This window comes from Phascolarctos cinereus, unplaced genomic scaffold (assembly GCF_003287225.1).
Source record: "Phascolarctos cinereus isolate Bilbo 61053 unplaced genomic scaffold, phaCin_HiC Scaffold_4;HRSCAF=312, whole genome shotgun sequence".
NCBI lineage: Eukaryota > Metazoa > Chordata > Mammalia > Diprotodontia > Phascolarctidae > Phascolarctos > Phascolarctos cinereus.
Window position 1 is genome coordinate 350,013,972 of NW_027555847.1, and position 288,358 is coordinate 350,302,329.

At 39.0% G+C, this 288,358-nt stretch overlaps 1 protein-coding gene across 1 annotated transcript; it reads left to right on the forward strand.

The window, feature by feature from the left end:
- Nucleotides 1-11,897: 11,897 nt before the first annotated feature.
- PLCXD3 (phosphatidylinositol specific phospholipase C X domain containing 3) lies at nt 11,898-239,599 on the forward strand. The gene is made up of 3 exons (XM_020996350.2): nt 11,898-12,183; nt 164,252-164,960; nt 232,087-239,599. Exons 1-3 carry the CDS (start codon nt 12,081-12,083, stop codon nt 232,241-232,243), a joined length of 969 nt encoding a protein of 322 aa, XP_020852009.1. The 5' UTR covers nt 11,898-12,080; the 3' UTR covers nt 232,244-239,599.
- Nucleotides 239,600-288,358: the final 48,759 nt, after the last annotated feature.

The following is a 288,358-nucleotide window of genomic DNA, read 5'->3' on the forward strand; positions in this document are numbered from 1 at the left end:
TTTTGTGATTGACAATGACAGCAGGGAGGGCAGTAACAGGATAAGCTTGACAAGCTGTGTTAGTGACACGCATGGAGCAGATTATGAATCTTTCCATGTTCAGTACTGAATATAAGGACAGCTCCTCACAGACTGTAGTATATGACTCAGCATCACAATCCTGAAAGGTTTATGCATTTGGTAGGAAAATAGAGGATACAGAGCTTTATCTCTCTGTTTGCAAATACAAGCAAGGCACAGATAACTTTATTTCTGGGATGAAGACAAGATTAATTGCCTTGTTTATACATGTTTCACTTTAGTTCTTTCTGAGATACTGTAAGCTATTTTGACAGGAGTGGTGTGTCCCAACATTATGGTGTTGAATAAAAGGAAAGGTGATCATAAACATGATAGAATGAATCATTACAAATAAAAAGAATTTGGTAATGTATATGAAGAAGGGGTATGGCTGTATTTGAGTCATTATGTGGAGTCCGCAGCTGTGGCAAACAGAAGCTCATATTCTGCAGGGTGCTTGCTCTGTCATTGTTACCCACACAGGGAAAATGTTCTTGAGTTACCAACTAGTGATTACATAAAGCACCTAACAACTATAAATGTGAGATCTCATATTTGAGAATTTTCACAGAATTTACTAGGTTATACTATGTTCTTGAAAGATGTCTGATCAATAGGCAACAAATAAAAGGAGTTAGGTTCTGAATCTTTCCCATTCTGCCTTTTCATTCTCTCAACTCCAAGTTGCTTCCTATTTCTCCTAAACTTCTTCCCAGGACTGTAAATGGCAATATACATGTCTTATGCTCTTATATAGTATGTTGCTGTGCCATCCTATAAACCTTTCTACCTTCCCTCAATCATCTAGGGCTGGGGCCAGACAGAGAGCTCATTATCTGATTTTACTCCCCACCACCAGATATTCCCAGTGTACCAAAGCATTATCTGTGCCTGTCAGATAGGACTAGATATAGACAATTGCCTTGGGGGCTTTCAGGATGTCATTAAACATTGGGAAAGTTTACCCTGCGGTAGAGATGATCTACTAGTGTTTATAGATATTAGTACATTTGAAAATGGCAGAAGTGTCGGAAGCACCCTCTGGAGTTTATATGTGCTAACACACACTCACATAAAACCTTGGCCCAACCAAGATCCCTTTGTGATGTCATTAATACATTATAATCAAAGTCTGCTGTTACTTCACAAAATCCTCTGGTGACACTATTTAGCTAATCGTCCTTTCATAATATTGTTCCTCTGAAATGAACTGCCCCCTTTGATGTTGTTTCACTTAGTATCATTTTTGTTCTTGAAACCAATTGATTGGGTTAGTTGGAGGGGGGGGCATGCTTCCATTTCCATGGTCTTTACAAGAGTTGCAATTTTAAACTATTGGCAAAAACTCCCTCCTTCAGCTTGTACTTAAAATAATAGGTTTTTGCAATACAAAATATCACTTGCCATTGCACCTCAATCTATTCACTTTTCAGACTCTCACCTGGGGGCTGACTGGTCATGATAGCAGAGCACAGACTCACTCTAGCCAACCAGATCATCCTTTTAGACCTCCACTCCAGCCACATTCTTTCCATCTGTTCTGTCACTTCCCCTCCAGTTCAACAAAGCTCCAGAGGACATGCTCTCGCGTCCTTAGACTACTTAGCTTTAGAACTTCTGCCCTAGGGGTGAGCTATCCCAATAGACAAATCAGGGAGCACAAATTTGTGTAGCCCATTATATCTAGTAATCTCCCAACCTCCATCTTGGTTATGTTTTCTCATCTGGCTCTGCCACTGTGAGCACCCCTACACATAACTTCTCTGCCTCTTGCTCTAGGAACCATAATCATATACATACTACCATATTGATACTACCATACCATTATTTTCCAAATTGCTTATAGAAGCAGACCAATGAACTCACCCACATTTGCAATCATCATTCCTGTGACTTTGCAGCCCCCCAAAACCCTTGCATGGCCACTACTTTCTTTAAATGTATTGTCCCCCTCTAATAGAATATAAACTCCTTGAAGACAGTGACTATGACACTTTTGTATATTTATCTTCATCATTTAATGTAATTATTGGCATGTAGTAAGTGCTTAAAATATCATTCTATCATTCATTCACCAAAGTAAAGGTCCTTGGTAAATGCTATGGGATGATAACAGTGATATATGTAGACATTTGGAGAATGAGAAAGTATTGTAACCTGTTACTACTATTTTATATTTGAACTAGTCTGGTATTCCCAAGTCATCAGAGAGATCAGATTAGGACAGTTAGCCATAGTCTTCCTACAAAGTGAATCAGTCTACTGTTGCATCTTACTTAAAGAGATAGGTGGAACCAATATGCACTGCTTATAACAGTGCCAACCTAAACGTAGCAAAAACAAAATGTTCTCTATGCTTTGAGGCAGCAGAAAATAAAATTGAAATAATGATCTAGAACATCAATCCTCTACTGTGGGCCAGGCATTTTGCTAAGTTCTAGGGTTACAAAGAAAGATAAAAAAGCCCTGAAAACAAAGACAAAATAAAACAAAACCCAGTCCCTACTATCAAGGATCTCACAGTGTAAGGAGGGTGACAATAAGCAAACAATTATGTTCAAAGAAGATATAGAAAGGATAAATTGGAGATAATCTCAGAGGAATGCACTAAGATTAAGGAAGACTGGGAAAGGCTTCTTGCAGAAAGTTTGACTTTAGCTGAGATTTGAGAGAGTCCAGGAGGCAGGAAAGAAAGGGAAAAGGAATAAGCATTTATTGAGTACCTACTATGTGCCAGGCATTGTACTAAGCACTTTACAAATTTATCTCGTTTGATCCTTAAACAACTCTATGAGGAAGGTGCTATATTTATCCTGATTTTATAGTTGAGGAAAGTAAGGCAGACAGAGGTTAAATGACTTGTCTAAGGTCACACAAATTTGAACTCAGTCTTCCTAATTCCAGCCTCAGCACTGTATCCACTTCACCACCTAGCTTGCCACTCCAGGCAAGGAGCATAGCCAGTGAAAATGCTCAATATCAAAATGTGTAATATCTATTCATTCATGCAATGACAATTAATTAAGCACCTGCTATGCACTAGTCACATAAGGAGATATAAAATAAAACTTAGGACTCATCTTGAAGTAACTTAATTACAATACAGAATTGGATGTGATAAGAATATGAAACAGTACACACAATACTATATACAATTTAAAGAAGAAAGTATTTCTGGTTAAGTGTCAGAGAAAGATTTGGAGGCTGAGGCTTTTAAATTTTATTTTGAAAGGCTGGTACGACTTCAGTAGAAATGAGGAGGGGACAATACCTTAAGCACAGGGAATTTTCATAGAGACTAGCAATTGTGTAAGGTTTGCAGAGGGTAATAAATTGTTCACTTGAATAGAAAATTGAGTTATAGTAATGATTAGTGTAAGAAAAAGCTTGAAGGACAGTCTGGTTCCAGATCGTACAGGGACTTAAGTGCCAGGTTAAGTAGTTTAGAATTAATTCTATAGGAAATAGGGTACCATTAAGAATTTTGAGTAAAGGGATGATGTAAACAGATCTATGGGAATGAATGATGAAAATTAGCAACATTGTGAAGGATCGTCTGGGCAGTGGGAGGGATCATTAAGATAGTCAATGGAAGGCAGTGAAGGCCTCTACTAAGGCAGTATTAGTATGGATAGGAAGAAGAGAACTGAAGTAAGATTTCATAGGATCATAGACTCGAAGACAGTGAGCTAGAAAGGACCTTAATAGCCATCTAGTAGGTAGGTCATCAGTGGGTGTAGGAAAGATTGATGAAATCTTTGTAAACTGGCTTAAATATTTCTGAGCAAAACAATTCTAATTATGTATGTGTCTATATGTATGTATTTATCTGTATACATTGCATAGGTATACATGTGTATATATGTATTTATATGCACACATGTACACATGTATATATAACATGTATGTATTGTGTGTATATGTTATATATGTATATATAATATTTATATATATGAAAAGTTGTTAAAGAAAGCACTTGGAGTTTGATACCTATTGAAATGAAGAAGCACAAAAACCATGAACATAATTTGGGAAATATTTTTGAAACAAAGTTCAGAAATTCATGGTATATTCATTCATTCATTACTTCACCAAATATTTATAATGTATTTATTAGATCTAAAGCACTGTGATGGGTGCTGTAGGGGCTTAAAAGATGAATAATACATGATCCTTAGCCATGGGGTGGTTACAATCTAAGAGAGGAGGGAAGACAATTATAGAAGCAATTAGAAAGAAAGCAGAATGTAAAACATACCTCGAGAGACAAAGTGCTATAGATATTCAGAGGAAGGAGATAGAATCCCCTAATAAAAAGATTGGAAAAGGCTTCCTATGGGAAGTAGCCATAGATCTGAACCTCACAATGATGCTCTGGGGCTTTGAGGTGAGACCCATTGCTATATTCTCTATCCTCACTCATATGTGTTACTCTTTGTTCCCTGTTGTGATCCTCAGAACTTATTAGAACCCCTTCCTGGTTTTTAGCTCTCACCAGCTCTTTTCTGGGTAGCTATCCCAATGTAACTTGAGGAGAGGAATTCAGATAGTTCCCATTCCTGACTTGGAATATTCTAAAAGATTTTAAGTACTATATGCTATAGGGAAAATTGCAGGGTCTAATGACCAAAGAATGAGTTATGGGGTTATATAGATTTTTTTTTAGTAAATATAAGTCTTCTATCTACATACACAAGATATTAAGTGAATTGAGTCTGATTATTTTTTGTCCTTTCCTCCTAATTCTGACTAGATTCTTTTTTCTTGTAAACCTTGTTCTAGAGTCATCTAGCAAGGTGTTTTTAGAGTTCTTGGTCTCTAAAATAGATTTGATTGATCAAAGCTGTAAACATATATAACATTTTAGAATCCACTTTTCCAATTCTTAGTTCTAAGTTTGGAATTCCTTAGGCCTTGACAGTCACCTTCTTTTATGGTCTCTGAAATGCATTCTCTAACCGCTATTTCTGGCCTAGGAAAAACCTTTGTCTTTCCTCTAGCTCTATGATTGAAAAAGACTCCCCAAAAAGTTATCTCTTGAGCTTCAAACTGTTTCCTCTCAAAGTCATACCTAGTTCAATTTGTTCCTAGATTTTTAAGAGATAGGGTTCTGGAAGCATCTCTTCCCTTGATGTTGATCTGTCTTCTGTGTTCAGTTGGTTTCAATTGAATCCATTAGCCATCAGCATGGACAGCATGTCCTTATAGTAAATTCAGGGTTTTTTTTTTAATCTTATGCCACTAGACCAGTTCTCTTCTCACAGGAAGCCATGTGACCAGTTATCCTTACCATTCAGTATGAAAGGCAGAGGAGTACGAGAGAGAGAGAGAGAGACAGACAGACAGACAGACAGACAGAGATATGGAGTCAGGAGATCTGAATTCAAATCCTGGCCCTGGTACTTGCTTTGGGTGTTCTTGGACAAGTTAGTTTACTTCTATGGGGCTCAGTTTCTTCATTTGTAAAATCGATGGGTCACACAACATTTATGTTTAATGTTATTTCTAAGGTTATTTTCATCTCTAAATCCTATGATTCTATGATCTAAGCCACCATTAGCCTACAATCTGAGCCTATAACTCATTCACAACATTGCCTAGATGGGGCAGCTATTGAAATCATCAATAAAAGAGGGAGAGGCCAGGGAAATGGTAGAAAATGGCCACCAGGATCTAGATATGTTAATGGATCTAGATGGAGTGAACCTCAGAAAAGAAGAGGTTACCAAGTGATAGTAATAAAGGGAGAATATGAAAGTGGTAGTGAGAAATGCAAAACATATATATTCCTCTTCCTGGTTCAGTGTGTGAGTTTGTCACAAGGAAAGGTGCAGTTAGTGTTGGATGGCTGGATAGCTAGTGATTCTGTGTCTTCTGTGGGCAGCGACGTTAGTATGAATAAAAGAAATGGAACAAGAATGGGAAGAACAGGTCAAATATGAAGAGCAATTTAACAATAGAACTAGAGTTTCAGGGGGCATAGTAGAGAGAAAGGGTCCCAGTGGGATACAGACATATAAGAGATGGAATTAATGAATATTATTATGAGTAGGTAATTGGGGCTGGGGAAAGGAGCTTAAATCTAGACATGTTTTCACTCAAAATTGCAGTGATTCTGAGTAGAATCCCATTAATGGATTGTAATGCTCTTCCCAAAGCTATATTAATGTTGACCTAATTATCATTCTCTGCACAATTAACAATGGACATCTTTCCTTAGCTCATGTTATAGCATAGGCTTCTCTCCTGGAAAATGGTGTTCTAGATTAGCCTAGCACTTGGAACATGCAATATTAATCTTTTTGTGGTTGTTCAATCATTTCTGACTGTTTGTGGCCCCATTTAAAGTTTTCTTGGCAGATACCAGAGTGATTTGACATTTCTTTTTTCAGCCCATTTTACAGATTAGGAAAATAGGGCAAACAGCATTAAGTGACTTGACCAGGGTCATACAGATAGTAAATGTCTAAAGACAGATTTGAACTCAGGAAGATGAATCTTTTGGACTCCAGTGCCTGTGCTCTCTATCCACTGTGCCACCTAGCTGCCCCTACTTAATTAATCTTACAACCTATAAAATCGAGCATTTTGCATTACCATGTTTGCCCCCTCTGACCTTAAGGGCAAGGTCTGCCACAATAGATAGTGAGGATTTCTACAAGTGGTAGAGAGAACATCAAGAACAAAGATAGAAAGATTGAAAATTCAAGGTAATTTTAGAGAAGAGTGAACAATTCCACCTCATTTAGTTTCAATTAGCAAATGCTAGTTTGACACATACTATATATACACCATTGTGCCAAATGTTGGGAGAAGCACAAAGTTTAGATGATCCAGGGTCTCTACTCTCATGCAATTTAAAGCTTAGAGCAGGGGGTTGGGGGGGGAAGATACAGACATAGATAACTGTAATTTACAATAATATATGATAAATGTATCAGAGAGGTACAAAATAAAGGACTATATGCACCCCTCAGGGAACAGCTTTACTGATAAAAGGCATCAAGGAAGACTGAATCAGCGAAGTATTACTTGAGTTGAGCTTTAAATGATAGGTAGTAATTTAATATATGAAATGAAGCAAGGGAAAATATTCTAGGCACAGAGACTATTAAGAGAACAAGGAATTAGGAAAGCAAAAGGCAAGTTTGAAGAATAGAAAAGTCCAATTTGGCTAAAACACTGTTGTTGTTTTTAAGTCCTCATGACCCCGTTTGGGGTTTTCTTGGCAAAGGTATCAGAATGGTTTTCCATTTCCTTCTCCAGCTTATTTTGCAGATGTGGGAGCTGAGGGAAACAGGGTTAAGTGACTTGCTCAAGGTCATGCAGCTAGTAAATATTTGAAGTCAGATTTGAACTCAGGAAGAGTTTTCCTGGCTTCCGGCCTGACACTATCCACTGTCCCACCTAGCTACAGATAGATAGATGACAGCTAGCTAGATAACTAGATATAGGTAGATAGGTAGGTAGGTAGATGGATAGGCTAAATAAAAGATAAAAATAAGGTTGGTAGATAAGCCTAGGGGAAATAATAAGAAGTGACTGATTAACAGGTAAGCATTACTGGGGAAAAGTATGTAATTGCCCCTAGGTATTTTTGTTCAGTATTTTTTTTATTTTGATATGCTTTAGTATTTTTGCTTGACTGTTTTAATAGAATCTGCACTAAAGTCTTGGACTGATTTCCTACCATGGCATTGAGTTGACCTGCATTCTTGAAAGTTATTTGAGAGGACCATGAACTATTACAGGTTCTGTCAAACTGAAAAATCTTGAGTTTGATTCCTAGGGTGCACTGCAGTCCTGCAGTCTAGGGATCAGACCAGCTAAGTTTGGAAATTTTCATTACTGGCTAGACTATAGAGCCATAGATTTGGGGGGCACAACAACTCTCAAAAACTGTTTTCTAATAAGCATAGTGATTGAAATGGGTTCATGGAAGAATTATTACCCATTCCTATGAAATTACAGATTCTTGAAGTATGGGCATTCCAATAGAATTCTTTAAAAACTTTAAAACCACAAATTATATGGAAACATGTTACTTTTACATCTATAGGCAGCCAACTTGTTTAGACCAGGAGCCATATCCAAAGCATCATTGCTCCATCAGTAACAGGTGTATTCTAAGTATAGGCCCAGTATCTAAAAGAAAGTAAACAGTTTCTGAGTATTGAGCTTTCAAATCTAACCCATTAAATATGCAGTATGCCTTTTAGAGACAGAACAACCATATAAGAAGTTCGCGTTGCATTCAACAATCATTAATTAAGATTTTATTAATATAGCACCATACCAGGTCCATAAAAGACATGAATAAATAGAAGACCCTGCCCCTCAAGCGCTCCTAATTTAGGTAAAGAAACAAAGCAGACATTTATCAAATAGCTTTAGAATAATGATGAAACAATGCTAAGCAAGTATATGATAACACAGTATAAATTGCGTGTGTGTGTTGCTAAAAGGGGCATGAGCAGAGGTCATATGGTGAATTATTTCACCATGCAGTAATATTTGATGGTAGAAATCATAGCATGATATGGCTAATAATAGATCATTCTCATTTCACATATGAGCAAACTGTATCCCAGAGAAATTTGCTCAAGGTCATATGGTCAGTAAGTGGCAAAGTCAGGATTCCAACCCAGGCCTTTGACCTAAAGGCCATTGATTTTTCCACTACCATATACTATATCTCATGCCAGCAGATTATATGAAAAAGCCTAAGCAGTCTTCTTAAGCCACCATAATGAGTCTTTCTGTAAGCCTATTTGTGTGTAAAGTATTTTGTGTTTCAGACATTTTTGCTGCTATGAGAGAAAGACCATTGGGTGTTTTCTCATTTGTAAAGTAGAGATAACTCAGAACCACCATGCATTGTTGCTGTAAAGAATAACTAAAATAAAGTGAAACTTTTACATTCATCAAATTGCCAGGTTTTTTTTTTGGCAATTAGCTGGGTCAGTAATATTTCATTAAACAGATCAAAGAATTATTGAAATTTGAAGCCAAAAGAGACATTAGAGATCAATTATTTTAACTTTCTAATTTGATAAATGAGGAAACTGAAGAGCATAGAAGTTAAGTGATTTGCCTAAGGTCACATAGCTAATTAATTACTGACAGAGCTGAGATGAGATAGATGAGGAAATAGTCAGAAACTTGCTAGGAATAAACTCCAAAACTTACAACTTCCATTCAAGACTGGTGTCTTCCTCTGTTATTGTCTTTTCCAATGCAAATAGACATATCTCCCATTTTACTTTCATATTACAAAGGACAATGTCTTCAGAGGCGTAGATTAGACCTTTCAACATTTTTTTAAAATGTGCCATAGAACTGTCCAATGTGCTAGAAAAATTCCTTTGTTTTTTTAAATCATCGTAACTACCACTAATATTTCTCTTTCTTAATTTTCCTCCTCAAATCAAAAGGGAAAAGAAAATAAAAGAAAGTTATTGGAGCTTTAAAAAATGTACAGATAAAGACAAAAAAAAAGTTCATGGGAGACAAGCATCACATCTTTTGAGCTGATATGTTGACTTCCATGTACACAGAGCCCCCCCCAAAACAAGTTGTACACAATAGCAATACATAGTTTTACGTGCAATACACTTTTTCTATTTTTCTTTGTGTATGAAAACATTCATGTTTGTCAAGTTCAGAATGACAAAAATGAATTATTAATCATAAAATAAATTAATAACTATATTTGTTGAATCAAGTTTAACTGGAATAACAATAATTAGGCTGAGCATCTATTATCTACTGCTCTTTTGCTATAGCTGGTCTATGGTCTCTTCTGGTTTTGATTATGTCTTTTAAGCTCTTCCTACAAATTTCACTCCTTTAAATAAAACCATTACATGAAAAACCTAGAATTTTAAAAGATACTATAATGAAATTTGCTTTAACAAAGGCTTCAGAACAGGAGTCCTGGAAGCAGTGAATTACCTAGTGTTTCTAGAATGCAACTTTATTTTTTTTCAGGAACCTTTTCAAGAACACGTAACCTGTATAAAAAGCACCATGCCTGTACAATAGATAGTTCAAATGAGCATTTCATTCAATATTTACGTTGGCCTCAAAATTATTCACTTGGAAACAGATATTTTGAGGAACAAAATAGGTGGGAAAGATATAGCAGATACCCTGATCAACCTAGCTTAGCTTTAACAAACATGTTAGAAAGAACTTTTACATTATCTCTTCATAACAACCCTATGAGGTTGACAGGGCCCTGATTATTATCCTCATATAGCACATAAGGAAACCAAAGGTCGGAAAAATTAAATGGATTGCTTAAGGACCTGAAGTTGGTTAGTGGCAGTGCCAGGGATAGAACTCAACATCCTTTGGCTTCTAGTTTAGTGTACAATTCATCATTCTATATTGGAGACAGCAGACAACCAGAACACAGTATTATGGTCTGCTCAGGGTAATTTGTTGACCAATGAAATAATGCAAAGTCAGAGTTCACTTGCACACCATCTCTGTGCACCTCTTTTCTGAAGTAAATCCCAAGGTGTCCTTTTGAAGGTCTGAGTTGATCCTTAGAAGAACTGACTCTTTGATTCCAGAGATGGGAGGCAATATCTCCTCTGTCTCTTTATTTCCTACATCCTCTATTTTTGGGAGAGAAGGGTCTTTGTTGTTCTGTACTTTCATACAAAATAAGCTATTCTTTAGCTGTTCAAATGTGAAATGGGCTTACTTAAATGAATGACTATTCCCATGCCTTAAAAGCTCTCCCCTGCACCACATGTACCTACTTTCATTTTCATTTCTCCGATGTAATGCTTCTACTTTAGGAAAAGAAAGATTTGCACAACAATGGACTAGAGAGAATAGAGGCACCATGAGTGAATCCAAATTTTGAGAGGTTGGAGAGACCAAAGGCTTACTACAACTCTTAGACACTCATACTCTTAGCACTTTGGGACTCATTGTGTTGCTAAGATTTTCTTGTGCTCTTCCCTTTTTAAAAGCAGGTGGGCTAAGACATTTCTTTGGAGCCTCTGTGAGCCATTTCTCCTGTGAGAGTCACATCTCCAGTCTGCCAAGGATTGAAAATTCAGACAATCACATGGATCATTCAGAATGGTGCCAAATAGATTCCACTGAAAGCCACTGACAATTATTGCAGCACACGTCACCCAGAGATGTAGCAGCTCCTTCTAGAATCTGGCATGAGGCTTGTCCTTAATGCAACAAAGATGACACCTATGCGTGCAACACTCCCTGTGGAAATAACAGTTTCTGTCTTCTTGTGGGGAAAAAGGTAGATGGGGAGAAAGTATCTTCTCTTGGAATGTTTGACTTAATACAGCAAAGTCTGAGTCCTAGTTGCATGAACACCCCTTCTATCACTGGCTAATTGCTTTTTGCAACGACCAGATTTGGTATTAAAAAAAAAAGTCACCTGCGCCAAAGATTAGGAGGAATATTAGAAAATGCCTACTGTAGTCACAGAAAGAAAAGAGTGGAAGGAGTAGAAACCTCAAAAGACAGCTTTATTACCATGAAGGGTGAACAAACCCTAAAGTGGATCACAATTTTGGGAAAAATTAGTCCCAAACTCTCTCAACAAAGTGGTCCAAGGAGTCACATCAGAAAGCAGACGAACGGCAGGGGGGAAAGGAAAGGAGGCAAAACAAGTGGCGCGTACCAAGTTTAAAAATCTATATGTATGAAAGCCAAGACTAACTGAGAAACTGTGAGGAAAGGAAGAAACGCTGAGAGAGAATTAAGGGGAGGAGGAAAGGAGGGTGTACGAGCCGAGAGAGCAGAGCAGGAACATAAAGAACAAAAGCCCTAGCCGAGTCTGGCGGCGGCAAGGAGGGAGCATGGGGTGTTTTGAATAATTATTAAAATTAGCATGTGTCTGCGCCATCCTGTGGGTGTGGTGCAGAGCGGAGTGTAAACTCTAGCAGGGCTGGAGCAAACATTGGATTATAGGCAGTGAGCCTGCCAGGCAGAGGAGTACAGGAGACAGGAGCGGGAGGCACACGGAAAGCAGGATGGCTTCATCTCAAGGGAAGAACGAGCTGAAATTCGCCGACTGGATGGCAACTTTGCCAGAAAGCATCCACAGCGTCCCCCTCACCAATTTAGCGATCCCAGGTACGAATGAAGTGGCTGCCCTGCCCGGCTCCAGCCGGAGGGGCTGGGGTGGGTTTGCTCTCTCTCTTCTTTCTGCCCTGCCACGCTCCTCTGCTTTATCTGCTACTGAGTGGCAACTTGCCACTGGCTAGAAAGAAGCTATTTTCTCAGGTTTAGGGGAACACATGCCCAGGATCCCTTGGCTTCCGGGCGTTTGGCAAATCTCTGGGGACCAGAACCCCTAGGTTGGTGTCAAGGTGACTGGGGTTTCCAGTAGCTTTTGGATTAGTCTGTGTGCAAGGGTGGGGAGCTTTCCAGAGATGCTTGGAGCTTTAGAGCCCCCTTGTCCTCCCAGCACTATTTTTTCCTTCGACATTGGGGGCCAGGCGGAAGGAGCTTTGGGGAGCTGGTGAAGGGGGACCGTCTTGTACGGCCAACCTCAGTGCGCCTCCAGGGATCGCGGCTTTCAGTTGAAGGACCTCAGGCTCCTTCCGCGACATAGAATTGAGCAGCTTTGGTGGATTTCTCGGTCAGACCCTCCCAGGTCATTAATATTCTTCTCGGGTCTTCCTTAAAGGGACAAAGCATCTTCCAAAGAGTCGATGAAAGTTCGGAGGACCAGAAGAGGTTGTTCTTGGAAGAGGTGGGCGGTTGGGATAGAGAGGTCAAAGGAGACTTTTCCAGATGTGTCCAGATGCATGCGAGAACCGGGAGGTCAGAGCAGGATGGGCTTGGTGGCTTGTGGGCTGTCAGGTGCAGTTCCGCGTCTGGAAGAAGTGCATGGCAATGGTATGAAGAGCTCTTGGCCAGAAAACCAACCTCAAGGATGTTAGCGGAGGGAGAGCACTTGGTTCCAGAGTTAAAACCGGGTAGGACTTTAATTGGGAGCAGGATTTAGAAGCCAGAGAAAGGGTAAGGGGAATGAAAATAGGTAGAAAAAGGAATTCTTCCAGATGAATTGAACCTCTCTGAAAGAGAAACTACCTGACCTAGAAAGTTACAGGATATTTCAGACTAGTTAGGGCTGTAGGTGAAAGGCTTCTATAACAGAAGCATGCCATACCTTCTGGCCAGGAGTACAGGAAATGAGGGGTCATTTGCAGAGTTCACAACACTAGGGACGTGGTCGGTACTGGGTACAAATTCGACCATTACTTCCCAGCGGGGTGGAATGTGCCCAGAGAGCTGTAGATGCCGCTGTCCATTTCAGGACCTCTGTAAAGGGCTTGTTTGACTCGTTGGGGCCTTCAGTGCCTTCTAGCCTGTTCGGATCCAGGTTCCTTGGCCAACTGTTCTGCCCCCGTAGCTCCCTCTTCCCCTACCCCAATCCTATCTCAGAGGATGGGATCAGGTACTGAAAATCTCCAAAGGCTCCACTGAAGGACGGCTGAATTTGCTCAGTAACTGGGTTTGTTCAGCATATGATTGTGAATTTAGCATATCTTTTGCAACAACTGCAAGCAATGACATTGAATAGGTATTCAATCATGTTGTATTCTTTACTATTCAGGGGTTCTAGAATTTGGAAATGTTTGTGTTCTGACACTAAAAATGCAGTTTTTCTTGAGTTCTAAGGATCCTATAGTGAAAAGAACACTTCCCAAACTCCACTTTTCCCATCCAACTGGCACCTTGTAGATTGAAAATTATTCCCTCAAAGAAAACTGTGCAGAAAGTATATGATTGGGCTTGCTGGAAACATCTTAGTCCTGATTTCCCTGCATCTCTGATCCTCTATTTAGTTTGCATCATATTTCATTTCTTTGATCATACTAGCATATACATTGTTTTATGTGGAGGGCAGGGACTAAAACCATTTGACAAAACAGGAAAGAAAAAGAGGCAAGACAGAGTTTGAGTGACCTGATTAAGGTCACATAGCTTTATATTTTGTCATTAAAAACATTTATAAATAGTGTATTTTATTTTTTTGGAAGCCCATTAACACTTCATTATTAGGATTTATATTTTGAGGAGAGTGTATTGATCATCTAGTCCCATGCCCTCATCTTATCAGTGAGAAAACTGAAGCCCGGAAAGGTTGCTCCATGAGGTAGGTAGGCCAGTTATTATTAGCCCCATTAGCACTTACAACAATATTTGGAACACAGTAGATGCTTAATAAATGCTTGGTCCCTTTACCTAAGGATCACATGGCTACTAGATGATGTAGCCAAAATTGAGCCTTTGTCTTTAAAACCTCCTTCTATTATATGACAACCCAAAGAAGGAGGTCTTTTGTTATAGAAGACTTGGAGAAGACTTAACATCTGTAATTATTTGCTTTCACAGTGGTGTAACTAGCATGGAACAGGTGATACAGCAGCATATTTAGAGATGTTTGAATGCAAAAGGTATCAGATTCAGTCTAGGATAGGGACTGGGAGTGGGATGAGACAGCTTCCTTTCCTTTCTTATGCTCTAGCTTCCGTATCTGTTTGCTGGTGACACAGACCCTGTTTCAAACTATAAATATGATATGAAACTTGAGATTTTTGGTCTTCTACGCAGAATTTTTGATTCCCAATTTGAGTTATACCTGTACAGCTATCACTTAGTTTTAGAAACACCCTCATTACTACACCCACTGGAGGGTCTCTCTTGTCCCTGAGTCTCTGGGATCTTTCATCAGGATAAGACTCCTGAGTTCTGATCACTGTACAAGAGCCTAACTTTCTTTATTCATTAATTAATTCAGTAGATAGTAATTGTCTACTTGTGAAGAATACTACACTAATCTCTCTCTCTCTCTGCATGTAGATACAAATTTTAATTAAATCATGATTCCTGCTTTCTTGGAGCTTATAGTCCAGTAAAGGATAAAACACAAACATGTAACTATTATACACAACATTACATTATAGATAGAGAGGTGCCAAGCATAGGGCTTCATAAGGTTTTGTGGAGAGGTTGTAAAAAGGCAGAACCCTCCTTTGCAGAGGAACTTGGTGGCAGAGATTCCAGTTGTGTGGAATAATAAATATAATGTCATGTTTTTGGTATACTGATTTATTTTATTGATTTTCTTTTCTTCCTCTTTAAAAAATATTTGTAATGAGGGACACCTCTATGGGAGACAGTAGGAATGTGGGGCAATCTAGGTGATGTAAACACAAAGGATACTAATAAAGTCCATTAAAAATCAGGGGGCAGCTAGGTGGTGCAGTGGATAGAGCTTGGGCCTTGGAATCAGGAGGACCTGAGTTCAGATCTGGCCTCAGACACTTAACACTTACTAGCTGAGTGACACTTAACCCCAATTGCCTCACCAAAAAGCAAAAAAAAAAAAATCAGTCAGGACTAGGATGACATAATCACCCCAGACTTTGTTAATTCAGAATGGGAAAAGAGGACCTATCTGAAGACTTATGTCCCCTATAAACTACTTTTCTCCTTTTGGAGAAAAAAAAGGTGGAACATTTTTATTCTGAGATGTCTAATTGGAGACTATTAAACACTAATGGAATAATTGCCTCAAAATCATGCTAATAGCTTCTTGGCTGCTATGTGTTTACTTGGCCAGTTGTTCCAGCTTGAATTAAGTAATTATCTCCACCATTTAAAGCTTCTCCTCCACAACCAAATAAGTGTTTCAGCAATAGGAGGTATTTCTGCTGGAGCACCCTTAATGCTTTGGGTTTCCTTGGGTTAGGTGATTGGAAAGTGAAAAGTGGTCTAATTAAGAGAGCTAACAGTTGGAACAACTGACCTGGATTAAACCTATTGGTATAGAACATAACAATTGGCAGGTGTGTAACATTTATCACCCAAAGTCAGTGGCAACCTATTTAAATATTTCCCAAATGACTGTATCTTTTAATGCTTTCAGAAATGATGCCTTTCCTTGGCTGTTTTGCATTTAAATGGCCCCATAATTTAGTATTGATGAGGTGGAGAAATCAAGTTAGTCACTGGTGTTAGTTGTTTTACTTTTCAATTTGTTTTTAAAAAGAACTGTTATAGTAGACTACAATGAACAATCTCTCCCATTTGCTGGACTTTTTAGTGCAATTTATCATTTCCTTTTCTCTAGGACACAAAATTAAATTTTGATTCATAAATATTTGTTTAATGACATCCTAGCATTTGGGTTTTTAATCATACTCCCTCTTGCTACAAATTGGAGAAGTAGGAAAAACTGTACAAATACAGGTGTATTTAAACAGAGCAAAAAACAGGAAAAGGTAAAGGTATAAGAAGCAGATTAAAGCTGAGCATCATAATGGTTGGGACCAACTTGGAAAACCATCCTACTGCTATGTAACACTGATGGCCTCTAACATTTTTAAAGGGTGGATCATTTGTTTCTTCTAATATAAGGTATTTTAAAAAGAGAATAAGCTTGGGATTTTCTAAATAGAATTCCCCTTGGTTATAGACCAAATCTAGAAGAGGATATAAATAATTTAGCTCTTGGTTGGTCCCAGCTACATATCTGATGTAGCTTTGGGAATTTTTTTTTCATTGTTTCAATGAACTGACTCTTAGCAGAAAAAAATCTGGTTTTTAGAAAAAGATCTCAAAACTTAGGACAATTGAGAAATCCTTTTGTTTTTTCTTTTGATGAGGAGATACTTATGTAGCTAAACTCCTCTCTCATGAAACCAGCGTAACATTCCACTTATTTTCTTTGGAAAATACCAAAGTGCTCCTCTATCACCTCCAAAGACATTTTATTCTAGAGAAACAGTGTTAATACAGCATCAACTATTACTTTGCCAAGGCAACACTAACAGAATATTGTGACATAATAGAAGAGGCTAGGTCAAACACTTAATTTAAAAAACATATACTAATTTATCAGATAATGAATTTTATTGATATCTTGTCTTTTTACATCACAGTCATTTCCAAACATGTCCCCCTATCCTCACCCAGTGAGGCTTCCACTATAAAAAAGAAAAGCAATTACCACAACCAGGAGTGACTGAGTCTGATGGTAAATGCAGCATTGTACACCCATAGATTTACTTCTCTACTGGAAAGGAAGGAGGTGTACTTTCTTAGTTCTTCTCTGGGGCCTAGATTGACCATTACACTTACTCACTGTTTGGCTTCAGTGTGCTTTTCATTTACATCATTATTGTGTTTGTGTTATTGACCTCCAATCTCTGCTGACTTCATTTTGTATGTCTTCCTCTTTTTCTTTAAATTCCTCATTTTTGTTCTTTATTTCAGCACAATAATATTCCAATGCAATCATAATTTCCTCAGTAATTCTCCATTTTTGATCTTTTAAAATAATAACCAAATATAGCACTTGGAAAATTTCAAATTGCTTTATATCTTGCCTCATTTGATGCTCACAACAACCCTGTGAAATAGGTATTACAGGTATTATTATGCCTGTTTTACAGATGAGGAAATCAAGGCTCAGAGAAGCTAATTGATTTGCCTATAGCCACATAGCTAGTAAGTGGTGGTGCCACCCTTCTACCTTTTCCTTTATTCCTCTCCTCCCCCATTCCTGGCCACCCACCACCCATTTAGGCTGGCCGAACCCTTAGCTTGGATAAGATAGGAGTCACCAAGTCTACTCCTTCCAGGAAGATGGAGGACCATCAGACCTTCCCATTCTATCCTATATTCCTTGAGGTCTCACCATCTTCCCTGCCTCTATGCCTGTAGACCCCTAGCACTGTTATCTGACATACTGATGTAATATAAGAGCCACTAGGACTTGCCATCAGCCATGTTGCTTAACTTTCCCTTATTTGTAATCTTCCCCAATTAAAGTATAAGCTACTTAAAAGCAGAGGTTCTCTTGCTTTTTTCTCTTTGTACTTCTAGAACTTAGCACAGTGCTAGGCACATAGTAAGCAGTTAATAAATGTTCATTCATTCATTTAACCATCAGAGGTTATATGAACCTAAGTCTTCCTGATTTCAAGTTCAATATGCTACTCACTGCACTGAATATCTAGAAAGGGTACTGGCATTTGTTAACCTTCTTGGGCAGTCAATGAGCAGTAGAATCTTTCAGAATGAGTCTAGCTACTCCTACCCACTTCCTCATGTTAATTACAAGAGAAAAATTGGGCTATGAGAGAATATATCACTTGATTTACTGTGCTTTGATTCTCATCGTATTTCTGTCACTCATCAAACAAGGATAATCCAGTTTTTCCCTTGATGGACTGAAGAGATGCTTCAGCTGATATTCCTGTCAAAAGTTCTAATGCTGTCTGGAACCACAGCCCTTAATTAAGCTCAGTGCTTCTTAGTTTAATGAACCTAGTTGGGAGCATTTCTGATAAAGTAGCCCTTCTCAGTTCATCATGCACTTTGAACAATCAAACACAAATGAGATTTCATTCCTGCCAAAATGGCTCTTAAGTCACCAGTAAACACTTAGGATGAATGTTGAACCTTTCCACCTCATTTCCTTCCCCTGTGTGCCACAGCTGCATGCACCTTGGAGCTCAGTGATAGCAATGACACTTTTGAACCCCTCACACCTAGTTTAACTAGTCATGGTTCACTAGGGCTTTTAAAAAGCCACAACAGTTTCACCTTCCTTACCCATTCAATCTCTTTCTGAATGGTATTCTTGACTGGGCATGGAGGCTGTGAATATATGAAGTAGCAATAGCCAGTAGTGGGATTCTGTAAAAACAAAATAAACAAAAAGTAAATTGATATAGAATTGATTTTTTTTTTGCTGAAAAGAAACTTATTTATCCATTGCATTGAATTTGTGAGTATAGATTCATTGGTTCTAAGCCTGTTTTCATAGGAATAGAAAGTAACTACTAGCTATGCCACAGTGATAATCTAACTTTTTCAGGGGTCATTTATCTGTCGCTTCATCTATAGAGACAGTAGTCCAGAAATAAGTAAGATACAACAGAAAGAGCCACTAATCAGCCAATAACGATGTCACAAATTGCACCAGGAACTTTACATATAGGAGAATGCTTCAGGACCTCATTCAGAATCCATTTATTCTTATTCTAAACACAAAGCAAATACCTTTTGTCTAGACTATGATGGGTAGTTGGAAGGGCAATCCACTGTTAGCCCAGCAGTACATACTTCTTTGACAGGCACAGGTGAAGGACAATGAATTCAGTTTAGGGCTGAATAAAAAATGGACCAGATTGCATTTGGGAAACTTCCCTGTGCTTTTAATGATCCAGGCTGCTTCCTGGTGTCTTTCTCTGACACATATCATCCCAGCAATGCTGTATGGTTGTAATCCTTTGAATACCATTATCCTCTGAAGAATCAAGCACAGATGGTCCACAAGGCATTGGGATGGAACAGTGGCATCAAACTCAAATAGAAATGAGGGTCACTAATCCATACATAATGATCCCCGTGGGCTGCATATTTATTTCATATTAAAATGTAATATCTACTTTTATTATATTTTAAATTTTATTTTATTAAATAGTTCTCCATTACATTTTAATCTGTTTCAGGCCACACTTGAATATTCTGGGCTACATGTGGCTCACAGCTGCATATTTGACACTTTATGGTAGGCAAAAGTTGGGTGTGGCATATTTCTAATGATGACCTTTGTGAAATAAGTGACAAAAATGATATTCCTGAGGAAATCTGATTGGTGGGGATCACAGTCTCAGTGCTCCCCTGACGGCCATGGAATGTATGTATGTATATAAATCCTAGAAGATGTCCAGTACTTTTGATGCATCTACTGCAGATGTTCTATTAAATATAGAAACAGGAATTGCCAAGGATATGAAAGCATAGATGGGCGGCAATTCCTATCAATGTCAGTGAGATCACATGTCTACTAAATCACTTAAATAGGATTGAAAACAAGTTTAGTTATTGGATTTCACAGGTTACAGCAAATTAGAATGAGAGCTTCAGAACTGGAAGGGTCCTTTGATGTTATCCAATATCCTACTCACTTCATGAATTCCCTCTAAGTAACCCTGAAAGGGTACTAATTCATTTTCTTGAATACTATGGCTTATGATGGGAAACTTACTACATCCAATGGTAGCCCATTCCCTTTCCAAACAGCTCTAATTATTGGGAAATTTCTTATCTAGGATTAAAATCTGTCCTCCTATAATTTCTATCTATTAGTTTTACATTAGCCCTTTGGAGACAAGTAAAGGATGTAGAATTCCATGTTCAGATATATGAAAATAGGTATCATATCCCTCCATAAAAGTAGTATAATGTATTTAACTAATATGGCTCCTAGATGATATTTCTATAATATGTTAAGACCAGAAACATTTAAGCTATAAAATGCTATCATGATTACTTATAATTATATTTCAGTACTTTAATGGCATATTGTTATTAGTCTGGGTACTCCATTTACTGATGCAGATCCCAAAGCTGCTATAAGGAAAGAAGAAAAAAGAAGGAAGAAGGAAACAAAGAAAGAAGGAAGGAAGGGGAAAAAAGGAAGGAATTAAAAAATAATAAATAACAATAACACAAGCTAGGTGACACTTAGCCACCTAGTGACACTGGTCTAAGTGTTTTACAAATATCTCATGTAATCCTCACAACACCTCTGGGAAGTGGGTGCTATAATTATCTCCATGTTACATATGGGGAAACAGAAGTTGAAGCTTGCCTATGTCCACACAGCTAGAGCATCTGAGGCCAGATTTGAACTTGAGTATTTCTGATTCCAGGTACAGCACTCTATCTCCTGCACCTCCTAGTTGCCTAAGAAAATGCCTATTGACTGACTGACTGAGATGTAAGAGCTGCAAACAACAAACAAAAGAAACAAAAAGAAATTTGGACCATCTAGTGTACAGGGCAATATCGCTATGTATCTCAATAGCCTTTGAAGGCATAATTATATAGAATCATAAGATCTTAGAGCTGGAAGTCATCTGGTCTAATTCCCTTATGATGATGACTTTCTCAAGGTCTCAAAGGTAGAAAGTGAATTTCAGGATTCAAACAAGGATTTTTTGGTCCCTATTCTAGTGTGGTTTTTTTTTCATTCTGTGATGTCAGACCAACACAGTGTAATGATTGTGATTCAATCACTAAGGAAAAGTTAGTTTTTATTTGGTATGCTCTATTTAATAAGGCAGGGAAGAATATGATACATAAAGATTTCTATCCAAAATGCTAAAATTAAAAAAAAATTTAAAGCATTTCCAAGATTCTCTAAAACATTTACTTGAATGGGATACCTTATTTTCTGAGGATGGCAATAAATGAGATATTAAAGTTCTTGAGACCCCAAACAAATTGAGTGAGTGACTATAATCCTATCTGTTCATCTATCTTAACTAGAGTCAGAGTACACAACCCCATGGTAGTGTCTCTCTTAAGACTTCAGGAAGACTGTGCTCCCCAACCCTAGTCTCTCCTTCCAAGCTTCAGTCACACATTACCAACTGCCTTTTAGACATATTGAACTGGATGTCTCATAGACACCTCAAATTTAACATGTCCAAAAAAGAACTTACTATCTTCCCCTTTCCCAAACCTTCCTCTATTCTCAATTTCCCTATTACCATTAAGGATACTACCTCCTCTCAGTTACCCAGACCCAAACTTTGGTATCATTCTTTACTATCCATACCTACTCAACCTGAAAATCCAACAGTTAAAAAAATTATGCCATTCTTATCTTCACAATTCCTCTTGCACAGTTTGCTTTATTCACTTACACAGTTGCTCTCCCTGCCTCCCACATTCAGTTCATGCTCTCATTGTCTCTTGCCTGGATCATTGCAATAGCTTTCTAACCTGTCTCTTTGCTTCAAGTATATCCCCACTCCAATCTGTCCTCCACTAAGTTGCCAAGGTGATTTTCTAAAGAGTAGATATGACCATGACCCCTCCATGCTCAATGAGCTTACTCTATATCTGCAAGTTATTCCATATTATCTCTAGGTCTGGGGTTCTTAATCTAGGGTCCATGAACTTAAAAAAAATTATAATTATCTTTTGATATAATTGGTTTATTTTATAATATTATGTATTTTATTTTATGCATTTTAAAACATTATTCAGAGTAGTGGTCCATAGGCTTTCCCCAACATGATACATGATACAAAAAATCCATGATATAAAAAATAATGTTAAGAACCACTTCTTAGTGTCAAATATAAACTCCTATGCTTGCCATTTAATAATAGTAATGATAACAAACATTTATATAGTGCTTATTATGTGCCAGGCACTAAACCAATATTATTTCATTTGATCCTAGCAACAGCCCTGGGAAGTAGTGCTATAATCCCCATTTTATAGATGAGGAAGCTGAGGAAAATAGAGGTTAAATGCCTTGCCCAGGGGACCATAGCTCCTGTGTAGGCTTGATTTGAACTCTGCTCTGTCTTACTCTCAGTCCATAATAATGCTTAATGACTGACTGGACTGGAGGCCTTGTGCTTTGGGAATACTTTTTCTTTTTCTTGGCAGATATATTTTATATTTATTTCCTGGTCGTGTGATTATCTATCTGTCTGTCTGTCTATCTATCTATCTATCTATCTATCTATCTATCTATCTATCTATCTTCTTTGACCTAACAGTCATAGAGATCTACACCACACATACTCTTTAAAATGTTTCACTTTTAGAAGTTTATACATGCTATGCTTTCTACCAGCGCAAAGTACGTTGTTCTTAGAAACAGAAAATTTGGGAACATTGTGTGGTGGAAAAATCACTGGATATGAATGAATGAATGAATGAATGAATGAATGAATGAATGAATGAATGAAAAAGCATTTATGAAGCACTTAGTAAATGTGCAAAGCACTGTGATGAGCACTGAGGATAAAACAGGAAAATATATTTGGACTCAGATGACCTTAATAAGCTTAATCTTGCTGAGCCTCAGCTTATTTATATATTAAGTGGAGGATTAGACTAGATGAACTTTAAGGAAACATTCAGATTTCTCACCTCTTGCCTCTCCTCTCTTCTCTTGATGTTGGGAAATCTCAGTTATGAAAATCTCTTTAGCAATGAAGTTTTTTATCTTCTCCGATTTTTTTTAGTCCTAGAGAGTTTCCTAGGGACACTGAGAATGAAATTGATTTTCCCAAGGTCATATACCCAGTATATGCCAGGGGTAGGTAGGACTTCAACCTAAGTTATCCTGACCCTAAAATTAGCCTTCCATTTACCATGATGCTTCTTATAATGTAATGCACTGCATCTATATTTAGAACAATTGTGTGTGTATGTGTGTGTGTGTGTGTGTGTGTGTGTGTGTGTGTGTGTGTGTGTATTGCTTGTGGTGGTTAAGGGAACAGCTGAAGGAGGAAGAAGAAAGTATTAAAAATTCTTGAGATTTAACCATCATTGGCTTCTGTCAGAGACAAGGTACTGAAACAGATGGACCATCGATTTGTTTGCTGTGCAATTATTATATTCCTAAAATTCCATTACCAATTCTGGGAGATTGTCAGCTCCTGCACAACTGTATTTTAAATGCCAGCTAGTAGTATATGGAATGCTTCACACAAGTTGACTTTTAGAAATTTTCGTGTCTGTTTATCTTTAGTCAGCATTATAAATGACATTTTTCTTCTTCCCTTTTGCACAGGGAGAATCGTATATCTAAAGAGGAAACCAGCTACTGAGAGGTCATAGTTTCTGTTTGTCTGTATTCTCTTCTCTCCAGGGCCATATGTTTACATCCCATGTGTTGTGTAAAGACAAAGCCTGTGTACCTGGTGTGAACCCTGAATGCAACTGCTGCCCTCATTCTGTCTTGGCTCACATGTCCCCTTTTCCACCTGGTGAGAGAGGAGTAGAGCCTTTGCAGTGAAACTTTGGTTCCACACACCTCCCCTGAAGTCCAGCCCGACTTCTGCCTCTCCCAGGCCTGTACTAGTGCCTACCAGGTCAGGAGAGAGCCAGCACAGTGAATTTGGAATTAAAGGATTGAAGTGAATTTAGGAGGTTTTGTAGAATTGATGTAAATTACCTAGTCTCATTATCAGTATACATAAGATGGAATTCCAAAGAAAGGACCTGAGATCAGAAGATCATGGATCTGAATCTGGAAGGGATGTCTGTGGACTAGTCCAACCCCCTTACTTTAAAGAAGAGTCAAAGCAGGGAAAGTCCTGCTTGACTTATAGGGAATACTTTCTCTCTGAAAGACTATAGACTTGAGAAAAAAAAGCTTTGCAGGCAAAGGGGCAGAAGCAGTTTTATCAGGTGGTATTTTAAAATAGATCCAAAAAAAAATTAGGCAAGCAAATTGTATGTGTAAAGTAACCATATCAAAGTAATGCATATCAAAGCATGAAGGAATGTTAGAGATAATTTCCAATGCCCACATTTTCTACATGAGGAACATGGCACCCCAAGAAGTAAAATGATTTATTCAAGTTCATCCAACTAGTTAGTATCAGAGTCAGGACTAGAAGCCAACCTCCTGTCTCCCAATCCAGGGGCTTTTCCCACTACACCAATGGTTCCCAACCTGTGAGTAAGCATCTCTTGAGAGACCCCAAAACTGTGTCAAAGGATACAACAATTCATATATGCATGAAGAATTGCCATTCTAATCTTCATTTATTTCCAATAAAATATAGAACATGAGATAAAGTATGTAAAGTAAATAAGCAAATGTGCTGCTTATATACTGAATATCTATCTATCTATCTATCTATCTATCTATCTATCTATCTATCTATCTATCTCTCTATCTATTATCTATTTTTTCCAAGTGCACATAAGTACTATTGGCTCAACTAAAATACAAATTAATTTAAAAGTGTTATTGAATTCACAGTAGTTTTTATAACCATGCATTTTTAAATCAACAAATACTAATGACAGAATAATAATGCATGGAACTGTTAAATTTGCTGATGTTTAAAAGGTGTCCTTATATTTGAAATCAAGTCAACAAGTATTTGTTAAACATCTCTGTGCCAGATATCATGCTAAGCAACAGGAATACAAAGAAAGGCAAAAACACAGTCTCTACCCTTAAGGAACCTGGAAAACATTATTCTTCTCAGAAAACAAAATCTCTGAGACACACATGGCCAATACAAGGATTTGTTTTGTTTGACTAAGCATATATGTCATGAAGTTTTCATTTTCGGGGGGGGGTAGAAAAACTAAATGTATATTCACTGGGATAATAATTATACAATCTCAGAGCTTGAAAAGGCTACCCATGGCCATTTAATCCAAACCATACCTGAAAAATAAATTCTTTTACAATTAATAGTCTTTTCAAACTCTGTTTAAAGACCTCCAATGGTACTATGTGCAAGAGCAACTCATTCCACTTTTGGATAGTTCTAATTGTTAGGAAATTTTTCCTTACATCAAGCATAAATTTGATTCTTTTCAGTTGCCACCCTCTGGGGTATGCAGTATAAGTTTCATCCTTCTTCTAGATGACTGCCTTTCAAATATTTGAAGGTAGCTACCATATTCCCTCCAAGTCTTCTGTTCATCAGTTCTAACATTCCCAGTCCCTTTAACAAATGACTAGATATGAACTTGAGGCCTTTCATCATCCTGGTTGTCTTCCTCCAGTTGCTCTGTTCTATGAAAATGCCTGATTTCTGTGCATCATGTCTAAATTCTTCAAAATCCTTCTTCTCTGAGATGTAACTCATTCCCCTCCATACTTGAACGTGAGCTTTATTAGTTAGAATTTTAGAGGAAATTTTCAATTACCTATACTCCAGACAAAGAGAATAAAGCAATGGTTACAAAGCAGTTTTATGTACATTATCTTGGACCTTAGAGAACATGTAGCCCAAATGTTGTGACTTCAAGGATACAGTTAGGAAATAACAAAGCTCATATTTGAACCCAAGCCTTCTGACTTCAAAATTCAATGTGCTTCCCACTATAGCAAGCTGAGAACTCAGAAAATCGCATATGTGGAAGTTCATTCCACACCTTGCTTTTTAAGAATGAAAACTAAATAAGTGTACATTAAGATATTTATTTAACAATCAGTTTTCTGCCTGTTAGAGCATTAGTAGGAACTCAGCCCAGTGTCTTACAAATTCTTCATTTACCTGCTTAAGGAAAATTGATGATGTCTGCCATAATGATGTTGGGGCACTTGCAAGACTTCATAGATTCTCCTGAATCATCAAAAAGTGATTTTTATTTTCAGAATAGTGTAATGTCTTTTATTGAAGCTTCAGGTCAATTTTTGTTTAATCCCAGTACCACATTAAATTAACCACAGCACCTCATTCCCCAGTGACTTTGAATTAAAAATAAAGATTAGTATACTCAATACTGAAAGAGAATATGGCTCGTGAGGATAGGAGGCCTTAAATAAATTAAATTATGACAATATAGTGATCCATTTTCCCTGTGAGGAATGAAAGGAAGAGGCTTCTAAAGAAACAAATGTAGGGGAGCTCTTTAATGAATCGGTATTTTAAAATGACATGTAAAAATTGGAGGAAGGGGCACATAAATATGAACAAGTAGAAAAGAGTTTCATGAATTTTTAAAATGATGTTTAACAGTCCAAAAACACAGAATAAGCTGAGGTTTACAAGATGCCAAGTTAATAAACTGGATATTTTAAAGCCATGTTTAAATCATGAATGAATAAAAATGTGTTTATTGAACATTTGCTATACACAAAGCCCTGAAGAAAAACAAGACAGTCCCTGGTTTCAAAGATCTCAAGTTCTTATAGGGGGAAAGCAATATATATAGGAGATTTCAGGATGTTGGTCAGATTGGAAGCAGCAGAAATGGTCTGGAGGCCACTGCTCTCTCTGGGACTCATAAGCTTCCTCGTGATTGTGATTGTGTTTCACTCCTTGCACAGTTACCATACGGGTAATAGACATAAGAGAGAAATCAGAATTTCTCAATTCCTATTTTGTTTCCCTCTTTCTTATCAAGGAGAATGATCTTCTACATATAAGGTAGAACATAATCATTTAGGGAATTGAAATTCAATATATGTCAAGAGGTTGGATGATTAGAGGCATTTTAAATAAGCTTATTTCTGTAGTAATGTCCTGAGATACTACTCATAGTGGTAGAAGAAACTTGGAGATATCATTGCTTTGGGTAATCTTTGAAGGATCATGAAAGATGAGACTAGACATTAGATGGCTGAGAAAGGCAAACATCCCAAAAGTCAAAAAGTAAAAAAAAGGTATATTAGAGAAACTGTACACCAGTAAACTGGGGAAAGCAAAATGTTAGAATGATTTATTTAGGATTATTTAATGACAGGAACTTGTGAGTACTTAAAAAAGGAAGTAGTTAGTGATCATTAGGACCCAGTATAGATTCCCTAAAGCAAATCATTCAGAATGAATTTCATTTCCTTTTAGGAAGACATGCAACACTACTCCTTTATCAAAGTGCTATGTCAGTTCTTCATTGTGGAAATGAAGCCTTTTATGTCAGCAACTCAAGCTGGTCTTACCAAGCCGGAAAATTTTTGACTATGGGCCCAGTGATTGATAGAATATCTATCCCTTGAACCTCAACCTTGATAAGTTTAGAGAGCCTCCCCACCAAGTTAGCCAGAGGATGATTGATTTTTTTTTTTGCTGATTCTTGAAAATGAGGACCACAGGAGGGTGACAATCTGTGTTGATTCCAAGAGAACATGAATGACATCAAGAATCCTTGAAAACTGGGCTTGCGCCAGGTGATATATCCTGATTTTATGTAAAGCACTTGAAAAATCTCTTCACATTGTTAGGGATGACATTGGGAAATGTAGATTGGATAATATTATATACAGGTGGATTGGTGTCTGCTAGAATGATGATATTCAATGAGCATTGACAAATATGTTAATATTAATGTTAATGTCAAACAGAATAGAAGTCTCTTCCAGTATACTTCAAGGCTCTTTATACTTGGCCCTGCCCTATTCAACATTTTTGCCAATGGAAAGAATGTTTATCAAGAGTGTAGATGACATAAACATAGGAGGGATAAATGACAAACTAGACTGCAGAAACATGTTTCAAAAATATCTTTACAGGTTGAAAGAATGAACTGAAACTAACTAGATGAGATTTAACTGGGATGAATGCAAAGTCCTGCATGTAGATTAAAAAAAGAAACAACAACAACAGGATGGCAGAGACCAGATTTAATAGCAGTGAATGTGTCAAAAATCTCCAGTTTTTCATTGACTGAAAGCTCAATATGTGCCAACAGCATGGTGTGGCTGCCAAAAAACCACACAAACTTATGTAGTCTTAGGTCACATTAATAGAAGTAGAATGTTGAGATTGAGGGTGTAAATAGTCCCGCTGAACCCTGTCCTAGTCAGCCCACATCTACTAGATAGTGGCATTCCATTCTGCTCACAATACAATACAAATATAAACATGCTGGATTCTCTCCAAAAAAAGAGCCACTAGGACTATGAAGGGTCTGGGAATTAGCTCATGTGATGAATGATTGGGAGAACTGGTGCCATTTAGCCTGGGATAACTTAATTTGGCAGTGATGGGGGCATGATAGTAACCACCTTCAAATATTTGAAAGGCTGTCATGTGGAAGGCAAATTGGACTTCTGTGGAATTCCTAAAGGCAAATGGATTTTAGTTCAATACAAAAAAAGAACTTTCTAATAATCAGAGTTGTCAAAAATGGAATGAGCTACTACTGTGTGAGACAGTAAGCTACTCTCCATAAGAAGCATTCCTGTAGAATCTAGAGATATCTCCAAAGAGCTATTTGTTATACTAATGTCATGTGCCTTGTCCTAGGGAACCTATCATCCTTGGCAAGCTCTTTCTAAAACAAAATTAGGAGGATCTGAGAAATATGCAGTTCAGATATGTTGCATGAGGAAAATCTGATCTTCAGTTTTTTTTTTCTTACTGTCCTGCAACAGTTTGTGTGTGTGTGTGTGTGTGTGTGTGTGTGTGTGTGTGTGTGTGGAGAAGGGGGAGACTCCAGGACCAAAGGCTCCACCCTACCCTCTACTTAGTCTCTGCTGAGTACCCAGCCAGGGTATTCACAGCTCATGTACTGATTTGGTTGCTGTTTTCTGTACAATGGCTGAATCACTTTTTTACAGAGAAATCATTTAGCAGATGCACTATCATTGAACTCTCCAAGAAATCAAAGCATTCTCTACACAGATCATAGGATTATAGCTTTGAAGCTGGAAGGGAACTCAGAGGTCATTTAATCAACACCCCCTCCTTCTACAGATGAAGCAGTTGGGGCCTAAAGATGTTAAGTGACTTGATCTGGCTTAAACCTGATTCTTCTGATTCCAGATACATTGCTCTTTCTACTGAACCATTCCAATGTTAATTTTCTGTCTATGTTCCTACATCCAACTCTTCAAGCAATCTCACCATGAACTTATTCTCTCATGGTTCAACAAACAACTAGACATAGCTCTTTTCATACTCTCTCAATTGCTTCTCTTCTTCTAGACCCCAAACACACCTTACCAACATAGCAGTGAAGTTGTCATGTAATCATTTTAAATACACCCATGAAAGCCCCAATCAGCGGCCTTGCAGCATCCCTAGATCTTAAGAGTTGTGGAGAAGCTTCATGTTTTAGGTGAGATGTTTGTCTAGATGACATCTGAGATACCTTTTACCCATAAAGAACTCTATGGCTCTCAAAACTTACCATTAAAAGACATACCTTCCTGATTGATAGCCATTTTAAACTGTCATATTTCATTTCTCTATTCCCTTTACAACGTGCAAGATTCTTTTCTGTATTTTTCTTCCTTCTCTATTTCCACAAAGATAAGCAATGACTAAAACCCTAGCAGGATTTAACCATCCTTTCTAGCAGGGAGACTATTGATTGTAAATTCAACACAGCAACAACTAAACCCAGTTTAATTCAAAATCTGAACTCCTTCCTGAGCGATTGGAATGAGAAACGTTATCTCAACATCTTGGGGTATGACATTTATTTTTCTTTTATCATGACCTTATTGTTTTTACTCTCCTGGTATGATAAAAATGATAGGAAATGCATTGATTTCAGATTTTCATCACTTTGCTGCCAAATACATGGAGTAAGCCCATTTTACTTTTCTTGAATTAGAGATATCCCTGCAGCTTGTTAAGTATTTGGTCTTGTGGATAGCTACTGAAATGGAGAAAATACAACTCAGTGGCCAGTAACACTGGAGAGAAATCTCCATCCTCCCCCTGCCCCCAGCTTATTTATTATCTATCTGATTGCAATTATTTACACTTGATATTTGTAATCTGTACATTGATTTGTAACTGTTCTCATTATAGTTATTCTTTATGTATTTAATATGTACTTGGTGTCTCTCTGTCTCCGTCTCTATTTGTCTCTGTCCTTGTATCTCTGTTTCTGTCTGTATCTCTAGATCTCTTGCTCTTTCTCTCTTGTGCTCTCTCTCTCTCTCTCTCTCTCTCTCTCTCTCTCTCTCTCTCTCTCTCTCTCTCTCTCTCCTCTCTCTCTCTCTCTCTCTCTCTCTCTGTCTGTCTCTCTCTCTCTCTCTCTCTCTCTCTCTCTCTCTCTCTCTCTCTCTCTCTCTCTCTCCTGTTAGAATTTGGGCTTCATGTGAGTAGAGATTGTTCTATTTTTTGTATTTCTACCCCCCAATCCCCAGCACAGTACCTGAAACATAGTCAAGTTTAATAAATGCTTGTAGATTGATGAATATATTGAATTCCTACATGTCAAGAGTCTAGGAGAAGGAGTCATCTGAGAGGCCAAGCAGACAGGAAGGGGTAATATTAAGGGCTTTGGACATCTGATGTTAAGAATCGGGGAAACAAATTCTAGAAGATTCTATATTCTAATTTTTGCTTTCTAGTCTCTAGATTTATGTCTAAAGTTTCCAATGGACTTTACCAATTTTCCTGTTTGTTTTGAAGGCAGAAACAACATTTCCCTTAACCATCTATCCTGCTAGATTCCTGTTTAAATTCACAGAATCAAAACTGAAGGGAGTTCACAGGGTAAGCTGGAAATTTTTTAGAAGCCAGTCAGAAAGAAGTCCATATTTCAGTCTCTTTACTATAGAAACTGGAATGATTTTCAGAAGGTGTGTAGGTGACATAAAGACTAATTCACATAGTGCCTTGCCTTAGAATTAAAGTGCCTGTCAAAAAGCTGTTTAATTTCCTAATAATTAGAAGTTTCCTACTCTCAAAAACAGCACATACCTCTTTTCTTGTTTTAAAATATATATGTATGTATGCATGCCTGCATGTATGCATGAATGTATATATGTTTGTGTATAGTAATCAACTCCATAGAGATAGACATGTTTTTGTTCTTGTCCTTCATTCATGGTCCTCTTCGAGAATGAAGGACAAGGATAAAAACATCTCTATCTCTTTGGAGTTGATTATTAATCCAAGTGGAGATTTGTTTCTTCTCTCACTAATTTGAATGATGTGATTTATTATGATTAGTCAAACCATAGAAAACCAGATCCCAAAGTAGTAAGGTTTCATTTGTTCTTTAGCGCACATAGAATAATTAGATAATAAGCAAATACTTGGTGATGGTATTTTGAATGATTCCTCTAATTAATTCCAAGATTTTATAGTATAAAATGAACCTGATTAAACACTGAAAGTCAAATGGATATAGGGTATGTTTTATATGTTAAGAGTATTTGCACTTTATAAAACATGGCTATAAACACTTCCACTTATAATTTACTCTATTTTTCAGAAATGCCAGATTGGCAGTTAGGAAGAGAATCCTTGTGCCTCCAAAAGAAATTGGATTCAACTGCATTCCCAGCTCTTTTTAAGCTAGCCCCCTTCTATCCTTCCAGGCTTCTTACATCTTAACCCCTCCCACCCACCCACACTTCAATCCAGTGACACTGACCTCCTGGCTCTTCCATGAACAAGACACTCCATTTCTCAGCTGTAGACATTCTCTCTGGCTATCCACCATGCCTGCAATCTTCTCTCTCATCTGCCCTGACTACTGACTTTCCCTGGCTGTCTTTATTGTTTAGTCATTTTCAGCTGTGTCCAACTCTTCATGACCTGTTTTGGGATTTTCTTGGCAGAGATACTGGAGTGTTTTGCCATTTCCGTCTCCAGCTTATTTTACAGATGAGGAAACTGTGGCCAACAGGGTTAATTAACTTGCCCAGGGTCACACAGCTAGCATCTGAAGCTAGATTTGAACTTGGGTCTTCCTGACTCCAGGCCTGGCATTCTATCCACTGTGCCATCTAGCTGCCTGGCTTCATTTAAGTCCCAATGAAAGTCCCCCCTTTGCTACAAGAGGTTTTCCCCAATCCCTCTTAATTTCAATTCTTTCCCTCTGCTGATTATGTCTGGTTTATTCTCTAAATAGCTTGGAGACGTGTGTGTGTGTGTGTGTGTGTGTGTGTGTGTGTGTGTGTGTCTCCCCACCTTGGGGGCAAGGATTGTCTTTTGCCTCTTTTTGTGCCCCTAGCTCTTAGCATAGTGCCTTGTACATACTTCATAAATGTTTATTGGTTGACTGATAGTGCAGTAAAGTGAAAAATATCCTGGCTCAGGAGTCAAAGGATGAACTCTGTGGCTTACTCTCTGTGTGGCTGTGAGCAAGTCAACTAATCTTCTGTTCTTAAGTTTCTTCATCTGTAGAATTTGAGACAGTTAGACTAAATGGAAGTGCCTTTTCAGCTCAACAATCTGTGATTGTTGGGAATGCCACCCTATACCTTTAAGCTTTTGTTTTCCCAAATATAAAACCAGCCCTGTGAATGATTGATACCCTACAAGAAGATATGATATGATCTGCATCAAAAGAGCTTCAGACTTTGCATCGAAATAGATAATATAAAGCCAAGATTAGTAGAATGAACATTTTATCAGGTGGTGGTGGGGGTGATATTTGATTTAAATTCTATGTAATGGGGAGTTTGATATGTACTCACGAATTAAATCAAATGGCAAAATAGCCTGAATAACTTACTCTCTAACTCCAATGTCATATAAGACTTACCTGACTTCGTTGTAATTATTTTTCAATATAGCTTTAAAAAGGTGGTACAATTCTGAGTTGCCTCTCCTCAAATGTGAAGTCACTTCTTTAATTTGGCTGAGGTGTATCTATATATGAAACATATTTTCCATGATTTCTACTGTATCTTTCAAATATTATACTTATTCCATTTCAGAATCCAGTTTTCTTATAAAACTAGCTCCCCATCTGGTCCACCTGCCCTCCCTTTTTCTTTTATTGAGAATGCCAGCTGAACTATGCAAACATTACTATTTGCCATCACTGTTTTCCTTTAACGCAAACCACTTGAGAAATGTGGGGTTTTTTGATCAGTACAGATAAGGTGAACTTTAATTCTTGAAGATGTCTCTCACTCTGACTGACATCATCTATCTAGGGACATCCCTTCAAATTAGCTTGCCTGGTCTGTTCAACCTTTACTGGTATTGAATGCATATCATAGTTTCTTTGACCTTCAGCTAATGGTGGTTCTGGTCCATTTGGAATCTGTTCAACATTTTAGTAATCTTTAGAGACTTTCAAAATGGGAAGAGTCATCATTACATACAAAACATCTAGGGGATTGATAACCTTGGTTGTTTTACTCCTATAGTCTTTATTGATTAAATGTTTGTGAATATTTCAAATTACATCACCTCTCTGCCTCCATTTCCCCAGCCATAAGATGGCAAATCATAGCTTCTTATCTCCCTAAGTGCCCCTTTGGAAAGAATTTAGGGAAACAATATAGCACAATGAGATTCTTAGATGGAGGGTACTCTATTGTTCATCTACATATGATGATGCGATTTGTACTGTCTCCCTCTAGAGGACTCCTTTCACTGTGAGTGTTGGAGGCTGGATGTCAACAGTGAGACCACATGAGTCAGAAAGTTGACAAATGTTGGGAGACTGCATCATACCTGGGGAAAGTCTTTATTTCTACCCACATCCTGATGATTGACTTCACTTGTCATTTTTCATGAAGCTGTCTGGGTGACTTCTACTCTTCTTCACTTTCCTACCCTTGAAGCAGGAGGTAAATGATGAAGGGTACACCTCTCTGACTGATGAGCTAGCTCCTGGAGAAGGACTAGAATTCTGTGAGTTTCTTCCTCTTCTCCCTCAGGTGGCGCTGTGGATAGAGCATTGGACCTGAAGAAAACTTGAGTTCAAATCTGACCTCAGATACGTATTATAGATGTATGACTCTAAGCTGTCATTTGGTCTTTATTTGCCTCAATTTCCTCAACTCTAAAATGGGCATAATAGTAGCATCTAGCTTGTAAGGTTGTTGTGATGATCAAATATGATAATATCTGTAAAAATGCTCAGCACAGTACCTGGCACATAGTAGATGCCAGATGAATGCTTATTTTCTTCCTCTTCTATAGAATTTTGGTTTCTTTCGTGGCTACATTAGCCTCCAGTTTGATTTTTTTATGTCAATCTCCTAGGTTGTTACTCTGCTCTGCTTGCTGCTGCCTCATGTCTCATGGAGACCCTATTAGGCATGACTTCTTCAGATCTAAATAAAATCAACATCTTGAGGGGAAAAAATTTACACTCCTTCTTAATAAACCATTTCAGAAACATGATACAAATTGAACAAAATATCGCTACATTTGAGTTAAATAATATTTCTGAAAGAACAGACTTTAGAAGACACATACGCAACCAGGGAGTTCTTACTGAGGACTGGGCAACTTGTAGGATACTGGATGTCCCTTTCTGTTAAGTAGAGGTCCTAATAGATGTCATTTCTGAAGTAATTAAAAGAAAATTGTTAGATTTTTTAAATTGTTTTTTTACCCCTTGTGTATTTGGCTCTCCAAATAATGAGCCAGGAGTTAGGAAAACTGTTGAACAGAGGTCCCATTCTGAGGGAGCTTACTGAATGATGGTTAGGAAAAACCAGATTCTAGAACAATAGACCCTGGGGTGGAATGTACCTGAATAGGAAATGAGTCTTACATAGAAATCTTTATTGGATTTATTTTCCCCCCAAATATCACATTGTTCATAATTATGTATTTTCTTCTTCTGAGAATTGGGATAAAGAGAAACCGAAGGGTAATTGATTGGGTCTGGATATAGTTAAACAGTCACTAGGAGCTATTAAGTGGATGCTAGAGCAATCTACACCGCTCTAAACAGAAATCAGGTATGGAAGCCTTTTTAAAAATTTCAGCTTACAATTTTTTCCCATTCAACATAATCAGATAACTAACATTGTCTTGCCATCCATATAAAATTCATCTTGTATACCTATATCAAATGAAAGGGAGAGTAGGGGATATTTCAATGAACTGAGAAATAGGGGATGTTCCCATTAACTGAGGTGATGTTGGCGCAGTAGGAAGAGCATGTGATTAAAATTTCTGAGCTTTAGCCTACCCAGCTGTATAATGGGCATGGTAATAATGCTTTTGCCACGTGTACGTGCAAGGAGTTTTCACGTGATTGTACATCTCAAGCAACCCACATGTCTTATCAGACAACTGGCTCCATACTGATAAATCAGTTATTGTTTCCATGTTCCTTTGTTTGTAGACCTTTGGGGGAAGCAGGACTCCTCCTTTTTCTGATTTCAGCGAATTGCACATATTCTATCCCCCTCTCAACTTGGAAAGTTCTTAATGTTTCCTCCAATTAGAAATCAGATTACTTAATGTTGTATCCTAGTTAATTGTTTCCTTTTAATTAATTGGTCTTATTTGACTAATATGCTTTAAATGTACAAAGGTCTGTCTCTCCTGGATTTGGGGTCCAGGCCTAAACTGCAGAGGCCTGGTCCTGGTTTGTTGAGCAATTGGCATATTGCTTAATAAATATTGCTTCATCTTCCTTATTTCCATCTCCAAAAATGTCTGTATTAAGTTAAATTTGGCTAATAAGTTCCCTGTGTATTCACATCAGTGTTTTTAGTATTTGGATATGCTCCAAAGATTGAACCTTTGTTTCATCATTCATTTCATCCTGCACCTGCCACACCTGGAAATGGTCTTAAATCCTGCATTATCGGAGCACTGGGCCTGGTTTTATTTGAATTCATCCAGAATGTACAGGGTTAAAAATCAACTTCATTTCTTAATCCTTGAATTTTGTCCCTGCTCCCCACTCCTTCCCCTACATTAGACAGCAAAAGCCTTATATTCCATTTTCCATTGAGCCATGAATAACAAATATTATAATTGAGCAAAAATATAAAAGTTACTTCTTGAGTCTTGAGTGGGACTTTAAACCTGAATATGACACTCTAGGAAACGTTGATGTGGGACAACATCCCAAGCCAGTATCATGCCTTGTCTTAGACAGAGGTGGCATTTTGATTTCTTTTAGCCTGTTTTGGGGATGGTTTAAAGCTTTTTTTCTGAATATAACTTTAGAGGCTGACACTTCTCATGGTTAATGTTTGGGTGAAAGTAATTTCTTTTTCCTTTAGTTTGAAAAATTGCCGTTCAGCCATTTCTGAGTGACTGGCAAGGCTTGCTTTTCAACCACTGAAAATAGGCCCATTTCTTGGTTTCTCTCCAAAAAAAGTTTGACTAAAGGTACACTAAGTACTTATTGCCTGCCATTCATAACAGATGTACTATAACAAACTCTACAGGGGAAAAAAAAGCTTTTAATAGAGAAATAAAAAAGAAAAGGTACTGTGCATTTTTCTTTCCATTTAAACATAATATATAGCTACTTATTTCTCTCACATCATTCAAGAAGGAGCTGTCACACACAAGTGAATTGTTCAGATGACAGAACTTTCACAGATAGACAGCATCAAGAGTTAGAAGTGACTCCATCTAGTCCAAATGAATTTCCTCTGCATCTTCAGCAAGTGGTCATCAGGGATTCAAAAGAATCCACTACCACCCAAAGCAACCTACTTCTGCTTTGGGTTAGGTCTTACTTTTAGGAACTCTGTACTTTTGAATTGCCTCTGAAATGGCCATACATTTTTCCTAGTTTTGGCCTCTTGGTGAAATTGAACTAGTTAAGTCATTAGATTATATGCTCTTTGAGGGCAAGGATTGTTTCTTTGTCTTTCTTTGTATCCTTTGAGTTTAACACAGTGCTTGGTGCAAAGAAATGCTTATTGATTTGATTTTCCTCTATTCCATCTTTCACATGATAATCATTCAGATACTTGAACTCCACTATAGTGTTCCACCATACCTTTGTTAAACCAGGCTAAATATCCTTTATTGTTTTAACTAATAATCTTTTTTTTTCCAGCCAAAGACAAGGTTTATTAGAACATCCATCATATTGGGCAGACTCATAAGGAGTCTGAACATTACTAAGCTATTGGCTTATTGGCTAGATTACAAGAATCCCAGCATTTTAATGGAGACCAGATGGACCTTATATACAGAAAGCCTGTGGGAGGGATCTAGGAGGGGCCAAGTGGTTTGGTGTGATGGGAGGAGGGGTCTAAGGAGATCTGGATGGGAGCAGCCAGTAAGCTGGGGTGAACAGAACTCCTGGGACATTGGGCAGACTCTTACGGAGTCTGAATATTAGTAAACTATTGGCTTATTGGCTAGATTATAAGAATCTAAGCAGTGGCTAGATTATAAGTTCCAGCCAACTAATAATCTTAAGGAATAGTTTTGAGACCTCCCACAGTAAATGAATGGAAAGCAGTGGGGGAAAAAAACCCCATTTGTTAAGGGTTTTATTTTTTTTTCCCTACATGCCAGCCACTGTGGTAAGCTTTGGGGATACAGATAGAGAAATCGAGGCAGTTCCTCTTGTCGAAGAGCATACACTAATAAAAACAGTAATTTTGCCTTCTTTTGTTCTTTCCATCTATCCTGAATATCTGTTCTTCGTTCTTCCCCTGTAGCCCACATAGCTTGAAAACATGTTTGGTTTCCTAGGCATTTATCACTAGCCTCAGCTTGCTTCAAGCTTTAGCTCTCCTGACTGTCACTCTTCTTACAAGACTATCACACCTTTTGTATTCATCCTTATCTTCCTGATTTCCATCTCCAAAAATGTCTATATTAAATTAAATTTGGCTAATAAGTTCCCTGTGCATTCACATCAGTGTTTTTAGATAACTCCTATTTTCATTCTTCATAAGAAGTATATTTGCTATTAGAATTTCCTTCCCAAGAATTTTTCATCCTTCCTGGGCAGACTTTTCCCATAGCATTCGAGGTCAAATGATCCTCCTTATCCTTCCTCTGAATACTATGAAATACACTCTCCCCAAAGACATGCTCTATGTTAGGCTCTGTGAACTTTCCCCCCCTTTTTTAAAATCATATATTTTAAGCTAGAGGGCTCACTTTCCTTGAGGATCCCATCTACAGCACAATCCTCCTTATTCTTGGAATCATTTGCAAAACAGCAGTTTCCCCTCCCTTTACGAGACTTTTGCAAGATTGAAATTACCATCAAGGCAAGTCAAGAATTTATCGCATATTCTGATTTAAGCAGGAGAGCTCCAGCAGATGGCTGAATAGTTGAAGTCTCCTTCTTGTTCTCCTCCTCCTTCCTGTACACCACAATTTTGCTTTTTTTTCTTAGTTCATTGATTTTCACCTGAATCTTCTCCAGTATGCTTCCCAATTATGTTTCTTGCAGATCTTTGCATGAGTAAGTATACCCTCAAAATACAGCATGACTGTTCTACTCCTTTTCTTTTGGAATAAGATATGTCTGTAGCTATATTCTAGGCACCAACCCCATCCCAAGAATCAGTGGTATCTATGAAGTGAAAGTTAACTCCGTGAGACAGGTACTGTGGGGAGAGTCAGGGCTCTCTCTGGATTTAGAGTCAAGAAGTCCCGAGTTCAAATACTGTTTATAAGCTGTGTGACCTTGGGCAAGTCATTTTTCATCTCTCAGGCTCAGTTTCCCCATCTGTAAACTGAGGGATTTGGACTTTGATGGCCTTGAAGTTCCCTTCCAGCTCTAAATCTTTGATCCTTGTGTTGAGAACTTTAGTCCACCTTATTTCTCATACTTTGTTGTTGACATATACACAGGCTTTTCTTGCTCTCCTATGAATTAGTGGTCCTCCCAACTGATATTCTTCTTCTATTTAATGTCATCTGCTCTCAGTGGTGTTTGGAATGGTGGATATAAATGGAAAAGTTTTTTGCCCTTCATTTTCTACTCTCTTGATAAGATTTGAAAGTCTCCAGGGAAATGTATTTATATCAGCCTTTATTAGGGATACTCCATCTCTAGCCAAGAGCCCATTATTCCTGCATTGTGAGCTTTGGTCCAGAATTCTTTACATATATTTTACTGATATATTTTGTTTTAAAATTGTCTAGATTTCCACCTGTATCCTTTCTCCTCCCCCTCCAAGACAGTAATGCCATGACAAAGATTTTTTTTAAAGAAGAAGGGAAAAAATTAGCAAAATTGATTAATACGTTGAAAACTTTGGTGTTCTCTACAACATTCCACACTCATTGAACCCCTACCTCTGTAATGGGGAGCCATCTGTTTTCTCATATCTCTGTTTGGGGACCAAGTTTGTTCTTGAACACCAGGCAGTACGGTGGAGATGGTGCTGGGCATGGAGTCAGAAAGACTGAAATTCACACCCAGCCTGGGACACTAAGCTGTGTGATGTTAGGCAATCATGTCTCTGTTTCAATTTTCTCAAATGTAACCTCCGGGTTATAATAGCATCTACTTCACAGGGGTTTTGTGAGGATCAGATCAGATGATGTCTGCAAAATATTTAGCACACTGTCTGGCACGTAATAGGTGCTTAATAAATGCCCATTTCCCTTCCTTACTTTACGATTTTGTGACATTGATCCTCAAATGGTTTTGTATTTTATTTTATGCATTTAAAAACTTTGTTCTGAAACCTGGAAAGACGTGTATGGACTGATGCTGAGTGAAGTGAGTAGAACCAGGAGAACATTGTACACAGTAACAGCCACGTTGTGCGATGACTAACTTTGATAGACTTAACCCTTCTTAGCAATGCAAGGATCTAATACATCTCCAAAAGTCTCGTGATAGAAAATGCTATCCACATCCAGAGAAAGAAGAATGGAATTAGAATGCAGATCGAAGCATACTATTTGCTCTTTTTTTCTCTTTTGTTTTGTTTTGTTTTCTCTTTCTTGTGGTTCCTCCTGTTGGTTCTAATTCTTCCTTAACAACATGACTAATGTGAAAATATGTTTAATAGGAATGCATATGTATAGCCTATATCAGATTGCATGCTGTCTTGGGTAAGGAGGGGAGGAGAGAGGGGAAGAAAAATTTAAAACTCAAAAGCATATGGAAGTGATTGTTGAAAACTAAAAATAAATTAATAATAATTTTTTTTCCAAATCTCTTTAATTTTTATTTTTTTAATTTTTTTTTCCATATGCTTTTGAGTTGAAAATTTTTTCTCCCTTTTTCTCCCCCCTACCCTTCCCAAGACAGCACACAATCTGACATAGGCTTTACATTTACATACCCATTAAACATATTTTCACATTAGTGAAGTTGTAAGTAAAAATTAAAACCAATAGGAGGAACCATCAGAAAGATGAAACAAAACTCAACAGAAGGTAAAAATAAGTGAGAGCGATTCGACTTCCATAGTTCTTTCTTTGGATGTGGACAGCATTTTCCAACCCGAGGCCTCTGGAGATAAGAAAATTTTTTTTTTAAAAAAAGGGGAAAAAAAACCTTTGCTCTGAAAAAGGATCCATAAAGCTTCACCAAATAGCCTAAGAAGTCTATGACACATGCAAAAAATTAAGGGCCCATACTCTAGAATAAAATACCAAATCCTCAATTTGGCATTTCAAACTCTTCACACTCAGGCTGTAGTCTTCCCTTCCCATTATATTTTACATTAATCTCTTTCATGCATCCTATGCTCCACCTAAACTGGCTTACATTACTAAACTCAATATTTGATTTATCACAACTGTGCTTTTGCTTAGGCTGTCCCTTCCCTCCTGATCTTTGCCTCCTAAAATCTCTAGTTTCCTTTAATGTTCATTTCAGATGCCACTTTTTTTTCCCCCCGTCTAGGCAATGGGGTTAAGTGACTTGCCCAGGGTCACAACAGCTGGTAAGTGTTATGTGTCTGAGGCCAGATTTGAACTCACATCCACCTGAATCTAGGGCCAGTACTCTATCCACTGCCCCACCTAGCTGCCCCAGCTGCCACTTTTTACAGAAAGACTTTACTATCCCCCAACCCCAAGTTATTAGCATTCCCTTAATTCTGAAATTATCTTGAATTTACTCCTCTGTTTACATTTTATAACCTCTGGTAGAATGTAAACCTCTTCAGAGTAGGGACTGCTTTTGCTTTTGTTTTTCTTTTTTTTCTTCTTCGTATCATCAGCACTTTGTATAGCACCTTCCACTTACGTGCTTAATAAATGCTAGTGGAATTGAAGCCTCCCTTCCCCCCTCAACAAAGCTCCTTTCAGGGTCTTATCCCCTTGGAGGTGTCCTGGCTTGTGTGGGAGGATCTATTCTGACCTGCATCATATAAGGAAGACAATTTGTTGAGAGAGGTTTTTTTTTTTTTTAATAACTTCTTTTCTTCCCTGAAGAGGTCAGCTGCCATCTGCTGAGAGCCGGCTACAGTGTCTGAGCAGAAAAGTTCACTAAATAGTGAAGGAGCTGTTCAAAGATGACTTAGAATGCTTGGATATGTTCTGAACATTAGGCCATGATGCCAAACTGTGTGGCTCTGGCTTCCTGTAGCATGAGCAAGGCATCTCAGGGATGTGAAATCCTTACTGTCATTGCAGCCCAAAGTCTGTGTTACAATGACAAAAGTTACAACAAAATGTGGCCGCTTCTTTGAGTTGCTTTTCTAAAGCAAATGAGACAGATGAGCAAAGCAGTTCAATAAACAAGAATTTATTGAGCACCTACTGTATGTCCAACAATGTTATGAGTCGTGAGGATTATAAGAGAGTATATAAGTACAGTATAGTCCCTAGCCTGACAATGAAAAGTTCCTATATGTTACTGCGATCCCAGTTATCTTTTTGTCACTTAACCTCTGCTTGCCTCAGTTTCCTCAGCTGTGAAATAGTGATAATGATATTACCTTCTTCCCAAGGTTATTGTGAGGAGCAAACTAGATAATACTTATAAAATGCTTAGCACAGTGTTTGGCACATAGGAAGAGCTCTATAGATGTTGTCATGTTGGTCTTTTCTCATACTATCTCCCTTCACACATTTTTTGTTACACTTAAACTTGCCTGCCAGCTTCTTGTCCACAACATTCCATTTCCTACCTCAGCATATCTGGTGCATATCCCTTTTTCACTACTGCATTGTTCCCTTCAGAGTACAACATATACCACCCCTGTCCATCCTCTCCAACCCTTGAAATTATTTTCTGTACTCTTTTTGCTTCCTCCACAACCCCCTGGCCAATCACCTAGATGCCTACACTGTAGTTCACAGCCTGGAGCAACTTCTGCCCTGGAGACTGCTCTGCTCACTACCTTTCCTGGGACATTTTTAAGAAAGCTCCAGTCATGTTTCACACCACTCCCTTCTCTTGGGAGCTTCTTCTACACCCTACCCAGCAGCTGCCTTGCAGCTCCTTCCCCTCCTTCTGCCCTAGTTATGGAACCAAGAACCATGCTCAAATCAACTACATCGCCCCTGGATGGGGAGTCCTGATCTACTTCCCGATGGCCCCACTTACCTTCTTTGTTTCTTTCCAGTCTTAAGTACTCCTTCACTGGCTCCCATTCCTCTATGTGTATCATTTCTCCTATTAGGATGTAAGCTCCAGAGGGTAAGAAGCATCATTGTTATTGTATTTATATTCTCAGCACTTAACACAGTATTTGGAACAAAGTAAGTATTTAATATATGCTTATTCATTCATTCATATTATTTCATATACACTTTTTGTTTACTTCTCTGTATATATGTGGTATCCTCCTACTACAATGTAAACTCCTTGAGGACAGGTACTGTTCTATTTTGGTCTTTGTATCCCCAGTGCCTTTTCCAGAGTAAGTACTTAATAAATATTTGTTGAATGGAAAGCTACCTAAGAATAATACACATGAGTGAATCCTGAAGAGTAAAATCTAGAAGCACCAAATTGACTGATAGTCTAAAAATGCCATAGCAAAGGTTTTGTTGAAGGAAAGCAAACATTGTACGGCTAGACTGGTAATGAGAGCTAGAGCAATAAAGAAGGCAATAGGAATAATTGAAGCTCGAGTTGGGTTTTGAAGATGGCCAAGGTTTAGGTAGATAGAAAGGGCAATTTTTCTAGGGTGGGCAATAACGTGAGCAAAGAAAAGAGAGGGTGATGAGCACAGTGTGTTTGTAGAACAGTAAGATAGCTAGTCTGACCGGATTAGGAGGAAGAGATTGTAAAAAGTGGGGTCAGAGTATGAAAGGCCTGAAATCCAGTTTAGGTTTGCTGTAGTGGAAATGGGAGTATGATGACTGAATCCCTTGGATCAGTCCTTTTAGTATAATTAGGAAGCAACCATGGAAGCTGCCTTTATGGGCACCCATGTTCCACTTCATTAAAGATGGCACTGTATTGAATTGTCATGTCTTTCAGCACTAGCTCTTGGCTTGAGGTAATAAAATAACAGAATCAGGGAATGTGAGAGTTGGACGCCATTTCAGTGGCCATCTGGTGCCACCCATACATGAAAAGAATTCCCACTAGAAGAGCCAAGAAGTTTTAATTCAGCCTGTGCTAGAAGACTTCCAAGGAAGGGGAATCTGCCACTTCACTGCTCCTTTGGATTTGGAGAGCTCTGATTTGGGGCGGGGGGGGGGGGGGGAGAGTTTTTCTTGATGTCAAGCCCAAATTAGCCTCTTTGCACCTTCTATGCATTGCTCTGGGGTCTGTCTTCTGAGATCAAAGAAAGTCTAATCTTTCTCTCATGTGACAGCCCTTCAAATACTTGAAGACAGCTGTTCTGTCCCATTGAAGCTTCTCTTCTCCACGTTAAACATGCACAGTCCCTTTAATTGATCAAATCTGCTGGATGATCAGATCGTGTTGCTGGAGATGGCAAAAGTACCAAGCCCAGCTTTAGAGAAGCAGAAGGTTTTTTTTAAGGCAGTTCAAGTGAGCGAGCAAGCAAGCAGTCAACAGGCATTTATTTAGAGAGCACTGTGCATCAGTCATTGTGCTGAGCGCTCAGTGAACAGGAACAAAGTGAAGCAGTCCCTGCCCTTAAGGAGCTCACATTCTAATGGAGTAGACAACATATAAACAACTAGGTAAATACAAAATGGATGAAAAATCAATAGAAAGTATTTTAGAGGGGAAGGCATTAGCACCCCAGAGAAGGGAGGATTGAGCTGAGGCTTAAAAGAATCAGGGAGACTGTGACATAAAGGTGAGATATGTCTTTGACTTTCAGGACTTAAACTGAGTAGCGTCGCAGGAGAGAATCTCATGGGTATCTGTCATGCAAAAACTTTTTGTGAGGTGGAATATATATACATAACAGAATCATCCTGACTTTCAAGGAGCCATAGACTCATAGAAGGGACTTTAGATCAACACATTCAATATTCTCATTTTGGAAACTGAGGCCAAGAGAGGTGAGGTGATATGTCCAATGCCACATACAGAATAAGTAACAAACCAGGGTGTTCTGAGTCTAAATCAAATATTGTTTTGCTTACCCCACACTGTCTATCAGTTTCTCCCTCCAAGTTGTATTCATAAAAACAATAGCCCTATACTTTCATTGTGCTCACGCTTCCTAGAAGCAAATAAGATACTCAAGAAGGGAGATATAACTGAAAATACTACCCAAGTAGCATTTTAGCTGCAAAGGCATCCATAAGGGAAGATTGGGTCTATTTTATTTTGCTATTAGCAAAGAAACTTGGGAGATTTTTTCTGTAATTTTCCAATAGGGTCCTAGAGGAATATGAATTCTTTTAGGTGCTCAGTGGAGTGGTTAATGTTCTGCAGTGCCCTTATTGCATGAAAGAGGCCAAGTGTCTATCTAAAAACTGGAGAGCACCAGGTTCATGCTGGAAAAGAATTATAAATACTAGTCCTATGACTACTAGAGTTTGCTGAATGCTTCACATCCATTCTCTAATCTGATTCTCTCATTTAATATTCTCAAAAATGCCATGAGGTAAATATTACAGGCATTGTTACCCCCATTTAACAGATGAGGAAACTGAAAAAATCAGTCACTACCTAATTGCACCAGAGAAATCTCAGTGGTAGAAAATTGCCTTATGCAACATCTAGGATTCAATTCAACAAACATTAATTAAGCACCTTTTATGTGCAAGACATCATGCTGGCAATTGAGGATACAAAAATGAAGCAGTTACTGTCCCCAAGCTATTTGCCTTTTATGTGGGGGATACAACACATATACAAATAAGTAAATTCAAAGAATATTCAACAAAATATTTTGCTATTTCATCCATGAGGAGAATTCCAGGTTTTGAAATGCCTTCCACCAGTGCTGATCTATAACTCCCCTGTAGATTATAGTCTTAGAGATCTGAATGGGGGACCAAGATTAAATGACTTGCCCAAGACCACATGGCCATTATATGTCACCAGTAGGACCTGAACCCAGCTTTTCCTTACTACAAATCTTGCCCACTACCCACTATATGACACTGAATCTCAAATATACGACATAATACAGTCATTGCAAGTGAGAGAAAGTACTAAGAGGATGGGAAGGGAACAAGCATTTATTAAGTGCCTACTCTATATGAGACACCTACTAAGCACTAAGGATCAGAAAGGCCATGTAGAAGGTAGATTGTGCATAGAAGAGAGATAGAGATTATAAGAGGCCAAGAGGGAGGGTGGGAGCCTTTGGGATATCAATCAACAAGCGTTTATAGGAGCAGTCAGGTGGCTCAGTGGATAAAGCATTGGCCCTGGAATCAGGAGAACCTGAGTTCAAATCTAACCTCAGGCACACAAAACTTAGTAGCTGTGTGATTGTGGAGTCATGTAACCCCAAAAAACAAAACAAGACAAAAAACAAGTGTTTATTAAATACCTCCTGATTAGGCACCCCACCTATAGCATGCACTAAGTTCTAGGGGGGTAAAAAAATGAAACAAGGTGCTAATACTTTATTGGATGACAGTGTATATAAAAGTATAAACATTACATTCTATCTAAGTGGCAGTTCATCTTTGATTTTGTCCAGGGACAGCCAGTTCTGAATTCTCTGTACATAAGTTATTTATGTTTTAAAATATTATTTTGAAGCAGATTTTTAATCACAGACTGGCTTCTTCCTGCTACCTAACATGTTTCTAGAGCATGTCCTTATGCCATCTGTTGGCATGTGCTCAGTAAATGCTATCTATTTAAAATGCTAGCCTAAGCAAAAGCTAAGCAGGGAGGGCAATCTTCTGCAGAAAGATCACTTAGCACACCCTGAGGCCAAACATAAGTGACTTCTTATTTTCTGTTTTGTATTCCTTACACTCCTGTTGGGAAAGGGTAACAGAGACAGCTACAGTTGGATTCTAAGAACAAGCATCCTCTGAAAGACACAAATAGGTAACTATTCAGTGTTTCTTACATAGGGAATGAATCCCTGCTTTTATTAGCACTAGTGAACAGTTTCCCTTTGTCAGTAAGATAATAAATCTCTAGGGTGCTGGGGGCTTGAGACCAAGCTGAGGAGTCTCCCCCCTCAAGAGTCTGGCCATTATCTAGCCAGTGAATAACATAACCTCTAAGTTGTCATTGCTGCTTAAATAGCCACAGCCTGAAGCCACTGTAATGTCATCTGTGAGACAGACCAATGCGGCACTCGACTGGAGGGATGCGGTTTCAAATGAAAGAAACATTGTCAGCTCTTTAAAGCATTGTCTTCTGAAGGGCTTGATTCAAACAATAGGGAATATTTTGGAGAAATCCAATAAAGCAGTCACTTCCAATTATTCCTTTAATAAAGTCTCCATACAAAAATGTTTTTATCTTTCCATCAACACCTTAAATCTCTTGCTGCTACCACATGTCAGGAAAGCTCAAGCCCCGAGAGAAACCTTTTGGAATCAGACTTTGAGAAGGATAAATAGTTTATCTGCCACTTAGGTCAGCTTTTGCTTGATGCGCAATAGGGAATAAGGCAGGACAGGTTGACTAGGCCACGTAGCCTGGAACTGATGCTTCTAGGGATTTTGTTGCCTGCATTTATAGATACAGAAATTATTCAGCTTGGAAAAAAAATGAGTCAGAAGGGCCATTAAATAGCCAAAAGAGCAAAGCTCTTGGTGCCTCTTGAAACCAGATGGAGATTTCCTTTACAACAGAGATCCTGTCAGAGTATGCCACATAGTTTGAGGTTCATTACTACTGGCAACTTTAGTGAGGAAATAAATTAGAGTTTTAAATTGTGTGATATCTCTGAGGGGAAAAGTCTAAAATGTACTCTTAGCTGGCATGAAAATGATGTGTTAATCATTAAAATAATCATTTAAAACTGATGGTGGCTCGTGTGGAATAATGTATAATGCAAAGTGCACTATTGTCTCACAGCCCATCGGATAGCCCACTCTTGCTCATTAACAAGGCATAGAGCATCTTAGTCCATCTATTCAAATCTACTTTTTCATGGCACTGGTACATGGGAATATTCTACCCATGACCTTACACCCTGTTGTCTCCCATACCTTAAATGCAATCACTCTTCACCTTTGCCTCTTGGAGTCTCTAGCTCCCTTTCCAAGGCTCACACTTAAATGGACATTTATGTCAGGAGAACTTGTCCAATTCTCCTAGTTGTTGGTCACCTCCCTGGCCAGAAAAATCACTATTTTGTGTATATACTGTATATGTTGTTGTTGTTCAGTTGTTTGTAGTGATATACAACTTTTCATGATCCCATTTGGGGTTTTTTGGGCAAAGACTACAGCGGTTTGCCATTTTCTTCTCCAACTCATTTTACAGATGAGGAAACTGAGGCAAACAGGGTTAAGTGATTTGCCCAGTGTCACACAGCTGGTAAGCATCTGAGGTCAGATTTGAACTAAGGCCCTCCAGACTCCAGGGCAGGCATTCTATCCATAATCCAGAGCTCGCTGAACTTGTTCCACTCCTGACTCCTTTTTGCATTTCAGAAGCATTTGTTGGTGTTGCATGGTCTGAGGGCATGCACAGTGCAGTGTGCCTGCTTTGTGTTCACAACCAAGTTGTGTAATACAGCAAGGGCAAGCACTTCCAGAAACACCTTGGATTCATTATATGTTTGATTTGGAATTAATTTTTGGTCATTGCCCATTCAGAAACCTTTTACTGTTGCCAAATTTTTTGTGACCCCATATGGGGTCATGCCCCACGGTTTAAGAAGTGCCGCACCACACCACCTAGCTGCCATCTATCTGCTGTATGTACTTGTCTGCAAGCATGTTGTATTCCTATAGTAGAAGATAAGGTCCTTGAAGGTAGGGGCTGTCTCATTTTTAAATTTATATTTCCAGTGGATACCATAGTGACAAAAGCATAGTGGTTTAGTAAATATTGAACTGATTGATTTTTTTCCTCTTAACCATGCCTAAATACTGTAAAACATAAGTCTATTAAATCACCTGTGTGGAAGGGACAGTGCTTAACTCAAATTAGTCGTTCAAATAATACCTGATTGGATTATTGAATGCTCATTCATATAAATGAATGAGAAAAAGCATTTATTAAGCATTTACTATGTGCCAAATATGGTGTAGAGAGCTGGGACATAGCACAATGTTGCAATTTGTGGAGGCAATACCTGAAAGAAAGTTTAGCTATAGGGCAGATAGAGAGACCTAGAGGCCCTGAGGGTATAGTGGAAGGACAGACAGCAAGGTCGAGTCCTTAAATTATATTAGTGCTAGGGTCTTTAGTGTGTAGAGGGAGGACAGATGCTAAGGCCTGGTGTTCCTCTGACTTATTAAGAGGAACAGTGTTGGTGACTTTCATCTCATCAAAGATGACACATTTCAGATGTGCTCTGAGATGGTCAGAGGCCTGAGTGGAAGGTTTGGAGTGGGAGAAAGGAGGTATTCTTTCCACCTTTCCTTTCCCCTTTTTCTCTGTGAGTTTTTCCTACACCCAGCCATCCCAGATGGACAGGGGCCAGATAAGGGTCAAGGAGGGAAGAGGAGGGAGAATGGGCCTTTTAGGATGTTAGCATTAGAAGGGGCTTTAGGAATAATTTAGTCTGATCCCCTTCATTTTATGGGCAAGAAAATTGTGGCCTAGTGAGCGGAAGGGATTTGTTCAGGGTCATATAAGTTGTAAATAGCAGAATCAGGATCAGAACTCTGGTCCCCTTATTTGAAACCCAGTGTGATGTTCTTGGGCTATGTTACATAGCTACATCCTTGTGCTAGAATCTAGAAGGAAGATCTTAGCATGCAAATGGACACAAAGCAATTGAAATCTCACAGATCCTCAGCCTCAAAGCATTTCAAAACAGGGACCAGGTAAAGAAATAGGACAAGAGATTCCAAGCTTCCACTTGGAAAGTTATTTTTTAAATTAGTTTTTATTTTATTTTATTTTTAATGGCAAATTTTTAGGGATGAAAGTATACATTTCTTCATATGCTGAGCTGGAATTAAGTTAAATGGTGTTAAAATATTATGCTCCAAATTTGTGTGAGTTTGATATGTCTTGGCTTTTGCCATACATTTATACATGCAGATTAAAACGTTCTTAATTTCCCTTTTAAAAATAATTTTAAAATATCTCTTGTTTTGATACAAGTCTAGGCTTTTGCCATACATTTATATAATGTAGGTTAAAATGTTTTTAAATACTTTCTATTTTTAAAATAATTTTGTTACTGTCTCTTGTTTTTATATTACCCATATTTCCCAATCTATCCTTTCCCCTGCTGTCTTTCAGAGAACAATCTCTTCTACTGCAGGATAAAAAAGAAGAAAAAAAGGTCAACAAAATACACTATATTTTGAAAAATTTTGATGCTGTATGCAAAGTTTCATACCCATAATCTCCCATTTCTTTCTGCAGAGATTAGTGGAGGTGATTGCTTGGATCTCCTCTTTGGGGCTAAGATCAGTCGTTATAATTTCACAGCATTCAGTTTTAGTTGTTTTGTGATTCTTTCCATTTACATTGTTGTAGTTATTGTGTGTGTGGTTTCCTTATTTTTCTTTGTTTGACTTTGCAACAGTTCACATAAATCTTCCTATTCCTCTTGGTAATAACAGTGATGTTAATGGATAATGTTTAGATAGCACTGTTACTTTGTCAAAGCACTTTGCATACATTATCTCATTTGGTCTTCATGATGACTCTGTGAGGTAAGTGATATTATTATCCTCTTCTTTACTGGTGAAAAAAAATTGAGAAGAAGAGAAGTTAAGTGACTTGCCTAGAGTCACACAGCTAGTGAGTATCTAGGGCAAGATTTGAGTTTTAGGTCTTCCTGATTCCAAGCTCACCTTCTATCCACTGCACCAGCTATGGTCATCATTTCTTACAACGCAGTAATCTTCTAATACATGAATGTACCACAATCAATGGGCACCTGCTTTATTTATAGCTCTCAAACATTTTCTTTACTAAAGCACAACTCCCAAACTAGAACTCAAACCCAACATGGTGTCCCTTTCCTTTGGCATATGCTCTGTTTTCAAATTTCATGTCATACTAAATCAGCTGATACCATATTGGCCTGAACATACACTGGAACAAAATATAAGAACCTGTCACTTGATTCACCTCTGAGCAGCTGGGCTCTGTTCCTTCCTGCTATCTTAGCTGACTGTCATTTTAGTACCTCAGTCTCCATGCTGACATTCATCATGTCACCTAAAAAAAGCAGCTGTCATGAGGAAAGTGAGAAGAAAATGGTGAGGGAGACATTGAGGTGAACCAAGAAAATAGAAACAGTGGACGAGTTCTTTAATGCTGCTCAAGTTCATGTACTTGGATGGAAATATATTGGGAAAGATTGTATGCTTTTTGCTCTTAGGAAGAGTGAAGAAAGTATGGCTAGGTTCCAATTAGTACAAACAATGAATCCTTTGAAGTGGTCGCATATATGCAAAATCATACTATTCTACTTTGTGGTTATGTAAAATATGGGAATTGGTTCTAGCCCAGTGAAAATATGTAGTGGAATTCTAATAATGCAACCACTTCAGATAAATTAATTGTTCAAACTGATTGGGACTTAGCTATCGTATATAAAATAGTATGGTGTATATCTTTTTAATGCTGTTGTCATATTTGTAAATACAATCCTTTCTCTCACTGATTATTCTGTTTTGTAAGTGTAAACTTTTGTAAGATGCTATAGTTTTCTAAGAATATCATGATGACCTTAAAGTTAGCTTTTTTTGATGTCTACTTCGCTACCAATATTTGTTGTATTTGTTAAGAGAGGTTATATGATATGGTAGACAGAACACTGGGCTTGCAATAAGAAGATGTGGAGCAGGAGTCCTCAAGTGAGGCCTTTTGACTGAATCCATACTTCATAGAGCAAATCTCCATAATAGAAGGATTTGTTCTATAAAACATATATACCTCTATCTCTATCATCTATCTATCTATCTATCTATCTATCTATCTATCTATCTATCTATCTATCTATCTATCTATCAAACCTTCCTCATAAGTTTCTTATAAGGACTTGAATTCAGCAAACACCTTTTACATGCTTATCATGTAAAAGGTATTGTTTAAGACATGATGGGTTAAAGGTGCAAATCAATGCAGTCCCTGCCCTCAAGTAGCTGATAACCTAATAGAGGGGATACAACAGATATACAAATAATTATAGGAGAGAGTATAATATGGACAAAAGAGTCATACAAAGTACACTAAGAACATTTTAGGAGGGGAGGTTCTCTTTGAGCTGGGGGAATCAAGGAGGTTTCTTGAAGGAAGTGACAGCAAAGCTGGACCATGAAGGAAGAATCGGGTCAAGTCTTTCTTAGCATAATATATCCCTTTAGAAATTCTAAAACTTAAGAGACCTTGGAGAGAAGACATGAAGGAGCACGGCTAATATTATTCAAGTGTTGGATAATGGAAACTAGAGAAAAAGATAAAAGGAAATGGGATTTCATTTTTTTGAGTTTATAGACAGCTGAAGGAGATGAGGAGCCTACCACTCAGTTTTCAATTTTATGAAGGGTTCTTAGAAGGAGCAGACCGAACAACTGCTAAAAGCTCTGCTAAAACAGAACAATATGAAATAGGTTAATTTGCAGAAGGAATAATTTGGGTTAAAAAAAGAGAACACTTAATATAACCTTCAAGGCCCTGCTTAAATGCCTCTTCTTCTGTGAAGCCTTTCTTAATTTTTTTTCAGCTGGAAGTGATTTCTTTCTCATCTGGTCTCATAGTATTTTTATTTTTTGGCTCTGGGTGCATGGGTCATAATCTATTTTATGTTAGACTTCTCTTTGTACTTGTCTTATCTATCCTCCCCATACCCCCAACTAAACTGCGAAGTCCATAATGGCAGTAATCCTTTGATTTCTTTTTTTAAATTTATCCTTCATCTCCACCAGTTCCTTCCCTCTCCCAAACAAATGCTGTTCACAAGTACTTTCTGGAGCTTTGAGTTTCTTGGTGGTGGCTATCACTTCACCAATGCAGATTGAAACTCCTCCACACCTCAGCAGACTGGCTTCAGGAGGTCTTATGGTAGAAAATATCATTCACCTAGTCAGAGACTCTCTGGTGATGAAGTCACACAAATAGATGGAGCAATAAGCCTGGAGTCTGAAAGACCTGAGTTCAAATATGGCCTTAGACTCTTGCTGGCTGTGTGACCCTGGACAAGTCACTTCATATGTCTTGTTCACTTTCTTCAACTGTACAATGGAGATCATAATATCCCCTACCTTCCAAGGATATTGTGAGGATCAGATGAGATATTTGTAAAGCATTTAGTACAGTGCTTGGCATAGTAAGTGCTTAATAAATGTTTATTGACTGACTCACTGACTGACTACAAAGGTGTATCAGGTTAAATAACCACCGTTCATCTGAAGCAGGAAAGGTAAAGTTACCACACTGCTTTGTCCCTCCTAAGTTCATGTTCATACTGATATGTTAGGAACTGACAGCTACTGTCCTGTTTTGGTATTTAGTTGTGGGGTGTGTGTGTGTGTGTGTGTGTGTGTGTGTGTGTGTGTGTGTGGTTTCCCCAGCTTAGAGCATGGTGAAGTAGAAAAAACAAAGAAACTTGGTTCAAATCCTACCTCTTTTACTTGCTTCCTTGGCACATCACTTATCCTCCCTTTGTACCCCCCCCCCCCCCAATACAGAGCTTGGCACAGAGTAGCTGCTTAACAAATGCTTTTTAAATTAAATTGAATTTTTAAAATGGATGGGGGGGAGGTGAGAGTAAATGGTCTCTAAGGTGTCTGCCAACTTTCAATCCATTTTGTGAAGGTAGGGACCATATCTTATACTTCTTTCAGCAAGGTGGTACAGAAAATAAGGCACTAGAAGACCTGGGTTCAAATTCAGCCGCAGATACTTCCTAGCTGTGTGACTCTGGGCAAACCACTTAATCTCTGCTTGCTTCACTTTCCTCAACTATAAAATGGGGATGATGATAGCACCTACTTCCCAGGGTTTTTGTGAGGATCAAATAAGATAATATTTATAGAAATCACTTAGCACAGTACTTGGCTCATAACAGGCAATTAATCACTTCCTTTCTCCCTCTCACATTCCCTACTGCCTCTAGAATAACATGGAACACAGAGTAGGTGTTCAACTATATTTGTTGGAAAGAATTGCTGCTATTTTTTTTTAAATTGAGAATCATTGTTTCTCTTTGCTTGAAACTCTGGGTAGACATGCTTTTTCCTGACCGATTTTTTGCTAGGTGATCCTTCAGTGAATAGAAAAGGGTGCACTTGGGTGCATAAATAGCAACCTGCATGAATACTGTTCCTTTTCATTATGAGGTGACTAACATGCTTCATTTAAAAAGTCAGTAGTAGTTGAATGACTAATCTTGGCTCTAGAGGACACATCTGGAAATGTATTTTCATCTTTTTCATAGAGATGTGGGGGACTATAGATGTGGAATACTGCATTCACAATTCGTCACAGTCCTGTCAATTGGCTTTCTTTGATTTTTATTTCTTTGTTACAAGGCAGGGCTTTTGGAGTGGGGTGGGGGCAGTACTTAAAAAGTACTGTGATGTAAATAGAAAAGGAACCAAAATTTTTGTCATTTAAAATAATTAACAACAGTTGAAGTTGGAGGGAAAATATGACAGTGATTTGGCTTTTTGATTCAAGTATGCAGAATTTCAAACATTTTTTCTATCACAACCTTTTTTTAACCCTTAAAAAAATCCATGTAGACACACTTAAACTGTCAATACATTTCTTTTAACTAGACATATGGTACCACATTCTAATGGCAATCATTAGGTTTTAAGTTCAGTTTGAAAAAATTATTTTCACAAATGCAGTAGTTTTCTTCCCTTTTTCAATATTGTGCTTCATCAGAGTAGGTTTTATTGCAGATTATTATTGTCAACAGCAACAACAATAATAATTCACTTTTACCGTTTTAATATATAGAATGCAAGTAAGAAATGAACTGGGTCTAGTATTTCATAGGAGGAGGAGGAAAGGGGACTGACTGGGTTGTCTTTCGGGAAAACTGTGAAATTCTTTCAATGACTATACTTTTCTTTCCGATACTCGGGCCCATTATTATTTTACTAAAGTTTTTCTGTTCATATCCTGTGGCTGTGAATCCTATAACATTATATTCTCTAAAGAATTGAGGTCGAAGATCATCCACAGTCCAACAGGGAGTTGTATGATGGGTGTGATCATGGGTGTGTGAGCCAACTTGTATCAGATGAAAGCTGATTGCTAAAATTTCAATGTTTGCATTTACACATCAGAAATCAGCTAATTCTGCACATCAGGGCTTGTCTCATTGTTTTGTTTTTTGTATAGACTTGATAAAATGATGGAGGAAATGTTAATAATGCAGATTAAACTTAAAAGTGTGTTATGCATATACTTTTTTGGGGAGAGTCAGCTGTTAAACATTGAGTGTTATCAGGCTGCAACACATTATGAACAAAGAACTATGAAGAAGAAGTTTTATTGAGGATGCCATAAAAGAAGTTTTTGACAAAAAAAACAACAATGGGCTAACCCTGTGGCAAGAATGAGGACTGACCAAAGGATGAATCATATTCTTCACTGGTATCCTTGGGCTGTCAAGATCGTTCAAAGAGATCTCTTAGCATGTTTGATGATGAACGTATGGAAGAAGATACACGAAAGGTATGAAAGATGAGCTATTTATAAGGGTTGCTATCTGCCTCATTGAAGGAATGGCCACACTGACAATGTGTAGTGCTCAGAGTTTGTATTTTCCTTCTCCCTACCCAACAAGGAAGGGGAGGAAGAGTTGAAATTAGAACACTTCTACCTTCTACTTCTGGACCAGTTCAGGAGGATTTTCTCTGGATCCTCCTTACTTCTCTTCTGGTGGAATGGGCAGCCAAGAACAATCTGTCCCAATGCCCATGAAGGTGGCTGAAGCAGGCACTGCAGAGTGCTTAGAGCTTGGTCAGACATTGGAGACCCTAAGTTCATTCACTGCATCCAGGACATCACCAGTCATCCCAACTTTTGTCTTGCCACTGGACTTCAATGACTCTGGAAGAGAGAGTGAGGCTGATGATTTTGCACCACTCTGCCTCATTTAAATCCAATTCACATGCAAGACAAGACATCCTTCTTCATGCTGTCATTGGTCTTTGAAAATGAAAGATGAACAACAACACTTCTCTGTTTCCAACATGTCCTTCACCTAGGACTGAGGGAAAGAAACGTGCCTAAACTTAAGGCCCCACTGCTGTGTTGTCCTAGTTAGCACCACGTATCTTAAAATGATAATGGGAGCTTAGGTTCTTTTAGTCATTGGGGAAATAAATGACTCAGATCCTATGAACTTCACTCTCTGCTCATTGGGAGAGGAATAGGGTTTAAATAGTAATAAGAGAAAGAGACTGGACCTGTGATTTCACTTTTGTAGGGGACTCCCCAGGTCAGGAAACTTACTCTACTAATAGAGGTCTATACCTCAGAGAGTTCCTTAGAACTTAAGTGACTTGCCCTGCATTCCAAAGGTATTGGTTTTTAGACATGGGAATTGAACCTGGTTCTTTCTGACTCCAAGACCAGTCAGTCTTCCATCCACTAGGCCATGTTGCCTTTCATGGATTGTAAAAGAACTATAAAAGCTGAATACAGTTAGCTCTTGATGCCCTCAGGTAGTTACTTTGATCACCAAGCCAAGATATCAGGGTAATAGCTTATATATTCTGTGAAATATAAAATCCCTTCAGAACTACTCTCTTCCACATTGTATACTTGATTCCAGTTAAAGACTTCTATACAGCAAGAGGGAACAATCCTGTTTCCTAAAGCAATAAGGAACATAAAATAGATTTGCTGCATTGAGGAAGTGACTTAATAAGAAAATGGAACATTTCTGGGTTTAAATTCCATTCCTTCAAGAAGACAGGAGGGAGTAGGGAGAGATAGTAGGAGAAGACAGATGATTCTCAGCAGAACTTGTCTCAACCTTGTCTTAGTTTATACTGCAGGACAGTTCCACTGAGATATCAAACTATACTTCCCATAGTTCTCGTGGGGCCAGAAGAAAATGTCTCCTCCTCTTCTGCTTCCGCCCTCCACCTTGAGAAGGCTGTTATAATGAAAACACATTTCCTTTTTTATTACTGTAGTATACATTTTACAAAGTACTGAGGTTCTAATAATAACAATAACAAGCATTTATAGAACACCTCCTGTGTACCAGGTACTTCACTAAGTACTCTTACAGATATGATCTCATTTGATCCTCACAACAACCTTAGGAGGTTGGTGCTATTATTATCATCATTTTACAGTAGAGGAAACTGAGGCAATCAGAGATTCAATGACTTGCCCAGGATCACACACCTAGCAAATGTCTGAGGCTGGATTTGAAATCAAGTTCTTCCTGACTCTACACCCTGGGATCTATCTACTGCCCCACTTAGCTGCCTCAGTGAAATGACTTACCTACAGTCATACAGCTAGTGTTAGAGAAAGAAATGAAACCCCTATATTCTGACCTCTAAGTCTCATGCTTTCCTCTGCTACATGTTTTGAGAGCACAGAATATTCTTTCTGAAATTGTGGAGGAAAGGCATGTTTTCAAATCTCTTTGGAATCAAGTGGCTTTTGGGGGTATTTTAGAAGCCACAGACTGATATGGAAGCTCAGGCAGGCTTAGGATACAGGATCTTCCAGAAATCAAGAGGAGAACTGTGACTGAATTGTATCAATGCTCGTCCTTTTGTTTGGACCAGATACGTTACATTCTCAGGTTTCTTTTGTTGTTCAGTCTTTTCAACTGTATCCAACTTTTTGTGACCCCATTCAGCATTTTCTTGGCAAAGACTCTAGATTGGTTTGCCATTTTCTTCTCCAGCTTATTTTACAGATGAGAAAACTGAGGCAAACAGGGTTAAGTGACTTGCCCAGGGTCACACAGCTAGGAAGTGTTTAAGGCCAGATTTGAACTCAGGAAGATGAGTCTTCCTTACTCCAGGCCTGGTGCACTATCCATTGTGCCACCCAGCTGCCCCTTCTCAGATTTCTTGTCTCTATTAAAATTTCATCTTAGCTTATTCAGAGTTTGAGCAACTTTTGAAACACTTTCTTATTCACCTTTTTGTGGCTCCCCAATTCAGATGAAGTCTCCTTTCTTGTCTTCCCTTCCACTGTGTTGGATTGGAGCAAGCCTGAGGCAGACAACTTGTCAGAATCAGAGAGGGCAATGATGTGAAGCTGTGACCAAGCATTGACTAAAGGGGATGGATTATACTTCAATCTACCATAGAAGTATGTTACACTGTTATTGTGTTAAGACAAGTTATTTATAAAAGGGATTTAGTAAAACATGGGTCAAATCAGACCTCTAGGAACATAAGTGTATGAAGGCCCAGCTTAAGATGACATGGGCCAAATTAATCCCTTTTTCTGACATTAGAGATGCTAAGGGTTGAGTGAATTTGGTCAGTAGATAAAAGAGAATATAACTGATGAGGAACTTGTTTTTTATAGGCAAGAAAAATTTCTTCTGGGGACCTTAAAAGAGCTTTGAAAACATACTTGCTTCTGGCTATTATTTCAATCAGTGTCACCTTTTGCCAAATGTTCCATGTTTGACCTTGGTGCTGTCTTTGATTTTTCTCCTCTTTCACCCCAAGTAGCCAAGATTTCTTGCATTTCTCATTCTTCCTTAATCCCTAGTATAAGCCCTCATTGACACTGGCCTGTGTTATTGTAAAAGTTTCCTAAGTTTCCTAAATTTCCCCCTTTCCATTCTCTCTCCTCCTCCAATCCTTTCCTCTTACCCCTGCAAGATTAAATAACTTCACACACAAGTAGCAATGATATTCTTCTGCTTAAAAATGTCCAGTGGCTGACTTTGCCTGTTGAATAAAGTTTAAACTTTTTTTGCTTGGTATTCAAGGCCTTCCACAATCTAGTGCCACCCTACTCTTCCAAGCTTATATTATTCTCCCTCATGTCGTCTGCAATCTGGCAACAATGGGCTACACTGTCCTCCAAGATGGCCTTTTCTTTCACTCTTCAATGATTTTGCTTGCCCCATTCACTCCTTATGCCTCTGGGCTTCATTTAACCTCCTTTCCATCCTCTACCACTGATCTCCTACCTCATGGCAATAATCTTAACCCTTGTATAGCATTTTATTGTGCTCTTCACGTATTTTTCTCATTATATAATATTGTGTTTATCAGTATTTGTGTCTTAGCCCTCTATTTGAATGTAACCTCTATGAGGTGAGGACCATGTTATATCTAAACTTTGCATTTCCTCCAGCACCTCTACAATGCTCTGTACAAGGTAGGGTCTCACAATAAATATTGAGTGGATAAAAAGTGAGCTGGGCTTGTACCCATTTAAAATTGTCTCACATCTGGCCTGAGACACTTCCTAGCTGTGTGACCCTGGGCAAGTCATTCAACCCTGTTTGCCTCAGTTTTCTTATCTGTATATATTCCTGTAGCAGAAAGAATGAAATTAACTTTTAAAGTACTCAACATGGTATATTCACTTTAGATGAGAATTGATTGGCAAAATGTATGCCACGTAGGGGTATAAGAGACAGAAATCAAACATCGGTCATTATACTGACTCAGAACCAGGAGTCTGGGTCTCTGGAAAAACTTGGTGGCATTAGAAAGATACTGAAGGTCAGAGCAGACTATGTCCAGGACAGAAAAGGGGGTTAATTTATAGAAGAAAAATTTTGGGGGGGACAGAGAGTATCCTCAATATAATCCTTTGAAATTTACCTCAAATTATACTTCCTCCACCTTTCCACATGTATCTAGTTTTATTATATTCATGCACACATATCTAATATTCTCTAACAAGATTGTACTAAAGAAGGTCTTAAAGCACCTGGCCAAGAAAGGCCAAGCTCAGATGCCAGGTTAAGAAGGTAAAAGCAACAGCACTCATTCACAAAAATGAGCTTTATTCTAGAGCAGAAATGTTTTGTTCTTTGCCCTCTTTTACATACTCTGAAGGGTATCAATGCCTGTTGGCTACAGGCACACAATTTTCCCGAGGAGAGCCCTCTATTTGTATCTTCCTTCTGACTGGATCTAGGACAAAGGTGTAAGAATTAACAAAAGGTTCTTGATATCCAGTGGAAGGATTTAAAAATTTCATTGTTCTTTTCAACCATGGGCCATAGGCATTGGACTGACCATCTCTGGGAGCCGTGATACAACAGGCCTTGCATTAACTGTTGCCTTTCCAGAGCTGATGTGGTAGTATGTGAGGACAATTGCTTCTTCTTTCTTTGAATGAGCAGGAAGTCAGGAAGATAGAAATAGGAGCTGGCTAGAGAGGAGCAGGGAGAGAAATCTCATTAACACAAGCTGACAATCTTTGAGCTGCTCTCTGCAGGAGCTATCTGAGGCTATCTCAGAGAAAAACTGACTGTGCTATACTTCCTGCTGACTGCTTTAGCACGTCATAGAGCCAAAATGTGTGATCTTGGGAAATTGTTAGGGTCCCAAGGGCCATTTGAATTCAATTTTTCAGGGCTCTAGGTAGAACAAACTGGGCAATTAGGTAGTACTTTTTGCTCATCGAGAGATTTGATATCAAACATAAAACTGAACCTATCTGAAACAAATATGGGAATATTTTGTTGTCTTCACTGATAAATTTTCCAAAACAGATGCCCCTGCATCATGATTACAAGGTCAAAATGTTGGTGTAAGAACTATTCAATTTCTCTTGGAAGGTTCAGTTTCATGACAAGTAGATTAAAGTAATTAAAGCCATAGTACAGTGCCATGAGAAGGGATCCTTGTGAAAACCCACATGTTCTTTCCACCTCCCCAAGATCCTAATGGTTCCTCCATGGACCTCTCGTATTATCACTGATTTACAGGGCAGGTTTTTGAGGACCAGAATAATTTATATTTTATTTTTGTCTCTCCAGTGTTTGGTTCGGTGTAGGCATTTAATAAATGCTTATTGGGGCTGAAAGAGACCTTAATACCATCTACTCCAACTGGGTCATTTGTGTTTTAGAATAGGTTTGAAAGCAGGCACTGTGATTCAAAAGCCAGTGCACTTTCCCCTGTACCATGGATGCCTCATCTGTAAAATGAATGAGCTGGACTCTATAGCATCTTAGGTCTCTTCTGGCTCAATATCTGATTCTATGAGCCCTCTTCTACCACTTTCCTTAGCCATGATTGGAAACCAGGTCCTCAGCCCCAAATCCACTGTGCCATGCCACCTGTGGTTCCTTGCCCAAACTTCTCTGCCTTTCTTCTCCCATCACAAGAAAAGCGATCAGACACCTGATTTTTTGTTGTTGTTGTTGCAGCGATTAGAGAGGTGTCAGTGAACCTAAAAATAGAAACATCTGCATAGGTTAGCAGCTGAGAAAGGCAGCAACAAAAAAAAATCTTTCCAATAAGCCAGTGCTTTGTGAGAAATTTACCACCATTTTACCTTGAAACTTACAGAGGGGAAAAGATAATTCCTTCTCATTCTAGTTGTTGGTATTTCCCAAGCATGTGTGAAAACAGTTTGTGGCTGCTTGGTAGAGAGCAGTTACTTCATGAAATCACATTATCCCTCCTCCTCCTTTACAGGTCTTTGGGGTGGGAGGGATTATTTCCTGATCTTTTGTGGGATAAAGAGAAGAAAATGAAACTGTTAGAGTTGGGTGTTATGCTGTTCTTACAGCCTTCATCAACTTATGGTCCAAGTGCTGTATCCCAGCACATATCCTCCCTGCTCCCATTTACACCTCCCACCATCGTTAACACTCAGAAGCCTCTCAGGAAGGATTTGACTCTCACTGGAAGAGATAATGCAGTTCTGGTTCTCTTGCCTTTCACAGCATGATATATTGTCATTTGCAGAGATCTCTTCATCACTGACACCACCTCCCATCCAATGACCATGACCCCAATTTCCTGTCCCCAGTGCAAGTTATATAGCAAGGGTCTGGTGCCTTGACTGATCTATCCATCAGAATGACAGATTGCCAGTGTGCTGCCTTATCTCTCCCCTTTCCAATCCATCCCCAACACATCTTTGTCCATATCACTCCCCTACTTAATAAACTGCTATGAGTCCACATTACTCTTAGAGTTAACTCCTTTGAACCCTTTCTTTGGTATTTCAAGCCCTTCACAATCACTGTAACTTTCTGGGTCTATCACATATTATTCTCCCTCACATGTTCTAAAGGCCAATTAGACTGACATTCTTGCTGCTGTTCTTTGTGCTTTTGCACAATATTACCCCCATGCCTGAAATGCTCTCTCTCTCTCTTCATCTCTGCCTCTTAAAATCTCTGTTTTCCTCCAAAGCTCATTTCAAACTCCACCTTCTACACAAGTACTTTCCTGAACTTTCCCCCCCTGTTACTAGTATACACTCCCTCTTCCCCCTCTGAAACTATCTTATATTTTTTGTATAACCAGAATCCCAAAGGGCTCTGGTGTAGGACTCTCTCCTCATTGGTGGAGATCAATGCCCTATGCTTTTGTGATGGGCAGGGTAGAAGTTGTGAGAGTTGGAGAGAGTAGAAATTCACTCTCTCTGAGTTCTGGAATTTTTTCAAGTTTTCAGACTTCCTTTAACCTTTTTGAGTCCCTTTAGTTTCTTTAGGCTCTAATGTCACTTTGGGTGCTTCTGACTTCCGGCTTTGAGAAGGAAGATAGAAGATGCCAACCTCGCTTTAGGTAGATGAAAGGAATAAAGCTCTAGGAAGATGCTGACAGGAGAGGAGTTGGCAACCTTCATCATGTCCCCATCCCTAGCTTGCTACACTAGAGACATAGGAGAACTTCCCCTTTGGGTGAGATCTGGAATTCTTTCTTAGTTGAACAGAATTATCTCACTCCCAGTGGGAGAGGTCCTTCACTTTATATTACATGGCATATATACTTATATATGTGATTGAATAGCTTCCTTATATTACTTTAAAAATTATTCCCCAGTCATATTTTCCCATATCTGTTCATTTGTCAAGTCCAATAATCCTCTCCTCAACATTTCCCCCATAGTGCTCTGTCTCTAGGATGCTATTTCCAGACTAGCCCACTCATAGCCCAGTCTGTCTGAAGCATATCCCACTAAATTTTCCCTTTGGAACCCAAAAATAGTTTGTCCACACGAATTATCTGAAATCCATGCATCAGTCCCTGTCTAGCATGATGAATTATGAATCCGCCATTTTTCTGCCACCATTCAGTTCCAAGTGTAGTTCAGGGATCCTCAATTCATTTCCACAATAAAATCTATTGCATGCTAGATGCAACTGTCTAAACTAATATCTAAGTTTCATAGCTAAATAATCAGTAGAGGTTGCATACAGACATTCACCACAGAATATAACATCAAATCCAATGTATGCCACCTCTGCCCAGAGAACACCCTCTCCTTATCAGTAACAATCTACCATATTCCATTGATAGCTAGTTTTAATACCCAACCAAAATGATGAAACATCTCCAATTATAACCATAGCAATTCAATCTTCACCCCATTATAATTTACAATTTGACAGATTCACATTGAATCAAATTGCATATGTAAAACGATTACAATTAATTACCCAAAATGCAAATAAACAATACCAAAATGATATAACATTTTTACTACAGTTCCTTCCAAATACTGAAATTTCTCACCCCATTCTGGTCAAACAAGAGAAGGTAACTCACCTGGATCTTTATATAATCTAAAATCTCACTCCCTTCATTTACTAAATTCAGATGACTCACAAATTTTCCAATTCCCGTGCCTTATCTCATTTTTTCACTCCAGCCCAAAAGACAGCATACTATATCTAAGATAAATTAACTGTTTATACATGCAGTTCAAAGACATTAAGTTAGTAGATTCATATACACATAAAATTTAATATCCTTGTCAATCTTCAAGTACCCAATACCAAAATACTTTTCATTAGGAAGGCACTACAGGGCCAATTTACCTTAGATATTCTTTTCCTAAGTTGAAGAAATTCTAATTTTATATATCTATCTATGTCTATATATCCTGTGCCCCAGAATTGGAAGCACTGAGTAAATACGGACTGGATTAGATCTCACAGGCACTGTCAAAAGCAATTGGTGGATCAGGAACTTTCTGCCAATCTGACAGGTCCCCAAATTGGGACTATATATATATTTTAACATATCACTTTTCCCTACAAAGTCTGAACCTTCTCCCTCCCCCTTCTCTCTCTTCCCCTCTTGCCCTCTTCCTTTCCCTCTCCTCTCTGGGATTTACTGGCTAGATTTCTTTCTCAAAGACCAAGCCTTAAACCCAATTCACTCTGGAGCTCATTGATTGAACAATATGTCCTTGCCCGACCACTTAATGCTTATATTTTGGGCCCTCCTGGCTCACAGTGAATGTAAATAGTAACTGTTTGTCTTTTGGTCAGCAACCCTGAGGGTCTTCCCTTCCCAGATTGATTTCCCCCCTCTCCTCAACTAGGTAAAAGAGGCCATTGTCTGCCTCATTTCTTACCTAACCCTAATCACTGAATGGATGTTACTTCACTCAAAATGAGGACCTGAAAAGACCTTAGTTTAAAAGGGCCAGGATCTCCATTGTATCCTGGGCCATCTCTAGTTGTCCTGATGAATATCTGGCCACTGGAGCCAGATGACTCTGGAGGAGAAAGTGAGGCTGGTGACCTTGGCGCAGCCCTCCCTCACTCAAATCAAAGTCAATTGCAAGTCATGTCATCATCTCCCTGATGTCATGGTCCTTTTCCAGCATGAAGGACAACAACAAAGCCTGAATGCCTCCTTGCATAATATTTAATAGCATACTCTTTGCACATAAGAATTTTGGACTCAGACCTTTTGTAAATGATAGTCTTACTTCTTGACTTTCCTCAAAATCACCCATTTGGGCTCCAGTTTCTCATGAGTTCTCTCAATGCCTCTAGATGTTTTCCCTTCACTTTTCTTGAGTGATCAAATCAATATTCCTGAAACCAAAATATTTCCCCCATACATATGCAGATAGTAGACTACTGATTTTGCAATGATGTGGTATTAGCCTTCTCCTAACCCCCTCTTCCTTTAGCCGTGACAGAGCAATACAGATGTTCATGATGTAAGCATTCAGTATATCTTTATTTGCCACTCCATTTGTGGACCTCCGAGGAAGAGGGTCAATATCTAACTGTTAACTCAACTGTTTTATCATTGCAAGTTCACATATAATATTGATAAACTCATTTCATTCTTTCCTCTGCTGATGGCCTATCCACACATTTTTTGTTGTTCAGTTGTTTCAGTTGTTTCAGTCATGTCCAACTCATTGTGACCCCATTTGGAGTTTCCTTGGCAAAGATACTGGAGTGGTTTGCCATTTCCGTCTCCAGTTTATTTTACAGATGAGGAAACTAAGGCAGACAGAATTAAGTGATTTGCCCAGGGTCGTACGGTTAGTGTCTGAGGCCAGATTTGAACTCAGGGAGATGATTAGTCCTGACTGCAGGTCCAGAACTCTATCCACCCTCCCACCTAGCTGACCCTATCCATACATAGCTCTACCCTTCTCATAAATATCAAATTCCTTTGCCAAGATTGACTTATTCTTAATATTAAAATTCCTTATAAATAGATTCCTTGTAAATTGTAGTAATTGTTTATGTATTGCCTTGCTTGATATATTTCCCATCAGAAACATGTCTTCTTACCCAGAATCTGAGATCCCTTTCTTCCCATCCCAATGCTAAGATTTCCTACTGTTCCCAATCCCTTCAGGCTAAAAAAAGTTGTAGAAGTTGTTGTTCAATTGTATCTGACTATTTGTAACCTTATTTAAGGTTTTCTTGTCAAAGATCCTGGTTTACCATTTCCTTCTCCAGCTCATTTTACAGATGAGGAAACTGAGGCAAACAGGGTAAGGTTACTTGTCCAGAGTCACACATAAGCATCTGAGGCTGGATTGGAAATCAGGTCTTCCTGACTGTAGGCCTGGCACTCTATCCACTATGCCACCTCACTGCCTTATCGTAAGATATTGTTTATCTATTGCCTTGCTTGATATGTTTCCCATCAGAAATATGTCTCCTCATATAAAGCCTGAGATCTCCCTATTCCCATCTCAATGCTAATATTCCCTACTCTCCTCAATCCCTTCAGGCTTATGATCCCAATCCTATCTCAATAGTAAAATCCCTTGTATGCTCAAGAGATCCTTATCCTAGCTTAAAAATGACTTTCTAGTCACATCTCAGTTTTGAATCATAGGAGTATTTCCTTGCTTATTTGTCAGGCTTAGCTCCAAACCACTTTAGTTTTTAAAAATCAAACTTATCCTTGAAGGATGGAGATTTTTCACCACTGAGGCTTTTAAAGCAATGCCACAGGAAAGGCTTCAAAGGCATATTCATTAGGGGCAGTGATACTGGAGTAAGTGTGTGGCTTCCCAAGGTGACTTGTAAGTAAGGGCCCAGCCCTCATTGGGATATATAAGTTCTGATATATTTATTCAAAGGACCAGCCTCATTTCCTTATGGTCATGTTCTATCCACATTCCTGTGACAGTAGGAAATAGACTTTATTTAGAGAGAACCTGAGTTAATTTAGAGATACCATCATTTAGGCAGTGGAAAGATTGCATCATAACAGGAAAACTAAGGGAATAACAGTCTTTCCCATGACTCAGTAGCTTTCCTGTGGACATATTGTTGCCTCAGGAACTGCTCAGCTGCTGATGTTTTCTGGATTACAATTAGGTTTAAAGCCAAACATATTTTTAGAACCAGTAAACTGTATTGGAAACTGAGTTTCATTGTAAAGTAGCTAGAATAATAAAGGAGTCCAAGAACATCATTTTTTTCTGGCTCCCCTCAGACCCAAATTCTACTGCGTGCTGGAAAATTGAATCAGTCTTTCATCTGTTCAAACCTAAGCACACACAGCAAATGTGTAATGATCAGAACTCTGTCATTCCCAAAAGGGGGTCAGGTGGGGAGATCAATACAAGAATGGCTCTATCAATTCCCGCCACAAGCTTGATAATAGAAAATTATCTTTTTTACCCAATTTTGCCTAGAGAAACCAGTTCTAAACATTTCTATTAAAACAATCAAATAGCCAAGCACTAAGCCAAATCTGACATTTCATGAGCCATCAATTCAATTTGATTCCACAAGCACTTATTAAGTGGCCACTATGTTGGTATATTAAATACTTTGCCTACAAAGACAAAAATCAACTGTTCTGGTCCTTGAGGAGCTTACCTTCTACTGAAGACATTTAGAGACAATTCTGATAAGATTGCATATTCATAACCAAGAGCATTAATTTCAAGATATTGCCTACAAGTCACTTTTAAATTACAATTTTTGTTGTTCAATCATTTAGTCATATCTAACTCTTTGTGGCCCTATTTGGGTTTTCCTGGCAAAGAGTGATTTGCCATCTCTTTCTCCAGATCATTTTACAGATGAGGAAACTGAAGCAAACATAGTTAAGTGAGTTGTCCAGGGTCACACAGCTAGTCAGTATTTGAGATCAGATTTGAACTCATGAAGTATTCCTGACTCCAGGCCCAGTGCTCTGTCTGTGGAGCCACCTAACTGCTCATTATCATACAAGAAGTCTAATGACCTAAAGTGTATAAAGAACTACTCTCACATGAGAATGTACCTTCTCTCCTTCATTGCAAAGGTGTAGTGCAATGGTAGCGGAACACTGCATGTAATGTGAAACTTGGTTGATAAGTTGGCTGGTTTTGAGGAACTGGGTTTTTTGTTTTCTTCTATTTTTTCTTCTTTGTTATAAAGAATGGTTTTCTGGGAAGGAAGGAGAGGGAGGTAGATTGGGAAATGTAGGCACTGTAAAAACAAAAAAAATCAATAAATTAAAAAAGTATGTAAGTACATAATGTAGTCAATGAAACTGGCAGCTTGTGCAGTGTAATCAGGACCTCATGAGGCAAAACTAGTCTGTGTGAAAACACTCTGGACTCTATTTACCCAATACTATGATGCTGAGTCTTTCAGAGGGAAAATGGGGAAGACTAATATAATCTCCTCACATTCTTTCCACTTTCTGATGCTCAATTCTAGGTGTGGATGAGCCAGGCAATATCTTGGCATTTCCTGGGGAGTTGTAACAAATTCCCATGCTGAGGCCTGACAGCCCTCATTCTAAGGCTGCTTTAGCTCATTACAAGAATCATCTATTTATGTCTGTGAGAATGAGGTTGAGTCATAAGAGCCGTGTGAAAACAAGGGGAAAGATCATATAGGAAGCCACCCTTCTGAGTAGGACTAGACATGTGGGCAATTTGATTCTTTATCATTTTGGATGGTATAAAGTGACCCTATGTAGGGACAAAGAGGGTGTCCATTGAAATTTACCAATCTTTTCTTTGTATTTACTAAAGGAAGTTGAAACGGTGCTTTTGAACTTGATGAAAGTATTTAGCATCTGAACAGTCAGTCAACAAGCATTTATTAAGTGCTTGACTATATGCCAGGTATGGGAATGAAAAAACAAAAGGACAAAAATGGATCCTTCCTTCAAGAAGCTCACATTTCAATGGGAGAGACAATATGCATATAAGATATATACAGTACAGTGTAAATGGATGATAATCTCAGAGGGAAGGCACTGATGGGGTACGGGTTATGAAGGGGACCGGGGAAGGTTCGGAGAAGGTGGAATTTGAGCTGAGTCTTGAAGGAAACTCTGGACACCAGAAGGTAGAGGTGAGGAAGCAGATCATTTCAGATGTGGGAGATAGCCAGTAAGAAATCATAGTTGAGAGGTGGAATACCATATTTGAGGTATAGCAAGAAGGCCAGAGTTGCAAGATTGTAAAATGTGTAGAGGGGCTTAAAGTGTAAGAAGACTGAAAGTAGGAGAGGGCCAAGTTTTAGAAGGCTGTAAAAGCCAAAAAAAGATTTTTATATGTTTTTTCCTGGAAGGAATAAAGAGCCATAGTTGTTACTTCAGTTGTATCTGACTCTCCATGACCCCATTTGGGGTGGCAAAGATACTGGAGTGGTTTGACATTTCCTTCTCCCACTCATTTGATAGATAAGGAAACTGAGGCAAACAAGGTTAAGTGAATCGCCCAGGGTAACAAAGGTACCAAGTGTCTGCGGCCACTTTTGAACTCAAGAGCACGAGTTTTCCTGACTCCAAGCCTAGCACTCCATCCACTGTGTCTATTAGCTTCCCTGAATTAGAGGATGACGTGGCAAGATCTGTTCCTTGGGAAAAATCACTTTGGCAGCTGACTAGGATGAAAATGGAGTGGAGGGAAACTTGAGGCAAAGAAACCAAACAAAACACTTGGTAATAGAGATGAGGGTCCACACTAGGTTGTGTGAGTGGAAAAAAGTGGTCATATATTGGAGATGTTGTGATGATAGAAACAGTAAGTGTTGGTAACAGATTGGACATATAGAATGAATATAAGTGAAGAGTCAAGGATGACACCAAGGTTGTGAACCTGAGTGACTTGGAGAATGGTGGTGTTCTCAACAGCAATGGGAAAGCTCAGAAAGAAGAAGGGTTTGAGGAAAGGAGAAAATATTGAACTCAATTTTAGACATGTTGAATTTAAGATACCTATAGGACAGTTGGGGCGGGTAGGTGGTGCAGTGGATGGAGTGCTGGACCTGAAGTCAGGGAGACTCAGACACTAGCTGGTGACCTTGGGAGAGTCACTTAACCCTGTTTGCCTCAGTCTCCTCATCTGTAAAATGATCTGGAGAAAGAAATGGCAAACCATTCCAGGATCTTTGCCAAGAAAACCTCAAATGGGGTCACAAAGAGTCAGACATGACTGAAATGACTCAACAACAACAACAACAACAATCTGTGGGCACAACCTAGATGAGGATCCAGCAAAGGAGACTGAGAAGGAGTGTCTAGAGAGGTAGGAGAACTAGAAGAGAGAAGTATTGTGGAAATTTAGAGAGGAGAACATACCTAAAAGAGGTTGATTGACATTGTCAAAGGCTGAGAAGAGATTAGGAAAAAGGAAGAATGAGAAAATATTCAACAGTTAAGAGATTATTGATAGCTTTGGAGAGAGCAAACCTTCTGGAGAGTTTCAGTTGAATGATGTCAGAAGCCAAACTGCAGATGGTTTAGAATTGAGTGATGGAAAAAGTGAAGGCTCGGAGTGTAGAAAGCTTTCTCAAGTTTGTGAAAGGGAGGAATGATATAGGATGCTAGCTAACAGATATGATAAACTGAGGGTTTATAAGGGTTTATAAGATATGCATGTGTTTATATGCATCAGGGAAGAAGTCAGTTAAGGAGAGACTAAAGATCGGTGAGGGGGATAGAGGGACAAATTTCTGGAGCACTCTGATTGGAAGAGAGGCAGGGCTGGAAAATAGTCAGGGATAATTCATTCATTCATCCATCCATCCATCCAACAAATATTCATTAAATGCCTATTGGGTGCAAAGAACTATGCTAGAAACTTAACATGAAAGTGAAAGTGGCTTTCCCTGATGCTTCTCCATTTCCTTTTTAAAAATCATTCCTGCTGGACACCTGGGTCTCCATATGTAGATTGAGAGTCCTCAGTGGTATACCATTTTTATTCTCTGAGGTAGTTAATCCAAAGATTAATTGGCCTTCCAGGACATATTTTCCTGGCATAGTCCAAGCTAAACTTTTGAGGAATGACTAAACAAAAGATGGCATCTTTCATGGTGAAATATATTGTAGGAACAAATACTCTTAAAAAATGTAAATTCAAAAAAAATTGAAAGTGCACAGGAAAAATATCACCTATCCTGCACATGTTTGTATAACACAACACAATGGTTTTTGGGGTCTATTGTGGCACTTTCCCATTTGGCTGTATAGTTCCTAAAATCAAAAGTATTTCTTGAAGGGCTTTTCACTTGATCTTCTTATACTTTTCATTTTTTTCATATCAGTTCATTCTTCCTCTTTTAACCTCACCCACCAGCACAGTGTTTGGGAGAATGTAAGAGTGGTGGCTAGTCTGCCAATATTTGAAATGAATCGAGTATCTGTTTGGAGCATTTTGTTTAACCTCTTCCCTCTTGGCCCTCCTTCTCTCATTTCCTCATTCCTTTTTGTTGGCTAAACTTTCTGGTCAAAGTGCACTGGTGACATTAGATGTGTTTGTATTTTCTCCAGTCATGCTATTTTCAATATATGTTCACATATTCTGTCTTCTAATAAAATGCAAGCCCTATGATAGTAGAGACTATTCCATTTTTGCTTTCATGTTCTCAGCACCTAGCTCAGTGCTTGGGCCATAGTGCTTAATAAAGGGCACATTCATTAATTGTCTCAGTGCTTTCCCTATCCCTCAAAAGACCCACAACTAGATTTTAGTTACTTTTTGCTTTGCTTTTTTTTCTCTAAATGACCCCATTTACATTTTATTTCTACTTGATATCTGTGGGCTAGATTTTGAGTCTTCTATTCGTTTCTACATTCCAATCTTCACTATTCAAATGTCAAAACTTCAGCTTCTTAGCTGGCATTTGAATTGTTAATCGTGAAGCTATAAGGTATATGCAGAGATGGCTTGCTCTAAGCCCGTGTATTCAGACATTATTAATTATTAATTGTTGCATTTCTTATGTGCTGCATATTCAATAATTGTTACTAAATTAATTATAATCAGATATGATTAATCCCATTTCATCAGGTAGCAGAGCACAATGTAAAGAAGACTGGTCTTGGAATCAGGAAGACCTCATTTGTAGGAATGCCTCTAAAAAGTACAACATGACCATGGGGAAGTCACTTAATATTTTAGTGTCCCAGTTAATTTTTTTTTTAAATCTATGAATCCTAGTTGTAGATCTGTGTTGATTGAGGGAGTTTCTAAACCAAACAATTTTCTTTACTAATGAAATTATGGCCACTAACCCTGCCAAAAAAGAGTTTATTTATCTCAGTTTACACATAAAAGCAACTGAGGCTAAGAGAGACTAAATGTTTTATCCCAAGACCACCAAGTTAATAATTGTGGAGGAGACACTACAGTCTAGGTTTTCTGTCTCCTATGCAGTGCTCTTTCCCTTCTCCCACACTGCCACTTTGTTCTCTTCCAATTTCAATTAATTTCTATGTCTTAGTGTCATCACACAGATACTGCCCTAACCCATCTCTTCAATGACATTAATGCCTCTATTTCATCACTGTCATTTCTCAATCATCTATCATTCTTCCATTCTTTTTTAGTTTCTGCTCCTTCTCTTATTTAGATTGTCACCTCCACTTTTTTCCCCATTACGTTGAAGGCTACCTTTACTCTTCATCCCTAGATCTAATCTTCCCCTCCCCATGAAAATTTTCTTAAGGAAGTACCATTCTCCCCATCTACCTCAGTCCTCTGGTCCTATAATTGTTTGCTTTTGCAAGTAGAGACAAAAATTTAAGAAGAATCAGGCATCCTACAACATTAATAGTTTACGTGGGTCACTCACATCTTAGTCCACCAGCAGGCATATATTAAGGGCCTATCATAGGTCTAACAAGGGCCTATACTATGCTAAGTACTGGGGATACAAAGAAAGGCAAAAGCAGTCTCTGTCCCTTGGGAGGCAATGTGCAGACAACTAGGTACCTATAAGAGATGTACAGTATAAATGGCAAGTAATCCCTGAGAAGAAGGTAATAATAGCATTAAGGGGGTCTCGGAACAACTTCTTGCAGAAGGTAGGACTTTAGCTGAAACTTGAAGGAGGTCAGGAGGTAGAATTTAGAGAAGCAGTTCTCTCCAATGGAAAGAACACTAGACCCAAAGATAAGAGACCTGGCTTTGAGTTCAGAAGGTGATAGATTCAAGTTGGAAGGAGCCTAGGAGTCCATATTTTCCAGCCCCCTCTCTTTACCCACTGAGGAAACTGAAGCCCACAGAAGTTAAATTATTCAACCATCATTATGAAGGTAGGAAGTTGCAGAGTTTGGTCACTGGCAGCAAAAGTTCAAAAGAAGATAAATTTCATTGTCTTAGTCACAGACATCCTATGTCCAGACCAGAGCTGAGGGCAGGCTTCTGGGGCAAGCCATTTTCTTGGATCTCAGATAGTCACCTGTAGTTGGGAAGGGAACACTGGGACAATAATTGCACGTGTCATCAGGGCCATGAGTTGAGTAATCATCCAGAGAAAAGTGGAAGCAGTCCTGTATGCCCTGAGAGGTCTGGGGAGCAATAGTCGTCCCATTTAGAGCTAAAATGGAGCAGGTAGAAAAATCTGTGTCTGCTAATACATTCCTGTGCCTCAGATTCCCCCCTGCTTATAAAGTTGCTGCAATGAAGCATGTCCTTGGAATTCATTCTCTTTGTTAATAGATGGCTAGGAATTTAAATATTCATTCTCCTTTTATTTTTTCTATTCCTATGCTACTGTCATGTGGTAGTACTTAACTATTTACCATATGAAAAGGAAATAGCTTGCAGGTCAAACACATGTCTCCATGCTGAGCACTCTCTAAGAGCTGCCTGATGAAATGAAATAGATGAATACCTGGGATGCCAAGACTCCCTGGAACGGGTAATGTGAAGGGAAATCTTGCATATTTTAATGGGGGAGGCAACACGCAAACAAGTAGGTGCCTATGAGAGGTATACAGTGTAGATGGGAAGTAATCCCAGAAAGGAAGGCACTAGCATTAAGGAGGATTAGGTGCTTATATTAGCTCCCTTTTTTTGGGGGGGGGGCTAGGCAATGGGGTTAAGTGACTTGCCCAGGTCACACAGCTAGTAAGTATTATGTGTCTGAGGCCAAATTTGAACTCAGGTCCTCCTGAATCCAGGGCTGGTGCTCTATCCACTGCACCACCTAGCTGCCCCCCATTAACTGCCTTTTTAAAAAAAAAGCTTATTAGGTGGCAAAAACAGCATTCCCAGAATATATTTCTGCAGAAAGCTAAAATCCTATTAATTTGTAGGAGACTAATGTGAGAAATTCCCATTGGTATTAATAGGCTCTCATAAAATACCACCCAGTAATGGGGGTGTGCGGAATGGCATTTCAGAGTGAGGAAAGAATAGAGTGATATGATTTAATTAAATGGATAATTCCGATAGTCAACAACTCTACCTTTTCTTCATCATAGATAGATTCTTTATTTTTGGTTTATCCTTTAAGAAGACTTTTCCCCTTTCTCTTAACATATACCCTTGCTAGAAACAGCAACAACTCTACTACACACACACACACACACACACACACACACACACACACACACACACACACATACTGTATATGTATATATGTACTGTATCTGTATACATATGTACTGTACATGTATATATGTACTATATACCTGTACATATATATATATATATATATATATATATATATATATATATTATATATATATATATATATATATATACTGTATGTGTATGTATATGTACTTAGGAACATTCTCCAAGGCCTTCTGTGAAATGAGTTTTGATCAGAGTGGTTGTATTGTGGTTAATTTTGTAGATTTTACTTCATACAGAGTCTTAGTTTAGGAAGACCTCTGCAAAGTAGGTTGGGGAAATTAATACAGTTAGAACAAAAACAAAACGTTTTTATACTTGGGCAAGTGAAAGGAAACAATCCCTTATTTTGGGTAAGGAATGAAACACTGACCCATAGTGGGAAGATGTAGACTCTGGTACACCTGCTAAAACTCACTGGCTGGACTAGAAGGGAAGAAAAGTATTTCACCCCTACTTGCAATGCAATACCCCTTATTTTAACTAATTATTCATATTAAGGAGTTGCTCAGCTCTTTTTTCTTATGCTTCTGAGAGTCTGCACCCATAGTCAATACCCTCTAAAATTAGTGCTCTGGGGCAAAGATCCCATCATCCTGTTCTAGTTACACCCATGCTTTTGAGCTCAGCTCAATTACTGAAAGCTTTTACTAAAGCTTTGCTTTAGGCCATCAGGTGTGTCAGGCTGAAGAAACTATGGTGTGATGAATAAGAGCATGAGATTTAAAGTTAGAAGACCTGTGTTTGAATTATACTGTTACTTATTGTATTGTGATCTTGGTAGAGTCCTCTTTCTAAGGCACAATTTCTTTCTCCATAAATAAAGTAAGAAAATTAGATGGCAATTTTTTTTCCTGATTCTAAATTCTATGAACTTCTGATTTTTTTTTTACCCAGAATTGCAAATGTACAAATATACAGCAGAAACTAAGGACAACCAGTCAATTCTATGATTGCTTTCTGGGTTAGCCTATAGGAGATGACAGTGTTCTGAAAATCACAAATCTGCAGATGGATTATGCACTTCATGAGTTCAAAGACCATGCCACATCTCTCTCTAGATGCATGGAGACACTTTGGCACACTGAACCTGTAGTCTTCAAAGACTTTATTCAAATCCTGGCTTTGTCATTTGCTACCCACATAATCTTAGGCAAGTCCTTCCATGAGTCTCAGTTTCCTCATCTGCATACTCTAGAACAGTGCTCATATTAGAAAACACATTACATGCTTAGTAAACTTTTCTCTATGGACAGACATCTTCATAAGTTCAAATATGACTTCAGACACTTACTAGATGTGTGACCCTGGGCAAGTCACTTAACCCAGTTTGCCTCAGTTTCATCATCTGTAAAATGAGCTGGAGAAGAAAATGGCAAACTACCCCAGTATCTTTGCCAGGAAAATCCCAAATGAAGCCATGAAGAATTGGACACAACTGAACAACAACAACAAAAACGTCTTGGTTTTGGTTTTGGATGTTTTTTTAAAACAAGAGCAACCAACTATTTTCTAAGACACTGCTAATCATAGTTCAGTAATAGAGATGATGGGGTGATTTTTGTGTAGGTACAAGGTGACACTGCCGTTTTGTAGGCCTTAGTATTGCCTTAAGGAGCAAGGTGACCTAGTTAATAGGATGCTGGATGGAGCCAAGAACCTTATGCAATTTCTATATCTCTCTTTTTTTTTCAATTTCCTTAGCCTAAAAAAAGTGGTCGCTGTCCATGGTTCTTAGCTCTTGGGGATGTCTTGAAGGTTAATGAGATGATGTCCCTAAAGTCATTTGATTATCTTATGGGAAAAAGGTGCTTTATAAATGCAAGCAGGACATTTCCCCTTTAGATATGTCCATGTTAAATTGCTCATAGAGTAGTCATGCGACCCTTATATTTACTTTAATTTAGTATGATTCAGGATCCTTTCCTTTACTCTGCAGTGCCCTGACCCTAATTTTTCTCCTTCACTTCACCTCTTTCTGCCAGAACTAATGTGTTTCCTTTAACTCACAGATCCTTTAATTTCCTAAATCCCTTGAGACATCAGCAATATCCTTTTGTCCCCTTCAGCCACTCTTTGTTTCTGAAAGATGAGTCTTGCCCCTTTACTCAGAGCTGTACTCCTCCACTTTTACCTGGCCAACTTATTGTTCAGTGACTTAAAGGGAAGGGTACTGTCATCTGAGTCACTTATTTGGGCCAATTGGATTCAGGGATTGAGAAAAAGGTAGATCAAAAGAGCAATGACTGGCAGTTCAAGGGGAAGGAAAATGACAGGGGCAATTGAGTCCAGAGAGAGAATGGAGATGAAAACCAAGGAAAGGGAAGAAATAAAAGGCCTATTTTTTTTCTGAGACAGCTGTATTATGATAGAAATCCCTCATGTATATGACTCAATAGGCACCTGCTGCATGTTTTACTTTTAGCTCGGGAAATAAAAGCCAGAGCCAGTTAAAATACATTTAAGAGAGAATTGTGAAAAAAAAAAGAGAATTGTGCTTTAGGATGGGGGTAGTGTGTCTTTCTCCGCGTCATTGATGGTGGCAAGAATCATTCATTTCCTATTAAATACAATCTCAATATGGCATTATGGAGAGAGATCCATGGAGCTCAGAGAGGATGCAGTCATTGTTTTGGAAATTGTCTAATGAGCTTTACATATTGGATATTTGAATCAGAGCCCCAGGTCATTTCAATTACTTGCATCCTGTGATAATTTACATCAGCGCTAGACCTGGAGTCTTGTATATGAGTTTGGATCTGAGTGGTACTCTTGACTTGGTTCATGCCATCAAGTAGATGCCAGAAAAGAAATTTGTGTATTTCAGGCAAGGTTAGAAATGTCACTCCCTTATCTTTGTAAATTGTGTGCTCTGTATTTTACTGTCTATTGACAGCCTTGAGCTTTCATTATAAGACATGTGACTTGACAAAATGTATACTTACTTGAAAGGGTAAGTGGAATTTTTAGATATTAAAGTTAAGTGCCTTTCTAGTAGTACAAAAGGTCTGTGATCTCCTTAGTGTGGTTACGCTATGTAAATCACAATGCTTCATTGTTCCATAAGTTTCTGTATGTCCCCAGACTCATTTATCTAGTGGTCAGCTTCTTATATATGAAGCTCTCTTAAGTCAATAAGGCTGATTATCAGACAACAAACTCAGTCTATCTATGGGTCTAATCTGTTTGAGAGATCTCTCAGAACTTGTTTCCTATTAGCAAAGCCTCTGAGAACCTAGAGTCATCTCCATACCACGATTATCATCAGAGCTGAACTTCAGGGGAAGATGTGCATGATTAAAAGTAATACTAAAAATATAAATTTTTGATCACCCTTAGGGCTGTTTCCTAGGCAGCTTTCTACAATATCTACCTCTAGTTCCAGCCTTGCCCTTGAGCAATTCATGTCTTTTCCTCACTGATGAAATGTGAATGAGATAAATGTGTCCTGAAGAGGAGCTGAGAAAAAAATAAACTGTACTTTTAATGTGCCTAATTTTCTCCTTATAGGTTGGAAATTGACTAATAAAATCTGTTAGTTTATGTAAGCGCAAAAATGTTCAACTCCCTCTCTCTTCTCTCCTCTCCTTCTTCTCTCTCCTTTCCACCTCCCTCTTTCTTTCTTTCTTTCTTTCTTTCTTTCTTTCTTTCTTTCTTTCTTTCTTTCTTCTCTCTCTTCTCTTCTCTCTCTCTCTCTCCTCTCTCTCTCTCTCTCTCTCTCTCTCTCTCTGTTTCTTTCTTTCTCCCTCTCCCACTCTCTTCCCTCTCCTTTCCTTCTCCCTCTCCCTCTCCCTCCTCCAGTCTCCCCTTGGAGTGGCCACCAGAGAGTTTTCTCCTTTATATACTAATATGGCTTTGGTAAGTATGTTATTAATTCCTGGGGTGTGAGGACCATAAAATAGGACCAGCATTGAGGGTTTATGATGGAAATGGCTATGTCAAGGTTCAGTGAATGAAAGCATAACTTTCCTAACAATTCAACAGTGAAAATAACAACACTTTCTGAACACAATCACAAAATTGACACAAACTCAGAATTGGTAAATATTAAGCCTTATGTGTCAGGGAGACCTTGGAAAGCCTCTGGACCAATGAGAAAACGATGTTTTATCTTACTGTTCAGTGGATCAGTTGATTACATTGTTGAGAGAAAATTTCACTTTGCAAGCACTAGAATAAAGTGGCACATATGAAAGAAACAAAGATTTTGGTTTCTCAAGGAGAACTTGTCTTCAGGCACCATCTCTTCCTCCAGGTGCCACCAGTCAGGTGAATTTATCTGCTCTTTTGGTCACATGAGAGGGTCACACGGGTGGAAATCCAATGTAAAGTGTGCACATCATGCTCCTGGGTCTAATAAGTCTTTAATTGTATTTGAAATTGCATTTCTCATTCCACTTACAAATTGGAAGGAACTTTAGAGGTCCAACCTTCCACCCAGTCTAGCAATCTTCTCTATAGGCCATCTATTGCATTTTTAAATACTCCAAGAGGTGAGAGAGTTCACTATCTTGTAAGACAACCACGATTTGTAGGTTTGTAAGCCAGAAAAATAACAAAATTGTATCAGTTTTGGCATTTTGATTGCAACCTTGATGTCAAAGGATTCCCTGCAGTGTGGAGAGCCATGGGACCTTCATGTGTCTGCAAGGAGCTCCTGGAGGCATTCCTTCAAAGAGTATTGGGAGAGGTCTCAGAATGTCAATTCGTTGCGTTGAAGTGTACACCAGGCATCAAAACATCTGTTCCCATTCTGGGGCCATCTTCCCAGGGTTAAGGATAGTAGGTTAGAGCCCGAGGCACAAGTTCTGTGCCCAGGTTCCTCTCTTATTCTCATCTTCAGTTGATCTTGTATGGTCCTTTGGGGGTAGGGGTAAAACCTGTGAAAAACAGTCTGTTGGTCCTTAACAGTGACCTTTATTAAAATTTGTTATTGATTAGGTACATCTACAAACATATTAATGACTTAAAAATTAAATACTCTTGAGGAAGAAAGGGTTAAATGAGAAAGGAGTAAACTTAATTTCTTCTCTGTTCAGCAGTCAGTTGAAATCAAGTGTTTGTTTTCAGGAGACAGGGGACCTTTCAACTTATTTCTGTTAATGTTGTCACTCCTGAGAAATCCATGTGAGCTCCCTAATGGCTGTTCTGACAGCCAACTTTTCCCAGGCACTACCCAGGGAATGTATCTTTAAACTATTGATGAAAAAAGGTTAAACTTTAATTTCTCATCAAGTAAAACTTGATAATTAAAATCCAGTGGACTTTTATCCTGGAGACCTTTGAAGAGAGTAATACTGGAGTATATCTAGAAAAAACAGGATTGCCACCTGACTTGATGTTGTTATGTAGGAAATGATGGAAATTTCTAGAAGAAATAGGTTTTGTGGAATTTATTTTTCTGCATTTTGTGCTTTTTTCTACTAATGTCCTAGCCTCACCCATAGGACAGTCCCTTCAGGTCTATGAACCTGGGCAAAATCACAGTGTGTGCTTCCCTTCAATATATTAAAAAAGTTTTTATGCAGGTAAAATCAGTTTAAAATGAACAAATATCAAGGGCCACTTTAAAAATGGGAAAACAGGTTACTGATGAAGAACCTAAAGGAAGAATCGTAATTAGCAATTCCGATAGTTGAGGCAAAGAACAAGATGAATCAACTTTTTGTTGTTGTTGTTCATCCTTCATTCTTTTTTTTTTAAATATAAATTTATTTTGGTTTTCAACATTCACTCCCACAAGTTTTTGAATTCCAAATTTTCACCCTATCTCCCCCCTCCCCCTACTCCAAGATGTCATGCATTCTGAATATCCCTTCCCCTAGTCTGTCCTCTCTTCTATCTCTCTCCCCTTCTCTTATCCCCTTCCCTTCTATTTTCCTGTAGGGCAGGATAGACTTCTGTACTCATTTCTGTATTTTTATTCCCAGTAGCATGTGAAAACATTTTTTTAAACACATGTTTTTAAAACTTTAGGTTTCAAATTTTCTCTCTTCCTCCCTCCCCACTCACCCTCATTGAAAAGGCAAGCAACTCAATGTGTTATGCAAAACACATCCATAGTAGACATGTTGTGAAAAACTAACTCTGTTTCTCTTAATCTTATCCTGCCCTCCCATTTAGTCTATTCTTTCTTTTGACCCTGTCCCTCCTCAGAAGTATTTACTTCTGATTACCCTTTCCCAATCTGCCCTCCTCTCTATCATCCCCCTGCTCTCTTGTCCCCTTCTCCCCCTATTTTCCTGTAGGGTAAGACAGATTTCCAAACCCAACTGAATGTGTATGTTATTCCCTCCTTAAGCCAAATCCTATGAGAATAAGATTCACTCATTCCCTCTCACCTTCCCCCGTTTCCCCTCCACTGTAAAAGACTTTTCTTTTCTGTTTTTTTTTGTGAGATAATTTACCCCATTCTACCTCTCCCTTTCTTCTCCAGTATAATCCTCTCTCATCCCTTAATTTTATTCTCCAGATATGACCCCTTAATCTTCAACTCACCCTGTGCCCTCTATCTATCTATCTATCTATATACATACAATTTTTTCCTTCAACTACCCTAATACTGACAAAGGTCTCATGAGTTATAAATATCATCTTTCCATGCAGGAATGTAAACAGTTCAATCTTAATAAGTCTCTTATGATTTCTCTTTCCTGTTTACCTCTTCATGTTCCACTGAGTCCTGTATTTGAAAGTCAAATTTTCTATTCAGCTCTGGTCTTTTCATCAGGAATGCTTGAAAGTCCTCTATTTCACTGAATGACCATTTTTTCCCCTGAAGGATTATACTCAGTTTTGCTGGGTAGGTGATTCTTGGTTGTAATCCTATCTCCTTTGCCCTCGGAATATTATATTCCATGCCCTGCGGTCCTTTAATGTAGAAGCTGCTAAATCTTGTGTTATCCTGATTGTGTTTCCACAGTACTTGAATTGTTTCCTTCTGGCAGCTTGTAATATTTTCTCCTTGACCTGGGAACTCTGGAATTTGGCTACAATATTCCTAGGAGTTTTCCTTTGGGGATCTCTTTCAGGAGGAGATCTGTGGATTCTTTCAATTTCTATTTTGCCCTCTGGTTCTAATATATCAGGGCAGTTTTCCTTGATAATTTCTTGAAAGATGATGTCTAGGCTCTGTTTTTGATCATGGCTTTCAGACAGTCCAATAATTTTTAAATTCTTTCTCCTGGATCTATTGTCCAGGTCAGTTGTTTTTCCAATGAGATATTTCACATTGTTTTCTAATTTTTCATTCTTTTGGATTTGTTACAGTGTCTTGATTTCTCATAAAGTCACTATCTTCCAATTGCTCTATTCTAATTTTTAAGGAAGTATTTTCTTCAGTAATCTTTTGGACTTCCTTTTCCATTTGGCCAATTTTTCTTTTTAGGGCATTTTCTCCTCATTGGCTTTTTGGACCTCTTTTGCCATTTGGGTTAGGCTATTTTTTAAGGTGTTATTTTCTTCAGTATTTTTTTGGGTCTCCTTTAGCAAGCTGTTGACTTGTTTTTTCATGATTTTCTTCATCACTCTCAGTTTTTCCTCTACTTCCCTTACTTGCTTCTCAAAATCCCTTTTGAGCTCTTCCAAGGCCTGGGACTGATTCATATTTTTCTTGGAGGCTTTGGATGTAGGAGCTTTGACTTTGTTGTCTTCTTCTGGTTGTATATTTTGATCTTCTTTTTCACCAAAGTAAGATTCTATGTCTGACTCTTTTTGCGTGCTTGCTCATGATCCCAGCCAATTACTTGAGTTTTAAACTCTTTGTTAAGGTAAGAGTCTGCTTCCAATGTGGAGAATGTATTGTCCAAGCTTCAGGGGTTTGTGTAGCTGTTTTCAGAGATACTTGAAGGGGCCTATACATTTTCAGTTCTTCCAAGGTGGTATGATAAGGGGCGAGGTGTTTACTCCTTTCCTGGCCTGTGACCACAAGTATTCCTTTCTGTCCTGTAACTGTGAGGAAGGGTTCCTCTCTACAGCCACTCAAGCTCCACCATGCCAGCGTTCCTCCTCACCCCAGCACTGTGGCCCAGAACTGTGACCCAGATCCAAACATGGGCAAAGCAAGAGATTCCTTCCTCAGCACTGGCAAAGAGATCCCTGCAGTCCCTCTCTGATCAGCCACTGAATTCCCCCTCAGTCTGTGTGCTGAAAGCTCGGAAAGCAGCTGCCCCCCCCCCGGCCACGCTGTTGGGGAATGGAGTTAAAACCCCACCTTCCTGTCTCAGCACTGACAGAAACAGACTTTTCCCACTGACCTTCTAAGTTGTCTTTGGCATTGGTGGATTGAGGAGTCTGGAAACCTCCACAGGTGCCCACAATTCAGTCCTCTGAAGCCTGCTCCAGGTTCGCTGCAGCCTGCACGCCCACACCATGCTGTGCTGCGCTCCCAGCCTGGCATGATACACCTTTCTGATCAATTATCCAGGTTGTCTTGGGCTGGAAATTTGTTTCACTCTGTCTTTTTGTGGGTTCTGCTGCTTTAGAATTTGCTTAGAGCCATTTTTTATGAGTATTTGGAAGGGTTTGGAGGAGAGCTCAAGCAAGTCACTGCTTTCACTCCACCATCTTGGCTACGCCTGAATCAACTTTTAAAGACAAATTTAGTGGAGTGAGGAAAGAGACTTCAGGGAGAGATCTCCTACCTCAGGGCACAAGGTCCCAGATGGGGAAATTCCCTGCTCATCATTTGGAAGAGGAGGTAATAAAGACCGTAGGATATCAGCCTTCATGAGTAGAGAACCCAAAGAACCCTGAAGCTACTGAAGAGGAAGCAACAGGGTAGAGAGCACCTAGTTGGAGGAAGAGAAGCAAGCTATCTTGTAGTTTTCTCCTTTAACTAAGTATGTTTGCTAATTAGTGGTAAGCTGAGTTATTTCTACTTGTTTAAGGACTATGAATGCTGTTGGCACCCTCTAAATTTTAGTACCCTGGGCCAAATTGTAGATGGCCTCACCTTAGTTATGGCTCTCTCTGCCTGAAGGTGAGTGTGTAAATGAGAAGAATTACAGTCAAACCATTTTGTCTTGGTGATATTGAAGTTGTGATTTGGAGTTATTTGTATATTTGTAAATGTAAACTTCACATTTTTTATTTTTATTTAATACTTCACTTTCCCCCAGTTACATACAAAACCAATTTTTAACATTTGTTTTTAAAACTTTGAGTTCCAAATTCTCTCCCTTCTTACCTTCACCCACCCCTTTGAGAAGGTAAGCAATTCAATATAGGTTATACATGTATAGTCATGCAAAACATTTCTATATGAGTCATGTTGTGAAAGAAAATATAGACCAAAAAAACCCTGAAGAAAAATAAAGCAAAAAAAAAGTATGCTTCAATTTGTATTCAGACACCATCAGTTCTTTCTTTGGGGAGAGATAGCACTTTTCATCATATGTCCTTCAGACTTGTCTTGGATCATTGCATTGATGAGAATTAGTTAAGTCATTCACAGCTGATCTTCCTACAATATTGCTGTTATTTTGTATACATACGTTTCACTTTGCATGAGCTCATGTAAGTCTCTCCAGGTTTTTCTGAGAGCATCCTGCTCATCATTTCTTATAGCACAATATATTCCATCATAATCACATACCACAATTTGTTCGGCCATTCTCCAATTGATGGGATTATCCTCAATGTCCAATTCTTTGCTACCAGAATAGAGCTGTTATAAATATTTTTGTACGTATGTTTTCCTTTCCTTTCAAAATCACCTTTCCATGTGACCAATTCTACTTTTTAAGGAGTTTTTTTTTTCTTTAGTGCATTTTTGTGCCTCATTTTCTATTTGGCCAATTCTACTTTTTAAGGCATTGTCCTTATTGGATTTTTGTACGTCTTCTACCATTTGGCGTAGACGGTTTTTTTAAGGTGTTATTTTGTTTGGCATTTTTTGGTGTCTCCTTCACCAAGCTGTTGACTCATCTCTTCATTATTTTCTTGCATCGCTTTCACTTCTCTTCCCACTTTTTCTTCTACCTCTCTTGCTTGATTTTCAAAGTCCTTTTCGAGCTCTTCCATGCCCTGAGACAAATTTGTATTTTTCTTGGGGGCTTTGGATGTAGATGCTTTGACTTTGTTGTCTTCCTCTGAGTGTGTGTTTTGATCTACCTTGTCACCACAGTAACTTTCTATGGTCAGAATTTTTTCTGTTGTATGCTCTTTTTCCCAGCCTATTTCCTGACGCTTAACTCTTTGTTAAGGTAGGGCTCTGCTTCCAGTGTAAAGAATGTACTGTCCCAAGCTTCAGGGGTTTGTGCAGCTGTTTTCAGAGACGCTTCTGGGGATTTGTAAGTTTTCAGTTCTCCCAAGGCGGCATGATCCAAGGACAGACGTGCTTACAACTCTCCTGGCCTACGAGCAGCCACAAGCTCTGGTATGGTAGTGTTCCTCTTCGTCCTCAGACTGCCATCTGGGACTGTCTCCCAGGACTGTGACCCAGATCTGAGTGTGGGCAAAGTAACAGAGTCCTGCCCCCCAGTGCCAGTGAAGAGACCCCTGTGATCTCCTTCTGATCAATTGTTTGACCTCCTTATAGTGTGTGGGCAGAGAGCTCTGGAAGCAGCTGCTGCCACTGCTGACTCAGTAGCTCCCAAGGCCTGCTCCTGGTTTGCTAGGGCTGGGTCTGTGCAGGTGGCCTGCACTGGATTGTGCTCCATTTTCACCCAGGTGTGACAGACATTTCCTGCTGACCTTCTAAGTTGACTTTGGTTGGAAAGTTATTTCACTCCATCCTTTTGAGTGTTCTGCTGCTTCAGGAATTGTTTTGTAGCATTATTTAGATGTATTTGGCGGGGTTTTGTGGAGAGCTCAGGAGAGTTGCTGCCTTTTCTCTTCCATTTTGTCTCTGTCCCAACTTTGGATTTTTCTTAGCAATAGCTAACTGGTCCTGCCACCTACTTCTCTTCTACTGTCTTTTCTAAATCACTTCCTTATAATACCCAAGTGCTTGGGTTAGACAATATGTATAAGATGATATCCTCTAAAGGTCTATCTAGTCATACACATTGACTTTAGTCCTGGTTTCCTGCTTACTTCTCTAGGAAACTGGTTGTTTTAACAGGTAAATTAAATCAGCTTTCTCCTAATTTTACTTTAATTTTTTTTAAGTTGCTGACATGTCTTCATTTGAAACAAACCAATTTCTTTAAGCCAGAAGATTGTTAAACGTTGGCCCATTTGGTCTCATCACAGTGAGAATGATGGTTAGAACAATTTCTTACTGCTGTTACTTCCTGATAATTCAGAGGTGCTATAGTGAAGAGAACCCTGGGCTTGATGGAAGAACTGGGTTTAAATTCAAGATCCAACACATTACTAAGTCATCATGGTGAAATAATATAATCTCTCTGAAACTCAGTTTTCTCATCATTCAAATAAGTATACTTGCATTCTCTGCCTCATAGGATTGTTGTAAGCAAAATACTTTGGAAAATGAAAAGTGCCATATATGTCATTGCTTTACTGTATCATTCATACATATTTTTCTTCTATTGGTGCAGGTCACAAGCCATCTCTTCTTTATCTTCTTATATGATTGCTGTCCATGTCTTATCAATCCTCAATGGGGGATCTACTCAACACATTAGATATCTGACTTATGGGCTCTTAATATTCTGTCCCTTTGACAATATTTCATTCTTCATGTATGTCTAGCTCATTTCCTTTTCTAGTCATACAATTAGAGGATAGTTATTATGCCACTTTGGTAAAATACTGAAGCCTTCTTATACCTACAATGTGTCTTCCCATTGCCCTTAGTGTCACCCACAATTCATCATCATCATCATCAACAATAACAATAATACTTTTATAGAGCTTACTTTATATCTGGCACTGTGCTAAGCACTTTACAATTATCTCATTTGATTCTTCCAACAACCCTGCAAGGTAGGTCTTATTATTACCCCCCATTTTATAGTTGAGGAAACTATGGTCAGATTTAAACTCAAGTCTTCATGATCCCAGCCTAGCCTTCTATGCACCATGCCACCTAACTGCCTATTCTGATTCTTTCAAGAATATGATATTCCATAATTCATAGTTATATATCCCCAGTAAAATATTATTATTAAGGATGGCTTACATCAGGGAGTATCTTGAGATCACTCAAAGCACTATACAATTTTCCAAATGCAATCTCACTTGTTCTCTTACTCCTACTTAGTTATGGACTGAGCTCCTTGTCCTTCTGAAGTGTTTGGCTAAGGAATGCATGAAGATATACTAACACAATGTTGGGCATTCAAATTAGGGGCAGCTATTCATTCAACAAATAGCTGTTAAGCACTACAAAGAAACTTTGACTTCTTTGACCTCACAGAGTTCACAGTCTCACTGGAGAGAGAAAAATCAATAGAAATTTCACATAGAATGCTAATAACCAATATAAGGGAATAATATAATAGCTCACATTTCTATAAGGCAATCAAGGTTTATGAGACTTTTGTTTTGGACAAAAGCTCTGTGAGGTTTGTATAATTATTCCCATTACAAATGAGCAAACTAAAGCTAATACAGTTGAACTAATGTGTCCAAGATCAAACAACTAGAAAAAGTTGAGGCCAGAATTGGAACACAGATCTTGACTCCAAGTGTAGGATACCCAATTTCATAACATTGCCTCTTAGGTTCCAAATGAGTGACCTAAATGTGAACAAAAGAAGTCAAAAGTGATGCAGATATCTTCAATAGAAGTTAAGGACTAAAGAGGGATTGAAGAGAGACAGAGACGGAGATAGAGAAACAAAAGAAAGACAGAGAGAAGGAGAGGGGGATGGATGAGAGTCAAAAAGAAAAAGAAAGGGAGATGGAGAGTGAGAAGGAGAGAGGGAGAAGGAGAGAGGGAAAAGAGAGAGGGAGAGAGGGGAAGGAGAAAGGAGGGGAGAGGGACAGAGAAAGAGGGATGGAGAGAAAGAGAAAAAAGAAAGGGGGAGAGAAGGGGCTCTGAGAGGGAGAGAAAGGGTAAAGAGAAAAGAGGAAAGAGAGAAAAAAGTAGAAAGAGGGGGAGAGAAAGTGATATGAGAGGAAGAGAGAGAAAAAGAGAAGGGGGAAAGGGATATGACAGAGGGAGAGAGAGAGACAGAGAGAGACAGAGAGAAGAAAGAGACAGAGACAGAGAGAAACACAGAGAGTGAACACTGAGAAGACTTGTGTTGGACCTTGAAGGATGGGAAATATTTAGACATGTATTGAAGAGGAGAAAGGCATTCTTCTCCACAGTGGAAAACTATGTAAACAAAAGTATAGAGGCAATAATTCAGGTAATATATTCCAGGGACAGAGGAAGATCATGCTAGCTTTAGTACAGAATTCATGTAAGCAGTGGAAGAAAGATTTGGAAAAGTAAACTGGGGGACATATTGTGGGAATCCTTGAAGGCTGCACTAAGGAGTGCAATAGTCTCCTAATAACAATAATTCACAAGTGAAGGGAAAGTGGCTTCTATTGAGGTGATAGTATTACTAATGGAAAGACAGGGAAAGAAGCAAAGACATTAAGGGGGAATTTTTTAAACCAGATTTAACAAGTGTATTGTATTCCCTGGTTGGAAAGGGGAAGAAGTATTACAGATAACTCCTGAGGCTCTTAGTCTGAGTGACTGAGAGGAAAAAAGTACCTTTTCATAGAAATAAGGAAGTCAGGAGAAGAAATCAGTGTTGGGAGAAGGTGATGAGCCTAGTATAGACATATTGAGTCTACATGCCACTCACTTGCCATTTGACAATGTGAGTGATCTTGCTATCTTCCATTTATTCTGCATTTCAGTTACTCTGTTACTGAGTTCAGTTACATTTCCAGTACTGACTCCTAAAGAGCTTTTCATTATACCACAAATTTGGTGCTGTTGTTGTATAGTAGAAAGAACTCTGGACTGGAAATCATGAGATGGTGGATATATAGCTAGAAAGGCCTTGGAGATCATCTAGCTCAACCCTTCATTTTACAAATGAGGAAAATGAGGCCCATGGAGGTGAAATGGCTTGTCCAAGGTCACAAGGGGAGTGACAGCAGAGCCAGAATTTGAACCCAACTCCTCTAACACTAAACCTAAGGCTCTTTCCACTAAACCACTACTTACATGCCTTTCTTTGTGTCTCCAGTTCTTTTTTTTTTTTTTACTTTTTTTTGGTGAGGCAATTGGGGTTAAGTGACTTGCTCAGGGTCACACAGCTAGTTAAGTATCTGAGGCTAGATTTAAACTCAGGTCCTGCTGACTCCAAGGCTGGAGCTTTATCCACTGCACCACCTAGCTGCCCCTGTATCTCCAGTCCTTAACACAGTGTCTGACCTAGAGTAAGATGTTCATTGACTGACAAACTGATTTAGCTGTGGGCCAATTCCCCAACTTCTCTAGACCTCAGTTTCCTCATTTGTAATATGGGAAAGGAGCCTCAACTACATAAAATAAAAGTTTTCTCCCAACTCAAAAGCCTATGTTCTATGCACATTAAGGCTGTCATTGTCAGATATGGGAGTAGGGAGAAAGGAGAGGGGAAGTAGAGGGTGGTAGAATATAAAACAATTTGTGGAGGATACAAAACAATTCTATCCAAAGTAATTTTGCCCAGAGCTTGTCCTAAGCTTTCCGTTCTGTCTGAAAGTGGGCAAATTTCTCATCTTGATGAGTTCTTTGAAGTCAATAGGAACACTGAGATCAACTCTGCAGGTCATGAGAGCAAGAAGAAAAATCTGCTGCAGGTGCCAATTGAGCTCACCTAGGAGGTTCCATCGATTTTTACTAATCCTTTGAAGACTGGCTCATTGTTTAGTCCCTGGCAACTGGGAATGGATAAGCTGGAGAACCAGCGTTCTTCCTCTGTGTTATCTATATTAAGTATCCTCAGGAGAGACAAGCTTATCCAAGGGTCTCTGCTCTCAAGGCACCATTGCAAGGTGCCATTCTTGCACCCTGCCAGCCTCCTCCTTAAGTAATTTTGGAGCTTTGGTGGTGGGTGGCATTTGCCCAGTTATATTGCTTGTCAGACAGTGACAGCCTGGATGCTTTTGAAGCCACATTTAATTTATTCACAACACAGTGGGCAGCTGGCTGATGACTGCAAGTTAATGTGTTTTCCTTTAATGAGATAACTGTTTGCCTCCCAGGTTTGGAGGCTTTTGCTAGTTTTATTTGTCAACCTCACCTAAGCTGGAGTGAGGAGAAATGGAGGGTTTTGACTGAAATGGCAGCAGGGCTGTTGGCCAGGAGAGAGAGGAAGGCCTGGCAGGCTGTCTGCTTAATGTTCTGCTCCTTGGGCCATTTCAAGTTTCTCAGTGATCTCAGCTATTAAAGACAAGTCTTCTGGGACTAATCCATATGACTGGGGGGAGCAATGGATTCAAACTTCACTCCAATCTGTTAGACTCAAGCAGGGTCTGGAGTACAGCTCTATTCCACCTTTCCTTTTCTTTAAGAAACAAAGAAATCCAAGAGGATTTGCATCCTGGGAATAAATTTTGGAAACCGAACTCCTTCCAATCAAAGAGGAATGATAGGGCAGTTAGCCCAGGCTTTCCAAATGAGTGTCTTGGGTATATCACCTATTTTTGAGACATTTCAGTTGTGTCCTACTCTTTGTGACCCTATTTGGGATTTTCTTGAAAAAGATACTGGAGTGGTTTGCCATTTCCTTCTCCAGCACATTTTACAGATGAGGAACTGAGGCAAATAAGTTAAGTGACTTGACCAGGGTCACACAGCTAGTAAATGTCTAAGGCTGGATTTGAACTCAACCTGGCATTACACCTACACCACCTAGCTGCCCATATCCTCAGTAGGTGGCCAAATAAAGCCCTGTCCTCCAAATGAGCAGTCCCCTCCCCCTCTAAATCTAGCCCTTTTCCCTCTTCCTCTAATTACCACTCAATCTCCCCAACTAGTGGAGATTACTTACTACCCAATTATCCTTTCTAGTAATATATTAATGTGTAAGGAATGAGAAGGAAAAGGTAATAGCTCCATTAACACAACTAAATTGATTATACAACCAGGCATTAACTGTGAGCTGCATAAAAATTTTTTGCAAAAAGCTAAAGATTAATCTAACAGGATTTCCAGCTTGTTTTTCCAACCAATTTTACTGTGATAATGTCTCTGACCTCCACCTACCACAGGTCTGTGTGGGCGGGCAAGCTCACTTCAACTATGGAGTAGTTAGAGAGCACTGCCCCTCCTCCCCCTCAGGAGGCCTCTCTAGGTTCAGAATCAGGCAATTATATAGTTAATTTAGCATTTCTCTGGAAGGCTGGCTTTGGAATCAAAAGGCTGTTCAGGCTAAACTAGCACTTACTCATTCCATGGGTAGTTTTGCACAGGCTTCATGTGCCGGCGTGAAACACCTCTGTGAAGCTTGCTTTAGAAGTGATTAGTCAAGCCAGATCACAGTCAAATCAGTATTTTTTTTTTCTTTGTACGAACAGCTTACTGAAGAGATGCCAGGCCTTCCATTATTGGTTAATTGCTTTAGGCTGAAAGCAACTGGGTACTTCACCTTCTCAGATCCAGGTAGCCTTAAATTAGCCTGTAAAGTATAATTTTCCAGTAAGAAAGAACTCTAGGACATCCTCAAGGTAGGCCAATCCATTTATTAAGTGCCTGTTGTGTGCAACAAATTACTTTCTGTGACCTCAGGAAAATCATTTTATGTCCTTGGGCTCAGATTCCTCTTTATAGGAAAAGGGATTTGGAATAGATGACCTCTAAGGTCCTTTCCAGTTCTAAATCTATGATCCTTTGCTCTTAAAACAAAAGTGCTCTCCTGTTTGTGAGAGCGAGCACAGAAACACACACACACACACACACACACCACACACACACACAACACACACACACACATCCCTGCCCTCAAGAAGCTCACATTCTACTAAGGGAAACAAGTGAAGTATAGACAACATAATTTAAGGAGGGAGTGTTCACTGACTATGGAGCTCAGGAAAATTTTACAATTTGGAACCTCCCATTCTCCCAATCTCACACTCCTAAGATTTGAAATTTTTAGAGTCATCCTTTCTTTAAGTATTTTCCTCCCTCTCAGAGAAGAATCTTTTTAAAAAAAAAATAAAATTTTTATTGCCATCTTTTGTCTTATATCATCTATGTTTCCCATTGTATTCCTCTTTCTCCTTCCTTCCAGGAGGCCATCCATTATAATAAAGTATGAAAGGGAAAAAGAACTTTTCCATGAGACTAAACAACATAGCAAAAATGTCTGATGTTATATGCAGTACCCCACCCCCTCAGTTCAGCAAAAGAGTAGGGGAGCTGTGATCTCCTGTCTCTTCCTTGGGGCTTGCTTGGTCATTAAAATTTCATAACATTGCTTTATTATTCTATATTGGTTTGGGTTTTTTTTGTTCTTGGTATCTTTCTTCTCTTGCTGTCAGTTGATGTAAGTATTTCCATGCTTCCTTATGTTCATCACGTTCATAGTTTCTTAAAGCACAGTAATATTTCATCACATTCATGGACTACAACTTGATGATCATCTTTGTTTCCAGGTCTTTGCTATCAAAGAAAGTGTTGCTATAAATATTTTGGCATATATATTGGGCCTCTCTTTTTGTCCTTAGTCTCCTTGGGGCATTTACTTAGCCATGGTGTATGGGGTGTTCAGGGAGGGCTAGCACCACCTGTGGTGGGATGGCTTGCTGAAGCCTTTTCAGGGCTGCTCATCCATCTTTGGTTTCCACCTTTCACCCTGCTCTCATCAATAGCTCCAAAAGCTATAGAATGCCCAGTGGCCACACCCTGATAAAATCACCTGGACAGACAGGCTATACCAGGTTGAAGGAAACTGACAAGTCTCAAACCCATCTGTGAATTAGGGGGATATCTGCCCCATGTATGTGAAAATTTCATCTGGTAGATGAAAATGATTTGTTCCAGCAACCATGAAGGCTACTGAAGCAGGTGCTGTGGAGCATTTAGAGCTTGGTCAGGCTTTGAAGATGCCGAGATCATCCGCTGTCTCCCAGGCCATTGCCAGTCATCTTGATTTTTGTCTTGCCACTGGACTTCAATTATTCTGGAAGACAGAGTGAAGCTGATTACTTTTCTCAACTCTACTTCTTAAATCCAATTCACTCTTAACTCAAGAAATCAACCTATGATGTCACCGGTCCTCTTTGAAAATGAAGGACAAACAATAACTTAGCTATGGACTCTCTAGGTCAAAGGCTATGAATAATTTAGTCATTTTCTCAAAGAAGAAACTTGACCTTTTTACCTTTTTATTCAACCACCACAATCTACCTTGTTTTTTTGTTTGTTTTTGCTTTGTTGTGTTTTTATTTTTTAAGTGTTATACTTACAGGGGTAAGGAACGTTTGGCCTCCAGGCCATAAGTGGCCTCCTAGGTCCTTGGGTGTGACCTTTTGACTGAGGCCAAGTTTTACAGAACAGATTCTCTTATTAAGGGGAATTGTTATGTGAAGTTTGGATTCAGTCAAAGGGCCACACTTGAGGACACAGAGGGCCACGTGTGGCCACAAGGCTATAGATTCCCCATCCCGATTTAGGAGTATTTCAAAGCTAGTATCAGCAAGGGAGCAATGTGGTTTAGCAAAAGACAGCTGACCTGGGTTCTGGTCACTAATTTTTTCACTAAAATAGTTGTGTTTCTCCACATTTCCTCATTTGTAAAAGGAAACAACTGGGCTAGTTGATCCCCCAAGTCAATCAATCGACAAGCATTTATTAAGTACCTACTGCTTCCCAGGCACTGTGGTAGGCTTAGGGATTCTAGTACAAAGAATGAAACAATCCCTATCTCCAAAGAATTTACATTCCAATGGAGGAGACAAGAAATAAACAAACAAACAAACAAACAAACAGATAGATAGATGAATAGATAAATAAATACATGAATGAATGAATGAATACATGAATAAATAAATACAAATATATACAAAATATTTCAATATATGATGGTTCGGAAGGAGGGCACTATTTGTTGTGGATCAGAAAAGAATTTATGCAGAAGATAATATCTGAGTTTTAGTTTAAAGTAAAAGAAGGACTCCAGGAGATGAAAGGAAGGACAGAGGGCATCCAGGCATGGATGATGGTTATATTGATGAGTCCATGGTTTCTCACTATATTTCATTCCCCACTAACCTCTTAGCAATATTTGGCTGTACAAATGATGTCTTTTAATAGAAAGAACTAGAAGGATTTAAATGAAATTAATGAATTAATTTATTTGGTTTTGCTCAGTGAGCTTTGCCTTGAGTTGAAGTTTCATTATGGCCTGCTGGATGCCATTTGTTTTCCTTTGGCTCACTAGGTAAAGCTGGCAGAACCAGTAGGCACGATTCCTGTGGTAGGCAACAGGAGGCTCTGATTTACGTTCAGTCGCTTAATGAGCGACCCTGAAAATAGGATATAAATAAATGGGTACTTGAAAATAGTCTGTCACCGAGAATTACTCTCCACGATGCTATAAAGCAGCCTTGTTAGGAATTCAGCCTGCAGGATGTTGGAGTCAAAAATCAAAATTAACCTTCCCCTTGGTCTACTGGGCTTAGCACTTTAATATAAAGCAGGAGGCTTCCATGGAGTACTGTGGGTTTGGATTCTTTTCAGAGCAGAATGGACGTTTTTGGTGCTCTGCCCAGAGAAGGCATCAGAACACCTTACATGCTGGGCCCCACCCGGGGGCTGCCAGCTGTCTGTCCGCAAGGTGTCTGATGAAGAAGCGTTCAGCTTTCCTTTCTGAAGCTTCATTATTAGAGCTCAGATCATCTATGGATACAGTGCTCGATGGTATCAGGAAGACCTGGATTCAAATCCCATGCTTTTCGCTGTGTGATCATTGGCAAGATGCTTAATCTCTCTGGACCTCAGTTTACACTTCTCTAAAATGGGGAAAATAATTCAATCTACAGGACCTACCTCACTAGGTTTTTTGTGAGGCTTGGCTGAGATATTTATATAAGGTACTCTACAAATGTCTGCTCTTTTTAGTCACCACATATCCTTAAGTGGGATTTGAAAACATGCTATGTATGTATACACACACACACACACACACACACACACACACACACACACACGCCGCATGCACACTTGCAAATTTTAAGCCCAAAATGGGGACCAAAAACATGAAACAAAAAAAGAAATAACAGATAATATAGATCTTTAGGCATGGAACTTTAGGTTAAACTTTGTAAATAGTTACAGGGGCGGGGAAACTTCGGCCTCCAGGGTACATGTGGCCCTCTAGGTCCTCGAGTGCAGCCTTTTGACTGAATCCCTTAAGGGAATTTGTTCTGTGAAATTTGGATTCAGTCAAAGGGCTGCACTTGAAGACCTAGAGGGCCTTGATGTGGCCTTGAGGCTGCAGGCTCCCCACCCATGCTTTAGGATTTGGCAATGACATTGGTTCAGTTAACGAGTTAACGAGAATATTAAAGGAAGAACTTTAGTCCATGTTGAATGGTACCTATTTAAAATGGAACTGGGCATTTTAGTATTTGCTGTTATTAATACTCTTATCTGCAGCTATGGAACAGATGATTAAAATGTGGCCTTGTTTATTAATTCATATATTTATTAATTTTGATTAACTTGCCAGCATGTAAAACAGATTAACCAGTGACAGAGCATCAGAGTAATTTTTTTAAATAACAAGCACACAATAAGAGGAAATAAATTTTCACTTCAGCAGGAGAAATTTAATTTCTATATAATCTATCACTGCCTTCTTACAGTGCGCCATTGTGGTTGTGGAGGTGACCCTAGGTTCTCAAAAGCCACGCCAACAGAGCATAAATGCAAGTACGTTTTACCAAGTGGCAAAAATCTTTGGGAACAGCCCAGAAGTAGATAGGATGTCTATTGTGCAGAGATCAGCCCAGTTGAATTCATTATCTGGCCTCCTCAGTGTTTCTTGCATAAGACACACCATTTCCATTCCCCCAGTGGGAATTCCTAGGTCTTTCTCCTTCCTCATCTCTGCCTCTTGACTTCCCTGACTTCCTTTTACATCTCAGACAAAACTACCTTCTGTGAGAAGCCTTTCCTGGTCCTCCTTCATCCTACTGCCTTCCCTCTGAGTTTTTTCCAGTGTACCCTGAATATAATTGCTTATAGATAGGTGTTTGTATGTTGTCTCCCTCATTGGACTCTGAGTTCTTTGAGAGCACAGACTGGATTTTGGTTTTGGTTTTTGGTCTGTCTTTGTGTCTCCAGCTCATAGAAGGAGTGTAATAAATAATTGTTGACTGACTCTGGGGACATAACTTCCCTCTCTCCCCAGAGAGGCACGGAGAGGTTTTATGATCTGTCCAAGGTAACAGAGCTAAAAAGTGCCTGAGGCAGGGACAATCTTTAAATGTTTCATTGTTCAGAGACAAAATGTAAACAGGCACTGAGGAGTTCCTTCCCGCCCAGAAATAAAACCTAACAATAATATTAGAATATTTAATATGAGCATATTTAATTATTTTATTATGATTATAGCTAACATTTATATAACAATATTCTGTTTTGGTGTGGAAAATTTCATTGTTAGTATTGTTTTCCTTTTGTAGTTAATGAGAATATCAAAGGAAGAGCTTTAATTCATATTGGATTATGGCCCTTTGGTGATATTTGATGAAAATATCAAATATTCTTGGGAAGATGGACATTCAGCAGGCACTACTGAGAGACTAAGGTTTCATGACAGGCCCTAGAGAGGCTTCTGAAATTTTCCATGTATACCATGCTTTTGGTGAAATTTAAAAAATCTTTAGAACATCTTTTGTGTTTATATCCCCTTCTTTTCCAAATATATCCCTCTCTGCCCCATAACCCAGAGAACTAGCTCTTAAAACAAAAGAGAAGAAAACAAAAGTTTAGCAAAATTAACTAAAAGCTCATATATACACATATACATATATGTGTATGTATGTATATGTGTATGGACACACACACACACATATATACATATGTGCATAGCATGGATCTGTTAGTTCATGTTCTTTTCTTCATTGAATGTTTGTAACTCTTTTACCATTTGGCCTATTCTGGTTTTACTGTGTTATTTTCTTCAGTATTTTTTGTGTGCCTCTTTTACCAAGCTGTTGACTCTTTTTTTCCCCTTGATTTTCTGGTATCATTCTCATTTCTCTTCCCATTTTTTCGTTTACCTCTCTTACTTGATTTTTAAAATCTTTTTGGAGCTCTTCCATGGCCTAAGACCAATTCATATTTTTCTTTGAGGTTTTGTACGCAGGATTTTTGACTTTGTTGTCTTCTTCTGAGTCTGTTTTTTGATCTTCCTTGCCACCATACTAACTTTCTATGGTCAGAATTTTTTTCTGTTGTTTGCTCATTTTCCAGCCTATTTCTTGACTATTAACTCTATGCCAAAGTGGGGCTCTACTTCCCAAGTGGAAGGGGCACTGTCCCAAGCTTTAGGGGTTTTTTGTGCAGCCTTGGGACATAGGCCAGGTCCCTTTAAATCTCTGAACCTCTACTGCTTCTTTCAAATCAGTGGTTTGGACTAAATGGTCTGTGGTCTCTAATACAATATTCTAGGCTCCTATAAATAAAGTGTACTTAGGAGGCCCCTAAAAGGAAACCTACTGTCCAGGGGGCCTGGCAATGACTATATATATGGTCAGACAGCTGGGGTCAAAGTGCATGTACATATATCAGCCCTGTAATTAATTCCAGGGACCAGCTATTTAGAATTCATTGCTTTGTTCAATTAGATATGCAAAATCAATAATCAGAAAGAAATTCACGGTGTTCAATCTTAAAAGAGACCTTAGAGATTATTGAGTCCAACTCTTTCATCTTTTTTCATATTTTGTTTTTCCCCAACTGCATGTAAAAACAATTTTTAATATCCATTGTTTTCTTTCTATAAGTTTTGAGTTCCAAGTTTTATCCTTCCCTCCCTCCCCTGCTATCTCCTTGAGAGGATAAGCAATCTGATATAGGTTATACATGTGCATCATAAGTCCTTTGGGCTTGCCTTGGATCATTCACTGTATTGATGAGAATAGCTAGGTCATTCACAATTGATCATCATACAACATTGCTGTTACTGTGTACGATGTTCTGATTCTGTTTACTTCACTTTGCATCAGTTCATGTGTCATTCTAGCTTTTCTGAAATAATCCTGTTTATCATTTCTTATAACACAATAATATTCCATTACAGTCATATGCCACAACTTATTCAGCCATTCCCCAATTGATGAGCATCCTCTCAATTTCTAATTCTTTGCCACCACAAAAAGAGCTGCCCCAAATATTTTGTACAAATAGGTTTTTTTCTTTTTTTTTTTTTAAATGACTCTGTTGCTTATTTAAAAGACTAGGAAAACAAGTCTCAGAGAGGTTGAGTGATTTGTTCAGTATCACACAGTGCATTGATGGCAGATCCGGGACAAAGATCTAAGTCTCTTGACAATCAGTGCTGTGTATTTTCTACTACTCCATTCTACCTCCTTGAACTTGACCATAAGCAATTTATTTTACCTTACCTTTTTGTCTGAGATACTCAGGGTGTCTGAATCCTTCATTCATATATTTGTCCCTTAGTACCTCTGCAAGTTAGGGAAAAATATAGAGAGAAAATTTCTGGAAATTTTGAAGCCAAGTCAGGAAGGAGGGGGAAGGTAAAAGGAAGCAAATTTCTTTGCAGGAAATCTTCTTCCTTGACATTTTGAGAACATTGAAATATATGCAATACTTATCTTTTTTAGTGTCCTTCAGTTGAAGAATATAAAAATATATTAGATATAAATTAGTCTGCAAGTAAAATGACCTCGTTTGTAGAGTTAGAGAAGGGAAGGTCTGAGGAGGAAACAGAAAAAAAATATATCTGGAGAATTTTTTTCCCCCATTAAAACAAAGTCCTTAGAAATAATATTTTTTCTGAATTGTTTTTTCTAGATTTTTTTCTTGAGTGGAGGAAGATTTTATTGATCAAGCTTTACAATTATACTACCATTAATTTGTATTCATAGCTTTCAAAGGGCTTTCACACACATCATTTAAGGCCTAGCTCTAGTCTTCCTTCCTCCATGAGGAAGCCCACACCTGCCTCTTCCTTCACACAAAGCTATACCCCTGTTAGTCTATATGAGCTCCTACTCATATATGGTCTTTGCTTTTTTGTTCTCAGAATTCTTGTGAGGGAGCAGGCTAGGTTTTGTCATCCTGTTTAAAAGATAAGGAAACTGAGGTTCAAAGAAAAGACACACTTAGTAAGGGACAAAGTCTCTGTCTTCTGACTTTAAGTTCATCATTCTTTTCCCATCATATCACCTTTTAACCCTATCACACAGAGTTAAAATGGTTGTTCAAATTCATTTAGTGAGACTTTAGTAGAACTGGTATTCATTCTTAAGCCTCCTTTTGGCAGTTCATTATACTCTCATTATTCACATAACAAGCATTAATTGAGCATATACTGTATGCAAGGCATTATGCTAAAGTTTCAATTTTGGATGATAAAAGAACATGAATATGATATTTGGTCCTTGCCTTTAACTGTCTTGTAGTCTTTTAGGAAGGATAAGATGTAGTTAGAATGGAGTATGTCCAAAGGAAAGTGAATATGGTGAGGAAAGAGGAGACCATGATATATGAGAATCATTTGAAGGAAGTGATGGATGTATAGTTGAAAGGAAAGAAGACATACTATAGCTGAAGTAAGAGGTAATGTGTTTACTTTAATAAATGTGAGATCAGATTAGAAATATGGATTTTGAAGTCATTTACTTAAAGATATAGGTTGAAATCATGAGCTTGCAGTAGAAGACCAAGGGAAAGAGAATGGGGAGGGGGGGAAGAGCTGACTGAGGCCTATATATTTCTCCTGTCTTTTCCTACCTGACTGGATATTTCTTCTCAATCTCTTTTATTATATCATCATCCTTATCCTGTCCCTTATGCATAAGTATTCCCCAAATATTTTGCCATGGACCCCCTTCTCTTCCCTCTCAACACTCTCTCTCCTTTGGTGATCTCATAAGCTTCCATAGATTCAAATATCATTTCAGTGATTCCCAAATCAACATATCCAGCCTTAACTTCTCTCCTGAACTCCAGCCTCACATTACTAAGAGACTGCTAGATATGTCCATCTAGATATCTCATAGAAATCTCCAACTAAAAATTGAATTTATTGTATTATTCCCCAGACTATCATTCTTAAAACCTTCCTTCTTTGGTCAAGAGTACCTCCAACCTTCCAGTCACTCAGGTTTGTGACCTCGATGTCTGGTAACCTTTGACTCTTCCCTCCCCCTCCTCCCTTTCATACCATATTTTATCATTTGCCAAATCATGCTGATTCTGCTTTCAAATATATCTAACATCTTTCTTTTCTTTCTACTCTCATTCTTGTCACCTTATTTCAGGCCCTTATTACCTCTCACCTAGACTACTACAATAACTAACTACTTGATTTCCCTGCCTGTTTTCTCTCTCCTCTCTAATCCATCAACTACATATTCATAAAACTGACATTCCTCCTGACCAAGTCATTCCCTACTCAGGAATCTCTGGTGACTTCTATTGCTTCTAAGGTAAAACATAAAATCCCCAGTCTAACACTTAAAGTTTTCCATAATATGTCTCCCACTTCCCTTTTCAGCCTTATTTTATATTAGGATAGGAATAGAGACTGATTTCATAAATCTAGGGAACTCCCAGGGGAGGAAACCCTTCTCCACTAATGGAGTTTGTCACATTCTCTGGGACTTCTATTGTTAAAAGAGCTGACCAAGACACTGAGGGTGAAATGATTTGCCCAAGGTAATAGCCAATGCGTCAGAGGCAGGATTTGAACTCAGGCCTTCCTAGCTTTGATTCCTTTTGCCATGCGTAATGTACTTTTCATGCCAGTTAAACTGCTCTTCAGTGCTTCTCCTTAATTACAATCCATCTTTATGTCTTTGCATAGACTGTCCCCCACATCTTGGTTGCTTTCCCAACTAACTTCTGCCCCTTAGAACTGGTAACTTCCTTTGAAACAGAGTTCATACGTAATCACCCAAATTAAGCCTTTCCTAATTCCCCCACTGGTTGCTATTTTTTCTCTCTTAAGATTTCTTTGTATTACTTTGTAAATACTGCGTAATTAATCACTTATAGACATATCGTATACCTTCAGTAGAATGTAAGCTCCTTGAGGCCAAAGACTCATTTTGTCTTTATATTTAGTAGCTTGCATAACATCTTCTACATAGCCAATCCTTAATGTTTGTTGGATCAAGCTTATTGAATTTTTATGCTAATAATAAGGGACAATTAATATAGACTGGAAGAGGCATAAGGATTGTATGAAGGAAGAGACAGGTGTGGGCTTCCTCATGGAGGAAGGAGAGCTAGAGCTGGGCCTTAAATGATGGGCAGGAAGGGGAAAGGCGGAGAGGAGGCACTCTATTGCTCCAATGACCTCCATTGATATCAAAGCACCAAGATGGAGTCAGATGATACCTTCCTTAAAAGAAATAGACTCTGAAAAATATGGTAACTCTCCCAAAGCTATCCTTAGAGACACCTGGTTCTTGGTTCTAGAAACCCAAACTACTCCTTCTAAGCAGAGATGCTGAGGGAAAAAAAATCCTCCCAGGGGAACATTTTCTCAGGGAGAGATGTAAGAAAATAGACTTGTAATGAGAAAGAAGGGGATGGCAGAAAGAAAAGTTTGAACTCCAAGTTGTATTGCATGTGACTGCCTTGATGAAAACAAATGGAGCATGAAAACCAGGGAACAAAAGAACTTTTACTCATGAGGATGAATTTCTTCAAGTTTGGTGCTGTCACTGTCTGTATGTTAGTGTTATCTGACTCCACCTTGCCTCTTCTTTCACCCAATTCTTATACTCCTCCTAGTCTATGCTAGCTTTTGCCTATCCATGGTCCTGTATAACTCAAAAATGGTTTAATTGCTTATGTCTTGTCTCCTCAACTCAGACTGCATCTCCTAGTAATAGGCACTGAGAAGATGCCCTGTAAATATTTTCATCTTTGTCTTGCTTTCTCCAGTGCCTGACAAATACAATCATCAATTTAGAATTGGAAGGGACCTAAGAGGCCATCATTACTTCACAGATGGGGAAATGGACTTAGGGAAATTAAGTGACTTGCCCAGAGTCACACAGCTAATAAATCACAGGGTGGGATTTGAACCCAGGTCTTTCTGGTCCCTAGCATATTTTCTTATGATAGGTGCTTAATAAATGCTTGTTGATTGACTGATCAATTACTATTTGATCACAGTTGTATTATTGAATATCAGAAGGTGGGAGGCAGCAAGAGAAGTAGGAATAAAAATATGTAATGTTGCCACAAAAGCCTTCTCAGCCAGCAACATTTCTCTTTATTCTCGACAGAGCCATGCTCCTCTTGTGACCCACACTGAAAATGGATTTTTTTTTTTAAACTGGGTGACTCACAGGAGGAGGAGAACATCTGGGGAGCAGAGCAGTCCATGGATCTGTGTGCTATAAGGCATCAGCAATGATTTCTTAAATTCTTCCTTGTTCAACCTGAAGTGCCAAAGGCTAAAAATCCTCCCACATGAAAAACCTTGAAATCTTATCAAGATAAATATGATTTTGTAGTCACAGGAGCAAAAACATAAATGCACTTGTTTTCTTTGGCTTCTTTCCAAGCAAAGAAGCATAACTTTATCAACTCAGATTTATTAGTGAGCTCTTTTTAGCTGATACAGATTGCTAAGTAAATTTCACTTCTGAGCCAAAATGTCAGTCTAAACTATGTGCTCCAGAGGGCACTGCCCAAGTTAACAGTACTTTATGTCTCCAATTGTGATTATTCCAGGCATCTTTAACATTCTAAATGTTCCCATTGTCTTGAGAGGTTTCAGGCAAGCATCCCTGCCTCAAATGTTCTATTTTCATCGCACTCTTTTTCAAATTAATTCTCTTTCTTCTTCTTGTCTTGATCTTTGGCTCTATATTCAAGGTGATACATAGGTAGAAATAAAGACCTGTGATTTATTTCATTGATTGAGGGAGTGCCTGGGTACAAACACCCTTTCTACCAATGAAGGTCAGCTCCTTTTCTGTAACTCACAGTTTTAGAGCAGACCGTCTTCATCTGATGTCCACAAATCTCTGGTCCGTGGATAGATTTTTGGGGTCCATTAACTTATTTTGAAGGTTTTTTTTACATTGTTGTTTTTACTACCTGAAATTTAACATTTTCTTCATTTATTTAAAAACAACAACAACATTATTCTGAGAAGAGGTGCGTAGGTTTCACCAGACTGCCAAAGAGTGAGATGACATAAAACAAAGTTGAGGATCCCTGTTTTAGAAAGTTGCCCAGAGTACTGAGAGTTTAAGTGACTTGCCAGTATATGTCAGAAACAGGACCTTGTCCCAGGTTTCCCTGGTATCAAGATTGGGCCTTTATTCACTATAAGCACTACAGATTCTTGGGCTCAAGGGGGCTAATAATGGGCTAGGCCCTTCCCATAGGAAATCTTGCTAATATTATACTGAACTGTACTAATGATAAAGATGAAGTAGGGGAGGGGGAATGCACATGTTTTCCTCCTTTCTCTATTTTCTCTTTCTCTTTTCTTTTCAGGGAAAGTAGGGGTGTTATTAGATGAAGCACTAATAGAAAAGTTGGAATAAACTAGCTCGGAGTGGGAGTGACTGGCCTGAATTGGGGAAATGCTGAAGTTTTTCACTTAGGTTGCAAAAAATTACTCCATTCAATCAATAAACATTTATTACTTATACTTCGTGAATATTAAGGGAGAAACAGAAGTTTATCTGAAAAAAGTCTGAGGCATTTAGTGGACTACAAGCTCATTATGTGTCCACAGGGCAAGATAACAATGATAGCTAACATTTGAAGCACCTACTATGTGTCAGGCACTATGCTAAGTGCTTTACGAATATTATCTCATTTGATCCTCACAATAAGGATCAAAGGTAGGTGCTAACATTATCTCCATTATACAGATAAGGAAACCAAGACAGACAGTGGTTAAGTGACTAGTCCAGCATCACACAGCTAGTAAGTACCTGAGACCATATTTGAACTCCAGTCTTCCTGATTCCAGGCTTAACATTTGACCCGCTGTGCCACCTAACTGCCACGGCTACTAATATGACCTTGGGCTTCATCAAAAGAGAAATCAAGGAATAAGGGGGTGAGAGTCTTCTTATTCTCTGCCTTGGTCAGACCACATCGAGATTCTTGTGCTCAGTTCAGGGGACCACATTTTGGGGAGGACACCATGAACTAGAGAACAAATGGAGAAGGGCGACCAGGATGGGTGAGGGCCTCGAGCTCTTACTGCATGAGGATAGGTTGAAGGAATGTAAGCCATTTAACCTGCAGAAGAGAAGACCCCTCCAAGGGTTACATGGTTCCTATCCTTGAGTAGTTGAGGGTCTGTCACAAGGAAGAGGCATCAGATTTGCTCTGTTTGGTCCCAGAAGGAAGAACAACAGATAGAAGTGGGGGGGCAAGGAATGGACTCCATGTAAGAAAAAACAAAAACAAAAGCAAAACCTTCCTGACAATTAGAGCTAGCCACAAATGGAATGGGTTGCCTCAGGGGAGAGTAAGATTCCCCTCATTTGAGGGCTTGGCCAAAAAGACCAGATGATCACTTGTCCGGCATATTGTAGAGGGGGAGTCTTCCTCAGCTCTGGCCAGTGAAGACACTTCTGACTCTGAAATTCTGGGATTCGATGATTCAGTTTGTAACCTTCCAAACTAGTCTGGATTTCTTAATTTCTTAATCAGCCTGGGATGATAATTTTTAATGGCACATATGCTGTCACCAAAGATGACCCTGGTCAATTTCACCTGGACACAGGTGAAATTGTGTGGGAGACAAAATAGTTTTGGAATTAACTTTTCTTTTTCTTTCTGAACTCTGATTCTAGTATTTTCAAGAGTTTCCATTGATTATTTCCTAGACACTCAATGCCTTCAAGCTGATAATTACTGCCTATGTGATTCTCAATATGTCATTAAATTTGGCTGGGTCTCAGTTTCCTCATCTCTTTGTAACTTGAGGGTCAGCACCTAAGTCACCTGTTAAATGAGGAAACCAAACTAGATAATCTCTAATGCCTAAGACTTATGACCTATGATGGGCCCTATCTTACCCAACCTACCTCCCACTATTGCTCTTTTCCGCTGCAATTAAAACTCCCTTTTACTCATCGCTCAATGATACTTAGCAAAGTGTTAGCTCTCCAAAGTGGGTATTTATACCTCAAAACAGTCAATCAGTCAGTCAACAAACATTTATCAAGCATCTGCTATGTACCAGGCAGGCAGGTAGGTGCCAGGCCTGGAGTCAGAAAGACTTCATCTCCCTGAGTTCAAATCTGACCTCAGACACTTACTAGCTATATAACCCTGGGAAAGTCACTTAACCCTGTTTGCCTCAGTTCCCTCATCTGTAAAATGAGCTGGAGAAGGAAATAGTAAGCCACTCCGGTATCTCTGCCAAGAGAACTTGAATTCATAGAAAAACTGGATGTGACTGAATAAGACTGAACAACAACAAATGTGCCAGGTACTGTGATGAATATAAAACAAAAGGCAAAAATCCCTGCTCTCCAGGAGATTACAGTCTAAATGAGCAGCACATTGTTGCAAGTAGTATTAATAGCTTAAAATTAAGTAGCTGGTGAAGAGAAAGAAGACAGAGATAGCTAGTCTAGGGTTTGGGGGAGCATGAGGTCCAAGCCCACTGCCCTGTTCAGGAGATCCTAAAGATGACAATCGCAGGTCGAAAGTCAAAAAAGCTCAATGATAATAGGTCCGATGGGCTTTAAATTGTGAGATATGTTGCACAAATGGCATTACTCCCATTGGATAGATAAGAAAGCTGAGCCTTAGCTTATCAGCCAGCTAGTAAGGGTCTAAGTCAGGATTCTCCAAGAGTCACTCTTGGGAATAGATTATGGTCTGGCTCACAGAATTTAGATATTTGAAAACTCCAGTCACAAATTTGTGTATGGCAAGAGTCTCTTCTACTTATTTGTGAATATAAGGTTGTAGTCAGTTCCAGAACATCAATGTAAATAGGACATGTTGTTGTTGTTCAGTCCTTCCTGACTCTTCATGACCCTATTTGGGATATCCTTGGCAAAGATGTTGAAGTGGTTTGGCATTTCTTTCCCAGGATCATTTTATAAGGCAAACTGGGTTAAGTGACTTGCTCAGGGTCTCACAGCTAGTAGGTGTCTGAAGTCAGATTTGAACTCAGAACGATGTCTTCCTGACTTCAGGGCGCTCTATCCACTGCTCCACCTAGCTGCCCCGTGTAAGTAGGGCAAATCAGTCCTGTCCTCCTCACATGTGGTTCAGTAAGCTTTCTACCAAACCACACAGTTCCTTGTAGACTTCCAAATTCTGTAAGAGAAATGAGAAAGTGTCAGGTGGGCCCAGCTCTGGGCAAAGCTGTGAAATCATCAGTTTATCTTTTGTATCTTCTGTTTCCTAGGTAACGGGCCTTCATTCTGTCCCATCCCTCCCACTCCTACCTGGTGCTCTCCTCCTTATTCCACCCCACACTTTTCTAAGTCTTTATTCACATTAAGCAATAATGTGTGAGGAGAAAGGTCATTGAGAAGAACAAAGTGTACCGGTCTTGAGTCTTGACCCTGGGCAAGTTACATAAATGTCTTGGGACTCAGTTTCCTTACCTGTAAAATGAGTATTATAATTCTGGACTGCTGACCTCCTCAGGGTAGTGGAGAATAATGCTTTGTTAGCATCAACGTGCCATGGAAATAGGAGTTATTATCATTAATGAAAAAAATTCAATCCTTGGGGGAAGAAGGGGTGTTACATTTTATCAGGGTTGAAAGCTAAAAGAATGAAGTTATAAATGGAACATCAGCTAGGAGGCTAAGGAAGATTTGTACTAGACATTTGTGGGGACCTTCCTGTGCCTTGGAAATAATAATTAGAGCTATCATTTCTATAGAACTTTAAGATTTGCAAAGTGCTTTACAAATATTATCTCATTTGATACTCACAATATCCCTGTAAGATAGGTGCTGTTATGTCCCCAATTTAAAGATGAGGAAAGAGGCAGACAGATAGTAGCTAAGTGACTTGTCCAGGGTCACATAGCTAGTAAGAATCTGAGGCCATATTTGCACTCAAGTCTTTCTGAATTCAAGTACAGCTCTCCTTTGCCCCTGGCAATCACCTGTATTCTACTCGTGTGGAAGGACCTATTTGGTTTCAAGTAAAATAATCTGGTCCATATAATTACATTTTATTTCTTGAAATCTTATCTTGATATCTGAGTAGCAGCGGATGGTTGGTCTACTTTTCTTCCTGAATGTTTTGTTTACTATGGTGCTGCTAGTGTGTGTTTCCAGAAAAAGATGGTAATATCCTATTAGATAGTAAGCTCCTGAAGAGTAGGGTTCATAGTTTCATCTTCATATCCCCCATATTGCTTGGCATACAGCAACTGCTGACTACAGGTTTGTTAATAGTAGAGTTCTGCTTAGGAGTGAGGAAAATAAAAACAGAGCTCTAATTAAGACACAGCAATTGAGCCTTTGTCCCAGGGTGTTGTTATCTTGGGGCTATACTTTTCTGGGCAGCTAGGTGGAGCAATGGATAGAGGGCCAAGCCTGAAGTCAGGAAGACTCGTCTTCCTGAGTTCAAATCTGGCCTCACACACTAGCTGTGTGGCCCTGGACAAGTCACTTAACCTTGTTTGTCTCAATTCTTCAACTGTAAAATGAGTTGGAGAAGGAGATGGCAAATCACTCCAGTATCTTTGCCGAGAAAACCCCAGATGGGGTCATAAGGGGTCAGACATGACTGAAACAACTAAACATATTTCTTCTCTAGGAGTCACACTTCTTGAGGAGGGTATATTTCCTGTCTGTAGAAATTCACAGACCATTCTATTCAAGATGCACCATCTCATTCCTTTTCAGGATGCACTGCGGAGTGTGACCCACTCTTTTGTCCAGTCCTGGGTTGTGACCCTCAGGGTCCAGAACTATAGTGTCCTTCTTCTGGTTCCCACATAAGACTTCTCATCAATGTGAATCCTAAATACTCTAAGAAATGATTGTTTTCTCTGCCAGTGTGACTTGACCCATGCACTCCTATCCCCACATGCCTTCTCTCAATAGTTTTGCCCCAAGTGAAAGAACTAATTACAGCTTGGCTACTTCATATCTGTGTCTACAGATTATAATCATAGGCTCTAAAGTTGCATGATTAATGCAACTTCTAATGTTATTCCAGATGGGGAAACCGAGGCCCATAAAATGAGATTCCTTTCCCAACATCTCACAGGTAATACCTAGAACTGGAAATCAAACCCAAGTCCTTTCACTCAGGATTCAGGGTTCCATTCATCCTGGATTCCCCTGGTCGCATCTCAAAAAAACAGCTGATGGCCCTAACCAGCTGGGTGTCTTCTGGTCTTTGGTTGCCTTATCTGTCAAGTATAGAATGAAGAATATGGAGTGAATTATCTTGAAGGTTCTTTGTAGCTTCAATTTCTTGTAAACTGGAAAGAAGATATGAAGTGCTTTCAGCCTTTGTTTGTCCAGACACCACTCCATTGTTTCCTTAAATTTCACTAGCCCCTGCCTGCCCGTCCCACCCATTCAGTTTTTTCCTGAGCGCCAAGATTCTCCTGCTGTCTTTGAGTTTAGTCACAGTGTTTCCTGTGCTGTTGGGCATGCAGGTGGTACTGCTGAGATGTAAGATCATTGTCATTCACATCCTGACATGGCAACATCCACAGGACTCTATTTCTTCTCCTTTCCCTTAGATGTTTGGTGCAATGAGATCAGAGGAGGTGGGGCAAGGAATCAAAATCACCTGAAGAGGGAAAAGTTGGCACATATTTTTTGTTTCCATGCACTTGAAGAATTGATTTGTGAGGTTTTAATGTATTACTTGATTTTGCAGCAATTTTCTCTCCCTCCTGTGAGAGTGCTGATTAGATCGACTGAGATAAATAAGCTCTGTATTCAGGCCACAATAATCTTCCTTTTATTTACTGATTTCCAGTATCACTTTTGTGATTCACTAATGGAAGAAACATCAGTATGGATAGCTCAGGTATTGGTTTTTCCTTTGACTGAACATGGAAGGAAAAAAGAAAATTATAATTAGAGGTACTGTGCTGTGGTAGAAAAAGTTCTGGGTTTGAATTCAGGAAATCTGGGTCCAAATCCCAACTATATCATTTACTTCTACCAGTGTGACATTAGGTACTAATAACATCAATTAACATTCATCTCAACCTTCACATGTATTATGCTAATCAATTGTATTGGCATCAAAGGTTGAAGGCCAGGCTTGGAGTCAGGAAGAATTGGGTTTGAATTCTGCCCTCTGTCACTTGCTAGCTGTGTAACTTTGGGTCCATCAAAATTGGTAGCTAGATAATTTATTATTATCAAAGTTAGTAGCTATACAATTTGTTAACAACTTGACAAATAATAACACAAAGACACAATTATTTGGAATATTTTATTGTGAAAAAGATCACCTCTGACATCGCTACTTAACTTCTCTTTTCTTCTGTGACATAGTCCCACTATTCAGTTCACTCAAGAAGCCAAGCCAAATCTCTTCTCAAGAATCCTCTCCATGTTTCATCACATGATAAGGCTTAAAACAGTTTTCTCAAAAAAAGTAGTTGCTTTCATTCATTTTCTTTATCTTCTCCCAGTTTTTCTCAAGCCATCACTATAAACAATCTTTCCAGACTGACAGTTAAACTGGCAGATTCTTAGAGACTACCCACAGAGTAATGGTCAAACTGTAATTGACCAAAATTCCAAAGTTTTCTTGGAGATAGAATATCTAAATTCTCCCATGGGAGAGTATATTGATGCTGGCATTCCATTCCTCCCTGATTTAAAACTAGAAAGGATTTGTGCACATGAAAGGAGAAATAGGTTCATGGGGTAGTATATTCCACCCTACCATTTCACAGCAGTCTAAGCCTGGGTCTATGTTATGCTAAATAATATGTCTGTGAGTTGTTAATCATTTTATTTATTATCATTGGTGTAGGGGACTTCCAGTGTGGAAACTTTGCTGATTTATGTGGGCAACTCATCTGTACCTTATGGTCCTTGACAACTGCCTGAGACATCGAGAGGTTAATTAGTGATTTGCTCATGATGACATAGCTAGGATGTATCGGACTCTTTAAAAATACTTTCTAAATTGTGCCACATTTCTTAAGTTGTCAATAAGTAAATCAACTCCATATAAACCTTAGTCAAACCATTGTTTAACATTTTGTAGAGAATGCCAAATATTCATCGCATAGACAACGCAACTGTTTGTGGTATACACAGATACAACCTAAACTTTCAGACAACTCTTCTCATCTCACCATGTTGTGATATAATAGAAACAGTGCTACAGTTAGAAGAAGGCTTGAATATGAATCTGACACTCAATTCTGTGCCGGGTGACCTTGGGCAATCACTTGATCATCATCAGTTTCCTCATCTGCAAAATGAACCTAATGATCCCTTTGCTACCTATGATGTCATTGGGTTATTATGAGGGCCAAATATTATATAATGTACTTGAAGTGCTTTGTAATTATTAAAGACTCTAGAGGTACCTGGTGGCCTAGTGGATAGAACCCTGACCCTGGAGACAGGAAGTCCTGAGTTCAAATCCAACCTCAGACATTTACTACCTGTGTGACTCTGAGCAAGTCACTCCACCTCTGTTTGCCTCAGTTTTCTCAACTGTAAAATGAGGTAATGGTAGCAACCTACCTTGCAGAGTTGTGAGGATTAAATGAGATATTTGTTTAAAAAAAAAGTGCTTAGCACAATGCCTGGCACACAGTAGGTGCTATATAAATACTTATTCCTCCCCACCACCTATAAATATGAACTTCAGTCATTTATAGTGCTCTGACTGGTCCTCTTTCCTCAGTCCTTTTCTTTTTCATCCCACTTCTTACTCTACTTTTACTTCCTGTGATTAACTCTTTGTAAATTACTCTGAGAACAGAGGAAACATTCCTGACAAATGCAGACTACTCCTGATTAACACAAACAAAATGAATATCTCCAGATACTAGTTTTAAATTAAAGATAACTCTATATTATGAGTATATTCAGTTTCTAAAATGAAGGGTCATGAAAATTCTGAAATGAGTTATTTCTCATTTTGGAAACTCTGGTACCTATTAGGATTTATCAGTAATGACTCAGCATAGACATAGGCGGGAGGTTGAGGCCTCCTACTATGGCATTTAATGTAAAAGTGCACATTAAAATACCATATTTCTTTTAAACTAAAAGGAGTGAATGGATTTTGTTCTTTTGGTTTGAGTTCTGAATGGCATATGCAAGAGTATAATGTAGCCAGCCTGGCAGGTTGCCTTTTTAATGTAACATCTAGTGAGTAAGATCTATATCAGATTCTTATCTTATCACTTGTCTCTCTTCTCTGTGTTTATGTAACTTTTCAAGAATGTTTGGCATAAATTTATTGAAAGCGATGCCCTCTCATGAATAAATGTGTAACCTTTTATGAAAGTCATCACCCAAAATACAACTTCCAAGTATGATCTTCAACAAAATTCTGTATGTTTTATTCTTCAAGGAAATCCTCTCTCAAAGATGCTTTATCTCCCACTAAGAGAAAAAGAAAAGGTCAGTTGTTCTATCTACAAACATTGTTAGTTTAAAGGAGAAAAAGAAAGCTAAGGAAGAATCCAGGTAGATTATCAACTCCTTGAGGGCAGGGATGACTTCATTTTAATCTTCATAGATCCTACTTGCAGTAGTTCCTACAACAACATCATAGGATCCTAGTGCTAGAGATGGAAAGGCACTCAAAAGTCATCTAGTCCTAGAATCATAAGGTTTATAGCTAAGAGGAACCTTAGAGATTTTTCCATTTTACGGATGAGGAAACCAAGGTATGGAGCTATTCACCGACTTAGAGAATCTCAGAACCGGATGCTGCCTTAGAGGCCAGGTATTCTAAACTGTAGCTGACCAAAAATTGCCTCTACGACATCACCAGCAACAATTTGTCATCTAGCCTTTACTTGAAGACCTGCAGAGGAGGAACGCATTATCCTCTTAGGAAGCTCATTCTACTTATCAATCATTCTATTGGTGAGGAAATTCTTTCTGACATCAAAGCTTAAATTTATCTCTCTTCTACTTCCATACATTGCTTTCAGTCCTGCTCCTTGGTTCCTGGAAACAAGTAGAATAATTCTAATCCCCTTTGCTTTCAAGTCTTCCAAGAGCCTAAAGATAGTTATCTTTCTCTCCAAGTCTTCTCTTCTGCAAGCCCTCAGTGCCTTCAATTGATTTCTTCATGGAATTTTCTGTGGTCCTATGACCATTCTGATCACCCTCTTTTGAATATCTTCCATTTTATCAATGTCCTTCCTAAAATGTGACATCTGTAACATAATACCATTCCAAATGTGTCTGATCAGGGCAGAATATAGGGGAACTTCCCTACTCTATATGATATCTTTCCCTTAATAACACTCACTATTATATTAGCTTTTTAAAATATTTCTAACTCATACTGTTAAGTCATGTTAAGTTTCAAATCCACTATGATTCTGAGATCTTTTTTCTATGTACTGTTATCTAATTATACACTCTATCTTATACTTGTAAAGTTGATTTGTTCAACATTATTTTTTAACCATGCTAAATTGAGTATTATTAGATTTTCCCTTTTGTTCTAGACTGTTGAGTTCATCCTGACTGTCATCCCAGTGTTAGCTCTCTTTCTCAGTTGCATTTCATCAGAAGATTTGATGAATGTCTTTAAGTCACTGGTAATAAAGTCAGACAGCACAAGACTGGGAATAGATGCCTGTGATCTCCACCAAAGTCTTCTTCCAAGTTGACCAATTGATCTATTAATGACTCTTCTTTGGGTCCAATCACTTAACCAGCTTCAAATCTACCTACTGCATTCTAATTTGACATACATCTAATCATCTTATACACAAGAAGAGTATGAGAAACTGTATCACATTCTTTGGTAAAATCCAGATAAACTAAAATTTCCAGCATTCTTCTGATCTGCCAGTCTAATAACCCCATCCAAAAAGAGAGAGAGAGAGAGAGAGAGAGAGAGAGAGAGAGAGAGAGAGAGAGAGAGAGAGAGAGAGAGAGAGAGAGGATTGTTAAATGACCTGCCTAATATCACACAGAACTGGGATTCAAATTTAGATCTTCTGATTTCAGACCCAAAACTCTCTACTACTCAAGTTGCTTCCCATCCCCATTTCTCTCTTTCTCTCTGTCTCTCTGTCTCTGTCTCTCTGTCTCTCTCTCTTTGTCTCTCTCTGTCTCTCTTTCTGTCACACACACACACACACACACACACACACACACACACACACACACACACACACACACACACACACACCCCTATACATAGCATTCCCTTTCCCCACCATCTAAAAGAGGAGGGACTTTGAGATGAGAGAGGGGAAGAGCTTGCAGAGCTTTTTCTGCCTTTTCTTTACCTTGACAGTTTGGGCAATAGGACGTGGCAGGGTCAGTTCACTAGCCAGTGGTAGACTTTCATGAGGCCCTTAAAGATAACACAATAATGACTTACATTTCTTACCTCAGGTGAATTATCAAGAACAGGTGAGAACTTCAGCAGAGAGAAAAACCTAGACTGCAGCTAAGCTAAGGAAACACTTTATTTCTCCCTTTACTTTCCCTTGCCACCTCATTTACATTGCGTTTCAGGGGGAGAATAGAAATTTTTACAGCTTCATGATGCAACAATACTCAGAAGATTGTATTACTGTCATTATTCTATTTAACCTTAGAAAACTATAGGCAGGATATAGACTGCTATTTCGCCATGTCTTCTATTGTACTAGTTCCATTAACTAAACCCCTCAGTGAGCCTGAGTGCCTTTGTCAAAGAATTTAGAGGCAGACATCTCATTTCTCACCTGGCTTTACTATATTGGGACTTCTCTGACTGCCCCCCCACACAATCCCCTCCCCCCTCTCCCCACTCCTGGAAGCTCATTATTAGCATAAGCTAATCATCCTGTAACATCACATCAGCCTTGGTACTCCCCCTTTCTGCCTTTCTGATTAAAGTGTGGGGCCATGAACTTCAAATCTCCATTTAATGAGAGAGCCCAGTTCAGATATATCCTCATTCATCACCTGGCTGGACTACTTTGGGACTTCTCTGATTGACTTCCCCAGCTTGGCACTGGCTACCTTCTCCCTTAGCCCCCATTTTTCAGTTTCCTTCTATGTGTTGTCATTTCTTATCTGATTGTAAACTCCTTGAAGGCAAAGATTGTCTTTTCTATTTTTGATTTCTATCCTCAGTGCCTCAGTGCCCAGTGCCTGGCATATAGCAAGTGCTAAATAAATGTTTATTGATTATTATTGGCCATTGGGAGGAACCTTAGACATCATCTTGGTCAACCCCCTCATTTTACAGGTGATGAAACTGAGGACAAGAAAAATGAAATGACATATTAAAGGTGACAACATAGTCAACTGGGATTTGAACCCAATAAATAGTGAAACTGAGGTTTGAACCCAATCCTCTGCATCCCAATTCATAGCTCTTTCCACTAAACCATGGATTTCCAGCAAAAGCAGCACTAGATTTGAAGTCATGAATGACTGAGTTCAAGTGCTGCCTCAGATGCTTTCTGGATGTTTGACAACAGTCAAGTCACTTAACTCTTATGAGTCACAGTTCCCTTATCTGTAAAATGCAAATAATAATAGCATCTACCTCATAGAGCTTTCAGGATCAAACAAGATTATATATGCAGCTTTTTGAAAACCTTAATGCGGATATAGCTTTCTACATACAGTTTGTGTATATGTATATATATATACATACATATATATACACACACATATATATATAGTGTAGAACATATGTGTATGCATATGTATCACATATATGTATGTGTACACATATATCTATGTATATTTCTGTGCATATATGTATGTGTATATACGTGTATATATATATCTGTACCTGTGTCTGTATCTATGTCTGTATCTATACCCATACCCATCTCTATCTCCATCTTCATCTCCATTTCTATCTCCAACTCTGTCTCAATCTCTATCTCTGTCTCTGTTTCTATCTCTATATCTCTATCTCCAAGAGTTCATGTGGTCTCAGGTTTCTTTAGTTGCTGTATTTGGTTACAGTTGCCTTGGGTAGGAGCACTAGAAAAACAATGACATCCTGGTATTGAGATGTTCATTTATCTCTGACATAAAAATAATTATGATGAGACTGGAACTGATAAATAAAAGTATGTATATGTCTATTTGTGTCTAATGGTGGCCATTTCTAAGGCAGGAGAAGATAAGGAAGAAAAAAGGAAAAAAAAGGAAATTTACGTGATAACTTTATTATATATTTAAAAGGAATAGCAAGTTGTACATAACAGATTTGCAGTTTCATGTGCAATTATATTTTTTATTATGTTATGGAAATACTTGTTTTATTCCATAAATTAAAAATAAAATAAATTTTAAAAAATAATTATTCAAAGACATTTAGGGTGATGATAATTTGAGTGTCTTTCACTGCTGTGATTTTTAAAATTAATGCTACATAGCACTGAGAAGCACCATGGTATATTGTAGAGGATTAAAGAGCTGTCCTCTGAGTCAGAAAGCCATGGATTCAAGTCCCACATCTGAAATATTCTGGCTGTGTGCCACTGGCAAGTCACCCAGGCAACTCTAGCAGTTATGTAGTACCCCCTTTGGGGGGTGTCTTGTGTCCATGTCCTGTTGGAGAGTTGCGGCTCTGCTCCTTCAACTGTGCTTTGAAATTTCTTGAACCAATAAGTTTTTGAATTGTTAGATGTACTGTCTCCTACCGCTCAAATAGGTCTGCTCTTACACTTTGTGGATGATGGGGGTGGGGAATAAAGAAATATCAGCTCATCTCCTCCTACAGCCCTCTGTCATAGTCACAAAGGCCACACTTCACAAAGCTGGTCCTGGCTTGAAATGGACTGGGACCATCTGGAGTGAAGTCAGTCTTTGCTGGCAAATGGCATTGACCTTTCCAATTCAAACAAAGCTTTTTTTTTTTTTTCTCTCTCACATTTCATAATGGATATAGGCCTGTGGCCTCATTATCTACCCTTACTATATTTCCTGGGCTTCTTGGGCTGGGAAGTTGGTCAGAGACCAACTACTTTACAGAACAGTTACTAAACTGCATTAGAAAGAGGAGTTTTTGTACTGGGAGTTTTCTATACCGATGAAGTCACGTGTTCAGACCATCCCCTTCCTTTCTGCCTCCCTCCCAACAAAGTAAAATATCAAAAATAATACCATAGAGGTTGATATAGGTAACTCCCTAAAAATTACATCTCTTTGAAAGAAAAAAAGAGTATAAACCAGGGCACCTACATCCCCATCACCAATTTCAATATACAATTATATTTTATGTAATTCACATTTAGGGGGAAAGTATAGCCTATTCATTTTTACCATGTTGGTCCAAATTTAGGTCACTCTTAGATTTTGTACAAGTCAGATATGGGGGTGAATTTGAGGCCAACAGGTAATAATGTAGAATAATGTAGTTAAACATATTTATTGACTTCTATGATGACTTTTTTTTTAGACTATTGTCTACCTGGGATGATGTAGCCTTAAGGAGTTGAAAGTCTATTAGGCTATTTCTGTTGAGGAAATGTCACTTTGGGAAGAGTGAAAGTTGATTCTTGGCAGCAAAGTTTCAAGTGTGGATTTAAAAAAAAATTTTTATAGGTGGCAATCCATCTGAATGGAGCCATGAAATTATTATGTGCCCAAGATTTCACAGTATCCCCTTCCACAAAATCAGAGTATGCCTCTGTTTGTTCGAAATTACATCTATGTTCACTAGATGGTTCTGATCCATGGTTTAGCAGCACAGAAATCCAGTCCTGTAAGATCAGAACTGATTAACTTTCTCTTAAATCATTTGTCCTCATCTGCTCTTTTGTTCCAGTCTCTGCAATTCAATTCAGGCCCTACTATTGATGAGATAATGGTAAGATAACTTCCTTAATAACTCTGCTCTCCTTTAGACCAGCTCCAGTTATTAATATACCCTATGTAACAGAAGCAATGCCTTCCTGGCTCCATTCCATCTAGTTCCTTGATCCCTTCACTGGTTGCTCCTTTAACAGATGTCTGTCTGTTTTTGGAAGGCAGGCCATTATAGAAGCTTGTTCAATGTGCCTGATGCTTTCCTTCTCAAAAGTCCTACTAGATATCACCATGCATTTTGGTTTTGGTGACTGAAAATATATCAGACTCTACAGAATGGATAAGCTCCACCTCCACTCCTACAAAAAGTGTTCTTTCTTTCAACTCCTAAAGGTCACCCCATCCCAGGCAGACAGAACTAAAGATGCCTAGGGAGACTGGGCCTGTGTTGGGATTTCCATAGGATGGGATCCAAAAGAAATAAGATATGGTTCCTGCCCCAAAGATCTAGTTGGGGAGAACATGTCAGCATGCTCATATACAGATATGTAGGCTTATTATGACATTCTGGTTGAACCAGCAAAGTGCTGGATCAACCATGCAAGTCCAATAGGACTTCTCCTGTACTCTGTCTTCCCCAGTAAGACCTGCATCTCTTGACACTAAAACACAGCCTCTAGGGGCTTTTGTTAGAACTTTCATCCTTGTGCAGTCAGTTTTGTTTTAACTGTTCTCCTTAGCTGTCCATTTAAAATTCATTCATTAAATACCTTCTAGGTACATCCTTTCTGATGATTGCTATATTAAATACTATGTTTGATGCAAAATAAATAGGATTTGGCTCCTACCCCAATACTCTAGTTGGGGATAACATGTGAGCATGCTCATACACAAACACATAGGTTCATTGTGCCAATCTGATTGAAATAGCAAAGTGTCAGGTCAACTATACCTGTAGAATAGGATTTTTACTCAACATTCAGGTTGGAGTTAAAGGGAGAAATCAATCAAAATTTGATCAATTGATGAAGGCTATTTATTAGCAAGGAAGCTCAAGAAGTATCTATCTATATATAGATATAGATATATATTCACACACATGTATATATACATACACATGTATGTATCAGTTCACAGCCACCTGTGGTCCCCAGAATTTCTGATCCCTGGGGTATATCACAGAAGGCCATTTGCTTTGGATGGGAGTTACCTAGCTTCCAAGAAGCAGCAGGACATTTGATTGGGAGGCCACCTTATACAATGGAACAGCTCCCAGGGATGGTACCACTCTTGGTAGTGGGGCAATTCTACAATCTGCCATCATCAAGGATTCTTTTCTGGCCTTTGCTGAGTTTGAGACCTGCTGTCCAAAGTGAACAATTAAAGGTGTGGCTGAATATGCAGGGTTATATACAGCCTTTACCAGACTGAATCAGCAAAAGCTTTAGTCCTGAACCATTCTACCTTTTGCATGGATGGTTATTGTGTGTATCCCCTCTATAACCTCAGTATCATCTTTGACTCTACCTTCTCCTTCACACTCCTCTCACCATAGCAAATCAGCTGTCAAATGTGTACATCATACAAGAATACATGTCTGCTCCTACATATGTTTCCTTCTCTATACTCATATGTCCTTATTCTTGTTTTAGTCTTCATCACCTTTCTTCTGGCCGGTTGTGGTGATCTCTGAATTGGTCTACCTAATCTAGTCTCTCCCTTCTCCTATGTATCCTCCACACAGCTGACAGAATAATTTCCTTAAGGCACATTTCTGATCATGTCATTCAACTGCTCCAAAACCTTCAGTAGCTCCCCATTGCTTATAGCATAAAATATAAACAGCTTAACCTGGCATTTATGGATCTCCATAACATGCTTCTGACTTCCAGCTTTATTTCATATTAGTCCTCTTCATTCACTGTATGTTCCAGCCAAACTTGAATATTATATATTCCCAAATTGGCATTCCATCTCTCATCCTTGTGTTTTTGCTGACATCATCCCTGATGTTTGGAATGTATTATCTCCTCCTCTTAGAATCTGGATCTACTTTCAAGGTTCAGCTCATATACTGCCTCTTACATGAAGCTCTCCTTGATCTCCTGTTGTTAATGCTGTCTCTCTTCTCAAATTATCTTATATTCATGTGACAGTGTATGTGTCATACCCACAGGCAAAGTGTAAGCTTTGTGAGGATGTGGATTATTTCATTTTTATCTCTCTCTCCAGGGCCTCATACACTAACTTGCGCAGAGCAAATGCTTAATAAGTCATTGTTAAATTGAATTGAATGGAACAGAATGGCAGAAGTGAATTTGGAGTCCAGTGGTGGAGGCAAAAGATGTGTCCCAATAGCACAGAGAATGCCGTGTTTAAAAAAAAAGGGCAGAATCAAGGAAGTCATGTACAATTAATTTGGCTGGTAACTACACTAATTATATTTTTCCAAGAATAAATAGCCTTCTAAAAACATAGTGCTTTGCTATCACCTGGATTTTACATTGTCTATAAAGATACACAATGAAATGAGTTAAGATAAAATGAGCACTACATTCCTAGAAGTCCCTAGTGGTTCCCTTACTTCACACTTAAGCCAGAGCTGATTAATTTTCCCAATTTATATTAAATAATTGTTTGTAATAAACTAAAGGTCATACATCCTCTTTTTCTAGTTAGATATTATACCATTGTCAATAGCTTCATAGACTAGAAAGAAAATAACACAGAACACAAAAATAGAAACATGTTACAAAATCAATCTGGTTTCCTCCACAGGGAAGTAGACTCTCTGTAATTTGCCAGCTCCATCAATGTACCTAGGATGTTATAGCATTTGGAAATGGAAGGAGCTTCCCTCAGAGACTGCCTTATCTAATCTCATGTGACATAGTGGGTAGAGTATGGACTTGGAGTCAGAAAAAACCTTACTTCAGGTTCTACCTCTGACTCATGAGCTCTGTGAATCCTGAACTCTAAATTTTCTCATCTGTAGAGTGTAGATGTTCCCGATCCCTACTTCACAAGACAGTTAAGGCTCAAGGGAGATAATGTACTTAAGGTGCTTTGTAAATGATTATAAATGACAGGTTTTATTCATTATTTATATTTATTCATTTGTTATTATTTTATAAGTGAGAAAAATAGGATCCAAAGGGATAAAGCAACCTGATGAAGATTACACAGATAATCAGAAGCAGGAGATGGGATTTAAATCCAGGCCCAAAGCCAGAATTCTTTCCAGCATACCATACCAACATCATGACTGACTTCAATCAGCCAAAGTTTCAGAAAGCAAACAATTTAAATGATCTAACAAGAACCTAGCTTTCATAGCTATCAACCAGTATGTGTTTATTGAGAACCTGCTATGTGCCCAATTATGTATTTAGCTCCATGGACCTTTAGTAAGTACAATAGAAACTCAAAGAAGGGGTGTGCTATCACAAAGACAAGCCAGCGAGGATTTTGAGTCTTCCTCCCCAGGTTTGTGACCCTAATTTCAACCTAGTAATGGCTTACAACTTTGCAGTGTCCATCCATAAAGCTTGAAAATGATGTTTCCAGAATTTTGATGTTATAAGTGGCATTCTAGTTGTGTTACAGAACCACAGAATCATAATATGTTCAGGCTAGAAGGGAGTTTAGAGATGATCTAAGCCAATCTCTCCCTCCTATTTTTCAGATAAGGCAAGTAGTGATGACTTGACCAAGGAAAATGCACAAGTTAGTGACTGAAACTAGCAACTAGTCTTCCTTTCTCTAAATCCATTGTTCTTTCTGTTGGGTCACATTGCCTGCTGAGGCAGGCTATAGCAGGATATCTGTACCATTAACATATTTTTGCATAGATAGCAAAATATATTCATCGTGGCTCCTGTAAAGCTGTAGAACCTATCATTACCACGTTTTCAGTGTTGTGTGTTTGGGACAGTCACAGTTATATACATGTGGCTTGAACTCACATCCAGTGGATGCTCTTCTACTGAAAATGAATCAAATTAAATCAAATAGCAAAGCTTTTAATTAGGTCAGAATAACAAAGTAAATGAAAAGGGAAAAAAGTCGTACCATACTCCCCACCATATACAAAAGAGTATGATCTCCCTCTCTCTCTCTCTCCCTCTCTCTCTCTCTCTCTCTCTCTCTCTCTCTCTCTCTCTCTCTCTCTCTCTCCTCTTTGAGGTAATCAGGCTTAAGTGACTTGCCTAGGGTCACACAGCTAGTAAGTGTCCTCCTGCCTCCAAGGTTGGTCCTCTATCTACTGTGCCATGTAGCAGCTCCTAAAAGTTTAATCTCTCAGATTCTCATACTTCCTAGATAAATGAAGGGATGGGACAAGATAAGTTTTAAAATCTCTTCCGGCTCTTAACCATGGTTTCACGATTCTGTGATCTCATGATTCAAGTTTGAATACCTCCCACAGATCCTAGCAATTGGCTGCGTCTCACTGATGCTCCCTCCAACCTTCACATCTGCATTTGCTCTGCACAGAACTATGGCTGCCATAGGCTGCTGGGCTTCATCCATACTGACTGCCATAATCTATAGGAGCTCTCTTCAGTCGCAGAGGCTTCTTTTTTCTTAAAGGGAATATTATCACTCTTTTGTGAAACTGCACAGGCAGCATGCCAAGAGCTAGTCAGTACCTTTTCAGTCCTTTTGCTTTTAGTGAGGCCTACAGCCTTGCCCAGACAATACACAAAAGAACCCCTTAGGTCAACTTCACTTGTCCCTTGGGGCTTCCCCTATGATACCTTGCTATTTGAGTTGGAGTGAGTTAATACATCTCTTTCCAGGCAGGATCATGCCAATTATCCTGAGGGTTCAACATGCCTCAGGCAGGTATGTAGCAACACTGGAGATATAGCGACTTTTGACATTTTTTTCATGTTGCATCTGGGTCCTTGACCCTTTACACATAGGCCAGTAAATACGAGAGAAAAATGACTTTGTCTTTTTAGTTACTATGTAGGCACTAACTGAGCCCTGAAATGAGTGTTTTATATCCCTCCTTGAAATATACAAAGTTCTTTTGTTCTGCTTCTATCAAATTCTAATTTGTACTGTGGTTGTTTATGTACATGCCATACCTCTTCTATTAGAGTATAAGCTCTTTGTAGAAAGGGATAATATGGGTTTTCATTTCTCTATCACTGGCCCTGTGCCTCATACATAATAGGTGCTTATCTAACATTGGTTGAATTATGTGATCTGGATGGATGATTATTGCATGGTGAAGTTGGTTTGGAGAAAAGAACCAACTGTTTCCAGAACAATGTAGAAATCAAGAAATGGAATTGGAGGGTGGAGAAAAGGTTGAAAATGTGAGCTAGGGTCCACCTGTAATTCAGTAATGGGTATCTTTCATTGTTCCCATATGTGTTCCGTGTCTTCGCTCATTCTATGGTATTATCCTGCTGTGTAAAGATAAATTCTCTCCTTAAGCTCCTCCTCATCACAGAGAAAGCAAGAGGAATTGGCTTACTAAGCATAGAATGTTTGGCAGAAATCCAGATTGATGTCTATTGAGGGCTGTGAGTAACCTGTTTGGTGATTAGATGAGGGAAGGAGTTTGGGAGGCATAGACAATTTAAGTCTTTCTTATTTTGTGCATTTTTCCTCTTTGCCCTTTCTGATTCCCAAATGGAAACTTGATTACAATAATCCTACTTCATATGATCTCTGAGGTTTACTGTGTTGGATGGATGATAAGCACCAAATGAAGCACAGGAGTAGTTAGCCATCATGCTTAGGAGTTCCATAGCATCAGGCATTCTACTGTTTCAGAGACTTTTTGTGTCCTTTTTGGACTAGAGAAGAGTCAAGCACATTTAATGGGAAGGGTAACTTGGAAGACAGTTCAGTCAAAGATTTCCATGTGTTTTCCTTTGGTTATTTTTCTTAGTTGCTCTGTAATCAAGTACTCAGATGATAGTTATGGGGTTTCTGTGTGTGTGTTTGTGAGTACACATGTACACATGCAAGGAGAACAGAACAGCAACTAGAGTTATATTTGATCACTCCAGTAGGTGAGATCTTTGTTATGCTGCTGAATGTTAAACTAAAAATCTTTTGATTTTAGTAACTTAGTCTTAAATTAATTAGTGAGCAATTATGTTGTGTCATAGCATTGTAGATTTTGGAATCAGAAGAGAGCTTAGATATTATCTTGTCCAACTAGCGAAAGGAAGGGAAAAAAGACAGACCTAAAAGATCTTTGAGATTCCCTTCCATTTCTAAACCTATGATTCTGAGAAGGGGAGAGGCTATTTTTGATTCCGTATGTCAAATGAGGAATGATAGGAATGATATGATTTCCTTCTTACCTCTCCCCACCCCCAGGCCTAGGATAAGCACCTAATCACTTGAGTACTGGGAGGTGATTTGAAGATCTTAAAATACTGTTCTAACAATTCTTTCTCAAATGTCTTTAATTCTATACTAAAGATTAAAATGTCCAATGTAAATGTAGGATAATTCACAGGCTATAAAACAAACATTAAGGTGAACTTGTTTTCCCCAATCAGGAAAATGAATGTGAGGATATGAAAAAAAATTTTTCTTCATTATTTTCATAGTTCTTTATTCTGCATGATTATTAATGTCTACAAATCAGTGATTCTCAGTGTCTGGTCTGAGGGTCTCAATCCTTTCTGGGATTCACAAGATCAAAACTATTTTTATAATAATATTAAGATATCTTAATTTATAATATGGCAAATATAAATGGACATAATCCAAATAACATATTTTTGGGGTGCGAGGTCCTTGAAGTTTTTTTAAAGTATAAAAGTTTTCTAAGACAAAAAAAGTTTGGAAACCTAAGTATACCAAACCTGATAGTTAAATGAGTAAATCAGTGGAAACCAATGGACAAATAATTTACTTTTTTGTGTCCTTAGATTTACCAAATGACTTGAGACCTATAAGGGATGTCAAAATATAATTATTACATATATTTTTCTATCTAAATTTCATTCTGGGTCCCCCCATTAAAATATTTTCCCCTCAACTTCAGATTTTCTCTAAGCTTAATACATCTAGTCTTTATTGTACAAAAAAACCCAACACTTATCCTGAAAGCCAGTCACTGCAGGCCGCCACCAGTGGGAGATCTTCAAAAGAGACTAACTGCCCACCAGTAGTGCATGTTGTATAGAACAGATTCCTATTCAGGTATGAGTTAGAGTCTAACTGTTAGACTAGATGGCCTCAGGGGTCCTTATGTGGTTACAATTCTGAGATTCTATGAATTAAGAGAGCCCAGAATAGCAAAATCATAGGATTATGGGTTTAGAGCTAGAAGGGACCTTAGAGATCATCAAATCTACTTCTCCCTCCTCCTTCTCAGTTTACATACAAGTAAGTGAGGCTGAAAGCAGTTGTGTTATACTCAGGGTCAGACAGCTAGTAAATATATTAGGCAAGATGCAAATTCAAGTCTTCCTTACTCCAAGTTAACAAAGCTTTTGAAACTAAAGTGGGAGGAAAAAATGAATTTGTCACCCAGTTTAGTCCCAGTCAAAATAGTTGTGATTGCCTTGGTTTTAGTCATTACCCTAGCTCCTATTGTTCTTCTTTAGTAAAATGACTTTAGTCATTGAGTCTGGAGTAGGTGTGGCAAATCTTTGGTTGTGAAACTTGCTGACAAAATTTTGGATCAAATTCTTTTAGAAAAAATGCTTGATTAGATTTATATGGTGAAGCATAATTAGTGTATGTATGTGTGTATGTGTGCTCATGTACACATGTGTGTACACACATACCTGGGCACACATTTTGGATATTGTTTCTGTTAGCACAGTCAAGGAGGCAGGGCAGTTACTCATCAATAGAAACATGAAGGCAACAGCTCCTGCCAGTATGCTCACCAAAAGCATCAGACTTTCTCCCACTCTAAGGCTGTCTTGGACGACCTAAAGTCTCGGAGACTCAGACCATCTGGGCTGGTTTTCCTACACTTGTCCCTAGACTATGGTTGCAAGATTCTGTGGACAAAGGAAAAAGCAAAAGAGCCAAGTGATGAGTAATGAAAAAAAAATCCTCCTCTCTTATGGCAGAAAGGCGAAGGACTATTAGGACAGAATATTATATGTGTTGTCAAAATTTCTCAAAATTTCTGTATCAGATTTTTTGCTTAAATATTTATCGGTCATAAAAGAGCATTCTCTGTAGAAGATGCAGGGAGGGGGTGGGGGCGATAGGTTGTATGTGGGTGGGGAATAATAAAGAGAAAAGGTATCAAAACTTTTTTTTTTAAAGAGCCATGTAAAACATCTTTGTGGTGGAACAGTTTAACTCTGAAGTACCTGATGTTTTCCAAGGTGGCTTCTCTGAGAACTCCTTTGTGCCACAGTGTGCAATAAACTGTCTGAGTTCTTGGGCACAGAAAACAATTGAAGGGTTTGGAAAAAGAAGTCACAAGATCATCAGAGTTGTATTACAGGTAGTACTTTTGGTAGTTCTTTCCTATTTTGGAGGGATTTTTTTTTGTAGTTCTTTCCTATTTCTTGGAGAATACCTATGTCATAAACGAATGAATAAACAACCGAATGAAAACAAATTTAATGCAAATTGTGGGCTAAACTCTAGAGATAAAAGAACAATATAATCCCATCCTCAACCCACCCTCCACTAAGGAGGTAGAAGGTCTACAGCTACTGCACATTGCACATGTTTTCTGACTTTTTCAATGCATTTATTAGTTGGGTGAATTTTTTTTCCTCTAAAAATATTTGGTGGCAGGGGGAGGAATACTTGGAATAACCATGATGAAGACATAAATAAAAACTTATAAAAAACTTTAAAACTTATAAAAACTTAAAAAATATAGTCCCTACTGTCAAGGACCTCACACTCTAATTTGAAGAGACTGTATAGAAAGGTCTATGAGAGATCATGGGTGTCAAAGGCAATGGTCACATTTCCTGATAATTTTTTTTTCTGTGTATATATCCATGTATTGCTTTGAGTACTTTCATCAAGAATAAGGGGTACTGATCTTGCATGTATTACCTCAATTATGTTATATTTCCATGTCTGTGTTGGTTCAGAGGTTTGAACACACAATACTAGAAAGGTATTGGCTAGTTATGATCTGAATACTTAGAAGTATAGCTGTTTCTGCCTAACTGCTAATATGTTATAAGACTAATTCACTTCCCTTAAGTGGGAAAGAGTGGAATGGGAATTAAATATCATGACACCCTTAGGAACTTACTAATCTGGAGAATAGTGCATTAAGCTTCTCACTTTGTCTTAGGATTCTAGGGTTGAATAAAGCTATGATGCATCAGCTAGTCCATTCACCTGCTTCTATAGAGAACTATACCTAAACTGTCCTAGATGAATTATTCACTACCTTAGTCACTATTCAGTAATTTAGTGGTGCCTAGCTAGTCATATTAGCCGGACTGCTCAAATAAAGGGGTTGGAGTCTTAGGCACTTAAAATGCCACTTGTGTCCTGAAACATGATGTTTCAATTTAGTTAAGTTGATAAGTAACATCTCTTTTGATTTTCTTTGAAACACGCCGTCCTCTGTAAGTCTCCAGGTCTGATGGGCAGCATGATCCTGTTCTTCAGAAGCCAGTCCAAGAAGATGCCTTGGGTAGGGAGGGCATTGCTGAGGGAAGCATTTCTAGATGCTCCCCCTCTAGAATAATAGGTCATCAGGAGAGCTTTTCTAGGCTTGACAATTTGTCTCCTGATTTTCCATGAAAAGGTCAGTAACCTCATTTACAACAATTAACTGCTAATCAGAGTAGTTAATACTAATGTTATTCTGTTCTAAGAGCTTGCCTCCTCTCTTGGGAATCATCCAAAATTTTCTAAAAAGTTTTTGATTGACTGTCTGGTTACTTAGCTTCAGTTACGTGAGTGTGTGTGTGTTTAAATGGCCTTCATAGGCCACTATGGAACATGGTGGAAGTGATTTTTCTGGCACCTCACCAAACAACTCTCATCTTTTCCTTAGCCTTGAGTTTAAAGTTTTCATCTGCTTCCAGGCTTTTGGTTCCTGCGGTAGGAGGCAGAAAAATGACCTACAAATTGGAGCTGCCCCTCCTGAAAAGGCATTTTTTACCATTACCATTGATCCAGCCTGATTGAATCAAGTCACATTTATATAGAGCTTTGTGTTTTAGAAAGTGCTTTCTTCACTGTAGTTTCCTAATTGTGAGATAGTACAACTATTATTATCATTTTACCAAAAAAAAAAGAAAAGAGCCAGAGAGAAGAAAAGTGATTTGTTTAGGGTCACACATCTAGTAAGTAGTAAAATCAGGATTTGAACCCAGGTCTTTTGATGTCATGTGTTCTTTCTGTTGCAACATTCTGCATCACCCCAGTACCATACTACCTTATTCTACAATGTTAATATCTCTCGTGAATATATAGCTTATGTAGTAGGCACCAGTCCCACTAAGGCCAAATCACAGTACTCAGTAGTTAGTAGGGACCATTTTTACTCTCTCTGAAACTACCTCTTAGAACTAGACAATGGTAGTATAGAGTTCATTCCTGAACTTATATCAGACTTTGTCCAGGGACAGGAGTATAGTAAGCACTCAGCCCACAAGACAGCCAAAGGCCTAGGAGAAAAGGTACCTAGGATTCTTGTACCTAGGATAAGTATCACAAAATTTGCCTAAGGCAGAGACAAAATCAATTGTGGGGAAAGTCAGTTGATTGGTCAACAAGAAACTGTGCTAAGTGCTACAGAATACAAAGAAAAGCAAAAGACAGTCCCTGCTCTCAAGGAGCTCACAATCCAATGGGGAAGATAGCATTTTCAAAAAAAAACCATACAAACAAGATGAAAGTGAAAGGTAATACTACAGAGAAGGCACTAGCATTAAGGGAGACTGGGAGAGATCTCCTACAGAAGTGGAGACTTGAAGGAAACTGTGGAAGCCAGCTCTGTTCAGCTGAATTTGCATAGGAGCAAAGATGGTAGGTTGTTGGAGTAATTCATGGTTGGGGCTTGGCAAGGCATGATCAATGATAGCAAAAGAGGGCAAGAGACTTGAGAGTAGAGGATTACATAAAGTTGGATGGGTTCATCAAAGGGGCAAGGTGGGGAAGGGAGTGGGTTATAGCTAGTGCAGGTGTGACAGCCTGGGAAAGAACTGAGCGGTGGAATGACTGGAGGTCATAGTGAGGATAAAAAATAAGGTTAGGGGTTGTAAGACAGGGGAAAATGGAAGGATAAAAGATTATGACCAGATAAAGGAATTTCAGAGATCATGAACGGGGAAGTGGAATACTCATGAGCTATGGCAAGATCAAGGGTATGACTATCTATGTGAATAGCTGAGGTGGTGTCATGGGAAATGAGTAGATTAAGAAACTGGAAAGTTAGCATGTTTGAGGAAGTACCCATATGTATGTTTGAGTCCCTTAGTATGAGGGCAGGATTGGTGAAGAAGAGAAAACTGTGAGACTGGCACTGAACTCATTGAGGAAGGAGGGAGTGACCTGGGGGTAGGTAGGTAATAGCTACCAGAATCTTGATTGTGTAATAAACATGGATCAGATGGATCTTTAAAGGGAATTAACTGAGTGATTATTGTAGAGGGAGAATATGGAAATGGCGATAGAGTATAAGAAGTATTCCAATTCCCCCACCTGGATTAGTGAGTCAGGATGGACGAGTAAAAGGGCAACCAATAGTGGAAAGGATGGCCAGGGATGCTGTATCATTGGGAATGGTCCAGGTCTCAGGAAGTGTAGGAAGACTGAAGGAGTGGGCAAGGAAAAGGTTTGAGATGAAAGCAAATTCCTTAGCTATGGATCACACATTTCAGAGATCACTGAGAGGAATGGCTATATCTGGAGTAGGATGTTTGGTGGAGGGAGGTGTTGGGGGATGGCAGTAAGAAAGTAGGCAGTGGAGGCTAGAGAATGGGGTTGGCAAAATGATAGCTTGGGATTTAAAATAACTAGACTGGAGAAAGTTTCATCCAATGAGGGTGTGTTAGTCATTGAGGAATAAATTCAGACAGATTATTAGTGGCTGGATTATTTTATTATGCCTAAAGGCCATATAATATGGTGGATAAGGGCCTGACTTTAAAGCCGGTAGGACTGGGTTCAAGTCTGGCTTCTAACACTAGCTGTGTGACCTTGGACAAGTCCTTTAACTTCCTATTTTTCTAAATAGCTCTCTAAGACTATAAATTGCAGGGGCAGTTAGATGGCAAAATGGGTAGAGCACTGGCCTTGGAGTCAGGAGGACCTGAGTTTAAATCCAGGCTCAGACGCATAACACTTACTAGCTGTGTGACCCTGGGCAAGTCACTTAACCCCATTGCCTAGCCCCCCCCAAAAGAGTATAAATTGCAGAAAAGGAGCCTATATATATATATATGTGTGTGTGTGTATATATATATATATATATATATATATATATATATATATATATATATATATATATATTATATTATATATATATATATGTGTGTGTATATATTTATATATATTATATATACATATATATACATATATTGGTAGAGGGAATTTCCTCACTTGGAAGTTCCAAATTCCAATGATATTATAGGTCAGTCCCCACTTCTTATAGGTGAGAACTATGTTGTTGTGCGTACATGTAATTACTATGCTGCTCTTGATGCTACTATACCTATTTGTGCCCATCATGTGTCCTTGCCTTCATCAGAGATTGTGGTGTTCCATTAATTTGTAGCCCTGCAGAATTATTAGGAGCATATTAGTATTTAAAAAGTTAGATGTATCAGGGAGAAGCTTTGAATCCAGAAATATATCACCAGGAAAGGAAGTGGGTCTATCAAGTGTGGAAGGTGAGGAACAAGCCAGGGACAGTCAGAAAGAAGCCCTGAAACTGACATGATGTTAAAGGTACATGGGTAAAGACTCCCAGCACATAATCCATTGGCCCAAACTTGAAAAGAAATCAAATGAAAAGAGAAGATCTCTTTAAGGTGTGACCGCCACTACTGGAGCAAATCTTGACCTGGAAGGGATCACTGAAGGATTCAGTTATGAACTTAGTAGGACTGAATAAGTGAATAGTCAAACAAAAAAATATGGCATAAATCTCTAAATACTTTGATGATTCTGACTACACATGTGTAACCTGTGTCAAATTGCTTGCCTTCTCAATGGGGGGGGGGGAAGAGAGAGAATTTGAAATTCCAAATTAAAAAAAAAGAATGTTAAAATTTTTATGTGTAATAGGGAGAACATATTAAATTAACTTAAAAATACTTTTATGATTCAATCACATTAATATTTTTTCAATCTACACAAAAATCTTGAAAAACTTTAAAATCAGAACTATTTACTTTTGGATTGAAAAATAATCACACAAATTGAACAAAATAATGGTATTTATAAGTTACACTATGACTCAATCCAAATCTATGTACCTTAAAAAAATCTGTTGCCTTTGGTATTTTTATATAGTTGTAGTCAACATTTATATTTTCATTCAATTCATTTCACTTTGTCTCCTCATGTAAATTTTTCACATTTCTATATATTCTTGCCTTGTGCAATTTTTATGACAATATGATTATAGTGGAATACCATGAATAGCCATACTGTAAGCATTGGCTATGGGAAGCTCGGACAATGGTTAGTGTGCTGGACATGGAGTCCAGAAGACCAAAGTTCAAATTCTGCCTCAGTTAATTTTACTAGCTATATGACCCTAGGCCATTCATTCTGATCTTTCTCATTCTTAGTTTCCTCATCTGTAAAATGTGGAGAATAACAATACCTACCTCCCAGGATTGTTTGAAAATCAAATGAGATAACATGTGAAGGGATTAATAAACCTTAAAGTGTTAAATAAGTGCTAGCTACCTTTTCTCCTTTAACATACCGTGCGGTTATGAATATTTTTCTACCTTTTTAATAGCATCCTCAGGATATGGACTCAGTAAGAGCCTTAGCTGTCCTGGCTAAGGAATGCTGTCCCCTTTAAACTGGCTCAGATTTCCCTTTTGTTGTTCTAACACCTCACGCGGTGTCCAGCATGCCATATGCTCAGCTGTGTCACCATCTTGCAAAGGAAGATTGCTTACTGGGTCTGGTTGTTTTGAACATTCCTCCCACTTTGGTGCTGGGCACTACCCTCTCTTCCCATCTGCTTCTGAGTACAGCTAATGGCGTTGGTTCAGATTCATGAAGTAATAGATGATCTGAGACCCAGCAGAGGAGTGCCTCGTTGGCCACTGGCTCAGTATCAGAGTTCTGTGGTTTTTCTCCTGTTGAGGGTACTTCAAAAAAAAAAGTACTCAATCAGACATTGGAAGAATTAAAAACTGAATTTAATCCAGTGCAACAACTATAAAACATTTTTTTCTGATTGTCTAGTCTAAGAGGCACCATGGTTGAAAGAGTTGTTTGGTTGTTTCAGTCCTGTCCAATTCTTCATGACCCCATTTTGGGCTTGTTTGTTTGTTTGTTTTTGGCAAAGATACTGGAGTGGTTTGCCTTGTCCTTCTCTAGCTCATTTGACTTATGAGGAAACTGAGGTAAATAGGATTCAGTGACTTGCCCAAGGTCACACATAAATTAAGTGTCTGAGGCTAGATTTGAGCTTGGGAAGATGAGTCTTCCCGACTTCAGACCTAGCACTCTATTCATTGCACCACTGAACTGCTCCAGTTGAAGGAGTACCAGCCTGGAAATCAGGAAATTTGCCTAGGTGCTAGTCCTGGCTCTGCTATTAACTAGTCATGAGACTCTAGTCACATCAATCTCTCTGAGCCTCAGTATCCATATCTGTAGAATGGAGGTTGGATCAAACTGTACTTAGCACAGTTCCTGGTACATGGTAAGCACTTAACAAAGGTTAATAGATTGATTGATTTATCTAAAGACCAGTTTAGCTGAAATTTTCCATAATTCTATATGTTCAGAATTGTTCTAGCCAGTGTAGAAGATACAAAAGATAACAATAGTTATTGTGTATATATACACAATAAAGGCTGTAAGGGACAGTTCATTAATCTAGTAGTCTATCTTTCATAAGCTTACCAGACCACAGTGCTATGGGACAGGACATTTGGGCCATTGCCCAATAATGGCAAAATGACACCTAAGTCTCCTCAGTACACCATTTTCTTTTTGTTTGGGCTTTTTTTTTTTGTAATTTTTAAAAAATTTTAAACTTACATACAAAGTGAGAAAGGGAAAAACAAACCAACAAACAACACTACCATGTACACAGCAGACTGTAAGAGAGGATTCAATACCAACAATAAATTTCCATTTTAAGAAAACCTATGTAATAAATACTACACATTGTTTTCAAAGCTGCCCAGGTTTGCTTCCTTGTTGGTTTTCTTTTATTCTCTGATGTGCACTTTTTACTTTATTTTTCCCCTCCCTTACCCCCACCCTAAAAGAAGATTGCAATTAAGTGCCTATATATATATATATATATATATATATACATACACACACACACACACCACACACACACACACACACACACACATATACATAGATATCTATAAACATACACATATACATATACACTCATACACATATAAGTAAGATCATACTGTGTTTATTTCCACCTGCTTCTCTGAAGGTGGATAGCATCGTCCTTCTTAGGTCCATGTCTTTCCAAGTTTTTCTAAATTATCCAGCTCATCATTTTCTATACTACAGCAATATTCCAACCTAATCACATCCTATCCGAGAAATTGTCCAAAAAATTTTTCCCCCCAATTTTTTCATTCCCTCTATTCTTAGCTACACAGGTTTTATTTATGCAAGAAATTTTTAATTTAAAATAATCAAAATTATCCTTTTTACACTTCAACTATTCTCTCCCTTATAATATAATTTATGGTCTGACTGTTGAATCTACTTCCTTTACATCTTTTTTTTCCTGGTTTCTTTGAAGTTCTTGACCTTTTGCTCTTCCAAATGAACTCTTTTATTATTTTTCTAACTCAGTAAAATAATTTTTAGTAATTTAATTGGGACGACATTGAACAAGTAGATTAGTAAAATTGTCATTTAAAAATTATGTTGGTTTTTACCTACCCATGAATGATAAATATTACTTCAATTATTTAGATCTGAGTTTATTTGTATAAAAAGTGTTTTATGTTTATATTCATATAGTTTCTGTGTCTCTTTTGGTAGATATATGCTCAGGTGTTTTATACTGTCTAGATATTTCAAATGGTCTAAAACAATATTGAATGATATTGCTGACACATAGTGTAATTAATCAATTTTTCACTTTTTGATTAAATCTATTTTAATTTTAATTTTGTCTGAGATCATGATTGCTATCTCTGCTTTTTTTTTACATAACAAATTCTATTCCTGTCCTTTATTTTATCTTTGTGTGTACCTCTCATCTTTATAATTTTACCTGAAAACAACATATTGTTGAAATCAAGTTTTTAATCTGCTAGCCATTTCCATTTTATTGGTAAATTTGTCCCATTCACATTCTAAGCTACAATTACTTGTGCATTTTCCTTCTTCTTATTTTTCCTCACTATCCTTCTACATCTATTTACCCTATCTTTCCTCACTTTTCTGCTTTTCTTCTGTGGACTACCTTGCCCTCCTATTTCTATGAGATAATTATTCCTTTTTATCTCTCTCTAAGATTAAATTTTTTTAGATTCACCCCATCATACTCAGTTCAACCCAAGCCTTTTTTTCAAACTACCCCAATAATGATGACAATCATAAAAGTACTGCTAATATTGTCATATATACAAAGTAGTCGATTTGACCTCATTAAGTCCCTTATAATTGGTCTTTAATGTTTACCTTATATTTCTCTTTGGATGTATATGTCAAACTTTCCCTTAAGTTCTGGGAGTTCTGTCACAAAAACCTGAAAGTCTTTCAGTTTGTTAAATGTCCATGTTCCCCACCCTCCCCATTCAGAAGTGTACTTAACTTTGCTGGGTAAATTACCCTTGGTCAAAACCCAGTTCTTTTGCTCTGTGGAATACAGTATTCCAAGGCCTATGGTTCTCCAATGTAGTAGCTGTTAAGTCTTGTGTCCCTCAACGTGGAAAGTCCTTCAGTTTTCTCCAGCTCAGATGCAGACCTCCATACTGTCAGTTTCTAAGGCTGAGGCTGCCTCTCAACCCAGCTGCCCCCAGGGCTTGTTGTTTGCTGATTCTGCAGAGTCAGCCTGGAGGTGTTTGCACTTCACTCAGGCCAAACCTCTGCCCCTGGAGGTTGGTCTTTCCTGGGGTCTTCTCAAATAGTCCTAGGAGGACAGCTGCATTTTCCCTGTGTTTATTTCTGCTGCTCTGAGGCAATGTTCTGTTTTTGTTTTTGTTTGTTTGTTTTCGTGGAGGAAATTTGGAGAGTGGAAAGTTTTCTGAACTACTCCACCATCTTCCCAGAATCCTCTACCCAATACATCATTTTTCAAAGTTAGCCATTGAAGAATCCAAACAATCCAAAGAAATTCTCCAGTTTCTACTGGTTCCACATCATCAAGTCTCAAACCTGTCTAGCCTAAATCCTTTATGGGGTCATTTAAGCCCATTTACTGTGGTTAAAATGAGCCAAAGGCATAGAAGTATAATCCTTTTGGCAGTTGGCTCCAGGGGACTTTTCATGATTGAATCATTCTTGGAAGGCAGAAAACATATTTATGCTTCTTTTTATACTCAGTAGTTCTGAGCACAGTTCTTTGCATAATACATAGTAGGGGCTCACTGAATATATTTTAAAGTGAGTATAGCTAAAATAGGAAGGGAATGCACTCTTACTTTGCATTCCTCCAAACTGGAATTCAACCAGCCCTTATTCAAGCCAATTCTCCCAGCCCTTGATTTCACTCAGTCTTTATAACTCTCAAAACATAATGCTAGGCCTATTCACTTGTCACGCCTTTGCTCAACTTATGAGAATCAGTCCAGTGTAGCAGAAATAACATCAGATTTTTTTTCTTCAGAAGACTTAGGCTTGAGTTCTAGCTCTGATATTTAATAATCATGTGAGAACCTCAGATGAGTTACTTAACATTGCTGAGCCTTAGTTTTCTCCTTTGTATAATGGGGATAATTATGCTTGATTTTATAGACTCTTCAGAGTCATCATAAACCATCAAGCTATTTGCAAAGCATATAGGACTACACAAATACAGGTAGTGATTACTATTGATTTTGCATAAAATGGTGCTCTAGAAGCAGGTAACTATTTTCAATTATGGATGTTCACAGGTAGCAAATTGTTAACTCATCTATTAGGTAAGAATTCTCTAATAACAGTTACCCACAGAATTGACAAAATAATACTGGTAGGTAGTTTTGTTTTACCACTGTCTGAGATCACAGGAAAATGTCTGATTGTTAGGCATAATCACCTCAAATCTCATCAATCCTTTTTCCTAAGGAGACCAAGTAATTAAGAATATGAAGTAGATAGTTTACCTCAATTTAAAGCCAGACTCACTACTAGCTAGGTCGCGCAGTGGATAGAGCACCGGCCCTGAAGTCAGGGGGACCTGAGTTCAAATCCAGCCTCAGACCAAACACTTGACACTTAACTAGCTGTGTGACCCTGGGCAAGTCACTTAACCCCAATTGCCTAAAAGGCAAAAAAAAAAAAGGACAATACAATATTATAGGACAATGAAAGGGGCTTTAGCACTCCTTTCTTCCCCTTCCTTAAGTTTGAGATTTCTATTTGTTTAAATTGGAACTTTCCCCAATCCAGATGGCATCTGTGCCCCTTAGCAGGAAGCAACTGTTGGAGGTGTGCTTCTCAAAGGACTGAGCATGAAACACCAGGAGAGTTAAGATGGCAGAGACACAAAGAGATGCAGATTCAAAGGAACTAGGGCTTTAATAAAGGGACAGCAGTGGGGTGGGCTGGGAGTGTATATGCAGTGGGCCTGAGAAGCTGAGGAAGGGGATAGCTTCGTGGAAGAATGAGATACTAAATGCCAGTAAAGGGGAAGATGCTTGAGCTCAGTGGCCACATCTTATTTATGCTGCCCTCCCCCAGTGTCTGGCAGAGGACATGGCATTGCAAGGGGTGGGGGTGGGAGGTGGGGGGGGATGGAGAAGAGAGGAGACTTAAGACTCCCTTTATGCAGAAGATTCCTAGTATAGAAACTCCAGTAACTTTTCTGGAGCCTGTGCTTCTGCTCACTTGGCCAAGGCATCCTGTCCTAATTAATCCTTGTAGTTTTGCATCTCTCCCATATCTCTGACTTCTTAGGGCTATGAAGGGGATCTTCAGAAGACAGAAAATCTGTAAATCAGAGTCTTAGAGAGCTCCTGAGGCCCTGAGAGGTTATGTGTTTTACCCTACCTTCTCATGACTAGGACCACGAAAGGCTGGATTGAACCCATATTTTAACTGATGATTTTAGTTTTTAATACCACTGTCATTTCCCATGAACTCTGCTCCATAGGACCTTACTTATAACAAATAAGAACAGTCAAGAAAAATAAACCAACACCTTGGTCACATCTGAAAATATATGCCTCATTTTGTACCTGTAGTCACCACCTTTCTGCCAAGAGGGAGGCGGCTTGAAATCCTCAACCTTTCCTTACAGCAGCCTTCCTGAGATTCCAGAGGAAGCAGCAGAGCTGCTGACCCAGCTCACAGCCAGGGAGAAGGAGGCTGTGCTGTAAGCAGAGCTAGAGGGAGTCCAGGTAAATAATACCAGCCTCTCTGGACAGGCGGGAGCCACAGAACCATAGGCAGAGAGCTGAAAGGTACCTTTAATGTCTTCTTGTCTAAACTACTCATGTCATAATAAGGAAACTGAGGCTAGAGAAACTAAATGATCTGCCCAGGGGCATCTCAGCAAGAAGCCAAAGGATTGGGGTTGAAAGTCAGGTTGTCTGAAGACAAATCTGGCCCTCTGCCCATGACACCACACTTCTCCTTAAGGAAAAGCTGATGTCTTGCTATGTCAAGCTAATGTCGAGCTACGTCAAGCTAGCTTGACTTCTTCTCGTGCTCAGCTCTCTGAGAAGTATTTTTAAGGGAATATGGATAAACTGGCTTATTTCTTAGCTCAACACAGGGATGTTAGAAGCTCCAGAAATGTGTCACTGACCAGGGGAAGATTAGATTTCTGTTTCCATTGCCTGTCAAACAACATCACCATTTGTGCTAAAAGAAAGCGTCCTGCTGGAGGCTAACATGGAGTGCAGGGGGAAGTGCATGCTTTGGAAGTATTCAGTGGTTGAACTTAGCAGATTTGGGGATATTAATGACACTTTTAAGATGAAGAAAAAGCACATTTGTAGCCCCAGTTGAGGGAGGTCTCAATGGTGGGCTATCCTAGCATGTTCAGGCCATTGAGGAGGAATTTTGCCTAGAATAGAGTAACCCTGTAGGTGAGTCAAAGGAGGGGACTATCCTATGACCTCCAAGATGAGCTGGGCAGGAGTGGTAATGCCTCTACTCCTGTCCAGCTCTCTTGTGACAGAATCTATACATTAAAGGTACTCTTGTCACAGGCAAGGGGACTTAGGAAGCATGCTTCTGAATTAGATTCTATTTGAGGGTTCCTTCCTTGGAAACCAATTTGAACTTCATGGAATGGGCAAGGCAAATGGAAAGGAGAAGGAACACTTCTGTGGTACCTCTCCCTCCTGGGGCCCATGGATGTGGAAGGAGGAGGGAAATGAAAGGGATACAGAGTGATGGAAGAACCATTCTTCCCCTCCCCCCCTTCCCCAAAGGGTAACCCTATCAAGCCAGCTGTTTCTGCCCATTGAACTAGAGCTCCTGGATAACTTAATGGACTCAAACCTTGGGAAATTTTACATACCTCATTGCAGCCTAAGAAAAGGGGGTCCCAAGTCCCCCTCACTAAACCCAATAGTGTCCTCAATATATTGGCCGATGTCTCTTCTAACTTCCTCAACCAAACTCCTTGTTTCTATCTTCGTAACATCTCTCATAAACATCCCCTTCTTTTTACTCATACTACCACACTTTAGGTCCTTATCTCTCTCCTGGACTATCTTGAGAGCCTTCTAATTGGTCTCCTTGACTTGTCTTTCCCACTCTAATCTATTCTCCTCCACTCAGTTGCCAAAGTAATTTTTTAAAAAGTGAAGATCTAACTATGTCACCCCCTTACTCAATAAACTCCATTGACTCCTTATTGCCCCTCCCATGCCAAACATAAAGTCCTTTGTTTGCAATTTACAACTCTCTAGGACCTGACTTCTTCCTATCTTGCTAGCCTCTTTATGATTTACTCCTCTCCACATTCTCTACAATGGAGCTAGCCCTGCTCGCTCTTCCTTGCATATGATACTCTGTTCCCCATTTCTGTGCCTTTGCCTTGGCTGTCTCCCTGGGTCTGGAATACTCTCCCTCTTTGTCTGCCCTTTAGTTTCCCTGTCTTCCTTCTAGACTCAGTTCAGGAGGCTTTTCTTTTCCTACCCCACCCCACCACCCCCAGCTGCTAGTGTCTTTGAGATCACTTTCTATTTGCTCTGTATATACTTTATATTCTCCTAGTTATTTACATTTACTTCCCCATTAGATTGTAAGCTCCTTTAGGGCACAGAGTGTTTTTGCCTTTCTTTGTATCCCTAGTACTTAGCACACCATCCTGACTCATAAAAAGCACTTCATAAATGCTTTTTGTTGGCTGACCAGATGGCCTCTGCTCTAGAACTCTGATGCTATGCACATTTAATAGGAGTTTAGCCACAGATATCTCCCGCCAGGGATCTGATCTTTTTTTGTGGAAAATAAAAAGAGAGAAACTCCAGTTGTTCAATGATTACCAGGTGTGGGATAATAAGGTTCTCATCCCAAAGATTGGTGGGGGGGGAGGCGAGTGAGGGGGAATGAGGAGTAGGGGAGGTGGGGGAAGAGAAGAGAAGATTATGGCTGAGCCAGTATGGGTTTTTGTGATACCCTTACCACTGTCCAGATGCTCACCAATACAACCTTATAAGGTTTTTTGGAGCATGAAGCAATAACCTTTTAAAATGACATGCTAATTTACTCCATCAGTCCCACAAAATATATCCTGTTGGTGCAAAATGTGCTAGTGTGACTTCAGGACAATTACGCCTAAGAAAATAATGGGGTTATCCTCCCTAGTGACTTTCTTTAAAGACTCAGAAGTTCCATTTATATACTGGAAGAATTTTAGAAATTCAAGAAGTAGTTCTTCATTGGACTTTCCCTAGCCTGCTGCTATCTAAATAATCTCTTTGAGGTATAAATAAATGCCTCAAATATTACTACTGGGGACATCACGAGATTTTAGGAGGGTCTAGTAGAGTCTTGCCTCTTCGTTTTACAGATGAAGAAACTATGACCTAGAGAAGATAAGTGACTTGCTCAGGGGTCACACAGGTGATAAGTAGAAGAGCCAGGATTTGAACTCAGGTCCTCTGATCCCAAACTTGGTACCCTATACTTCCTCCAGATCAGAGATTCTTCACCTATTTCATGTCATGAACCCCTTTGGCAGTCTGGTGAAGCCTATAGATCCTTTCTCAGAAAAAAAAAGTTTTTAGATACATGAAACAAAATACATAGTATTAGAAAGAAAACCCATTTTTATTGAAATGCAGTTATTAAGGTCTTTTTGTTTTGTTTTAAGTAAGTGGGCCACCGGTTAAGAAGCCCTGGTCTAGTTCTTCTCCTAGATCAATTCATACACCTCCTTCATGAGGCTGTTGGTTGAGGAATGCAGCTGCACAGCCTGAGATGGAATTGCCAGTGCTACAGGTGCCTTTTGGAACATGATACCAATAGTTCTACCCTGACACTCCCTTCCACTGAGCCACCTGAGCACAGAAAACTGGAGCCAACAGCCCAAACTCCGAATCAGTGGTAAGTCAGGCCTACCTACAATTTTGAAATCTATTGGGTCCCCAGTCAACTGAATGTAAACTTGATCCCTTATCTCAGAAGAGCACATTTGGAAGTTCTAAGGGAAGGTTACTCTCAAACATTTAAGAAACTCTTCCCCTTGAAGAATTAATGGCAATCCAGCCCTGAAAATGATCAAATGATAACAACATAATTCTATTCAATAACTCTGTAAACATTCCCAAGGTGAATAATGCTTATTCACTAACTATAGTTTTCATACTCACTATTCCCATCCTTTCACAAACCACACATTGGGATTCAAAGGCAACAGCTTTGTGAAAACTGGAGACTATAGAAGAGAAACTTTACATACTGTCAGACTTGCCTAATGGTGGATCATAGGCTGCCAATGGGCTCTAGATGAATCCCTATACTTCATAGACCAACTGTGGATATCCCTACAGAGTCTTCAGGATAGAGTCAACCCTTCCTCTTCACACAAGTTGTCTTATGGCCTTCTGCTTGGAACTTTCTGCCTACATGAACACTCATCTCTTGTTCTACTGAGTCATTGTTCTAGAAGATTCATGAGGACCCCAAAGTCCATTCATCCATTTTGGGGACCATTCCTGATCCTAACAGAAAGCCAAATAATGGTTATAGCTTGGCATGTGTTTGGCTCCCGACGGTGGTATAAGCAGCTGCAGGTGGTGGCTGGGAAAGGGTATGGACCTGAAGAGTATACTTGGGAACTGACTCGTAACTGACATCCCCTGGATTTGGCCCACATTTTTCACCAGTGGTACCCAGGCAAACTCAGCCCCATAGGAAATGGAATGATGCTGGTAACAGCTGATGCACATTGGCAGATCATTATAGCATAGGCAGAACATTACCAAAAAGCTGACTAGTTGCAACACTCAGTGAACACCTGCCTACTGCTGCTGTCTGTGTAGGACTTTCCCTTGTCCCACAACCTGTGTTTTCTGGACCCTTGTTTGGTTAAGGGTTATGTCCTTGGTGGCTCTATGTTTAGCATTTCTCATCTAGGCTCCCCCTGCTGCCACAGCTATGGATGGATTGCCTGATCTACAGAGTAGATAATTAATAAGGGTTTGAACTGATTTGAATTTGTGAGCACCATCACCTGCTTTTTCTATGGCATGGTCTCATAAAGGCAAAAATAACGCATGTATGCGAGTACTTTTAATTTGGGGGAGACTGAGCTGTGATTTTTTTTATCCATGTAGTAATTCTCTCTACTAATGAATATTCTAGCGATGCAGATTGCCAATACCTATTCTGTACTTAATAGTCTTAGAAAGTAATGGGGGGGGGCGCGGTAGGTGATGCAATGGATAGAGCACCGGCCCTAAAGTCAGGAGGACCTGAGTTCAAATCCAGCCTCAGACCAAACATTTGACACTTACTAGCTGCGTGACCCTGGGCAAGTCATTTAACCCCAATTGCCTAAGAAATTCAGTGGCATCACTGAAGAATTAAGTGATTGTCCCAGGATCACACAGCCAGAAGGTAAAAGAGATGAGATTTGAACCCAGGTCTTTCCACTAGCCATGTCTTTTACGTACAGTTACACTGACAATAATGAATGAGGCCATGACTGCTTCTTTTATTTTACATGCAGAAAAATACGATGGGTTTTGTTTTACCTGAAGTAGACAGCATTGCTTGTTTTATGTACAATAGAATCCTACAGAACAGAACTATAGGCTTTTTTATACATTCTGCATAAAAGATTTGATTAATTATCTATATAACCAACATAGCTTATGGCTATTGACCCTGGAGTTAGGGGTTTTTAGAAGGGTGAATGTAGATTTGTTTTAATAGATTTGCCAAAATGATAAATAGATATACTAACCCATGTGAAATAACTTGCAAGGATGTTATTAGTACATTGGGGATGAGGATGGGAAATCAACCACAGATTCAAAGAAATCTAAGTTGTGGAAGGTGCCCTTATCATATTGTCCAGTCATTACTTGAATCAAGACTCTCTTTCACAACATCTGCTGGAAATGGTCATCTGTCCTCTATTTAGAAGCCTCCACTGTCAGGGATCTGCTTCTTCCTGAGATAACTTTCTTTTTTGGGTGGGGGAGGGGAGGAGACAGCTTTCATTGGTATAGAATACTTCTGACTCTACATTTTGCCTGTTGGGCCCATTTCTGCCTTCTGAGATGACCTCTTCTGCCTTTCTGAGAGGTCTGCCTCTTTCACATGAGGACCCTCTAAATATTTTAAGACCATGTTTATGCCTCCCCTCAAGTCTTGGCTTCTCTCTTTCAAACTGATCATCCGTATTTCCTTCAACAGAGGCAATGAGAGCTCAGGTGTTGATCAGAAACATCCAAGGCAATTTAGCTCAGGCATCATCTTGTATCCAATTTTATTTTTAAAGCCAAATCGATTTAAGGTGGCATGGCACCAGCCAGACTGGGCCCATTTGAAGTGGGCCAGTTTCTCTAACAAACTTGATATTTACAGGTTACTTCTCTCTGAAGAGCTCACAGCATTTAATTCTCACAAGCCTAGTGCGAGGTCCCAAAGCAAAGGGTCGACTCTTCTAGGCAGATCCAGATAGAAAACTCTGAGGGAGGAGGGAAAAGAAGGATATAAGAATTAGTAATCCCCACACCCTATGCATCTCTTTGACAAGAAAACACCCAGCTGTTGGCAAGAAATGGTGTTTTGTGAGGAAACACATAATCAAAAGGCTTACATTTCAAGGAGATGTTCTCTTTGTGCTGCAAACATGATTAAGTGTAATGTGTTAGTTCAGATTTTCATTATTCATAAAAGAAAATCAAAATAGTTCCAGAGACTCAAGTACAAAGCAGGACAGCGTTATTGCTTAGGCCTCCTTGTTTTAAAATCTAGGGGAGGTAAATAATTGAACTGTTCATTTTCCATCCTTTACACTCTTTATCTGCTTAGAGGGAAAATATAATAGTGTTTGCTGGGATTCAGGTCAATCCGACAGACACTTATAGGGCCCCTGCTGTGGAAGCTGCACAGTGCTAGGCATTGTGGGGATTACTAGAAAAAGCAGACACAGTCCCTGCAAATAGGAGCTTACAGGGAGCTGAGTAGTTAACAAAAGGATTTGTCTGCCAAAATTTCCTCATGTCTCCTAGATGGATTTCCCAGGTGACCTTGTCCATGGTAGGACTGGTGTTATTCCTGTTGTATGTCCAGTTGAGGCATTTTGCTAGACCTTGGGCTTTATGCCACGTCCCCACTGCCAACTACTGCTATGGAAACCATGTTGACAGCTGGTGCTCAGAAAAGGCCTTGAGGCTCAGAAAGGTATCATCAAGGCCTCAAAGGGCTGAGGGGAGACTGGCTATGTGGCAATAATGCTTCCTTCCTCCTTCCATGCACCAGCCCTCATACTGTCAATGTGCTTTTGTAGCATCTGTAATGTTTAACCTAGAGAAGAGAACTTGGGTAGGGGGTGAGAGAGTGAGATTGCTGTCTTCCAGTACTTAAAAAGCTAGAAGAGATATTGGGCTTATTTAGTTTGACCCCAGAGGACCAAACTAGAGGCACAGGGTGGGAATGAGACAGACAGATTTAGGCTTGATGTAAATCTCCTAACAAATGGAATCTGGCTTCCTCCAACTTTAGGTCTTCCAGCAGATGATCAGCGAGCACTTGTCTGCAGTGTTATAGAAAGGTCCTTTTGGGATTCTAGTTATTCTATACAGCCTCAAGATCCTTCCAACTCTGAGATTCTGTTATTTCTCCTTAAAAACTGCTTTGGATTACCTTGAAATAGATTTCACCTGGACAAAAATGTTGGCAAGTGGAGGAATGGTTATACAACGTGATTTGTCCTGAGTATTTCAGTCTCTTAGAGACACTCTGCATTGGGTCAATTTAATTCATTTCTTAAACTTTTTCAAGCAACTAGAACTATAGTAGGTTTGGGGGATACAATAGATTCAGACCCCACTCTCAAGGAAAGGGTAAAGAAGAGGGGTATATCTGAAACAACAGCAAAGGAGAAGAAAAATGAGTTCCCATGGCCCCAGATCATTTTCCCAAAAAAGTCCCTCCTTGAGGAGAGGGGCTATTTAATTGTTTTTTCTTTGAATCCCCAGCTTTGGATAGTAGCTAGTTTTGAAGCATAAGACAATAGCAGAGGGAAAAGAAGATGTAGAGAGCTGTAATTGGAATATTATTTTGCTGTTCTGTCCGAAAAGGGCAACAGAACTACTGGGAGAAGTTTTGTTCCAAGGCTCATTAGTTGAGCTAAAAAGTGATGCTCCATCCTAGTAATGATATGCAGGAAGTTTAAAAGTCTGCCTGGAGAGGTTTTATTGCCCCAGAGGCCTAGACCATATTGCCATCCACTAGGATCATGGATACCAGAAAGTAGTAGTTACCAGATAGTAATAAGTCAGAGTAAGTTCATAACTCCAGATTAAATAGAAATTAAAATCAATTTAAGTTAATCAGCAAAGCATCTATGTCTGTGTTAATAAAAATATTATGATAATAATCATCTCATTTAACAGCACCCTAAAGTTTACAATGCTATTTAGATAGTTCTAGTTCTCTTCTCTTTCTTCTTCTTCCTTCCCTTCTTATCCTTTCTTTCTCTCCTCCCTTTCCTTTCCCTCGCCCTCCTCCTCTCCTCTCCTGTAGAGTTTAGGAAGACCTGAGTTCAAATCCATCCTCAGACACTTACTAGCTCTGTGACCCTGGAAAAATTACTTAACCTCTATCTGCCTCAATTTCTTCAACTGTAAAATGGAGATAAGAGCACCTGCCTCGCAGGGTTTTCTGTTCAGATAGTATCTGAGAAAATGTACAGTGCTTAGCACAGTGGTGCTTAATAAATGCTTATTCCCTCAATAAATTCTTGTTGACTAATTCTCTGGTAGCCCTTCCCATCTAAGTTGGTCACTTCTTGTATTTAAATATATCCATCTCTTTCTATGTTTTCTTTGTGCATTTTTGTTAATACAAGTCCTGGTGCCCCTACTACAGATTGCAAGCTCATTAGAGACAGGGATGATGTCTTTAGCCTTGACTGTGGCCTAGGTGAGAGAATTTGTAGGTATTCATGGAGAATGCGAGTGGATTGGAAGGATGGATCTTCTTGGCACCATGACTTAGTTCTAGCTTCTGCACATAGCAAGTGTTTAATAAATATTAGTGCCTAATTTTTTATAAGAATCTGAAGGGCATGACTTATAATAACGAAAAATGAATCAGGGAGGGACAGAATAGGCATTGGATATTCTTAGCACCCATCCTTATCAAGATTTTATTTGATTCCGTTCCAAAGATGAGAACTTCCTGATTTTGTATGATCTTACTACTTGGCAAAAGCCAGTATAGACTACACTGTATCTTGATAAGTAATAGTTTCAGTATTGATGCTTACACAGAATACCATTTTTTAAAGTTGTGCACAGAAAGAAGATAGAAATAAAAGTAGGTATCTGAAGGTAAATTTAAGATTATCATGGTCCTGTAAAAGTGATGCAGTAATGCTAAAGCCTAGAATAAGTGAGAGAAGGTGATAAATATTAAGAATAAAATAAAAGGACATTGAAGGGCTATGATATATGTAAGAAAATCAAAGAAGCAACAGTGCTCAGAGCAGAGGAGACAATTTATAACAGACAATGGAGAGAAGGCAAAACTATTCATTTTTTAATTTTTCTGCTGTTTTCTCTACCAAGGAGAATGATTTTCAGATTAGCAAGTATAAAGCAAACATAAAAAAACAGTTAGCAAGACTTTTCAAACCCAGGATAAGTGAGATAGAGTAACTACCTGACCTCGATGAATCTGAGTCAGCATAAATGGGTGAACTAAACAGAAGGAAGCTTCACTTGTCACAGCTGCACCACTCATTGCTGGTGATCTTTGACAAACTTTGACAAACTGTGCAGACCCCACAGTCTGAAGAAATCTGAAAATGAGCAAGTGCACTCCAAATTTTAAAAAGGGGAACAAGAGGACTCTTCCCATTATAGACTGAGGAGCTTGACTTCAATTTCTTGGGAAATTCCAGAATTCATTGTTAAAGGAATGGTTTATCCTGCCCTACTTCTTTACAGAGTGGGGAATCATGGATGCAGAACACCACATATAACTTTAGACTTTTTTTTTTCAGTATGTTATTAGTTTTACTGAATTCTCCCACCCCTTAAAAATTCTTTACTATAAGGAATAACTCTCTTGGAGGGGACAGGGAAAGCAAACATTGAGAAATGTAGGTGATATAAAAAAAATTTTAAATCAGTAAAATGTATTTTTTTAAAATAAAGGAATGTTTTCTGAGCATTGAGAAAGGGATGTGATAATTTTAAAAGCTTGAGAGACATAGTTTCTGGGTAATTCAATTCTTTTATTAATAAGGCCAGCAGGTTATTAATAAAAAGAAGGTCATTTGGCTCTCTCTCTTAGATCAAAGACAATCACGGTGGTGGGCAAGCTCACACTTTATATACCCTTCAAAGAGTACATGTTGGGGCAGCTAGGTGGCACAGTGGATAGAGCACTGGTCCTGTATTCAGGAGGACCTGAGTTCAGATCCGGCCTCAGACACATAACACTAACTGTGTGATCCTGGGCAAGTCACTTAACCCCATTGCCTAACCAAAAAACCAAAAACAAAACAAAACAAAAAAAAGTACATGTTCCTAAGGGGCTGAGAGTGACATCATGTCACCCTTGGACAGACAAATTATCTCTACACTCAGACCACCCCAAATCTTGGGCTATCTAGACAAAAGGTTATGTCTCCACTCAAGCTAGAGTAGAAAACAATGGGTTTCCCCACCTTAGATTAAATTCTTTGTAAGGTTAGATGGGGTCTGACCGAGATTGAGGTGAGTTAACTCAATCTCATTATCAGTAATGTCCTCCAAGAGACTGAACTTAAAATTAGGACTTTAAATGAAGGAGAGAACTCTGAATCTCCGTGAATTGTTGGTTATTAATAATCATTTTGCACAGGGAAACAATAATCATTACAAGCCAGCATAAGTCATTAAAAAAAATTTCAGGCCATACTAACCTCATTTGTTAGGTTTTAATAAAAGTATCAGATTGTCAGATCTGGGAAATTCCACAAACATTGTATACCTGGATTTAACAGTATACCAAGCATTTAGGTTTCCCATAAGACACCAATCCAATCCAATAAACATTTATTAAGCACCTACTATGTGCCGGGCACTGTGCTAAGTGCTGGGGATACAATTAATTAAAAGAAAAAGTCTCTGCTCTCAGGGAGCTTACAATCTAACGGGGGTCAGAACACCCAAAAAGGAGGCAGGAAAGTGAAGGGAGAGAACGGGACACCAACAGGTACCCAGCTTAGGGGCCTTTTGTTCTGTGGAACTGAAAACATGCAGAGCAGCAGGTGCAGAGTAGGTAGAGCTGGAAAGATAGGTTTCTTCCCTCTACAAAAGAAGACATTGGGAGGAGTTTGGTAGCCACCCTCCAGCCCTCCAATGAAAAGGGAGAGGAGGCTTGAGGAAGGTGGTGTCAGTCAAGGTTTGAATTAGTAGCTTGATGATGAGATTAGAGGTAATGAGCTTAACCTGGGTAGGGTATCCTATTATGAGGAGTTGAAACGGGGCAGAGCAATACATACTGAATGGCGTGAGCCAAAAAGACCAGTTTCTAAACCAGATGAAGAAATGTGGACTGGATTAATTGGGTGAATTCTGCGTTAGCTAAATAATAAGACCAAAAGAATGGTGATTAAGGGATCATTATCAACCTGGGAAGTGATTTATGGTTTAGTAATACTCTTTACCCATAAAATTCTTATTCAGAGAAGTAGGTACAGTGACATCTTGCTACCAAATATGGACGTAATATGAAGGCCTCATAATGCTGTCACATTTTATGCCAATTAAATAATAAGGACCCATTTGCTGTTAGTCTTCAATGATTATAAAAATTTAATATAATTGTATAACAAAAAGGGGTGGTAAAAACTTCTTTGTGGACTTCAAAGTTGAGAATCTCAAGGGAAGGAAACAGCCTTGTTGGGGAGGGGGGAAGACAATCTACAGTTATCCCCTCAGGATATTTAAAGGTCTTTAGTCCTTCCTTTGATGCTGGTGGGAGAAAATGATTTGTCTGGGTGGGTGAGATCTAGCCCCTGGAATTGTTGCTACTGGAACTTGGGGCCCATTATTAAAAGCAGGGTACTAAAAATAGAAACTTAGTATATTCTGGTGGGTGTAGAGTTGAACAGGAGTGAAGGATGAAGAACACATCAGAGTGGACCCTGTGGCTGATTCTATTTGTCAAATGAGTGGCCGGAAGGGTTTCTGGATATGAACTCTAGGAGTTGATTCAGCATTGGGTATGTGGAGAATGGATTCTAGGGTCAGGTGACCTTTGCCAGAGCAATTATGTGCCTAAGTATGTGCCAATCTCTATTGGGTGATCAGCATTAAGGAGCTGTGATTACCAACCCCTGGAAGATGTGAAATATCTCATTGGCACAGTTCTAAGTCATAGGAAACTATAGGATAGGACTATAGATCTAGAACTGAGAAAGAACCTTATAAATCATCAGATCCAACTTTCTCACTTTACAGATAAGAAAAATGGAGCCCAGAGTCACACAGTTGAGTATTATCTAAAGTGAGTTTTCAACCCAGGTCTTTCTGATTTCTAGGCCAGTGATCAATCCCATTATCAATCCCACAGAAAGTAGCCGCCACACAAAAAAAAGAGAGGAGTCTTCAGGGAGAAGCCAACTGGTAGGTAGACTCACATCTGGATGTGAGTCTGTGTGTCAACAGAGGCAAATTGAAAAGGAATGGGGCATCTGAAGAGTTCAAAGGACTAGTTACCTTTCTAAAGTGTTTTCTTTAATTTCTAACCCTTGGAACTGGCTTCCACTGGGGAATCAGAGGCTCAAGAGCAGATGGCCTTACTGGATTAACACGTTTCTTGACAAATAATGCTACAGCCTAGTTTTTCTCTTAGGAGCCTCACATAATCTGTGCCTTTCAGAGTCAGATTTTGCCTGATGCCAGCATATTCCCTTTTCAGAAGCTATTCTCACAAAACTGTAGCTAAGTTTGGAAAGTTGTGATTCTTTAATTGTTCCATTAAGGGAGAAGTGAGAAGCACTTTGCCTAGCCTCCCCTCCTTAACTCCCCAGTGGGATTCAGTATGGTGTGAATTTGCAGAGAAAAGACTAGATGCTGGGCTGAGCTGGCTTGTGGAATGACAGTAATCACTCAGCTGTGCTCTTTGCCTTGGCATGGCATTGGAATTTTTTCCTATTACCTCTTCCACTGGCTCCTAATAAGAAACATCCATGGAGAGAATATGAAGGGATAGCTATTGAGGTAGACTCATGATTAGGCCCCTCCCCTTTGAAGGATGCTGTTCTTAAATTTTCCGTCAGTTCTACAACCAGTTCCAAAAACAGCGCAGCAAGCCTATTGATATTGCCTTGACATTTGAGCTCAAGAGGCTCAGAGGTGATGGAACAGGCTGCAGGGAGAGCAAGCTACCTCAGATGTGCTGGGTAAACAGACCACACTCCTTGTGCTTTGGGTTGTCTCTGGGGCAAGGAAAGTACTTTCATGGTGTATGGGGGTGGGGGTGGGGGGGTGGAAAAGGAATCTCGAATCAGCCAAAGATAAATTATGGGGAGTGTTTTCACTTCACAAAAAAAAAAATCTTCCCTTTACACAAGACTTTATCTTAGGGTTTCTTTAATTAGTAAGTTCCCTAAGGCACATATAACATTTGTTCATTTATTTAGCAAACTTTATCAAGTGCCTGGTATGGGAAGAGTGCTATGTGCTGAGATGGGGTGAGGAAAGGCATCAAAATATGAAGATAAAAATGGGGGGAAGGGGGGAGGTGGTAGAGAGAGAATGTAGATCTGAAAATAAAATAATACTTTAAATACAAAAATCAGTAGGGTAGGGCCTTTGCTCTCAAAGAGCTTAGAGAGGGGACTGAGGGCGGAGAGATGATTTATACACAAATAACTGAAATACAAATCTGGAACATACCAAGTACATAAGATGCTTTTTAAAGCGCTGTGAGGGGGCAGCTAGGTGGTACAGTAGATAGAGCTCCAGCCTTGGAGTCAGGAGGACCTGAGTTCAAATTCGACCTCAAACACTTGACACTTTCTAGCTGTGTGACCCTGGGCAAATCACTTGACCCTGATTGCCTCAGCAAAAAAACGAACAAACAAAAAAAAAACAAAACAAAAAAAAAACAGAGTGCTATGAGTTTAGATGAGAGAGGAACTGAAAGAGGAAGGTGTTGGGAGTGGGGCAGGGGGAAGGAATATTTCAACATTTTTCTTAACCAAGCCTGTGATTTCACTAATGTCAGTGAGGAAACTCCCCCTGCCAGCACAGATTGGCACCTTCTCTGAAACTCAGAGCAGAGGTTCTTTCTATGTAGTCAATGATGCACTCAGGCATCCATAGATAGGTTCTGGGGTGATGGGAGGGATAGTGTCTATGAACTTAGATGGGGAAAAATTGCATCTTTATTTTTATTAAACTCTTGCTGAAAATCAGCATTTCCTTCAATAGGAATTAAAAATAAAAGACAACAATATTATCCCGAGGTGTTCACAGGCTTCACCTGATCCATGAAGGATCCATGCCACCAAAAATCTGGAGAACCCTTGGCTTAGAGAGGTGCCTGGGATAATGAGAAGTCAAGTGACTTCCCAAAGCCCATACAGCTTTTATGTGTCATAGGTATTTTAGGGTATGCAAAGTGCTTTACATCTATTATCTTATTTAAGCTTCAAAATGACCCTAGTTATTATCCTCATGTTACCAAGGGGGAAACTGAGGCCCACAGAGGTTACATAGTTTGACGATCATCATAAACTTAGTAAAGTCAGGACTATAATGCAAAGCCAGGTCTTTCCTACCTCCTCATCCAGCACTTTCCCCATTAGACCATGTGAAATGCAAGGTATTATTATTGTTGTTATTAAAAATTGTGAGAGCAGTTGCTTGAGATGGTTCAGGTTACAGAACTGTTTGTTTGGCCAAGCTTGTTGCTTTCATTTGGTTTCTTTGACAGCATTTAGACACAGACATTTCACTGTTCTCCTTGTTTTCTGTTTTGTTATGCACAAGTGTCTTTCCTTCCAGGACCACCAGAAAACAAAAGCTGACATGACTGTGTACATTTTAACAGACTAAAATAAAGAGAGGCTGTGGAATGAGCAATTGACTGTGGGGGAGATAAAGCAGAATGTGCTCATCCTGCATTTGAAAATAGACAGCTCTCTCCCAGAACCCATTCTCTAACCAAAGAATTTTTTTTTTGGTTTTTATTTTTATTTTTTTAATATTCTCTTTCTTTATTTGGTGTGATATAGTTGGAAAAGGATTGACTTGAGAATCAGAACCCCAGGTTTGAACTCTGGCTCAGTACTTTGCTACTGTGTGACCTTAGAGAAGTCACTTAATTTCTTTGGGGCTCAGTTCTCACATCTGCTTCTATGGCTCCTGCTGACTCTTAAGTCTATGACTTTCAATTGGCTTCAGGGAAAAAGAGAAAATGAATGAATGAATTAACAAAATAACAACAACAAATTATTCATTCAGTGTTTGATATATGCTAAGCACTGTGCTATGTGCAGATAAGTGGTGCAGTGAGTAGAATGCTGGCTCTGGAGTCAGGAAGACTCATTTTCATGAGTTCATATCTGGTACTTACTATGTGTGTAACCCTGGGCAAGTCACTTAACCCTGTTTGCCTCAATTCTTCATCTGTAAAATGAGCTGGAGAAGGAAATGGCAAACTGCTCAAATATCTTTGCCAAGAAAACCCCAAATAGGGTCACAAAGAGTCAGAAATGACTGAACAATAACAAAACACTGTGCTAAGTCCTGATAATACGAATACAAAAAAAAAAAGACATTTATTGCCCTCAAAGAAAAAAAAAAGGAAAACATAAGGGAGAAGAGTGAAATTGCAGCAAAAGTCTGTTCCACTATCTTCTAGGCATTCTGTTCCCATTTCTATATTCTTTACTGGTTCCCCCATTACCTCTATAAATGCCTCTGATCTTTTTGTGGGGCTTTAAACTTCACTGTAACCTTGATTGTCAGGATAGGTAGGTATAAAAGTTCTTGTGGTGGTATATGTTGGGGGGTGGACATGGGACTCTGTTACTGGTTTTGTTCCCCTCCTTACTTAGAATCCAGATAAGGTGTGGAAAGACAGTATGACAGCAGCTAGCTGGTAAAGCTAACATAAAAAGCTTCTCAATCTGCTAGTAGATTTCAATCTATCGAGATGCCCTGATCTATAGCATGGAGTCTGAAAGTCTTAGTGTGGTGACCAAGGTTCTCTAAAATCTGTGTCCAACCTGCCTTTCCAGTCTTATTTCATTCCTTTTCATAAAAATTTCACTTCTGTGAGTCTGACCTATTTACAATTCCCCAGATATATCATGCAGCCAGGTGGCACAGTGGATAGAGTGTCAGGCCTGTAGTCAGAAAGGCTTACCTTCCTGAGTTCAAATCTGGCCTCAGATACTTACTAGCTGTGTGACCCTTGGCAAGTTATTTAACTCTGTTTGCTTTAGTTTCCTCATCTGTAAAATGAGCTGGAGAAGGAAACAGCAAACCACTCCAGTATCTTTGCAAAGAAAATCCCAAATTGGGTCATGAAGAGTAGGATATGACTGAACCAACATCATGTTCATTCTAGCTTCTATGACTTTGGGTTCAGATCCTCTGATGTTTACTACCTGCGTACCCATTAGTTAATACATGTCCTTTTTTGTAAAATAAGAGCATTGGACTCGAGTCCCTTCTTAATCTCAGTCTCTGATCTTATAATTACCCCTGTCTGAGGCTTCATTGACCATCCCCAGCCCATAGTGATTTCTCTTTTTTTTTTCTTTTTTGGTGAGGCGATCAGGGTTAAGTGACTTGCCCAGGGTCACACAGCTAGTAAGTTTCAAGTATCTGAAGCTGGATTTGAAATTAGGTCCTCCTGACTCTAAGGCTGGAGCTCTATCCACTGCTGCATCTGGCTGCCCCTCCACAGTGATTTCTCCAGGAATGTGCTTGTAAATGTTTAATAATTAACTTTCTCCAGGGGAAAAAATGTAACCATAGCACACTTTTAAGTTTAATCTGTATTATTAACATTTTCTTCATTATTTTCTTAAGTCTGTTGTTGTTCAGTCATCTTTCAGTTGTGTCTGATTCTTCATGACCTCATTTGGGATTTTCTTGGCAAAGACACTGGAATGGTTTACTATTTCCTACTCCCGCTCATTTTACAGATGAGGAAACTGAGGTAAACAGGGTTAAGTGATTCGTCCAGGGTCACACAGCTAGTAAGTGGCTAAGCCAGATTTGAACTCAGGAAGATGAGTCTTCCTGACTGCATGCCCCACACTCTATCTACTGTGCCACCTAGCCACCCCTGTACCACCTTGTTGCTCCTTTTTAACTCTAGAGTCTAGACAGTTAAAAAAAATACCCAATTAATCAAGCTCTGATTTGTAGTATTTGCTGGTTTCTGAAGTCCAAATGTTCACTCTGAAAATTTTAACCACTGGCTCTTTCAATCTGGTGTAAACTGGCTGCAGAAGACCCCTTGGATTTTTTCTTTCTATACACTCAGAAGTATTCAATTGTCATTTGATCATATACTGCCAGGAAACATTTCCTAATCACCTCTATTACAAAGATTCCCAACATGAACGTTTAAGAGTTTTAAACAGCATTAGGACTTTTGGGACGCCCTAGATTTTAATTTTCCTTGTGTATATCCTGTCTTTCCAAATAGACTGTAAGCACCTTAAGAATGAAGACTGTGTTTTATTCATTTTTGTACCCAACATAGGACAATACTTTGTAGATAGTCTTTGCTTAATCCTGAATAAATGAAATAAAGAGGCAAGCTCACTCAGGGAACAATACAGCTAGAACTTATAGATGGAGAACTGGCTCTTAATTGTGTGATTTTGGCCAAGTCAGTTGACTTCTCTGCACCTTTGTTTCATCATTTCTCTAATGATATGGTTGTATTTGATCTCTAAGGCCCAGATGTAATGAGCTCTGGCTATGTTTTTGAACAAATGAATATCCTTCTCTTCTGTGCTTCATGCTCTGGACCAGTGTACTAGAATCTTCTATCCCTCAGGCTAAATATGACTTAAATCTACATCTTTCAGGGGCACTGGAGTGTAAGAAAAAACAGTTCCCTGAATGATGCCCTGAAAGATTTCATTTACCTCATGCAGGTAGACATTTCCTAATCTAATCAAAGTTACTCTCAGCCTGACTGGCTTTCCACAGAATCATGAGAATCAGTATCCTTTTTTTTCTTGTTTTCCTCTAGATTACAGAATATGGTGTTGGGGTGTTCATCATTCCTGAAGAAATCATGAGGGAGGGTCATTCCATTCATTCATAGTGCCTGGAATATATAATAGGTGCTACTTAAATGCTTGTTGGATGAACATGTGAATGATTTCATTCATTCATCGTTGATTGAGTCCTCAAAATATGGAAAAGCACCATGCTAAGTGCTGTGGGAAATGAGATGTTGTGCAAGATATGATCCTAAGCCCTCAGAGAATTTCTAGTCTTTGTTGAAGAGAAGGGTAAAACTCGTGTGTTTATGCTTCCCTTCCCCTATTACTTTAATGTTTAATATTTTAGGACTCTGGAATTAGTAAGCATGGTCGTTCCCTCTACTAATCACAATCCCTTTAACCTTAGTAGATGATACTCAGTAAGCATTTATTAAACACCAACTAGGTGCCAAGATGAGTATTATAGTCTAATAAGGATGACAGCATGCAAACGACTATATATAAACGAGATATATACAGGATTAACTGGAGATGATCAACAAAGAAAATGGAGTCAGAAACCTCATAGAAGGTGAAGTTTTAATTTTTTTTGATTTTTAATTTTTTTGCTCTTTTATGAGGCTATTGGGGTTAAGTGACTTGCCCAGGGTCACACAGCTAGTAAGTGTCAGGTATTTGAGGCTGGATTTGAACTCAGGTCCTCCTGATTCCAAGGCTGGAGCTCGATCTCACTATGCCACCTAGCTGCCCCAAAAGTGGGTTTTTTATAACTGAGACTTGAAAGAAGCTAGGAAAGCCAGAAGGCACAGATGAGGAGGAAGAGTGTTGCAGGCATGGAAACAGTAAGTGAAAATGTCTGGAGAGTATAGATAGAGTGTCTTGTTCTAAGAACAGCACAAGGAATAGCCAGGAGGCCAGCGTCACTGGATCACAGAGTATGTGGGTGGGGGAGGCAGAATAAGGTGTAAGAAGACTGGAAGATGGGAGTGAGGGGTGTTGCAGGTTAGGAAAGAATTTGCATGCTAAACAGAGAATTTTCCATTTGTTTGTAGAGGTGATAGGGTTTATTGAATGGAGAGGGAGAAGTGATCTGGCCAGACCTACACTTTAGGAAGGTCACTTTGAGTGGAGTTTGGACTGGAATGGAGAGACGTTGGAGGCATGGTACTGGTAGATTTGCTGTGGATGAAAACTCCATGACCCTGCGGACCTGGTGATTAACATCTCTGAGCTTCAGCAAGATTCTCCTTGAACAAAAATGTACCATGCCACCCCAAGCCTTTCCAGCTTGGTGAGACCTATGCTGTGATAGAGCCTTTGAGAGGCTGCCCAAGGTCACCTTTGCACCTACAAGGGAATGTTAACACAGGTATAGGCCCTGTCATTCGTTCTATTTCAGTTGGGAGCTTAGACTTGTCACATAAATACTGTGGCCTTCACTGCCTGAAGACCAAGTGTATGAGAGTTCACCCTTCCCCTAGGGTTCTCCAGTACCCTTAAGGGAACTGGGAGGACCATGTTCTCTGTCAATAGCTCCAGCCTTCCCCCTGTGATGCTCCTCACTAAGTGTAGAGTCCCCTGCTCCTATTTATTTTATGCATTAAGAAACATTATTCTGAGACAAGGTCCATAGGCTTCAGCAGGCTGTCAAAATGCCCAAAAAAAAGGTTAAGAACCCCTGATTTAACCTACACCCTCAATTTACAGAACTATCTGTCTTTATTATTGAATGGGGACTCACACCCACTCTAGCACAGTGACTAATGAATGGCTGGTCCTGAGTCAGAGGGAGGTGGACATCTCCTAATCTGTAGACACAACTTCTTTTCCTGTCCCAGGATTTGAGCCATGGTGAATCAGAGGTAACAACTTCCCAGCTCTGCATCTTAATCCTGTCCTGCATTCTAGCAAACCCAGTATTTGTTTTTACCTTTTCTGACTACAACTTGAGGCCTTTGATAGCACCAATGGTTGGTTACCTTGGTAGGCTCATCCAGGAGAATAGTACTGGCTAGAATATAAAAGTTGGGAGACCTTTGTTCTCATTCATGCCACTAAATAAACAATTTTTTGAAGCATCTACTAGACAGCAAAACAGTCTGGGGAATACAAAAAAGTGTCTGACAAGAGGCTTTTGATCTAGGTAGGGAGATAAGACAGGGACTCAAGAAAAGTTATATAATAAAGCAGGATGACATCAGAGAGTTATAACAAGGTGGCCATGATTCTTAAGTGCCAGGTGACCACTAGTGACAAACAAGAGGTGCACCAGGATTTCAGAGAAGTAAGATCAGTAGGGACTGAAGTGGTGTGAGGAGACTTCGTGGAACATGGGGGGACTGAGCTGGTTCTTATAGCATGGATGGAATTTGGATGAGAAAAAGGAGGGAGAGGAGGCATCAACACTCTAAGATGCTATTCTGTGCCTCCATTTCTCCTTACATAAAATGAGAGATCCACATATACACAAGCACACACAGTGAGAAAGAGAGAAAAAGAGAGAAATGCAGATCTACTCCATCCAAGAAAAATGCTCATTGATTAAAAAAAAAATGGAATCCTTTTAGCCTCATTTGCCCCCCACTCCCACCCCAGCTTTATTTTGGTTCACATCTTGCACAGTTTGAAAGCAGACACATTTCACCTCTCCACTGCTGTTTTCTCTATTCTTACAGAGGTACGGAAATATAAAATACTCAAGAAACCTGCTGCCCATAAGCGGGATTCTTGTAAATCCAAGCACTCAGCAGCTGACAGAGTAAAGTAGACAAGCAGAGCAGAGAAGCTGGGTGAAGTACACGGACACATTGGCCAGCTGTCTCTTCTACAGGCATGGGGTGCTTGATGATAATTATGGGAACAGTAATTATCTTGACGAAGTCACAGCCTTCATTCAAAGGCCAGTACATATATATTTAATTGTCAGTCTCAGGGTAAGTTGAGTCCTGGCCTTTTCAGTCTGTCTTGTCTCCAAAATCATAGATAAGGTTGAACAAATATATTTCCTTTGATGTCAGTTAAAGCAAAATTTCAGTGGATTTTGAAATGGAAATCACTTCTAAACCTAAAAACTGAGTAATCAGAGAACCAGCCCACAGATGTATCTTTCATAAATATGATGGAAATATAGGAAGTGAAGAGGGGGCAGGATTTAGTCTCCATCTGATAGCAATTTCTATAACAGGGAAGTATATGAATCTTCTGAGGAAGAAGATCAAAGCTACAGGGAAATAAGGTAATTTAGTTTGCTCTAGATTAGAATGTGGCTGTTTTAGCAGAATGATGAGTAACCATATATTTTATACCCAAATCCCTAAGCCAAAAACTGACTTTTTTTTACTTCTCCTTAAAAATCGATATCTTCTATTTTTTATGTGACCTTCATTTCCAGTATAACCATCTCCTTTTCTGTATCCAGACAGCTAATCCTTGCAGCAATAAAAAAAAAAATGAAGGAAGTAGTTCTGAAAACTTTCCAATACATCAACTGAGTCTGACAGTATATATGTAATGTTCTAAAGCTATAGTCCCTGACCTTGTCAAAGAAGGAAGGAGGTTTCATTTCTTCATCCCTTCTTCACAGTCAGATTTGGCCATCACAGTTAAGAGGTTTTGGTTCTTTATGTTGCTGATCTTTGCATTTGCATGAGTATAGCCAGTGTCCATTTTGTCCTCCTCCTTCCTACTTCATGTTATGTCAGTTTTCCTACATTTTCTCGTGTTCCTCTGAATTCTTTATTTTCCTTTGCACTTGTGTGCCACAGTTTGATCACACATTTCCAAAAAGATTGGCCACTTTGTTGTTATTATTTCTATTTTCTTGGTGCTACATAAAAATGCTGCTATGAATATTTTGATGTATACATGGGACCACTGGGTCTGGAGTCAGGAAGCCCTGAGTTCAAATTCTGCCTAGCTGTGTGAACCAGGGCAAGCTGTTGAACTTGCATCTGCCACAGTTTTCTTAATTGTAAAATAGAGTTATAATGACACCTATATTCCAGGGCTGCTGTGAGGATAAAATGAGATAATGTTTGTAAAGAGCCTTACCAACCCTAAAGTACTATGTAAATGCTAGCCATTATTATTTGGGATATATGTCTAGCAGTGGGATCTCTGGGTCAGAGAGGTTGGAGAGTTTAATCACTTTGTTGGCATTATTCCAAATTGCTTTCCATTACTTGTTTCAATCATTTTCTTTCCCGATTGTCTTGAGGCTCTTTCCTCTTTCTTGCCTTGCTGATGGAAGCTGTGTATCCATGATGACATGCAGGGTCATCATAATATAAATAATAAATAATAAATAACATAACAATACAAATAACAAATAATGTATTTAACATTATAATTATATTAAATATAAATTCAATATTATTAATATATTTGATATTATAATTATTGTTATGCTATTAAATAGTATATTTAATATCATAATATAAATAATAAATAATAATATGAGTATAAATAATAAAAAGGTGATATCATAAGTCTGCAGATGAGACAATCATCATATTTGACTAGGTAGGGCCTAACGAAGCTGTGCCTTTCAGGTATTTTAAAGGTATATGGCTCCTAAGGAAAGAGTTTTCTGGCTGTTCTATAATTAGTGTCTTCATAGATAACAATCAGGGTGAATAAATGGGTCATAACTGACCAACAGTGCAGGTTCACATATACCTTTTGTTCTCCTTACCCCTTTGACTTAGAATGTTTATATCTTGCCATGGAAGGCAGGACCCTCGTTCTATGCTTTTGCCTTTTATCTTTATTAATCAATGATAACCAATTAGCAGGTGTTTTCCGAGGAAAACTTTGTTCACCAAACACAGACTGATACTTGTAGATCATATCTTACAATAACTATGTGTCTCAAAATAAGGAAACTAACTTTCTATATGGAATAACTCTAAGGTTGACTTTTTTTTTTCTAGAAGTAGCTAAGTGATATAATAGATAGAGATTTGGGTCTGAAGTCAGGAAAACTTGAGTTCAGATCTAACCTCAGACACTTACTAGTTGTGTGACTCTTGGTAAGTCACTTAATATTCACCTACATTAGTTCCCTCAACTGTAAAATGAGAATAATAACAGAACCTACATCACACATAGTATTGTTCATCATTTCAGTCATGTCTAACTCTTCCTAACCTTGTTTGGGGTTTTCTTGGCAAAGGTACTGGTTTGCCATTCCCTTCTCCAGCTCATTTTACAGATGAGGAAACTGAGGCAAACAGAGTTAAGTGACTTGCCCAGTCACATATCACACATAGTAGGCACTTAATAATTTCTTATTTCCTTCTTTCCTTACAATTGAATGGATAGCAGCAAAATCTTATATACAGAAGAGAACTGAACAATTGATAGCATTGTCTGGAAAATCTAGTCCAGGACTTCTTCCTCTGCCCAGCCTCTATCTCTTTATATTTCAATGCTTCATTAGGTCCATGGTGTATCATTGATTTTACCAGCTATCTGTGCAAACCATAATCCATTCCTGCCTTTTCATCTAGGACAATTCTTGCTCATATTATTCCATAGGTTCTCCACTAGGAATCTGTCCTGTGTGCTGGTGGCCTTCTAATCTATCTTTATGTATTTTATTGGTACCAGAGCAGCATTCAGATGGGTCTATCAGTTATCCTGAACTCTTGCCACATGACCAACCTGCCTCATTTTGTCATCATTCATATCCTAGATGGCATTACTTAGTCCACCGATTACATAGAGGTGATTTCTGAAAAAATGTTTGCAGAGCACATTGCACTGCTGTATCACATCTCAGAATATTTAGTATAGAGTCTTAGAAAGCAGCTTAACTTTCTACCCTCACATAGAAGACCTTTTGCCTGAAATCTTCAAATCACTGGGAACAGGATGCTGGCCTTTTTTGTTTGTTTGGGGGAGATTGCCTGAATTAATGGGATATTTATCTCAATTCTTTATTTCATCTTGGGCAAGTTACTTAATCTCCTTGAGCCTCAGTTTTCTCATCTGTAAAATTAGAAAGTTGAACTAGATGGTCTCTGAGGGTCCTTCCTGCTCTAGATCTGTGCTATATGATCCTAAAATTTACAATCCATTACCTTTGTATACTTTAGTACAGGCCTACACAACAAATGGCCTGCCAAAGGATTTCAGGCTGCCCTGGAAAAAACCATAAGGTTGCCATGGAGCACTCTCCTGTTTGTCATGTGACATCTGCTGCAACCAAACATCATCATCTGTCTCTACTCTAACCTTTCCGCAGCCTTAAGAAGTTTAGCGTATTTTAATTTTGGCCCCTATTTACTGCCAAGTTGGGCAGGTCTGCTTTACTACAATGTTTTGTGAACAATAGGTGCTCGAAAATTTTTATGAATTAATTAATCCTCTATCACAAAATGAAATGCCAAATAACATGCTAAGAAACTCTCTAAAATTATTTCTATATTGTACAAATTAATGTAATTTCACTTATATTAAAACATTTTCATATATATGTATATATACACATATATACACATATGTATGTATCATCATATTTTTATAAATTTTAGTTTCTGAGTTTCTGCTTTTATATGTCCAGAAAAGAATTGAGAAATTGATAGTATTGTCTGAAAAATCCGGGCCAGAATGTCTTCCTCTGCCCAACTTCTATCTCTTTATATTTCAGCACTTCACTGGGTCCATGGTATCATTTATCTCACCAGCCATCTGTGAAAAACACATTATATTCCTCTCTCTCTCTCTCTCTCTCTCTCTCTCTCTCTCTCCTCTCTCTCTCTCTCTCTCTCTCTCTCTGTATATATATATACACACACATATACACATATGTATGTGTGTATACATATATATTACACACACATATACATATATATATACACACATATATACATGTATATGTATGTTGTTTTTTAGTCATTTTTCAGTCCTGTCTGATTCTTTGTGACCCCTTTTTGGGGTTTTCTTGGCAAATATGATGGAGTGGTTTGCCATTTCCTTCTCCAACTCATTTTAAAGTTGAGGAAATTGAGGCAAACAGGGTTAAGTGACTTGCCCAAGATTGTACAGCTAATAAGTATCTGAGGCCAGATTTGAACTCAGGAAGAGGAACCTTTCTGACTGCAGGCCTAATACTCTATCCACTGCACCACCTATTCCATATATGTGTGTATGTGTGTGTGTGTGTGTATGTATGTGTGTGTGTTGTGTGTCTACATTTGAATATTGAAAGACACACAAAAACATTCATATAAATAAGTCTGACTTCTTTTTATTATAACTCCAGGTTTCCAGATTAGACTTTTGGGCCTTTGCAACAAAACCTTTTCTTGGTCTGACCCCAAAGGGATCTCCTTAGCAAAACAAGATTGATTTATTAGGCTTAGAAGAAATTAATTTTAAAAGACTTTTAAAGAAATTGATAGGGAAAATCTTTTCTTTTTTCACATTTCCCCTCTAGTCATAAAAGCCTGTGTTTTTTTTTTCCCCCAACAGGCAGAAAACACAATATTGTAATGAAAATGCTCGATTTTGCTGTGTAAATTTCCAGACCAAAATCAAATCATAAAAATGAATCCTTTTTTTTTTGCCCTAATAACATGATCATTTTTCTCCACTGTGTGTGTGGGGTGGGTAGGAGAAATAAACCCAAGCCCTGGCACAAATAGTGACATTTTTCATCTAGTTGTTCTTATTATCATTAGTCAGTGTTGTGGTGGAAAATGAACCACAGCAGCAGTAAAATTTCCTGGGTGATTGGCCCAGTTATGCCTTACTCGTGACCAAGATTATTTCATCTTTCTGGGCCTTAGTTTCTCTATCTGTAAAAAAAAAAGTCCAGGCGAGGCATTGATGAATGCCAAAGTTTCTTTAAGCTCTGATATTCTGTGAGTTTAAGTCATATCTACTGTTGTAAATATTAATTTGTTCCTCACCCTGTACTCAACCCTGTACACAAAGCAATTCAAATAGACATGGGTTCTGATCCATAGGAAGTCAGGAAAAAGGGACTCTTCTGGAAAAGATCATTTGCTTCTTAAGGATGCTCATCCATCTTTCCTGTTTTTAGTTTTACTTTACTTGGAACACTGAGATGACTTGCCTTGAATACTAGCTGATTTGTCATGGGGACTCCAAATAATGGTGTGTTAACTTTTTGCTGGTTCTGTTCAAAATCAGTGAGTTTCCATGATTTGTCTCTGTTTGCAAAGTTGCAGTGTTATAAAGGGACATGCCTGTGGTAAAGCCAAAGCAGTAATTCATTCATGCTTTGATAAATTTTGATCCAATTCCATTTCTTTCTTATTTTCCTTAAAACACTATCTCCCATTATTTTCCAAGACATTCCACCTTCCCTTTCAGAGAGGTAGAAAGCTTTTTAAAATTTTTTTTTCAATTGACAAGCATTTATTTTTGTTCCTTCCAATGCGTGTGGGGAAGGAAAACCTAACCCTTGTAACAAATGTGTACAATCATGTAAAACAAATTCCCATATTGGCCATGTCTAAATATGTGTGTCTCATTCTTCATATTTAGTTCAACACTTCTCTGGTAGGATATGGATAGCATTCTTTTTCATTGGTCCCCTGACATATGATTTTAGCTTGAAAACAAATTTTAGTAAAGCCAAAAATATTTCCCTAGAAAAGTTAATCATAAGTTTGATAGTTGTTGACCTTTTATGAATCTTGGTTTACTTTGTATAAGTCAACTTTTCTCCTTACCCTCCTCTTCCTTTTATGGACAAGCCTGCAAGAGCCAAAGCATTGTCAACTTAGAATTTTTATCAGTGTTGATGATAGTATATCAATGTAGTTGAATCACTTTAGCCCCGATGAGTTAAGTTATCAGAGAATAGGACTGGGAGGAAAGAGGGTGATGACCAGTTATTTTTTTTTCCAATAAAGGGACCAGTGCAAAGACCATGACCAGAGAGGATCAGAATGGGAAAACCCAAAGAGAATATAGGGAGACCCTGGTAATGGTAGAGAGGAAAGCAGTACAGTGAGTTGTGGAGATCCTCAAGCAAACTTTTTCTGTGTCCCAATTTTACCTTAGCCCATCAGTTCTCATGACCTCGTTAGACTCTTAAAAATTATTGAGGACCCCAAAGAGCTTTGTTTATGTGGATTATATCTATCACTATCTATTATATTCAAAATTAAAACTATTAACATATTATTAGTTCATTTAAATGACAATAAGCCAATTGCATGGTAATATAAAGTATTTTTAATTTAAAAAAACTATATTTTCAAAAACGAAAAGTCAATGAGAAGAGTGGCACTACTTTACATATTTTTGCAAATCTCTTAGCTGTCTGGCTTAATATAAGACAGTGGGATTCTCATATCTTCTTCATTCCATCTGTTGCTTTGGTTAAAGTATATGAAGAAAATTCAGCATCACACACATGTATAGTTGGAAAAATAAAGGCTATTTTAATACATAATTGATATCTTAATATTTTTGTGAAAATAGTTTTGACCTCTTGAACCCCATGCCAGAGTCTCGGGGGTCTGCAGTGGTCCATGGAGCACTCTGTCTTAACCAGTTCTCCTTGCTCGTGCATTGAAAGCTGTGGATGTTGAAAATAAGAAGTTATATTTAACAGTTTTATTAATAACTTGGATAAAAGGATAGATAGCATATCACTAATGTGGTCTTGGACTGCAAAAGAGGCACTCGGCTTCCAAAAATTGGAAAGCATTAGTACTACTGTTCTCTGCTCTTGTCAGACTTCACCTGGAGTATTATGTTCAGTTCTGGGTGTTGTTGCTTAAGAAGTACGTCGATAAGTTAGAGGGCAACCAGGATGCTGGAGAGTGTTGACTCTACGTCATATGAGGTTCAGTTGAAGGAACTGGGAATATTTAGGTTGGAAGAAGACTCAGAGGGGAACATGCTAGCTGCCTTCAATTATTTGAAGGATTGTCATGTGGAGAAAGGACTAGATTAGTTCTGTTTAGCCCAGAGGGCAAAACCAGGAGCAATGGATGGAAGTTGAAAAGAGACTAATTTAATTTAGTTTCAAGGGAAATATAAATTTTAATGAATGGATACATCCAAAAGAAGAATGACTACCTTAAGATATAGTGGGTTTCCCTTCTTTGGAGATTTTCAAGCAGAAGCTGGAGAACCATTTGTAAGGATGTTTGAGAGGGGGTTCTTTTTGTCTCAGTAGCTACCAAGGTCCTTTTTCAACTCTCAGATTCTATGAATTAGTGATTCTTTGCAGTCTAAGCACATACTTTTTTTCCTCTCTGGTAGGAGGCACCAATATGCATGAGCTTGACTTTTAACTCTTCAACACATCTTGCCCAAGAATCAAAGAACTATTTTTTAACATTAAAATTGAATTTTGAGTACATTTCTGATATTGAGTCTGATTATTTCAAAATAGTAATCTGTCCCTTGAGGGTCACCCTGCACATAGTTTCAAAAGTATAGATATTATCAGATGCTTTAAAAAAAAAAGTCAACGGATTTCATTCTCCTAGGAGGACATTCTACCTTCAAGTTTTCAGATCTTATTGATTTCCAAAGTGGAAGGGGGAATTCTGGGGAGAGAATAATGTTAAGTTATAACTAGCACTTGTCATCTGTTTCTATGACAAAGGAGGTAGAAATTTTAAAAATAGGGAATTTCAAATCAAAATGGAGGGGACAGGAGAATGAGAACGACATGTGGGGATTCATAATGGCTCTGAAAACTCAAATGATACTGTGTAGGTGGCTGCTTGTACCATGTACATGAAAATTTGGATCACGTATGTATAATAATGATGATAGTAATGATAGCTAGCATTTATGTAGGTTTCCAAAGTACTTCACTCATGTTATTTCATTTGAACCTCACAAAAACACTATGAGGTAGGTGTTATTATTATCCCCATTTTATAGATTAAGAAACTGAGGATGATACAGGCTAAATGACTCATTCAGAGTCACACAGCTACTAAGTTTCTGAGGCAGAATTCAAACTGAGGTCAGTAGTATGACTGTGGTGTGCCAATCTTTTAAACTTCACTCAGAAGAAATTTCCCCATAATTTTAAGCTCCTTCTTGATGTGAAATTGATCTCTGCATAACACATCAGGAAGAAATTTTTAAAAAGCAATCTTGTTTAAGTGGGAATCAATAAGGATAAGCATTAGTGAGTTGTTGGGTTTTTTTTCCCTGTCTCATGTTGAAAATGAATATATGGAATACCCTTGGAAGGGAAAGATAAGTAATACCCTGATTTTAAATGCTGGCATCTAACTGCACTGTGCTTTGTCATCTTTTTAGGATCTCATGATTCCTTCAGTTTCTACATTGATGAAGCTTCTCCAGTAGGACCCGAGCAACCAGAAACTGTCCAGAATTTTGTCTCTGTGTTTGGAACTGTGGCCAAAAAGCTCATGAGGAAATGGTTAGCAACTCAGACGATGAATTTTACTGGTCAGCTGGGGGCCGGGATCCGGTACTTTGACCTCCGAATTTCCACCAAGCCCAGGGACCCTGACAATGAGCTTTACTTTGCTCATGGTCTGTTCAGTGCCAAAGTGAATGAAGGTCTGGAAGAGATTAATGCCTTCCTCACAGATCACCACAGGGAGGTGGTCTTCTTGGACTTCAACCACTTCTACGGAATGCAGAAATACCATCACGAAAAACTCGTCCAAATGCTGAAAGACATCTTTGGGAATAAAATGTGCCCAGCAATTTTTGCCCATGAAGTGAGTCTGAAGTACCTGTGGGAGAAAGATTACCAAGTCTTGGTCTTTTATCACAGCCCAGTAGCTCTGGAGGTGCCCTTTCTCTGGCCTGGGCAGATGATGCCAGCTCCCTGGGCCAACACAACAGATCCTGAAAAACTGATCCAGTTTCTCCAGGCGTCCATTACTGAGAGAAGGAAGAAGGGTTCTTTTTTTATATCTCAGGTGGTGCTGACCCCTAAAGCTAGTACTGTGGTCAAGGGGGTAGCCAGTGGTCTCAGAGAAACAATCACAGAAAGGTAAGAATCGTTTAGAAGTGTGGTCTAATACCTCCCTTTTTCTAAGATGCCACTTGTATTAGTGTGTAGGCTAGCCTTACAAGCAGGTAGATTGGGGCTTGCTTAAGTGCTATTATTTAAGGAGACTGAAATTTCCCCACCCCTTCCACCCAATGTCTACCCCACCATCCATGTCACAACATCTAAAATTTCCTTATTATTTACTTATGTTAAGAGATTGAAGGCTACTTTAAAAATGTAAATATTTTCTTGAATAGGTGATGAATTGAGAAGATAATATGAAAATGCCTGTTGCAAATATATTTAAATGTAAAAAAATCACTATTAAGCATTAACATCTAAGCTTAAATTAGTTGATTGAATTAGCTAGTCATTTAACACATTCATAGTTCTGATGGTCATAGATCACTCCCTTCATTTTTCTCTCTCAACTCATTTTCCCTCAACCTATAATTATTCTAGTAGGTTAAGATTTCTAAAAAGGTAGAGTGGCTTCTACAGATCACTTTTCTTTTTAAAGTAAGCTAATTTTTTTGTTACATTTAAAGTTCTGAACTGTCTCCTTCACCACCCCACACTAGAGAAGGCCACCATTTGGCACAGTTATGTATTAGTTCTTTCTCTAGAGGTAGATAGCATCTTCCCTCATAGATCCTTTGTAGTTGATCTGAGCATTAATAATACTCAGAATCTTTGAACAATATTACTGTTACTGTATACAACATTCTCTTGGTCCTGCTCATTTCACTCTTCATTATTTCATGCAAGTCTTTGTTTTTTTTTCTTCTAAAATCAACCAGCTCATCATTTCTTACAGCACAGCAGTATTCCATCACAATCATATACAACAACTTGTTTAGCCATTCCCCAATGGATAGGCATCCCTTCAATTTCTAGTTCTTTGCCACTGCAAAGAGAGCTGCTATAAATATTTTAGAACATATAGATTCTTTTCCTTATTCCCTGCTCACTTTGGGAAAAAGACCTAATAGTGGTATTGCTGGGTCAAATGGTATACAGTTTTATAACTCTTTGGGCATAATTCCAGATTGCTTTCCAAAATGGTTGGATCATTTCACAGTTCCACCAACAGTGTATTAGTATTCCACTTTTCTAGGGACAATCATGATGGGTAACTATTCCTACTATACTTTAAATTCATGAGTCCCTAATCATGTTTTTCCTATTTGCAAACCAGGCAAGATACCTCCATTACTTCTTAATAAATTTTAAAAAAACTAAACAGAAGGCAAAGCAAAGACTAAAATTATATAATATTCCACTTATAAATCTGGGTTGCACTCGCACAGAAATGCACAAAGACCATAAGGTAGAGTGGGTACAAACTTACATCACTGAGGTTAATGTGGTATACGTGTAAAGAACACAGGTAGTCACAGTGACTCACAGCTCAGAAACTTTGAGCATTGATCCCCTTTTTCTTTCCCAGAAACTGTTCTTTCAAATTTCACCAATGGGTGTTGTAATTATGTTGGACTAATGATTCAGTTGTTAGGTGGGGCGTGAATATCATAGGGCATGTTATCTCAAAGGCATGGGTCAATAACTAGACAGCTCCATTGTTACTCCTCTTTTATGCTGGGCTTTTTCTCTGCTGAAATGGGTTTACTCCTACTCATACAATTCTACAATTCTAATTTGAGACTCAGCTGATGCTTTCAGCAGAGGTGGTACTATACTGTTTCTGAAAGTCAGAGACTCAGTTTAGGATTGGCAGAAAACTTTTCCAGTCCTGCTCCCTCTGGTGACTCTAAGGTTCCCCTCTTCCTCCTTGGCAACTCAGAGAAATATTTTCTTTCCTCTTCTTCTCTATCCTCCTAGCAGTAGATAAAAGTACCTTCTTTCCTCTTCCTCTTCTCCACTGTCTCAAAAATAGGTGGCAAAGAAGATAAAGATAGATATCCTTTCTTTTACCATCTAATTCTTCCTAGCAAAAAGTGATAGGGCAAAGAGCTGTAACTTTGATTTCACAACATCTTTGAGGTCTCTTCTCTGACCCTTTCACTTCTTATTCTGCCTGGTTCAGAAATCGATCCTCACCTTAGGAAACAACACTGCAACTCAGTATGAGTAACCAAAATCTGATCTCCACCAGCTGAACTATAATCAGGCAAAGTACATTCATCCAATGATCTTAAAACAGTTCAGAGATTCAGAGTTCCCTGATTGTTATTGTCAAAGTTCCCCAGATTTTCATATACTAATAAAAAGCTGAAACACAGAAGACTGAATCAGACTTTCACTGAATCAGACTTCACATTGACGCCAAAGTTCTCCAGCCTGTCACATGCAAATGAAAAACTGAAATAGAACACTGAGGCAAACCTTTGCCTTGAGTAAATAATTACTTCTATAACTGTTGCTTTCTCAGCATAAATCTCATGTTTATTTTTTCATTTGCTCCCTTTAAATAATCACAATTATCATGAAAGAATACCCCCTAACAAATCATTAACACCTTCCCTCAAATTAGTCAATTGAAATAGTTAATCATAGCAACACCTAACACAATGCTTGGTACATAGGGGGTTCTTGATAAATTCTTTTTGGTTGATTGATTACAGAGTATCACAAGTAAATTGATTAGTGGGAAAGGAAATGGGAAAGACCAGTGTGTGGAGAGCGGGGTTGGGGGAGGGGAGGGAGGCAATTGAATACACACTGTTCTTGTATTACAATATTGTCTAAAGCCTACCTTAGTGAAATAACTATAGAACATGGGTTTTTTAGTCAATCAGTCAATAAGCATTTATAAAGAACCTACTATGTGCCAGTCACTAGAGTTTCAAAGGCAAGAGTGAAACCACTATGGCACTCAAAAATCTCATATCCTATTAGGTAAAAGGTGGAATGTAAGATTTACTTACTGGTACAAAAGTGAATCTCCTTTATCATAACATACTGTCCAGTGCAGTGTCTTTCCAAATTTTGGATCAGAGTACTTTTGCATCCCAAACCAAATTTCTGGTAACCATTTACCTTTTCCTTTCCCCCTTTATTCTGTACTTTGCACTCTTCTGTATTCTATCTTTCTGGGATAGGAATGCTACCTACTTTAAATAAGGTAGAGAAGTAGAAAGAATGAGATTGTCTTTTTCTCACCAATTATCAAGTTTGTGGGGAATATTGGAATTATCCTTTTTGTTGGTTTTTATGTTATAGCTGCTCATTTATACAATAGGGGAAGGAAAAGGGAAGAGCTAGATGGTGCAGTGGGCCATAGTGTATAGTGTATAGTGTATAGAGTGCCTGGAGTAAGGAAGACTCATCTTCCTGAGTTAAAATCTAACCTCGGACACTGACTAGTTGTATGATCCTGGGTAAATAACTTAACCCTATTGGCCTCAGTTTCCTCATCTTTAAAATGAGCTGGAGAAGGGAATGGCAAATCACTCCATTGTCTTTGCTAAGAAAACCTCAGATGGGGTCAGTAAGAATCATATATGACTGAAAAACAATTGAAAAAAATATGCATGTATGTATACACATATACATATATAATCTAAGTATTATACATGTACATGCAGTGTGATATATACATATATGTATATAAACATATAATAGATGTCTATAGGATAAGGAGAGTTAAAAGTTTCTCCATACTTTGTTTATGATACCTAATATTTGGGTTAACAAAACCTTTAACACAAATATTAGGTAATCTTCAGGGAAACTAAATCCAGCTTGGATCTAGGTGCTATAGCTTTCAGTCTGGTTGCTATTGCCAAACACCGGAGCTATGTGTTCTGTCCTCACCGCTGGAATCCAGCAGCAACAAAAACTCCCACAGATTTGTTTCTTAAAAACCTATTTTTAATTTATTTTTAAAATGCCAATCTCTGCACCTACACCCCTACAGACTTTACACTTCCCAAAAAAGTATGCGGTTTGAATCAAGTCCATTGCTAAGATGCAGAAGCTTATTAAATTACAAATACTTCCTACCTCAAAAGTCTACCCAGATTGCCTACAAGGTTTTTTAAAGTATCAGGGCTTTTTATGACAAAATGTTTGTAGATCTAGCTCAGGTTCTTTCTGTACACAGTGCCAAACACTCAGACAGCTGGAAAGATCCAAATAATTGGCTGGATTTTTCATTTGGTTATTTGCCATCATGTAGTCATTTTGCAGTAGCTTTTCAATTTGTCTCCTTGCTGCCTTTTTCTCTTCTAAGCAGTAAAAAAACAGATTTCAGGTCATCTAGTCAAACCCATTTGTTTTACAGATGAAGGAACTTATTTCCAGAAAAGTAATAGCCCAAGTCCAGGGAAGCCTGGCATAATGACAGTAGGACATCACTTCCAGTGTGATTTGAGACTCACATGCCCCATGACATCTCAGTTTCTTTTATCATGTATTACAATATCTGAAATGAACATTATTTCAACAAACACTTAAGTGTCTACTGTGTCCAGTGTTTAGGCCTCATAAAACTTAGAGTCTGTAGGTAATGATAAAAGCATAAATAGTTAAAATACACATTTTGACATGAAAAGTTCATTAAATGTGATTCCTGAAAGAGATGGAGTTTGTGTTAGACTTTAAAGGCTTGACATCATAGGCTTAGTGAACAGCATGAGCTGAGGCAGGGAGCTAGGAAAACACAGGCTTTGATCAGACAATAGTGACTAGTCCATTTTGTTAAGAGTACAGAGTAGATGGAGCGGAAAAATATGAAATTAGTCTGGAAAAATAGAATCTTATTTGGCAGCTAGGTGACTCAGTGGATAGAACCCCTGGGGCTGGAGTTGGGAAGACCTGAGTTTAAATCTGGCCTCAGACACTAGCTATGTGTGACCCTGGACAGGCATTTAATTTCTTTCAGCCTCAGGTTCTTCAGCTCTAAAATGAAGATAATAATAGCACCTATCAATCAGAGTTGTTGTGAGGATCAAATGAGATATTTGTAAACTTCTCACTGCCATAGTGCCTGGCACACGGAAGGTGGTTCATAAATGTTTGCTTCCTTCCCTCTTCCCTCTCCCCTTAGCAGATTAGGAAGGACATGAGAACCAAACAAAGGAACATGAATTTTAGTCAGTTGGCAATGCAGAGTCACTGAGGATCTTTGAGGGAAGTAACATGATTAGACCTACATAAATTGTGAAAATTATAATCACCTTCATTAAAAGGCCATTGTTGAAATACACATGAATTGCTTGAGACAGGAATGAAAACTTAAAATGTTTCTCTTTTTTTTCCCCTTAATCTATCAGCCCCCTTTAAAATACCATCCAGAGTTAGTTGATCATATTGGCTAGTTAGGGAGGAACAAACCCAGGTAGGATGCTCCTAGAAAAGTTCCCGGGAAACCAGAGAACAGCATGTTACTTCCAGACTCCAAGAAGTTGACTCTGGTAACTCTAGGACCACTGGGGCTTTTCCTTGGGTCACTGACATCTAGAGGTTGTAGACTGACTGTTTCCAGGCCCATACTCTTTGTCCCCTGGGGCTTTTCTGCCTACTCCATGCCATTACCCTCATATATCCCTCACAATTTTGTTCCTCTCCCTTGGCCATCTTTCCCACAGACACACACCCTCTTCCTGACACTTGCTACCTTCTACCTGCTCTGCTTCTTCCCAGGGCTTGAGGTTTGGGGAACAGCCCTACTACCCACCAGGTGCCAAAATTCCTACTTATTACTCTGGCACTAGGTCCAAGCAAAGGAGAATACCAAAGACAGACTTCAGCTCCTTCACAGTTTTGCCTAGTTAAGGAGGCCTTGGGATGGTGGGAGGCTAGAACACTGTATGTGATCACAACCTCCCCAGGGCATCATCATCAGAACAAAACTCCTATTGATTCCAAGCTGGAGTTGTCTCCACATAATGACTCCAGCATGATGCCACTAGATGCTTTTGAGTAGCTGGAGGCATAGGACATTATATCTTACAGAGAGGTTTCTCATCCATGTCGCTCTCTCCCTATTGCCATCAACCAAACAAAGCTATTGTTCCTCTCAGGGCTGGGGCTAATCCACACCTACCCAGGAAAACCACTACCATCTGCTGCTAGATTATCTGGAGAAAGCAGCTGTGAGGCCTGTCACCCCCTGGAGAGTTGATCAGCCAACCGAACAGCCCTGCCACTGGGGTATGTGGTAGTCCAGAAAAGACTTGTATTCAGGGCTAGAAATCCATGGGGCAAAAAAACTGGCTTTGAGTATTGTATTAGTGGAGATACTATTCAAGAATCTTCAGAGACAGTGTTGCCCATGGTACCCTCCCACTGTCCCCTCTGCTAGTGGGGAAGGCTTAAAGCAGCTCAGGGAATCTGGAAGCTGACCACTGGGTAAATCCATCCCTCTATCAGGTATGGGGGTGAGAGAGAAGACATCTAATCCTGTGGAGTCACTTCCACAGATTTCTAACCACTTAGTTTTTCTCTCTTCTGAGAGCTTTTGGGCTCATAAGAATTAATAGGAATAAAAGGAAACGTCCTGAAATTATCTATCTAACCCATTTTCTTTTTTTATGTAGGCATCTTCAAATACTTTATTTTTCCAATCACATGTGAAAACAATTTATATATATATATATATATATATTTAATTTTGAGTTCCAAATTCTCTCCCTCCCTTCTTTTCCTCTCCTCTCATTGAGAAGGCAAGCAATTTGATATAGGTTATACATGTGGAGTCACGTAAAACATGTTTCCATATTAGTCATGTTATGAAAGAAAACAAACAAAAAAATAAGAAAAAGTTTAAAAAAGTATACTTTGATCTGCATTCAGATTCTAACCCATTTTTTAGCCAGGTAGGACTGTACTTCCAGCAGCCATGGACCATAAAGCGATAACTACTCTAGGTTTAAACATCTCGAAAGAGAGATTTAAAAATTTTTCATTCCAGTATCATGCAGTGCTCCTTGAAGTCTAAACCAGTTCTTCCTTGTCCCATCTAGAGTTGCTTTCTCTCGTTCTCTTCCATGGAGACAGAATAACTGATCAGTCTTCTTCAAGCAAAGATACTTCTTCAGTGGCCTCTCCATTGTCAAGGTCACTCTCCATTGTGCAGAACATGCAGCCAGTGAAAAAGGAGGATTTCAGTTACTTTTTTCTCTTTAACCCTGGGAAGATAAGCACTTGAGACCAAAGGTCTTAGTATTCTCCAGACACTGTGTCTCCACCAAAAGCAATATACATAAAGACACCAAACCTAGCATCTGCCTAGCACTGATACCAAGTAGTAATAAAGGAGACAGTGTAATCTCACCCCCAGTTTCAAGAGATTAATGAGTGCTCTTAGTTTTGGCCGTGTTAGGTCAGAACTGTGGGCAGCTGCTGTTAACTCTTGACTTATAGCGCTCTCTCTCTCTCTCTCTCTCTCTCTCTCTCTCTCTCTCTCTCGCTTCTCTCTCTCTCTCTCTCTCTCTCTGTGTCTCTCTCTCTCTCTCTCTCTCTCTCTCTCTCTCTCTGTGTGTATGTGTGTGTGTTATGGCCCTCCTAGAGACCTTTGAGAACAGACACCTCTGTCTCCTTCATTTCTTCATTCCGGGGAGTTTAATGGGTGTTTGTTGAATGGATGAATGAACACTTGTTCTTTACTTTAAAAAGCATCTCTGACAGAAATAACTAAAACAGGAGTAGAGGTAAGATCCCACCCTAACTAACTTCATTCAGCTGATACAATAAGATGACAGCTCTTCTACCTTTATTTTTCAGTTTGGAATGGTGGAAAGAGCCAGGGATGGGTACTTAGAGGAACCTTAGCAGATGCTTAATAAATGTTTATTGAATGCACAGTTGAAAATACAAATTAGCTTCCTTAGCATTTCCTCATTCCTCCAAATCTACAGGTAGTTACAGTCTTTAGCAAAACCTTGTTATTCTCAGGGGGGAAAATAAGCAATTTAAATAAAGAAGTGTCACTTTTCTTAGTTTTTCTGCAAAACACCTGGGAGGTGGAGGTAGTAGAACTTTACATTTATTTCTCCAGCAGTTGTCATTATCAGTGATTAAGTATTTAAACCTTTATCTGCAGCCCCAGAAAATTTTGAAAGTAAAGGGAAAGGGCTGAGCACAGGTAAAGCACTGGGCTTAGAGTTATTTTTTCCCAAGACAAAATTTCAGCCACAGTAAGATAGTTGCATTAAACTACATTGGACATTGGATTTGACTTCTTTTCCCCTCTTTAATCTGGCCTCTTCTTTTTCTCTGCTGAGTGTCTGGAAGTGATTAGCAGGTAGGGAGAACCCCATGGTAGGGTGTTAGGGCGTGTAAGGGAAAATTACATTATGTAAGGAATTGAATGGGCTGGAATCAGGAGGCCTGGGTTCTAGACCAAACTTTAAAGCTGATTTGCTCTTTCAATTCAATTTTTAAAAATGTGCTAAGTACCTACTGTATATAGGGCACTCTGGAGCATAAAAAAGAAAAGATAGCAGATGAAACAACTCTTGTCCTCAAATAGCTTACTTTTCTACAGACTTTGAGAGTTGAAGGTTATATAACATATATACCAATGATTAATCATAAAGTATATACTAAGTACTGCAAAGTAAATTCAATAGAAAGAGTGCTAATAACTGGGGAGGGATCAGGAAAAATCACATGTAGGAAGTGGCATGTGAGCTATATCTTGAATGTGAAGCTATGAAGGAGAGAGAGAGAGAATGAGAGAGAGAGAGAGAAAGAGAGAGAGAGAGAGAGAGAGAGAGAGAGAGAGAGAGAGAGAGAGAGAGAGAGAGAGAGAAGAGAGAGAGAGAGAAAGTTCCAGGTATGAGCAACCACTTTTGTGAGGACACAGAGGCAGAATGAGGACTCTTTTACCCTGGGAGCAGCTTGTGGTCTAGGTTGACTGCAATGGAGGTGGAGAAGGTGGGGAGGGGGTTGCAGTAAGGAAAATAATATGAAATAAGGCTGGTATGGGAAGCCAGAGTCAAAGTATGATTGCTGGACTTTGGAATCAGGGAAGACCCAGGTTCAAATCTAGCTTCTGATACTTATTAGTTATGTAACCCTAAGCAAGGCACTTAACTTCTCTAGGCTCATTTTCCTCATCTATAAAATGAATGATGTGAGACTCAATGTTTTCTAAGGTTCCTTCTAGCTCTAAATGTATGATCTGATAAGCCTATGTGAAGGACTTTAAATATTAGTCTGAATGAAGATTTTGTATTTTATCCTAGAGGCAATAGTAAGCCATAGAAGATTTTTGATTAGTGGGGGGACTTCAGGGTTTTCATAGTCAGCTCTCCTGTGTTAAGGAAATCAGTTTGGCAACTTTTGATGAGATGGGTTAGAGAAGGAACTTGTATCTTAGTTTCCTCATTTATAGAATAAGGAGGTTGGAAGATCTTTAAGAAGAGGATAAGAGTTCTTTGTAAAGGGATCCTTAAGCACTCAGCTCTTAGCCTTGGGGTCTCCCAGGCTGCTTCCTAAACCACTCTTCAACTGAATAGATTATTTTCCCATTGGTAAAAAAATGTTTTTGTTATAGTTATTTGATGTTTGCCCCCACATACTTTTGAGGTAAATATTTGAGTTGTTCACTCTGTGTAAATACAGTTTTACATTGATATACCAGAAAGGGCGCTGGCCTAGAATACCAAAGACAGCTTCTTGAAAGTCTTTAAGAATGATAGAAGAGCAGAGATTTAGAGCTGGAAGGGGCCTTAGAGAACACTAAGTTTAAAATCCCTTTTTTTCTTATAAATGAGGAAACTGAGGCAAAGTGAGGTTAACTGATTTTCCCTAAGTCATACAGGTTGTAAGCCATAGAGGCAGAATCCAAATAGAGATCATCTCTAAACCCAGCCCTCTTTCTGCTGTGCCACAACATCTTAACCTATTATGGACCTGAATGAGATTGTTTAGGTCTGGTCCCATCTGAAGATAGGAAGGATAGGTTAGTTGACCTCTGAGTTGTCCCTTCCTCTCTGTGATTGTGTATAAATGTTAAATGATAAAAGTTTCCCAATGCCAATATAGGCAAGACCACTTCATCTCTTCATTTTTTGAATGTCAGTTGACAGAATGCTCCCGCTGCCAATAAATAATGCTAATAAAGCCAGAAGTGGTCTTTCTCTCTCTCTAAGATATCTGTTCTTGGAGGATGTGAAAGAGCATGAGGAGTCAGAACTGAGTTGTAATCCTGGCATGGCCACCAATTCTTTATGTGGCCAAGGACAAGTTATCGTGTCTCTCTTAGATCCCATTTTCTTCATTTATAAAAAAGAAGGGAAGGTTTACCTAGATTGGGAGTTCTTAATTTTTTTTTTTTTGCATCATGGACTCCTTTGGCAGTCTGGTAAAGCCTATGGGGCCCTTCTTAGAATAATGTTTTTAAATGTATAAAATATATAGGATTACAAAGGAAACCAATTATATTGAAATAGTTATTTTGTTTATGGACCCCTGGTTAAGAACCCCTGATCATCTTGGATGTGTTCTCTAACTAGATCTTGTTAGGATTCTGCATTTTTAGAAGAAAATCCTGCTTGCTCCAGACTGTATTTGGCATTGTATATATAAAACTGAGCTGGGATTAGAGCCTGTTGCTAATTAACTTATTTAAAATGCTAAAAATAATCCTACAAATATATCTAGAGACCATAGCTTACTTGTTGAAATTGATTCTCTCCCCCCCTTTGGCAGAAATTACAAGTGTGAATTGAAATCTTCTTTAAAAGATCTCTTCTTCCTACCCCCTCAGCATAAATCTCCCTCCAGTCTCAGCTGTAAAAAGAAAAAAAACAACTCACTAGCTATTTCTGGGGCTATGTCATCCTACCTTGAAGGAACAGTGTGATTGGCAGTAAAACTGTGGCTTCTTATTCCATTAGCGCAGGCTCAAATCACCTCCAGCCCTTTAGAAATGTAGGTGAGATTTAATGTCCTCCCTCTCTTCCCCCAAATGAAAGCCAGTCCACCCCCCCCCCCAAGATTGCTGCTGCTAATCTGAACACCAGACTGAGAAATTGCAGCCAGCATGACTTAGCTCATGTTTAAAAATAAACCAGTCACCCAAAAAATAAAGCAATGCCAATCCATAAAGTTATTTTCAAGTGTTTAGCATTCAGGTCACATGTTCCAATTTAGGAGCTTTCCTTTAATTCAATTTGTTGCCCTCTTACCCCAAGTACTGTCCGATGTAGTGTGGAAAGATCATTGAATTCAGAGCCAGAGGACCTCGGTTCAAATCTCATCTCTGACACTACCTTCTCAGATACAGCATCCATAAAAGCAAGACATTGGATTACAATAGGTGGCCTTCAAAATTCCTTTTAGTCCTAAATTCATATCCTTATCTTGTTCCGAGAGGCAATAATTTACTTAGGGGAAAATATCAATTTCTTTCTGATGGACTGTGTGGTTCAATTTGTCACACACAGTAGGTGTGTAGAGACCCTCTGTATGTTTAGAAAGGACATGATGGGGCCATTACTGTGCCACAGCCTAGGAATTTAGATCCAAGGCTGAATCTTGCTTCTGCGGGGCTTTTCTGGGGAATCATCATCTTGATGATTATCTTGATGATCTTGATGATAGCGTACTGCCTTAGGCACCTTGACAAATGCTAAGGGAGCAGGAGAATCTTTCACATATATGTGCTAAGTGTGTGTGCATGCATATGTACCCACAGTACCTGTCTTCTCTGCAGTGACTCTGTATTGGGATGGCACCAGGCTGGGCAATTCTGAAAATGGGGTCCTTTCAGGGTAATGGATGTAGTCGGTAAAAGGAAAGCATAGCTGTGAACAGCATTACAGCTATCACACTTTTCTCATCCAGCAGCTCCTGAGGCTGAGGGGTGTCCAGAATGGGAGATGGTAAGAAAAGTACCATATTAGGTTCTAGGAATGCAAAGATAGAAAATAATACAGCCCTCAAAGAGGCTTCTTTGAGCAAGAAAACTTATGATGCTTTGATATAAAAAGAACCTTCCCCTGTGCTCCTGAAGAATGAGCCAGTGTCATGACCTGATATCCTCTCTGTAAAGGTAGAGCCACCTTTAAGTGGAAGGTGGAGAGTCACTAGGGAGCAGGGACAGTCAGTGGGAATAGGACCATGGAGAGCACTCCATAGCCATCTATAGTTATACTGAGAATAGAATGAACAAGGGGTCAAGAGATTTTGAGCCCTGGTTCTGACTCTAAGACTAATTCACTGCTTAGCCCTGGATAAAGCACTTCACTTCTCTGGACATCAATTTCCTCATGTGTTAAATGAAGGAGTTGAACCGAATGTCTTCTAAAGTCACTTTATAGTTTAATGACACTGAATTATGGGCTAGAGGCTTAGTGCCCTTGCTTGCAAGATAAGGATAGATTAGATGTATCTCTCTGAAAAGCCTAGGTAACAGGACAACAATGCATATGATTGGTCACTTCTTCACCTGAATTGAGGGTTGATCAGCAGCACTCTCTGCCAGCTCTGCAAATCACAGCTGTTCTTATTTTCATTATCCCATCCATCATGTGAGAGAAAGCATGGTATAGTGGATAAAAGCACTGGTCTTGGGGTCCAGAAAGACCTGGGTTCAAGTGCCCCTCCCTGACATATATTGACACTTGAATTTCTTCATAACCTGATCTTCCTATCTATCCATTCCTTTTATATTTTACTGCTCTCCACCTACTCCATGATCCTGTTACACTTGCCTCCTTGTTCCTCTCTCACAACACTCCATTTCCCCTTGCACTGGCTTTCTCTTATGCCTTCCTCACCTCTACTTCCCGGCTTTGCTGGCTTCTTTCAAAACTCAACTCAAGTCCTACCTTCTTCAAGAGACCTTTCCCAGGCCCCCTAGGTGCTAGTGGCTTCTCCTCTGAGATTACCTCCTATTTACTCTGTATGCACTTAGGGCTGCCAATCTGGACACCAACTTTCTGATTTTCCTGGTATCCCCATAATTTAGTGTATAGTGCCTGGCAGTGAGTAAGCACCTAATAAAAGGTAATTGACTGACTGTGTGATTTTAAGCAAATTACTTAACCTCTCAGTGCCTTAGGCACCTCTCTAAGACTATAAAGCTGCACTGGTAGAGTGAGTTTCCCCATCCCAACACCAGTGAAATCACAGGTTGAGTCTCTATCCCATGAGACCCATTGTATTGTAGTTCTGCTCTTGAATGTCTCCCGATGATCTTCCCCTGGCCTCTATCACATTCGTCCAGGGTTGAGGGTGAGAGGTGGCAAGAGTATTCATAGCTTCCCCTGGGCCACTGCTTCTGCATCAGACAGAGGCTAGGCAAGAGTGGGTCATGTTCAAAGGTCTACATTGATGCTTTAAATAAATGTTCACTACATAACATAGAGATGTTATGTGTACTCTCTATACACATAGAGATACATGTTCTGGACGTGTACACGTAGATGTGTACTCTCTCTCCTGAACAAGGGACCTCCAAATGTTCTTATGTTCTCCATCTTCTGCTTCTCACCCAAACCACAGGGGTCAGAGGCAAGAATCATCTCCTCTATTTGATCCATCAACCTTCCCATGATCAAGTATTTCTTTCAGTCCCAGAACCTTGAGATAGCACTATGGCAAGTGAAAGTAGTAATGTGAACTCATCTCTGTTCTATGGAACCAGGATTTCTCATAAACAAAGAAAGCAGGGAGTGAAATATAATGTAACGTATAATCAAATGATCATTTTTATGGCAGCATGGGGTCATAGGTAGAGGCAACTAGGTCATCAGCAGACAGAGTTTTGGATTTATAGTCAGGAAGATCTGAGTCCCAGATAATTACCAGTTGTGTGGCTCTGGGCAAGTCATCTAGTCAAGTCTTAGTTTCCTCATCTGTAAAATGGGGATACTATTAGTATCAGTTTATTGATAATGATGAAACTAATGATATAAATGCTAATGATGATACAAATGAGATACTACATGTGAAAATACTTTGTAAGACTTAAATGGTAGCTGTTATTGTTGTTGTTGATATTTTTAGGCTGGCCTTGAAATCAGAAAGACCTGGGTTCAAGTACTCCTACTGAAAAATACTGGCTCTCTGACTCCCTACAAATTATTTAACTTTCCAGTGCCTAGGCATCTCTAAAAGTAGAAGTTGCAAGAAGTGCTGGTCTGCATGGGTGAACTGAGGGCCTACATCAGACAGCTGAAATCACAGATCCAAACCAAAAACAAAACTAGACAAAACAAAACAAAAATCACCCAAACTCAAGAAACCTAAACTGTATGTTTCAGACTATTAGTGTCAGAGGAATTAGATTGGAAAGATTTTATTTAAGTCTGAAACTTTCCTTAAGAGCCTATCAGGTGAAAGTGACCCAGCTTGTCCTGGGAGTTCTAAAGACCCAGTCTCTGTCTTCAGGGAGCTTCTTTCCTAATAGTAGGGACGTGGCATATACAAATCAATAAGAAATGATGGCAAAGATGGTGTCTCAACAAATATAGGGGTAGGTGACATGGACACAAATAATTATAATAGATAAAAACATAAAGATGATTAAATATGTTGAGAACATTCCAACAGAATGAATTGGGAGCTTTGAAGAAGGGGGAACAGGCATCAGGGAAGACTTCCTGGAGGAGGAATCAGGAGCCTCTGCATTGGGCTTTGAAAGAGAAGAAGAATATCAGTGAACGAAGTGAAGGGAGAATGGGAATAGTCTATTTCAGGCATAAGGGATGGTATGTACAAAAGCACTGAGGTAAGGACAGGGTAAGAAAAGATTAGGAGATGCTTACAGGATTATAGGGAACAGTTAGGATAGAGTGCCAGGCCTGGAGCCAGGAGGACTTGAGTTCAAATTCAGTTTCAGACCCTGGACAAGTCATTTAATTCCGTTTGCCTCAGTTTCCTCATCTATAAAATGAGCTGGGCAAACCACTCTAGTATCTTGGCCAAGAAAACCACAAATGGGGCCATGGAGAGTCAGATATGATTGAAATGACTCAAAAACAACTCACAGGATCATAATAATAAATCTAGAGCTTCAAAGTCACCTATTCCAATTTCCTCATTTTACAGATGAGGAAACTGAGGCTTAGGGAAGTTATGTGACTTTGCCCAAGATCACAAAGGCATTAAGCACTAAAATCAGATTTGAATTCAGCACCTCTGACTCTGGAGCTAGTATTCCTTCTGGGGTTTAGAGCATATGAAAAGAAATAGCCCAAAACAAAACTGGAATGGTAGGATAGAGCTAGGTCATGAAGAGCCTTGATCACAAGCATACAATAATTGATATTTCTCATTCTTTGGAACTAGCAAAAGCAGACTCCTCCCACTCCCCAATACATTTGAGTTTTTATGTTTATCTATCAGGACCATATTCATTTTGTTTATCCTAATAGAAGCTATGTTATGCTCTAGCAGCTAACCAAAGACTAAACAGTGCAGTGAAAATAGGTGTCTATTCATTGGTGGGGAGATGGTCTCTTGATTTTGGATGTTGTCCAGAATACAAGCATCACTCTGAGGAAGCAAGTGAGAATAAGTTGAGGTTTCCAAAGACATTACTCACAAAAGGCACAACATTCTGTCTGCTTGACTTTGATAATGGTAGCCAGGGGGGCTTTCCTAGCTAGTAACGTAGATTATCTCAAATGAGCTGAAAACTGGGAAAAGGAAAAAGATCATTGTAATTACCCACATGGGTAGAAGGGAGGGAGAAACAATCCATTATTTAAAAGCATTCTCTCTCCTCCATAAACTTGGGAGTGCTAGGAAATTGGTGAGGTTTGGATCAGAGGACTGCCTTTGATAATATTGTTCTGCTGAATGCGTATTGTATTTCTTGGATTCAATGGGGACAAAAAACTTGAAGGGAAACAACATGTTTTTAAATTTTATGTTGTGACATGCTCAGTTCACATATCAAGGAATATTCTTTGGTTATACACATGAAATGATTTGTATTTCCTTTGCCTATTGGATTAGCTTGAAAGAAAAGGTAGCCATTCTTTTTACATTTGCTAGGAAGCAACCATGTGCATAAGTGTGGTTGATCTGGACATTGGCATTTTCTCTGTGCCCCCCACCCTAACTGCCTTTCTTGGTCATTTGGCAAAAGGGACAATTTTATCCCAACTTGGCAAAATACAGGAGGAATCTTGACTTTCTCAGAGATCTAATGATATAGGGTAAGAATTGCATGTATCCCTAAAAGGTACAAGCTTTCAAATTCCTTCAAATTTTGAGTTAGTTAGATGTGTAAGATGGCGAATTTATCTTCAGGTACGATTGGGTCATTTCAACATTCTATTGCTAATGTAATAAGGAGTTTGTGTATTTCAAGATCATATGGTAAAAGCCTACCACAGCAAAATAGGCATTAACATAAGGTTGGACCACCCTCATCAGGGCCTAAAAGTGAGGAAAGTGTAAGGAGAAACCCTGATATTTCTATTGTATCCAGGAGACAGAGGTGTACATCTCATTTCTACAATTTTATAAGGAAATTTAATGTACCCTTGAGGGATTTTAATCTTCAGGGTTCTAGAGTCAGTGTGGAACATGGTATTACCTTTTCATAGAATTTTATCGATTGAAGAGTGGGAAGGAACCTCAAAGACTGTTTAACCCAAACCTTTCATTTGACAGCTGAGGATACTGAGGCTCAGGGAGCTTAAATGACTTGTCCGAGTCACAAAAGTAGCAAGCATCAGAGGTGGAGTTTGAACCAACATCCTCTCAGTTTGGTGCCTCTTTCTGCTGTAATATGCTGCCTCTTCTTGAAGCATTAACTGACTTACGGATATGCCAATGGATAGAACACAATGTTTACTAGCTCTCATGTTGAGCAACATTCCTCTCATGTTCTTAACTTTCATCCAGGAGAACACAAATAATCCCTCTGTGGATGTGTTAGCATTAAGGTTTGATTGAGGTGTCAGTGACACAATGAATCCAGTAAGGAAAGTTCCTGAAATGTGTTTAGATGCCTCCATCTTTTTTAAAAAATTATTGGAGTCATGTAGAAATAATGTAGCCTAGGTGGCTGACTTATTTTCCCTCTATTTTGATCATGTTATGTTGGCATCATTGTAGAGTCATGATGATCCTGTGACATGACTCCCAATTATGAATGTAATAATAGAGTTTTAGGCCCTGATCCCCAGTCCCTAAACTAATGGCTTTATTTTTCATTTGCATAAAGTAGACACTTGGAAATGTCTGATGTTTAATCAATGAATAAAAGTAGGAGCATTAACTCTTTAGCATTCATTTGAGAATAACAGCAGTAAGAACATATTTCTTTGGAAATAAAAAGACTAATTAATTAAAAGACTTAATAAGCCTCCTTCTGTACCTAGTTTAATACCAAGGAGTCACTCAGGACCTTCAGAAAAATTCAACTCAATACGGAACTTGGTGTCACAAGACTTGAGCTTGAATTTTGGCTCCACCACTTTACCTTCCTATGTGGCCTTGTGCAAGTCAACTATCTTCTCTAAGCCTCAGTTTCCTCATCTGCAAAATGAAGGGTTCCAACAAGATGATCTCTCATATCTCATCTAGTTCTAGATCTAGGATCCTAGGCTTTTGTTACTTCAACAATTTGAATCTATTACAAATAAAATTATCTTCCCTCTTCTCACTCCTGACAATATATATGTATATGTATATGTATGTATGAGTATATATATGTACATATATATAACCTAAGAAATCTGGCAAGCACACAACTCTGGAGCTATTCTTGTCCTCCAATACCAGAATTATAAAAAGGCTCCATTGTATTTATCACTGTTGTCATAATTGGGTAATCACTGAACTAATGAGTAAGCAAGAAAACAATTAACTTGAAGAATGAATCTTGAGCAGGATATCTACTGACAATTCTTGAGTAGAAAACTATCAGCTGAAGAATTAAGAATTTGTCACCTTGATTTATGAGAATACCAGTTGTTAAGTAATAACTATTTCATTCCTAAAATATATATATATATATATATATATATATATATATATGTATATGTACACACACACACACAACACACACATAATTTCTGACAATGAGCATTTTTCTCACAGTCATAGTGCTCTTTATAAGGAAGGGATAAAATGGGCATAATTAGCAAATATTTCCAAATACTCGTCCTTCACGGATTGTTGACAGGCTGGGCTAGATGATGTCTATAAAGACAAGTTGCAATTAATTGCATTTTCATTCTTTAAATGTTTCTTCCAACCTGGCTGCTTTTGTCCCAAGCAAGCATATGCTTGTCTTGGGATTAGGTCAAGCGTGTCTGTGTACAGAGGGCTATTACAGTAAGGCTGTAGATGGTTCATTAAATCACTTCTGGGTCCTTTGATCTCTTTGAATAATTGGGGTAATTGTGTGGTTAATTCAGGCTGGCAAGGCCTCAGGGAGAAATGTGTGTTCTCAAAATCTCTATCTGGACTCGACGAGAGCCTTGGTGACTTGAGATAACTTCATTTCTCTAGATGGCAGGGACAGTGTCATTTATTGGTGGGTCTTGCTCTTTCAGTCACAGACTTTCAGAGAGATTATCAGGGGAAGTACCCCCTCTGAGCAGAGATGAATTTTATAGGAGGATGGAAGCATCTCACACGCAGGACTGAATCGTATCTGATGTTCTATCTAACCCCTAGCATCCCAAGGGAAATGAGAGCTCCAGGCTTCTGCAATTGAATCTTTTCCACATGTGTATACTTTTTGTAGAAAATGATTTGAAAGTTCTTTTGCCTTTTCTTAGCTCCAAAGAGAACCCTTGGAAAACTCTGCTAAGAAATTCATTTCTCATTTAAAAAAAACTCTCTGAACAAAGTGTTTTTCATCTCTCAGGAAATTGTTCAGATGTGTTTGTCGTTCTGCTTGCATAGCTCAAAAGTTATCTAGATCTTAAAATTTTAGACTTTGTAAGTGAAAATTCTGAATAAAGTTGGCTTATATAGTGGGATTTCTACCTTTATTTCATCCCACTTCATAGAGAAAAAAAACAGGCAAAATTGAAATGACTGGTATTACTGATATACCATCACTATCTTCACTTTTTACTTTAAATTGAGGGGTTCATTTGTTGTGACTATAAACTCTGTAATGCAGGAACTGTTGGCAACCCCTATTTATTAGTTAATGTCCTTATCTGGCTAATCTGTAGAATGGCATTTCCATCACAGCATTTTATTCTTGAATCATGGTCTTATTTACCATTGCAATTATATACCTAATGTCAATATTAACTCATTCTGAACTTTAATCATAACAATTTTTTCTAGAGTGCTAAATTTATTTTCTCCCTCTTCCTAAGTTTATTTTAAAGTAGATGTTTTGTCCCTCCCACTTTTCAAGCCAACGAAACAGAAAGAATGAAAAGTTGAGTAAAGCTGTTGAATTGCAAAAACAAAAACAAAAATCTTAGAAAAAAATCTCAGCCGAACATGTTTTAGTTCATAAAGTGCAAAGGTAAAGGCAGTGGTACTGAAGCTAAAGTTACACTAACCACAAAAATATGGTACTCATCATTAAGAGTATGTGCTAAGTGGAGGGAGGGGGGATAGAAGGGGGAAAAAAAGAACGAAGTAAAAAGTGCACAGTAGAAAACAAAAACCAACTTACAAGGAAGCAAAGCAAAGATGGACAGCTCTGAACACAGTGAGTAGTATTTATTATATAGGCTTTCTTAAAATGAAATTTATTGCTGTATACTTTGAATTCTCTCAAGTTCTGTTGCACACATGGCAATGCTTTTTTTCTGTTCTTATTTTATATTTAAGTGTTAATATTTAAGTTTATAATATATCTCTTTCTTTTCTTATTGTGCATTTAAGTTTAAAATAAAATAATTTTAAAAAGTATGTGCTGGAGAAAATATGAGGACAACTTTCCAGTTCAGGGAGACTTGTGACTTTACTAGTATGCCATAAAGATGGTCCAAATTGAAAGGGATGAAATTTGCTAAGAATAAATGCATAAAGTTCTGTACTTCTACTTGAAAATCAATTTCACAACTACAAGACAGGAAAGATAGAACAAGATAACACTTCCAATTTTAAAAAGGAAGCAAGATAATAGTAGTCGATAAATATTTATTAAGCACCTACTATGTGCTGGGCACTGTGCTAACCAGTTGCAGCTACAAATAAGAAAAAAGATAGTCCTCACCCTTCAGAAGCTTACAATCTAACACGGGAAGACAATTTAATATGGGAAGCTTATAATCTAATGTGGAAAGATAATATACAACAGGAAGCAGAAAACGGGAGGCATGGGGCATGATGTTTGTGAAATTGAAATCAAGCAGAGCAGCATGGGAAATGAAAAGCTGGAAATTCTGAGCCTCTATAAATGGGGGCTTTGGTGAAAGTTTATTCCTCTACCCCCCATCTAGCCTTTCAGTCAGAGAGGAGAAGCAACTGAGGTTGCTGGAAGGTGCCTTAAATGTTATCTCCTCTGTCCCCCTTATTTTTAATTATAGGGAAACAAAGGCTCAGAGATTGGGAGTTGTCTCAGTTGTTATTCAGTCGTTTCAGTTGTGTCTGACTCTTCCTGACCCCATTTGGGGTTTTCTTGGCAAAGGTACTATAGCGGTTTGCCATTCCTTCTCCAGCTCTTGGTTTTAAACTAATGGTGTGCTGGTAAATATTTAACAATCAGCTCTCTGGAGGGGAAAAATAAATGCAGGGCACATTTTAAAGTTTAATCAGTATTACCATTTCCCCCATCACTTTTTATACTACAGACAGTTAAGAAAATAATAAACCAAATCCTGATTTGCAACATTTGCCCATTTCTGAGGTATAAATACCTACACTGAGAAAACTGAACAAGTTTTCCCAGAGCAGGTATGAACTGGCTGCAGTGCACTTGTACTATAAAGTCTCTGGTACCAAGCCTGTAACTGGAAGTTGTTAAGCCTTTTCCATGTGCCAGGAAAGAAAAAGAGAGAGAGAGAGAGAGAGAGAGAGAGAGAGAGAGAGAGAGAGAGAGAGAGAGAGAGAGGGAGAGAGAGAGAGAGAGGAGGAGAGAGAAGGACATTGACTGAGTCACTAATGATAAAAGGGAAGAGGGGGGAAAACCAACAACAGCAATGCCTTTCCTAGACAGACAATGTTTGTAGCCTTCTCAGAATGAGGCTTCTAACTAGAGAAATGACCTTGACCTATTTCCTCACAGATGATGTCATGATGATAAGGGGTGATCAGCTTGTTCACCATCATTCATCCTAAAAAGCAAGCACTACAATTCTGTGCTCTAGCCTGGCAGTAAAAAGACTGTTTTTATGCAGAGGCCAGGGAGCTTATTTAGAGATTACCAGGAAGTTCCTTATAGTATCTTTTTGGCATTTCTTTTACCTGAAATAGTCATTTATTTTTTCCTGGAGGAAAGAAATTGGGGGGCTATTTAGATGACAACTTCTGTCCTCATTAGGAGCTAGCTGATCATGGATAGGCATGCTATTTGTTGACTTTGACAAGATGAAAATCAGTCTTTGCGGAGAGCCAAGATGGTGAAGAAAAGCCAGGAAGTTGCCTGAGTTCTTGGTTTTCCTCAGAAACATTAAATCAAGCTTCTAAACAGATTCTGGAGTGACAGAACCTACAAAAAGATGGACTGAAACAAATTCTCAGCTTAAGATAATTCAGAAGGACTTCAGGAAATGTCTGTCTCTCTTGGGCAAAAGGGGAGCATAGCCCAGCACAGACAGTGTCTGGGCAAGTGAGTGGGGGACTCTCAGCCACAGCACAGATGAGCAACTGAGGCCCTGTGGTCCTGGCTCATCAGGCCAATGGCATAGCAGGCCATCTGTAAGGCCTCCAGCCCTAGTGCAGAAGGCACACTGCCAGCCCTGGAACCCTGGACACAGAAGGAACGACTAGGCTGGGCCATCCTAGTGCCATGGGCAAGCTATCAGTACCTGAGGCCTGCACAGAAAGCCAGTGACCAGGCCCCTGGTCCCCAGCACAAGAAGCTTGGGACAGTGTTCCCTGTGCCCCAGGAGCGGGGCTCAACTTTGAAGTTATGAAACAGGCTAAGAAAGAGCAAGAAACAGAAAAGAGCCCTGACCATATAAAGCTGCTATGATGACATGATGACAGGGAAGATCCAAACACAAACTCAGAAAAGGACAATAATGTCAAAGGGCCTACATGTGAAGCGTCAAAGGAGATTATGAGTTGGTCTCAAGCCCAAGAATCCATCTTAGAAGAACTCAAAAAGGATTTTAAAAATCAAAGAAGAGAGGTAGAAGAAAAATTGGGAAAAGAAATAAGAGATATGCAAGAAAGAGTCAACAGCTTGGAAAAGGAAGGACAACAATTAACTGAAGAAAGCAATTTCTTAAAAAATACAATTAGCCAAATGGGAAAAAAAAACACAGAAGAAAAATCAATCTTTGTTCCTAAAGCAAATACATCTGTTGCATTTCATGTACTAACAGCTTCTGAAGAAACTAGTAATCATTGGTTAAATAAACAAATGAGGATTGAGAACAGAACTGTTAACCTTAGCACAATATGGTTATTTGCTGATGATCAAAGGACATTAGTAAATGTCTATTCAACCCTCTCCAGTTCCCTTTCTCAATGGAAGTAGGCTGTTTATGCAAGCAAAAGAGAGATTAGAAAGGTATTGGGCGGGGGGGGGGGGGGGGGGGGGGGGGGGGCAGGTAGGTGGCTCAGTGAATACAGCTTCAGCCTTGGAGTCAGGAGGACCTGACTTCAAACCTGGCCTCAGATACTTGACACTTACTAGCCGTGTGACCCTGGGCAAGTCATTTAACCCCATTGCCTAGACAAAAAACAAACAAAAAAAAGTACTGAGAATCTTTTTTTGGGGGAGGAGGGAATAATATTTCCGTCCATTTTTTGATCATTGACAGATGTATGCTCATGCTTACTATTCCTCACTCTACCAATCTTCTATGTCCCTTAAACTCCAGACAAATCAAACCACCATCACTCGTCATTTTCCTGAATGTTGCTTACTTCCTATCTCTATACCTTTACATACATTATTCTATAATGCTCTCTCCTGTCATTACTCCCTGTTAACATACTACCCCTCCATCAAGGACCAGCTCAAATACCACCTTCTCCATGAAGATAAATTGAACTGATACCCTCACACCTCAGTTGAATATGATCATCCCTTCACCTGATGTCATAAAACTGAATAGATAATTAGATCAAAAGCTGGAAGGAACCTTAGGAATTATGTGGTCAAGCTTCCTTACTTTATACACAAGCAAAGCAAACTGAGTTAGGCCTAGAGAGGGTAGATGGTTTTGTCCAAGGTCACACAAGTAGCAGAATTTGTCTACAAACTCAGGTTTTCTAATTTTAGATCAATTTTTTCCTTCATTGCATCATACAACTTCCATATTTTTCTTCTACATTAGCACATTCTAACTTGTATTGGCAGTGTAACATTGTGGACAAGTAGTGGAGTCAAAAAGATCTAGGTTCAACTCCTATCTCTTTCAGTTAATGGCTGTTGGACCATAGACTAGTCACTTAATCTTTCAGTGCCCCGGGCAGCTCTGTAAGTAAGGTTCTTTTTTTGGAGGGTGGGGGGTGCAATCAGGGTTAGGTGATTTGCCCAGGGTCACACAGCTAGTAAGTATCTGAGGCCCAATTTAAATTCGGGTCCTCCTGACTCCAGGGCTGGTGCTCTATCCACTGCACCACCTCAGCTGCCCCTGTAAGACCCTTAAGTTACAGATGATCTGCATACAAGAAGTAGTTTTCCCATTTGAATATCTTTATATGCATGAAATTCTAGTTTAAGACCTTTGCATCCATTTATTTATCTTTTCAATTTAGCTATCATTTATTAAGTTCCTATGAAGTGCAAGACTTTGGGTTAGCTAGTGATTGAGATACAAAGACAAAAAACAAATTGTCTCTACCTTCAAAGAATTTAAATTCTCCCTGGCAGGATACAGTATATGCACAGATAAGTAAACACTCAGGGTGTTCAAAGTCATGCAAAATAATTTTGAGAGAGAAAGACAGACAGAAAGGGAGACAGATAGAGACAGAGAGACAGAGAGCAGTAACCATTGGAGGGGATCAGAAGAAGCCCCATGTGAGTAGGGCACTTGAACTGTGCTTTGAAGGAAACTGGTTAGTTGTTGTCCTTCCTTCTTGAAGAGAACCAAAATGACATCACTATTTTGGAGTCAAGGTATGGTGTATCTGATCACGGCTGACAGTAGGAGCTTGGAAGGCCCTACCACAGATCAGGCTCAAATAGTCCACATGAACATTTGGAGTGGAGATGTCTCTGATTTTGTACATCTACTGGTTATATAAAACAGAGGTTAAGAAGGAATATATTATAGTCATGGGGAGTGTGCAAAAGCATGAAGACAGAAGATAGAATAGTGTGTGCAGGAAACAATTGCATGGTAGTTTGGCAGGAATGGAGAATGACTGAAGGGGAATAATATGAAAGACTGGAAAGATAGGTGGGGGGAGGGAAGAAGGGGAGCCAGAATGTGGACGACTTGAAAGGCCAGGCTAAGGAGTCTATATTTTATCCTGTGGAACCACTGAGGGTTTTTTTGAGTAGAAGTGTGAATGGCTAGATCTCTATTTCAGGCATATCAGTTTGGGAATAGTGTAGAGGATAGATTGGAGCAGGGAAAGACTGATAGGAGGGAAATACATTAGAAAGAGATTATTATAGTCCAATTGAGATGTGGTATCCATATGTACATGTTTACCATACTGTAAACTTTTTGAAAACAGGGACTATGTCTTATTTATCTCTGTGTCCTTTCTAGCACAGAGTATTGAACATAGAAGGCCCTTAATAAATGTTTTTGAGTGAAAAAATGAATTATTTAGATGATTATAAGCAAAAAACCCATAAAATGTCCTTGCTTATAAATGCAAAATATTTCTCCTTAATGTGACTTAGATTGGACCCACTGGATAATAACAGAAGCATCTGGTTAGGTGGCTATTGTTCAGCATAGCTTGTCATTGCCAGTGCCTAGGACAATATTAAGTGGATAAAGTGCTAGGCCTGGAGTCAGGAAGACTCATCTTCCTAAGTTCAAATCCAGCCTCAGTCATTTACCAGCATATGACCCTGGGCAAGTCATTTAACCCTGATTGCTCCAGTTCCTCATCTGTAAAGTGAGCTGAAGAAGGAAATGACAAATCACTACAGTATCTTTGCAAAGAAAACCCCAAAAGGGGTCACGAAGAGTCAGAAGTGATTGAAATAACTTAACAACAACAAGACAATACACACTCTACTCAGAGAAGGGGTATCATTGCCCAGCAAGTATAGACTTTATGTCTGGATAGCCAACATCTACAGCAGCCAGACATTCCCACCTCTGAACATGCTGACTATTCTAAGTCTCTAAAAGCTCAGAGTTCTGCCTTTTTCTTTACTGAATCCTCTCTCTTTTATTACTACATCCGGGCTGAATCAGTGAGCAGTGTGATAAATCAAAAGTTTGAGAGATGTAGTTTCTAGGTAATTAACAATCATTTTATTAATTATGGCTAGTGGATAATTAATAAAATGGTCATTTGACTGTCTCTCCTAAACCAAAGACCCCTTATGGAGCTCACTCAATCCTTATATGCCCTTGGAAACATGGGTATTCCTGAGGGTGGAAATCAACTTTGATTGGTTAACAAGTAATAAGAAAATGAATATTATAATGAGAAGCGAGTTTATCCTAATGAGGGTCTGGGGAATGTGACTCTGATCACTCAGTCTTGGACAAAGAGACATACTTATACCACAATACCCCCTGAATAAGGCAATCTGGACAAATGTGGTAATTCACTACCACTCAGACCTGTCTGACTAAAACATAATGGCCTGGAATCCACCAATTCACCTAAACTAGAATTTCTTTACTTGTGGATCAGATCTAAGTTTTCCCTGTTGGGTAAGTTTCACCCAAGATTTCATCTCATTATCAGCCCTGCACTTCAAAGGCTACTTGAATAACCTACAGGGCCTGATTTCTGAATAAGGAAATAGAAAAGGGAAAAAATCTTAGTCCTAATTCAATAATTGGTTATTGATATAAGAGAGAAATAATCATTTCTCTCAGCAGCTAGCAAAACTCATTCGTTGTCATGATCCCTATCAGTCTCTTGTTGATCACTCATATTTGGTGTTAGTAACTCCCTTTCCTTATGACAATCCTGAGAGGTTATTCTCATTTTGTAGATGAAGAAACTGAGAATTAATTTACTTGTTCACAATGAGTGCCAGAGCTAGGATTAAAAAAAAACAACACTTTTCTCCACTATACTATGGATACTTTTTATCCCAGGCCTAAAAAACATGGGTGTCCGTGGGTCCTGAATGAGTTTTGAAAGGAGTCAGAGCTCTTCCAAAGTTGGAAGAGCATCTAGCCATCATCATCATCAGGGAAAAGAATGAGGGCTCTGATTTCACTGACACTTGGAAATCCCTCTACTGATCCAAGTCAGAACCTTACTGCAAATGAGTGTCAGAGAATTTCCTAGAGCATGGAGAGTTTATGTACCTTGCCCAGTGTCAGACAGACAGTTGGTGTCCAAAGTGGGTCTTGAACCCAGATCTTTCTGACTCTGAGGCTAGCTTTTTAATCTGCTCCTCCACCCTTCCTCGTTGGTACGAAGACTACTTGTATCATAAAAGCACTTTTAAATAGTGCCTCAAAGTTTACTGTGTTTTCCTCATAACTGTGTAAAATAGATGATGCAAATAGGCTCATTGGATTATAGATTTAGAGCTAGAAAGTAGTTTGGAGGTCATATAATCCAACCACCTCACTTTATACACAAGGAATTGAGACACAGCCAGTAAATGACAGAGCCAGGATTTGAACCCTGGTTTCTAACATTAAACCCAGTCCTCCTTCCACTTGATTATGTGGAGGCACCATATCATCTTGCTAATTAACCATTAAGATCACAGCATTAACTTTGGATACGGGAGAAGATTCCTTAGGGTTTCTGGATTACACTTTCTGGTTTCCCATCCAGTTTCCATCCGTCTGTTGCTAACAGCATGCATTAGAGGACCAGAAATGGAACATCAGATTCCTGACAGAAACTCTCAGATGAATTTAGTTACTCCTTCACATCCTCTTCTACTTTGCCTCGATATTTGCTTTTTTATATATATTTTAAAATGGTATGCTAGTGTATATTTGGAGATGCTCTTAGCCTGTAATGGCACTCACGAAAATCTGCCATTTGTTGACTAAGAGCATCCAGAATATTCTCTCCACTGTCTCATTCAGGAAATAGGGGTAATGCTACTAACTTAGCTTTCAGAGTGGGAAGCACTTTGTATCAAGTCCTATGGAAATGCTAAATGATGCTTTTGAAAATGCATCCTCTTCCTGAATGCCAGCCAGCCCTGTGGGAGAACCTGCTCCAACCTCTCTACACACATGCTTGATGGCTACTTAGCCCTTGGCCGAGGAACTCAAAGCACCCCCCAGTAGCTTCTGGAAAGAGCAGTATAGTTCCACCAACACCAGAATTGTAAAAGACTTTACCACCTACTAGACCATCAGGCTGTAAAACAAACAAACAAACAAAAAAAAAAAACCCCATCATGATATTGTCTTGTATGGTCCTGGATGGAAAGGGAGATTGTTGAGGCATTATTCTGAGGTACAATCCACTCTACTGGTATCAAACTCAAATTTAATTAAAGGACACTAAACCATACATGAGGATCTCTGTGGATGTGGATTATCTATGTTTTATTGTATTTTTATTTATTTATTTTGTTAAATATTTCCTAATTTCATTTTTATCAGCAGCACTGGGGAGTGGTGGGCCAGGACTGTATTTGACACCTACTCTCCATTAACCAAGGGTGGTTACCTATTTCATGGATTTTTCATTGTTGTTATTTTTCCAGTTTTTCTTTGTTTATTCTATTTCTTATTAGTACCGTAACTGAAGGAAGTGCAAACTCAGGAGGGCTATTTGGCTAGTTATTAAACCTTTAGGGAATAATGCAAGAAGAAATTGAAGTCAGAAGTTAAAATGAATTTTTGCATTCACTTTTGTGAATTCCATGTTTTCCATTCCTCAGTCATTCAATAAGTATTTTTGCGCGCCTACTGTGTGCCAGGTACTGTACTAAGTTCTGGGCATGCAAAGAAAGGCAAAAACAGGGGCAGCTAGGTGGCTCACTGGATAGAGCACCAGCCCTAAAGTCAGGAGTACCTGAGTTCAAATCTGACCTCAGACCAAACACTTGACACTTATTAGCTGTGTGACCCTGGGCAAGTCACTTAACTCTAATTGCCTAAAAAAAAAAAGGCAAAAACCAGTTCTTCCACTCAAAGAGCTCGCTATGCAAATGGAAGCTGGAAAAGAGGAGGTCGGGCAGGGCCAAGATGAAGAAGTAAAGAGGAAAGCAGCAGCGGGAAATGAAGAAATGGCTGGCCTAGACACCCTCCTCATATGGAGGTTCTGGAAAGAGCCTTCCACCTGCCGATCAGAGAGAGGGAGAGGCCCCAGAGGGCAGAGGGTTGGGAAGAGGCATGAGTTCCAGGGCTGAAGTGATGCTTATCCCTTATAATAATGAACCACTGAAAGTTAACTGTTACTTGCCTTGCTTTTTAGGCTTTATGATGCTAATCTGAGAAATGGACAAGTATTCAGCAACCAGTCAATCAACTTGTAGTTATTAAGTGATTATTACACGTCAGAGACTTTGCTAGGCCCTGGGGAAACAAGGGGGGAAAAAAGGAAAGACTCTTTGCTTTAAACCAGCTAACATTTGGGGCAGCTAGGTGGCACAGTGGAAAGAGCTCTGGTCTTGGACTCAGGAGCATCTGAGTTCAAATCTGGCCTTGGACACTTACTAGCTGTGTGACCCTGGGCAAGTCACTTAACCCTGATTGCCTCACCAAAAAACAAACAAACAAACAAACAAACAAACCAGCTAACATTCATTTCCTTGGGAAAGCAGAGGGGAAGGAGGAGAGACAACATAAGAAATATAGATGCGTCCGTAGAATAAATACTACAAGGTGGTTAAATACAAGCTAGTTAGTAAGGAGGACACTGGCAGCCAGAGGGAATCAGGAAAGGCTTTATGTAGTAGCTGATGTTTGGATGGAGTTCTGAAGAAAGAGGGACCCTAAGAGGTGAAAAGGGATGACGTTCTAGGGATGGGGCATGATGACATCAAAGACATGGAGAATGGGGTGTCATATATGAAGAACAGAGAGAAGGACAATTTGGCTGCACTAAATCCATGATAAGACTAGAAAGATCTATTGGGACCAGGTTGTGAAAGGTTTCAAAAGCCAGACAAAGTAGTTAATATTTTGTCTTGGAATATGGAGGCATTAGAGTTTACTGATTAGGGGAGTGACATCCAAGCATAAGGAAAATCTTTAATCAGTAGTTGAAGAGTGATTCTCTGGCAAGTCAAGCAGTGGTAATCTTCCTCACGAGCCCTCTCTCTATAGTCAATCAATTGCCATAGCTTGCCAGTTTTACCAGGTGTCCCCTTCTCTTCATTCACACAGCCACCACTGTAGTTCAGGCCTTATCACCTCTTGCCTGTACTATTTCAACTACCTAATAATTAGACTCTCAGCTGTCGGTGTTTCCCATCTCCTGTGCATCCTCTGCAATGCAGCTACAGTGATCTCCCTAAGATACACATGTGACCATATTACTCTGCTACTCAAAAATCCTTAGGGGCTCTCTATTGCCTCTGGGATAAAATGCAAACTCCTCACCTTTGCATTTAATGATTTTTACTGCTTGATTCTAGCCTGCTTTTCCAGGCCTTTCCATTACCTGATTATGTGCCTTTGCCTAGGGTGACCCCCATAGCTGTGCACTCAGTAGGCATATGACAAATGCTTGCTTGCTTCCTGGATGAAAAAATGAATGGATGAATGAATGAATTAAATGAATAAGTGAAAACTGTCGGAGAAAGTTTAAGTTCATAGACCAGGATTTTTCTTGACCCATACCTGTATTAACCTTTAGACCTTATTTTTTAATTAATTAATTAATTTTTAGTTTTCAACATTCACTTCCACAAGATTTTGAGTTCCAAATTTTCTCCCCATCTCATCCCTCCCCCCACCCCAAGATGGCATGCATTCTGAATACCCCTTCCCCTAATCTGCCCTCCCTTTTATCTCTCTCCTTCCCTTATCCCCTTCCTCTTCAATTTTCCTGTAGGGCAAGATAGATTTCTATACCCCATTGCCTGAATATCTTATTTCCCAGTTGCATGTGAAAACAATTTTTAACATTTGTTTTTAAAGCTTTGGGTTCCAAATTTTCTCCCTTCCTCCCTCCCCACCCACACTCATTGAGAAGGCAAGCAGGTCAACACAGGTTATGCATATGTAGTCATGTAAAACCCTGTAGTCATGTTGTGAAAAACTAACTATATCTTACCTCATCCTATCCTGCCCCCCATTTATTCTGTATTCTCTTTTGACCCTGTCCCTCTTCAGAAGTGTTTGTTGTGATTATCCCTTCCCCAATCTGCCCTCCCCTCTCTCATCCCCCAGCTCTCTTATCCCCTTCCCCCCTATTTTCCTGTAAGATAAGATAGATTTCCATACCCCATTGAGTGTGTATGTTATTTCCTCTTCAAGCCAAATCCAATGAGAATAAGATTCACTCATTTCCTTTTACCTTCCCCCTCTTCTCCTCCACTGTAAAAGCCTTTTCTTGTCTGTTTTATGTGAGATAATTTAGCCCATTCTATCTCTCCCTTTCTCCTCCTAGTATAATCCTCTCTCACCCCTGAGTTTTATTCTCCAAACATCACCCCTTCATCTTCAACTCACCCTGTGCCCTTTATTTATCTGCCTATATATATTCATGCATATAATTTTTTCCCTTCAACTACCCTAATACTGACAAAGGTCTCATGAGTTACAAATGTCATCTTTCCATACAGGAATGTAAACAGTTCAACCTTAACAAGTCCCTTGTGATTTCTCTTTCCAGTTTACCTCTTCATGTTTCACTTGAGTCTTGCATTTGAAAATCAAATTTTCTATTCGGCTCTGGTCTTTTCATCAAGAATGCTTGAAAGTCCTCTATTTCACTGAATTTCCATTTTTTCCCTGAAGGATTATACTCAGTTTCGCTGGGCAGGTGATTCTTGGTTGTAATCCTATCTCCTTTGACCTTTAGAATATCATATTTCAAGCCCTCTGGTCCCTTAATGTAGAAGCTGCTAAATCTTGTGTTATCCTGATTGTGTTTCCACAATACTTGAATTGTTTCCTTCTGGCTGCTTGCAATATTTTCTTCTTGACCTGAGAACTCTGGAACTTGGCTACAATATTACTAGGAGTTTTCCTTTGGGGATCTCTTTCAGGAGGTGATCAGTGGATTCTTTCCATTTCTATCTTGCCCTCTGGTTCTAGAATATCAGGGCAGTTTTCCTTGATAATTTCTTGAAATATGATGTCTAGGCTCTTTTTTTGATCATGGCTTTCAGATAGTCCAATAATTTTTAAATTCTCTCTCCTGGATCTATTTTCCAGGTCAGTTGTTTTTCCAATGAGATATTTCACATTGTTTTCTATTTTTTCATTCTTTTGGTTTTGTTTTACAATGTCTTGATTTCTCATAAAGTCATTAGCTTCCATTTGCTCCATTCTAATTTTTAAGGAAGTATTTTCTTCAGTAATCTTTTGGACTTCCTTTTCCATTTGGCCAATTTTGCTTTTTAGGGCATTCTTCTCCTCATTGGCTTTTTGGACCTCTTTTGCCATTTGGGTTAGGCTATTTTTTAAGGTGTTATTTTCTTCAGTATTTTTTTGGGTCTCCTTTAGCAAGCTGTTGACTTGTTTTTCATGATTTTCTTGCATTACTCTCATTTCTCTTCCCAGTCTTTCCTCTGCTTCTCTTACTCACTTCTCAAAATCCTTTTTGAGCTCTTTCATGGCTTAGGACTGATTAATATTTTCTTGGAGGCTTTGGATGTAGGAGCTTTGACTGTATTGTCTTCTTCAGGTTGTATGTTTTGATCTTCTTTGTCACCAAAGAAAGATTCTATGGTCTGACTTTTTTTTTTGTGCAGAGTTTGTTCATGTTCCCAGTCAATTACTTGAGTTTTAAATTCTTTGCTAAGGTAGGAATCTGCTTCCAGTGTGGAGAATGTACTGTTCCAAGTTTTGGGGGTTTTGTGCAGCTGTTTTCAGAGATACTTCTAGGGACCTGTAAATTTTCAGTTCTTCCAAGGTGGTATGATCAAGGGCGAGGTGTTGCTTTCCTAGCCTGGGCTCTGGTCTATGAGTGACCACAAGCACTCTTTTCTGCCTTGGAACTGTGAGGAGGATTGTCTCCCTATCACCACTACAAGCTCCACCAGGCCAGCCCTCTTCCTTGCACGAGAACCACCACCTAGAACTGTGACCCAGATCCAAGCATGGGCAAAGAAAGAGAATCCTGCCTCTGTGCCAGCAAACAGATCCCTACAATTCCCCTCTGAGCAGCCACTCCATTCCCCTTCTGTCTGTGGTCCAGAAGCTTTTGAAGTAGCCACTACTCTAGGGCTGCGCTAGTACTAGGCCTGGGACTGAGCTTCTCTCTCACTGAGGGTACAGACCTTTCCTACTGACCTTCGAAGTTGTCTTTGGCATTTGTGGGTTGAGAAGTCTGGAAACTGCCACAGCTGCCCATGACTCGGTACTCTGAGGCCTGCTCCAGGTTCACTGAGGCTGGTCTTTGCCTGTGAGCCCAAGCTGAGCTGTGTTCCTCTACCAGCTCATTGCAATAGACCTTTCCAGTCAACCATCTAGGTTGTCTTGGGCTGAAAATTTGTTTTACTCTGTCTTTTTGTGAGTTCTGCTGCTCTAGAATTTATTTAGAGCTAGTTTTTACAGGTATTTGGAGGGGTTTGGGGGAGAGCCCAAGCAAGTCACTGCTGTTACTCTGCCATCTTGGCTCCCTTTCCTCCCCCATTTGGTTTTCTGAGGAAAAAATTAACTTGAGTAGTTTGAGTCAGTACAATTTGAAAGGTGGCTTTTTAATTCTCAAGAATCAAAATTTTCAAAGGATCTTCTATTTAAGAAAGATTCCGAATAGGTTTTTGCTGAAAGCATTTAAAAGAAAAATTTAACAATTTTACCTGTTCAAAGGGCCATTTAAATTTCTTATGAATTTACAATCAGTCTCCAGCAACTTACTTTATGGTATCATATGACAGATTAATTCAGATTTTCTTAGACAAAATAGGACTTTGAAGACAAAAATCTATGTAATATGTGTATATACATATATAATCATGCCATTTTGCTAAAACATAATTTTCATTGTTTATAATTTGATAAAAAAAGTTTTAAAATATAAAAAGTCCCATCTTTTACTCCCCATTCACTTGCATATTAACCACAGGACTTTAATAGAGCCTAATTTGACCACTCACTTCCTTAAAGAAAAATATTTCTGTCTCACTCAGTTGAAGCTTAGACTTTTCCCCAAGGTATCAAGTACTTCTTAGCTTTTTTCTTCTCCCTTCTCCTGTTTTGCATCCATCTACATGAAACCAAGCACTGGCTTAATGTTTCCCTTTTATGATCAATTTATTATTCATATTTTAGAAGCCTACCTTAAGTCATTTCTTTGTAACGTGCCCGTCGATTCCCAGCACCAATTTAGGAAGACTGTTGGGTTTTTTCCACTATTCAAGGTATTGTTATATTGTGAATAGAGCCAGGTCTATGCTTATGGAATCTGCAGTGAATAATCAATTGTAAACAGCAAAATAACCATTCAACTGAGCTGGGATTGGAGGAAATGCCTGAGGTATAAGAAAGAATTTTTATCTCTAAATAAGTGAATCACCCAATTCAGTATAAGCAAGTAAATAACAGCATATGGAAATGTTTGTCTTGTGTATAGCCAGTACACTAATGGGCATTTTTGAAAGTGTTTTAACAGGAGTGTGGTGGGTGTTACACTGAAAAGTATTTTCATTAAAATCAAAGAGGAAAAAAATACTGGAATTTGTAACAAGCTAACTTCATTCTTTATTTGCTCCAGATGTAAGAATATCAAATTATCTTGTGGCCAAAAAACTATTCTCAACCCAGACACCGTTATGATTTTTTTAAAAAATGATTTTAATAGGAAGCACTCCGCCCAGAATCAGAAATGATCAAAGATAGAAGACAGCACCTGCCTTGACTTCCTGTTTGACTAATTGAATTCTCATCCATGTTTTAAAGCTCAGCTTCAAAGCTGCCTACTGCAAGAGGCCTTTCCTGATCCATCCTCCCCCCTTAGCAAGGACCTTCTCTTGCAAATCTCACATTGTACTTTTTCAAAACTTTCTAATATACTGAACATGTGACATTGTATATATGGTTTTCTGTGTATATACGCCTTACAGTATTAAGGACATTTTTAAATTATAGATCATATAATCATAAATTTAGAGCTGTAAGGGAGAAAAGATATCTTCAAGTCCAATGCCTTCATTTTACAGGTGAGGAAAGTGAGGCGCAGAAAGGTTAAGTGACTTGACCATGGTCACAAAGCTAAGAAGTGTTGTTGGAGTCAGAATTTGAACCTATTTATCCATTTCTCAAAGTCCAATCCCCTATCCATGCTGAGTCCCTACTCTGAGGAGACAGGGATGAAAGGGACTTTTTATGCCATAAGTGTAGAAGAAAAAGTGCATTCAATTGCAGTACATTGTAGTACTTGGGAGGTACAAAGAGTTATGCACTGGGGAAGGGGAATAAGAGGAAGAGGAAGGGCACATAGAGTTGGAATAGCAAGGAGGGCTTTATGAAGGTGATATCTGAATATAGCCATGATGGATGGGTAGGGTTTTGGCAGACATAGATATGCAGAGAGTATTTTAGGTGGTGAGAACAGCATGCACAATAGTAAGAAGTCACAGTTTATGTTTGGGGAGTGATGAGTCAGCCAAGTTGGCTGGGACTAAGAATACTGGCTGGAACATAGCGAGGAAATTAGGCTAGAAGAATAAATTGAGGTTATATCATGAGGGACCTAAAAGGTTAAGGAATTAGGTTTTCATTTAGCATGCAATAAAAAACCAGTGAAGTCTATTGCTCAAGCAAAGGTAAGCTTTGGGAAAATGAATTGTGACAAGCATGACATGTCTAGGATTCATTGAATGGGGAAATGGTGAGGAGGAATAGATTAGAGGTAATTAGGACCTGAATTAGAGTAGTGACAACTGCCAGGAGGCACTACAGAAAAGGAAGCAAGACTTCCCAAATGATTATCAGGAAGAGTAGAGAGAGAAAAGGACAGAAAGTCAACCCAAGGTTTCTAGCGTGGGTGACTGGAGGAAACATTACAGGAACAAGGAAGTCAGGAAAAACTGGACCTTTATCACTGGGATGAAGGGGAGGGGAGGGACATGATATCATTGATTTTGAACACATTCAGTCTGAGGTGCCAGTTGAGTATCTAGGTGGCAACGCTTAAAAAGAAGTAGAAATATGGAACCAGACGTTCAGAGAAGAGATTAGGCTTGCTAATATAGATTTAAGAATAATTTGCATAAAAATATTACCTGAAGTTATAAATATAAATGAATGAAATTTGCTGAGAAGGGAATGTTGAGAAGGATGAAAAGGAGAACAGAATTCTGTAGAAGGAAGAGAAAAAGGAGCCAGTAAGATATGGTTTGGTAGCCAAGGGGTTAAAAAAACTTGTAAGCAGAAGTCAGAAAGTGGAAGGCTTAGGTACTAATTGGATTCTCCAGTTTTAGAAGTAACCTTATTAGTTGCAGTCTTATAATCAAACAACATATAGCCTCAATATGTTCCTCAAGCATTTTATATCAAGGAGTTCAGGGGAGAGCAAGAAAGAGATTGAAACAGCAGGGGTTATCAGACATCAATGAGGGACCAGGAAAACCTATAAGAATGCCAAGTTATCGATGCTCAGACCGGAATAACTAGGTGTTTTGAACTGAAGTACCCAATATTCAAGTATCAATCAATCCAACAACAAGCAGTTTTGAAGATGATGTTATGTTAAGCCACTGGAGAGGCAGACAAAAACAAATAAACATCCTGCTGTCAAGGATCCAAAGAAGCTATCAGTTCCAGGACACCAGAGAGTAGGCCTCTGGTTTGGGGAAAATACAAAACAAAACAAAACAAAACATGTTTATTTAGGTTAAGTGATTTTGAAAACTTTCCTAGGAGTTTATACCATTTTTTTAAAAAATCTAGACTTCTCAGTCAATTACTTTGCCTATCAATTTAATTTACTCCCCTTTTGAATCCTATCATCTCTAATTTCAACACCATGGTATGAACACAATAGGTGCTTAATAGATGTTGGTTAAATTGTGCCATATTGTGTAATTGCATGACTGAATTAACCAGTCATTTCACTCCAAATGGTTGAATCTCTGGACTGGAGACAAGTTTCTCTTGGCAAACAGAGCAAATGTCCTACTATATGTCAAGTGTAGACTGGAGCTGACTGAAATACCCAAATACCATTTAGTTTTAGTTCTATCTATCTTTCCAGGCTTCCTCCCCTCAAGTGTCTTGTACACACACAGACACACACACAGACACACACACACATATATATATACACACATATATATATACATACATATATAAGCTTTTTTATGTTTGTATGTATATGTGTATGTGTATATATATGTGTATATATATATATATATATATATATATATATATATATATATATACACACACACACAAGTTTTTTGGTGAGGCAATTGAGGTTAAGTGACTTGCCCAGAGTGACACAGCCAGTGAGTGTTATGTGTCTGAGGTCGGATTTGAACTCAGGTCCTTCTGACCCCAGGACCAGTGCACTCTCTCCCCTGTGCCACCTAGCTGCCCCTACTATGTGTATATTGTTCCTCCCCCCATACACATCTCTAGTAGAATATGAATCCCTTGAGGAAAGCAATTTTTATTTTTTGTCTTTGTATCTCCAGCACTGAGCTTGATGCCTAACACACATTGTTCAGTCGTTTTTCAGTGGTGTCTGACTCTTCACTACCCCATTGGGGGTTTTCTTGACAGAGATACCAGTGTAATTTGCAATTTCCTTCTCCAGCTCATTTGGTAGATGATGAACTGAGGCCAACAGCATTAAATGACTTTCCCAGGGTCACATAGCTGTCACTGACAGGAAGATGAGTCTTCCTGATTCCAGGCCTGGTGCTCTTTCCATTATGCCATCTAGCCTCTCGCCTAACACATAGTAGGCATTTAATAAATGTTTATGGAGATTAATGTCTTGACTTGATACACATTCCATTTCTGTACCAAAAAGATTCTGTTTTTCTATGAATTTTTCATTTCTGTAATTCCTGTAATTGAGACTTGGTTTCTCATTTCTAATATCAGCTTTGTACTGTCTTCTTCAATGGAAAAGTATCTATGTTAGAAATAGGCTTGACACCAAAAAGTTAATATCAAGAAAATTTATTATAAAGAAAGTCCAGAGGATTTAGACGTTTCTGGTCAGAAGCAGGCTCCACCCCTCTTCAGGAGGGGTGGGCCCTGAGTGCAAGGGAAAGTGTGCTGTTATGCAGTTGAATTTGGAACGAAACCTCCCAGGCTGGGATTGGTCCAACCCTTCCCAGGTTACACCTTTCCTTACATGTTTCCCCTTGATATGCTCAAGTATGTTCCCCCTCCCTTGGTCATACATCCCATGACTCATTAATGAGGCTCTAATTTTATGCGGGCTGTGTCAGATAATAGTAATGAAGTTCATTAAGCAGGCGCACTAACATTTTTCAGGTGTCCTCAGGTTGACCCTACCTGGTCTGAGCTGGCTCGACCCCTATCTTGATTTTGGGGTCTTCTTGGAACAATCCACTTACTTCCTATTGGTCAAGCCCAGCCCACCTACAGTGTACCACCTCCTGGGACCTTTGTTCTTTAAATCTCTGCATTACTCTACCTGTGGAAATTTACGCCCTTCTAACTAACAATCTAGCCTACTCAGTGCAACATATAGTCTAGACCAGTCATCTGTGACAAAGATTGGGAGGAGGGAGGTTAGTGGACCACAAACTTTGATTAGTGTTATGTGGCAACCAAAAAAACTCATGTGATCTTGTGCTGCATGAATTGGGGCATAACTTATAGAAAGAGTAAGTGATGGTCTCACTTTTCTCTGTCTTTACCACAACTTATTTGGACTATCATGTTTAGTTCTGGGCTTAAGAAGGGTGTTATTTACCTGCAAAATGCCCCAAAGAGAGCAACCAGAAGAGTGAAGGGCCTTGAGTCCATGACATATGAGGATCAGTTGATGTTTAACCTGGAGAACAGAAGACTCAGGGCTACCTGATAGCTGTCTTCAAGTGCTTGAAGGGATGTCATGTCGGGGAGAGATTAGATTAGACCCTACAGACCAGATTCAGAAGCAATGGGTGGAAGAACATCCTGACAATTAGGGCTTCCACAAGTGGAATGGGCTCCCCAGAGATTTCCTTGGAGAGAATTATGCAGAGACCAGCTGACCATTTGTTTGGTATTGAGTCGTTTATTGAATCGTTTTTCAGTCATCTGACTTTTTGTGACCCCATTTGGGTTTTCTTGGCAAAGATATTGGAATGGTTTGTCATTTCCTTCTCCAGCTCATTTTACAGATGAGAAAACTGAGGCAAACAGGCTTAAGTGACTTAACCAAGGTCATATAGTTAGTAAGTACCAGAGGCTAGATTTGAACTCAGGAAGAGGAAGGAGTCTTCCTGACTCCAAGCCCAGTACTCTATCCACTGTACCATTTAGCTGCCTCGATTTGGTAGATATGTTATAGTTGGGGTTCTTTTGTGTGTATGGATTGGGCTAGATGGCTGCTGAGGTCCATTCCAACTCTTAAATTTTGTGATTCAATGATATTGAGATCCTTGCAGAAATGTTATCTTTAAGGATAGTTACAATTGAATTAACCAACCAATTCAGGGTACTTCTCAGTAGTCCCTACCATCCTGTGCTGTGTATTCCCCAGAATCCAAGTTGAAGTTTGTTTGAGAACCTCCAGCCTGACACTAATAAGTCACTTTTGCAGAACAAACTTTTGGTCTTGTAAATGAGGGCTGGTGAAACTTATTAATCAAGAAATCAACAAGCCCTGATAAAACACAGATTAGGTGCTCAATGCTAAGCTAAACACTAGGTTATGCAAATGCTGTCAGGCAGCTTACATTCTAATGTGGAAGACTATAAGCTTGTAGGTAAGTATATGCAGATTCAGTTTAAAAAGAATAAATACAAAGTGGTGAGGGACAGAGGGAACTAGCAATTGTGTGTGGCGGGGGGAGGGTATGAAATTAGTGTTTGAGCTGCATCTCAAAGGAAGGGAGTTATCCTGTGTATCCTGTGAGGGCAAAAGCATAGAGATAAAAGCTGTAGAACAGAGGGAAGGGTAATTAAGCTAAATCCTAGAATGTGGAAAAGGAATGCAGCTGTTGCCCCAAAGCTAAGGAATTTGCTAGCTTATTTTAAAATTGTCAGGTCTTTTTCTAGTTCATTTTAGCAACTTTAACATCATCTTTCTGCACATTGGATTGAGGGAGTGAAGTGTTGGGAGAAGTGGGGTTAAGTCTGGCTATGCTTTTTAGGACATTTTGAGATATGACATTATTGTCCATAGTACCTGTAGACTGACTGTAGTACACTGATTCAAATGTGGAAAATTGTTGGCAAGTCAGGATAAGTGCTTTAGAAAACATCTCATAGGAGTTCACTGCTTTCATCAGGGCTTCTCAGACAACTATTCCACGGATCAATCAAACTCTAGAAACAATTTATTAAGTGTTAAGCACGTACAAAGAATCATATCAGGCATGAGGACTGAAGACTAAAACAAAAAATAATCCTAGCCATCAGACAGTTTAACTTCCACGAGAAAGATGCAATTTCATACAAAGTAAGGAATTGTGGCTCCAGATAAGGGATCTGTCCAGACCACTCAAGGAATTCCTGAAGGGGGACTGAACACTGTGAACAGGAGGATCTGGGAAAGTAAACCAGGGGGAAACTGGGATCTTAAAGGAATCTGATAAGAAAGAATGCATTCCAGGCATGTGGGCTTGGACAAAGAGGAGCAGAGAGGGGGCATAAGGAGGATGTGGAATATCAGGTTCAATATTGAGTTTGGCTTGGAAGATAGAGTACATGATGGGCAATAATGTGAAATAAGGCTGGAAGAGGCTACTAGGGAGTTGTCTTAAATGCCAGGCTGAGGAGTTGGTGGTTTTTCCTCGAGATAAGGTTTTCGAGCAGAGGAGTCAGATTTGGTCAGGTCTGTGTCTTAGGAATATTATCTTGGCAGCAGTGTGGAGAATGATTATTTTGGCAACCACATGAAAGATATTTTGGCAACCAGATGAAGGATATTTTGGCAGCTATTGGTCATATGTTAACTTCGAAGAATCATAGTACTTTTCTCATTTACTCAAATTCTCTCTTAGAACCAAGGCTGGCATTTGCCAAGAACTTGGGTATAGAGTAAACCCTCAGTTATCCACATTGCTGAAAGCAGAATTGGTGCAAAACCAAACCAAAACAAAAAGGATTTGGCCTGAGGCCCACTCCCTATAGCAGAAGAAGAATGGCAAGTTCCCACTAAAAGTTAGCATTTATATAGCACTTTGAGATTTAAAACTCCTTTTCTCACAGCAACCCAGCGAGGTAATGCAAGTATTGTCATCTTAGTTAACATATAAAGAAACTGAGGCTCAGAGAGGTCAAATGGCTCGTCCAAAATCACACAGCTGGTCAGGGTCCAAATAGGAATTCAAAGTCAGGTGTCCTGACCCTAAGTCCAGCACTGCACCCTACTGCCCCTTCAGCAGTGCATGGCTCCTAAGTAATACATGAGAGGGACAATGTGAGTAATCCAGGAGCTCCTAATGACTGGCTGATTGAAGTATCATTGTTTTATATCCATTCCCTTTGAAATAAGGAAAAATGCAAAAAGATTTAAATTTCAGGAAGAGAAAGGGTTTAATTTTCTTCTGTCTGCCACGAAAACACATTATGAACCTAAACATTTTTGACTATATTCTTGTCTCCCTTTAAAAATGTGAGTAGAAGGATAGTTGTTGTTCAGTTATATCTGACTCTTTGTGACCCCATTTGGGGTTTTCTTGGCAAAAAAGCCTGGAGTGGTTTGCCATTTCCTTCTCCAGCTCACTGTGCAGATAAGGAAACTGAGGCAAATGGGATGAAGTGACTTGCCCAGAGTCAAACAGCATCTAAGTGTTTGAGTCTGGATTTGAATTCAGGTCTTCCTGTCTCCAGGCCTGGTACTCTATCCACTGTGCCACTTAGCTGCCCATATAGAAAGAGAGGGCTTGGTAAATGATGCCTCACTGAGGTACCTGGCCAAGGAAACTATGTACCTTGAGCAGCATGTATACCATGTCAGTATAAACTTTTGAAAAAATGGGAAAAAATCAAAAAGTATGAGGCCAAATACTTGGTTTAATATAATACATTACAGTTTTGTAAGTGATCTTAAAATCTACTCTCTCAAATGATTCTCACAACAAGGCTACTATGAAATAGCCTTGGATACGTTTTATCTTCATCATATAGATTAGGAAACTGAGTTACATAGGGATTAATGGTCTGCCCAAGATTGCACAACTAAATTACTGCCAGAGCCAGGACAAGGATTCAGATTTCCTAACTTCTAATTCAATTCTCTTTCTATGAGACCTTGCTGATTTTCTTCAATGAATTCCTAGCTGTGAGAGCAGATATACAAGCTCAGAATCATTTTCCTCAATTGCTATCTGCCACATGAAACATTAGGATTAGTTTTGCAATTGGCAAGTATTTTATTTGCCCTATGATAGGAGCAATATCCTAACCATCATCTCCATGCAAATTAGGCTATTTTTTCCTTAAATAAAATGGAGACCATCCTTGAATCTTGGTTGACTCAGGGGACTAAAGGTTCAAGATGTTATCATCATTTCCTGGTCTTTTATTATTCAATCGTTTCAGTTGGGTCCAACTTTTTGTGACCGCATTGAGGGTTTTCTTGGCAAAGACACTGGAGTGGTTTGCCATTTCCTTTTCAAGTTCTTTGAGGAACTGAGGCAAAGAGGGTTAAGTGACTTGCCCAGGGTCACACAGCTAATAAAAGTTGAGGCCAGATTTAAACTCAGAGAGCTGAGTCTTCCTGACCCTAAGCCCAGCACTATATCTATTGCACATAGCTTCCCTTCATCTCCTGGTCATCTGAGTACAAAGCAACTTCAAGGAGCTCCAGGCTCTCTGATGTTTGGATGGTGGGTCTTGATGGGCAACTTTGACAAGGCAGCTTAGTTGTGCTGAAACAACTTGAGATGTTCTCAATACCTCTCCTTCATGAATATCCTTCTCTTACTGTGGCTAATTAAATCTCCTTTTGTTAACTGTTGAGTCATCTACGAGTGTTTTGTTTTGGTCCAGTACTAAACTACCAGGGAATTGGTCTGAGTGAGGCCCATCATTGAACATGCCCCTAAAATATTTAGTGTTTGTGCTATCTTAATAAATTAAAGCTTGTATTTTCTACAAAAACATTAAAGTCCCTAAAAATAGTGACTGAATGCTGTGAATTAGCATAGAAAACATTATAGTTTGAGCTGCTTAAGACAATCAATGTTTTCTTTATATTTTCCAAATATTTCCATTTATGACTTCCAATGTGAGTAGTTCCTCTATAGAAATATTGGGAAAACCAATGAAAACATTTTAAGAAGGCACTCAAAACTTTTTTGTGAATTTTTCCTTTTGGATAAAATATACTTTCATCTGCTTTCATATGAAGATGTCCTCCTGAAGGATTCCATGGAAGAGTCATGCAGAAGAGATCTAATGACCCAGATGAGACTTGGTAGATACCACCGAGAGCATCACTAATGAAACTGATGAAAAAAAATCAAGCAGGAGAAGCAGGATCCAATAGTCAATAGCAGTGTTCTTCCAGTTAATTCAAAATATAGATAGACCTATAGTTTTAGCATATACTGCATTGTTTCAGTTTTTTAACATTATATTTAATGTTTTGAGTTTCAAATTCAATCCCTCCCTCCCTTCCCCCCTCCTGAGATGGTTAGCAAACAGATGTAGATTACATGTGCAATTATGTAAAACATTTCCATATTAGTTATTTTGTACAAGAAGACTCAAATAAAAGGAAAAAAATTAAAGAAATTGAAAAATAGCATCTTCAGTCTGTATTCAATCAATATCAGTTCTTTCTCTGGAGGTGGATAGTATGCTTCATCATTAGCCCTTTGAGATTGTCTTGGATTGTTTTGTATTGCTGAGAATAGCTATTGTCATTCGCAGTTCTTTATCAAGCAATATTGCTGTTACTGTGTACAATGTTCTCCTGGTTCTGTTCACTTCACTATGCTTCAGTTCATGTAAATCTTTCCAATTTTTTCAGAAATAATCCTGCTTCTCATTTCCTATAGCACAACAATATTCCATTACAATCACATGCCACAGCTTGTTCAGCTGTTCTCCAATTGATGGGCGTCCCTTTGATTTCCAGTCCTTAGCCACTAAACGAGATCAGCCAAAAAGTCCAATTTGTAAAATGCAGCTGTGAAGGACCTTTAAAATGCACACTCAGTTTTATTTGAAAGCAAAATGCTACTTTGCCCTCCTGATTTAGGGCAGGGGAATTGAGACAGCGTGGGATTAAAGTTATTTTACAATCTTCAAGTAGTTGGTGAAACTAATTTACTTTGCCGCCTACACAGTGTATTCGATTTTTCAATATATTATCTATTTAATTAAGTCATTTCAAAATATCATAGTATCCATTTCCAGGGGCACAGTGTGCAGCCATGTATGAAATTCAGTCATAGACAAAGACATTGAGACAAGACAGACAGTGGTAATTTCTGGTAGCCTCATTTCCTGAATGAAATTGTGACACCCAATTATCTTGCAGAGGTCCTGCTGGGATAGCACAAGAGACTGTTCTCCACACACAAAAAAACATACAATTTGCCCAAATGCAGGTGTCACTAACTGTACCTCTTGCAAGATTTTGGTTAAGAAGATGAGATGTCGCTTTCTGCATTTAGATTATAAAATCTGTGACCATGTCATATATCAGGGACCATGTCACATATCTTTGTAACTCCTCTAGCATAGTAATTAGGTTCTTAATGAATGATTAGAGTCATAGATTTAGAACTGGAAGAAACCTCAGAGACTTTCTAGGTATCCCCACCGTTTTTACAGATGAGGAAGTAAGATACAGAGAGGTGCCTTTCCCAGGGTTTCATATCAAAGAAGTGGGTGAGACAAGATTTGGACCTAAATCTTCCTAACTCCAAGCCCAGTGATATATGTAGCATACCATGATGCAAATGAACTTATGAATGAATTCATCTACAGCTACCTTTCTGCTCATCGGTTTTCCCCAACATCTCATCATTTCTTCATCAGGTTTCACACACTAGCCATTCAATGGTATGGCAACACTATTTGAGTATGTATTGAATAAAGAGGTGTGAACAAAATTGTATACCAAATATAAATAACCCAGTCCCCTACCTTGAAGGTGTTTTTACATTTCAGAGGAATTTTGAGGTCTGCAGAGTCCTTGACTAGTCAGTATCACTGTTCTCCTCTGACAACAATATCCTTAATTTTCATCTCTCCTCCCTTTCCCCACCCATGAAATTTGTTCTAGACCTTTAAGAAGCTCTTCACGTCTTCATCTCCACACTCTCAGATTAAGCCATTAGCCTCCTTGTGGTTACGCTGAACTCTACTCCCTCCCCTCCCCCAGCTCTCTGCCCTGAACTCCATTACTTTACTCACTACTTTACTGATGACTATGACAATGCCCTAGATGGTATCACCTGCTTGAGCTCCCTGACCACTTAGCCTTTCATACCAATTTCCCATTCTGGATCATCCCCAACCCCCCTCTACTCTTGCTCCCAAGAAGTTCTTATAGATTTATTGTTACTCGGTCATCTTTAGTCTTGTCTGACTCTCTGTGACCCCGTTTGGGATTTTCTTGGCAAAGCTACTGGAGTGGTTTGCCATGTCCTTCCCCAGCTCATTTTACAGATGAGGAAATTAAGGTCAACAGGGTTAAGTGACTTGCCCAGGGTCACAGCTAGTAAGTGAAGCCAGATTTGAACCCAGGAAGATGAATCTTCCTGACTCCGGGCCCAGCACTCTATCCACTGTGCCATGTGGCTGCCCCACTGTAGATCTGACCAATGGCAAGTCTGTTCTGGTCTCCCTCAGTCTTACCCTTGGCATTGCTTAGTAATCTCAATGGTCCCTGATAATGTCCTGGTTCATTCTCTGTGATGCTCAGAGCAGTTGGACAGCTTTACCTCTATGTAGAAAAAGGGATTCTTAACCTTCTAATATGTCATGTAACCCTTTGGCAGTCTGGTGCAACCTATTAATTCTTTCTCACAATAATGTGTGCGTGTGTTTGAAAATCATAATGAAAGAAAATGCTCAATTTCAGTTACAGGTAATTGACAATAAAGATGTAGGTTTTCTTTTCTCATCCTAGTTCATTGACCCTCTGATGTCTATCCATGGAAAATCTTGGAGGTTCTAGAACCCAGGTGAAGATACTCTGATTTAGAATCATAGAAACAAAGACTTTTAAAGCATAGAGGGACTTTAGAGATGAGGTAGTTCAACCCCCTTGTTGTTAGGCTAATCAATAATAGTTTTTATCTATGTGGAGGTATATCATTTACAAAGCACTTACTCCTCCCTAACCACCCAAAAATCTATGGTATAAGTAGTGAAAGTATTATTATTCTAATTTTTACAGACAAGAAATAATGATAATAGTTAGCATTTATGGTGCTATATCTCTATCTATCTATCTATCTATCTATCTATCTATCTATCTGTATTGCTTTACGATTTATAAAGTGTTTTACATATGGTGTCTTTTTTGATCCTTGCAGCAATGCTTTGGGGTAGGTATTCTTATTCTTATCCCCATTTTACAGATAAGGAAACTGAGGATCCTCTAGGTTAAGTGCCTTTCATTCAATGATTTGAAATGAAGAATGTCAATAAGATCCTCCATGGTAATAGTGAATGGCCACACATGCAGGCAGGCTCATATACTTTCCTAGGAAACTCTGTATGTTAAATCTTAGTACCAAAAACACTGACTGAGGAGGTCCCATCACCACTGACACAGATATACTCCAGAATGGGTTCCAAAAGGTGATGGCAGGAATGTAACCGTAATTGTTGTTTGTTCTTGCTGATAAGTCACTTTTCAGTTGTGTCTGACTCTCTGTGACCCTGTTTTGGGGGGTTTTCCGGGCAGAGATACTGGAGTGGTTTGCCCTTTCCTTCTCCAGCTCATTTTACAGATGAGGAACTGAGTGACTTGCCCAGGGTCACACAGCTAATAAGTGTCTGAGGCTGGATTTGAACTCATGAAGATAGGTCTTTCTGGTTCCAGGCCCGATACTCTATATACCGCACTACCTAGCTGCCTTAACTGTAACTGACATTGTGACAAATAGTCACCACTACTTAGCTCACTGGTATGACCTTTTCCAAGGGCAGAAGTATGAGATTTTTCTTAGGGACACAAACAGCACAAGGAAACACAAATACAGAAACACTAGAAGGCCACCCAGAAAAGCAGATTTCCCCAGAGCTGCATTGTGGGTGGGTCTAACGCTCTTGACTTTATTTGGCAGTCTGGTAAAGCCTACATACCCCTGCTTGGAATAATGTTTTTAAAAATGCATAAAATAAAATACACAGTATAACAAAGGAAACCAATTATACTGAAATATTTATCAAAATTTTTATTAAAAGTACACAGATCAGGGGCCGCTAGGTGGCACAGTGGATAGAGCACCGGCCCTGAAGTCAGGAGGACCTGAGTTCAAATCCGGCCTCAGACCAAACACTTGACACTTACTAGCTGTGTGACCCAGGGCAAGTCAGTTAACCCCAATTGCCTAAAAAAAAGTGCACAGATCCCAATTAAGAACCCTTGGGTCTTGGCTCAATTTCCCTATCCCCCCCCACCCCCCGGAAAGAGATAGCAATACAGTGAAAGGAAGGACTTGTTAGAGAAAGGGTAACATTAAATTAACATGTATGAAGTGGAAATGATACATATAAAAGCACATGGCCTCTTAAGTACTGTGGAGTAGGAAAAAAAAAGCATTTATTAACTGTGAATTGGGAGACCTGAGTCTGAGTCCTGGCCCTGCCATTATTTTGTTGCATGATGTTGGCCAAGTGAGCCTCAATTTTCTCATCTGTAAAATGAAACGATGGGACTAGATTATTTTGAAGGTGCTTTCTGGATCTGATAATCTATGATCTGAGAGGCATCCCTGATGAAGATGGTAGTGATGTGGTTTTCTTTGGAGTTTGGCTAGCTTTTATGAGATTCCTGTACATTATTTATAGCCTAAATCTATTCAGAGGAAAAATCTTAGCAGAAGGTTGAGATAAGCCTATGCTGTCATTGTTTATAAATAAAGGAGCCAAAGTTTGGCATCTCAGCATAATGTATGAGGAGCAGTTTTGCTAGCCTCCATCCTGGAAATGGGGACTGAGGAAAAGTTGTGAACATTCTCAGACAAACTACACAAAGAAACCACCAGTGTTTATGTGCCTCAGAGCTATATTTTAGAAGTGAAAAAGCAACAACAATATCACAATAAAGAAAATCAGTAGAGTCCATGATTGTCTGAGACAGCTAGAGTGGATAGAGTGCCAAGCCTGGAGTCAGAAAGACTCACCTTCCTAAGTTCAAATCTGGCCTCAGACTCTTGTTAGCTATGTGACCCTGAGTGAGTCACTTACTCTATTTGCTTCAGTTTCCTCCTCTGTAAAATGAGCTAGAGAAAGAAACGACAAACCACTCCCGGGTCTCTGCCAAGAAAACCCCAAATGGGGTCATGAAGAGTCAGACATGACTGAAACAACTAAACAACAACCGTGATTGTCCAGGCTGAATTTTTGTGCTAAAAATGGACTATTCCGTCACATCCTAACAACCAAATTAGCTGGACCCCTTTTTCTCTTCCTAGGTGGCTATACTTCCACCAGATTGGTTTACTGTTGGAGTGACTGGCAGGAAGAGTGGAAGCTGTTACAGATCCCTAAAGGGAGTTAGACAAAGAGGCCTTTGTAAAAAGTGATGAGTCTAAATAACCATATACTCAAATGGCCCTGTGATCTCACCAATTTGGAAGTTCTCCCCAGCAATGCAGATGATAATTCATCTATGCCTGACCATCCTATGTGATCCTTGTCTATGTCCTTCCTAAAGTTTGCCTTACAGGGTCTACCCAACACACTAGGAGCCTTCTTTACCTTCTCCCAACATCACAAAGGTACCAGTGAGGTACTTTGCCAATGTGCTGTCATCCCTCAATTTTACCTCACGACCATCCATCTTCTCTTCCTACTGTATCATCCAATTCCTGATGATATCCCTTACCCTTGTTCTTTGGAATTCTTCATGGATTACATGTTGCAATCTGATCATACCTACCACACAGCTCTCTATTTCCTTCTTTCTCAACCTTTTTTTTTTTGCCCTGAGGCAATTTGGGTTAAATAACTTGCCTAGGGTCATATAGCTAGTAGATGTCTGAGGCTGGATTTGAACTTAGGTCCTCTTGACTCCAGGACTGGTTGCTCTATCCACTGCATCACTTAGCTGTCTCTGTTTTTTTAGTTTCCTTTTTAAAAAAATTTAATTTAATTCAATTTTTTTTGAGGTGATCAGGGTCAAGTGACTTGCCCAGGGTCACACAGCTAGCTAGTAAGTGTTTGAGGCCAAACTTTGAACTCAGGTCCTCGTCCTCCTGATTTCAGGTCCAGTGCTCTATCCACTATGTTACCTAGCTGCCAGTCATTTTTAATTCTTCAAAGGCAGTGGTGTTCCATGTCTTGCTGCCATGTAACAGCAACAATAAAAAGTTAGTATTGAAACTATGAGCTTTGGCTTCCCAATTTCTAAATATTACACACACACACACACACACACTGTTCTTGTGATTTTGTTGCTGTAGGGAGCTTTCAGTGAGGAACTTCCTCTACCAAAGCAGGTGATAAATAAATAAATATAGGTAAGTAGATAGATAAATGAATGAATGAATATGTATACACACACACACATAATCATATACACTCACACATATGGCATATATATAGTGTGTGTGTGTGTGTGTGTGTGTGTGTGGCAGTGCCTGTGATTTTCTTGGTATAGGGAGGTTCCAATGAGGAGCTTTCTCTACCAATTCAGGTTAAAACCTATTCTGCAGTCTATGGCCTCAGTGAGCTGTCTGGGATCACTGTGAAGTTAAGTAATTTGCCAAGGGATGTGTCCAAGTCGGGCCTTGAACCCATGTTTTCCTGACTTAGAGATGAAGTCTCTCTCCATTATGCCAGGCTGACTCCTCCCATAATTAAACACTTAGCCTTAACCTTGCATTTCCTGAGACTGCTTTCCACAACTTACTTAGGACCCATGGTAGGGGACCCACTGACTTCATTGTTTTGAGCATGTAAAAGGGTACTTTTTAGGCACCTAGGTGGCTCAGTGGATAAACTGTTGGATTTAGAGTTAGGAAGGCAGGAGTTCAAATCCAACCTTAGACATTTACTATCTATATGACCCTGGGCAAGTCACTTAACCTCTGTTTACTTTAATCCACTGGAGGAGGAAAAGGCAAAACCAGTTCAGTATCTTTGACAAAAAAAAAAAGCAACTCATAGACAGTATGTTCTATGAGATCACAAAGAGTTAGACATGCCTGAACAATAAGAGTTATACCTCTGCTTTATAGCCTTCATGGAGTTATAGAAAACCTTTGGGAAAGCCTCCTGAAGGGAGCATGGATAAGAGTGGGGAGACACAAGTGGCAGGCAGATCCATCAGCAGGCTATTTTAACAGTCCAAGCATGAGGTGATGTAGATACATTACAGCCCTTCTTCCTTTCCCCAACATGCATGTTGTCCTGCTGCTTCTGGGTTCCAAATGGTGTAGTGCCCTCGAAGGTGACACCAAGGGCAGAATTACTCTCCATTGTAGAATCTGAGTCACTAGAGTAAAAATTCCTGCCTTTTCTCTGAGGTGCTCGTTGTACTGGTGGTCATTGAAAGTCTAAAAGACTTTCAGAACCCTTTAAAGAAACATAGTAATTGCTATCACAACTGAATATTTTTCATATTTTTAAATACCCTACATTTGATTATTATTTTGTAGTGAAAGAGAATGCAGTGTGGGTCTCATAGCCATTTAAATCTTGTTATGGCCCCAAAATGGGTAACTAGTTGCCACAGTAGATAGAGTACCAGGCCTGGACTCAGGAGAACCTGAGTTCAGATCTGGCCTCAGATACTTACTAGCTGTGTGACCCTTGGCAAGTCACTTAAACCCTGTTTGCCTCAGTTTCCTCATCTGTAAAATGAGCTGGAGAAGGAAATATAAATCATTCCAGTATCTTTGTTAAGAAAACCCCCAAATGGGTTCACAAAGAGTCAGACAAAACTGAAATGACTGAACAAGAAATGTCAACAAAAGGTTCCTTTGTTTAGAATTTGCAATACTGCTGGCTTTTCCTCCTTAAGGAGGCAGCAGAAGGGAAGAGAGCCTTCCCCACAGGGGGCATCCCATTAGAATGATGCTGCTGCTTTACTTCTGTCACCCTGGTAGGACTTGTGACTTAGTAGAAACATTTGCTCATCACCAACATAGAGCTGGAGGACATTATGGCTTCAGTGAAATCTCAGTATCATTTGTTTTGTAACATGTATTGTCCTTACTTTAATTGAAAATGGATTTCTTAATGTTTTTTTATATTCTTTTCCCTCAGCATCAGCAAACAGAGTCCTTGTTAAAATCATCTGGTAAATGAATGATTTCTTTTTTACTTGGACTGTTTCCCATACTTTGGGGGGAAGGGAGAAGAAGTAGCAGCTTCCCCAAGACAAGCCTCTTTAAATCCAGCTACCATTTGGTCCATGAGAGGAACTGCGGAATATTCAAGCTGGAAATCATTTCATTTGATGCTCTTATTTTATGTATGAGGAAATGAATGAGAGCCCTAAATGGGTAAATGATATGCCCAAGGTCATATACCTAGTTAGGGACAGAATAGGGCTGAGAACCTGTGTCTCCTGACTTTTAATTCAGTGCCTTTTCTATTAGGGCTAATTCCTGGTAGAATTCAGGATTTTTAATGTGACTGTGGGGCCAGGTGCACCCTTGGGGTGTGGCTAGTAATACCTGCGCTGCTGTGGTATTTTCTAGAACAACTGCTACTATTGTGGGCCTCTTTAAAGCTTCTCCAAAAGATTTTCAGAACCCCCTAAGGACATATATCAACTGTTATCACAGCTGGGTATTTTTAAACTCCTTTATTTAAGCTCCTTGAAAACAAGAATTGTTTTATTCTAGTACCTAGCATGATGTCAGGCACTTCACAAATGCTTCCTGAATTTAATTGAATAGAGACTATGAGAAGGTAACAGGAGATGGAATTTCTCCATACTCAGCTAGAAGCAGGGAAAACAGGCATTAGATGATCTATTTGGTGTCTGTAATTACTTCCTATGTTTTACCCAAACAGTTGCATTAGTTTGTTCCTCCAGGTAACAAGAAATACAAACCTTGGGAGATATATAGTCTTGCTTTTCAGTAGCAACCGAATCTAAAATCTTCAGAACAGTCATTAAGACTTGATTTTACATTTATTCTGAAAAACTAAATTTTCCCAGGCCTGTTACTTGAAGAAAAAAGAAAATCAGCAAAATGTAAAGTCATTTCTTGCATTAGGCATCAATCAGAACTTATTTAGTGCTGTTGAACCCTGCTGTTTTCTGGATGAGAAGAGACTTTGGCCTAGATCAGTAGTATTCTTTCTGTGGAAACCCTGGATACTGTGATGTTTTCATTACCTACACTGATTCTGAAGATCATAGCTTATTTGTAGCCCGTAGAAACAGATGTCTCACTGCAACTTTTGTACTGTTTGCAAATCTTGGACAAGCTTTTCTTTCCATTTTCTTCTTCTTACTTTTTAAAAATATTGTCAGGCCATGTTTAAATTAAAAAAAAAACAGGTTCTGAGAGATTCAATTGTTGAGGGAAAAGAAGGCTTGTGATCTGTATCTGAATTGTGCAGATTGACAAAGACTCTTAGGAAGGGGCTGGTAATAAAAGAGCCTGAGCATAGTATTCTTACCCCCTAAGAGCCTCAAAGAGCTTTGTAAAAATTAATAGACTGATACAGAAATTCCATTCAATAAGAGGAACACTAGAGGAAAAATCAAATGCATTCACATGTAAGTGACCCTGAGGAACAACCCTCTTCTCATCCACAGCTGTTTAGAGCTGCTCAAGACAATGGTGGGGGAAGTATTTTACTCAACTCAACCTGCAACATGATTTTCCAATGGAGGTGAAATATACTTTCTTGAATGTGAACTTGACACCAATGCCCAGACTAATAAGCAATCCAGAGAGGGCCTTGAAACTGTATAATTGTTGTTCTTAATATTAGTCTCTTCCACTAAAGTCCTTCTTCATTCATAGCCAAGCAAAAACTCTGATAGTTCCTGCAAAACTGGAAAGGTTTTGAGCAAAGGCCCAGCGATGAACTTTGTCTGTTATCTGAGAACCAGGCTAGCTAAATTTGAGGAGATGTTTCCAGAAGTCTAGGCCACCAGGCAATGGATGTTTTCAACCCTGGTAATTCACAGATACCACAGATGAGGCAATGAGTGGGTAGAATCTGTGTTGGTAGAGGGAATACCCACCAATGAAAGCCCAGCTTCTTGACATATTATTAGCCTGTACTCATATAATTTGTTATGAGTCATATTAATAACCAGCTCATTTGAAAATGTGCTGACCCATCTGAAAATTGGCAGATGGGATTTGCTGAAGTGTAATGAATAGCTTGATTTCAGACTTAAAAAAACAAAATGACTTCAAAACTATTGAGTTAAACAACCACAGTAGGGCTACCCCAAATCACAGGACCGTAGACTTAGAGCTTTGTTATTGTTCTGTCATTTTAGTTGTGTCCTACTCTTCGTAACCCCATTTGGGGTTTTCTTGGCAAAGATACTGGAGTGGTGTGTTATTTCCTTTTCCAGCACATTTTACAGATAAGGAACTGAGGCCAGCAGGGTTAAGTGACTTGCCTAGGGTCACACAGCTAGTAAGTGTCTGAGGCCAGATTTGAACTCAGGAAGATGAGTCTTCCTGACTCCAAGCTTGGCGCTCTATCCACTGTGCCATCTAGTTGCTTGGATTTGGAGCTAGATGGGACCTTAGAGATGATCAAGTCCAATAGTTCTAAAGTAAGGGGTCCTGAGACCCTTTTAGAGGGTCCACAAAGTCAAGACTAGCTTCATGATAATACTAAGATGTTTTAATTCCTAATATGGTAAACAGCAATAGATGCAACCTGCATAAACAAAAGCTCTTTGGGGATTCTTCAATATTTTTTTAAAGTGTAAAGGAGTACTAAGAACAAAAAGCTTGAAAAGCACTGTCTGGTTCAAATCCCACATTTTACAAATGAGAAGCTTGCTAGACAGAGGGAGTAAGCAGCAGAGCTGGAGTTTCAACCCAAATCTTTTGAATCTGAATCCAGTGTTCTATCGATTATACCACACCACATCATATTTGCTTACCAGAAGAAATAATTCAAGATTACAAATGATACCGCCTTGCAAATTTCCCTACCAAATAGAATCTGCAGCAGAACAAAGAATGGGAAGATCTAGGAAGATTATGGAGAAATGTTCTCAAATTCAAAGCACAAGTAGGAGTTTGGTGAGTGAGGATTGCAGGCCAAAGTTCCAAATGGAATCTCATAATCCTGGCAGGCCCCTCACCATCAGGGCAAGAAGAATGTCTTCCACAGAGTAGGCACTTAATAAGTTTTGCCAAAGGGAACTGGATTAAATGAGGCATAATGCTCCACTCCACGCAAAATACACATAGGTTAACCTCTGCTTCAAAATTGCTGCAACTTGGACAGAGGATGTTTCTACATTTACACCTGAATCTATGGTTATATTACTTAAACTCTTTAAAAATATCAGTGAAATTGGGGCTTTGGGACCGACTTGACTAGTTCATTAAATTGATTGATTTTGAGGACTCAATTTATCCTCATACTGATAAGGCCAGGCTTACATATATGTAAAAGCTAATGCCACACCACAAACACAGGACTGAAAGAATTGGTAGAGCTGAAAACACATTTGGGCAAGAAGACAGAGTCAGATTCTTTTTTGTGTCTTTTAAAAATTTATTTATTTTTGTTCTGTACTTACCAGACACCGAATAAAATGGAAACTTCCATATACATAGGAGGATGGGAAGAAAAAAGTATTGTACATGAAACTGAAGATCTCGATTATATGAGGCTTGCTTTTTTTTTAAAGTATATAATAAATTCAATCTGTAGCTTTCAAACCTGGCCTGTTCGTGCTTCTCCTTGGCCTTCCTTCTCTTCTCTGAAATACATCGGTCTATCTATCTATACATACACACACACACGCACACGCACATATACACACATACATATATACATATACATACACACATACATATATGTATATATAATATATTCTTCAATAGCCCTCTTTTCTTTCTTTTCTTTTTTTGCTATCTTATCCCTGTCATCTCTTGCACTCCTTTCTACCCACTCACCCACCCCCATTGAAAAAAGAAAAACAAAGCTCTTATAATATGTATAGCTAAGCAAGGCAAATTCCCATAGTGGCCATGTCTGAAAACGTAGCTCTTATTCTGCATCATCAGCTCTCTCAAGAAGTGTGTACATGCTCAAATTCTCAAACACAACCATGATCCCTTTGATGTGACCATTCCCTCCAATAACTAGATCATAGCCACTCCTCATGCCTGCCCATTCTATGCAACTCTGATTTGCATTCTATCATAATTCACTACCTAACATACAGAGGGCCTTTCTCACCTGTTCTTGACATCAGGAGGGTACCAATGGAGCCCAAAGACTGTCCATTGGCCATCTTTTTCTTTTGCCACATGACAAACCTAATATATTTTTTAACTGAGAATTTCTTTGATGGTTCTTTACTCTGCTTCTCCTTTACGTGTTCTGGTTCATAATGTATCATAGCCTGTTCACTCTTACCATGAGCTTCTGTTGGCTTTTGGGTGATTTTCAGCTACAGTTCTACTGCACTACTCCATGGCTTCTAACCATACAACAGCACTGGTAAAATATCAGTATTTAAAAAGTTGGAGGAACACAAAAATGCCTTTCAATGATGATATTCTATTATTATATAAGCTCACACATAGACTGACTCCCTAGTTTCATAGGGACCACACTGTAAGTAGTCATGAAGAGAGTGCTACTACATAGCCTCCAAAGGGAATTGATTAATACGTCTCTATTATGTCTCAGGATGTGTTCAAGCTCGAGGACCCCATTTAGGAACTTGGTCCCTTGAGATGGATTGAAAATTGGATGAAGGCCCATGGAACATTAGAAAATAATACCTTGCATCCAGCAAGTAACTTCTCAGATGTAAAACTAAGCTCTCTCTGAGGAAGGGGGAATTTCAGGCAATGCAGCCCGAGGGATTGTGTCTTCACAGAATCATTAGCACAGATCAAAACAGTTTCCAGGAAAAGGAGAAAAGTGTTTGTTATTTACCAAGGTTTGGGGAGAGGAGGAGTGGTTATACTGAAATTTGAGTAGGACTAAGTGGAATTAAAATACTCCTCTTTAAATGGGAATAATGAAAGAAACTAAGAATTAAAGCATGATTGGCTTCTGTGCAAGGAAAATGGTCAGGGGGAGGCTGTTTTCCTAAGCACAGAAGCCTCAGTACACTATTTACTTGTTAAACACAAGCAAATACAGGGACTTGCATATCAGCTCCAAATAATTATAGTGACTTAGGAGCATTTGTATCATCTAATCCTATATGGTAAGTGTTCATACCTTGCATCATTCTTAACAGTCTCTGAGTAACAGGGATCTGACTTGACTTTCTCATTTGGTTTTGTTTGTTTGAAATTGAATTGAAGTGAGGGGTCTATATCTAAAGAGAATGAAAAATATCACGTAACACAAAGTACATCACTTTATATTTGTATAATACTATGTGATTAAAATTTTAAAAATATTTTTGGTACCATCACTCATTTTTTCTCCTTTACCTCTAGTCTCAGGGAAGAGGAATCACTCCATTTCCTAAAGCTACTCTTTCTAATTACATCCTTGATTACATGCCATTTTGCCTATTCACCTTCCCAATTTTTATCTTTTTTTAAAAGTATTTTGGTTTTTTGCCCAGTTACATGTCAAGAAAATTTTTAGCACTCATTTTAACAAGATTTTGAGTTCCAAATTCTTCTCCCTCCCTCCCTTCCTTCCCCTCTTCTGAAAATGGTGGGCAGTTTGATATAGGTTATGCATGTGCTATCATGTAAAAATCTTTCCATATTACTCATTGTTGTGAAAGAAGAAACAGATAAACAGAAAAAAAAGACAAGAAAAAATAAAGTGAAAAAATATGCTTTGATCTGCATTCAGAATCCATCAGTTCTTTATCTGGATAAGGACAGCATTTTCCTTCATGGTCTTTTGTAGTTGTCTTGGATCATTGTGTTGCTGAGAAGAGCTGAGCCATTCATAATTGATCATCACCCAATGTTGCTGAGAGTATGTACAATGTTCTTCTGGTTCTGCTCACTTCACTTTGCATCAGTTTGTACAAATCTTTCCAGGATTTTCTGAAATCTGCTTATTCATCATTTCTTATTGCACAACAGTATTCCATTACATTCATATACCAAAGCTTGCTCAGCCGTTCCCACAATTGATGGGCATCCCCTCAGTTTGCAATATTTTGCCACCAAGAAAAGGGCTGCTATAAATATTTTTCGCACATGTAGGTCCTTTTCACTTGTTTTGATCCCTTTGGGATACATGTCTAGCAGTAGTACTGCTGGATCAAAGGGTCTGCACAGTTTTATGTCCCTTTGGGCATAGTTCCCAGTTGATCCCCAGAATGACTGCATCAGTTTACACCTCCACCAACAGTCCACCAGTGTCCCAATTTTCCCACATCTGCTCCAACATTTATCATTTTCCTTTTTTATCATGTAGTAGCTAATCTGATAGGTATGAGGTGGTACCTCAGAGTTGTTTTAATTTGCATTTTTCTAATCAATAGTGATTTAGAAGATTTTTTTTACATGACTGTAGATAGCTTTGATTCCTTCATCTGAAAACTGTCTGTTCATATCCTTTGACCATTTATCAATTGGGAAATGGCTTGTATTCTTACAAATTTGACTCAGTTCTCTGTATAGTTGAGAAATGAGGCCTTTGTCAGAGAAACTTGCTGTAAAGATTGTTTCCTAGCTTTCTACTTTCCTTCTAATTTTTGTTGTATTGGTTTTGTTTGTACAATTTTTTTTAATTTAATATAATCAAAATGATCTATTTTACTTTTTGTAATGCTGTCTATCACTTGTTTGGTCATGAATTCTTCCCCTCCCCATAGATCTGACAGGTAGGCTATTCCTTGCCCTTCTGATTTGCTTATGGTGTCACCCTTTATGTCTAAATCATGCACCTATTTTGACCTTATCTTGGCACACCATGTGAGATGTTGGTCTATACCTAATTTGTGCCCTATTGTTTTCCAGTTTTCCCAGCAGTTTTTGTCAAATAGTACATTCTTATCCCACAAGCTGGAGTCTTTGGATTTATCAAACATCAGGTTACTATGTCCATGGACTACTTTGTCTTATGTACCTATTGATCCACTCTGCTATCCACTTCTGTTTTATGGGAAAGTTCATCCCATTTACATTCACAATTATGATCACTACCTGTGTATTTCCCTCCATCTTAGTCTTCCTCCTATTTGTCCTCTCTCTCCTTTTACCCTTTCCTTCCTCACCAGTGTTTTGCTTCTGTTTACCATCTCCCCTGATCTGCCCTCCCTTCTGTCAGTTTCAAGCACCCCCCAGCCTTTACTTGATCTCCTCCTCTCTTACTTCCCTGTCGAGTAAGATAGATTTCTATACTCAACTGATGGTATATATTATTCCCTCTTTGAGCAAATACTAATGAGAGTAAGGTTCAAGTGATGCTCATTGCCCACCCTCCCATTTCCCCCTCCATTATAATAGGTCTTTCATACTTCTTCACGTGAAATAATTTACCCCATTCTACCTCACCCTTTCTTCTCATCCTTTGTACTCCTCTTTCTCATCCCTTGATTTTTTTATGTCATTCCCTCAAATTCACCTTACATCCATACCCTCTTTCTAGCTGTACTATTAATGATACAATTTTTAAGAATTACAGGTATCATCTTCCCATGTAGGAATGTAAATAGTTTAGCTCCATCGAATCTCTTATGTTTTCTTTTCTCTCTTTTCTTGGGTCTTGATACTAGAGGTCAGATTTTTGGTTTAGTTCTGGTTTCTCCTTAGGAGAGCTTGAAATGCTTCTATTTCATTGAAGGGCCATTTGTTTCCTTGATATATTATTCTCAATTTTGCCAATTCTTGGTTGTAGTTCTAGCTCCTTTGCCTTCCGGAATATCCTGTTCCATGACCTCTGATTCTTTAATGTGGAGCTGCCAAGTCCTGTGTGATCCTGATTGTGACTCTTGGATATCTGAACTGCTTCTTTCTGGCCACTTATAGTATTTTTTTCTTGACTTCATAATTCTGAAATTTGGCAATAACGTTCCTTGGGGTTTTTATTTTGGGATCTCTTTCCTGAGGTGATCAGTGGATTCTTTTAATGCCTATTTTGCCCACTGGTTCTAGGATGTCAGGGCAGTTTTCCTTGACAATTTCTTGAAACGTGTTGTCCAGATTCTCCTTTTGATTAGGGCTTTCAGATAGTCCAATGATTCTGATACTATCTCTCCTGGATCTATTTTCCACATCAATTGTTTTATCCCATGAGGTATTTTATATTTTCTTCCATTTTTTCATTCTTTTGAATTTGTTTGGTTGATTCTTGATGTCTCAGAGTCATTAGCTTTCACTTGCCTGATTCTAATTTCTGAGGTGTCGTTTTCCTCAACTAGCTTTTGTACTTTCTTTTCCATTTGGCCAATTCTACTGTTTTTTTAGCAGTTTTCTAAGCTGTTGACTCTTTTTTTGAAAATTCTCTTGCGTCACTCTCATTTCTTTTCCCAATTTTTCTTCTACCTCTCCTACATGATTTTAAGCTCCTTTTTCAGCTCTTCCATGAGATCTTTTTGGGCTCAAGATCACTTCTCATTTTTCTTTGGGGTTTTGACATTGAGTTTGTGTCTTGGTCTTCCCTGTCACCATAATAACTTTCTGTGGTCAGATTCTTTGTTGTTGTTGTTGTTGTTGTTTGTTTGTTTTCTGCTCATCTTTTTTTTTTCCTCTTCCCTTTCTTTTAAATTTCAGCTGCTCCCAGGGTGGGTGGGGCACTGTCTCAAGCTGCTTGTGCCATGTGCCAGCAGCTGTAGGCCCTGGCTGTTTACCTGGTGCTGTGCTTATGTAGCCATGAGGCCCCTGCAGGACTCTTGTGTGTCTGGTTTTGTGCTGAAGGGGTTGGATGGGGGTGGCTGGTGCTGCTGGAGGCTGTAGGGGTCTTGCAGCTTACCTGGTGTGAGCTGGGTGGTGTCTGGCAAGTGCTGAGGCTGGTGGGGTGTTTCTGCTTTTCCCTTGGGCTACACTGAAGAATATGGAGGTCTGGCTGCTGGAGGATACCTGTTTGCCTGGGGCTACACTGAAGCATATAGTGGTTCTCAAAGCTGGAGCCTGCCAGTTTCCCTGAGGGATCCTGGTGTTTGAGGGATCCTGGTGTTGGTGTTTGCCTGCTCCATTCCACTGGGGATCTCCTACTGGTTTTCTGAGGTGAGGTTTGCTGGAATGCTTGCTGTCCTGGAATGTCCTCCCCTTTTATCTGAGTGAGAAGGACCTCTCTTGCTGATCTTCCAAGTTTCTTGGGCTAAAAGCTTATTTCAACCTGTCTTTTTGCTGGTTCTACTATTCCAGGATTTGTTTTGGGGTGCTATTTTATGGTTGTTTGGAGGTGAATATAGGAGAGTTACAGCAATTTACTCCTTACTTTGCCATCTTGGCTCATGGAAGTCCTCCATTGCTTTTCTTTTTGCGGTTTATCTAGACTCCGTGGCATTGTGTAAGATCATAAATGGGGAGTTGAAAAAGACCTTCAGTGTCACAAATCCCAGGACCCCCATTTTACAAATGAGGAAAGTGAGGCCCAAGGAGTTTAAGTGTTAAGTGACTTAGGTCACACATATAACTGGAAGAGGTGGAATTTGAACTCAGGCACCTCAGCTCTAAATGGAGCAATTTTTCCACTCTACTTTGCTGATGCCTTTTATCCCTTCTTGTGCTTTTTCAATGTTTCTCTCTATTGGCTCCTTGGCATCTACCACAAAAAAATGCTTTGGTCTCGCAATCCTTTAAAGGAAAAAAGCCTTCCTTCAACCTCTCGACTCTACCCAACCATAATTTCATTTTTCCTCCTTCCTTTGCTGCCAAACTTCCTAGAATAGTGACTCATTCTCAGTGCCTCCACTTTCTTACCTCCTTCTTTAATCTTGCTTCCATTACCACTAACTATTCTATCATAACACTTCTCTCAAAGATCATCAGTGTCATCCAGTTACCAAATCCAGTTGTCATTTTTTAGTCCTCATCCTGGACCCCTAGACCTCCCTGCAGCATTAAGACACTGCTGCTCATACCACCTTCTTCTAGGTCCTGAATATCAGACTAAGTGGTTTGATATTTCATCCACACCCACTACAGCACCACTGCAGGTGTTTGTTTTTTTGTTTTGTTTTGTTTTGTTTTAGCAGGGAAGATGGACTATCAGGTCCATGAATCAGGAAGATTAATCTGTTGGGAGCTTATAAAATAATTAGAGAAACCTCGTAAAAGGGAATACTCTCAGGAAGGGCCTTCTGAAGCTAGGTAAAAAGTAACAAAAGCCCGAGTTTCTGGCATCCAAACTATGAGTTCTTAAAAGGAATTGGACAGTGTATTATAAATATATCTACATCTTTCTCTCTAAGAATTCACTTCTTTTTTGGCAGTCCCTTTTGTGAACTGCTTAAATGGCTGACTCCTCTTTGATCTCTTTCTGGCTAGAAAGTGTTTAGGCTAAGAATTCTATGTCTACATTTTCTTCAAATACCCTATATATTTAATGCAAGTAGACACAGTCTCGATTGTTCAGATGGGTTAAGTATGCCTGTAAAAACTGTATAGCGTGCCATGTCTCTGAGATCTGAGACAACAGAACCACAAGAACCAAAGGGGCAAGACTGAAATGATTGTTACTCAGAAGCAAGAAAGATGGGACCTTTAATGAATCCCCATGTGCTGGATGAAGGTAATCATAGGATCATAGATTTTGAGCTGGAAGGGACCTCAGGGGTCATCTGGTCAACACCTCATTTTACAGGTGAGAAAATTGAATCTTAGAGCAGACAAATAATTTGTCCAGGGTCATGTAGGTTGTAAATTCCAAAGTCAGGGATTAATGTAAGGTCCTGTGATTGCAAGTCCATTATTCTTTCTGCCACCTCTTTTCCTTGATCTTAATTCTTTAAACTCTATGTAGTCTGCAAAAAAAAAAAAACTGTGGCTGGGAGAAACTGATACCTACATGAAGCCAAGACCCCACTGGCTCCAGGAGTGGAAAGAGGGACACTTTTCACTCCAAGGTAGCTTTTTTCCTTTTTCTATTGCTTCTTGCTGTATTCCAAGGATTGTAGTCAAATGCCTACTATATCTTGTTCTATCAGGACAAGGGGTGGGGGTGAGGATCAAGGAGTGGGGGTGAGGAGCAAGGAGCATGAATGGGTCAGTGGTAATCCACTGCCACTTCCAGAAAAGTAACTCAGAGCACATCTATGTTCTCCTGATGCTATGTAGCATGCATTTTTCAGTGAAGGGCAGCCAGTATGTAGTAACTACAAAAATAATTCACTGCCCTCATCATGCCATAGATATTGTTCCAGAGCCAGTGCAACAGACAAACTCAGGACATGTTTGTTGATTGGCATGGCTGGTAACATCTTGCTTCAATTCCTTAAGGCCATGAAGAAAATGAATGACAAAGGAAGTTGCTTAGCTAATAAATCAAAAAACATTAAGTGCTTACCATGTGCTGGGCACTCTCTAGATAGTGAGGAAATAGCAATGAAATAGTCACTGACATCAAAGTGCTTATATTCTACTCAACTATAATATAGACTACAGTGAGGAAAAGGATCTTGGTTTCCTAATGTACTCTAGTGTAGGGTTGCTATAAATTGTCGCATAGCTGATGAACTTCCCATCCCCACTGGATGTCACTCAGAATCCCAGAACTGTAAATGAGCCCACCCTCTACCTGGAATATGAATCCTATTTACAATATCTCCCAATAAGTGATTATATACTCTCTCCTTGAAAACTTCCAGTGATGAGAAATTCACTACCTCCTAAAGTAGCCCTTTGCTTTTGTCAAACCATAAATTTATCCTTCAGTGTCTCTATCCATATTAATGTTGCCTGTGTTAGATGAAATTTTTTTTTTATTTTTATTTTTTAGAAGTTTTTTTTTTTTTTGGCAAGGCCATTGGGGTTAAGTGAATTGCCCAGGGTCACACAGCTAGTGAGTGTTATGTGTCCCAGTCCGGATCTGAACTCAGGTCCTTCTGAGTCCAAGGCTGGTGCTCTATCCACTGTGCCACCTAGCTGCCCCTTAGATGCAATTATTAAGTACCTACTATGTGCCAACATCTAGAGATATAAAGACAAAAACAAAACAGTCCTTGCCTTTAAAGAGCTTATACTCTATTCTAAGGAAGAGGAGCCAAGGCATGCATACCTGCCTTGATAAGTTCCCTTCATAAAAAAGCAGCTTAAATGCTTTCCAAACTTGAGGAAAGAATATGGTTGTGAAAGCTATCAGTAGCTCTATTAAACAAAACAGTAGTCATCTGTCAAAAAACAAACTAGCTCTCTCTCTCTCTCTTTCTCTCTCTCTCTCCCTACCCCATCTCTTTCTTCCCCCCACCTCACCCTCAAAAAGCCAAACTAGTTCATATATGTATACGTATATATATTATGTATAGTCACAGCCTTTCTCATATTCACTCATTTTTACATCTCCCCCCAATAATTCTATGCCTACAGTCATACACTGTATCTGCCTACTTTTCATTATTACATGTCCCGCCTTAAATTCTCATCTAAAATTGGGGAAGGGGGAAAAGTCTTACTTTTTCATTGATAATTTCTTGATCTTAAGAAATTTGTTGTATTTTAAAAGAGAAAATGATCCTGCATCTATAAAGATTTACTCCATTTGCATTTAATTCTTAACTATTTCCAGAAGATGAAAATAACAGTGTTTGTTAATCCTCTCTTTTCTCATTTGGTAATAAATATTACTGTGTGGATATGATGGTATCCGCCAAGCTGATTGTTTGCTTCTGCCCATTTCTCAGGTCATTGAATATTTACTCAGAATGGAGAGAGTGATAGGAATACTTCACTGAAAGTTGAAAATTTCGCCCTCAAACTACTCCTATCCCACCCACTCCCCACATACACATATGCTTTTTATCTTGAATCACTGGACAAACCTAGTTTGCCACTCAAGTGGAAGGGGTTGTGACTTAAAGCAAGGGACAGATGGACCCCAAGAAGGTGTTTATTTTAGATTCTTGGGGAACTCAACTCCAGCCTTTTTTTTTTACAGGACATTCAATTAGTGGTTAAAATACAATAAGTGTCTAATTGAATTACTATCATATGACATGTATTTGGTACTGCGAATGAGGGAAAGGTGGAGGAAAATTACAAAAGAATTATATTAATGGGTGCAGCTAGGTGGGTCAGTGGATAGAGCACCAGCTCTAGAGTCAGGAGGACCTGAGTTCAAATCTGGCCTCAAACACTTGACAATCACTAGCTGTGTGACCTTGGGCAAGTCACTTAACCCCATTGCTTAGCCAAAAAAAAAAAATCATATTAATATTAATTAACAAGTTGGTATAATGGAGAGAGTGCCAGATTTGAAATCAAAAGATAGAAGCTTGACTCCCCCTCCTCTTCCATTGGTGGGTTCTTTCCAGAAACTCCATTTTGAAGAGGGCCCAAACCAGCCATATTTCACTTCCTGGGCTTTGCCATTGTGTTCCTCTCCCTTTTAAGTTCCTCTTTAATGTGTTGTCTTACTCCATTAGAATGTAAGCTCCTTGAGGACAGGGACTGTCTTTTTGCCTGTATTTTTTTTATCCCTGTTGCTTAGCACAATGTCTGGCACATGGTGAGTGCTTAATGATGTTTGATGATTTGACTTTAGCTAGATCAATGGGACGTGCTTACTTCCTGTGTGATCTCAGACAACACAAGAGTTAAAATGTATGTAAAATTTAAAGTTTTCAAAGCATATTATCTCGTCCATACCTGCAATGGCCCTGTGAAGTAGGTGCTTTGCCTTTCAAGTGACTTCAGTTTCCTCATATGTAAAATGAATGGGATGGACTACATTATCTCCACGCCCCCTTCTAGTTCTAAGTCCTGTGATCTTCCCTGCACTTGAGGAATGTATAGCATTGTTGGAGAGACCAGATATACATTGGAAAAACTTTTAAACAGCAGCATGAGACAATAAAAATGCCCAGTTGAATGTTACAGAAGAAGACGAGATTGTACTGCACATAACACATGTACAGAGAAGCCCTTCCAGTGTATGAGGAATATTTCTGACCTCCCCACAGGCAACCTCGCTTGGCTGCTCCAGGGAGTGCAAAGAGGAAATGGGTAGGGGTGTGGGTCAGGATAGAAAGTAATGCCCTCTGGAACACAAAGGGAGAGGATTTAGCAATTGAACAGAAGCTATGAGATGAGCTCATTAAAAATGTAAGCAACCTGGGGTATGAGATCTGGGGTAAAGTTGAGCTTTTGAAGTGGACCATTGGGTCATTATCCGAGGATGAAAAATAAGAACAAGGAAAGGAGATTCAGTCACTGGAAAGCCTTTTAGAAGTTTCGTGGGAGATTTGAGATAGCTGTTGTCAAATACTGTTTCTTACCTTTGTATGTGCTGTATATGGAACGGCAGCCTTGACTTGGTCCTCAGGTAAGCATATTGGAGGTTGAAGTGGCATAAACTGTCCAAAGGAAAGAAATGCTTGTGAATTTCTGCAGGCAAGGGAGAATTTGTCTGGCCCTCCCTTCCTGCTGCGTGATTTTGGAGAAAGTAGTGTTTGTTAGACCGTACAGAACCAGAAAGAGAACCAGACAATCCTTTGTTAGTGATTCTCTTTGCAAGGTGTTTCCACGTACACTGGCACAAGAGAGGTGATCATCAGAGATGCTCTTAGATACTCTTCCTAAGGAGGTTGGGCACCTGGTACTAGCTTACCCTTTCCTATGAAAATCCCTCAGCCTGTTGTTGTCCAGATCAGAGCCCAAGTCTATTAATTTCCTCTCAAAGGAAAGAGTATCTCAGGAGGGCTGATGATGATCATCATACAACCAAGGTATTGGAAGAGTATAAATGACTGACCGAAAGCAAGCAAGAAGTATGAAAGAAGGTTTACTTACCAATATAAATACAGATATAGATATAGATAGGTAGATAGATAGATAGATAGATAGATAGATAGATAGATAAATAGAGAGATAGATAGATAGATAGATAGATAGATAGATAGATAGATAGAGAGAGATAGATAAATAGATAGATAATAGTGATTTTGGTTCCCGTATGTAAAATGCTCACCTCTTCTCATCCCTTTTCCACTCAAATTGTAGCTAGTGCAGCCTGCTCAAGGTGGAAGACTGACCAAGAATGTGAAAGCCCAATGAGTCTTAGATTTAGAGCTGGATGGGGGCCATAGGTTTTATCAGATCCAACTCTCTCACTTTACAGAAGAGGAAACTAAGTCACAGATAGGTTAAGGACCTGTCTCGATTCATACACAGCTAGTAAGTTTCTGTATCAGGATTTGAACTCAGGTCATCTTGACTCCCGTGAAATTGAAAATTGATAACCTACTTTATTTTGTTTTATTTATTAGTTAAGAATTATATCTAATCACTGGAATTCATACTTCTGGATCAGATTTTATTGTATAGGCCTTAGTAAGAAGTTTGTAAGAGTTTAACTTCCCTGTTCCTCTGAGTTATGGCCTGGACTCAAATCTGTCTTAACACAAATTGGAAGAAGAAGGAAATGGAGGATGAGTCAACCTGGTCATAAGATGTTTTGCCTAGCAGTGGACCACTCTGGTGTAGGGAAGTGCCCAACATGGGACTTTCCAGATGGTGTTGTTCATCTCTGTGTTTTCCCCATTGTCATGGGTCCTAGAGATCCTCTCTTGTGAGTCAAGCTAAATAAGCCCACCCTTTAGCTCTGTAGGCCTACCCTTTACCTCTGCTGTAGACCAAATACAGCCTTAGTTTAGTTTTCATCACTGAACTATTTTGGCACCTCATATAACTTGTTATATTTTCACTGTATAAAAAAGGCTGCTCTGGCTGCCCAAGGTATCCCTGGCTATGACAGAACCATGGATCCCTTTTATTAGCAATTGTAAGCATTACTAATAAATTGACCATATTTAGAACTTTGTACTTCAGTTTCTCTTTATTGCAGATTTTATCACAACACTGCAATTCCAGCATTCTATCCATTATGCCACCTAATTGTCTTCTTAGTCCTCCAGGCTAAGTGTTTTTATGTCATAGTGGGACTGTTAGGCACTAAGTCACCAGTGTAAACCTTTCTGTTATACTTGAAACAGAGAAACAAGTGTAGTCTAGCTGCCTATGTGGCAGGGGTTACTGGTCAGCAGCATCCCCTAATTCCAAAATGGCCTTTAGTTCTATATACTCCAAAGCCTAGGGACTTCCCCTTTGAAATTTCATCTACTCCCCAAGGCCTGTTTCCTCCCTTCTAAATATATAGACTTGGCCATAGCCTACCACCAAAGGGACATTGGCTTAACGATTTCCTTCTCTACTTCTTTCACTGCCATGATTGAGCTGCATGTATACAAGAACCCACTTTGTTGGCCATGAATACAGACTAGGAATTGCAATGCTGTGAAATATGTCCTCCCTCTCTCTCTGTTCTTCATCCCTGTGTAACTTCTTTTCTTTTTTCCTCATTAGAGCTCTCCCAGCCATGATGCATTGGGTCCGGACTCAGAAACCTGGAGAGAGCGGCATCAACATTGTCACTGCTGATTTTGTAGAACTTGGGGATTTTATCAGCACGGTCATCAAACTCAACTACATCCTTGAGGAAGGAGAAGCAGACACCACTTGATAGTACTGGCCATGCATAAGATAGAGAAGACCAATTGTATTAGGCATATTATCTTAGAACATATTGATCTTCTTATGCCACTGAATCTTGGAAGTGTTTAGGGCTTAGGGTGGGTGGGAAAAAGGGGAGGAACACTTTTTTTTTAGTAACTCTCATCATGATCTGCACCTCTATAAATATTTCATGTCCCCATTTGAAAAACCAAGTCTATTCTTGTATCTAGTGTTAGGGATAGAAAAGACCTGTTCAATGTTTATCACAATTAATCGCTGTGGCTTGTATTTATGAGTGTCTGTTTAAATTGCATTTTCTACTTTCAAGATTAAGATCCATGCTCCATCCAACATGCCTCACCCATTTATCAAAAGCAGCATAGGGCATGCAACAATTTGTAGACCTGACATGAGACTGATTCAGTTAGATGTAAATTACTGGCTTTTGGAGACTTAATAAAATGTGAAAGGCCTGCCCAATTTTGTAGTTAGATGGCTGGTCAGTCACAGCCCCCCAGGTTTGACCCAATAGAAAATATGCATTAATAATACTTCCAGCATCAGTATACTCAGACACCATAATCATTGATGAGTGTGTGTGTGTGTGCGTGTGTGTGTGTGAAAGGAACAGGATATGCAGTATTTCTATTTAAGGCAGCTATAAATATAGAGTCAGAACTTCTTCTGACAAAAACCTGAGTGCCAATTCCACAGCAAAAAATAATAATAAAGGGAGAGGGAGATGTTGATTTATGTGTAGGGAATCCCTTTAAAAAAATAATGCCCATCTTGCCATTGCCTGGAAATGCTAGATCACCACAAGTGACAAGAAATCAAGACACTCTTCCTTACCAGAACTCTTTGAAGACCCCATCTTCTACATATTTCTCTGCTAAGTCAATAAATATCTGATTAAAAAAAAACCAAGAATATAGCAGTGAAATAAAAACCTAAGTTAGCTGATTAAATCTCAATAACTTCAATGAATCGCAAATGGAAGATTAACTTTCCTGTTGCCCATAGATTTTTCAAGAAGATCAGATCCAAGTTTCAAGAACAAATTAAGCAACAATTAATCCCAAGTAAATCTGTATTTCCTAATGAGCATTTGCAGGACATAGTACCTGGGGAAACATGAGTTGAGTTTTAGTCTTTCAAACTGGAGATCTCATAGAGACAGAGGAATGGCGTGCAGACTAGAGTAGTGGTTCTCAAACTGTGTTCCCCGGCACACATGAGGCAGGTCCCATGAGTTATTTCTGGGGCTTCATTGAAATAAAGTATTGTTCTGGCAGTCATATTTAATTGGCATCTGACCCATTACTCTTTGTCCACCTTTTATCAGGGACAGGCAAAAGAACATAGAAGGCTTCCACAGACTTAAAAAGTAAAAACCACTGGTCTAGACAGTGCAGGACCAACCAAGGATGGTCCAGCATTGCCTGCACCAGAAGCTTTTAAGTACGACCTTGGGCAAATCATTCGACCTTTTAGGATGCCTTTTTCCCAAATTATAACCCATTCTAAAAAGGCAGCAACCTTTTCTCCAACTGTCTCGGCAGGCAACTTTGAAGATAAAATTAACAAAACTCTCTAAATTCTTCAGAAAAAGAAATCTTGGTATTGTTGTTGAGTCATTTCAGTTGTTTTGGACTCTCCATGACCCATTTTGGGTTTTCTTGGCAAAGATACTAGAGTGGTTTGCCATTTCCTTCTCCACTTCACTTTACAGATGAGGAAACTGGGCAAACAGTTAAGTGACTTACCCAAGGTCATACAACTAGTAAGTGTCCGAGGCCAGATTTGAACTCAGGTCCTCCTGACTCCAGGGCCAGCCCCTAATCCTGGTATTAGAAAATGCAATTGAATTATTGCATTCAGTAAGGACCAAGCTATCAAAGTTTGTCTGAATTTTGATAAACTTTTTACAAGCACAGGTTATATATTATAAAAACACATTTACCTACTTCTTGGGACTAAAAAATGACCTAGAAAAGGAATCTGCAATCAGGATTATACAACTGGGAAACCTGGTGACCAGAAAAATTATATTTATTATTTTCTTACTAATAACGGTATCTCATTTATATCACACTGGTGAGGTTAACAAAGTGTTTTCTTCACAACACTGTGAGATAAGGAGTGTGGATATTAGCCTTAGATTATAATTGAAGAAGTTAAAAGACTTGTTCATAGTCACACATCTAGTAAGCATCCAAGTCAGGAGCAGAACCCAGCTCCCCTGACCCAACGCCCGTGCTTTCCACTGCACAACTTTGAAAAAGGAATCAGAGAATGGAGTAGAAGTAAGATAATGCATATGATAAGATGACTAGGTCTGCATAAGCACAGAGTAATGTTTATGTGTACATATCAGCTCCATATATTTCTGGCCATACACAGCATACCAAAACAATTGTACACACACACACACACACACACACACACACACACACACACACCCCCCTTTGATTTTCAGATAAAAACCTTAGTGTAAAACATTAAGGAAGTCCAATCGACTAAACTTGCTTTAAAATATTTTAGAGTTTAAAATATGTGGAAGCAACTTTTTTAAAATGAAGGATCTTATTGTACTTTTTTAGTGTACGTAGTGAGCAATTACAGTCTGTACTCCCAATATTTCAGAAAGGCAAATTAGGACCCTACCCCAACCCCTTGGGCTCTGGTTTCTATTATCTCTTTCCCCCTGAAATATTTTTAAATTGGAAAAATATATATGTATATGTGTGTGTGTTGTGTGTGTGTGTATATATATATATATATATATATATATACATATATATATATACATATATATATACACACACACATACAACACACACTATATATATACATATATAAAAATTGGAATATATATACATGTATAGTTGGAATATATTTAAATTGGAACATATATATATATATATACAAATTCACAAGTTCAATAACCCAGTGATCTTTTTTCTTATACTACTTATATTCAATAGCATAAGAAAAAAAAAAGATCACTGAGTTATTGAACTCATGAATTGGTATCTCTTAAAATCACTTTTTGAGCAGATTTTCACTGTAATTGACTTCTTGTTATCGATTTCTCTGGAGGTTTTTCAGCCAAGCACACATGCAATGATACAAGGATTTCATTTATAAATATATCAAAAAATGTTTTAATGTGTTCAAGAAAAAGTAATCATCTATAGTGGTAACTATGTTGTATCTTCTTGGACTTCTTAGCCTCATTGTAATGTTTGCCTGGCATGGGATTCATCTTGTTTGCCATTTGGGTGCTGGAAAACTAACAAGCAAGCCAACTATAGGTTCTCTGAGGCCTAATTGTGCAATTTCTTCACGGGGGAGGAGCATTTTCTTAAATTACTGTTAATAATATACACAAAGAAACCTTGTTATATGAAAGCTATTTTCAATCCAATGTTACTCATTTCCATGGCGACATATGGAGCAGGCAATGTGGAGAATTGGACTTGCCTTAATTCCTAAGTTCAGAGAAAATGATGGTGACAGGTGGATGACTTAATGGCTAGTAAAGGATGTGTGGAGCAGGTACAAGTGGCGGCTTTAATGCTATAGCAAAGGATGCTACTTCCAGCAGTAACATTCCCTGGACTGAAATCCTCGTTGTTCAGAAAAAAAAGAAAATTTAGGTAGGAGATCAATCCAAAGGACATGGCTTCTGCTGTATTCTGTCCTGTCTCTGCAACTCTATAAAATACCAAGCAAGTTGATCAGGAGCCTAGGTTGAAGAGAGTCATTGATACACTCCCATTGGCTTCCTTGGGAGTAGTGTATACAAGGATTACAGAGCTAGCCCCCAAATAATCCTAATAGCCCCATCTTGATGGATTTTGTGTTTAACTTTGTTCTCCAAAATACATCATGAGTCCTATAAAGAATGGGAAGGGAGGGCAGGAAGAAGGGAGGAGGAAGGAAGAAAAAAGGAAGAAAGGAAGTTAATATCAAACATTATCAGTTCCCCAGTTTTTCTTACCAACCTATATCCATTGTAAGTGACACATAAAGCCTGTCTTTTGCTGTTATCTGACTAGCAAAGAAGGAGCAAAAATCTTTAAATGATCCTTAACGACAATTTTAGGTGATGACTTTAATGTTTTCTCACAGCCATTTTTGGAAAGGTCATTTCTGATGGTATACTACCTAAAATGAAAATGTTATAGGGTAAGGTATTTTGTGTTTGTTAGCTTTTATTTTCCCTCTGAAGCACAAATTCATTCTAATCATTCATTCTCAATTCCTTGATATTTTAACTCCTGTGACAAGTTTCTCTCAAGGGGTTTGGCAGAATCATATAATTACAGTCAAATATTTGAAAGGGAAAAAAAAATCAAAAACCAATTGAGAAAGAGATTATCACCAGGAGAAGAGATGCCTGAGTGCCCAGTGGCAATAGTTTAGCATATCTCAGCAATTACAGACACTGATGCAATAAAATGGACTGGAATTAGAATGACCCCAAACACTCACTTTCACTTTTTACAGCACTTTTGAAGTTACAAGATGTCTTTTAAAATGGTAGCATTTTCATATTGTTTTACCCATTTCTAATTCCTGTCAGGAAAGTTGGAAGTCTCAGGAAAACTTCCTCTTCTCATGAATTTTCCATTTTCCTGGTCTAAAGACCAAAGTGACTCCTATCTGCCTTCTTCGCCCTTTAGGTCTCTAACCTCCCCACAGGTTCAGGCCTTGTAGAATTCTCCTGCCATGAATTCTGACAAAGATATGATAAAATTATCCCTCAGGATATCTTCAGCAAGGTCTTCTTTTGTCCTTTTCTCTCTTAAAAAAAAGAAGAAAGAAAGAAACTCGTCTATTGCATTTTAATCTTTTAAAACTCCTCAGTGATGCAAAAGCTAACGGTGTGGATGCTGAATTTGCCATATCTCAGTAGTGACTACTTTGTCACAGGCAGTTTTAAATATTGCTCTGAAATGTACGTTTTCCTGACAAATGCTACAGTAGTCTGTAGAGTGTGTAAAATGTGCTGATTACAAATCTGTTGAAAATTGTGTAATTTTGATTTTATCTGTGTCTTGTGAGTATTGATGCCATATGTGTGTGTGTGTGTGTGTGTGTGTGTGCGCATGAAGATGTATGTGTGTGGGTCGTATGTTCTATTTTTAAAAAGCAACTTATCCTAAAGGAAAAGGGCACAGTGTTACCAGCCTTAAGTCACCACCATTTTCGTCCAAGTCTGGTTTCAAATTCTGTTGTTGTTATAGATTGTCCCATTTCTCTTTACATATCGGATTTCTCACAATTAAATTATTGGACTGTTGCAAAGCTTCACAATCTCAAATTGCATTGATTTCAAGGCTTCTAAATTGCTGATGAAACTCATCCCATTAAAAGAACCAATACATACTGGTTTCAACTGGTATGACAATCCAGTTTGTCTCTAAAATTGTTCTAAAGATAGGGTTTGTCTTCTTTATAATAATATGGTTTTGAGGGAGGCTTTGTAGTACGAAGGAAAGATCCTCTGGAGTCAGAGGTCCTGAGCTCAAATTCAGCCTCTGGAGCTTACTACTGGGGGTCCGTGGGGAAGTCACTCCATTACCCTGGGTTTCAATTTCCTTATCTGTAAAAGGAAAGGCAGTGGACTACATGGTCTCTGGGGGCTCTCTCTGCTCTAGATCTATGAATCTAAGTAAAACGACTCAAGCTTGGTTTGATTAACCATGAGAGACCTTCAGAGTTACATTTACAACCATTTCCCAGTTACCACCCCGTCACATGATCATAACATGGTACTTTTTCCTTTTGCGTTTTTGCAAAATCACAAAAATGCCTCACGGCTTCTGATAGAGCTAATAATGAACTGGATAATGAACACTTATTTCAAGACCCCAGAGACATAAACCATGTTTTTTCCTACATTTCCCTGAACACTCAATTCATTAATTGCCATGTGTGAAGCAGGCCTGGCTTCTGGAATTTCATTTACTCCTCTGAGCTAGAATGGCTCTCTTCCAGACATTAAGAGGAAAGCATTAGTCTTGTCCCACTCACCCATCTCTCCCCTTCCTCACTTTCATGATCTTCTCTCCACAGGGCCACAATTCCTTTCCATGCATTGTAGTATGAATTAATAGAGTGTAGCATCCTACCTTCCTATCAACCCCAATGTTGAAGTGGGTTGCACACAACTTTATAAACTAGGACCAGTAGAGTGGGATGAAATGCATCCTGGGCTAAAAGTGAAGAGATTGGGTCCCAGCCCTTAACTAGCTGGCCTTAAGTAGGCATCTTCACTTCTCAGGATCTCAGTTTCCTCATCTGTCAAATGACTACGTTCCCTCTAGCAAACTATGATTTTTCATTGTCAGGGTAGATCACCATCCACCTAGCATAATGTAAGTGTTATCTAGGGTCCATCATCCTCGTATATCTTCCTTACCAGTCTGCTTATTATAAATCCTAGAATCCTTAATCACTTCTTTAGGGTAAAACATTGAAAGACTTTGTTAAAATGCAAATATGTTGCCTAGGAGAGGCAATTCAGTAAACAATTATCCCATCAACACTCTAGCTGGAATTAGTTTGTCAGTTTAGTTTATCAGATTACCTAGCAGCACCCAAAGAGATCTAAGATATTTACTTTTTGTCTGGGAGGAGAGGAGGCTGAGATTATTCTGAAGGTTGGGGTGCTATGCAGGTGATTGGGAGCCCTCCTCAGACAGCCAGGGGAAAGCACTGGGACCTGGAGCTTGGGGGTTTCACCTGAAGAGCAAACTGGGCAAACTAGTTTCATACTTTTTGTTCAGGACCGTCACTGACTGATAGTCAAGGTCAAGTTCCAGGTCAGTTTTTGTAACGACCCACACTAACGGGAATAAAACCATGTGCTAGGCTGCTTTGGAAAAGTAGTTTTTACAATCCTGCCATTTTGTACAGAGAATCCTTGTGATTATGTGGAAGAAAAGAAGAGTTTTGAATGTTCTTGGTTTCTATACACTCCTATGGGATATTTCTATAAGTAGAACACAAACCAAAACTCCTTAATATGCTACTATCAACCAACTCCTTTTCACGTGGATTTCTTGTTAATGTTTGAGTTAATTTACTACATTTCTAAAGAAAGGGTGAGTGTGTACTGCTGGTGGCTTCCTGCTCACCGGTCATTAGAAACTCAGCAGAGGGAAACAGATCTGTGCCTTCTCGTCTTAGGATCTGGCTGTTGGTACTTTAGTAAATGTTGTGTAGAGAAAATAAATGCCTACAGTTCTATATAGCAAATGTGAATTTTTATGACAAGAATGTGTATTTAATGTAAAAAAAAAGTTCCTTTGTATTCAGTGAAATGTCTAATAAAGCCCTGGTGCCAGTCTTCCTTGTTTCATGTTCATTTCATCCTTCACTCTTCATCATAGCAAGAGTTTCTGAACAGGACACGGATATGAACATCAGAAAATACAATCTTCTTTCAAAAACACAACACATTATCATGTTATGATTTTACCTATAATAAGAACCTAATTCAACCAATAAATGATATTTGAGCAATTCCATTGACAAAGTTTAAGTTAGATATAGCCAACTTTTTACCAGTGTTGGAGACTAATATTTTTCAAAGATTTGTAATATTGATATAGTACAGCAATATTCATAGCAATCAAAAACCATTTATTAAGTGTAGGGCACTAGGATAAGCACTTGGGATGCAAAAGAGGCAAAAGCAGTCCTTACCCTTAAGGAGCTTACAATCTAATGGAAAAGACAACATGCACACAAATACATACAAAGCAATCTATTTACAGGATAAATAGGAAATAATAAACAGAGGGGTTGGGGTTATCCAGGGTCTCCAGGATTTCCCTCTCTTGGGGCAGTATTTCAGGGTTTCTTTTACCCATACCTCTTGTGGGACAGAGACTACTACCCAAAATTAAAACAAAGAGTTAGATACCTTGAAAGCAGAAAGGAGTTTATTGCTTTCTCATGAGAAAGGGTACCGCCCCTCATCACACTACTGGCAGCAGCAGGGAATACCTATTGGTTACAGAAAGCAAGCTATCTATTTATACCCTAACAGGAGCTCCCCCTCCCTAGCCCCCTTCCTCTTATCCCATTGACTGTACTTCAGGAGGCGCAATCTATTCATGGAAATCTTCCCCAGCAATAGAGAACAAAGGCAGTTGTACAAGTTTACCCAGAGACAAGAAAAGGCTGAAGTTTTGCAAGGGTAAACAGTTCAGGTTGGCGGCAGGGCTATTCTTTCTGCTAAGTGCTTAAAAACGGTCTGAACAGTGGAGGGTTTTGAAAGCATGTTTTTGCAAGGTCAGCAATGCAAGAACTATTAACAAAAACTATTGACCCTTTGAGGAGGCTTCACTTCTGAGAGATCACCTCTCACACCTCCTTGTGCCTCTTGCCCCAGGCCGTTTTTCCTGCTTGCTTCCCTTCTCGGTCCAAATTTCTAGTTTTAGTTTACTTGTAGTGGCATTCTAGGGCTTGAAAATATCCCTGGAGATAAGTTAGGGTGAAACCCCTCTAGGTATTCACCAACTAAACAAGTAATCAATAAATTAAGAAACATTTGTTAAGCATTTATTTGAGTCAGACCAAGCACCTCTGATACAAAGACAGAAACTAAAATGTCCCTTCCCTCAAAGTGTTTAAATTCTTATGGAAATAGACTAAGTATGTAAAACATATACACAATTAAATATAAAGTAACCTCTGAAGGAAGGAGTCAGAAAGGGGAGGGGGACAGGAGGCAGGAAAGCCCTCATGCAGAAACTGATGCTTGAATGGAATGAATTTTGAAGAAAGCTGAAGATTTTAAGAGGCCAGCTTAGATGTTTTGGGAAAGTATTCCAGGTATGGTGGGACAGTCATTGGAAAAGCACAAGTGAGTGGTCAGTTGGATGGTAGAGTGTCGAGGGGAATAATATATAAGCAGATTGTAAAGAAAGGAAGAAGTCAGATTGTGATCAGCTTTAAATGCCAAACAGAGCAGTTTATATTTAATTCTATATATAATAGAGAGTCATGGAGTTTCAGTACGGAGATAACATGGTCAGATCTGCACCTTAGGAAAATTACTTTGGTGGCCTAGTGGAAGATGGATTTAGAACTGGGTCTAAGATGACTGCAAATGCCAAATTCTGATAGGTACTTATTGTATTATAGTGAGACACCAATTTACTTACTATCTATGATAAAAGGAGGTAGAGCCTAAGAGCAATCTAATAGGAATTCCAAATTGTAATTCTAATAGGAGATTCCTAATTAGTAATCTCTAAACTAACCCTTTTGTTTTGAATTACATTTCTAAGTTAATATTTTAAATAAAGTCTCTAGTCACAAGGCAGTTATCCAATCATTATTTAGTGGAAGGCTATACATGTAGAAAACACTTCCTATCAGACATTCTTAACCTTTTTTTGTATGTCATTGACTCCTTTGTCAGTCTGGTGAAGCCTATAGAACCCTCCTCAGAATATTATTCTTAAATGCATAAAATATGCATATATGAGTGAACAAAATCAATGCATAAATAAGATTACAAAGAAAACAAGTTATGTTGAAATATAGTTACCAAAAATATACTTTCAAAAAGTTCATGGACCCCAGGTTATGAACTTCTGCCCTACAGGAAATAAAATACATAGTATTCTATAGGAAAACAATTATATTGAAATAATTATAAAAATATTTTAAAAACAAGTTCAAGGTTAAGAAACCCTAAGTGACTAGAGCTTCTTCAGCAAAGCAGTAACATGACCAGACTTGGGCTTTTGGAAGATTATTTTGGTGGCTGTGTAGAGTATGTTTTGGAGAACAGAAAGACTGAAATCCAGTTATCAGGCTGTTGAAGTGGACCAGGTGCAAGGTGATGAGGGTCTGAACCAGGGTCACAGTTGTGTAAGTGAAGAGGAAAGGACTGATGCCAGAGACATTTTGGAAGCTGAATCAATAGAACTTGGTGAGTGATTGGCCATAGTGAGTGAGGCATACAGGAGAGTTCAGGATAGGATGAAGTTGCTCTTAGCAGTAAGTTTGATCAGACTCACTCCTATAAGCTAGTCAGATGGAGGCAGCTAGGTAGTGTGGTGGATTGAGCATTCAACTTAGAGCCAGAAGACCTGAGTTCGAATCCAGTTTCAGATAGTTCCTAGCTGTGTGATCTTGGACAACCTTTGTTTGCCCCAGTTTCTTCAGCTGTAAAGTGGAGACTTGCAGGGTTGTCATGAGGATCAAATGAGATATTTGCAAAGCACTTAGCACATATATGGCACATAGTAGATGCTACATAAATGCTTATTCCTTTCCCTGGTCCCCTCCACTTCCCCACCCTCAACAAGCCAAGACCACCAAGCAGAACACCCAGGGAGTACAAGACACTGCTACCCATGTTTGGACAAGGACAAAAAAATAGAAATTAGTTACCTCTATAGGCCTCTGGGCAAAAGTCCATTTGCCCCTTTCATAGTCCAACCTTGTCATGAATTTGACAAGCAAAATAAACTACTTAAGAATGAATAGACCTAGAGAACAAAATTTCCCTGACACAAATGGATGATCTTTCTGGAACCAAGATTTAATTAAACATCTTGGGTTGGAGGCAGTTCTTCTTTACAAATGGAAAGGGTAATGTAGTAGAGAGAATATGGTAGTTGTAGTCACAAGACTTGGCTATGCTTGTGTGACCTTGGGCAAGTGATGAAACCTCTCTAGACCTCAGTTTCCTCAACTCTCAAATGAGAAGGTTGGAATGAATAATCCTTCCCAGCTTGTTAAGGGCGGACCTAAATGCCATCAACCCATTAGTTCAGTTTCAATGTTATGCCAAAATGAGAGGCTCATAAGTCAGTGAACAACTAACAAAAGGCTGACTCTGCCCTACTGCAGCAAGAATATGTGACAAAGATGCAGTGGCCTTTACCTTCTGTGGTTGTGCTCCTCATCACCATATAGATAAAGGGAACTTGCATTATCTTGCTCCTACTATGCTAAGCATTGGGAATGCACAGAAGACAAAAGACAGCTTGAGAAGCTCACAGTCCAATGAGAAGGACAACATGCAAGCAGCTATGTACAAACAAGCCAAATGAAGCATAAATGGAAAATAATCATCAGAGGAAAGCACTAGAATTAAGAGAGATTGGGAAACCGTTCATCTTCCTCTAGAAAATGGAATTTTAGCTGGACTTGAAGGAAACCAGGAGATCATGATGAGAACGGAGGGAATTCGATAGCCAGTGAAAGTGCCCAGACTTGGCAGATGGAGCTTTTTGTTTGAGGAACATCAAAGAGGCCACTGTCATATCCCAGAACATGTAGGAGAGAAGGAGAAGATGACTGAAGGCATAAAAGACTTCAAAAGGGTTAAGAAGTACAGGGATGGAGAAGAGCCCATTAGATTTGGCAATTAAAAGGTCATTGGTAACTTTGGAGAGAGAAGTTTTGACGGAATTACAAGGTGGGAAATTGGACTACAGAGTTAAGAAAAGTTGAGAAAGGAGAGGAAGTGGAAGGACCTACTGTTTATGACCTTCTCAAGGAATTTAGCCACAAAAAGCAGGAAAAAATGGGATAATAGTGTGGATGGGTGGATTAAGGGAGAGTTCTTTTGAAGATAGGGTCTGTATGGGCATTTTTGTAGGCAGTAATGAAGAAGCCAGCAGCCAATGAAACATTTAAGATAAATGAGAGAATGGAAATGATAGAGGAAGCAAGCTGTTGAAGAAGACAGGATGGAATGGGATCATTTACATACGTAGAGCAGTTGTCCTTGGCAAGGAGAAAGGCCACCTCAACATTTGAGACAATGAGTGGAGAAAATAGAGGCAGAAGTCATCAGGGTGATGTGAGGTTAGGGGGATAGGAGAAGAGGAAATTCTCAGAGAATGGCCTCATTTTTTTCAGTTAAAACACAAAATTCTCAGTTAGAGTGCAGGGAAAGGATGCTTTGGGAGGTTTGAGGAAGAATAAAAATGTCTGAAAGAGCCACTGTGGTAAGTGGAATAGTAAGTTAGTTAAGGAGATACAAAAAGGATCGTCTAGCAACAGTGAGGGTCCAATTGAGGTTACTGACCAGTTGTATGATTTTCTTCACCTTCAGTGAAGGTAGCAGATGGTGGGAGTGATCCAAAGCTGATTCTTAGCAGGGCATGATCAATGACATGATAGTAGGGCAAAGGACTCAAGAGAAGAGGACAATGTTGAGTTGAACTGGTCACTAAGGGATCAAGAAGAAAGAAAGAGAGACTAACCAGTTCAGGAGTGGTGGACTGAGAGAACTGAGGAATAAAAGGGTTAGCAGTAACAGTGCAGCTAAAGAACAGGGTTTGGTATTGGAAGGCAGAAGGAGAGATGGAATGCCAACAGATTTTGATCAGATAAGGGACTTTCAGAATTTATGAACATGGAAGTGATGTATTTGTGAGTCATGGCAAGATTAATAGCATGACCATCTTTGTGTGTGGCTAAAGTGGGGCAGGGAATAGGTTATGGGAAATGAGTCAGCTGAGGAAATGGAAGGTTAGGGTGTTTGAAGGAGTATCAGTCTACATGTTGAAGTCCCCTATTATGTAGGCAGGAGCTGGGGAGGAATGAAAGATTGTGAACCAATCAGTTGGCACATTAAGAAAGGAAGAGGAGTGTCCTAGAAATGTAGATAGTAGCTACTAGAATTTTGATTGAATGGTAGATATAAATTGAGGAAATATCAAAGGAGGTATTATTGAGTGATAGTGGTAGGGGGAGAACCTGGAAGAGGCAGTAGGGAACAATTTTATTTTAATTACCCTACCTTGACCAGTGAGTTGGAGGAATGGATAAATGTGAAGCCAATGCTGGAAAGGGAAGCCAAGGAAGCTGTGTCATCATGAGAGAGCTAGATATCAGTAAGAGAAAGAAGATGGAAGAAGTGGGAAAGGAAAAGATGGAAGATGAAAGCATATATGGAATAGGCATTCTAGAGGGCGTGGGTAGCTTTAGGGTAGGACATTGGTGGGAAGGAGTTGAGGGAAATGGGAATAAAGAATCAGGCAGTAATGGACAGAGAATCAGGTTTGAATGATTCCCAGGATCAGAATCACTGTAATAAGAAGGATATGATGAGGGGGAATTTATTAATCATTAAGGGGAAATTTTTATGTCCTCTTCAGTCCTCTATGCATTTGTCCCCACCTCAATGCTGGATCAACATTTTTTTTTGTCCTAGGCTGAAAAAAAAGTCTGATTATAATTTTAAAAAGAGGCATAGTAAAGAGTAGAAAGGGAAAGTTAGAGAGGACCAAACAGTTATAACCAAGGGCTGATAGGCATGAAATATTAACTGATAGTGAAAGGATTACTGAAAATACACTGAAGCCTAATGCATGGTCAAAGTACCCTGAAACATGACAGACAACAGAAGGCATTATTGTGTCATCTCTCCCCTTCCCACTCTGATTGCAGAGTTCATTCTTCTACACTTTTAACTGAAAGGTACTAAGTGGTGCCTGACAACAACTAGCTGCAATGGGAGGCAAACCGATTTTTTATTGAGATGCTTGAACAAAGAGAAATGCCAGGCACTTCTCATCTGTGCCAACTTGGACAATTACCCAAGACAAGTTCAGAATTGCAAGACCTCCACTTGTCTTCGTTGGGAACCCCTCAAAAACACTGATTTTTTTTTAATTTGGAAAGGTTTGCAGGCAGATAAAGGACAATGAAATTTGAAAGAGAACAATGCATGGTTCACTCCGTTGGCTTCTCTTAGCCAGTTAAGATGAGTGCACACCTTTGCTCACACAAGTAACCTGCATCTATGGTTACTGCAGAGCTCTTACAGAGATGAGAGGCCAGATTTAGAGCCCCATTGTTCTACCCAATGTTGCAGAGAACCCATGAGGGCAGGCACATGACTAATGGGCTGTCATAGCAGAGCCTTGTCCTCCACTACATCAGTATCCTCCAGTCTCGCAGTCCCTGCTACTGTGACCATTCCTGGTTAGACTGACTTAACTAGCCCCTCCTTTTACCTTCCCTCTCCTTCAAACTCACTCTCTCTTCCCCTTCCCCTCTCTTCCATCCTCTTCCTTCTCCACTCCCACTCTTCCTTTCTATCCTTTTCCCTCTACTCTCCTCCCCTTCGCTCCTTTGCTAGATGTTGCAGAAAATACAAAAGAAATGAAGGACATGGTCCCTGCCTGTAAAGGAGCTTGCAAGCTAACTGGGAACACAAGGTTTCCATATGTGAATAAATTAAAGGAGAATATAAGACAGCTTATGACTAAGCACTCACAATGTGGGCTCAAGGAAGTGAGAAAGGGGTTAGAAAAGAGAAAAGGATGGAGTCAGAGGATTTAGGGGAGATTTCATGAAGGAGATGAGACTTTGGTTGGGCTTGAAGGAGAGGTAGGCTTTTGATGGGTTCAGTGGGAGAATAGGGCAGAGACATGCATTCTAGGTTGGAAAAGCAGGTTGAATGACTATGACCTTCTGTCTGGCTCCATATAGCAATTCTTGAAGTAGGAGGTATAATTGAACCAGTGCTAGGCTTGGGCTCAAATTCTGTTTCAGACACTTATTAAGTATGTGACAATGGGCAAGTCTACTAACTTCTCTCAGCCTCAGTTTCCTCATCTATAAGATGGGATGATAAGCATAACTCCTACTTCACAGGATGATGAAGGTCAGATGAGCTAATGTATGCAAATTATTTGAAAATGTTAAAATGTAAACACTGGCTATGTTTTGGCATCAGAAATCTAAGGCTCAAAGAGACCCCAGAGATCTTCTAGTCCAATCCCCTTATCTTACAGACATGGAAAGGGAGGCTCAAGGAGTCTGAGCTCCATGTCCAAAGTCACCCTGGTGCTCAGCAATAGCTTGGGATTTGAACCCAAGATTCAGCACTCTTCCCTCCCCTGAAGAGGCACCCTGGGAAAGAACACCAGTACTTTACTGGTTACTGTTCACATTCAAGGATTGGTGATTATGCCATCCCTAGATTTATTCACTTGAAAGCCTCCTGAATTTGAACCTAGACAGTAAGGACTAGAGCCGTCATCCATTATGGATTTGCTGCCCTATGGGCAGGTCTCCTGCAAAAACTCCCAGGCAACATAGAATAGATGAGGATGGACTTCTTCCTCATCATTTTCCTCGCTCTTGAGACAGTGAGGTGGCATATAATAGTGCATAGAACATTGGGTCTGTAATCAGGAAGACCTGAGGACAAATCCAGCCTCAGTCTCTAGTCTGTGTGACCTCAGGCAAGTTACTGAACCTCTATTTGCCTATTTCTTCAACTATAAAATGGGGATAAAAGTAACACCCATCTCCTTGTGTTGTTATGAGCATCGAATGAGATAATAACTATAAAGCACTTGGCACAGTGCCTGGCCTATAGCAGTTACTATATAAGTGCTGATCCCCCCCACCCCTACCCCTGCCTTAGCTCCTACAATGTGGCTGTTCCATAACACAGCTTTATGGCCTCCCAGCCATTCTTAGGCTCCTCTCTTTCTCTCTCACTTAAATCTGCTGTTCAAACCTGAAAAGAGTGTTTGTTGGCCAAACAATAAAATCTTCCATAGGAAAGACCTACACATTAACAGCTGTCCTTCCTTTCTCTGAGGGGCCAAGCTGCCTGGTCACTGCTTTGTCACGCTACCATTGACGTCAGACAGCATCAGGTGCAGCCAGCTACGTTTCCATATCAGTTCAAACTGCAGCAGTCTCTACTCCTCTAAATTAAATCAGAGAGCAGCAATGAAATTCACGGCTTAGCCAGGAGGCAGATAAACTACGTGCTTCTGGGTTATGTTAGAATATGAGTTTGTCCTCAGAGTGCCTGCTGGCAATGGTTCTGCTTGACATTTATATAAAATCACTGGTTTTTTTTTTTCGTTTTTATTCCCTGTAAGAGATAAAGGGATTGTTTTTGCCCTGTTTCCCTCAATAGTAACCACAAGCAAATAAAGAGCATGGAGATACACAAACAGTGTTAACTAGACTTCTCAATGAAGTAACTCTTTTTAATTTATGAAACACTCCTGGGTCATCAGTATGAAAACCTTACTGCCCTTTATACGATGGGAACACTGTTTTCCTCAACGAAAAACAAAAGAAAGAGTTTAGCAGGAGTGTAAAATGAGGTCTCTGGGATCCCAGACTTCTTGGGCCAGCAGGACTATGGACTCCTCTCTGACGAGAACGGTCTAATTGTAGCATGGTACATAGAATGGATGCCTCCTGGTTTTAACAGGTAAGGCCCTAGGGTCTGGGAAGCTTATGGGTACATACAAAACTCCTATTACTCTTGTGATGTCAGACACAAAAATTATTGTTATTACTCATTTTTAAGCAATCTTCCAAAGTAGATTTCAGAACATAGACTGCCCCCTGGATATTTTGGCTCAAGTTATATCAATTTCACAAGACATAGGGGCCCCAAGGCTGTCATGCGAGGGTACCTACCTGAAAGATTATCTCATCCAGCCCTTTCACTTTACTGACAAGGAAATGTTTCTCATGGGTCAGTCAACAAGTGTGTATTACAACAAATACCCACTACGTGCCAAGTTCTGTGCTAAATCTTGGAGATACAAAGAAAGGCAAAAGACAGTCTCTCATACCAAGGAGCTCACAATCTAATGGGAGAGACAAGAAAACACCTATGTACAGTGGATAGAGCCCCAGGGCTAGAGTCAGGAAGACCAGAGTTCAAAAACAGCCTCAGATGTTTCCAGCTGTGTGACCCTGGGCAAGTCACTTCACTTCTGTTTGCCTTAGTTTCCTCACCTCTAAAATGGAGATAATAATAATACCTGTTGTTGTGAGGATCAAATGAGATAATAATTATAAAACACTTAGCACAGTGCCTGGTACATGGTATGTACCATATAAATGTTAGCTATCATCACTGGGGGCAGCTAGGTGGCATAGTGGATAGAATGAGGGGCCTGGAGTCAGAAAGATGAATCTTCCTAAGTCCAAATCTGGCCTCAGACACCTACAAGCTGTGTGACCCTGGACAAGTCACTTAACTCTGCCTCATTTTCCTCATTTGTAAAATGAGCTGGAGAAGGAAATGGCAAACCACTCCAGTATCTTTGCTAAGAAAACTCCAAATGGGGTCATAAAAAGTCAGAAATGACTGAACAACAACATCATTATTATCATCATGAGACAAACTGGAGATATTCAATAGAGGACAGGTACTAGCATAAAGGGGGTGGGGTGTCAGGAAGGGCTTCTTGTGGAACATAGGATTTTAGCTGGTGCTTGAAAAAAGCTAGAGAGGCCAGGAGGCAGAGGTGCATTCCAGGCATGGGGAAGGGACAGCCAGGGAAAATGCAAGGAGTCTGAAAATGGATTGTCCTCTTTAAAGAACAGAAAGGAGGCCAGCGTCACTGGACCACATAGTATATGGAGGTAAGCAAGGTGTAAGAAGACTGGAATCATGGGCAGCGGCAGTTTATGAAGGGCTTTGAACACCAAAAAGGATTTTGTATTTGATCCTGGAGGTGATAGGAAGCTACTGGAATTTACTGAATAGGGGACTGATGCAGTTAGACCTATGCCTTAGGAAGAGCAATTCAACAGCTGAGTGAACGATGCCTGGAGGGAGGAGAAACTTAAGGAAGGAAAACCAACCAAAGAACTATTGCAAGATTCTAGGTGTGAGGTGATGAGGGCCTGCACTATTGTGATGGCAGCATCAGAGGGGAGAAGGGAATATAAAGGAGAGATGTTACAAGGGTAAAAGCAGCAGGGCTTGTCAATAGTTTTGATAAGGAGGATGAGAGAGAGTGAGGAACTAAGGATGACACTTAGGTTTCAAGACTGCCTAAGAGGATGGTGGTACCTCAGTATGATAGGGAAGCTTGGAAGAGGGAAAGACTTGAAGGGAAATGTAATAAGTTCAGTGTCTGACACATTTAGCTTAAGACGACAGTTCCAAAAGACTCATGATGGAAATGCTATCCACATTCAGAGAAAGAACTATGGAGTCTGAATGCAGATCAAAGCATATTATTTTCACCCTTTTTGTTGTTGTTTTTTCTTTCTCTTGGTTCTTCCATTTTGTTCTGATTCTTCTTTCACAACATGGCTAATATGGAAATATTAGTCTATATCAGATTGCTTGCCATCTTGGGATGGGGGAAGGGGAGGGGGGGAAAGTTTGGAACTCAAAATCTTATAAAGGTGAATGTTGAAAACTTTCTTTACATGTAATTGTAAAAAAATAAAATACTTAAAAAAGATGTTTATAGGACATCCAGTTTAAAATGTCCAATAGGCAGTTGGAGATGTAAGCCTGGAGATTAAGAGAGAGCTAGATAAATTGATTTGAGAATAAGTAATAGAGATGATAATTGAGTCCATGGGAGCTGATGATATCACCAAGTAAAGGAGTATGATGAAGAAGATAAGGCCCAGAACAGTGCCCTGGTGAATACTCACCATTATTGGACCTGATGAAAATCCAGCAAAGGAGAATGAGAAGTGGTCAGACATGTAGGAGGAGAACCAGGAGAGAACCTGAAAACTTAGTGAGAAGAGAGTATCAAAGAGAAGGGGATGATCAACATTGTCAAAGACTGCAGAGAGATCAAGAAGGATGAGTGAGGACTGAGAAAAAAAGGTTAGATTTGGCAATTAAATTGTCATTGGTCACTTTAGTGCCTAGTACCAAGAAAAACACTTTGTACATAGTAGGGACTCAAGAAGTTGTTCTTTGTTTTTGTTTCCTCCAGACCCATGATTTCATTGGTAGAAGGAATGCCAAAGCAGACTGTTACCTAGTATAAAATTTACACTCTTGGAGAGTTTCCTGGGGCCCTGATAGGTTAAGTGATTTGCCCAGATTGCCATAGCTAGTACGTGTCAGAAGCAGGACTGAAACCCAGGTCTTCCTGACTCCACTGTTGCCTCTTGCTCAAGAAATACCAATTGAAAGTTAGGATGACAGCTTCACTTAGAAGTCATGCAACCAGTAAGATGGCAGATCATCAGCAGCAGCAGTAGCAGCAGCAGCAGCAAACATTTGTTAAGCACCTACGATGTGCCAGACCTTGTGTTAAACTCTAGAAGTACAACAAAAGCAAAAACAGGTCCTGTCCTCAAGGAGCTTACCATGTAATAGGTGAGATGACATGCAAACATAGCTGCATAATGCAAACACAAGACGGACACAGTGCAAAGGGAAGGCAATCTCTGAAGCAAGCATCAGCACTGTGGGTAAGTAGAGACAGGGATGACAAAGCCCTCTTACAGAAAGTAGAATTTGAGGGGCAGAGCCAAGATGGCTGAGTGAAAGCAATGACTTGCTTCAGCTCTCCCCCAAACCCCTCCAAATACCTGTAAAAAATGGCTCTAAACAAATTCTAAAGCAGCAGAACGCACAAAAAGACAGAGTGAAGCAAATTTCCAGCCCAAGACAAACTGGACGGTTGATCAGAAAGATATATCTCTGGGTAGAGAGAGGAGCACAGTGTGGCATGGGCATGCAGGCCACAAAGAACCTGCAGCAGGCCTCAGAGACTGAATCATGGGCAGCTGTGGAGGTTTCCAGACTTATCAACCCATGAACACCAAAGACAACTGAGAAGATCAGTGGGAAAAGTCTGTTTCTGCGGTGCTGAGAGAGCAGCCTGGGGCTGCAGCTCCATTTCCCCGAGAGCGCACAGTGGGGCCCCAGGGACAGAGGCTGCCTCCTGAGCTTCTGGCCCACAGACTGAGGGGGAATCCGGTGGCTGATCAGAGAGTGATTGCAGGGATCTCTTTGCCAGTGCTGAGGCAGGAATCTCTTGCTTTGCCCCTGTTTGGATCTGGGTCACAGTTCTGGGCGGAGGTGCTAGGGTGAGGAGGAGTGTTGGCTTGGTGGGGCTTGTAGTGGCTATGGAGAAGAAGCCCTCCTCACAGTTCCAGGACAGAAAAGAGGGCTTGTGGTCACTAATAGACCAGAGCACAGGCCGGGAAAGGAGTAAACACCTCACCTCTTATCATACCACCTTGCAAGAACTGAAAATTTACAAGTCCCTACAAGTATCCCTGAAAACAGCTGTACAAACCCCCGAAGCTTGGGACAGTATATTCTCCACACTGGAAGCAGACTGTTACTTTAACAAAGAGTTTAAAACTCAATTAATTGGCAGGGATCATGAGCAAGCAGCGCAAAAAGAGTCAGACTATATTCTCTTATTTTGGTGACAAAGATCAAAACATACAACCAGAAGAAGACAACAAAGTCAAAGCTCCTACATCCAAAGCCTCCAAGAAAAATATGAATCAGTCCCAGGCCTTGGAAGAGCTCAAAAAGGATTTTGAGAAGCAAGTAAGAGAAGTAGAGGAAAAACTGGGAAGAGAAATGAGAGTGATTCAAGAAACTCATGAAAAACAAGTTAACAGCTTGCTAAAGGAGACCCAAAAAAATACTGAAGAAAATAACACCTTAAAAAATAGCCAAACCCAAATGGCAAAAGAGATCCAAAAAGCCAATGAGAAGAAGAATGCCCTAAAAATCAAAATTGGCCAAATGGAAAAGGAAGTCCAAAAGATTACTGAAGAAAATTTCCTTAAAAATTAGAGCAATTGAAGCTAGTGACTTTATGAGAAATCAAGACTATAAAACAATCCAAAAGAATGAAAAATAGAAGAAATGTGAAATATCTCATTGGAAAAAAACTGACCTGGAAAATAGATCCAGGACAGAGAATTTAATTATTGGACTATCTGAAAGCCATGATCAAAAAAGAGCCTAGACATCATCTTTCAAGAAATTATCAAGGAAAACTGCCCTGATATTTAGAACCAGAGGGCAAAATAGAAATTGAAAGAATCCACCAACAGAAATTGAAAAATATACCCAAAGAAAAACTCCCAGGAATATTGTTGCCAAATTCCAGAGTTCCCAGGTCAAGGAGAAAATATTACAAACTGCCAGAAGGAAACAATTGAAGTATTATGGAAACACAATCAGGATAACACAAGATTTAACAGCTTCTACATTAAAAGACTGCAGGGCATGGAATATAATATTCCGGAGGGCAAAGGAGATAGGATTACAACCAAGAATCACCTACCCAGCAAAACTGAGTATAATCCTTCAGGGGATAAAATGGTCATTCAGTGAAATAGAGGACTTTCAAGCATTCTTGATGAAAAGACCAGAGCTGAATAGAAAATTTGACTTTCAAATACAAGACTGAAGTGGAACATGAAGAGGTAAACAGGAAAGAAAAAATTATAAGAGACTTATTAAGGTTGACTGTTTACATTATGATATTCATAACTCATGAGACCTTTGTCAGTATTAGGGTAGTTGGAGGGAAAAAATTATATGTATTTATATGTAGATAGATAGATAGATAGATAGATAGATAGATAGATAGATAGATAGAGGGCACAAGATGAGTTGAAGTTTAAGGGGTCATATCTAGAGAATAAAATTAAGGGATGAGAGAGGATTATACTAGGAGAAGAAGGAAGGGAGAGGTAGAATGGGGTAAATTATCTCACAAAAAGAAAAAAAAACAGAAGAGAAAAGTCTCTTACAGTGGAGGGGAAGCAGGGGAAGGTGAGATGAAATGAGTGAATCTTATTCTCATAGGATTTGACTTAAGGAGGGAATAACATATACATTCAATTGGGTATGGAAATCTGTCTTACCCTACAGGAAAATAGGGGGAGAAGGGGACAAGAGAGCAGGGGGATGACAGAGAGGAGGGCAGTTTGGGAAAGGGGGTAAGCAGAAGTAAATACTTCTGAGGAGGGATAGGGTCAAAAGAAAGAATAGACTAAATGGGAGGGCAGGATAGGATTAAGGGAAATAGAGTTAGTTTTTCACAACATGTCTACTATGGACGTGTTTTGCATAACTGCACATGTACAACCTATATTGAGTTGTTTGCCTTTTCAATGAGGGTGGGTGGGGAGGGAGGAAGGAAGAAAATTTGGAACCCAAACTTTTAAAAACACATGTTCAAAAAAATATTTTCACATGCAACCAGGAAATAAGAAATACAGGAAATGGGGTACAGAAGTCTATCCTGCCCTACAGGAAAATAGAAGGGGAAAGGGATAAGAGAAGGGGGGGGAGAGATAGAAGAGAGGGCAGACTAGGGGAAGGGGTATTCAGAATGCATGCCATCTTGGATGGGGGGAGGGATGAGATGGGGAGAAAATTTGGAACTCAAAATCTTGTGGAAGTAAATGTTGGAAACTAAAAATAAATAAATTTATATTAAAAAAAAATTTAAAAAAAAAAGTCGATTTTGAGCTGAGTATTGAAGCAAGCCAGGGAATCCAGGAGGTAGAGTTAGGCAAGGACAGCATTCCAGGTATGAGAGGCAGCCAGCGAAAAGGCCTAGAGTTGTAAGATGGAGAGTCATGTGTGAGAAACAGCAAGAAGGCTTGAGTCAAAGAGTACAAGGATGGAGGTAAAGTATAAGAAGAATGGAAAGGTATGAGGTGATGAGGACCTGCACCAGGGTAACGGCAGTATCAGAGGAGGGAAATATCACTAAGCTAGAAATGAAAAGTCTTATCAATAGATTGGATATGTAGGGTGAGTTTGAGTGAGGGGTTTAGGATGTCACTGAGATTGTGAGTCTGGGTGATTGGAAAAATGGGGGTACCATCAATAGTAATAGGGAAATTCAAAGAGAGAATTATTTGGGTTGGAGAGAGACAGCAAATTGTATTTTGGACAAGATGTCTTGGGACATCCAATTTAAGATTTTTAATAGGTAACTGGTGATATGAAGGAGAGAGATTAGGGTTGGATAAATAAATCTGAGAATCATCTTCAAAGAAAAAATCGTTGAATTGATTGGACTGAACGTAAGTCAAGGTTCACAAGAATATAAGTTCCTGCTTTTCTTTTTTTTTGTGGATTATTTTAAAAATACATTTGATTTGGCTGTCTAAAAAGCTCTTTTCCAACACAGCATGTAAAATCCATATATTAATCTTAGATATTTTATATATTTTATATAAATTATATATTTTATATTGTGTATATATTTTATATATTATGTATTTATATATATTTTATATAAATTATATATTTTATAATTATTTTAAATTGGACTTCCTTTTCTATTATTTCCTCCTGGATTTTTTTCATTGCTACTCAGAAATATGGTTGATTTGTTTTGAATTTATTTTGTATAGTGCTACTTTGCTGAAGTTTTTCATTGACATACATATGATGTATATATGTGTATATATACACATATACATATATAAATTCTCTATGGTTTTCTAAGTAAGCTACCATGTTGTTAGCAAATAGATGCAGTTTTGTCTCTTCTTTGCCTGACCTGAATTTGAGAGGCAGTATGGGGAAACGGGAAAAGATTATATTACTATTATTAGAGAAACATGGGAAAACATGTCTAAAGTTCAAGACCAAGCAAGGGAAAGAGAGCACCATGGAGATAAAATGGATGATTTTGATTATGTAAAATTTACGAGTTTTAGACAAATAAACCCAGTAAAGCTAAGAAATAAAAGGCAAAGAATTAACTGGGGAAAATCTCTGTAACAAGTTTCTCTGATACAGATATTATTTCTCAGAGATATAATGAGCACATTGAAATTTTTAAGAATAAGAACCATTTCCAAATTAATAAATGATCTAAAGATATGGATAAGAAGTTCTCAACAGAAGAAACCCAGGGTATTTATGATGTTTTGAAAAAATGTTTTTAATCACTTAAAATTAGAGGGAAAAAAAGAATTAAAGCATTCTGAGGTTCTTCCTCATACACATCAAATTGGCAGAAGAGGAAAACAACAAATGTTGGAGGAGGTGTGAGAAAACAGGAGCAGCAATACACTGTCGGTGGACTTGTGAGTGGTACAACCATTCTAGAAAGCAATGTGGAATTATACCCTTTCACACAACTCTGTCCCTCCTAGCCTCCATCACAAAGAAATCAAAGAAATAGGAAAAGGCCCTATATGTACAAAAATATTCATGGCAGCTCTTTTTGTAGTGGTAAAAAAAAAACTGGGGGAAAGGGATGCTCATTAATGGGGAATGACTGAATAATTATGGTATATGAATGTAATGGAGTACTAATGTGCTGTAAGAAATGAGGAATACATGGTTTTAAAGAAATAGGGAAAATCTTATATGAACTGATGAAGAGGACAGAATCAGAAGAATGATTTATACTATAATATTAATATTATAAAAATAGACAATTTTGAAGGCTTTATAGATTGATGAATTACGTAATGAGCAGAACCAGAACAATTTGCACAATAACAACACTATAAACACAAACAATTTTGAAAGCTGCAAGGACTCTCATCAACACAATGGCCATCCACAATCCCACAGAAGACCCACAATGAAGCATGCCCTCTACGTCCTGACTTGAGAGGTGATGGTTTCAAGGTACAGAATGAGGCATATATATTTTTTGGGTGCAGTTAATGAGGAATTTGTTTTGTTTGACTATGCATTTTTGTTACAAGGAATTTCTTTTTTCTTTTCCAAAGGGTAGGAAGGAGAGAAAATAGATTCCTGTTCATTTAAAAAAAATCTTTCATTAAAAAAAAGAACATAAGTTGCTTGAGATCAGGGACTATTTCTCCTTTGTCTTTGAAGCCCAATCTGTTCACACCATGCCTTGTGCAGGGGAGAGATGGACAGACAGACACAGAGAGAAAGAGAAGTAGAAAGAACTTTGACTAGGAATAGGGAGATTTGGATCCTGGTTTTGGTCCTGGGTCTGCCAATGTTACTGTAGGACCTTGGTCAAGTCGTCTTACTTCACTGGAGCTCAGTTTCCTACTTTGCAAAATGGGAGGCTTAGATGATGTCTAAAGTTCCATCTAGCTCTAAATGTTTTATAAGTTGTAGAAGAAAATAAATCAAATTCAGAGCAAAGCTGCTCGTTTAGGAAGAAATGAAACAAACATCAGACTTGAGGGGGGCAGGGAAGGAGAGGGGAACAAAAGGGAGGGGAGAGGAGGGAGCAAATTATATAGCAGGCCGTTTGTTTTGCTGAGGTGTATTATCTGACTTTGCAGTTTATAAATTCTGAATTTTAAATCACAGGCGATAATATCAGCCTAAAAATGTCAGACATTGTGATGAATTGGCTTTTCAACTTTTCAAGCCATTCCCTTTCCTTGCTTCTGAAATGTCAAATGCAAAGACTCCAGGTAACAAAGACGTGCAAAGCGTGTTAATTTCTCCAGCTCTCATAATACTTACGGGGTGAGTCCTCCCAAACCCTTACTGCCCATGTAAAAGTCCTTGCTCTTTTCATGGTATTCTAATTCTGCAGCTGGAACCAGACTTTTCAGTAAGTTAATCAATAAAATCTGAAATGTCGCCGGCACCGCAGCCCCTCAGCTCATACTGTTCATTTCATATTATTGATTTCATGTTCTTTCATAGTGTTAAACTTCATGTAGGATGACTCTCAATTAAATGCATCATTAATCTCGTGTTTTTAATTTGTCCCTTTGTCTCAGACACACAGATGTTCCCTTGCCCTTTAGGAAAGTCAAGGTAAATCAGTGAGAGAGAAAAAATTCGGAGGCAGAACACTTTGTTACCCACTTCATTAACATCTTCAGTCTTGGAAACTGACATAAGAATTGTCTCCTTGTGCTCTGAAGGATATTGCCATGTGCTAGGACTGGAAATGAGACCTGAAGCTGGCTGCCTTCTTTCCAATTCTGTCCCAAGCCCAGATGGAAATAGGCATCATTGAAGAGCCCAGGGAAAATTGATTGAAGCAGCATAGTTTCCAACCTCAGCAGCCAGGGGGTCAAAACAGGTTCACAGCTGCTCTCTGAGAAACTGAGATCACAAAGCGCTAAAAAAAAAAAAGAAAGAAAAAAAAGAGTGAAAACATAAGAAATGAACAATACTGTCTACTGCCTTCATTAAAGAATATGCTGGGAAATACCCTTTTTCCTATTATGCATATTATCTTTTCTTCTCTCTCCAACCCACAGCATATTGCGAACAGCCATAACAATAAAGATAGCTAACATCTGTGTAGCATTTTAAAGTTTGCAAAGGGCTTTATAAATATTATATAATTCTATCCTCATAACAATCCTGGGAGAGAAGTGCTATTTTATTGTTGAGTTGTTTCAGTTGTGTGACCACCTTTTGGGGTTTTCTTGGCAAAAACATTCAAGTGGTTTGTCATTTCCTTCTCCAGCTCATTTCACAGATGGGGAAACTGAGGCAAACAAGGTTAAGTGACTTGCCCAGGATCACATAGCTAGCAAGTGTCTGAGGCTGGATTTGAACTCACATCTTTCTGATTCCAGGCCCAGAACTGTATGCACTGGGCTACCTAGCTGCCTATATAAATATCACTCTTGTACACAGAAGCACTTCAGATATTTGAAGACATATATTATATCCCCTCATAATACGATCACGATAGCCACTGTATTCTCTAGCTGCTTCTAAAACAACATGCCCCTCATTGTCTATGGCAAGGTGAGATTGCCTTGTTTATTATAGATAGATTCAGTCCTTTTAAAATGAAACATTTTAAATACTATACAGAAAAAGAGAGCGTTAGAGGAATCACCTGTTCTGTATTATGATGATTGTAAAAAATAACGTTTCCTTTTATTTGTTACCTAGCAGTTTTGCCTTTGACAGATATTGTGAAACAATGATCACGATAGCTGGCATGTAAAGTATTTCACAAAATGTTAAGTGACATGCATTGCTTCATATGCTCTTTAGGGGAAGGTATTTACAGATTAATTATCCCCATTTTATAATTATCCCCATTTTATAGATAAGGAAACTTAATCTTAAACAGATCAAGTAACTTGCTCAAAGCCACATGATTAGTATCAAAGGCAGGATTCAAATACAAGGTTCCCTCGATTTAGGTTTAGCATTCTTTGTATACACTGCACTTGGTACCAGGAGAAACCTGGATTTGAATATTCCTTCAATACCTAGCAATAATTCCATTTGGAATTCTAAAAATGTCTCTACCTAATTTTCTATAGAATTGACCTGTAGGTTTGGGAAAGTGTTCAAAAAAAGTGTTTTGGGGCACTTTGTTTGGAGAGGCACTGCTGTGGGATCAAGAAAAATTTAGAAAGTCACAAAAGGTGAAAACTCTCAACCCCTGGGCTATTATCTTGTAGAAAAGTTGGTGCCATAGAAGTTAATCTGGTTCAGCAAGGCTTTAAGGTCATTGGATTCTTCCTATAGATTCTTCACAGGGAGGTAAAGATATTGAACTTTCAAGTCAGTAAACATTCATTAAACATCTGTTGAATGCAAGGGCCTATACTGGGCACTGAGGCTTGAACAAACAAACAAATAAGCCATAATCATTTTATGGGACTCTGGAAGCAGTCAAACCTTTTGGAAGCCCAAATGAACTTAAAGAATAGTTTCCTTTTAGCTAGTACCACCCCAAAACCCACAAAACAAAACAAAACCAATTGTTAAAGAAGAATACTAGCCCAGTTCTACAGTCCATGTTATAAGTCCCAAGTGCTGAAGTAGCTAAGGCTAATGGATCACTTGAGTTTTGGAGTCTGAGCTACAGTAGGGTTGAGACCAATAGAGGGTCACATGAAGTTTAACACCGATTTGGTGAGCTGCTGGGACTGGGCAACTGCCTAAGGAAGATTAAACCAGCCTAAGTTGGAAATGGAGAAGGCTAAAGCTTCTATGCTGATCAGTAGTGGAATTAGGTCCCTGAGTGTACCCTACTTTCATCCTGGACAAGATAAGGAGAGAGAAAAAAATTCACAGAGAGAGACAGAGACAGAGAAATAAGGGAGAGACAGAGATAGACAGAGACAGAGAGAAGGAAGGCAGGCTAGTCCTTTTTTGTGCAGACCTTTTTGTGATTTCAGTGGCGTTGGCAACTTCCAATGTAGATACTCCCTCCACCAATATAAATGCAGTTCTTTAACTTATAGTTTTAGAAAGTTGCCCCTGTCACCTAAAAGGCTTACCCACAGTCATTCAATTAATGTGCATCAGAAGCAGTATTCCAAGCTCTGTCCTTCTGATTCCAAAGTCAGTCCTCTGTCTACTACTATAAGGTAAAAAGACCTCTAAAGAGCATCAGGCCCATTTTCTAGTCTCTAGGACCAGATTCAATCTATTCTAGACAGAAGAATAATCTGAGAAAGCTTTACTTCTCCCTCACTTTGAAAAAAAAGATTTTTTTTCTCCCTTGACTAAATTTCTTTTAGAAAGAACACTGTTAGTTTTATATGATTGATTCCAGGAACTTAGCTATTACATTTAAAATGACATTTTAAATGTCATATTAGTTGCATATTTAACAAGAGAAGACCTTTCTTTTAAATGATTCTACTTTTGAAGGAGTGCCAGAGACATTGCAGCTGGTACAGGGGGTAAAAACTATTGTACTGTTCCTTGAAAAACTAGAAAATGACCATGGCCTAGAATTTATGGTTCAGTTACTATTAGGAACCACTCTTTAAAGAGCCCTAATGATCCTATTGTTTCTCCTTAAAATACCAAAGAGAAGTTACATTTGTTAGAGATAAGCCTTCTAAGAGGGTGGAAAAAATAATTTTATCAATATACTAGTCCAGTTTGACTTTTAAAACTTGCTTATGTCAATCAGTCAATCAACTAGAATTTATTAAGCACCTGCACATGTCTGGCACTCTGTTAAGCACTTTAAGGTAGATAGTGGAAATTACTTATAATAATCTTGAAATGTTATTTAAATCTTTGAAGGGAAGTTGAGGCAGTGGAGAGGATTCCAAACTTGGAATCCAAGGACACAATTTGAAGGTCCTTGATTGACCATCTCTATTATGACCTTGCGAAAATACTCAGCATCTACGGGCCTCACTTACCTGACCTGGAAAATGAGGAAATTATATTGTATGACCACTAAGGACTTTTATATATTTTCATATATGAAGGAGTTGCAGTTGTAATATATGATCCTATTATCAAAGAACCTTAGACATGTTTAATTCCTCTATGCTAATTAAATCTTAATCTGTTTGAGGGTAGAAATCATGTCTTATAATCCTTTGTGTCTCCCTCAGCACCAAGTGATATTTTGAACACAGTAGGCTGAGCCATTCATGAATGTTTGCTGATTGATTACATTTGGAAGGATTTTTTTTTTTAAGATCATAGAAAGTCAATAATACACAACACAGCAGAAACATTCACTTCACAAAGCAAATCTTTTGTCTTTCTTTCTTTAAGGGTCACGGTCCCAAAGGAGGAAAAAAACATTAAAATAATTTGCACTAAAAAAATTTGTTTAAAATGTAGATGCTTGCTTTTGGGGAAAACGGAGGAGTGTGTAAGAGGAGAGAGAGACAGAAACAGAGACTGAGATAGAAAAGACAAAAGCCAAAAACCTCCTGATTTTAAAATTAAATGTAAGAAATTTTTATTCAATAATAGAACATATATAAAAACATATTTTAATTCTGGATTATGGTCATTAACAAAAGGAGAATATAGGGACAAGAGAAAGATGGAGGGGAAAAGTAAAGAAGAACAGAAGAAAATGACCAAGAAGGGGAGTGAGAGAGGGGAGGAGAGACATGAAAAGAAAACTAGCAAAGGAGAGTTCTGTAGGTCCAGAGGTTGGTAAGAGGTCAATTTCTCAGTCCTATACTGACTCCCTAAGGCTTTGACATCCAGAAGCAAATTATCACCTATCACCTCAGTCAGTTAATTGGCATTTCCAAAGATAGTTATCATTTGCCCTTTGAAATGCCAGTTAACTAATTAACCATTATCCACAGCTCAAAGGTTTCCTTTGAGGAACACAGTAGCCACAGCAGCCCACTTGGGGAAAAAAAAAGTGATTCTTTGGGAGGAATCATTTGTGGTGTAGTAACCCCAACAGAGCTTAGAGGAGTCTTAGGTGACAGTAAATAGAATGCTGGACAGGAAGGCCTGAGTTCAAAAATGACCTCAGATACTTCCCAGCTGTGCAATTCTGGGTAAGTTACTGAGTTTCTGTCTGCCTCAGTTTCCTTATCCATAAAATTAGAATACTAATGCACCTACCTCTCAGAGTTCTTGTGAGGATAAAATTATATAACATTTGTAAAGCATTTGAAGCTTTATATAAATGCTAGTTGTTATCTTTACTGTTATTGTTATTATTCTTAGCTCTATAACAAAAGAAAGAAATTAATCCAAAAAACAGCTCTATCCTGGGGGCTGGGTCTCTCTGACCAGTGACCCAGAATTACAGACTCAGACAAGGTAGAGCTTAAAGGGATCTCACCCTGGACGTCTTTTCCCAAAGTTAGTAAGCTTGTTTTTGTTTTCTGAACACCTTTGGCAGAATCTGGGGAAGCCTACGGAGTCCTCAGAAGAAGATATTTAAATCCATAAAATAAAGTACTGTATTACAAAGGAAATCAGCTATATTGAAATGCAATTATCAAAATATAGAGAAAAAAACTAACAAATTCATGAGAACTAGGTTAAGTTTAAGGCACTGATTTAGCCTAACTCATATCTGAAAGAAGTCACTGTTATAGCATACTCAAGAGGTAGTCATTCATCCTTCCATTTGAAGACCTCTGAGTAAGAGGAACTCATCACTACCAAAGGGTAGTCCTTCCCACTTTGGGACAGCTAGAACGATCAGAAGGTTTTGTGGGGGTTTGCCGTTGTTGTTTGCTTTGTTTGTTTTCCGACATTAAGCTTAAAAAGGTTACTTTATAATTTTTCCTACATTGCTCCTGGTTTGACCTCTAGGACCACATAGAACAAGCCTAGTATTTTTCCCCCACAAGACAACCTTTCAAATACTTAAAGTAGCTATCATATCCCCCCTAAGTCCTCTCTTTTTCAAGCTCAATATCTGTTTTTCCTTCCACCAATCCTCACATGACAGGGACTTAATGTTTGGCACCATCCTGGCTGCTCTCCTTTGAACCTTCCCCTACTTATCAGTGTGCTTCATAAACTGTGGCCTTCAGAATTGAACATAATTCTACAGATGAGGTCTGATGAAGGCAGACTTAAGGGGACTAGATTCCTAGAAGCTGTTTTTCAGTTGTTGTCATTGCTAAATAAAAATATCTTTTACTGCTGAGGAAAATAGCATTGAGACACAAAATATACCCTAACAAAGCTCCTTCACAAAATAACAGTAAAATGTAATTTTTTACACTCCCTCTGCCACCAGACTTAAATGGATACAATCTGCCCCCCTTTCATTCCCATGACTGTGGGGACCCCAGCTAGGACAGATGGGAGGGAAAGACTCTACTTCTTTATTTCTCTTAATGTAGCCCAAGATCCCATTAGCTTGTGGGCAACTACAACACACTGTTGACTCATTGAGCTTGAACTAAAATCTCCAGATCTTTTTTCAAACAAACTGCCAACAACCTATGCCTTTCCCCAGCTTACACTTATAGAGTTGATTCTTTATACCCACTTGTAAAATGTTCCACTTATCTCTGTTTAATGTCTTCATATTAAATAGCCAATAAGCATTTACTGAGTGTCTGCTATGTGTCCAGTGGTTTAGCCTGTCAGGATTTGGGGGATACTGATTCTGTCATCCTTTAACTTTGTTACTTCTTCAATTTTGATGACAGTGCTATCTTTGCCCTCATCTAAGTCATCAGTAAAAATTATTAAAATGACACAGGGCCAAGTATAGATCCCAAGCATAGATTTTAGGAGGAATATAACATACATACAGATCGATCAATATTTACCACTTACTATGTGCCAGGCATTGTGCTAAGTGCTAGGGATAAAAAAGGAGGCAAATGCCAGTCCCTGCCCTCAGGAAGCTTCCAATCTACCAGGGGAGATAGAATGCAAACACATGTATACAAACAATCCATAAACAGGATAAATAAAAAATAATTAACAGAGGGAAGGTGCTATAATTAAGAAGGGTTGGGAAGTGCTTCCTGTAAAAGATAGGATTTTAGTTGAGACTTAAAGGAAGTCAGGGAAGTCAGTAGGCAAAGTTGAGGAGGGAGAGCCCTCCAAGCATGGGAGATAGCCAGAAAAAATTCCCAGAGCACAGAAATGGAGTGTCATGTTCATGGAAAAAGCAAGGAGGTCAATATCATTAGATCCAAGAATATATGGAATGGCCCATAGTAGGGTTTAAAAAACTGGAGACATGAGTAGGGACTAGATTTGAAGGGCTTTGAATAAGGTAAGTATAATACAAGGTAATCTGATTAGGTAAAGAGCACTTAAAGCTGATATGATCAGGGAAGTTGCCTGAAAGAGGAGAGGGGCACCCAGTCAGAGATCCACGATCAATTGCTAAAAAAGCCCTCAAAGGTAATCTAATCTAATGCCGTCCAGATGAGCAATTTAGGTTCTCCTAGAGACTTTTTGCCATCTTGGCATTGAGCCTTAACTCCTGGCCATCTGACCAGCTCTGCATCCATCTAATTGTATTGTTTAGGTCACAGATCTGCATTTTATCCACAAGAAGATTATGAGATACTTTATGAAAAGCTTTGCTCAAATCTATAGCTAGATTTCTCTCATCCGTTAGATGATAGCCTTGTCAAAAAATGAAATAAGGCTTGTCTGAAATAATCTGATCTTGATGAAGCCATGCTGGCTTTTTGTGACCATCATGTGCATTCATTCCTAGATGTTCACAAACATCCCTTCCATGTGTTTTTTTTTTCCCTAGAATTTTCCCAGGAATTAGTCAAACCTACTGATTTATATTTTGCAGGCTCTGTTGTCTTCCCTTTTTTGAAAATGAGGACATTTGTCCTTCTCCAATCCTTTAGTACCACTCCTGTTTCCACAATCTTTTAAATATCATTGATTGTCTCAGGAATGATATTTTCTGGTTCTTTTTTTTTTATCTAAAGATGTAGTCCAGTTGAGCCAAGTGGCTTGAGTTCATCAAGGGCAACAAGATACTTTCTTGGTTTTGTTTTGGTTTTTTGGCTAGGCAATAGGGTTAAGTGACTTGCCCAGGGTCACACAGCTAGTAAGTATTATGTGTCTGAGGCCAGATTTGAACTCAGGTCCTCCTGAATCCAGGGCTGGTGCTCTATCCACTGTGCCACCTAGCTGCCCCCAAGGTGCTTTCTTACATCTTATATCTCTTTACTAACCTTCAGTATTAACTTTCTCAGACATTTTTGTTCTATCATTTCCTAAAGTTATTCTCTTTGGTAAAGAAAATAGAAACAAAAATTGAGTAGCCCTGCCTTTTGCCTGTTGTCTGTTATCACTGTCCCATCGACCACAAGCAAACTTCCTAGGCTTTCTTTAATCCCTTTCCCCCAAATAGCTTTAAAATCTTTTTTTCCCCTTAGCTTCCCTTGTTAGCTTCAACTCATTACAAATTCTAGCACTCTTGACATTATTTTTGCAAGGGAGAGAGAGAGAGAAAGAGAAAGAGAAAGGCAGTGTGAGAGAAAGAGAGGCAGAGACAAAGATCACTCTAGGTGATATATATGTGTGTATATATATGTATGTATATATATATATATATATATATATATATATATATATATAAAATTGAAGTCCCCTATCACTACCTCATCAGGTCTCTGTGTTATGTTTGTGATATATTTCCTCAACTTATTTATTTTTCCATGTGGCTTATATGACAAAATGAAGGTAAATTAGGGATCTTAGGAACCCTAACTGTTAAATCCTATGGTCTTTTCCTCTTTGACAGCTCCATAGATTTGACACTTTTGTTGACACTGTTTCTCCTGGGTACACTAAAGTAAGATCTGGCAACTGAGGCATTGGAAAAGTAATTTTCTTATGGTGTCATTCCTTTCCCCTTTCCCTTTCTCGCCCCTGCCACAGTGGAAGATTTAGCTTTCTCTCTGAAGCACCATCATTGGGACAGAAGAACCTAAGAAACGGACTGTGAGTTAATGTGAGACAAGGCACTAAGGTTTTGTTAGCTCTAGCAATTGTGTCCCGATTGTGTACAATTTCAGCAAAGGAAAGACACTGATCAAAGGCAACTGTTTGACCCAAGTGTCTGATGTCCCATTCACGAAACCACAGCATATCTTTCAAATTAACAATCCTCAATCAGGTCTCAAAGCAAATCAGAGCCAAGTGTGACCAGTACACATGTAGGGTAGAGTTAATTCTGTAACAGTCATAAAATTAATAACTACTCACCAACACTATCTCCTTCTGTATGTATGGCATTCAAATAAGATGCAGCCATCTGTAGTCACTAAATTAAAGTCTGATTGAATGTGTTTCTCTAAGAATTAAAAACAAATTAACATTCCCTAACGATTAGTACGAGTAACCTTTAAATAGTAATTTCTCCATCCTAAAGCATCATCTCTTCAGAAATCTTTCCTTGCATGTGACCCAAAGAATGCCCACCAGCTGCATTAACCAGCTTAATTACACATACACACACACACACACACACACACACACACACCAGTTAGTTATGAGTGCATTTGTTATTTTCTGGATATAGCTGAGATTATAATTTCATAAGTTTCATTTAGATTGATAACAAAGGAATTTTGCAGAATTGCCTTAAAATTCCAGAAAATATTTATTATTTTTTCATCAGCTACCAAAATCATTCAGGAATCTACAAGTCCTATTGATCAACTAATGTTGCCATTTGCTGCTTGAATATACAGGAGGACAAAAGTCACATTTGGTGTAAATCTTTCTTTTGGACAATTGTTTCTCTGCTTTCTTTTATTCTCATCTTCCTCCAATACCAGAGAATTATAGAAGTTTAGAACTGGAAAGGACCCCAGCATGGTTCAGTGAAAGACAACTGGACCTGGATTCAGATTCTAGTTTACTAGCTGTATGACTATAAAGCTATAAAAAATATAGAAAACTATTATTATATATTATATTATAAAAGTATATTATGTATTATATTATAAAACTATAAAAAATTTACTGTAAAATCCATTTTACAGATGAGGATGTGTGGCCCAGAAAGTTAAATACCTTGCCCATAGTTACACAGCAGTCACTTAACCCTATCTACCAAGCCATCCCTATTGTACTACTCTCCTCTCTCATCCAGAAATAGAAACTGTGAAGGGAATTATGATTTTCATATTAATCAACGCGACATGTGTAATAAATACACTAATAATTTAGATTTTTCAGAATTGTCTCTTCTGACTTGTGAGTCAGAAGTTTACAATGCAGCTTGAAATGATCACTCAAACCCTTGACAACGCTCTCACAATCACTGCATTCTTGTGCTTGTGTACCTTAAGTGAAGCGTATCAAAGATTATAGAACATATTCCCATCACAGAACTCTGGTCCTGTGACCCCCCTCAAGTAACAACTCCCAAGCACCTGAAACAATACCGTTCCCACAGGACTCCAGAACACCTGTATTGTGGACTCATGGGCTTGTGGTGGGAAACCACTCGGGCCCTGGAAACAACTGTTTGTAATCCACCTTTCCCCCTCCTTTCCCATGTGTGATTTATGCATGTAATCTCTGCCTTCGTTACAGTAAGATGGAATTCTGATCGGGAGAATTTCTAATGTGCAAATCTGTTCCTGATGATGAAACTAACTAATTAAACCTCTGCCTGATTACTGGCACTTTGTCTCTGGCCTTCTCTGTTTGGTCATTCCCAGTTAGAGACTGGCTCTGTAAATTTCTGTTAACAAAGCTAATATTCTTCATATACACACTGAGAGGTAGGTGCTATTATTAGCCCCATTTTACAGATAAGAAACCTGAGGCAGAGAGAGTTTAAGTGATTTGACCAGAGTCACATTGCTATTAAGTACCTGAGGCTGAATTTGAATGAAGGTCCTCTTGACTTTCGATCTAGGGCTCTTTCCACTATGCCACCCAGCTGCCAACATGGAAAACTGTATTCAGGTCTACTCACCTCATTTTTTTCATGTTCCCCTGGAAACACACAGGGACACTGATTAAAAACCCAGTTTACTAACAAATACTACCTTGATTTGTTGCCACTACAAAATGAGCACCAGGTACCAGTCACAACGACATATAAAATGAGAATCTGGTCTGCATGCTCAGTGGGGTTGGTGTTATGACTAGGCAGAGTTGATGGTGGCAACCTATGTGTTTTGGGGCAGTAGGCAGGCCTTTCTGCCCAATGATATCTCTTCCCCCACTCTCTACCACTGTGGCCTGAAATTCCACCAGTAGAAACACATTCCTTGTGGTTTGCATAGGACTTCAAGTTTTCTAGGGTCTCCTGAACATGCAAGCACCAGTGGGAAAGGATGACCCCTCTTAAGCCAGGATTTCTTAACCTGCCTCTATGCACAGAAACCAAGGAGTATGAGGATAGATTTCAGGTGGTCCCTAAAATAAGGTGGGAAAAAAATTACATCTTTATTTTTATTAACCTTCCACTGAAATTTAACAGTTCCTTCAATTACTTAAAAAATATTTCTCTGAGAAGGGGTCTAAAGACTTCATTAGACTGCCAAAAGGGGTCCATGACACAAAAAAGTAAAGAACTCTTGCTTTAAATAATTACCAGTTAACATCTTAAACTGAGTAAGAGGAACAGGACATTCTGAAAAATAAAGTGAGCAGGTGCTAACACAGCAGAGGCTGAGTTGGCCTGCGGAGGCCATCTCATGAAAGGCACCTGGGAGATTTGGCACTGCCTTCCCCAGGCATGTCCTAGAGCCAGCTCCAGCAAATTTTTAGTGTGAGCCCTTAGACTTTTGGGGCATTCTAGGAACATAGTGAGGTAGTGCTTGGGTACTTTGAGGCTGAGGAACTTCTTGGCCATGTGATGGCTCATCACTCAGAGGACCTGTGATATGACAATATGATACAAAACACACTAAGTAGTCTCTTGATCTTCCTCTACCTTGTGATAGTGGGGCATTGGTGGGGTTCAGGGGGAGGGTGCTGTATCAGTTTAGCATATAGAAATATTTCAGAGATAGTGCGGGTTTGGTTCTTGACCGCTGTAATAAAATGAATATCACAATAAAGCCAGTTACATGGTTTTTTGGTTTGTTTGTTTCTCAGTGCATATAGTGCACTACATTATAGTGTAGTCTATTAAGTAAGCAATTATAGTATGCCTAAAAAAATATACATACCTTCATTAAAAATACTTTACCACTGAAAAATGCTAACTATCTTCTGAGACTTCAATAAGCCATAATCTTTTTGCTGGTAGAGGGTCTTGTCTCAATGTTGATGGTTGCTGACTGATCAGGGTGGCAGGTTCTGAAGGCTGGGGGGGGGGGCGCACCCCCACTGTGGTGATTTCTTAAAATAAGACAACCATAAAGTTTGCCACATTGATTGACTATTTCTTAGCTTTAAGTAATTTGTCTCTGAGACACAGGAGTTGAGATTTTATGAGTCCAAAGAGTGTGAGGAAAGGGAGCCTACCATCCTTTCATTAGAGGTCAGCCTTCTCAGGACTGAGCATGGTCAGACTATGTGCATGGGTCCGGAGCCTCTAGAGAGAATCCTTAAAGAGGAGTGAGTACAGTGCCCTAGCCCCTGTCCCCAGCAGCAATTCCTCAATATTAGACTAAGAACAAAAAATAAATTTCACCTGTTGGCCAGCTTTGCCCTGTGCTCACCCTATTGCTCAGCAGTTACACATTTCTCTTCCCACCAAAAAAAAATAATATTAATTTCAACTATTGTGTCCTAAAAAAAAAGGACTTCCTATCATCATGGTATACTTTCATGGGAAACCAAGAGAGGGCCTGTATATACTTTAGGGGGCTTTTCACTTCTCTGGCCCACCCAGAAAACCTGCAAATCTCACTATATGATACCACCCAGTGCATTGTTACCAACAATGCCCCTATTTATTCCCTGTTTGACTATGTCCCAAGGAATTTAACCTCCCTGGACCTCATTTTCTTCATCTGTAAAATGGAAAAGTTTAATCTTTTTGTGTCTTGGGCCCCTTTGGCTGTCTGGTGAAGACTATGGCCCAGACCCCTTCTCAGAAGAATGTTTTTACATGCATGAAATATAATTTACAGGATTACAAAGGAAACCAATTATAGTGATATCACTATGCACCTTATTCATTCACAATGTCCCAAATATCATTAAAACCTTTTCCAGACTTTAGTATGGTACATAATACAGTGAATCATTAGAACCTAAACCAAGCTTTCCCATGTAGGTCTGCCATAGCTGACAACTAACTGACATTCGACTCTTTCGAGAAAGTTACTTGTTACTGACAGATTGGTGATTGTCTTAGGGATATAGTCAAATGCAATTGACCTCATTAAACTTAGAGCAGTATTTTCCAAGCTAATTTGGCCTGGAACTCTTCTGAGGATTAAAATATATTGATAGAACCTACAAATGAAAGTCTGGAAGCCTGAGGATATTGCATACCCTGGAGATAAAAAAGGCCTACAGATATTTTGGAGCGAAGTAGAAAAAATTAAACTCATTTCCATACCCCTTCATATCTGAATGGTACAAATAATAAGTATTTTTAGGTATGCATAGTTTTCTGTTTTATGTTTAGAGCAAGAAATAGTACTAGTATTAACATTTCTTAGGCATGGAACACCAGAATAAAGTTTGGGAACGTTCTAGGATAATGTACTGTTTAGGATGACAAATGCAGTTCTAGGAGGAAAGTGCAGTTTTGTGCAATTACCCAGAAACTTCAGCCTGCTTAAGCAATTTGGATAGTTTAGATAGCTCCTTTCTACCCTACAAACATCTCTTTCCAACCCCTGTCCCAACCAGCAGATGAAATAAGAAAAGCAGGTCAGGGAGGGGGGAACCTTGAGTATTTGTCTCCTCGTTCATTGCATTTGAGGCTAAGCTATTTGAATAATCACCTTAATACTCAGCTCTTTTGATTAGTTCATTAAACAAGTTTACTGAATGACTATCTTGTGCTCAGCACTGTGACAGATATTGTTGAATGGGGGATGTATACAGCACAAGCTCTTCCCTCTTAGAGCTTAGAGTCTAGGTAAGGCATCTACACACCAAATGCTTTAGGAACACTTCAAGGAAGCATATGACTAAGTGTTCTGCAAGTGACAGGGAGTTCAGAGAAGAGAGAGTGATCCTGAAGTCTGGGTTAATCTGGGAAGACCTCATGGAAGAGGAGGAAATTAAACTTCAAAGAGTGGATAGTAGATGGGAAAGGGAAGGTTAATCTGCTTAGGGGAAATGTGCTAAAGACTTAGCACGAGGAGACAGCATGGCTCAAGCAACAAGCAAAACTATCAGACAGTTGAGACAAAAACCAGGAATATTTAGTGTCGGGGAATCTAAAGGTCAAGGAGTGATCATGTGACAGTGAGGAGAACCAAAGTAAAGATAAGGCTATTGGATATAGCCAGGATCATTGGTGACTTATAGAAAGTAGTATCAGGCAGAATGAGAGAAGGGGGAAAGGAGCAAAAAGGAGAGAACTCTGATCATAGAGAGTTAAGTAGAGAATGGATGGTCCTTAAGTGAAGGAGGTAAATGTAAACTATTTGTTTGGGGATTTTGCCAATAAAGGAGAAAAAAAGAGGCGCTATAGAATTCAGTAAACTTTTTTTTTTCCAAGATGGGGAGATGCTCTGCATATTTGAAAGCAGAGGGAGTAAAAACTTCATTGAAAGACCTTGGAACTCATCATTGCAATGACCAATGCTGACTCTAAAGGAGTAATAATGAAATCTACCTCCCTCCTCTTGGCATAGAGGCAATAGATTATGGGTGTGGAATAAGGTATATATTGTTAGATGTGGCCAACACATTGGTTTGTTTTACTAACTATACTTCTTCACTATAGATGAGTATTACATGGTGAGGAATATCCTTGGGAACAGACATTGATATAAAAAATTAATAAAATTTATCTAGGAAGAAAGAAAAAAGGATAAGGGGAAACTAGTGGAGAGTTAGAAATTGAAAATTCTAGAGAGGAGAGAAATTCTGAGCATAAAACCAGTGTAAGTTGTCACTGCAAGATTACACTACCTTCAAAAGGTAACAGTAAAATTATTGATATTCTCTGTGGGAAAAGCTATTGACACTGATGTTTGGGAGCAAGCTTCCTCAAGAGTTAAGTAGGAATGAGACATAGAACACAGTTGTAGTAAAACTTAAAGCACCAGATAAATGTTTGCTGTTACCATTGTCGTTTCTTTCTGACATTCTCCTTGGGTCAGTTCCCCCTCTTACCACAACTTGGGAAAGACAGTTGCAGCAGAATACAGACTGGGAACACCAATTCTGCAAATCCCCAGAGACTTGACAGTTGCAGCAGAATACAGACTGGGAATACCAATTCTGCAAATCCCCAGAGACTTGCCCTGGTTATTTAATACATTCCGGGGAGTTATGGGGGTGTCTTTCAATCCATTATGAAAATACATGCTGAAAGTAAATCCATCTCTTTCCCTGGAAGATAGCTATCCTTCACATCTCATTTAACCACGGAGACTTGTGGGAGGATAAGGGGGAGTTCACTGTATAGGATTTTGGTAAAGTTGCTGTCGCATAGAAAATCAAGTTAAATTCCTTTCAGGTAATCTCTCAGTTAAACACAATGGTTTTCTTAAGCAAAAGCTTTGGAAAATGAAGCTCAGTGGAACAACTTGGGGTTATTTGATTTTCTTAAGATAACCTTAAAAACAGGAATGAAAGAGACAGAGAAACAGACAGAGAGACAGAGAGAGAAACAGAGAGACAGAGTATGAGAATGCAACTTCCCATGGGAAAATGTTAAAATGTTCAAGTATTTCAAAAACTTTATATTCAGATGTCTAGTCTTAATCCCCCCCCCCCACGCTTTAAGTATTTAAGTACTCTCTTTGATGTCTTTCCACGTAAACAAAACTGCTGGCACCACCTTTTAAAGTAATATTTGACACGTTTCAATTCAATTTGATTCAATTCAATCAACAATTATTAAATATTGATTTCATGCGAAGGACCCACCAGGCATTAGAGATATTGAGGAAAGCTGAAACATGGCACAGTTCCTACCCTCAAAAAACTTACTATATATTTGAGTGATGAAACACATACAATTACTATAATGAGGATTAGGATAGGGATACGAACTAGAGTGGTGATTCCATTGGTGTAGGGAGCTCCCAATGAGGAACTTTTTTTTTAAACCAATGAATGTTGGCACCTTCACATAGGCAGCATATGTCAGAGAGGTGCCTTTAACCCGTGGATATTAACCTCATATGATTCCCACTCCTTAATAGATTTTCCTGTTCTCTTGTATGTGTATTTTAACGTTCTAAATCAGTTTTTTTTTATCTTTTTAGTAGAAGTTGTAAAGTCTTATGTGATCCTAACTGTAGTTCTTTGGTGCTTGAACTTCTTTTTGCATGCTTTTCTTTGACATAGGAGCTCTGAAATTTGGCTATGACATTCCTGGGATGTTTTTTTTTCCTTCTGAAATTCCTTTCAGAAGATGATTTATGGATTTTTCTATCTTTATTTTTCCATGGTGCCCTGGAAGTTGGCACTGTCAACTCTGAAAACAAATGACCAAAGAATCACAGAGGTTATGCAACCACTGTTAACTCTGAAATATAAAATAAAATAAAAACAAAATCAAACCAAATTTCTAAAAGTAGTCATAAGCAAAAAGTTTTCTTTATTCTGTTGGAAGACAGAAACTACACACATATGCCAGGGCCTCCTCTGATACGGAGGAGACCTACTTTAGTGTGGGTCAATCTTAATACATACACTAGTGGCTATGTAGTGAGCTGTAGCCTTGACAATGAAGGGTAACAGAAACAATGAGGCAAGTTGGATTCATCACAGGACTTCATGATGGAATATGGGTACTGCAGGTGCTTGTCTGAGCTCAGAGACCACATGCTACTGGTGTGAAACCAACCTGGGATTTTGCTGTGGCTAAGATCATCAAGAGAATGAGTGTAAAGCATTGTTGTTATGCCAGGCTCAGGACACAGCTTGCTTGCTGGGCCTTAGGTCTGGAAAACAGAGTAGTAAAAAGACATGGGATCTTGACATGGGATCCTGACAACACCAAGGGAATAATTGCTCTCCATTATAGAATTTGAGTCACTAGATTCAAAATATCTGCCTCTGCTGATTGTATTGGGATTGTATATCCTAAAAGAGAATGCAATGTGGGTCACATAGCCATTTAAATCTTGTTGTGGTAACAAAATAGGCAGATAGGTAGCACTGTGGATAGAGCACTGGGGTCAGGAAGATCTGAGTTCAAATCTGGCCTCAAATACTTCCTAGCTGTGTGACTTTGGGCAAGTCATTTAACTCTGTTTGCCTCAGTTTCCTCTTCTGTCAAATGAACTGGAGAAAGAAATGGCAAACCATGCCAGTATCTTTGCCAAGAAAATTCCAAATAGGGTCATAAAGTTGGACACGACTGAAATGAATGGACAACAACAAAAAAGTGACATGTATATCTGGAATAGATTATACAGATGGACAATGAGTTTGGCCCAGAGATGTATAGTAGAAAAACAGCAAAGTTGGATTGTATTTGGGAAATTCCAAAGCTCCCTTATCCCAACCATGAAAACAACGTCTTATTTTTTTAAAATGCTAACATTCTACCATTGTCGTTATATCAAGATATGACATGTAACTGTCTCTGAAGAATTAGAAATAAGAATCACAGAGTGGGCAAAGGAGAGGAATATGATAGATGTGAGTGGGCTGCAGCAGATAACCAACAAGGAATTCAAAGAACAGTAGTGGAAGATGCCATTAAAGAATTTCATAATAGGAAGAGAAGACAGCCTGGTTACCTGACAAGAGAATAACAGGTAGGAAACCAGGATGTTCTATTGGTCCCTTTACAATATCAAGAAAAGCAAGGAAGCCCTCCAAAACATTCTCAACGTGGCCCCTCTATGGCAAACTTATGGTTGGGCATGGACAAGAGTTGTACAAATTAAGTGGGTAAGGATAAATTGATTTTCATTGTTGGAGAGAAATCCCAAATTGACGAAGTCGTGGAACTGTCTGAGTATTTGACCATGCCATGCAACATATAGGCTGAGAACTAGTTTGTATTTGAGGAATCTGAAGGAGTAGAAACAGACATGAAAATGGGAGAGAATAAATTGGTTTCCCCAAAGATTTCCTTTTGCTCTATACCCCTATAATAGAACCACACTCACATTTTTCTTCCCCTTTTCTAAAGTTGGATTTAGTACCCTCACCAATTTTCACGTAAATTATAATAATCAATTTATGTAAATTATTTGTTATCATTCACTAAGGAGAGGCAGTGCCATGTTGTGGTTGCAGTGGATGGAGCTGTTCTTGGAAGCCAAAAGACCTGGGTTCAAGTCCAACCCTATAGACATACTGACTCTATGACCTTAGGCAAATAGCTTACCTCTTAGGGGCCCAGGAAACTCTTTCAGACTGTAAGTTATAGAGTAAGTCCTAACTTGTGCCAGTAGAGGGAATTTTCTAACCAAGAATTCCCTACACTGATGAAATTCCAAGTCCAGTCTCATCCATCCCATCTGCTAATGTTCTCCTCACCTGCCTCCTTTTGGGTATAGATGACTTTAAGTTCATTAAGGCTATGACACTGAAGCGCATACTTTTCTTATCCAGTTAAAAAGGCTTCGTGCATAGACCTAATGACAGACTGTGTGACTGTCATCCTGTAGGACCAGCCTAGGCAAGCTTAAAGAAGCTCTCTACCCAAAGGTTAGCTCCACAGGGCATATTTTTAGGGCCAAAGTAAATAATTTACTACGTTGGAGAGGTTGAAGAAGCACTCATGCTGAAGAAATTAAAAATGTTTCAAATGTGTTAAATTTTCATTTGTGTTGACTCTCCAATTACAAAGGTCCTCCTCTTTTTCCTCCTCTTCCTCTTCCTCCTCTTCTTCTTCTCCTTCTGTACACAGGGGGAGTCATATCCTTGCCTGTAGGTGCTCTGTCCAAAGGAATATAAATTTTGATTGTTTATGCTTCACAAGGTATCTTGGGGTTTGGGGGCTAGATTTTTTTTCTTTTTCCTACTTATTTGTGTTATCATGTTCCTTTCAAAAAGCTGGGGCAATTAACTCTTTTATCTCATGTAGTTGTCATTTATGATTTCTTGAAATATAGCTCTCTCTGAAAAACCAGGCTTTGATAAAGCCCATTGGGATTCAAATGGAGCTACTTGACTATGCCTTTAAACCCAAATCACTCTGGCTCTCACTGATTGGCTAATAATAGATCCCAGCCCATACCTCCCTTGTTTGGGTTTTGATGGCTCAGAGTGAATGTTGTAAATAGCAATTGTTTCTATTCTGGCCAGAAACTCTGAGGTTCTTCCCCTCCCGGACTGATTCTTTTGTGAAGGTAAACTAGGCCATCTTCTGCCTTATCCTTTAATTACTGGTTGAGTGTCACCTCATACAAATTGAGACCTGGGAAAGACTGTAGCTTAAAAAGGCCAAGTCTCCCATTGCATCCGGGGCCATCACCAGTTGTCCTGATCTGTGTCTTGCCACTGGACTCTGATGACTGGAGGAGAGAGTGAGGCTGGTGACTTTGCACAGCTCTGCCTTACTCAAATCCAATTCACTTGCAAGTCAAGACATAACCCTCCTGACATCATTGGTCCTCTTTAAGAAAGAAGGAAAAACAATGACAGGTGCAAAGCACATAAGATACATTAGCACCTTGAGTACTCAGAAGAACCCTTTGAAATAAATAGTAACAAAGATTATCATCTTGATTTTATGGATGAGGCAAGTGGTGTTCAGAGAAGTTTATTGTTTTGTTTCAGATTATGTAGCAAAAAACTGGGAGATTCCAACCAAGTTCCTGTTACTGTTTCCAGCACCTTTTTGTTGTGCCAAATATCAGCTCCAACCTGAATCTGTGCCTTCTCTGTTCACCCCACCCCAGTTCCCAGTCAAACCATTTTCACCAACCTTAGCTTAATGACTGGCTTAATGAGTATATATTCCTTCAAAAACAATATATAAAATGGTTTACCACAGACTAAATGTTCAGCCATAAATTAAAGTGGCTCTTGGCCTTGCTTTTTAGATTGTTTTTTCTTGTATTTATGTATGTGCTCAAAGTGTAGATTCTCTTCATTAGTTTTGTAATTACCAAATCTAAGCTTTCAAATCACTATAACTTTCAAGATAATAAAATTTGAAAAACTTGAATCCAGCCATATTGCTCTTACCACCTTTGTGCAAGCAGGATTATTTTCCTTCCTCCTGCCCAGCTGTTGCCAAGTAATTTACAGTTCAGGAAAGGCTAATGGACTTATAAACAATGCACAGATGTCTCCCTGATTTCTTTTATTGTCTTCCTCTATGAGACATTATGGAAATCACTTCTCAGATTTGCCAGAGCTTGGTGAGGAGTGGATCATTATGGATATGAATCAAAGTGTACTGAATAATGAGTAACATTGTTCTTCCAGCCAGTGAAGAAGGTATATGTGTCTACATATATTGATAAAGAGCTGGTCTTCCTGCAAGGTTTTTTTGCTTTGCTTTGTTTTGTCTTGGAACTTCATGGTTCCACTGGCAGCAATTTGTAGGCACAGTATGGAAGGCAGGAGCTAGCAAAGCTTCCCACTTACCTATTCATTCGTTAGCTCAGACTCTCATTTAGAAGGTCCTACCTTTGCCATTTGTATTACTGACTGTCCAAAATAATAGCAAAGGATTACATTTACATAAGGCTTTATATTGAGGATGAAGATGCTGAGGCTTTGGATGACCATCAGGTGATGAAATTTGGGGGCCATGTACTGGCACACATGTGTGAGAAATAATTCATTTGGATCCCTACTCTATTCCAATCATTATCAATCAACGTGATAGGATTCCATAGGGGTAGTGAATATAAGTTCTGTATATTAGGCCCTGGAGCTGTGCACTGCTTAATCATAGGAAGCTAACTAGAGGTTCTCCACCCTTGTTTTTCCTTATTATGGTAACCAAGCCCAGCATGGCAGAGGTAACAAAATGACAAGGAGAGTCCCCCAACTTATTTTTGTTCCTCCAGGCCATTCTCTCTTGTCCAACTGACCAGGTGACAATCTTATAACCACTTAGTAGAGATGCCCCATGCTTTGTCAACACAAAATCCCGCCAGCTGACATAGTATTTCTAGCTGATGCATCATTTTTTGGCCCACAAAGCAAGATCTATCAATTAACAGGATTCTGTACTTTGTATAGCCTCCTTAGAATGTTCAGGTATCAAATCTGGTATCAAGCCTTATAAAAATAAGGCCCTGGAAGAAGCGGGCATCGCAGATCATGAGGAAGATCTGAGCTCCCCTTCATTAGAGGGAACCATGGACCCTTAAATAAAGTTCCATTGGCTCAGAGCTCTGCCTCAGTCTCTCTTATTATAAGTTGGACAATTTTAATCACCATATACAGAGACACAGACATACACACACACAAACACATTTAATCGTTTTGACCTACTTGACCTATTTGTGCAAATGAGCTGTTTCAATGGAGATGAGTCAATTGCAAAAGCAGCCAGGACAGTGAAAACGAGTATGGATTGAGTGCTTCCATGATCAGCCAGGTTTTGACTGACTCTGTTCCTTTCATCATAGGTTTAGAGCTGCAAAGAATTTTTTAGAAGAGGAAGTCATTTAGTTCAGCTCTCTCATTTTATAATAAAATCATATAAGTGGAAGGGGTCCCAGAGGTCAACTAGTTGAACCCTTCTGTTTATAGTTGAGGAGACTGAGGCCCAGAGAGATTATATGAAAAGAGTGGGAGATCTGGGATTTGAACTTGGCTTGTCCAACTTCCATATTCAAGGCTCTTTCCATTACACCTCATTGTCTCTCTGGACAGAATTCGAAGTTTGAGAGGCACAGATGGGTTGTGTTCTCAACCACTAGAGGGAGTTCCATAAATCAAAGAAATGACAAATCCACACAATGCCCAAAAGTTTGTATGAGGAAACACATCCTTCATGCTTGCCAGTATGTCAGAGATAGAACCTAGGGCACACAATTAAACAGTTATATGGGCCAGGCACTCTGTCATAACAGCTGCATCCTGTTTTGAATTCTCTGAACTTTCTAGATACCCTGGAGTGCATTTATATTCAAATTATTCCAAAGGGAGACATTTGAGCAAACACTATTCATCAGATGCCCTTCTCCAAGAAAACTATTCTATAAGAAATACCAAGGAATTTATCTTCCTTACAAAGCAGCAGAAGAGAGAGGACTGTGGAAGTTAGTCATACAGAATGTCTATTCCCTCTGATCTGTAGCTTCCAGTAACTGAGCATATGCCTTAGGGGAGTCAAAGATAGAAAGCCCCCCATAATGCACTGAAATATTTATAAAAATTCTTTGTACTAGCAAAGAAATAAAAACAAAGAAAATTTGGGAATGACTAAACTAATTTTGGTGCGTGAATATAACAGAATATTATCATGCTATGAGAAATAATGAATATTGGGAAAGAGAAACACGAAACAACTTTTGTGAAATGTTGCATACCATAAACATAACCAGAAGATATATACACAATGACTATAACAATGTAAATGAAAAAACAAGTGAAAAGAAATTAAATTATACGTAATTATAATGACCAATCTTGACCCTAAAGAAGAGATGATAAAATGTACATCCTGCCCCTTTTTATAGATGTGGGCTATGGGATTGAAAGATGGTGTAGACCAGGAGTGGGCAACCTTGAGCCTCAAGGCCACATGTGGCCCTCTAAGTCCTCAAGTGTGACCCTTTGGAACTGCACAGAATAAATCCCCTTAATAAAAGGATTTGTCCTGTAAAACTTGGACTCAGTTAAAAGGCGGCATCCAAGGACTTAGAAGGCCACATGTGGCCTGGAGGATGTAAGTTACCCACCCCTGGCATGGACTGTGAGACTCAATCAATATATTAAGTTGTTTTTTTTTTGAACTCTTTCTATTTTTTTTTAATTATTTATTACAAGAGATGCTTATCCAGGTGGGGGTGAGGAGGAATATATTTGGAAATAAAGGTAACATAAAAACAAAAGATATCAAAAACACATTTCTTTAAAATTGTAAGTATATTTTTCTTCTTTTGAAAAACCAAACAAATGTGATTTTCTCCTTTTTGCTTTTGTGCATTTCTTACCATGCTATGGTATTATGAGTGAAAATGGCCACATAATGACCAAAGTCTCCCTGCTCAGAGCCATGGAATTCAGTCAGACTCAGATATAGTGAGCCCCCATGTCAGAGCCAATTAAATGGCTTATAGTGTTTTGTTGCATTATGAACTCATTATGATAATAAGAATGGCTCACACTAAATTTCAGACTCACAGAAAGGCAGCTGAGGATATTATCACTCATGAATTCTACTGTGACTGAAGATCCCTCCTTTTGACAGTTCCCAGAATGTCTGTTTAACTTTAAAATTTTTAAAATTTGCTTCCATTAAATACATTTTGGCAAGGATTCCTCAATAGGCAGTAATTCCACATACAGTCTATGTAGATAGGTAAACAGTTGGGTCTTGTGAGGGCTTACATATGCAAGAGCTGTGTTGTTGATATTTCATGAATGGTTTTGTTCTGAAGCAACCTTGAATTTATTTCAGCTTGTCATGGAAAAAGAAAATCATAAGTTTTAATCAACCAAATTGTAAGGGAAGAAGAAAGGAAGGAAGGAAGGAAAGAAGGAAGGAAGGAAGGAAGGAAGGAAGGAAGGAAGGAAGGAAGGAAGGAAGGAAGGAAGGAAGGAAGGAAGGAAGGAAGGAAGGAAGAGGCTATATTAAGGACTATAGTAAGTGCTTACTATGTGCCAGGTACTGTGTTAGGTATTGGGTATACAAATGCAAAAGTGAAAATGTCCTAGCACTCAGGGAACTTACACTTTAATTGGGGGAGGAGTATATATAAGAGAATGGGGGCAGGGAGATAGGGAAAAGAGTATAGTTCTGCAGAGTCATAAGGATTGTAAGTACAACCATAGCACAGTCAATGATCACACTCTTTCCAGGAGCAATGCTGGTACTGATTTGATTAATGCTCCGAGGGCAAAAGGTAGAAAGCAGAAATGGGGATGTGTTCACGCAGAGTAGCGGGGCAAACAGCAAGAAGCCCAGGTAGGTCAAAGTTTCCTGGTGGATAACTAGATGGGATGTGAAGCATAGTATGGGATTGGCTAATAGAGTAGGGTTAGGTCTGTTTACATTCATCAATCAGTATAAACAATCTGTCTTCTCAGCATTTAGTGAAATTCATCAAGCATTTTTGAATTGCTTATTACATGCCAGACAAGGTCTAGGCAGCAAAGATGCAAAAACTAAGAAGAATATTTCTAGGAATGTATATTCTAATGAGGAGATATAACATGTATTACATATTAGGGAGGCAGAAAGTACAATGGAACAGAATGCTGAATTTGGAGTCACCAGACCTGAGTTCAGGTCCCGGCTTTCTGTGCGATCTTGGGTAAGGCACTTCATTCCCTGGGCCTCAGTCTGGAAAATGAAGTAGCGAGACTAGATGGTCACTGAGGTATCTTCCTTCTATCTGTGATCTTATATAAATTCAAAATATATGAAAAATCATTATGAAGTAATTTCAGGCAGCAAAGCGGTCACTAAAAGGAGAATCAGAAAGGCCCTTATCACCTCTTGCCTGGACTACTGCAACAGCCTGGTATTTAGGTGCCCTGCCACAAGCTTCTAACTCCTCAAAGCCATCCTCTACATAGCCACCAAAGGGATTTTCCAAACAGCTAGTTATGCCATCCTCCTTTACTCAATAAACTCCAAAGCTTCCTATTACCACTAGGATCAATTATCAGTTCTTCTCTTTGGCATTTGAAATCCTTCACAACCTGGTGCCCCTCTGTCTGTCTGTCTGTCTGTCTCTTTCTTTCTCTCTTTCTTTCTCTCTCTCTCATTGTGGGAGGCAATTGGGATTAAATGACTTGTCATACAGCTAGTAAGTGTCTGAGGTCATATCTGAACTCAGGTCCTCCTAACTCCAGGGCTAGTGCTCTATCCATTGTGCCACCTAGCTGCTTCCCACTCCATCCCTTTATGCTTTATTCCTCTCCAAACTTTTTTGTGGCACAGTCATATTGACCCACTTGCTTTTCTTCACAGATGATCTTCTATTTCCCACTTCCATACCTTTGTGATGGTTGTCCTTCATACCTGGAATGCCCCTTCTCCTTCCTCATCTCTGCTTGAATTCTAGATTTCCTTCAAGAATCAACTTAAGCAGGGCAGATAGGTGATGCAGTGGATAGACCACCAGCCCTGGATTCAGGAGGACCTGAGTTCAAATCCGGCCTCAGACAGATAACACTTACTAGCTGTGTGACCCTGGGCAAGTTGCTTAAACCCACTGCCTAGCCAAAAAAAAAAAAAGGATCAACTTAAGTGCCACGTTTGGTGATCTTTCCTGGTCCCCACAACCACTGGTAGGTGCTAGTGTCTTCTCATCTAAGGTTACCTTGTGCCTGCTTTGTATGTATATTATAAATGTACATGTCATCATTCCTGATACAGTGTAAACTCCTTGAAGACAGGATTTGTTTCTCTTTTGTTTTTGTATCCCCAGCACAGTGCCTGATGCAGAATAGGTGCTTAATAAATGTTTGCATTCATTGACTGGATCATTCATAGGTGACATTATCATCTTAGCTTTGGAGGGAGGGAGGGCTTCTGAGGCTTACGAAGCAACATGTATGGAATCATATGTAGTAGTGTCAGGCAAATATTGATGAATGCTTTACTGTTGGAAAACCTGTGTCACATGTTGATATATTGATAGATATGCATTTATACAGATGCAGGAAAAGAAACCCAAGGATTTAGATGGGTTCTGATGGTCATGTCAAGTCCGGGACCTTTCCAACACCAGCATGCAGTCTGCATCCGCTTAGGGGGCACCTGCTATATATCAGTCCTTACATACAAGCAACATGCTGCTTCTCCTATATACTCACCATTTTGAAGAACGATGTCCTAACTACACAAGGCAAAGCATGAGGACTTTCTTTTAAGATATAGATGCAAACCTTCTGGAAATATCCAAGTTTGGTTGATATCTCTTCATAGCACAAAAGTCTGGCAATAATAATGAGAATATGCAGAATACTAAACTAATCTAATCCTTATAGCAAGTTTTTGTGTGCTTAGCATCCTATTCAAATTGCTCAGAAGAGGTTCTTAGGGAATCATGATCCACGTTCAAGAATGGCATAGTCAGCCAACAGACACTTGATCTCCTTGCTAAGCAGAAAGACATGGCAGCAGCTGCCGGTTTAGAATGTGAACTTATTCACGAAACCTTACAGATGACTGAAGGATGATGGTAGATGGTTATGAACAAGAGTACCTTATAAAACAGAGATGTGGTGAAGGGGGAAAAGAGTTTGCAGAAAACTTAGTATGAGATCCTGTTAAACAAAATCCAAGAGTATTTAAAAATGAAACCTTAAGAAAGAGAGCACAGATTTTTTAAAAAAGGAATAAATCAGTCAACAGTTCTATAATAATAATTTTTTCTATTGATGACAGTGGAACCACTACAGTTAGATTCCTCAATTCCTAATTTTCTATGCAAGGAGGTGATAATGGAAGTTAAAAAAAGCTGAAAATGGGGAAGGAACTGAACCAGATCCCTATGTACAGAGGCATATTTTGATGGAAGGCAGTACAGTTTTAAGGGCATTGAGGGACTGATTCTCAAAATCTCTGAAAGAGGGAGATATAGTAAATGATCAGTAAAAATAACAGATGATACTAGTACTGAAAAAAGACAATTGAGAGACAGCATGAACTACCAGCCAATATACCCATTTTCTTATTTTTATTATGCCTTTATGAATTCTCATATCTATATACAAGACAATTTTTGGTGAAAATACTAGAAGAAAACAGGACAACTTTCAAAAAAAATTAACTATATCTTATAGTCACAGAATTGACAACAAGGTGCTAATGAGTAAAGACTCCATTATGTTTATTATATACATGTCCTATAAAGCCATGTGAATTGGTCAACCAAGATTCAGCCTTCAAGTCTTTCTATGAATACATTAAGATCATAATAGATTCACTGGTAGAGGCTGTCATGGAGACAACACCACAACATCACAATAATGGATTGTAAGTTCATTGTAATGAAATTGCAGACATAAAAGAGAAATGATATTCAATGAATGTAAATAAGTTACAATATATTACCAATGAATTTGCACACGAGAAGTGGCATAAAAGATCTCATCAAGGAGATGAACTGGTCACACATCGAGGTGATAACTGGTGGCTCTCTATCATACTTTGTTCAGTAGTTTCTTGAAAATTTCTCTTCCATCATAAAGCCTTGGGAAGTTCTCAGCAGAGGATCCATTCTACTACTTTAAAGTTAGATGCCTCTTTTATTCCATGCTACAACTTACAACCTTTGCCCTATTTCCCCCTTTGTTCCACTCCCTTAGGAAAAGATGGACTTTCTCCTTTGACAAGGTCAACAGTTTTACTTATGTCCTTGAATTTATCCCAGCCCTTTATTCTGTCCATCTCCTGTCCTCAATTACCCCCCTTTAGATTTTGACACTGTCAACTGTCCCTTCCTCCTGGATACTCTCTCTGCTCTTGTCTTTAGTGATGGTATTTTCTCTAGGCTTTCCTCTGTTCTTCCTGACCAATATTTCTGTTTTTTTTGATGGCTCATCATTCATCTACTAAGCATAGGAGTCCCTAAGGATTTTCTCCTGGGTCCTCTTCTCTTTTTTCTCTACAGTCTTTCCCTTGGGAATCTCATCTGGTCCAAGGGGTTCAAATATCATCTCTAAGCAGATGACTCCCAAATCTATAAACATAGCCCCAGTCTCTCCCAAAATTACAGTCCCACATCACTTACTGCCTGATTGACAACTATGCCTGGATGTCCCATCAGCTTCTCAAGCTCAGTATTTCCAGGAAGCAACCCATTGTCTTCTGCCCATCTTTGGATTTTGCATTTCTAGTGCTGACGGTATAAAAAAACCCACCATCATCCTTCTAGTCATCCAGATTCCCAGCCCCCGAGTCATCCTTCACTCTCCCTCATCCTCACCCTTCCTCTCTGCTACCCTATTCAACCAGTTGATAGAACTTGTCAAGTCTCATTCTTCGGCAGCTCTTCTATTCATCCTTTTCTCTTGACTCATATGGTCACAACCGTACATCAGGCCCTCATCACTGCTTGCCTCTACTAGAACAATACCTGCTTGATTGGTTGTATAGTTTCCAATCTCTCTCCCTTCAGTTTAGCTCCTAAATAACCTTCATAAGAGACGTTCTGATCATGTCACTGCCCCACGCTAATATCTTTTTTATCCTGTTGCCTCTGAGATAAAATCTAAAATGGACGACAACAAAAGTATCGACCTGGCATTTTAAGCCCCACCCCCATCTGAATTCCATTATCTTTCCATATCCTTTATGCATTCTACTTTCTGGCCAAATGAGCCTAAACAAAGTTTTATAAGCTAAATTCTGTCTCCCAGCCATGTATGTGGGCTATACCACGTATCTGGAATGTGTTTACTCCTTTAAGTGGCCTATTACACTCCTTATCTCCCCTCAAGGCTCAGAACAGGTATTGCATTATGCATGGATGCTTTCCTGCTCCGTTCTGTTTTTTGTGGTTTTTTTCTTCTCCAGTCATCTCGTATTTACTTATCTGACTCCATGTCATCTCTGCGGGGAGAAGGGGGTAGGGAGGGAAGAACAGCTCTTTGAAGGCAGATATTATTTCTGTTTGTCTCTGTATCTGCAGGACTGACTACTAGCCTTATATGTATAGTACATGCTTAATGGATGTTTGTTGAGTTGAATTGAAACATAAAAGAGATTGTCTAATTATGCAGCAAGAGACAGGAGTAAGAGATGGGCAATCCTTATGCATATCATCCATGGCATATTGAAAGACAGAAAGGAAGGCCTCCTGCACATTTGAGTGGACCCACCATGGAGGATCTGTGGGAAGATATGGACAACAGTTGAATAGGATGGAAAGAGGTGGATGTGTTTTAATCTGTATTTTGTTCAGGTCAATGAGATCATTGACTCATTGCGCTAAGTAGTAGAGAAAGCGCCCTAGGATCTAAGTTAGAAGGCCTGGGTTCTCATCCTAGATCTGCCCCTCACCAGAGCAAGTCACTTAACAACTCAGAGCCTCAAATTTCTCATCTGTAAGATGAGAAGGGTGGATGGAATGAACTCTAATGTCTCTTCCAGTTTTAAAATTCTATGAGTCTTCAGTTTGTAATTAACATATCAATTATTTATGTGCAAATAGGTCTTAAGTGCTTAAAATAGTTTGTTCTCTTAAATATTCCCTTTGGAATATTTTTACATTATTCATTTACCCTTATAGGACTCTAGGACTAGAAGGGGCTTTAAATAATAATAGCTGACATTTATACAGCACTCAGTGATTTATGAAGAACTGCACATGCCTTGTCTCATTTAGTTTTCACAATCAGCCTGTGAGGTAGTTAGGGCAAGTACTATTGTTCTCGACTTGCAGATGAGTGAGCTGAGGCTCAGGGCTTATAGGTGACTTTGGAAATGATCCCACAGCTATTAAATAGTAGAGTCAGACCTCTATCCTGAGTGTCCCAATTTCACCAGGAGTGCATTTTGCACTCTACTAAACTGCCTCATCTAGTTTAATCTCCTCCTTTTGTAGATGAGGAAAATAAGATCAAGGGAAGCAATGTGACTGCAAAGTTATGAGTCAATACTTGAACCCAGTTTTCTTGACTCTCTGTCCAATGAGGCATATTAACTTTTTTAATGCCTCAGTTAAGGACATTGATGTCTTGGAAATAGTTTAGAGGTAATCTGAATCAAAGGGAAAGGACTTCAGGTTAAAGTCAAGCACAGTCTCTTTTGAGTGGATAGTAAGGATATCACATGATATGCCCTAGAATAGAGCTTTCAAGATTTCACTTTTCTACTCCTATGCAGATTAATGATTCTAGTTTAAGTGCATCAAGTGTACTGGCTAATGGTACTCTGGATACCAGATAACCATTTAATTTGTCCCTGTTTACTTGTCTTAATGGTATAAAAAAGAAAAGGATGATTTTTTTTAATGTCTGTCTCAAAAATTTTGTAGCTGATGTTAGGAGGGGACCTAAAATTCCTTGAGCCATTTTTCTTCCAAGAAGTCTAATTTAATTTTGTGCCATTAAAAAATTATTAAGATGATCTGTGAGCAAAAATTTGGACTCGATTGAACAAATATTTATAAAGTGCCTGCCACATACTAGGCACTATGCTAGACACTCAGGGACACCCCCCCCCCCAAACAGTTGCTGTCCTATTCTATTGAGGCAAACCTCATGCACACCTATGACCAGATTCATCCCTATTATGGACTGAGGTGGTAACTATTATATAATGGCTACTCCAAGTATCAGCTTTAGGTTTTATTTGTGAGCTGCTGGCATTCCAGCTTTGCTGTTTCACCAGTTTTCTCATCCTTAACCTAGTCTGCAATTCAGTCTGGAAAAAACCTCTGGATGAAGGACTAAATATTTTTTCACTTTCCATCTACATATTTCTCGTGATAGTCTCTTTGCTGAATCTCTTGTCACTGGGGACACAATAGAGGCTCAGACTATGGATGTTTGCAAGAGGAGCTCCTAATTCTTTTCATCTTTATGTTCAGCTCCTAAGATACAGGGGGGCATGTTTTGTTAGACTAACTATATACAAGTAGACCCTTCAAAAGTATTCTCATTCGGATTCAAGCAAGTAGATGATATAGTAGATGGTGGCATAATGTCTTAGAGTCAGGTTAGATCTCACTTTGAATCCTGCCTCAGAGACCTGCTCTGTGACCATGGGAAGTCATTTAAATTCTGTCAGCCTCGGTTTCTTTTCATCTGTAAAATGGGGATAATAATAGCTCCCATGTCACAGGGTTGTTGTTGTGAAGTGCAAACCAAGTTTTATAAATAAATAGATAGATAGATGTAGATGTAAATATATACGTATATATGCATATCTATATCTATCTAGATATATAGATATTTATGTCTTTTTGTAAACCATAAAGATGTAAAAATACTAGCTTTATTATTCACAGATGAACGAACTGGATATGGTTTTAATTAGTTGTTAAGCTGTGCTGGCTGAGCTAGACTGATTCACAGCCCAGCCAGCCAGTGACTGGG

What these genes read in the sequence shown, in the direction of transcription:
- PLCXD3 (XM_020996350.2), top strand. Translation starts at nt 12,081, where the DNA reads ATGGCTTCATCTCAAGGGAAGAACGAGCTGAAATTCGCCGACTGGATG. An exon ending in CACCAATTTAGCGATCCCAG is followed by an intron (nt 12,184 to 164,251) that starts GTACGAATGAAG and finishes TCATCTTTTTAG; the next exon opens with GATCTCATGATTCCTTCAGT. An exon ending in AGAGAAACAATCACAGAAAG is followed by an intron (nt 164,961 to 232,086) that starts GTAAGAATCGTT and finishes TTTCCTCATTAG; the next exon opens with AGCTCTCCCAGCCATGATGC.